Source organism: Eubalaena glacialis, chromosome 9, assembly GCF_028564815.1.
Source record: "Eubalaena glacialis isolate mEubGla1 chromosome 9, mEubGla1.1.hap2.+ XY, whole genome shotgun sequence".
In the NCBI taxonomy this organism is placed as follows: domain Eukaryota; kingdom Metazoa; phylum Chordata; class Mammalia; order Artiodactyla; family Balaenidae; genus Eubalaena; species Eubalaena glacialis.
In genome coordinates, this window is record NC_083724.1 from 65,797,195 (window position 1) to 66,085,552 (window position 288,358).

General features: G+C 39.8%; 1 protein-coding gene and 1 pseudogene across 3 annotated transcripts; both read right to left on the minus strand.

Moving 5' to 3' along the window:
- Nucleotides 1-77,720: 77,720 nt before the first annotated feature.
- Nucleotides 77,721-212,389, minus strand: TTC39B (tetratricopeptide repeat domain 39B). Of its 3 annotated transcripts, XM_061199067.1 has the most exons (20): nucleotides 212,154-212,389; nucleotides 176,489-176,523; nucleotides 145,573-145,668; nucleotides 132,724-132,834; nucleotides 129,371-129,502; nucleotides 128,311-128,387; nucleotides 122,763-122,830; nucleotides 119,746-119,810; nucleotides 107,146-107,251; nucleotides 105,705-105,770; nucleotides 104,058-104,166; nucleotides 103,423-103,490; nucleotides 103,278-103,337; nucleotides 101,662-101,823; nucleotides 100,399-100,490; nucleotides 95,809-95,935; nucleotides 92,379-92,487; nucleotides 83,754-83,871; nucleotides 80,935-81,051; nucleotides 77,721-77,923 (listed from the first exon to the last, which is right to left on the minus strand). In XM_061199067.1, exons 1-20 carry the CDS (start codon nucleotides 212,193-212,195, stop codon nucleotides 77,833-77,835), a joined length of 1,851 nt encoding a protein of 616 aa, XP_061055050.1. In that variant the 5' UTR covers nucleotides 212,196-212,389; the 3' UTR covers nucleotides 77,721-77,832. The 3 variants fall into 3 exon arrangements, with proteins under 3 accessions (XP_061055050.1, XP_061055052.1, XP_061055051.1); XM_061199069.1 differs by lacking the exon at nucleotides 132,724-132,834; XM_061199068.1 differs by lacking the exon at nucleotides 176,489-176,523 and having other exon boundaries at nucleotides 212,154-212,202.
- A 37,177-nt stretch (nucleotides 212,390-249,566) lies between these two features.
- LOC133097334 (ras-related C3 botulinum toxin substrate 1-like) lies at nucleotides 249,567-250,242 on the minus strand (annotated as a pseudogene).
- Nucleotides 250,243-288,358: the final 38,116 nt, after the last annotated feature.

Sequence of the window (288,358 nt, forward strand, 5' to 3'; positions counted from 1 at the left end):
AAGCCACCCTCCTCCTCAGCAGGAAAGCCTTGCTTTCCATCACAAAGCTGATTTGGGGACAGTCATTTGATTTGGCCAAAACAAACGAAAACCAAATCATCTGCTTTCAGACCTGAAAGATTTTCAAATCCAGCAACCAGGCACTCTTCCCATTCTTTTATATCAATGCCTCTGCCTGCGCCCTCATCCCCTCCCCACCACCTTGTAACCCGGAAACCCTGTGAGAAATCACTTTTATATAAATATGGGGATTTTGAAGAAATGGTATGAATTTCTTTTGTTTCTCTGAACCTGAAGGAATCACTAAAATCAGTTGGACCCAAATGTCAGAACTTGGGGCCACATCTCACAGTCAAGCAACAAGGCTTCCAAACCAAATCAGCCCAGCTGTTTGCCCCTGTGGAAGAATGTAGGCCAAGGATGGTTTCCAGCCTGCCTGCGGGCAGAAGCAGAAATCCAACACCCCAGAGAAAGACACAATTCCCTGTAAACAAAGAAGGGAAGAACTGTTTATTGCAGCCACTGAAGTCTTTTAATATCAGGCTCCAAGTATGTCAAGCACACCAAACAAATTTAGCTTCACCACCTGTTCCGGAAAAGAAACGCCCATGCCAAAATCCCCCCAAAAGCGCATAGATATTCTCAGTGTGGATTAGCTGGGAGTCTTTTCAAATATGTTCTATATTAGAGTTTGTAAACTGGGCACTTGACGTGCACCACATGGCTGCCGTGTAAGGCACGTGAAGTTTTTGCTTTGAGCCTAAAAAATCAAATTCCTTTACCCCACAGTTTTCAGACAACCTTTGACAAAATGGTAAGAAGTCCTAAAAAAGCACCAACAAACCTACCCTGGGTGTGACTGAGTTGGGGTCATGGGGAACAAAAAAAGGGGCCTATGTTCTTACTGGAGGGAAAAGACACAAACCTGAAAAATTCCACTGTTGAAGAGATGTTCCAGGAGAGTGTAGTTAATTGCCCAAAGAGTGGGCTAGATGGCAACTGATAAAACAGAGATGTGTAAGTATGTCAGTGCCAAGAGGTATAAAATGCCACGCTATGGGCAGGGAACAGGAAAAGTAATACCTCTGTTAAACCATTAATAAAATTGTCCAACTGGAAGAAAATATTTGCAGGCGACGTAACCAATAAGGGCTTAATTTCCAAAATATGCAAACAGCTCATACAACTCAGTAACAAAAAACGAAACAACCCAATCAAAAAATGGGCAGAAAAATCGAAACCAAAATAAAGTGCTACTTCTCACCCACTAGGGTGGCTATAATCAAAAGGACCAATAATAACAAGTGTTCATGAGGATGTGGAAAAATTGGAATTCTCATATATTGCTGGTGAGAATGTAAAATGGTATGGCCACTTTAGGAAACACTTTGGAAGTTTCTCAAAAATTAAACTTGGAGCTACCATATGACCCACGAGTTCCACTCCTATGTACAATCATCCCTCTGTATTCACGGGGGATTGGTTCCAGGACCCCTGCTGATACCAAAATCCTCAGATGTTCAAGTTGCTTTTATAAAAAGGTGTAGTATTTCCATATAACCTATGCATACGCCCTTGTATACTTTAAATCATCTCTAGATTACTTATAATACCTAATACAATGTGCTATATAAATAGTTCCTGGTGCGCTGCAAATTCAAGTTTTGCTTTCTGGAACTTTCTGGAATTAAAAAAATAGTTTTGATCTGTGGTTGGTTGAATCCACAGGTATGGATCCCATGGATATGGAGAGCCAACTGCATATACTCAAAAGAAATAAAAACATGTCCACACAAAACCTTGTACATGAATGTTTGTAGCAGCATTATTCATAATATCCCCAAAGCAGAAACAGCCCAATGTCCATCAATTAATGAATGGGGAAACAAAATGTAGTATATCCATTAAAATGGAATATTATTCAGCAATAAAGAAGAATGAAGTATGGATTCTACAACAACATACAACAGTACACCATACTGTTGAAGTATGCTACAACATAGATGAACCTTGAAAACATTATTCTAAGCAACAGTATACTTTCACAAAAGACCATATATTATGATTCCATTTGCATGAAGTATTCAAAATAGACAAATCCACTGAAAGAGAACATAGGTTAGTGTTTACTAGAGGTTGAGGGGGAGTGACTGTTAATGGGTATGGGGTTTCTTTGTTGGGGTGATGAGAATATTCTAACACAGATATTGTTGATAAGGGGCTGCACAACTGTGAATATACTAAACTCCACTGAACAGTACTCTTTAAAGGGATGAATTTTATGCAATGTGAATTATATCTCAATTAAGCCGATATATATCATAATATCATATGTATGTGTACACACACACACAGTTGAAGATATGAGGTGGAGGTAGCCTGTGTTTGAGTATGTCAACAATAATTGAAACTAATTTATTAGTTACTAATAAATTTCTTCTATTTAAAAAAACAAAAAATGGGCAGAAGACCTAAACAGACATTTCCCCAAAGAAGACATGCAGATGGCCAACAGGTACATGAAAAGATGCTCAACATCACAAATTATCAGAAAAATGCAAATCAAAACTACGAGGTATCACTTCACTCTGGTCAGAATGGCTATCATCAAAAATTCTACAAATAATAAATGCTGCAGAGGCTGTGGAGAAAAGAGAGCCCTCCTACACTGTTGGTGGGACTATAAATTGGTGCAGCCACTATGGAGAAGAGAATGGAGGTTCCTTAAAAAACTTAAAATAGAGCTACCATAATATCCAGCATCCCGCTCCTGGGAATAACTGGAGAAAACTCTAATTCAAAAAGATACACACACCCCAATGTTCATAGCAGCACTAGTTACAATAGCCAAGACATGGAAGCAACCTAAATGTCCATCGACAGATGAATGGATAAAGAACATGTGGTACATGCATACAATGGAATATTACTCAGCCATAAAAAAGGAAATAATAGCATTTGCAGCAACATGGATGGACATAGAGATTATCAATACTAAGTAACTCAGAGAAAGCAAATATATCACCTACATGTGGAATCAAAAATATGATATTTTGAATTTATTTAAAAACAGAAACAGATGCACAGACATAGGAAACAAACTTATGGTTACCAAAGGGAAAATGGGGTGGGGGGGAGGGATAAATTAGGAGTTTGGGATTAACAGATACATACTAATATGTATAAAATAGAAAAACAACAAGGTCCTACTGTAGAGCACAGGGAACTATATTCAATATCTTAAACTATAATGGAAAAGAATATGAAAAAGAATATATATATGTTTAACTGAGTCACTTTGCTATACACCACAACATTGTAAATCAACTATACTTCAATTTTAAAAGTAAACAAATAAATAAAATTAAAAATAAAGGGTCCAAAAAAAAAGGGCAAACACCAAAATATAGTTCCACTCAACATTTACTTCAGAGCAGCTTCTCATCTATGGGTTCTGATTGATTGAGATAATGTCTGTAAGTGTTTAGGAAAATACCAGGCACCTGCTGAACTTTCAACACACTTGTTTTAAATTGATGTATAATTGATTTACAATATTGTATTAGTTTCAGGTTGTTAATGTGTTTGTTGTTGAGAGGAAACTGTGCTCCCATGTACTTGTTCCAACCACAGACCTGCTGAACTCCTACCTTTCCTTTAAAACCCAACTCAAAACTCTTGGAAGCCTTCCTTGGCCACCACTCCCCTCCCCAGGCAGTGTTAGGAGCTACCCTGCTGGTGTCCCCACTGCAGAGTCTTACACACACAGAGCTCCTCCTATGATTCAGGAGTAATTTAAAGGTAAGGCACATAGACTCTTCATCTGTGCATCTAATGTCCAATTTGAAGCATGCCTGATGAAAAAGTGAGCCCTAAGAGCTAGAAGGAAAGAAGGCAGGAAAGCAGACCTGTGGAAGCACCTGAGTCCCAATCTCATCAGCCTATGGACACACCTGAGGTCTCACCAACACCAACATAGTTGTCCCTTGGTATCACTGGGGGAAATTGTCCCAGGACCCCCTCAGATACCAAACTCTGCTCTATGCTCAAGTCCCTTATATAAAATAGCATAATATTTGCATATCAACTACACACATCCTCCTGTATACCCCAAATCATCTCTAGATTACTTAGAATACCTCCTACAATGTAAATGCCATGTAAATAGTTGCCAGCACCTGGCAAACTCAAGTTTTGCTTTTTGGAACTTTCTAGAGTTTTTTTTCCTCTAATATTTTCCATCCCCAGTTGCTTGAATCCTCGGATGCTGAGCCCGCAGATATGAGGGGGAGAGAGGGAGGGCCTACCGTACCTCAGCCTGGAGGGCAATACGCCTACTAGCATCGCCGCTGGGGCACAATCTAATTCCTTGCAGAGTTCCTTGGAATTCTTTCTGCATTTCTCCAGACAGCAACTCCCGTGGGCTCGCAAGTCAGTTCTGACTACCACTTCTCTTTCTCCTCAGTCAGTCTAAGGCCACGCCTTCCCCCGTGACAGCTCAGCTGTACCGCTGTATTGGGAACAGCTCCTCCGCTCAGGTTCTCCAATCTGGCTGCATGGAAACAGTTAATCTCTGGAGCACTGTGAAGGCAAAGGCGGGCTCCCTCTCCACCACATGGTCATGAATTGGGGCTGAGGATGGGGGCAAGCTAAAGGGTCAGGTGAAATGGGTTTTTCAGGTAACACACAGCATCCATTTCTCAGCTTTCTCTCTGGGGTGCCCGTGGGAAGTCAGAGTAGCAGGGCTGGGATGGGTACAAGGGCCAGCTCCGAAGCCCCAAGCTGCTTGCCAAGTCTGAATTGGGGGGTCAGTCCCCTTCATCCTCCACAGAAAACTGTCTCTGAGTGGCCCTCCCTCCAGGGTTTTTTATTGATTAGGCCCTGGAGACACATTGCCCACAGCCTATCAGCTGTTCAATCAATAGCCTGTGAAAATGTTGAGACCTAACACAGACCCAAAGAAAGTATTTGTTTGTCCCAAACTATTTTTTAAACCGTGCAAAAATTTAACATGAATATTCAACTAAAATGTTTACCAAATATAACATTACGTCAACTCAAATACTATTTCCACATGAAGACATTTATCATAGAATATAGGTGAGTTTTCACTTATTAGAATGATATGGGGTAGGTTCTCCAAATGTAAGAGCTCTGACACACTACTATATATAAAGTAGATAACTAATAAGAACCTACTGTATAGCACAGGGAACTCTATTCAATACTCTATAATGGCCTATACCGGAAAAGAATCTAAAAAAAGAGTGGATATATGTATATGTATAACTGGTTCACTTTGCTGTACACCCGAAACTAACACAACATTGTAAATCAACTATACTCCAGAAAAAAAAATTTTTTTTTAAAGTAAGAGCTCTGAGAGCCTCTGAAGGTCAAAACTGTCTATCTGAAGGTCAAAATAGGCATCCCTCCCTGCCATCTGATTCCTCTGACCATCTCCAGCGTCCTCAGCCTGCCAGACTTGTCTAAAAAGACTGAAACTCAATTGTAGGTACACGTCAACCCTTTTTCATAGGAAAAAAATTTGTGATAGAAATATCTGAGTATATGCAAAAGAATACACAAGCAGAAGAGGCTTCCTCACTTGGATAAATAATTGAAGGTGATCTTTGATGGCACCGGCGCCTTTACTGAGACTTCAGCAACTACATGGAATAAGCTTCACAAGCCTGTTCCTCTTGAAGAAAAAAATAAGTTTTTTAAGTGGATTTCCTTTCAAGGTGGGCTGGCAATTCAGCAGACACAGGCAAGTAAAAATCTTACAGAGAGAAGAGCATTTTTATTTTAATCCACGTATACGAAACAAAGTAAAGTTCTTCAAAAGTTTTTTTTTCCTTCGCATCATTCTCATTGAAAAAGTAAAACAATTGTTCTCCCTCTTTCTGCTGAGAAAGAACTGTAAGCAGCGGAAGCAAACGAAGAACTCTGCAACTTGTGAAATGGATTGATAGTTAGACAATTTCATCCTTCTTTGTTCTTCATGTACTGTCATACCTGGGCGGCTCCTTCCTCTCTGTGAGGCAAAATCCATCCTCTTTCACTTAGAACCCAATCAAAGCAACCTTTCCTAGCTGAACTCAACTGTGAGTATTCCACAAGAAATTCTCCTCTACCATGGATCTCATCTCCTTATTTTCTTCACCCTCATTCAACCCATTCCCACAAACCCTTTTCCTCACCTGATAAGCCCAACCTCTCCTGCTGGGGCACAGGTGAAGGTCCAGTCCCCTCACACAGGCTTTCATTCTCACTAAACCCTAACAACCTTCCCTTCTCCAAAATCCCATAACAGAGCTTTACCTCACAATTTCATCCCTAAATTTATGCTCTTTCATATTATCTAAAAATTATTTCTATTTATGTCTTATTTCACTAATAAGATTCCCAGCTTCCCCGAAGGAAAGAATTGTGACTCATGCAACTTTTCTCTCCAGCACAGTGTGAAGCACCTAGTAAACATTAAGTGCCTATTACCTTAGTTTGCTTTGAAATGTTAGATCTAATGTGAGAACTGTCATTTCGGCTCTTTGTATGCTCACCAAATGGAATTTCATAACCTCATATGGAGAAATGTAGGTGAGTGAGGTTGTGACAGTACAGCATAGCAGTATCTTTTCATCATAGTCAATTTGACACATTTGCTTTAAAAAAAACTACCATTGCCATTTTGACCAGTTCACCTCCTGGAACCACAGAGAACTATACCAATTTATGGGCTGATATACAAGTAGATCTTTGTGTTTTCCAGTGAGCAAACACTTTCGTTTTTGTTCTCCACGTCAATATTGACGAACATACTCATAGCATTCAATTCAGTGTACTCCAAAAACAGAGAGAAAGGAAGCATTTTAAAATTTATTGTTCGTGAAACTAAAGGTAACAAGGTAGGAAAAAATGTATCATTTTAGCAGTTTTACCATACCTTTGTAGGAATCGAATAGTCTCTGAGAAACTTTGGTGAGCACTTGCAATGTTGAGACAGTACGGATCTAGCTGTCAGAGAAGACCTCTAAACTGCTCTGAGGAAACAGAAAAGGAATTTCTTTGTTGTTTTAGAATGAGTGGGGGGAGGAGAAGAGAGAAAGAAAGCAAAACAGAGCAGAGCCAGGAGAATACCTTGTGATAAAGCCCTTTCCCCCTTTTCCATATGGAGCGAGCCAAAAGATGACCCAAGAGGAGGAAGCCAGAAGGATTTTGGAGAATTTATTACAGACTTTTAATGTGAAATATGACCCCAAATCCATATGTCATCCATATCTTCTACCAAACTATTCAATTAATTCTCTGCAGAACTCGATCTTTATAAAACTCAATCTCTCCACAATTCAATCTTTTCTCAACTCAATCTCTACCCAGATCAAATTCTTTTCAACTCAGTCTCCACTCAGTTAAAACAATACCTGAATCAGCTCAAACTCAATCTAATTCAAACTCTACTCAAGTAAATCTCTTCAACTGAGTTCCCTAAACTAAATTGAATTCTGCTTACAGGTGCTTTGTATGAGGTTAGCTTTTGGAATCTGAAGCGACCTGCATTTCACATCTAGGCTGTAGCAGCGTAGGTCACAAAAAACACGAATGCACTTGTCAGAGGAGATGATCAGAATGTGAGTTCCTTGTGAATTTGCAGAAATCTTGCTGAGGATGGATTTCCACAGATTCTGGTTTTGAGGCATTCAAGTAAGCTTATTAGACATAAAAGGAGAAAGGGCTCCCAGCTGATGTGAGAGTTACACATATTTCTTAAGTCTTTGAATATGCATATGTAGACCACATGAAAGTAGGAAAAATCCTTTACAACTGCTCAAGTCCAAGGTGATGTTTAATGTTTTCTATATTTCTGGGAAAATCATTTCTAGCTAAGAAGTAACTCTTTACACCAAAAGAAATAGAAATCACCTGTGCAAAATCTGTTATCACCATGCAATACCATGGTGCAACATAGGAAGAACAAAGAACTCAGTACCCAGAGGCAGAGCCCTGAAGGTACCCAGAATGCACAGGTTGGAGAGCAAGACTCTGACACTGAGCAAATAGAAAAATAAGTCATTATCAGGCAGTCAGTGAAAGCATTGTACAAAGCACACTGTGGATAGCAGACCTCCTTAGGAAGCCCATTCATGAAGTATTTATTATTTAAAAGGCTTTTAAAGGGTACATCTGGCATAAAAGGGTAGAATGAAGAATGGCAATTATCTACCACCTTTTGAAATGCCACTAAAATAAATTAAAGGAATTAAAAATGCATAGTGCATAAGGACAAAGAAAAAACAGGGAGGAGACAACTGCCAATGAATGACATCAACAAATTTTCGAAGATGGAAAGCAGATAAGGGAGTACTAACAACTCTAGCAAAGGGAAGTAGTCCAGTATAAAAGACAGAGAAAAATTATTTTTTAAAGAACAAACAAAGCCAAATCAACTGTAATACCATGGAAAGGCTCATGAGTAGATGCACCAGGAATCAGAAAGTAAGAGGAGACCTAGGAATGAAAACCTGTATCCAACAGTAGGAAGTGATCAAATGCTAAGGGCTCTTTCCCTTCCCTCAGTTCCTTGTAGCCAGGCCACTGGCTTTCTCCCCATTGTTAGGAGACTGGAAATTTACCCTTTGGAAAAAATGGGCCAGAAACACTCAAAAATATTAGGTAGTGGGGAGTTGACCTGAAGCATGGAGCTCAAAATAGGGGATTAAGGAAAGCCTTCACAGTAAATATTGGGTCTACATCTCCTTACCCTTGTGCTGGGAACCCTATAGGAAAAATATCAACATGTTCCTGTTTAATGAAATTGATAGGAAAGATATCAACATGTTCCTGTTTAAAGAAATTGAACAGCATGAAAGGGGGGAAACTCTACAGGTATTAATATTGAATGTCTTAATGAAAAAGTCAGATCACAGCCCAAAGACCACATACTCCACCACCAACTTCCAATTTGCTTTCAAGTGATTATTGTTTTAATGAGAAGATAGATAAGGATCCCCAAACATTTGAGCAAAATTGGTCACCTTATACTACCTTACTATAAGCTGCAGTAATGTTTGCATAGGATAGACATACAAAACAAAACAGAAACAGATTTCTGACAAACCTCATTTAATGACAAGGTTATCCTCTAAGGAAAGAAGAGTCTTATCAACAAACAGTACTGGAACAATAGGATACTCATATGGGAAAAACATTAACTTCATGCTACACACAAAATTAACTCATAAAGGCTAAAACCATAAAACTTCTAGAAGAAATTATAGAAAAAAATTCCCACCACCTTGGAGTATGCAAAATTTTTTCTTACATGAAACATAAAAAATACCCACTTTAAAAGAAAAGAAATTGATAATTTACATTTAAAATTAAAATTTTTAAATTTTTTCTTTTTAAAAGACAGATTTAAAAACGAAAAGGTCAGCCACAGTTTGGGAGAAAATATACAAAGGACTTGTATCCAGAAAAGAACTCTTACTCCTCAATCGTAGGACAAACAACCCAATTTTTTAAAAATAGCAAAATACTTTAATAGATAATTTACCAAAAAAAGATAAACAAATGACAAATAAGCATATGAAAATAGCTTGAATATCATTAGTCATTAAAGAATTGCAAATTAAAATCTCTGAGATACCACTACATACCCACTAGAGTGGCTAAATTTTTTAAAAATAACAATACCAAGGGCTGACAAGGATATACAGCAACTGGAACTCTTCTGCATTGCTGCTGGGGTTATAAAATGGGACAATGGCTTGGCAGTTAACCATACACTTCTTAAAGTTAACCATACATTTACCATAGAACCCAGCAATTGCCTCCTAAGTACTCCCTCAAGATAAATAAAAACATATATTTATACAAAAACGTGAATGTGAATTGTATTATAGCTCTGTTCATTATAGTTCCAAGCTGGAATACCTCTATTACCCGAATGCCCATGGATAAATGGATAAATAATTGTGGCATGTCTATAGACTATTCAGCAATAAAAAGGAATAGATACAACATGGATAAATTTTCAAAACTTTATGCAGAAGAAAAGAAGCTAGACATAGAAGACTATGTAACGTATGAGTGCATTTATATGAAATTCAACTACAGGCAAAATTAATCCGGGGCTTCCCTCGTGGTGCAGTGGTTAAGAATCCGCCTGCCAATGCAGAGGACACGGGTTCGAGCTCTGGTCCGGGAAGATCCCACATGCCGCAGAGCAACTAAGCCCATGAGCCACAACTACTGAGCCTGCACTCTAGAGCCCGTGAGACACAACTACTGAGCCTGCGCTCTAGAGCCCGCGAGCCACAACTACTGAAGCCCGCGCGCCTAGAGCCTGTGCTCCACAACAGGATAAACCACTGCGAGGAGAAGTCCGCGCACCGCGACAAAGAGTAGCCCCCGCTCACCGCAACTAGAGAAAGCCCGTGCACAGCAACAAAGACCCAACGCAGCCAAAAATAAATAAATTTTTTAAAAAATTAATCCATAGTGACAAAGAAAATCAGTGAAAAGAGGGGGGCAGATTGACTCAAAGAAGTATGAAGGAATCTGGGAGGTGATGAAAATGTTATAAATCTGGATTATAGTAATGGTTACCCAGGTGTGTACATTTGTCAAAACTCATCAAACTATACAATTTACAATAAATACATTTTATTGTATGGAAGTGATACCTTAGTAAAGTTGATTTTTTTAAGAAATCTCTTGACATCACCTCCTCCTGCAACAAACCTATTTCCTTTCTCCCATTCTTAGCAGCCCATTTCAAGTCAGCCTTAAGATCACACCACACCACCAAAACTCTTCTTATTAGATCACTGATGACTTCAAGTTTCCTAATTTGATTGTCAGTTTTATACAGTTTCTCGTGTCCTTCTTTTTGGTATGCTTAGAGTCCCCCTTCTTTCTTTCTTGGTTCTCTTCCTAACTCACTACCCATTTCTCATTAGTCTATTTTACTGGTTTCTTCTTGTCTTTCCAACATCTACTTGGAATTTCCCCATGCTTAGTAATCCTCTATTCTTTCTTTACATTCATTTGCTAGGTGATCCCAATTCAGACCCTGGCTTTAAATATTACATGTAAATATTACATGTAAATATTTTGGGATGATTCTCAAAGCTGTATCATTATTCCAGACTGCTGGAGAGCTCTTCCTGAACTCCAGATTCACATACCAGCTGCCACTTGCCATTCTACATGAATGTCTAAGAGGTCTCTCAAACTCGAAATGCCTGTGGTAGGTTGAATAAGGACCTGTAAAGATATCCAGGTCCTAATTCCTGGCACTAGTAAATGTTACCGTGTATGGAAAAAGGAACTTTGCAGATGTTAAGGATCTTGAGATGGGGAGATTATCCTGGATTATCCAAATTGGCCCTAAATGTGATCACAAATATCATTATAAGAGGGAAGTAGAGGAAGACTTCACTACAAAAGAAGAAGGAATGAGATAGTCACTCATGATGACTAAAGATGCCAGGCTGCTGGATTTGAAGATGGAAGAAAAAGCTACAAGCCAAGGAATGCAAGGACTGCCATTCTAGATGCTGGACAAGTCAAGGAAACAGAATCTCCCTTAGAACCTCTGGAGAAAGTGTGTGCAGCCCTGCCCACACCTTGATTTCAGCCCAGGAAAACTGATCTCGGACTTCCGACCTCCACAACCCTATGAAAGTTGTGTTGTTTTAAGCCACTAAATTTGTGGTAACGTGTTACAGCAACAATAGGAAACTAACACAACCCCCTAAAGTGAACTGCCAATCCCTCTCCTCCAAAGCCCCAAACATACATATTCTCATTCTCAGTAAGTAGCTCAGACCAAAAAAATCTGGGATATACATGCCATGAGAGCAGGGACTCTCTTTTATGCACTACTACATCTCTAAGCAAAAATAACGCCAAACACATAGTAGGTACTCATGCAGAAACAGATTATAAGATCAATATAAAACTATCCTTGGGACTTCCCTGGTGGCACAGTGGTTAAGAATCCGCCTGCCAATGCAGGGGACACAGGTTCGAGCCCTGGTCCAGGAAGATCCCACATGCCGCAGAGCAACTAAGCCCATGCGCCACAACTACTGAGCCTGTGCTCTAGAGCCCACGAGCCACAACTACTGAGCCCGCGAGCCACAACTACTGAGTCCGCACGCCTAGAGTCCATGCTCCGCAACAAGAGAAGCCACCGCAATGAGAAGCCTGCACACCACAACGAAGAGTTGCTCGCCGCAACTAGAGAAAGCCCGTGCGCAGCAACGAAGACCCAATGCAGCCAAAAATAAATTAATCAATTAATTAATTTTTAAAAAACTATCCTAATATCCTAAGGTTAAAGGTAGATAGTACATCCATGAAACAGGAATGAAAAATACAGTATAAAAATTAAAAATCAAAGCAAAGAGCTCTTTGAAATTGAAAATATCTAGGCTGAAATTTTTTAAAATTCGATAAATAAGAGTTGGAAAAGTAGAATGAAAAAGCCGAGGATAATAGTATAGAAGAAAATTAGTAATGACTCTTACTTCTAGCCAAAATTAGATTGAGATCCCTGATCCAATTAACAGAAGTTCCAGACAGAGAGAACAGAGAAAGAAATGCTAAAGAAATAAAATTAAAGAATTTTCCAAAACTGAAGGACATGGGTCTTCGTGCTGAAAAAACCCACAAGTGCACATAAAATGAATTATAAAAAACCAACATAAAAGCACATTACCATGAAATTTTAGAATACCAAAGATAAAAAGAAAATTCTAAGGAATTACACAGATTTAACAACAACAACAATAATAATCCATTTACAAAGAAAATGGGAATTGGAATGGCATCTGATTTCATAACAGATTAATAAAATTAGATTATCTTCCTAAGGGAATAGAGCTTTTTTCACCAAAGGAAAATAGCATGTAAATACGTGAGGTGATGGATGTGTTAATTAACTCAGTGGGGGGAAATCCAATCACAACATATACATATCAAATCATCACTTTGTACACTTTAAATATCTTACAATTTTATTTGTCAATTATACCTCCATAAAGCTAGAGGGAAAAAAAAAACTAGATTATCAAAGACAGTAAACAAGGCCTTCAAGATTCTGGCAGATGGGGACAGAATTTTAAACCAAGCCAAATTATTAATTAATCAAGGTGTGGGATAGAATAAAGACATTTTCGGACTCCTCAAGAACTCAAAAAAATCAAGGGATGGGAAAGGCAAGGGATCTGGAAAACAGGGTCCTAAAACCAGAGAAGTCTCACAATGATTCTTGTGTTGCTGGCCCACAACAAAAACACAGAGCAAATTCTCCAGGGCTGGGGAGGAATCAGAGGTCTGGGGAAAATGGGGTGGTGGGTGGGAAGAGGGAATGGGACCCATAGATTTTTCTTTTTGCAAAACTGGTTTGAGTGTTTTAAAAAATGTTGACAGGTGTTTCACAAATCTGTTGAAGCATTTGGAAAACAAAGTATCAATGCATACATGGAAAACTAAGGCAATGAAAAAATAAGGCAATTATTAACATCAGGATTAAAAAGTCATACATGAAAGGAAATGCAATCATCAAACATTACTTGCTTCTGCACTGAACAACCGATATGGTCATAATAATGCAAACACTGAGCATTAATTTAACCCAAAATCTAGACATAACTAGATTATGAGGAAGGGGACAGGAGCAGAGCAAGCAATGGGGACGGAGGAGAAAGAAAGAGCTAAAACTTCATCCACAAGAAGAGAATAATGTCTAAAATTGATTTAAAAATATACATCAGTATGAGCATATTAATTGGAAATATTATAATAAATACTAAAAGCAACAGCTAAAAGAGTTTAATGTGACCACTTTCAGAGAGGCTGGGACAGAGGGTGAGAGGAAGGGAAGAGGGGAGAGCTTTTTCTTTGTAAGTTTTTAGTCCTATTTCGTTATGTTTATATATGCACATGGATCATTTTGATACAATGATTAATGCTGAAGTCAAAACTAATCAAACTAAATAAAGGGCTCTGAGTGAGTATAGATATAAAGAATTTCCCACAAATGGTCATAAGAGCTGTGACACAAAAGAGTGACACCCTCTCAGTCACCTAAAGCAGGCTGGGACCACCAGAATAAGGACAGCCAGAGAAAAAGGAACACAGACATGGCAGAAGAGAGAACACTTTCTCAACACATCTGGTTCAGAGTTTTTATCAATCCCTTTGTGAGAAGGAAATTGGAAAGAAATAAAACCATATATTGTTTTTCGTTTTTTTGCACATCAGGTTTTTATGGCCTCTTCCACAGTGTAGGTACAATCATTCTCAACAAATGTGCTCCTCACCCTCAGCAAGTCCTGAGGTCAAGGGCTCATCACAAATGTTGCAGATAGAAATCTACGCTGGCTGGAACCAAGGGGCAAGTTGAAGGAAAGAGTTCCTCTGAGAGAATGCTAATATGAACTGGCTCTGTTTTAACTATTCAAACACCACATGCACGCACGCACGCACGCACGCCCCACAGTGTGTTCTTGGGAGGAAATTTTTTAAACTATTCTCTTCTGGCTTCATTTACTCAGCATTTGCTGTTCCTCTCTCCCTCCCTTCTCTTTTTGGTTGATGCACAACTTTTTAATTGGACATTCACTTCCATCTTAACTAGAACAATGAAGTGTAAATTGCCTTGTTTGAGCTGAGCAAAAGGCACAGAACGCTCTAGTCCGTAGCATGACTTGGAGCAACAAATTATGATGATGCCAAAACTGACTGCAAAAGCAATTAACCACACCAGAAAACTGCTCTAATTTAAAAGGATCTTGCTGCACTGGAACTTCTGAATGGGAAGGCCGCATATGTTACTGCTATCTAGCTACATCTTCATAAACATATTTTCCTTTTGCTTTTTAATTTTCACAAACATATTTTCATTGCTGAAACAGCCCCACCGCCTTGAGGGTCTGTCATCTAATAGTCCCTAAAATAAACTTTGACTTTGAAAACAACAATGTGTTGCAAAACAATGCACAGTTACTCTTTAAAAAAAATCAAATTATGCTCAAAGAGTTGCTTGTGTAATGCAGAAGCAGTGGGGATTCAGGAATTAAATGACAAACCCAGTGTGGGAGCCCAGAAAACCCTAGCTAGAAAAAAAATAGGGCGATACAAAGCTCATGAGGTAAATGCCATCTGAACAACACAAGATTGCAAAAGACAATGCACAGAACTAACAACTCAGGACCCATGGCATGACCCCAAAACAGACCTTACCCTGTTACCACAGGCTCTGAAATAAGACCAAAAGAGGAGTTTTTAAATGCTTTAAGTCACTGAATCATCATTAAAATAAATACATGGCCTTCCACAGTTTCTCTGAAGAGCACAGTGCATATTTAGAAGTACACATTTCAGTTCACTTACTAAAATTCAGTTTCATTTCCTTATAATGCACTTGTTTTGTACATGTACATGAAGATAGTTTGAGGGAAAGGTGACACTAGGGATTGGATGATCCAAGGAAAACTTCCCACCGGAAGTAAAATTCACACTGGTGAACCAAAGTTCTGGAGGAACACAACAAGAAAAAGGGAGTGCACTGATTTTCCAAGTAAGATGCCTCAGTAACTAGCAACAAATAAGATATGAACGCAGAGGAAGAGTGGTCTTAAGTAAGTGCAATGCCTGTGTCATTATTCCAGAAATGTCTAGGTACCAAATGTACCAGTGTTATGTACCAACTTCTCCACTGTTTAAAGCAACCAACTCTCAAATTTTCTTGTTAAGGAGAAAATGAATTCTGAACAATATGTCCAGTTTTTTAATGTCTTTGTTTTCAATTAGCAGTCTACCCTTGTGTTTTTTAAAACATTCTCTCCTTCTCATTGTTTTTAATGATAAAGATCCCTATACAAAATCTCAGCAGCAGCCCCATCTTGGGAAAATAAAAATTCCATACCAAAATTGAAAAACAGAATCATGATTTTCTCCTAAATCCTTGAAAAAACGTGATACAAGAGAGCTTTGTTTTGATATCTTCTGATCTTCTAAGCTCGCGAGGGCTGGAAAATGGAATCACTTAAATAACAACTCAGATTGTTTCCCCTGACAAAACAGAATAATAGTGGGAACATTTCTGTGACTCCAAGGAAACAAATGTTTCTAATTAGTGAACAAGATCAGCAGAGGTAGCAGCTCGGGGCATCTGTGCCTCTCATGAGGGATACTGTCCTGTCAAGCTAAGCAACAAAATTGCCTGAATTCTGTTTGTGAAGGTTGCCACCTACCGAAGAACATACAGTATTACAGCTGGCTTCAAGGGGGAAATGATGGGGGAACAAGGAAAAAGCAGTTGGTGATCCGGTGACCGGGTGAGACTCCTATGCAAAAGAAGGCAAGAGTGGGGCATGGCAGTGACTTGGCAGGATACAGCTGTGGGTACAGGATGGGTCAATCTGGAAGGCTTGTGTGGGGCAGGTGCTTACTGACCCGCAAAGGGTCATGCATGGGAGTGAGGGGAATATGTAAAGTGGAAGGAATAGTTTGGGGACAGAGAGATGACAAAAGCTTTGATAGGACAGGGTCCAGGGAGGAGATAAGCCTAGCTGTGGCAGAGTGTTTGCACTGGGAACTTGCAGGAAATGAGATTCAATACCAAAGGCCTTGGGTTGATGCCTTACGACTTTTCCCCAAAGGCAGAAAGAAACCCCTGAAGTTTTATCAAGGCCTCAGCAAATGACATTCAATTAAGAACTTTACGGATGCAACTGTCGCGCATGCCTCTGCCGCCAAAGGCTCGCCCCGCATTCCGTACCCCTCCCTCCCCCCGGCCTGAGTGAGCCAGAGCCCCCGAATCAGCTGCTCCTTTAACCCCGTCCTGTCTGAGCGAAGAACAGACGCCCTCAGGCGACCTACACGCAGAGGCGGGTCCAAATCCAAAGCTGAACCCTGGGAGCTGTGCAAACAAAGAAGAGAAAGGGAAATTTCTCCCAGCAGCCTCAGGAGCAGCGGATTAAATCTCCACAGTCAACTTGATGTACCTGCATCCCTGGAATACCTGAATAGACAACGAATCATCCCAAATTGAGGAGGTGGATTTGGGGAGCAACGATATATTTTTTTTTCCCCTTTTTCTCTTTTTGTGAGTATGTATGTGTATGCTTCTGTGTGTGATTTTGTCTGTATAGCTCTGCTTTTGCCATTTGTCCTAGGGTTCTGTCTGTCGGGTTTTTTTGTTTTTGTTTTTCTGTTTTATAGTATAATTTTTAGCACATGTTATCATTGGTGGATTTTTTTTTTTTTTTTTGGTTTGGTTTGGTTGCTCTCTTCTTTCTTTCTTTTTTTTTTTATTACTTTAAAAAATTTTTAATAACTATTTTTTATTTTTTATTTTAATAACTTTATTGTATTTTATTTTATTTTATCTTCTTCTTTCTTTCTTTCTTTCTTTCTTTCTTTTCTCCCTTTTATTCTGAGCTGTGTGGATGACAGGCTCTTGGTGCTCCAGCCAGGCATCATGGCTGTGCCTCTGAGGTAGGAGAGCCAAATTCAGGACACTGGGCCACAAGAGACATCCCAGCTCCACGTAATATCAAACAGTGAAAATCTCCCAGAGATCTCCATCTCAATGCCAAGACCCAGCTCCACTCAACGACCAGCAACCTACAGTGCTGGACACCCTATGCCAAACAACTAGCAAGACAGGAACACAACCACACCCATTAGCAGAGAGGCTGCCTAAAATCATAAAAAGGCCACAGACATCCCAAAACACACCAGCAGACGTGGACCTGCCCACCAGAAAGACAAGGTCCAGCCTCATCCACCAGAACACAGGCACTAGTCCCCTCCACCAGGAAGCCTACACAACCCACTGAACCAACCTTAGCCACTGGGGACAGACACCAAAAACAACGGGAACTACAAACCTGCAGCCTGCAAAAAGGAGACCCAAAACATAGTAAGTTAAGCAAAATGAGAAGACAAAGAAACTCACAGCAGATGAAGGAGCAAGGCAAAAACCCACCAGACCAAACAAATGAGGAGGAAATAGGCAGTCTACCTGAAAAAGAATTCAGCATAATGATAGTAAAGGTGATCCAAAATCTTGGAAATAGAATGGAGAAAATACAAGAAACGTCTAACAAGGACCTAGAAGAACTAAAGAGCAAACAAACAGTGATGAACAACACAATAAATGAAATTAAAAATTCTCTAGAAGGGATCAATACCAGAATAACTGAGGCAGAAGAACGGATAAGTGACCTGGAAGATAAAATAGTGGAAATAATTACTGCAGAGCAGAATAAAGAAAAAAGAATGAAAAGAATTGAGGACAGTCTCAGAGACCTCTGGGACAACATTAAATGCACCAACTTTCAAACTATAGGGGTCCCAGAAGAAGAAGAGAAAAAGAAAGGGACTGAGAAAATATTTGAAGTGATTATAGTTGAAAACTTCCCTAATATGGGAAAGGAAATAGTTAATCAAGTCCAGGAAGCACAGAGAGTCCCATACAGGATAAACCCAAGGAGAAACACGCCAAGACATACACTAATCAAACAATCAAAAATTAAATACAAAGAAAAAATATTAAAAGCAGCAAGGGAAAAACAACAAATAACACACAAGGGAATCCCCATAAGGTTAACAGCTGATCTTTCAGCAGAAACTCTGCAAGCCAGAAGGGAGTGGCAGGGCATATTTAAAGTGATGAAGGAGAAAAACCTACAACCAAGATTACTCTACCCAGCAAGAATCTCATTCAGATTCGACGGAGAAATTAAAAACTTTACAGACAAGCAAAAGCTAAGAGAATTCAGCACCACCAAACCAGCTTTACAACAAATGCTAAAGGAACTTCTCTAGGCAGGAAACACAAAAGAAGGAAAAGACCTACAACACCAAACCCAAAACAATTAAGAAAATGGTAATAGGAACATACATATTGATAATTACCTTAAATGTAAATGGATTAAATGCTCCAACTAAAGACATTGACTGGCTGAATGGATACACAAACAAGACCCATATATATGTTGTCTACAAAAGATCCACTTCAGACCTAGGGACACATACAGACTGAAAGTGAGGGGATGGAAAAAGATATTCCATGCAAATGGAAATCAAAAGCTGGAGTAGCAATTCTCATATCAGACAAAATAGACTTTAAAACAATGACTATTACAAGAAGTAAACAAGGAAACTACATAATGATCAAGGGATCAATCCAAGAAGAAGGTATAACAATTGTAAATATTTATGCACCCAACATAGGAGCACCTCAATACATAAGGCAAATACTAACAGCCATAAAAGGGGAAATCGACAGTAACACAGTCATAGCAGGGGACTTTAACACCGCACTTTCACCAATGGACAGATCATCCAAAATGAAAATAAGTAAGGAAACACAAGTTTTAAATGATACATCAAACAAGATGGACTTAATTGATATTTATAGGACATTCCATCCTAAAACAACAGAATACACTTTCTTCTCAAGTGCTCACGGAACATTCTCCAGGATAGATCATATCTTGGGTCATAAATCAAGCCTTGGTAAATTTAAGGAAATTGAAATGAGACTAGATATCAATTACAGGAAAAAATCTGTAAAAAATACAAACACATGGAGGCTAAACAATACACTACTTAATAACCAAGAGATCACTGAAGAAATCAAAGAGGAAATCAAAAAATACCTAGAAACAAATGACAATGAAAACATGACGACCCAAAACCTATGGGATGCAACAAAAGCAGTTCTAACAGGGAAGTATATAGCAGTACAATCCTACCTTAAGAAACAAGAAACATCTCAAATAAACAACCTAACCTTACACCTAAAGCAATTAGAGGAAGAAGAACAAAAAAACCCCAAAGTTAGCAGAAGGAAAGAAATCATAAAGATCAGATCAGAAATAAATGAAAAAGAAATGAAGGAAACGATAGCAAAGATCAATAAAACTAAAAGCTGGGTCTTTGAGAAGATAAACAAAATTGATAAACCATTAGCCAGACTCATCACCAAAAAAGGGGAGAAAGCTCAAATCAATAGAATTAGAAATGAAAAAGGAGAAGTAACAACTGACCCTGCAGATATACAAAGGATCATGAGAGATTACTACAAGCAACTATATTCCAATAAAATGGACAACCTGGAAGAAATGGACAAATTCTTAGAAAAGCACAACCTTCCAAGACAGAACCAGGAAGAAATAGAAAATATAAACAGACCAATCACAAGCACTGAAATTGAAACTGTGATTAAAAATCTTCCAACACACAAAAGCCCAGGACCAGATGGCTTCACAGGGGAATTCTATCAAACATTTAGAGAAGAGCTAACACCTATCCTTCGCAAACTCTTCCAAAAAATTGCAGAGGGAGAAACACTACCAAACTCATTCTACGAGGCCACAATCACCCTGATACCAAAACCAGACAAAAATGTCACAAAGAAAGAAAACTACAGGCCAATATCACTGATGAACATAGATGCAAAAATCCTCAACAAAATACTAGCAAACAGAATCCAACAGCACATTAAAAGGATCATACACCATGATCAAGTGGGGTTTATCCCAGGAATGCAAGGATTCTTCAATATATGCAAATCAAACAATGTGATACACCATATTAACAAACTGAAGGAGAAAAACCATATGATCATCTCAATAGATGCAGAGAGAGCTTTCGACAAAATTCAACGCCCATTTATAATAAAAACCCTCCAGAAAGTAGGCATAGAGGGAACTTTCCTCAACATAATAAAGGCCATATATGACAAACCCACAGCCAACATCGTCCTCAATGGTGAAAAACTGAAACCATTTCCACTAAGATCAAGAACAAGACAAGGTTGCTCACACTCACCACTATTATTTAACATAGTTTTGGAAGTTTTAGCCACAGCAATCAGAGAAGAAAAAGAAATAAAAGGAATCCAAATCGGAAACGAAGAAGTAAAGATGTCACTGTTTGCAGATGACATGATACTATACATAGAGAATCCTAAAGATGCTACCAGAAAACTACTAGAGCTAATCAATGAATTTGGTAAAGTAGCAGGATACACAATTAATGCATAGAAATCTCTTGCATTCCTATACACTAATGATGAAAAATCTGAAAGTGAAATTAAGAAAACACTCCCATTTACCACTGCAACAAAAAGAATAAAATATCTAGGAATAAACCTACCTAAGGAGACAAAAGACCTGTATGCAGAAAACTATAAAACACTGATGAAAGAAATTAAAGATGATACAAACAGATGGAGAGATATACCATGTTCTTGGATTGGAAGAATCAACATTGTGAAAATGACTATACTATCTGAAGCAATCTACAGATTCAATGCAATCCCCATCAAACTACCACTGGCATTTTTCACAGAACTAGAACAAAAATTTTCACAATGTGTATGGAAACACAAAAGACCCCGAATAGCCAAAGCAATCTTGAGAAAGAAAAACGGAGCTGGAGGAATCAGGCTCCCTGACTTCACACTATACTACAAAGCTACAGTAATCAAGACAGTATCGTACTGGCACAAAAACAGAAATATAGATCAATGGAACAGGATAGAAAGCCCAGAGATAAACCCATGCACATATGGTCACCTTATCTTTGATAAAGGAGGCAAGCATATACAGTGGAGAAAAGACAGCCTCTTCAATAAGTGGTGCTGGGAAAATTGGACAGGTACATGTAAAAGTATGAAATTAGAACACTCCCTGACACCATACACAAAAATAAACTCAAAATGGATTAAAGACCTAAGTGTAAGGCCAGACACTATCAAACTCTTAGAGGAAAACATAGGCAGAACACTCTATGACATAAATCACAGCAAGATCCTTTTTGACCCACCTCCTAGAGAAATGGAAATAAAAACACAAACAAATGGGACCTAATGAAACTTAAAAGCTTTTGCACAGCAAAGGAAACCATAAACAAGACCAAAAGACAACCCTCAGAATGGGAGAAAATATTTGCAAATGAAGCAACTGACAAAGGATTAATCTCCAAGATTTACAAGCAGCTCACGCAGCTCAATATCAAAAAAACAAGCAACCCAATCCAAAAATGGGCAGAAGACCTAAATAGACATTTCTCCAAAGAAGATATACAGATTGCCAACAGACACATGAAAGAATGCTCAACATCATTAATCATTAGAGAAATGCAAATCAAAACTACAATGAGATATCATCTCACACTGGTCAGAATGGCCATCATCAAAAAATCTACAAACAATAAATGGTGGAGAGGGTGTGGAGAACAGGGAACCCTCTTGCACTGTTGGTGGGAATGTAAATTGATACAGCCACTATGGAGAACAGTATGGAGGTTCCTTTAAAAACTAAAAATAGAACTACCATACGACACAGCAATCTCACTACTGGGCATATACCCTGAGAAAACCATAATTCAAAAAGAGTCAGGTACCACAATGTTCATTGCAGCTCTATTTACAATAGGCAGGACATGGAATCAACCTATGTGTCCATCAACAGATGAATGGATAAAGAATATGTGGCACATATATACAATGGAATATTACTCAGCCATAAAAAGAAATGAAATTGGGTCATTTGTAATGAGGTGGATGGACCTAGAGTCTGTCATACAGAGTGAAGTAAGTCAGAAAGAGAAAAATAAATACAGTATGCTAACACATATATATGGAATCTAAAAAAAAAAAAAATGGTCATGAAGAACCTAGGAGCAAGACAGGAATAAAGACGCAGAACTACTAGAGAATGGACTTGAGGATATGGGGAGGGGGAGGGGTAAAATGTGACAGGGTGAGAGAGTGGCATAGACATATATACACTACCAAATGTAAAATAGATAGCTAGTGGGAAGCAGCCGCATAGCACAGGGAGATCAGCTCCGTGCTTTGTGACCACCTAGAGGGGTGGGATAGGGAGGGTGGGAGGGAGGGAGATGCAAGAGGGAAGAGATATGGGGACATATGTATATGTATAACTGATTCACTTTGTTATAAAGCAGACACTAACACACCATTGTAAAGCAATTATACTCCAATAAAGATGTTTAAAAAAAAAAAAAAAAAAGTGGTGCTGGGAAAACTGGACAGCTACACGTAAGAGAATGAAATTAGAACACTCCCTAACACCATACACAAAAATAAACTCAAAATGGATTGAAGACCTAAATTTAAGGCCAGACACTATCAAACTCTTAGAGGAAAACATAGGCAGAACACTCTATGACATAAATCACAGCAAGATCCTTTTTGACCCACCTCCTAGAGGAATGGAAATTAAAAACAAAAGTAAACAAATGGGACCTAATGAAACTTAAAAGCTTTTGCACAGCAAAGGAAACCATAAACAAGACGAAAAGATAACCCTCAGAATGGGAGAAAATATTTGCAAATGAAGCAACTGACAAAGGATTAATCTCCGAAATTTACAAGCAGCTCACGCAGCTCAATATCAAAAAAACAAGCAACCCAATCCAAAAATGGGCAGAAGACCTAAATAGACATTTCTCCAAAGAAGATATACAGATTGCCAACAAACACATGAAAGAATGCTCAACATCATTAATCATTAGAGAAATGCAAATCAAAACTACAATGAGATATCATCTCACACTGGTCAGAATGGCCATCATCAAAAAATCTACACACAATAAATGCTGGAGAGGGTGTGGAGAAAAGGGAACCCTCTTGCACTGTTGGTGGGAATGTAAATTGATACAGCCACTATGGAGAACAGTATGGAGGTTCCTTAAAATACTAAAAATAGAACTACCATACGACCCAGCAATCCCACTACTGGGCATATACCCTGAGAAAACCATAATTCAAAAAGAGTCATGTACCAAAATGTTCATTGCAGCTCTATTTACAATAGCCAGGACATGGAAGCAACCTAAGTGTCCATCAACAGATGAATGGATAAAGAAGATGTGGTACATATATGCAATGGAATATTACTCAGCCAGAAAAAGAAACAAAATTGAGTTATTTGTAGTGAGGTGGATGGACCTAGAGTCTGTCATACAGAGTGAAGTAAGTCAGAAAGGGAAAAACAAATACCGTATGCTAACACATATATATGGAATCTAAAAAAAAAAAAAAATGGTCATGAAGAACCTAGGGGCAAGACAGGAATAAAGACACAGACCTACTAGAGAATGGACTTGAGGATACGGGGAGGGGGAAGGGTAAGCTGGGACAAAGTGAGAGAGTGGCATGGACATATATACACTACCAGACGTAAAATAGATAGCTAGTGGGAAGCAGCCGCATAGCACAGGGAGACCAGCTTGGTGCTTTTTGACCACCTAGAGGGGTGAGATAGGGAGGGTGGGAGGGAGGGAGACGCAAGAGGGAAGAGATATGGGGACATATGTATATGTATAACTGATTCACTTTGTTATAAAACAGAAACTAATACACCATTGTAAACCAATTATACTCCAATAAAGATGTTAAAAAAAATTTTTTTAATTAAAAAAACTTTATGGAAATCATTTCACAATATGTACTTATATGAAATCATCATGCGGTACAACTTAAATTTACACAACGTTCTTTGTTAATTATACCTCAATAAAGCTGGTGAAAATTAAAAATAAGCAAAATAAACAACAAATTAAAAATTTAAAAGAACCAATGGATTAGGGGAATAGTTCAATTAGAAATCACTGCACAAATGGTAAACCTCTTGACTCTTTGAAAATTGTCTCAGAGGAAACTATTCAAATTAATGATTGACAGGGGCTTCCCTGGTGGCGCAGTGGTTGAGGGTCTGCCTGCCAATGCAGGGGACACGGGTTCGAGCCCTGGTCTGGGAGGATCCCACATGCCGCGGAGCAACTGGGCCCGTGAGCCACAACTACTGAGCCTGCGCGTCTGGAGCCTGTGCTCCGCAACAAGAGAGGCCATGATAGTGAGAGGCCTGCGCACCGCGATGAAGAGTGGCCCCCACTTGCCGCAACTAGAGAAAGCCCTCGCAAAGAAACGAAGACCCAACACAGCCAAAAATAACAATAAATAAATAAATAAATAAATAAACTCCAATCTCTAAAAAAAAAAAAAGATTGACATAGTGATCTGAAAGGTAAAATAGTGATCCTAACACCATCCTGGGCCACCATTCTCCACCAGTATACAAAAAGCTATAGCACCTGAAAGATCCATCAGTACTGGGGCCCCAACCCTGCCTTCCAAGACATTGAAGCCCCGATTCTGCCCACACATGCACCTCTCTCTCTGCCCCCATAAAAACAATCCTCCCACATTTCTACTTCATTCATTTATTCTAAATATATTAACTGAGCACCAACCGTGTTGTTGGCATTAGCATTAATGAAAGGCAAAAAGACATAAATGGTCTCTTCCCTCATTGTACTTACCATCTAGGCAAGCAGGGAGATGTTAATTAAACAACTACACAAATACTAGTATAAAAGTGATGAGTACTATAAATTCAAGGCTGTGAGAGCCTAGGTAGGGATAAGTGAGCTAGTCTAAGGGTGGAGGGAGGTATGTAAGGAGATTCTTACCAAGGAAACAAAATTTGACCATTACAGTAGTCCCCTCTTATCCACGGGGGTTATGTCCCAAGACCCCCAGTGAATGCCTGAAACCCAGGATAGTACCAAACCCATATATACCTTGTTTTTTTCCGATACACACATACCTATCATAAAGTTTAATTGATAAATTAGACATAGTAAGAGATTAACAACAATCACTAATAAAAAAATAGAACAATTATAACAATATACTGCAATAAAAGTTATGTGAATGTGGTCTCTCTTTCAGAATATCTTATTGTATGAATTCAATGCCTTTTCCATCTTAACTAAGCACTTATCATGCACTGTGGCCACAACTTTTGCAGTTTGACGCGTGACAGCAAAACTAGCATGGATTTCTTTCTCCGTCACAATTTCACAAATAAAAGACTCATTATTACCGTAGATCTTAGCAACCTCAGCATGCAATTTTTTTTTTTTCTCTTTAAATCGAGAACTTTCAACTTTTCACTTAATGAAAGCACTCTACTGTTTCTCTTTGGCAGATCCAAATTGCCAGCATCACTACTCTTGCACTTTGGGGCCATCAGTAAATAAAATAAGGACTACTTGAACATAAGCACTGTGATACCACGACAGTGCTTCTGATAATAGAGGCAGCTACTAAGTGATTAAAGGGCAGGATGGGCTGGGCAAAGGGATGATTCAAATCTTGGGCGGGAAGGAGCAGGATAGGGTGAGACTTCATCACGCTACTCAGAATGGCATGCAATTTAAAACTCATGAATTGTTTATTTCAGGAGTTTTCCATTTAATATTTTTGGACCACGGTGGACTGCAGGTAACTGAAACTGCGGACAAGGGGAAACTTCTGTATGCGTTATGGCTGCAGTAGAGTGTCCTTTAGTGGCACTGCCGCCACAAGGGGGCAGGCAGGAGCACAGGGTTTGGCGACCTCAGGTCTGGGTCCACATTTTAACAGCTCTGTTTCTCTGAACAAGTCACTTTAATTCTTAGTCTCAGTTTGCTCACATGTAGAATGGGGAAAGTAGTGGGAATTGAATGACAAAGTACACATAAAGGGCTTAGCGCAATAACTAGAACATAGTAGACCTGCAAGAAAATGTTAGCTGGTATGATTTTTGATGTTATTAATCCTCTCTGCTTTTATGTGGGACAGGGACAATGAAGAAGGAGAGGAAAACAGATATGCATTTAAAGACTGGCATTGCTGTATGCTATTTATATGTGATATATTATTGAACATTATGATTCCAGATAGATCGTAGGATCCAATATGACACAGAAGCAAATAAAACTAATAATGCTATTAGAACTCTCTCTTAGCTACCTTGCTGGAAATTGAACCATTAATTTAACATCATTTCTGTGGGAAAAAGTGTTCCCATCCAAACTGAGTTAACAGAAAAATCCTTTTGAACACAAAGCATTTATAAACTGGTGACAGTCGATTATTTCACACAGAAGAATTTTAGAAGTCCAACCAATGTTTTACATATGATGAAAAGCAGCTGAAACATGGAGTAATGCCTTTTGATGGCTGTTAGCTATTCGACCTAGAAAGGACCATAGTGATATCATGATGCACTCCCTCATCACACCTGGGAAATAGTCATGGAAATGACATGACTTACCCTGTGATGGGTAAATGCACTCAGGACTAAAGCCTCTTAATCAGTATCCTTCCTACATCCCATTAAAGTGCTGCCCCTAGATAAATGGGACATTTTTTTTCTCCTCTATGCCTTTTATTATGTTCACAGGACCAGCCTATGCTGTGAAGAAACAAAAACAAGCAATCTGGAGAGTTTCTGATGACTCAGCCCTTTTGAATAATTGGGAAATTTAGGCAGATATCTGGAACGATTTTTTTAAATAAACTTAAGTGACTATTCTACGTAAAATGAATTCTGGGATATTAAAATGTTTTAACTCTGTTCAGAATGATTTACAATCATGTGAGAAAAACTTGGGCATATAAAGAGATGATTGGAGGAAATTCTATTAAAAATGTATAAAAACTGGTTGGTGTCCTGTTTTAAATATTTTCACTTTTTTCAAATGTTCTTTGATCGGTGTATAAGTTTAAAATAAAGAGGAAAAAAATTTTTCCACATGGGGCCACAAAAAGGCATAAAGCAGACCAAAAACATGAAACTTCTCGTATTTGGGGGGAAAAGGTATTCACTTCCCACAACTCTTAATAATTCCTCTTTATACTCAGGCACCATGGAAATGCCAGAGGAACTGGGGTAAATATTTTTATTTTTTAATTGTATTGCCTGGAAACAGTCCAATTCACTAAAAATCAATTCCCAGAAAACTATTTCAGTAAATTGCCAAATTGACTTAGGGCAAATTGGTTTTCAGGAAAAAAAAAAAAAGATCTACAGCTGCATTGCCCAATTGTTTGATGAAATACACATAATTTATGTTATAAATAGTGGTGCTGGCAGTGAGCAGACACAACCTCCATCTCCCTGCTTCTCCTGAGTTTAACTGCTTATTATTTACCTGAAAAGTGTTGTGATTTCTAATGCCATTTCAATAAAATGTTTACACTCACAAGGGTGCCAAAGAAAGTGGCTCTTTTTCTTGTTTTAATACCGAAACAGTACAAAGGATTGGATTCTCAAATCAGACTCAACAGAACCAGAGATCTTACTCCCTAGTAGGCTTTACAGAACAGAGAGGGAGAGCTCCAGGTCCTCCAACTCAGCTTCCCAGGTCCTTTCCTACCTCATTTGGAAATATTGAACTTGTGCAATACTCCCTTTCACAAAAGAAAGCTATTTCTGTCCTAAAACATCTCCTTTTCATAGTCCTGTAGCCATATAGCTGTTGGTTCACAAACCGGCCCCCGTACATGGGGAGCAAGAAGAGGCCAAAGAAAGAGGCAGATCACTCCAGATTGGTAGCTGGCAGGTTTAAAAGCAAGGGATCTTACTTACGGGGCTTGTCTTGAGTGGCCGAAAGACAAGTAGAATCCACCAGAATCTTAGAAGTTATATAGAGGTCTTACCTGGGTTCAGTCACGTATTCAGTCCAGATGGACTGAACACCACCTTACTCTCTCAAGGCTGCCTCTTTGAACAGGCTCCGGCTGTGGAAATGGTGGGTAGAATGTATATTTCAAGGACAGGGGAGGGGATGAGGGGCCTCTGTTTGCCTGGGTGCAACTCTCCGGTCAAACAGCGGTCACGTCCGGTCACGTCCTCTCAGTGACCTCCCCCAACAATAGCTTATGTGACATTTTCAAGAGAGCCACGCCCCAGAAATCCACAGATTCCTGGCCTGTTTACCATGATCAGTTCTAGACAGACCAGGCACCTCCTGCTATGCCGAAAACACACCTCAATTGAGGACTCTCCCACCAGTGAACACCATTAGCGTGTTTGCTAAAAGGTCTGTCATTAATATGTTCATAAGGAGATTTACCTTTTTTTCCAGCAAGTCTGTCAGTGAAAGGGAGAGAATGAATTGCAGGCCTGGTGCTGTCTCTTTCCTTCCCAGCCACCAAGAGAAAAATTATTCGTTTTTACTTGCTTCTTTCATTAAAAACTTTTTTCTCATTTCAAAAAAAAAAAAAAAAAGTTTGAGGCGAAAATTATAGATAAGCAAAATCAGAATATTTAAATCAACATAATTCCTCATCCAGAGGTTAACATTAACAGGTGCCTGTATATTTTTCCATCTTTTTAATAAATGCATAGTATTAATGAAATGACTACAGGCTAATGGTCCTCGAGACACATAAATTATAAACAAGAAGGGGAAATAAATTTCTAGAATGGCAGTATGAGGACGTCCACAAACCTCCCAGCAAAACAACCATAACTAGTAAAAATTATATTTTTAAATTGCTTAAGTCTCTAGAAATTTTCCTAAGGGCTTGCCCTGAGAGAGCCCTTAGAAAAATATCTGTTCAAGAAAATCTACTAAATCTCAGTAAGAACAACAAGAATTGGTGGCATTTCCCCCACCCCCAGCTCATGATGGAAGCACCAATCCAGGCTGGCACAGCCAAGAACATGGGCCCCACTTTCCCCAGCTCTCAGTCTGGAGCTACAGTATCTCCCCAGGAGGACCAGGTTGCAGAAGCTCTATTCCAGGCAAGAAGAGCTGTGAGGTTCAGGACTACCTTCCATCACCCTCAACTCATAGGGCAGAAGCTCTATTCCAGGCATGATAGGATAAGAATAATGGGGCCAAACCCCCTTGATCCCAGCTTACTTGTGGGCAGAGATTCCATGCCAGGAGAACAAGCTGAAAAGCCCACAGGCTCGGCTACTCCCCCACTCAGCATACTGCTTGTCAAGCAAGAGTATCATTCTGAGAGAAGAGGACCAATGTCCCTGCCCCAAGCTCTGGAGAAGTGGCACAAATGTTCTGACCAAGGGGAGAGGAAAGCCATAACAACAGAGAGCTTTGAATCTCTCAAAGGAATGATTTTTATCTGGAACAGTATGTGAGGAAGTTTAAGCCTAAGGGCACTGTTGAAAACAGCGGAGATTTTGGTGGTAAGCAATTAAGAGGAGGCTGGTAGCTTTATAAGACTGAGAAGCTAAATTGTAGACCAATGGAGGCTTAACAGGGAGAACTAGCGGGGAAGACAGCTAAGAACAGCCCTCCTGGGGTCAAAGCAAAACTGAAAGACTGGTCTCAAAGACTTTTACTCCTGCAAAAGGCCCGAATTTAATTAGATAGGACTGTAGAGCAATTTATGTCCTAGCATATTGTTAAAAGCAATAGAGCAAACAGCTGGAAATTAGTAGAGCCTAAAAGCTGGGTGTGATACCACCAGAGGTGAACAGCCTGATAGAGCAATCAGGGGAAAGACAATAAAAGCCAGCTCTGCTAAAGACACTGTCATCCCAGGGGGGACTGTGGGCATGCCCAAGGCTGCACCTTGTGAGGTCTAACATAAGAGGCTTTACCTTGAGGCAGGGCGGGTGGTACTTCCAGCCAAGTCACTGAACAAATATAAAGGAGATCACACATGAAAGTAATTTGAATCCTCAGGGGAAAAAAGGGGGGGGCAAAAAGAGTAAATAAAGAAGGTTAATAATAACAAACACTATGAGTACAGGTAAAGGGTTAAATGTCCTTCTCTATGAAAACTGGCCCTTCAGTTAACATTTTAGCTCTGCCTTCTGGAGAACTGATAAAGGTGGTAAGGAGTCTGACTCCATGGGGAAAATAGAACACTGGGACGCAGGCACCTCTTATTTCTCTTATTTATTATTATCAGAGTAAGTAAACAAAGACTGGATTATTATTCTCAGTTTGGCTTGTTGTCTTAAATTGACCACCTAAATACTTGATTTCTCAACAAGTGGATGTTAACTATGACACTGTCAGTCCATTCAAGCTGCTAATAACAAAGATACCATGGACTGAGCAGTTTATAAACAATAGAAATTTGTTTCTCACAGTCCTAAAGGCTGTGAAGTCCAAGATCAAGGCTTTAGCAGATTCAATGTTGTGCGAAACTACCATCCTAAACTACCATCTTTTCACTGTAACCTCATATGGAAGAAGGGGTAAGAAGCTTTCTCAGTCTTCTTTTATAGGAGCACAGATTCCATGCTTGAGGGCTCTGTCTTCATGACCCAATCACTTTCCAAAGGCTCCATCTCCTAATGCTATCAACTTGGGGGCTAGGATTTCAACATATGAATTGGGGTCGGGGGGGAGACATGAATATGAAGTCTATAGCACTAAGCAAACATTGCTTAATGATTAAGATGATCTTTGGTAAATTGCATTTGAATTGGGAGAGACTATAAATGAGGTCTAAATACCTGATCAGACAGGTGGCTGTGGATCTCCCTGAGTGTGGTGACTCTTATAACTGGATTGTCCTTTGGAGACCCAGGAAGCTCACTGAGTTGTTATAAGAAATATTTAGCTACTGCGAGGTCTGAGGCTCTTGACCTGCCTGGTGTGTTTCTCCCATCCTTGCAGAAGAGCGGTACCGCTGCAAAGACTCCCACTGAAAAAGAATGCCTGATGCTGCTGCCCTGCAGATGAGCTGTGTCCTGCTGTGACACCCTCCACAGCAGCCCGGTCCAGATGTATGCTCTGATAGTCTTGAGTTTTAATGTCCGATTGACTCTAACAAGACACCCAGGTGGACACTGCAGACACACAAACACACGTCTTTCTATTACTTTACAAAAAGCAAATCATACCATCAAGACTGCTTGGAAACCCATTTTTATCACTTAAAAAAATATGATGGCCATCTTTCTGATATTAAATACTCTATATTATTTGCAATAACTGCATAATATCCATTGAATGAACATACCATAACTAAACCTGGTGTTGGACATATAGGTTTTTTCCAGTTTGTTGCTATTTCAAACCTCATTTTAAGAAACATGTGTGATATTAAATAGTTTAATCTATTCATGATTATTCCAAGGATATATTCCTAAAAATAAGAAAGTCCTCTTTATTTTGCCTGGATTCAGGCTAGTTTTGAAATTTCTACGAAAACCTTCTATGACTATTGCATTGAGATGAGTGCTTTCTCAGCTCCTCAATTCACTAGGTAAAAGCCTTATCCATACCCATTTTCTATTATCTAGTACTATATTTGTAATATTAAGTAGGTAGTAAATATTATTTTCCAGAAATTTTCCACAGAATAAAACCACTTAAGGCAAATATACTACTTAATAGCTTTATAAATCTAACAGTCATGGTTTTTTGGTCAGAGTTAAGGAATAAAATGAGTTTATGGTCTATACATTTCTTTTTTCTTGCCAGTGAAATTGGAACAGGGAGAGGTTTCTTTGGTTCCTGAAGCATGTTTATAAACCTCTTCTAAAATTGGAAGTAATTTATGACTGAATGTTCTGTACAAAGCAGCTGTGTATCCATCTGGCCCTGGTGCTTTATTACCTGATATGTCTTATAGGGCACTTTTTAAACATTTCTTTTCATCCACAGAGCTTATTTAATTTCCCTTTGCGTCTGGCCTGAATAATTCCAAAACTCTATTTCATCCTTGTGGCAAACACACAAAATAAATCCCATAATCCCACATGCTATCTTCCAGGGGTCATATTTATAAGGTCCATAAATCAAGGAGAAGCTTTGAAAAGGATTTTTCTTAAATTCTATTTAGAATTTGTTCATCCTGTGCATGAGCTAAGCTTTAACTGATATTGAAGTTGGCTTTTGTCCCAAGTGGGATTATGCCTTTTTAGGCATAGAATCACAGATCTATCTAGAAGGAAGTTGCCAACATCCCACAAAAATTTATCCTCAAAGAAGAGACCATTTCTAAGGAGTTACAGTATTTCAAGGGGCAACATGTATAGGCCAATTCATTAAGAATTTATCAGGCTTTCTCTGACATTCAACCTAACAGTAGTAAGAAAATAATGATTGCCTTTGGTTCCAACAGGGCTAACATGGAGAGCCATCTCCTGGAAAGACCAGGAATCCTGAACCCTAGCTGCCAGGTGTGTGCTGCAGTTAATTATCAGAGTGGATCAGTGTGGGAGGCTTTGTACAGGCCTCTGGCGATGGTCTCTGAAGGCCTCACTCTGACGTCCACTGTGTCTGAGGCTTGAGGGCACAACCACGAGAGAGGCAAGGGGGTGAAATTATTTTGAATGGCTTGTCTAAGTCCAAATGAGGAGAACCCCACATCTGCTGTGAAGGCAAAAAGGCAGGATACTTGTGAAATGGCATAACCTGGACATTGAACTCAGTCAAAACCTAAGCAAATAGCACTGAATGCCTTGGAGAGGTGATGGACCCAAGTGAGAGAGTGACGGAAAGCCTGTGATCTGCTTGGGTCACCCTACTGTCCATACCCAAAAAATACAACCAAACTTCCACTTAGCCTTGATACGTGGCAAATGAAGTGGTCACAGTGATCCCCCCGCCAAAGCAGGCACATTGCCTGGGTTTAGGGAAGATGGGGTGGGGAGTTAAGGAGTGCTTCCTATAGCGCTGGTGCTCAATGTTGCACATTCAAAACAGAGCCTTGACCACAAGATTAAAAGCCACTTATTTGAGATTTGTTTTTAGTTTTCTTAAGCAACAAGGTAAAGAAGTTTGAAGGGTCTAGATGACCTATAGTGTTCTCTTTGACTCAAAGCATTTAACCAAATACCTAATAATGCCTACCATTATCTACCTCAGGTTTACTCTATCCTAGGCACAGGCATCGCAGCTGGCAGAGTATAAGAATTAAAAGGTAAAAGACTATAAGATTTGCTCCCAGATCTCCTGTGGAACGAGAACTATGTCTTATTTGTCTTTGCATTCTCTGGACATCACTGGGCATACAGTGGGCACTCAAATAAATATTAAACTAAATGATCTAAAGCTGTAACTAATCCAAGAAGTGAAAATGCCTCCAAAGAAAGTTTTAGAATTTTATCAGTCAGTAATGCAGTATTTATTTTTAGTCATGTAAATGACATCATAGAAAAGTGATATCCCCTATATTATTCTACTTGCTTTAAATAAAATATCTCAGAATACAAACATCAAAGCTTGATCCTGACACCTGAAACTAACACAACATTGTAAATCAACTATACTCCAATAAAAATTTAAAAAAACAAAAGCTTGATCTTGTTTTAGAAGAGGGATTCAATTTTGCTTCTTTGTTAAGACTGGATTTGTAAAATTTCCTGCAGTGGGAATAGTCCCCGAAGTATATTCCGCAGAACACACGTTCTACAGGTCGCTAGTAGGTGGTTATTCTTTAGGTTCCACTTTCCTAATGGGCCACCATTAGGCTGGGACTAATGGTTTGTGGTCAGCTGGGAGTTGATCAAGAGTCCCACAGCTGGGACTCTTCTGTTTGTGGTCAAAAATATTAGGAGAGGGCTTCCCTGGTGGTGCAGTGGTTGAGAGTTTGCCTGCCAATGCAGGGGACACAGGTTCAAGCCCTGGTCTGGGAAGATCCCACATGCCACGGAGCAACTGAGCCCATGCGCCACAACTACTGGGCCTGCGCTCTAGATTCCGCAAGCCACAACTACTGAAGCCCGCGCGCCTAGAGCCCGTGCTCCACAACAAGAGAAGCCACCGCAATGAGAAGCCCGTGCACCGCAACAAAGAGTAGCCCCCGCTCGCCACGACTAGAGAAAGTCCGTGCGCAGCAAGGAAGACCCAACACAGCCAAAAATAAAAATTAAAAAAATAAATTTATAAAATATATATATATATATATATTAGGAGAAGAGGACAAGGGACAAGAAACCAGGTTCCAAAATCATAACTTCTTGAGCATCCATTGCTACTGAGGGAGCTAAGAAATGCCTTCGAGGCCACTGGGAACTAAGGGCAAAGGGGAAACGATAATTTAGGCAAGGGAAGATGACGTGAGTACAGGAGAAGATGAAGGAAAGACAAAAATGAAAAGACAACAAATACAAGGTGAGAAGGGATGTAAAACCACAATTAACACCCCCTTCCACATTCCACAATAATCTCAGAGTTGAGTAAAATTTAAGCCAGCAGAGAGCAGCTGACCAGTGGCCTGAAGACTGCCCTTTCCCCTAGGCCCTCAGCCTCTGAGCCTTGGCCTCCTAAGCCAAGGGAAGTCATCTAAATACACAGCCAACCTTTGTCATCACTGTGATATTTCCTTCATGTTTCTCACTATTAGAGATTCTGCCATTTTGAATGTACAATATACCGTTCACTAAAATGATTTCATCTTGAGAAAACCAAGAGCACACAAAGGATGGGCAGCAGGTGGAGACCATGGTTATTTGGCTTTAGAATCTCAGACTCATAGATACTCGGAGTGTAAGGACCTCGGAGCCAACTTGTTTTGGTGTCTGTCCTGCAAGTGGCCCTCAGAGATGGGTGCTTTCATAAACACTGCTCTTTATCTGAGGATCATTAAAGGTAAACCACCACTGTTCACTGCGGCTTCCCATCAGGAGGGACAGTCTAGATGACTTCTTGGGGCCTGTAGACTGTTACTAAAATATTTGCACCAACCATATCAGATGCAAGCTGGAGGGTTTGGAATGCTATCTGCAATAGTGACATCTGGTGGCTTCTAAGTCCTACTACACCTCCTTATGGCAGGAAATAAAGCCTGGATTTTAAGCAGTATTTGGTGACAACATAAAGATATTACATGAGTTCTGGAAAAGGGCCCCAGAAATGTTAAGATTTAACAACTTCTGCTCGAAGCTTACGTTGCTCGTTACATTAAAAATAATGACAGGGCTTCCCTGGTGGCGCAGTGGTTGAGAATCTGCCTGCCAATGCAGGGCACACGGGTTCGAGCCCTGGTCTAGGAAGATCCCACATGCGGCGGAGCGGCTGGGCCCATGAGCCACGGCTACTGAGCCTGCGCGTCTGGAGCCTGTGCTCCGCAACAAGAGAGGCCACGATAGTGAGAGGCCCGCGCACCGCGATGAAGAGTGGCCCCCACTTGCCACAACTAGAGAAAACCCTCGCACAGAAACGAAGACACAACACAGCCAAAAATAAATAAATAAATAAATAAAATTTTTTAAAAAAATAATAATAATGACAAAAGAACTATTGTGATGTAAGTCCTTGTTTCTACAGGGGAAGTAGCTAGGGAAATAACCAATTATCTCGATTGCAAGGGGTGCAGCATGTCTTCAAGTGATGTTTTCAGTGAATTTTTTGTCCATGATCTGCTCTGAAGTACTCCTCACCCACACATCTGATAAATGGTGGCAGCCAGGTAACCCTGCCCGTACTCCCTGTACCTTTAAAATGAAATGGACAATAAACATTCCCTCCTGAGAATCCTGATTTGGGAGAATAAAACATAATGTCATTTATCTGGAGAGCTGAAGGAGGAAATATCCCATGACATATAGGCACAGCCAAAATGGGCCCTGTACACTGTAAAGTTTTGAGGAATCAGGGTCTATGAAGATATAGACAAAGCTGGCCAGGAGACAGAAGGATGAAATCAATGTCAGAAAGGCCAAGGAGTATAAAAGAAAGATAGGGAAATCCAGGAGAAGGAAGAGGACAGAGGTGACTACTCTTGATTTCTGCCCTTCTGTGGGCCCAATTGTTCTTTAATTTTTAAAAAATTTCACAGAGATAATTTGAGTGATGTCTTGAGCACAAAAGGAATCTTGATATCAAGTCTTTCTTACAACTCTGAATGGCTTTTCATATTGCACCAGTTCCTAGTACTCTTGTTGCCTATTTTCCTTATTTCTCTCCAGTGCTCAACAGGCCTAATTGAGAGGGCTTCTTGCTTAGAACAACATGATATTGGACACTTTGCTTCCATATGGTTGCATTAAAGACTCAGCCATCAGAGAAAAATATAACCGAAGGATTTCTTTGTCTTTTACTCAGAAAGGCCCAATTCATTCTGCACTGGTTCTTGAAAGTTCAGAGTCAATCTGAACACATTCCAGCACACTCATCCATCTTCCCCATTCCACCTTCCAAACCTGGTCTCCCCTGTATTGTCAGCTTCCCTCCAGGAACCTAACCCAGAGAGCTAGGAGTCATTCTAGGTCCTTTCTCATACCCCATATCCAACCGGGTGTCACCAAATCTGCTAAACTTAGAATTGCAGAAGCATAAATCTTAGCCACTACAATAGACAGAAAGTTTGTGACCCCCCCAAAATTCACATGTTGAAACCTAACCCCCAATATGATGGTATTTGGAGGTGGGACCATTGGGTTGTACTTAGGTCATAAGAGTGGAGCCCTCATGAAAGGGATTAGTTCCCTTATAAAAGAAACCCCAGAGAGTTCCCTTGCCCCTTCTGCCATGTGAGGACACAGCAAAAAGACACCATCTATGAAACAGGAAGCAGGCCCTCACTGTACCCTGAATTCGCCAGCACATTGATCTTTGACTTCCCAGCCTCCAGAACTATAAGGAATGAATTTCTGTTGTTTATAAGCCACCCGGTCTATGATATTCTGTTATAGCAACCCAAACGGGCTAAGACAGCCACCAACTGGCTTTGTGTAGTTTTCTTACACATTGCCTCATTCCTTTGGCCTAAAATAGAAATGCTTCTTAGAGAGTTAACACATGAAACTCTGATCAGTTCTACCACCATTGTCAACAATCAAAACCAATGGACATTTTTTCCTATTGTAAATTGATGTAGTTATAAATCAAAATTGTTTTGGTCTTAAGTAAACATTTATTTATCCAACAGATAATCTGACTAAATAATATGTGTCAGGCACTCTGCTGGGCATAAAGATAAGACATGTGATTCAAATAACTCATGTTTTGAAGAGACATGCTTTTAAACTAACAATTACATGGTATTCATGCTATAATAAATGTCTGGATAAAAAATATCAGGAAATAGAGAAAGAAACCCTGAATTCTGCCTAAGGAATAGAGATGAGAAAACGATACGAACCTTCAGAATCAAACAGATATCACAAAAATGTGTTAGGAATATCATTTGTGTCTGTTGTTATGAAATAAGAAAAAAATCATCTTTTATGTGATTTATGTATAAATGATGTGACTGCATGTAAAATGTAAATAAACATTCTTTCTCAGCTTTTCAGCACCACCCCATAAAAACAGCAGCAAAATAGGGAAAAGATAAGATTTGGTTTTCCCAAGAGGAAGGTGATGAGGCAACAATTCTCAAAATTCTTCCATCGAGAGGACCAGGAAGTAGAGTAAATGGACCATGTGTCAAATTATCCTGAAGTGCTGCACCCCACTGACCTGTGCCTCACGCACAGCCAAAATGTCCTTGATGCTCCTATGCCCATCATAATAAAGGGCAGAGAACTGGAAAACTTGTATAGAGACGGAGCTGTGCAGGAAAAATCTTGCCCACTGATCAAAGTAGAACAGAACAAATCACTTGAGACTCTTTCCATGGGTCAAAGCTGCAGGGGGCAAATAGGCACTGTCTCACTGTATTTTGGGCCAGGTTTGTGTCAAAATGGACACCATGGCAAAAGAACACAAATGACACAGCATCTTGCACCAAGAGCATTATCTGAGAGAAACAGAAAATAGACTGGGCTCCACATTCTCTCACCAAGTTCAAGGCCATATCAGTAGAAGAGTGGCCATAGTGTTAGCTGAATTATCCACCCTCTTCCCTAACCCAATAGTACAGGTTCTTTACTCTTTCAAAGATCGTGGTTCCCAGAACATCATAAACAGTGATTTAGAATCCTAAGAAGAAAACCCAAGAGGTGAAAAGGAAAGAGTTATCTAGGAATCTGAATTACAAATGAGGTGTAGTAAATTAAGTGACTTTCAGCCTCACCTTTGGAGGTGTTATGTCCCCCACATAGGGGAGCCATCTTCCTCCTTCGGGGTGGGAATATGACAATTAACATAGTGATATGAAATTTGAATAGAAAATAAATTGTGCTGAATCTCACATATGGTGTCCTAAAAATGTACAAAATGATGTCATCCAAAGGAAGGGGGTGGGGAGGGAGACTGCAATTAGATGGATGAGGAAGAGGCAGTTGAGAAAACAGATTAATGATGCCTTTGACACAATCAGCCTGAGAGGAATACTGGTTTCCATGACAACCAAACCACTTAACCTAAATTAACAAAGCTGTTAAAAAAGAAAAACTTAAAACATGGGGAGGGGAAAACCCAGTGCATCCTCTTTGGGGAAATTAAGTAGCCTGTCCCATCAGCACCCGTGAGAGGTGTGTGTGTTAACTACATATCGGCAGGGTGTGTATTCTCTTTCACCCTCTGGTTCCCAGTAATTAGTTTTCAGAAACAGCCCAAGGACGTTGAGAAATTGCAACTAATTAGTGCAGTTTTCTGATAGAACTGCCTTATTATCCTGATGCAGCCTTAGCTAGACAGCAAGGACAAGGAATAGACAAAAGGCTGCTTCTTGCTTTTCCCTAACTTTGTGTCGATATTCATACCCAAAGATGTTCACAACATCCTCCCAGAAACACTTTCTCAAGAGTATGCAGGTCAGACTGAATCCCGGAATTTTGTTTGTAGCAGAGAATAGCTGCTTGTATAGTGAAGCACAGAGGCCATTCACGATGAGACAATGTTCAAATCAAATAATAAAATGTTTATGCATAATTTAATTTCCCCTATATAATGAAAGGGATCATTGGAAAATAAAAGTAATTGTATATCCCTGAGTTACTTTTTTTTTTTTTTTTTAATTTTCACTTTTTTTGGCCAAATATCTTGATAGGTTTATAAATTTATTTATATATTATTTATTTTTGGCTGTGTTGTGTCTTCGTTTCTGTGCGAGGGCTTTCTCCAGTTGCGGCGAGCAGGGGCCACTCTTCATCGCGGTGCGCGGGCCTCTCACTATCGCGGCCTCTCCCGTTGCGGAGCACAGGCTCCAGACGCGCAGGCTCAGTAGTTGTGGCTCACGGGCCTAGCCGCTCCGTGGCATGTGGGATCTTCCCGGACCGGGGCACGAACCCGTGTCCCCTGCATTGGCAGGCGGATTCTTAACCACTGCGCCACCAGGGAAGCCCCGTGAGTTACTTTTAATACAGTGTAGAACTAACCCTCAATTTTTCTGGTTCTGAGGTGAGCTTGTCTGAATCACAGTAGACATAACCGAAGGTGAATCTGACAGAGACAGGAGAGCAGGGAGGGAGCAGTGTAGTTCATCTTTATAAGCTTGTAAGTCTCCGTTACTCATTCCAACATTACTGTCCCACTTCTACTGAGCCTGAAGATGGCTGGGAAAAGGGGACTTCCCTTGAGCTGCCTCTTTGTTTTCTCCATTAAAAATATATCCAGTATAGATAGTCTACTGCCAACATAAGCGAGAAAGGAAAAAAAAAATAGGAACTCTAATAATATTGAGAGCACTGTCAAGTTTTAACATTTCTTATAGGTGATATTTTCTGATTTTATGAGAAAAAAATATATAAGTATTATAATCAATGAAATTCTGTTAAATCCTGGTTAACATATATTAAATTTTATGAAAAACTAATACTACATTAGGGTTTTGAAAAACAAAATTCAAGCTTCCAACAAGTTCAGTTTTAATAATTAAATCTAAAAGGGAAGAAACTTGCACATTGGAAATTTTCTTAAAAATAAAGAGCATGATGCGTACCTACACAGCATCCACACCAGGATATCTCCTATTTCACAATTCGGTTGTAAATTTTGACTCACATTTTGCTTCCAATGCCAGGGATTCAAGAAATATCACTTTACCTGTGAGATGGAAGTGCTGTTAATTTGGTAGAAGAAAAGAACACCTCATTGTTTACATTTTACCTTTCACTTTTCACGTTATTGGTGTTTTATAGTTCTTCCTTTATGAATTGCCTATGTCCTTTTTTTTCTGCTAGGGTCTTAGAATTTTTCTTATAACTATTATCGAAATTATAAAACGTTAGAGTATTAATCTTATTCCTGCCATATTTATGAAAAATATCATTCCAGATTATTACTTTTGATTTTGATGTGTCTTGGCATACAAAAGTTTTTCATTTTTATTTGGTAAAATCTAGTGATATTTTCCTTTGAGGTTTCACCTTTTATTTTTATGTGTGGAAATTTTATAATTCTTAGAGCAGTTCAGTATTCATGTATATTTAATGTAATGATTTAGGTGATCTAGGATTTATTTTGATATATGGATCTAACTCAATATTATCTGTATAATCAATTTCCCCAATACTTTTTTTTTTTTTTTTTTTTTTTTTTTTTAATATTTATTTATTTATGGCTGTGTTGGGTCTTTGTTTCTGTGCGAGGGCTTTCTCTAGTTGTGGCAAGCGGGGGCCACTCCTCATCGCGGTGCGCAGGCCTCTCACTATCGCGGCCTCTCCTGTTGCGGAGCACAGGCTCCAGACGCGCAGGCTCAGCAACTGTGGCTCACGGGCCCAGCCGCTCCGCGGCATGTGGGATCTTCCCAGACCAGGGCTCGAACCCGTGTCCCCTGCACTGGCAGGCAGACTCTCCACCACTGCGCCACCAGGGAAGCCCCTCCCCAATACTTTTTAAATTGAGATATAATTCACATAAAATCCACCATTTTCAAGTGTACAATTTGGTGTTTTTTTGGTTTTTTTTAAAATATATTTATTTAATTAGTTTTGGCTGCATTGGGTCTTCGCTGCTGCACACGGGTTTTCTCTAGTTTTTGCGAGCAGGGGCTACTCTTCGTTGTGGTGTGCGGGCTTCTCATTGCGGTGGCTTCTCTTGTTGCAGAGCACGGGCTCTAGGCGCACGGGCTTCAGTAGTTGTGGCACACGGGCTTCGTTGCGCCGCTGCATGTGGGATCTTCCCGGACCAGGGCTCGAACCCGTGTCCCCTGCATTGGCAGGCGGATTCTTAACCACTGCCCCACCAGAGAAGTCCCGATGGTTTTTAATATATTCACAAAGTTGTGCAACCATCACCACTATCTAATTCCAAAATATTTTCATCACCCCCAACTAAACCCTATACCTATTAGGAATCACTCTTCCTCCAGCCCCTGGCAACCACTAAGCTACTGTCTGTGTATTCTGAAGATTTCATATTAATGGAATCACACAATATGTGACTTTTATGTCTGGCTCCTTTCACGAAGCACAATGTTTTCAAGATTTGCCCATGTTGTAGCATGTATCAGTACTACATTACTTTTTTAGCTGAGTAATATTCCATTGTATCCATATATACATTTTATCCATTCATCAGTTGATGGATATTTGGGTTGTTTCTACTTTTTGACTATTATGAATAATGCTGCTATAAATATTCATGTGCAAGTTTCTATGTGGACATACTTTTAATTCTCTTGGGCATATACCTAGGAGTGAGACCTTGTGATTCTTTCTTTATGATACATTAAATTCCTATTTTTATAAGAATTAGTTTCAGGGTTCTCTGATCTTTTCCACGGTCCTGTCACTTCTTTTTGCAAATACCAAACTTTTCCAATTTTAGTAGCCTTATGCTTTATTAGCTCATAGGGCAAATCACCCTTAATTTTTTCTTTCTTAATTTCTCAACTATTATTGCCTGCTGACTCTTCACTGTCAATTTTAGAATCATTTTGTCATGCTGCTGGTATTTTGATTGGGAGTGGAAAATTAATTAGGGAAAATTAATTTGGAAAAATACTGATATCTTTTGCAATATTTCATCTTACTATCCACAAACATGGTGTATCTCTTCTTTTATTTAAATCTTCTACTATATCTCCCACTAAAATGTTGGGACTTTCCTCACATAGGACTCACCCATTCCCTGTTAAGGGAACTAGATACTCTAATCTTTGAGGTGATGACAGCGGGACGCAGCTGATGAGCTGAAGTTAACCAAGCCAAGACCTAAGGGAAGACTACCCTGGAGAGAGCAGATAATGAGGCAAAGGCTCTGGGGTCAATACAAGTTGACCTACAAAAGGAACAGGGAGAAAGTGAGGGCAGCTGCGACACAGTGGGCAAGGAAGAACAGGAGGAGTTAAAGTTAGACTTAGCAGGACTCAGATCACATAGAGCCTTAGTGGTCAAACAGGAACCCTTGGACTTTTGTCGCATACAAATAGGAAGCCACAGGAGATTTTAAAGCAGGCATCTGCACGATCTTGCATGAAGAAGGCAGCTCCCTCTGGTCCAGCTAGGAAGTGACTCTCTCAGTGTGGTCACATAGCCTCCTGCCCCATGGCCAGGGCCAAGACTTATATTATAGCCTGAAGGGAACGTGAGGGTGCTGGGAGAAGCCAGCTGGTAAACACTCACCTTCTCTTAACAGGCTGATCAGGACCACTAACCCCCCAAAACCTCCCACAGGTGACCCACCACCATTCACACACTTATTGTGCTGACACCACCGGCACCACCAGAGGAAACTGCAGGTCCCAGAGGTACCCATTCCGCATCTGCCCGCTCAAACACCTATGAAAAAGCCCACAGGTTGACTATAGCCACTTCTGGAGAGAAGCCAGTCAGCAAGTATCCTCCTCCCACCTGCTGGCCCATGCTTCTCCCTCAAAGCTTCTGCCAGAAGGAGGATGGGGACTTCCAATACCAAGAAAGGTGCCAGAAGTCACTGAAACCACCCACCACCCTTAAAGGCTTTGTCGTTGCTTCTTACTCACCCAACTGGGATCTGCTATCTTCACAGCCGATACTCCCTCAACTTTCATCGTCACTGTTGTCCCAGCCATTCAGGTCGCATGAAGGGATTTGCCCTGGTAACATCCGGTGAGCTCACACCCTCTCACCCTGCCAGGGAAGCTGAAGCTGCTGCCAGGCTGAGGGGGCCAGCCCTCATGGGATACATACTGAATTCTAGACAACTGCTACTCAGCATCCATTCCAACATCCTTCTAGTGGGCCTTCCTAAACCGAAGAAGCTTGAAAGCTAAAAACCACATTTCCCAGATAACCTTGCTGCTATAGATCTGGGCATGAATTCGGTTAGATGTCGTAACAGGAGATCTGAAGGCAGAGGTAAGGCCCATCTTCCTGCAACTCTGCGCTGTTTACACTGGCAAGAAAGCTGTGGGAGACGCAGGTTTTTTCTGCAACAGGGTCTGCGTGCAGCACCTAGAGAGCAGGTGGCTTCCTGATACCAGGATTACAGCTACACGGCATGTTTTCTAATTCAAGGTTAAATGTGGCAGCTTCGTAATGCTTCACCTTCCTGAGTATGTCCCCAGGTGAGTCACTTCTTCCATGTCTGGAGTCATTCCTGGAGGCCCAGCCTAGAATCTACTTGTCCAATCCATCTGATGATTTTGTAAGCACCTAGTTTCCTGTTTTAAATCCTTTTCTTCTTAAAGCACCTAGAATGATTTCTACTCAATCTCAACTAATATTGAAATAACAACAACAAAAAAAACAATGATCTACCATGAGAGAACCAACGTGGGTTTATCTCCTCAGCAATCCCCATACAGCTGATTCACCTTACCTAGCAAAACCATTTTTGCCTGTTCACAGTCCTAAAGAACTGCCTTCACTTGCCACTTCCCCTCTACATGCAGGTTTAGTCATCTGTCAAGCCTGAATGAAACTTCTAGGCTTCTCTTTTCCAGCTATTCTATGTAGTCCTTCCAGAAGACAACTCAACTGAGGTCTACCAAGAAGAGGCAAGTCTAGGAAAGGACTCCTGACACCAGTAATCATTCAATACATATTGAAGGCCCATGCTTTGCCAGGGCTGCTTGAAAGGGACTGCTCAAAATCCCGACACCATCACATTTTTGGTATGAAGGTCATCATGCAGGGACCAAGAGGTAGCCATTTAATTGTCCCTGCACATCAATTCTCTGTGGCGTTGAAAGAAAAAGAAAGCACTGTGGTGTTATGGTCCAGCTGCAGTACAGTCAAAGGCTGGACAAAGTGGATTTAGGGGCCTGCCTGAGCCTGCTGTCCCTGCAGCACTAAAACCAAAGGAAGACTTTTCAGTAGGACAGGTTTCTCCTGGAGATGAACTTCCTGCACTCCCACTTAAGGCTGGTGGGAAAGCCATAGGGCAGCCCATTCAACCTTGGAACATCAGAATGTTTCTGCACAAGGCAGAGACTTTCCTCCGTGTGTGTATGTGTGTGTGTGTGTGTACTCATGTGCAGAGAAGAACACACGCATGTATACGCACTTTGTATTGGTAGTGATCTTAGGAAGGAAAAAAAAATCTCTTGTGGCGCCTTGGAACTCCAAGCAAATGCTACCTGGAAATGTGGATTTTTCTCTTTAGCCAACAGACCATCCTCTGAATTTAAGTCTATAGACTTTAGCATACAAAAACAGAGACATCACAGGTACCACAGGTTTGTTAAAGTACAGTGAGTTAAACTTTGTTGAATTATTAGTGAAACTTGGTTTTTGAGAGGATTGGTTGGGTATTTGTGCCCCTGTGGTCTGGTCTGCGAAAACCTAGCCCCTCTAGATAAGTGCCATGAGGACCATTAGTCAGTCCAGTTCAGAGGCATCCTGCCCTCCTCTGAGGCATCCTGAAACAACAGACTCACACGCTGACCCATGCCCTTCTGTAACCTGCTAAAGTCCCACTGGCAGAATTGTCGCCCTGGGCAGAGGGGGCGGACAATACACACCTCTGAGTTCTGTGGTGTGAGAGCCACGCTCCCTACCACGGCTCTCTACAGGGCTTGGCCTTGAAGAGTGAGGGCTGTAACCTTTATTCCTTACTTTCCCCTTTTCCCATTGGGTCAAGGGGTAGGGGTAAATGGTGATAAAATGTGTTTACTTAACTTACCTCTATCTTATGAACTGAGTTCTCTGAGTAAGACCTGCTCAGAAAGGAAGCTTTGGAACTAAGAAGCAAACACCTATGTCCATTGGCAACTGACAGGAAGTGTTACATGAGTGCCTTTCCCCAAAACAAAGGATGCAATGAATGTCCTAGTTAAGACTTTCTATTCTTTTCTCAATCTTTCATTTTTGGTATCTGTGTTTTCTTCTGTAAATAGTGATTTTCATTCTTTTGATTTTGCAGAATTGCCTACAATTTAAAATGCTTCTTGTCTCAGTAGGTGTCTGGTCATTCATACTCAGCATTATTTGAATGATTTGGTGCATAAAACAAAATACGTCATAGAGAAGAAAAGCATACATTTGCTTAACAATAACAACAAAAATTGCAGCCACTGCAATCATCAACCATCTACATTAGACTCGAACTGAAGCCAAAACCCAGGGACTTGACGATGGGATGAAAGGCCCTAGAAAGTTCCCAGCTTTTCTTCAATTCACAGCTTGTAAAGACCAGAAGCATGGCTTACCTTTGTAAATGTGAGTGCCAGGTCAAGGTCTACCAAGCTCTTCTAATTCTATGAAATCATGTTTTCAGGGCTCTTCCTAAATAAATGCCTGAACTACATACAGGGAAGTACAACCTCAATGACTGTTCCAGGAGACAGCTCAGAAGCCCAGCCTCAGTGCAATCGCCAGCTCTAACTGTGAACTACCTATGTCATTCTATAGCTACCTGTCCAACAAAGATAGGAAAGGAAGCAGCCTTAGCTTAATTGTCAGGTCCTCTCCAAGGAAGGGGCTACTGTCAGAAGAGCTAAACATGGCTGGGGAGTCAGGAATTGCTCACAACATTCATGGAGGAATCACCAAAAGGCAGTAATGCGAGGACAGTTGGTAGCTGGAGGGCTGCGAGAGCTTTCTCTCATCTGGGAGAGAAATTGCTGGTCTTGGAACAGGAGACTTTTTCCTTTGGACTAAGCTTTACAAACCCTTCCTTCAGAGGGCAGAAGATTGCTCAAGTCAATCAGAAACCAATTTTGTGGTGAAGTAGGTGAGAAAGGAAAATGTGAAATCAAATCAATCATGCTTCTGAAGATTTGGGAAGACTTCCAGGGATCGCTTTTAGGGAAATGAAAATTGAGCATCAAACGTTGATGGAAAAATTACTATGGGGGATATGGAAGAAGAGAGTTCATATGGAAGGAAAGATGGAACAGTTGCTGAGTTCGTGCTTCCCTTTGGCTTGGACATCTAATAAGTAAGAGTCATGAAAATGGATTCTAAGTCTATTGAATTAGACCTGGAGTTGACTTGTTTCTTGATAACCAATGGCAGACACTGGGTTTTATTTATTTATTTTTTGATGTGGACCATTTTTAAAGTCTTCATTGAATTTGTTACAATATTGCTTCTGTTTTATGCTTTGGTTTTTTGGCCCAAAGGCATGTGGGATCTTAGCTCCCCGACCAGCGATCGAACCTTCACCCCCTGCTTTGGAAGGCGAAGTCTTAACCACTGGACCACCAGGGAAAGTCCCAACACTGGGTTTTAATATCAATTATTGAGAATTTGTGCTGCCTTGGTCCCTACTTTCTATACAATATATCCCAACCATGACAATCCAGCCATGGATTTTGTTAATCAAAATCTTGGACATTGGAACTTCCCTCGTGGTCCAGTGGTTAAGACTCTGCGCTTCCACTGCCGGGGGCACGGGTTCTATCCCTGGTTGGGGAACTAAGATCCCCACGCAACTAAGATCTGCACGCATGGCGATGCAGAAAAAAAAAAAAATCTTGGACATTTACTATTTTTTGATGTGTCTAGTAAACTAAGTGTAGGGACATAAAACTCATCTAGAAAGATGAGGAGGGCACCCTGGAGGCACAGACAGGTGCACCAATCTGAAATACCATCCTTCCCCATGGCCCTCGCCATCTCACTTTCTGCTTAGACAGTTGAGGATATTTAGAGATAGCCTTGGGGCCCTCTCCTGTCCCCAAAAGAAGATGTGTAGAACTCAAGATGTAGAAATGTGAGAGCCACTACAACGAACCACACTGTGGCTAGTACTCCATACACAGATCACTGAATGTCTCAGGGACAGCTTCCAGTCCTGAAAACAAGTGAAACGAGATGTATAAAAGAGCATGACACCAGTAACTATCTTTATTTTACAGATGAGCTGAACCTTCTCAGAAGTTTCCAAACATAAGGCTCCTTTTCAAGAGCCATGGTTTCATTGACAGTGGACATCTTACAGCTATTTTTTGGGGGAAGGGGGGGTGGGGTTTGATAATGGCCCTTTTATTTTTTTAACATCTTTGTTGGAGTATAATTGCTTCACGATGCTGTGCTAGTTTCTTCTGTATAACAAAGTGAATCAGCTATACATATACATATATCCCCATAGCTCCTCCCTCTTGCGTCTCCCTCCCACCCTCCCTATCCCACCCCTCTAGATGGTCACAAAGCACCAAGCTGATCTCCCTGTGCTATGCAGCTGCTTCCCACTAGCTATCTGTTTTACATTTGGTAGTGTATATATATAAACGCTACTCTTTTACTTCATCCCAGTTTATCCTTCTCCCCATGTCCTCAAGTCCATTCTCTACCTCTGCATCTTTACTCCTGTCCTGCCCCTAGGTTCATCAGAACCTTTTTTTTTAGATTCCCTATATATGTGTTAGCATACAGTATTTGTTTTTCTCTTTCTGACTTGCTTCACTCTGTATGACAGACTCTAGGTCCATCCACCTCACTACAAATAACTCAATTTCGTTTTTTTATTTTATGGCTGAGTAATATTCCATTGTACATATGTGCCACATCTTCTTTATCCATTCATCTGTCGATGGACACTTAGGTTGCTTCCATGTCCTGGCTATTGTAAATAGAGCTGCAATGAACATTGTGGTACATGACTCTTTTTGAATTATGGTTTTCTCAGGGTACATGCCCAGTAGTGGGATTGCTGCATCGTATGGTAGTTCTATTTTTAGTTTTTTAAGGAACCTCCATACTGTTCTCCATAGTGGCTATATCCATTTACATTCCCACCAACAGTGCAAGAGGGTTCCCTTTTCTCCCCACCCTCTCCAGCATTTATTGTTTGTAGATTTTTTTGATGATGGCCATTCTGACTGGTGTGATGTGATACCTCATTGTAGTTTTGATTTGCATTTCTCTAATGATTAGTGATGTTGAGCATCCTTTCCTGTGTTTTTTGGCAATCTGTGTATCTTCTTTGGAGAAATGTCTGTTTAGGTCTTCTGCCCATTTTTGGATTGGGTTGTTTGTTTTTTTGATATTGAGCTGCATGAGTTGCTTGTATATTTTGGAGATTAATCCTTTGTCAATTGCTTCATTTGCAAATATTTTCTCCCATTCTGAGGGTTGTCTTTTCATCTTGTTTATGGTTTCCTTTGTTGTGCAAAAGCTTTGAAGTTTCATTAGGTCCCATTTGTTCACTTTTGTTTTTAATTTCCATTTCTCTAGGAGGTGGGTCAAAAAGGATTTTACTGTGATTTATGTCATAGAGTGTTCTGCCTATGTTTTCCTCTGTTTTATACTTTCTGGCCTTACATTTAGGTCTTTAATCCACTTTGAGTTTATTTTTGTGTATGGTGTTAGGAAGTGTTCTAATTTCATTCTTTTACATGTAGCTGTCCAGTTTTCCCAGCACCACTTATTGAAGAGGCTGTCTTTTCTCCATTGTATATTCTTGCCTCCTTTGTCAAAGATAAGGTGACCATATGTGCATGGGTTTATCTCTGGGCTTTCTATCCTGTTCCATTGATCTATATTTCTGTTTTTGTGCCAGTACCATACTGTCTTGATTACTGTAGCTTTGTAGTATAGTCTTTCCAGCTATTTTTAAAAGATTCATTTATCTTTCTGATAGCTAGTCAGTAAGTTTCCTTTCAGGGTCAAATTTAGCCTTATTTGGCCTTAGGAAGATCACCTGGTTGAGGAAGGGTGGAGGAATGTGTCCTGTTCTTACTGGATAAGAGTTATGCATAAATCTCTGACAAGGATTAGAAAAATCGAATTCCCCAAGGCAAGGAAATGTCAGAATATATGTAATTCCTACTAGATTAATGGGGACCATTAATGGTCTACTGGTGGATCTATCTTGTACAGGGCATATGCGAACCATGGGAGAAGAAGACGGACGAAGTCTAAGTAAAGGGAGTTTTCCTAAATAATCATTCTGTCATCATTAAAAAAACAAACAAACAAACAAAAAAAACTACTTTTCTTGGAATAAAGGATTCCATCTCTTTTCAGAGATGCCATTTTATGGACAAAAGAAAGACTCTTTAGTTCCATCCCTACATTGGTTCCATTATCACCATTCTTACCGCCGTGTTCACCTAGCATTTGCCAAATAGATATTTTGCCAAATTAATTTATCTGATAATGGAGGGGAAATCAGAAGAAAAGGTGATATCTCAGGACTTTAAAAGATTATAATTTTCATTGGGGTTTTAGGAAGCTTTAGTATTCTAAACAACTTCAAACAGAAAAAAAATAAAAATAAAAAGAGAAAACATTTCCTTTGGTAATAAAGAAAAATATAGTCTCCAAAATATTATTAAAATGACTTTGCTTTTAATCTCAACATAGAAGTGCTCTGTTTAAAACTATTAATGGTTTACTAACATAAACCATTAAGTGAAGGAGAAAAATAAAGTGGAATCTTTCAGGGCTAGAATGAACTCTTCTTTTTTTCCATTTAATATTTGGGTAGGAACAATTCTTGGAAATGATCACAAACGCAATAATTACTGGCTTAATTCTAACTAGATTTGCAGTCATTTCTTTTCATGTTATTTTTGGCATGCTGGCTGTAGAAGTGGCATGCTGTAATGTTGATATAACCAATTTCTCAGAAAACAAGATTTGTGACAATTTGCTGCATTCTGCTCCAGAGACAATCTGAGGCTTTCAAAGTGGGGCTAAAAATGCACACAAATCTTCCCCCACACAGCTGCTTCTTGTTTAACATTGTCAAATTTTTTTAATTAAAATTTTAGATTTTATGCTTGGCTTTTTTTTTCCCTTTAAAGCTCAAATGACACTCTGCCTCTTTTAGATATTTGAGAGTCTACAAAAAGCTAGATAAAGGCCCTAATTGTTTTATCGGAAGAGTTTGTTTTTAAGCTCTTAATATTATTCATCTATATTATATTTTATTCAATCTAAACCTCAACAGGCTCAATGTAGCTTTGAGAGTGAACAGAGCGTATAATTCACCCCAATTCATAACTATGGATGAAATGCCATGGGCACTCCCTGAGCTCTCCTTATAAAAGTCTCCAGCCACATGGTTTTCAATGCCATCTGTAGGCCAAGGACTCCCAATTTTTTATCTCAACCCAAATTCCTCTCTCCCAAATTCCAGAGTCATTTATCCAACTACCCTCTCAATATCAAGACATCTATTTAATAGATATCTCAAACTCATTATGTCCAAAACTGATTTCTGAGCAGCCCCCAAAATCTGCTCCGTCTGTCACTCTATCTCAGTTAATGGAATGCCATTCTTCCAGGTGTCCAGGACCAAACCCCAAACATCACATTCTGGTCTGAGCCACCATTTTGTCTGTATTCCTGCAATAGCCTCCTGTCTCTCTGCTCTGCCCTTGTCCACCGCACTCTATTCTCAGTATGACAGCCGGGGTAAACTTTTCAAAACATGTCACCTTGTGTCACTTCTTAGAGGAAAATTCTGCAATGGCTCCTCATTTCAGTCAGGGTAAAGTTCTTAAAAGGGTCCCATTACCATACAAAAGTACCTTATAAACCTCTCATAGGGAGACAATTCTCCTGTTGCTTTCTGCACATCTTGCAAGAAGAGGCACTAACTTTGTTCTAGATCATGTTTTCAAAAATCTTTGGATAGTGAGCAGCTTTGCAAAATACAGTGTCTCCTTCCAGAGCAGAGGGCAGGTGTGCTACCTGTCCAGTGTGACAAAGATAATGTCTCCCTCCAAAGCAAAGGGCAGGCAGGTTGGCTTGTAATCCATTATAAGAGATTTGGGTTCCCTGAGCTCAGGGTTCCCAGCTGTGATGGAAACCCACTGGGGAAGCAGCAGCCACCTGGGTGCCTCAAATCACCCCCATGGGTCTTGGAAAGAGAAGGGGACTGATGTAAACATACTGATGCTCGTGCTACTTGAGGTGCCACGAGTAATGAGGGGTTTTTTCCTCTGACTCAGGAATCTCATGTCTTCTACCAGAATCCACAAAACCATGTAGGTTAAACTTGTTAGCTTGCAAAGAGAGCAAAATCTCAGAGCTTCCAGTTTTGACACCTCTCTAACCCATCTCCTACAACAGTTCCCCTTGCTCACTTCAGGTCAGCCATGTGGTCCTCTCTCTGTTCTTTGAATGCATTTGGCACACTCCTTTCTTAATGCCTTTGCATTGAGTTTGTTTTCTGCCTGAAATATTCTTCCCCCATATATCTAGTTAGCTCCTCCCCCTCTGTAAAGTCTTGGCTCTAGTTTCATCTTCTCAATGAGGCAGACTCTAATCATCTCACTTAAAATAGCAACAGATACTCTTCCCTGCCTCAACATTTCCAGCTCTCTTTACTTGGCTCTATTTTTTCTTTTTTCCGTTGCACACATTCACATTCTTCATATTATAGAGGGGTCAACGAATGTTTTCCCAAAGGCCAGATAGTAGATAGATAATAAATATTTTAAGTCTGTGGGCCTTAAGGTCTCTGTTGCAACTACTCAAATCTGCCATTGTGGTGGGAAAGCAGCCATAGATAGTATGTAAATGAATGGGCGTGGCTATTTTCTAATAACACTTTATTTACAAAAACAGGCAGCTGGCTTGTAGGCCTTAAATTGCCAACCCTTATATTATAATTTTACTTATCACACTTACTGTTTGTCTTATCCCACTGGAATATAAGCTCCATGAAGGCAGAAATCTGTTTAATTCACAAATATTTTTCAAGTGCCTAGAACAGTGTCTGAAAGAAATAGTAGGAACTCAGTAAATTATTTGCTCAATAAAAGTACAATCAGGGAACATATAGACCAATTTTCAAGTAACCTAAACCAGAATTATATTAGACCCACGGACAATATTTGATTTAAAATTAGATAAATTTAACTTTATAATGATCACTTCCCCTAACTGTCTCACTCACCAGTGCATAGGGGTAAACTGCCAGCAGCCATGGTTGTTCCAAATGACTATGCTCCCTTAGTCACAATCGTGTGAGGGGAGGGTCAGCACCTCTCCCAAGCTAGACCAATAAAAACTCTCCCTGCAAAGACTTGGAAGCTGAACTGAAAAAAAGTCATCTGTGTGGCTGGAACCATGACATGTGAACTTAGAACTATGGAGGCATGTGGTAGAATTGTACTTACCTGTCCCCTTGAAGCTGGGTGTAACAACATGACTTGCTTAGAGAAATGAAACATGAAGAGAAATGATGTATATGAAAGTTCTGGGTAAAAGCTTTAAAAGCCAGTGTGCTTTTCAACAAATGGTACAGGGACAACTGGATATCCACATGCAAAAGAAAGAAGTTGGACCTCTACCTCATACAATATACAAAAATTAACTCCAAATGGATCAAAGACCAAAATGTAAGAGCTAAAAACTACAAAACTCTTAGATGAAAACATAGGAGTAAATCTCTGTGACCTTGGATTAGGCAATGGTTTCTTAGCTATGACACCAAAATCATAAAGAACCAAAGGGAAAAACCCAAATAAATGGGACCTCATAAAATGTAAATTTTCGTGTGTCAAAAGACACTATCAAAAAAATGAAAAGACAACTTACAAAATGGGAGAAAATATTTGCTAATCATATATCTGGTAAAAGTCTAGTATCCAGAATATATAAAGAACTCTTACAACTAAACAATAAAAAGGCAAATAATCAAAAATTTTAAAGAGTAAAAATTTGAATAGACATTTCCATCAAAAAGATACATAAAGAGCCAACAAACATAAGAAAAGATGCCCAACATCATTAGTCATTTGAGAAATTCAAATCAAAGAAGTCACAATGAAATACCACTTCACCCCCACTAAGACGGCTATAACCAAAGGCTGGAAAATAAAAGATGGTGAAGATCATATGTTGATGGTGGGAATGTAATGTAATACAGCTGCTTTGGAAAATAGTTTGGCAGATCTCCAAAAAAGTCAAATGTAGAGTTATCATATGACCCAAAATTCCACTTCTAGATATATACCTAAGAAAATTTAAACCATTTGTTCACACAAAAATGTGTACATGCATGTTCACAGCACCATTATTCATAAAAGCCAAAAAGTGAAAACATCCCAAATGTCCCTCAACTAGTGAACAGAGGGAAAAAAATGTGGTATATCCATATAATGGAATACTATTCAGCCACAAAGACGAATGAAGTACTATTACATGCTACAACATGGATGAAACTTGAAAACATTATGCTAAGTGAAAGAGCCAGACTCAGGAGGTCACATATTATATGATTTCATTTACATGAAATGACCAGAATTTACAAATCCTTGCAGATAGAAATTAGATCAGTGGTTGCCAGAAGATGGGAGGAAGAGGGAATCAGGACTGACTAATGGATTCAAGGTTTCTTTCTAGAGTGATGAAAACGTTCTAGAATTGACAGTGATGATGGGTATATAACAATGAATATACTAAAAAACACACTGAATTGTATACACAGAATTGTGCACTTTGAAATAATGAATTTTATATTATGTGAATTATTGCTCAATTAAAAAAACAGTACACATCAAAACCTCAGTGAGATACCACTTCACACATATCAAAATGGTTAAAATAAAGAATGACATCATCGAGGATTGTTGAGGATGTAAAGAAATGGGAACCCGCACACATTGCTGATGGGAATGAAAATGGTACAGTCCATGCAGGCAGTTTCCTAAAAAGTTAAGCATACACTTACATATAACCCAGGAATTCCATCCCTGGGCATCTGCCTAAGAAAATGAAAACTTATGTCCACACAAAGACTTGTAGGTGAAAGTTCATAGTGTTGTTATTCCTGAAAGCCAAAACCTAGAAACAATCCAATGTCCACCAGCTGGAGAATGGATAATTGACATGTAGTAATTTCATACAATGGAAAACAATTCAGCAATAGAAAGGAATGAACTACAAATATATCCAACATGGATGAATCTCAAAAACATTAAGCTAAGCGAAAGAAGCCAGAAACAAAAGCCTATATCTTGTTTGATTCCATTTATATAGTTTATACTAAAGAACAAAACTATAGAGACACACAGGTCAGTGTTTCCCTGGGGCCAGCGGGTTAGGAGAGAGGACTGACAGAAAATAGGCAAGGGGGAAATTTTGAGGTGATGGAAATGTTCTAAAACTGGACTGTGGTGATGGTTGCACAAGAGTGTACATTTACTAAATGTAAACTTGCATATTTCAAAGGAGTAAACTGTATGGTATTTAACTTATACCTCAATAAAGGTGTTAAAAAAAAAAGCCAGTGTGTAATTTGCCAAACTCCTTTTCCTTTGCCATAGTGATGAGTATCATTCCAGATGATGGGGGTTCCAATGGCCTCTACAATGCAGAACAAACAGCATTCCCTATTGACCTAAAATGCACATACAGCATGAGCAAGAAACAAACTATTGTCATTTTAAGCTGCTGAGAATTGGGAGTTGGTTGTTACTATAGCATATCCTAGTCCATTCTGATTAATACAGAAATCAATTCCAGAAATGGTATTGACTCAAGTCAATATTAAGTTTAGTCAATTAAGTCAAGGGAGGTTGGATATGGGAGAGAATAATGTCTTAGAAATACTTTGGTGCTGAAACAAATAGATTAAAAGCGCACTAAATTTTCAGAGACTGGTACTGCTAAAGAAACATCTGCACTGAAAGAGATGTGACTTTTTGATACTTAAAATGACTCTTTGGCCCCAATATGGGAGAGGAAAGTGTTGAGAAAGTTGCTCATTTCCTAAGGAGGGCAATTTCCCTGATGGCCACTTCAAATGTGGCCAAAAAATTACGGAAAATAAAGAATCACTCAGAAGGTGGAGCCAGATGCCAGAGAGAACAATAGACAAGGGTGCTCCTCCCAGAAAATGGGATCAAGGCCTAATCAAGAAGCATCTCCATTCCCAAGGTGGGAGCCTGAAAATACAGGATTTTAGAATTGTAACAGACCAATGTTTGCTGTGTGTTTCCCATGCTTCACTTATCACTTTCAGAATGAGAGTGTTTATGGTGATTATCCTGCCTCTATCCAACCAGTACATAAATTGTGCATAGAGGGCAAATAACTTTTTAGTTCATGGTATCCAGATCAATCAGATCTACATTTGGATTTGAAATAGACTACAGGGCACATCACAAAGATGCCACAACTGGATGATATCTAGGGGTGATCTACCTTGGGGCAGAAATGAGTTTATTTTGTGTGCAGGAAGGAGAGTGAACTAAATATCTAGACCATGGTGGTCATTAACAACTATTTCTGATACTTCTCCTTCCAAGCACATGATAGTGTCGCACTTTCCCACCCAGTTAAAGTTAGGTAAAGCTCTGTGATTTGCTTTGAACATGAAATATGTGTCACTTCCAAGTGGAGGCTTTAAGAGCCAATTCTTTTTTTTTTTGAAAAATGGTATATAACATTATATTAATGTCAAGTATACAACATAACAATTCAATCTTTGTATTCCCTACAAAATGATCCCCACCTTAAGTCCAGATACCATCTGTCACCATACAGTTGATGCCCTAGAGCCAGTTCTTATATACCATGCTTCCTTCCCCTCTCATGCCAGATGGCAAAGACTCCAACAGCCCAGGGTCCTGGGCGAGGACAATGTGGAGTGGATCCTTCACTGGCCTGCAACAGAGATGGAACACGAAAGAAAAATAATCCTTTTTGTCATGGACATCTCCCTCCCATCATGTAGCCTGTGAACCACTAGCAGAGGTTCATCTTCTGAGAAGGAAGTGGATGCCCAGGAGAGACAGAGGAAAAACAATCTGCAAAGCTTTTCTACTCTGAATTCAAATACTTCCTGAGGATCTCCCACTTTCCTTCCCCTGGGTTCCACAGACACCCTCTATCTGTTTAACATATTCCTCAAGTTCTGTTTTTCACTAACTAGCTCAAGTTGATTTTTTCAATTTCAGTTCATTGAGTTATAACTAATACATCCCCAAATCCATCTAACTGCTCATTCCAAAAACCAAAAGGCAAACATAAAAGCATGGACACATTGGGAAAACCATGGTAGATCCAGCCCAAATGGGGATGTGGCAGACACAAGCTAACTGCTGCCCACATCCATTTCCTCTTCTCTGTGAGCCCGCAGAGAGACTACATTACTCTGCCTCTTTTGTCATTAGGTGAAGCAAGGTGACTGAGCTCTAGCCAATAGAATGAGAACATGCAGAAGATGATATGTATCATGCCCCTCACACTACCCTCCATGCTTCTTCTCCTTTGGCAGCTTGATGCTAAGGAACAAAGTGACCTTAGCAGCCATGCCTAGAAGAGGGCAGAGCCACAAGAATGAAAGAACCTGGGTTACTGAATCACAACACAAAAAGCCATCCACTGGCAGGAACACCTGATCTGTGACAGACTTTAGCTTGCTCTAACTCATAGAAGGAAGGAGTGGAAGAAAGCATTTTATGCTGAATTAGCCCTTTGTGGTTCTTGCCTACCTCCTCCTTTGATCCTCCCTAGAGCTGAATGAAGCAATGGAATCATCCCCTTTTTACAGAGGTGTTAGGCAAAGTTCAGAGAAGTTAAGTTGTTGGGGAGGTGGATCACATGTCACTTCCTAGATAAGTTCAGCCTCAAATATAGACCTCCTGATTTCCAGAGACCAATTTCTTTTCTACTATGAAACATGAATGCTAAAGATTCTTCCTTAAATTGAACATACTAGCAGCTAATCTAAATCTCTGAACTACTAAATAGATTATAAAAAGATGAACATGAAGGCAAGACGACTGTATCATCCATTTATCACTTCATGCTCAGTGCTCAGCCAAGAACATGGCCCAAAGAAGGGCCTTCACATGTGCCTGTAAAGGTTTCTTAAAAAGTCTTACCAAGATGCTCAACATCACTAATCATCAGGGAAATGCAAATCAAAACCACAATGAGATATCACCTCATACCTGTCTGAATGGCTATCATCAAGAAGACCACAAATAACAAATGTTGGAGAGGATGTAGAGAAAAGGGAGCCCTTATACACTGTTGGTGGGAATGTAAATTGATGCAGCCACTGTGGAAAACATTATAGAGCTTCCTCAAAAAATTAAAAATAGAACTACCATATGACCCAGAAATATATACTCCTGGTATATATCTGAAGAAAATTAAAACACTAATTCAAAAAGATATATGCACCCCAATGTTCATAGCAGCATTATTTACAATAGCCAAGATATGGAAGCAATCTAAGTGTCTATCAACAGATGAATGGGTAAAGAAGACGTGGAATATATACACAATGGAATACTACTCAGCCATAAAAAAGAATAAAATTTTGCCATTTGAAACAACATGGATCAACTTGGAAAGTATTATGCTTAGTGAAATAAGTCAGAAAGAGAAAGACAAATACTGTATGATATTACTTATATATGGAATCTAAAAAATAATACAAACTAGTGAATATAACAAAAAAGAAACAGATTCACAGATATAGAGAACAAACTAGTGGTTACCAGTGGAGAAAGGGAAGGGCAGAGGGGCAAGATAGGGGTAGGGAGTAAAAGATACAAACTACTAGATATAAAATAAAATATAAGGATATATTATACAGCACAAGGAATATAGCCAATATTTTATAATAACTATAAATGGAGTATAACCTTTAAATTTGTGAATCATTATGCTGTACACCTGAAACTAACATAATATTGTAAATCAACTATACCTCAATAAAAAAATCTTACCGAGAGGCGGAGTCAAGATGGCGTATGGGAAGACACGGAGTTAACATCTCCCCACAACTAGGGCTCCTGCCAGCCACTGGTAGGGGACTCTGACAACCAAAGAGATGGGTAGAACCCCAGAGTGAACTGGTAGGACGTAGGGGGACTGAGGAGGGAGGTGAAGTGGAGGTCAGACAGGATCAGCACTCCTGGAGCCAGGGAATCAGGAGAAGCAGACGGGAGGGACTTTCTGGGAAGAGCAGGAGAGGAGTGGAGGGTGATCACCTGGCCCACTCAGGCAGGAGAGCCTGCTGAGCTCCCAAGCCAGTACACCCCTCCAAAGCCCCATCCAGGCTGCATGGGTCCTGGGGGCATAGGAGGGAGGCCGGGGAGATCAGGAGAGGCAGGCGGGAGGAGCCATCTGGGAGGAGCAGGAGAGGAGCAGAGGGCGACTACCCCGCCCACTCGAGCCAGGGAGCCTGCTGAGCTCCCAGCCCGGTCCCCTGACTTCCAAGGTCTCCCCCACTCCTCCCCTGGCCGAATTGGTCCTGGGGGTATAGGAGGGAGGCTGGGGAGATCAGGAGAGGCAGGCTGAGGGGCTTTCCCAGGCCAGAGGAGCAGGAGAGGAGAGGAGGGCTTTTGCCCTACCCACTGGAGCCCAGGAAGCCTGCTGGGCTCCCAGGTGAAGTCCCCTGCCCTCTGAGGCAGGGGTGGGGTCACACCTGGGCCCCTTCAGTTCACTGAGCCTAAGCCCCACCCCCACAGCCCCCAGGGCCTTTGCCAGCCCTCTGGGTCCTGAGCATAGGCCGTGCCCACCACCCAAACCTCAACCTTGCTTAGGCCCTGCTCTCCACAGCCAAGGCCTTCCCCCCCCCCCCATTTTTTTTTTCTTTTCCCTCCTCTTTTTTGCTGTTGTGGTACTGTTGTACCTTCCAGATGTTGATTCATCTATATTTTTATTTTTATATTCTTTCTAACATATCCATTAGTTTCCTAGTCTAATTTTATTTTTTACTTTGTTATTGTTTTTTTTGTTTTTTTTTTTGCCACCCATGCTGCTTGTGGGATCTTGGTTCACGAGCCGGGGGTTAGGCTGAAGCTCTTGTGGTGGGAGCTTCGGGTCTGAACCACTGGACTAACAGAGAACCTCAGACCCCAGGGAATATTCATCAGAGTGAGGTCTCACAGAGTTCCTCAACTCAGCACCAAGACCCAGCTCTACCCAATAGCTTACAAATTCTGGTGTTGGAAGCTTCAGGCCAAACAAGCAGTAAGACAGGAACACAATCCCACTCATTAAAAAAAAAAAAAAATGAGATGGCAAAAAAATATGTCACAGATGAAGGAGCAAGGTAAAAACCCACAAGACCAAATAAATGAAGAGGAAATAGGCAATCTACCTCAAAAAGAATTCAGAGTAATGATAGTAAAGATGATCCAGAATCTCAGAAATAGAATGGAGGTACGATTGAGAAATTACAAGAAATGTATAACAAAGATCTAGAAGAACTAAAGAACAAACGAACAGAGATGAACAACACAATAACTGAAATGAAAAATACACTAGAAGGAATCAACAACAGAATAACTGAGGCAGAAGAACGAATAAGTGAGCTGCAAGACAAAATGGTGGAAATAACTGCTGAGGAGCAGAATAAAGAAAAAAGAATGAAAAGAATTTAAAACAATCTCAGAGACCTCTGGGACAACACTAAACACAGCAACATTAGAATTATAAGGGTCCCAGAAGAAGAAGAAGAAGAGAAAAAGAAGGGTCTGAGAAAATGTTTGAAGAGGTTATAGTCGAAAACTTCCCTAACATGGGAAAGGAAATAGTCACCCAAGTCAGGGAGCATAGAGAGTCCCATACAGGATAAACCCTAGGAAAAACACACCAAGACAAATATTAATCAAACCAACAAAATTTAAATTCAAAGAAAAAATATTAAAAGCAGCAAGGGAAAAACAAAAAATAACATACAAAGGAATCCCCGTAAGGTTATCAGCTGATTTTTCAGTAGAAACTCTGCAGGCCAGAAGGGAGTGGCAGGATATACTTCAAGTGATGAAAGAGAAAAACCTACAACCAAGATTACTCTGCCCAGCAAGGACCTCATTCAGATTCGATGGAGAAATCAAAAGCTTTACAGACAAGCAAAAGCTAAGAGAATTCAGCACCACCAAACCAGTTTTACAACAAATGCTAAAGAAACTTCTCTAGGCGGGAAACACAAGAGAAGAAAAAGACCCACAAAAACAAACCCAAAACAATTACAAATATGGTAATAGGAACATACATATCGATAATAACCTTGAATGTAAATGGATTAAATGCCCCAACCAAAAGACATAGACTGGCTGAATGGATACAAAAACAAGGCCAATATATATGCTGTCTACAAGAGACCCACTTCAGACCTAGGGACACATACAGACTGAAAGTGAGGGGATGGAAAAAGATACTCCATGCAAATGGAAATCAAAAGAAAGCTGGAGTAGCAATACTCGTATCAGGTAAAGTAGACTTTAAAATAAAGACTGTTACAAGAGATAAGGAGGGACACTGCATTATGATCAAAAGGTCAATCCAAGAAGAAGATATAACAATTATAAATGTTTATGCACCCAACATAGGAGCACCTCAATACATAAGGCACATGCTAACAACCATGAAAGGAGAAATCGACAGTAACACAATAATAATAGGGGACTTTAACACCCCACTTACACCAATGGACAGATCATCCAAAGAGAAAATAAACAAGGAAACACAAGCTTTAAATGACACAATAGACCAGATAGATTTAATTGATATTTATACAACATTCCACCCAAAAGTGGCAGAATACACTTTCTTCTCAAGTGCACATGGAACATTCTCCAGGATAGATCATATCTTGGGTCACAAATCAAGCCTTGGAAAATTTAAGAAAACTGAAATCATATCAAACATCTTTTCTGACCACAACGCTATGAGACTGGAAATCAATTACAGGAAAGAAACTGTAAAAAACACAAATACATGGAAGCTAAACAGTGTGCTACTAAATAACCAAGAGATCACTGAAGAAATCAAAGAAGAAATTTAAAAATACATAGAAACAAATGACAATGAAAACAAGATGACACAAAACCTATGGGACGCAGCAAAAGCAGTTCTAAGAGGGAAGTTTATAGTGATTCAATCTCATCTCAATAAATAAGAAAAATCTCAAATAAACAATATAACCCTACACTTAAAACAACTAAAGAAAGAAGAACAAAGAAAACCCAAAGTCAGTAGAAAGAAAGAAATCATAAAGATCAGAGCAGAAATAAATGAAATAGAAACAAAGAAAACAATAGCAAAGATAAATAAAACTAAAAGCTGGTTCTTTGAGAAGATTGATAAACAACAAAATTGATAAACCCTTAGCCAGACTCATCTAGAAAAAAAGGGAGAGGATGCAAATCAATAAAATTAGAAATGAAAAAGGAGAAATCACAACTCACACTGCAAAAATACAAAGGATTATAAGAGACTACTACAAACAACTATATGACAGTAAAATGGACAACCATGAAAAAATGGAGAAATTCTTGGAAAGGTACAATTTTCCAACACTGATCCAGGGAGATTTAGAAAATATAAACAGACCTATCACAAGCAATGAAATTGAAACTGTAATTAAAAATCTTCCAACAAACAAAAGCCCAGGACCAGATGGCTTCACAGGCGAATTCTATCAAACATTTAGAGAAGAGCTAACACCTATCCTTCTCAAACTCTTCCAAAAAATTGCAGAGGGAGAAACACTCTCAAATTCATTCTACGAAGCCACCATCACCTTGATACCAAAACCAGAAAAAGATATCACAAAAAAAGAAAATTATAGGCCAGTATCACTGATGAACATAGACACAAAAATTCTGAACTACTAGCAAACAGAATCCAACAGCACATTAAAAGGATCGTACACTAGGATCAAGTGGGGTTTATCCCAGGATAAATCAATCAATGTGATACACCACATTAACAAATTAAGGGATAAAAACCATATGATCAACTCAATAGATGCAGAAAAAGCTTTTGACAAAATTCAACTCATTTATGATAAAAACTCTCCAGAAAATGGGCATAGAGGGAACCTCCCTCAACATAATAAAGGCCATATATGACAAACCCACAGCAAGCACCATATTCAATGGTAAAAAACTGAAAGCATTTCCACTAAGATCAGGAAAAAGACAAGGATGTCCACTCTCGCCACTCTTATTCAACATAGTTTTGGAAGTCCTAGCCACAGCAAACAGAGAAGAAAAAGAAATAAAAGGAATACAAATTGGAAAAGAAGTAAAACTGTCACTGTTTGCCAATGACATGATACTATACATAGAAAATCCTAAGGATGCCACCAGAAAACTACTAGAGCTAATCAATGAATTTGGTAAGGTCGCAGGATACAAAATTAATGCACAGAAATCTCTGGCATTCCTATACACCAACAATGAAAAATCAGAAAGAGAAATTAAGGAAACACTCCCATTTACCACTGCAACAAAAAGAATAAAATACTTAGGAATAAACCTACCTAAGGAGGCGAAAGACTTGTACTCAGGAAACTATAAAACGCTAATGAAAGAAATCAAAGATGACATAAGCAGATGGAGAAGTATACCATGTTCTTGGATTAGAAGAATCAATATTGTGAAAATGACTATACTACCCAAAGCAATCTACAGATTCAATGCAATCCCTATCAAACTACCAATGGCATTCTTCACAGAACTAGAACAAAAAACTTTACAATTCCTATGGAAACACAAAAGACCCCGAATAGCCACAGCAATCCTGAGAAAGAAAAACGGAGTTGCAGGAATCAGGCTCCCCAACTTCAAACTATACCACAAAGCTACAGTAATCAAGGCAGTACAGTACTTGCACAAAAACAGAAATATAGATCAATGGTACAGGATAGAATGCCCAGAGATAAACCCACACATATATGGGCACCTAATTTACGATAAAGGAGGCAAGAATATACAATGGAGAAAAGACAGCCTCTTAATAAGTGGTGCTGGGAAAACTGGACAGCTACATGTAAAAGAATGAAATTAGAACACTACCTAACACCATACACAAAAATAAACTCCAAATGGATTTAAGACTTAAATGTAAGACCAGACACTATAAAACTCTTAGAGGTAAACATAGGAAAAACACTCTTTGACATAAACCACAGCAAGATCTTTTTTGACCCATCTCCTAGAGTAACGGAAATAAAAACAAAAATAAACAAATGGGACTTAATTAAACTTAAAAGCTTTTGCACAGCAAAAGAAACTATAAACAAGACAAAAAGACAGCCCTCAGAATGGGAGAAAATATTTGCAAATGAAACAACAGACAAAGGATTAATCTCCAATATTTACAAGCAGCTCATGGAGCTCAATATAAAAAAACCAAACAATCCAGTTAAAAAAATGGGTGAAAGACCTAAATAGACATTCCACCAAGGAAGACATCCAGATGGCCAAGAGGCACATGAAAAGATGCTCAACATCACTAATTATTGGAGAAATGCAAATCAAAACTACAATGAGGTATCACCGCACGCTGGTGAGAATGGCCATTATCAAAGTCTACAAACAATAAATGCTGGAAAGGGTGTGGTGAAAAGGGAACCCTCCTGCACTGTTGGTGGGAATGTAAATTGATACAACCACTATGGAAAACAGTATGGAGGTTCCTCAAAAAACTAAAAATAGAACTACCATATGACCCAGCAATCCCACTACTGGGCATATACGCTGAGAAAACCATAAATCAAAAAGAGACATGCACCACAATGTTCCCTGCAGCACTATTTACAATAGCCAGGACATGGAACCAACCTAAATGTCCATTGACCGATGAATGGATAAAGAAGATGTGACACATATATACAATGGAATATTACTCAGCCATAAAAAGAAACGAAATTGAGTTCTTTGTAGTGAGGTGGATGGATTTAGAGTCTGTCATACAGAGTGAAGTAAGTCAGAAAAACAAGTACCATATGCTAACGCATATATATGGAATCTAAAAGAAAAAAAAAAAGGTACTGATGAACCTAGTTGCAGGGCAGGAATAAAGAGGTAGACACAGAGAATGGACTTGAGGACTTGGGGTGGCAAGGGGAAGCTGGGGCAAAGTGAGAGTAGCATCGACCTATATACACTACTGAATGTAAAATAGTTGTCTAGTGGGAAGCAGCAGCATAGCACAGGGAGATCAGCTCGGTGCTTTGCAATGACCTAGAGGGGTGGGATAGGGAGGATGGGAGGGAGACTCAAGAGGGAGGGGATATGGGGACATCTGTATGCATATGGCTGATTCGCTTTGTTGTGCAACAGAAACTAACAGAGTACTGTGAAGCAATTATACTCCAATAAAAATCTATTTAAAAAAAAGAAAGTCTTACCAAGAAACAAACATTCAAGTGTACATCACATTACAATTAAATATCAGCAAAACAGGTGTTATGTACATCTTTCATATGTAGAACAACCAGAAGACTGTAATTCCATCAAGTGTGATTTATTCAAATAACAATTCAAATGCACGCTGTAGGTAAACCAGTGTAGCAATATGAAAATATAGAATTCCAAGAATATCCAGCAACCTAAACATGCATCTAATAACACAGAGTATTCTGTAATACTAAGGAATGAAGAAAAAAACATTGACTTTTAAGTTGGGATGATTTATTTGCACTTAAAAATACAATTTCTAAGATGACATCTGTTTTCAAAAATGTCTTAATGTTAAAAATAGGCTACAGGAACTGATGTCTTCATGTTGAAAATTTAGATCTCATATCAGCATGAGCTTACACATCATAGATGATAACATTTTAACACAAAATCAGCAAACGAATACTCATTTGGGAACACAGTTTTGATATTAAAAATATCAGAAGTTCACAGTTTTCTTCTTCCTTCTAGACTTATATTGATAAAATGCTTTTATAGCTACAATCTATTTCACTTTCTAGTACCAGATCCAATGCCTACTTGATCAGCAGATGGATGCTACTCAACACGTTTATCTTACTTAGAACTCACATATCTTCAATTTCTAAAAATATTTTGCTCTGTAAAACTGTGACCGCTGGGAATGGGGAAGATAGGATTTAAGTTCAAATGTAATGAGAAGAGAAAAAGTGAGATAAAATGCTGAAAATGTTTACTAATAAAACATTAAATTATAAACTATATACAGGTAGCTTTGATGATTCAACAGGAAACTATACATTGATTTGCAAAACGCTATGGCCTGTAACTAAAATCCCTTTACATGTTAAGGTAACATGAAGGGTTTTTAGGTGACCAGATCACTAGACAGGTTTGTGTGTTTTAAGGCAAAGCAAAATTTCCCAAGTGAAGTACCTACAAAATAAATTTGCTTTGGAAATAAATCTCAGTAATAAAATAATACTTCTCACTTATTAAATATATATTTTGCCTTTACATATGATTTAGCAACTTACATAAAAAATTCGAGAGTTCTATGAACATATGCAAATAAATATTTTAAAACACAAGTATATAAATCAATCAGCTGGTATTCATTCAGGTGTTTGGATGGCAGCAGTTAGCAAAGGAAAAAAATAATAAACTACTTAGTTATAAAATTTTCCCCTAACATAGCATGAGAATGCAACATATTGTTGAGAATTAAGCAATTTTTCTGGACAGCACACATCAGTGAAATACATGTGTTCTCCTTCTGCAAATCCTCGTTACACGAACCCAATGGTACTGTTTTCTTAAGCCATTAAATTAATAGCCTAAGATTTATAATGTTTGCCATAATCTCTCTTTTCATGTAAATTATTTTCTTAAAGCACTATATAGAAAGCAGTTGTCTACTATGAAGAATAAAATCACTTCCGGAAAAAAATGGAGTAACTAATGAAAATTGTTTAAACTCATTTACTATACCCAAACTTGCCACCTGGACACTTGGCTCCAATAAAGATAAGACTGAATTAAAACATCTGTATGACTCCAAAGCAGGGAGTGTCATCCCTTCAAAATGCGGAAGACCTTCCAGCATTTCAAAATAATATAATTCCTTTAAAACTGAAATAAGCAATATTCTTTAACACGTTCATTTTATCCAAATTTCTCTGGCTTTCAGTTCTGTTACACTGAGACCAACTTTTTTTTCCCCTAAATGATACTACACAGACTACCAATAATTAAAACTAATTTACTAAAAAATATTAAGTAGCAATAAAACAAAAGCTCCCACTGAGATATACCAGCATCCCTTATATTAGTCATTTAAATTATGTGTGTCTAAGAACTATTGGATTAACATACAAGGTATATTGTATATTCATATGCAACAAAGTTTTACTTAATGAAGGTATTAAAGTACCTTGAGTTTTCCTATTAAATATCCAATCTGTAGGCACTGGTATGCATTCTTTATTAGCAAAATACAGTGAGGTGGCTGCTTTGATTTTTCCATGCAAAGTCGTGTTATGGTATTACTACACTGTAATTTACACATCTGTAAAATGGACAGAATGAGGGTTGAACTTCCTTTGAAGCTAGATCCACATAGTCCTTCAGAGATGGACCAGGCCAAGAACCCGCTCAGCCTTCTCAATCTACTAAATAGTCCTTGCATCACTTCTTTTTGTGGTTACGAAGTTATAAACAGACTGGAATGGACTTTAACATCATCACGGTCAGACAGCAATTGCTCAACACAGAAGATATTTCCCCTCATGCTAAATTCTGGTGTGTACTTTTCATTACATTTCAAGTTTTACATTCTGAGGTAACTAAATCTAAGGGATGTAAGGACAAAACTACCGGCAATGAGAAGCAGAAACAGGGTTTCACAACAAGCAGTCTAATAACATAAAGAAAAAATATGTAAATAATTGGTCTGGGGGATGGGAAATGCGAGAAAACCCTGCGCTCCTTCTGAAAGCACAACATAAAGGATTGTCTATTTAATATTTGTAAGCTGCTTTCTATCTACCTACCTATTGACCTACTATGTGTCAGATCAAGAAATGTCTAGATATTTAAAATTTGTCAATTATATGTATGCATATCACTTAGGTATCACATACATTAAAAATATCAATAAGAGGCAGCAAAAGATAAATACATAACTTCAAATAAACTATCTGCCAAATTATTCTCTAAGTGGGTAACTAGTGCTTAAAAATCTTTAAAGACAAATACTGGCCTAGCTGAGTCAATGGTGAAATACTGATACTATAAAGGGATTGAAAAGGTCACCCACATTTTCAGAATAATGTTAATCTTAAAAAATATTTTAATCATAAAATCTACTCACATCTCAAAGGTGAGAGTCACTTCCTCTACAACTCTAAGAGTTTGTGCTGTTACATCTCAAAAAGTGAGGAATGTCTGTAAAATCAGATTTAAATAATAATCTTAAAAATAAGATCTCTCAAGTCTAGTATATAAGGAGCTGGGGATGGGGGAGAATAATAATGTTCAAACATGCCAATGATCAATGATATCTGCAGAATAAACATGATCAAACAAAAGTTTATGGGAAATTAAACAGAAAAAGCAAACCTCACAGATACATATTTGAACCATGATTGACAATGCAACTATGGTGATTAGGTGATCACAGTAGGCAGCAAGTAAAAGCCAGAACTCCAGGAAGCATGACATTGGGAGGTATGTAGAAATGAATGTTCCCTGACTCTCAGCATCATTCCAACATGTGCCACTAGCCATGTTCCAAGTTCTCTATAGCCACATGTGGCCAATGGCTACCATACTGGACAGAGCAGGACTGAAGGAGAAACAACACTGTTTAGCGGTTGGGGAGGATGAGATAATTTTCCAAGGACTTACCCGGCTGTCCAGTGGTTAAGACTCCGCCTTCCAATGCAGGGGCGTGGGTTCAATCCCTGGTCTGGGAACTAAGATCCCACAGGCCGTGTGGTGCAGCCAAAAAAAAAAAAAAATTTCCAAGATCCATTCCACGCCCCATGAATCACAAAATCTTCGGGCATCAGAACAACCACTGGAGTCTTCACTGACTCATTTTAATTAAATGTATTAGAATTTATGACTTATAAATGTGGATTAAATAACTAGGAAAAAAAGAGGAATATGAAAAAAATTAATGAAGAATTAATCAGAATAACGCCAGAAATTTTTCCCGTTGATCACAAAGACCTTTTTAAAATGAATAGTTTTAACGTCCAAAGGAAGAAAAATCTCTATTCGAAAACATCAATAGACTCACTTTAAAGGAATGGATGAGAAGTGAAACCATAATGAGTATTAATAGCAGGGGCTATTAGTGGCTAACACAATGTAACTACCTCCAAAAGTAGTTTCAGTAGAAGAAACGCTCACTTTTCTTTGAAAGGTGGTAACTTTCTTCTTTACACACATCCCACTGATTTGGAAACCTGATCAAAGACTCACAGTGACCTCAAAGTTCCAACTATAAGGCTTCCAGGCCAGGTAGGAATGATAGTCACATAGCTCTGATAAACTCACTCCTTTGCAAAGGAAATGGTTATACTCTTATACTGTTTCAATGATTAAAAATCTTTGATGCTGATTAATCTGGAATTTACCTCCCTATAGCTTCTACTCACTTGTAGTAGAGACATAGCATCAATGAACTTCCTTTTCATATATAACTTGGGACCTTCTTATATCCAGGAGAAGCACAGAAATATTAAGATATAAGTTCATATAAGAGCTGATATAGCTAATCTTCCATTAACTGTCAAGTGGAAATCATGCCTTCCTTGTCACCAATACTACAAAGCTTAACCTCTACTTGAATCTTAAGTTTACACAGAACCAATCAGAACTCTGGCTCTTCATTAAAAAAAAAAAAAAAAAAAGGTAATTATACCAAGAACTACACAAATTGCACAAACTGTCAGATACATTGGCAGACCAACCCCCTCACATATGCCCCTCAAAACAGCAGATAAAACATTGTCACTTCAGTACTCATTCTTCACAGAACACCCTGAATCACAAAATAACTCTAAAAATGCAACATTAGCTGATATCACAATAAACTAGTGCTGCCATGGTATCTTGAACATGGCAGGAAACAGATGAATATTTGTAGCATTAATGATATTACAACATTTAGGAGGAGACCTTCAAGATGGCGGAGGAGGGAGACGTGGAGATCACCTTTCTCCCCACAAATACATCAGAAATACATCTACATGTGGAACAACTCCTACAGAACACCTACTGAACGCTGGCAGAAGACCTCAGACCTCCCAAAAGGCAAGAAACTCTCCACGTACCTGGGTAGGGCAAAAGAAAAAAGAAAAAACAGAGACAAAAGAATAGGGACGGAACCTGCACCAGTGGGAGGGAGCTGTGAAGAAGGAAAGGTTTCCACACACTAGGAAGCCCCTTCGCGGGCGGAGACTGCGGGTGGCGGAGGGGGGAAGCTTCGGAGCCACGGAGGAGAGCGCAGCAACAGGGGTGCAGAGGGCAAAGGGGAGAGATTCCCGCACAGAGGATCGGTGCCGACCAGCACTCACCAGCCCGAGAGGCTTGTCTGCTCAGCCGCCGGGGCGGTTGGGGGCTGGGAGCTGAGGCTCCGGCTTCGGTCGGATGCAGGGAGAGGACTGGGGTTGGCGGCGTGAACACAGCCTGAAGGGGTTAGTGCGCCACAGCTGGCCGGGAGGGAGTCCGGAAAAAAGTCTGGAGCTGCCGAAGAGGCAAGAGACGACTGTATTGGGTGTGTTAGGAGAGGGGATTCAGAGCACCGCCTAAACGAGCTCCAGAGACGGGCGGAGCCGCGGCTATCAGCGCGGACCCCAGAGATGGGCATGAAACGCTAAGGCTGCTGCTGCAGCCACCAAGAAGCCTGTGAGCAAGCACAGGTCACCATCCACACCTCCCCTCCCAGAAGCCTGTGCAGCCCGCCACGGCCAGGGTCCCGTGATCCAGGGACAACTTCCCCGGGAGAACGCATGGCGCACCTCAGGCTGGTGCAACGTCACGCCGGCCTCTGCCGCCGCAGGCTCGCCCCGCACTCCGTAACCGTCCCTCCCCACGGGCCCGAGTGAGCCAGAGTCCCCGAAGCAGCTGCTCCTTTAACCCCGTCCTGTCTGAGCAGATACAGATGTCCTCAGGCGACCTACATGCAGAGGCAGGGCCAAATCCAAAGCTGAACCCCAGGAGCTGTGCGAACAAAGAAGAGAAAGGGAAATCTCTCCCAGCAGCCTCAGGAGCAGCAGATTAAATCTCCACAATCAACTTGATGTGCCTGCATCTGTGGAATACCTGAATAGACAACAAATCATCCCAAAATTGAGGCAGTGGGCTTTTGGAGCAACGATATATATATTTTTTTCCTTTTTCTCTTTTTGTGAGTGTGTATGTGTATGCTTCTTTGTGTGATTTTCTCTGTATAGCTTTACTTTTACCATTTGTCCTAGGGTTCTGCCTATCCGTGTTTTTTTTTTTTTTTTTTTTGGTTACTCTCTTCATTCTTTTTTTATTACTTTTTAATAATTATTTTTTTATTTTAATAACCTTATTTTATTTTATTTTTTCCTTTCTTTCTTTCTTTTTTTCTCCCTTTCCTTCTAAGCCATGTGGCTGACAGGGTCTTGGTGCTCCGGCCGGGTATCAGGCCTCTGCCTCTGAGGTAGGAGAGCCGAATTCTGGACATTGGTACACCAGAGACATACCGGCTCCACGTAATATTAAACAGCGAAAGCCCTCCCAGAGATCTCCATCTCAATGCTAAGACCCAGCTCCACTCAACGACCAGCAAGCTACAGTGCTGGACACCCTATGCCAAACAACTAGCAAGACAGGAACACAACCCCACCCATTGGCAGAGAGGCTGCCTAAAATCATAATAAGGTCACAGACACCCCAAAACACACCACCGGACGCGGTCCTGCCCACCAGAAAGACAAGATCCAGCCTCATCCTCTAGAACACAGGCACCAGTCCCGTCCACCAGGAAGCATACACAACCCACTGAACCAACCTTAGCCACTGGGGGCAGACACCAAACACAACGGGAAGTACGAACATGCAGCCTGTGAAAAGGAGACCCCAAACATAGTAAGTTAAGCAAAATGAGAAGACAGAGAAACACACAGCAGATGAAGGAACAAGGTAAAAACCCACCAGACCAAACAAATGAAGAGGAAATAGGCAGTCTACCTGAAAAAGAATTCAGAGTAATGATAGTAAAGATGATCCAAAATCTTGGAAATAGAATGGAGAAAATACAAGAAATGTTTAACAAGGACCTAGAAGAACTAAAGAGCAAACAAACAATGATGAACAACACAATAAATGAAATTAAAAATTCTCTAGAAGGAATCAATAGCAGAATAACTGAGGCAGAAGTATGGATAAGTGACCTGGAAGATAAAATAGTGGAAATAACTACTGCAGAGAAGAATAAAGAAAAAAGAATGAAAAGAATTGAGGACAGTCTCAGAGACCTCTGGGACAACATTAAATGCACCAACATTCGAATTACAGGGGTCCCAGAAGAAGAGAAAAAGAAAGGGACTGAGAAAATATATGAAGAGATTATAGTTGAAAACTTCCCTACTATGGGAAAGGAAATAGTTAATAGAGTTCAGGAAGCACAGAGAGTCCCATACAGGATAAATCCAAGGAGAAACACACCAAGACACATATTAATCAAACTATCAACATTTAAATACAAAGAAAAAATATTAAAAGCAGCAAGGGAAAAACAACAAATAACAAACAAGGGAATCCCCATACGGTTAACAGCTGATCTTTCAGCAGAAACTCTTCAAGCCAGAAGGGAGTGGCAGGACATATTTAAAGTGATGAAAGGCAAAAACCTACAACCAAGATTACTCTACCCAGCAAGGATCTCATTCAGATTCAACGGAGAAATTAAAACCTTTACAGACAAGCAAAAGCTATTTTCCAAGACTGAACCAGGAAGAATTAGAAAATATAAACAGACTTATCACAAGCAATGAAATTGAAACCGTAATTAAAAATCTTCCAACAAACAAAAGTCCAGAACCAGGTGGCTTCACAGGTGAATTCTATCAAACATTTAGAGAAGAGCTAACACCTATCCTTCTCAAACTCTTCCAAAAAATTGCAGAGGGAGAAACACTACCAAATTCATTCTATGAGGCCACCATCACCTTGATACCAAAACCAGACAAAGATGTCACAAAGAAAGAAAACTACAGGCCAATATCACTGATGAACATAGATGCAAAAATCCTCAACAAAATACTAGCAAACAGAATCCAACAGCACATTAAAAGGATCATACAGCATGATCAAGTGGGGTTTATCCCAGGAATGCAAGGATTCTTCAATATATGCAAATCAATCAATGTGATACACCATATTAACAAATTGAAGGATAAAAAGCATATGATCAACTCAATAGATGCAGAAAAAGCTTTTGACAAAATTCAACACCCATTTATGATAAAAACCCTCCAGAAAGTAGGCATAGAGGGAACTTTCCTCAACATAATAAAGGCCATATATGACAAACCCACAGCCAACATTGTTCTCAATGGTGAAAAACTGAAAGCATTTCCACTAAGATCAGGAACAAGACAAGGTTGCCCACTCTCACCACTATTATTCAACATAGTATGGAAGTTTTAGCCACAGCAATTAGAGAAGAAAAGGAAATAAAAGGAATCCAAATCGGAAAAGAAGAAGTAAAGCTGTCACTGTTTGCAGATGACATGACACTGTACATAGAGAATCCTAAAGATGCTACCAGAAAGCTACTTGAGCTAATCAATGAATTTGGTAAAGTAGCAGGATACAAAATTAATGCACAGAAATCTCTTGCATTCCTACACACTAGTGATGAAAAATCTGAAAGAGAAATTAAGGAAACACTCCCATTTACCACTGCAACAAAAAGAATAAAATACCTGGGAATAAACGTACTTAAGGAGACAAAAGACCTGCATGCAGAAAACTATAAGACACTGATGAAAGAAATTAAAGATGATACAAACAGATGGAGAGGTATACGATGTTCTTGGATTGGAAGAATCAACATTGTGAAAATGACTAAATGACTCAAAGCAATCCACAGATTCAATGCAATCCTTATCAAATTACCAATGGCATTTTTCACAGAACTAGAACAAAATATTTCACAATTTGTATGGAGACACAAAAGACCCCGAATAGCCAAAGCAATCTTGAGAAAGAAAACTGAGCTGGAGGAATCAGGCTCCCTGGCTTCAGACTAAACTACAAAGCTACAGTAATCAAGATAGTATGGTACTGGCACAAAAACAGAAATATAGATGATGGAACAGGATAGAAAGCCCAGAGATAAACCCACGCACATATGGTCACCTTATTTTTGATAAAGGAGGCAAGAATATACAATGGAGAAAAGACAGCCTCTTCAATAAGTGGTGCTGGGAAAACTAGACAGCTACATGTAAAAGAATGAAATTAGAACACTCCCTAAGACCATACACAAAAATAAACTCTAAATGGATTAAAGACCTAAATGTAAGGCCAGACACTATCAAACTCTGAGAGGAAAACATAGGCAGAACACTCTATGACATAAATCACAGCAAGACCCACCTCCTAGAGAAATGGAAATAAAAACAAAAATAAACAAATGGGACCTAATGAAACTTTAAAGCTTTTGCACAGCAAAGGAAACCATAAACAAGACGAAAAGACAACCCTCAGAATGGGACAAAATATTTGCAAATGAAGCAACTGACAAAGGATTAATCTCCAAAATTTACAAGCAGCTCACGCAGCTCAGTATCGAAAAACAAAAAACCCAATCCAAAAATGGGCAGAAGACCTAAACAGACATTTCTCCAAAGAAGATATACAGATTGCCAACAGACACATGAAAGAATGCTCAACATCACTAATCATTAGAGAAATGCAAATCAAAACTACAATGAGGTATCACCTCACACCAGTCAGAATGGCTATCATCAAAAAAACTACAAACAATAAACGCTGGAGAGGGTGTTGAGAAAAGGGAACCCTCTTGCACTGTTGGTGGGAATGTAAATTGATATAGCCACTATGGAGAACAGTATGGAGGTTCCTTTAAAAAACTAAAAACAGAACTAGCATACGACCCAGCAATCCCACTACTGGGCATATACCCTGAGAAAACCGTAATTCAAAAAGAGACATGTACCACAGTGTTCATTGCAGCTCTATTTACAATAGCCAGGACATAGAAGCAACCTAAGTGTCCATCGACAGATGAATGGATAAAGAAGATGTGGCACGTATAATACAATGGAATATTACTCAGCCATAAAAAGAAACAATATTGAGTTATTTGTAGTGAGGTGGTTGGACGCAGAGTCTGTCATACAGAGTGAAGTAAGTCAGAAAGAGAAAAACAGATACCGTATACTAACACATATATATGGAATCTAAAAAAAAATGGTTCTGAAGAACCTAGGGGTAGGACAGGAATAAAGATGCAGACATAGAGAATGGACTTGAGGACACGGGGAGGGGGAAAGGTTAGCTGGGACAAAGTGAGAGGGTGGCATGGACATATATACACTACCAAATGTAAAATAGACAGCTAGTGGGAAGCAGCCACATAGCACAGGGAGATGCTTTGTGACCACCTAGAGGGGTAGGATAGGGATGGTGGGAGGGAGACGCAAGAGGGAGGACATATGATGATATATGTATATGTATAGCTGATTCACTTTCTTATAAAGCAGAAACTAACATACCATTGTAAAGCAATTATACTCCAATAAAGATGTTTAAAAATAAATAAATAAATGATATTACGACATTTAAAAATCCATTGGATAGATTATCAGGTAACTATAAAAGAAAAGGAAATAAAAATACAAACGAAATAAGAACAAATAAAGGAAAAATCTTAATGGGAGATATGAATTTTTATATTTGTTTTGGTAATGCAGTGTTAAAATAAAACAAAAATAACTACCATTACCTTAAGTCGTTTCCATTTCATACCAGAAAGTGCATTTTTTACTCACTTTTTCTCTGACTTGTAGCTTCTCACAAAAGCAATATGACTTCTTAATTATTAAAAAAAAAAAATAATAATGCTACCAAAGCTCTTCTAAGAACTTTGGAGACTTTCTTTTCCAAGTAATATTCAAAGAAATTTTTGAACAGATTTTCCATTACTAATTGTAATGACAGTTATTTTCTCTTTTGTCTGGTCCTAATGTAAAGTTATATAATTCATATTAATAGCACATGATGAATCTACCACCAATATTATCTGAAGGGGTGGTACTCCGACTTGAGTTGTATTCATCATTTTCCACTGGAAAAACATCCTCAGTATTGGCCAAGAATTAGTACCTTAAAGAAAGCAAGACCAAATACCTGCTGGATACAGGCTCATATAGCAGGGAATAAACAGCAAGGAGCAAATTCACAATGTGAGCTAATGTCAGTGCCAAACACTTCAAATAAATTTAAACTTGTTTGGATCGCCACACTTTCATTTTACATCAGAGACCACAGACTCAAGCCAATACTTTTGTTTTGATACAGTAAGACATACATAAAAACCATAACTATTACAACAACTCACATTCATGCAGCCTTTCAGTTTACAAAAAGCTATCATATGCATTATCTAATAGAGCCCTCACAAGCACCATGCTCTGTGTTGCTATCCCCACCAGGGAAACTGAGTGCCAGAAAGGGTCAATGACTTGCTCCATGTAGAGGAACTATTATTAACTAATAGAACTGGGCTCCTGACTGCCAATCTGGGGCTGTTTTTGTTAAACTGCAGAGGCTTCCACGACAAGTTATTCTTCAAAATAGAAATAAGACAAAACCCTGATTCATCGATTCGTGAACTGTTTTTTGTTGCTCTGGATGCAGTCTTGTCCTCAGCCACTGCACATACATATTGGAGAGCTGGGGGGCTGGGGAGGGCAGTGATGATTGTAAAATAAAACACACACTAAGTGGGAATGATCTGGATTAAACATTTTAACATTGTTTGCTGAAAATAAATATCTCAGCCTCAGACCCACAGTTATAAAACTAAAAGAGACGTTGAAATTCATCTGTTCTTTTTCCATTTCACAGATGAGGAAAATATGGTGATGGAGAGAGCACAGAACTCCCTAAAGGTCACCCCGGTAACTGCCGACAGCAGAGCCAGGACCACACAGAGTTGGCTCTCTCCCACTCCATGCCCTGATTGTGTTTGCAAATTAAAGGACTAAGCACAGTCCAGATATTTACAAGGAACCATCAAAGTGCTAGAGAAATTAGCAAATTAGGCCTTACACACCAACATTAGGAGTGTAAAAATTATTATTTTATATATCATTGAAAGCAGCAGGAACTTTATAAGAAAAATAGTCAATGTATATATTTTAGGCGCTCATTGTTAAGGTTAAGGAAAATTTCTAAAATATAACTTTTTTTCCCTTTAGATACACGGAATTTTTTTGAATTTTGTTATAATAATAACAGACTTAAGTACATTCAAAAACAGGATAGTCTCTCAAAACTGTCACCACCTGTAACTTACATGAAGAATAAAAAACAATAACAACATTTCATCACCTTTTCTAGATACAGGTCTTTCAACCTATTACCTGCATTACCTGTCCTGTTCACACCCATTGCCTGTCTTTTTCAGGAGTTTTCGGAAAGTTATTGAGCTATTTTGAATGTAGGTGATTCTTATTTCCCCTCTGAAACTTAAATGCTAGGCAACAAAATATCTCTGAAGTTTAACTGACCAACAAAGCTAAAAATGGCTAGGTTGTAAGCCATTTGCTACTTACACAATATTCATTTCCACATTAAAAAAATAAATAATCTAATTATACTTTATTGTACCTGTGAGTCCTTTAAAAGACTTTTCACTCTCCAATTCAAATAGGATATGAAATTCTTTTTGGAGATGCAAAATATAAGAGTTTTCTAGATATTATTGAACATCATTCCATAGGAAAAAAAAAAAACCCACTTAGGTAGACCAATAGTAAACCACACAGATGATAGAAAATATTGACAGTAAAATTAGTTTTTTGTCTCACATTCACAAGATCATTTTTCCACTTTAATACAAGGTCTAATCTACAGCAGATGCTGGTACTAATTGAGAGAAAATTCCATTCTTCATGTTCTGATCAATCTGAGGAAGATTTTTTCCAGAGGTGAAGAGCTGCCTGAATTCTGAAGTGTAGTCTGGACTCCAGTGAGTAATCCTTGTAGTTATTTCTAAAGATAAATAACAGTAACATTGTAATGTCAAAATTCCTTTATATACCAGGGCACCACTACCCTCCTCCCCCTCCTCTCATCTTCATTCCTTATTTGCTTTCAAACGTTAATATGCATAACAGTGGATTTTGTTAAAATGCAGATTCTGGTCCTGGGAGGAGATGAGGATGGCAATATTCTGTATTACTAGAAGCTTGCTGGTGGTGGTCTAAAAAGCATGCTTTGACTAGCAAGGTTTATGTAATTACCAAACCATTCACAAACAGCAAGAAGGTTACAAGGAGGGCTTAATAAATTTTGTGAACTATTTTTAAAGAGTTGACCTCCTTTTGTAAACTGGAAATTTCAGGCAGCCTGTATAAATAAGTTGAACATAATTATTCACCCCCTCCACAAAAAAAAAAAATTTATATAGATATAGATATAGATATAGAAACTCTCACAAAATGACAATCACAACAAAGATAGCAGGATTACTTGGTAACACCAAAATTACTTACTGCAATTCTGATGGGCAAATATCAATGGTTTGGTCAATAATTATTATGTGACAATGTCAGGAGGGGCATTAGAAATCCACAGATTATTTAAAAACTTCACTTAGATCATCCATGTTGACGTCTCTTTGCTAGAATTGTTCAGAATCAGCAAAATGGAATGCTTTGGACCTTGGGCTCTGCTTTCACACACCACCTTGGCCCGTGGGAGAGCTGTACTTTCTTTGCAGTGGCATTTATTTCTTTCTATAGCCCTTTACTTTATACAGGTCTAAGGGTTACTTACTGGTAAACTTGATAAGGGTTATTATTCATAATGAGGATTATTATTCCTAAGCTAAGCCAACATCTTACTAGAGTTTACCAAAGGACGTAATTGAGTATTTCCCTAATTAACTTCGGAAGCTTTGCAAAGCTCCTACTGCACGAGGAAAACTACAGATAATCAACAGTCTTGAAATTACTGGGATGTCTGTTTATGTTGACATCACTGGGACTGTCTTGAGTTAGTGGTGACTTTTGATCACTGCTGGTCTTTCTTTTTCATAGTGAATTACTAGTCTTTTATTTTCATTGTTATAAATTTGCCTTATTGTGCATTGCTTAGATAACATCAAATATGTCCAAATGATACGAATACTTAGAAACCGTATTTTTAGTCCCAAATTTTCCAATGGGGGTAAAAATGTTCAATAAATTTGAAGATACACGAATGTCAGTTGAAATAGGAGTCATGCTCACTCTCAACAAATTAACTTTAAAAGTGACTTTCTCTCATGTCCTTGGCTTTAAAAAAAAAAAAAGATAATGAAGCCTCTCTTGCCTCCACTGTGCCTCCAAAGCTTCTGCCCCATTACTATGCTTTATTCACAGCCAAATATCCTGAAGGAGTTGCCTGCAGTAGCTAACTCCACTTTGTCACCTCGCTTGTCAAAGTCACCAATGATCATGCTGCCAAGTTCAGCAGCCACTTCTCTGGTCTCACCTTGATTGACCTCTTGGCGGCCATGTTCACAACTGACCACTCTCTGCTTTTGAAACATTTTGTTCACTTGGCTTTCCTGGATGCCCTCCTAACTCACTGGCCACTTCTTAATCTTATTGTTTAATCTCTAAAATGATGGCATATCCCAAGGTTCTATGCTGGATCTCCTTCTCTAGCTGTATAACTTTCACCAAATGACCTCATCAAGCACCACAGCTTTAAATATCACTGTCTCTGTTCTGCTGACTTTGAAATATCTACATACCTTTACACTGAACTCCATGCTGGTATATATGACTGCCAACTCACCATCTCCACATGAATACCTATAGGCACCTCAAAATATCACAGTCCAAACAGGAGTAAGTTTTTTTTTTTTTTCTCTCTCCTCAGTCCTGATCCTCTAAGTGTTCCCCATTTCATTCAAGAAGCATTATCAATCTAGTGGCTCAACACCCTCCCCGCTCCACCCCCCAGCCAAGAATGCTCCCCATGAAGTCCTCTGGTGACTGGTCTTCTCAGGACTGGCTTTAATTATGCTAATTTCAACTACATACCACCTCAAGGACACCTTCCAGAATCAACTCAATCTAAAGTAGCACTCAAGTACCCTGTATCATATCGTAAATCTCAGCAAAGCACATACCATTGCTACTCTTCTTATTTGTTTATTTACCAATACCCCTCAACTTAGAAGGTAGAAACATTGCCTGTTTATGCACAGTTCTCTGTCTAGAACCTTTTCTAGTGTCTAGCACATAATAGGTACTCAGTGAATGCTCTGCTGAATTTGAGTAAATGAACAAACTAGTGAATCAGCAAGCTATTTATGGCCTACAGCTATCATGGCATTCTTTCTCCATGGCAAGCAGTGTTCAAAGCAAGCAGACCACAAGGTTTGTGCCCCCAGTAAGTGAGCCATGATCACAGGAGGTCTGAGAGCCACTGGACAGCAGAATTGATAAAGTGCTTTGAAACTGCCACAGTAGTCAGAAAGAAGAAAGAGGAGAAGATGCAAAGGGCTTCTTCAAATCAATGGCTCTTTAAGGAAATGAGAGAGATGGTGGAACACACCAAGGATCAGCAAACTATGACCAAAATTATGGCCAAATCTGGGCACACCCATTTATTTACATATTGTCTTCTATGGCTGCTTTTAATACAATTGAGTAGTTGCAATGGAGACCTTATACTGTAAAGCCAAAAATACTTACTAATTGGCCCTTTACAGAAAAAGTTTGCTGACCCCTGATATAGAAGAGAATTGGCTAGAAATCTGTCATGTAGGTCCCCAAAATCACAACATTTGTAAACAGCCACAGGGTCAGGCATTAAGAGGGTTGGAAACAGCACAATTCCAGCAAAAGCCACAAGCAGAAACTAAGCATAAATTAGCAAATGTAACACTGTGACTAATTTTTCATTAATGTGTTCATTTTAAGTGTATCAAGTTACTGCTGTTGTTAAAATTGTATTGACATTGCTGACTCCATAGCAATCAAGGAAAAGCTGCCATTATCACTTACCTTGCAGTTTCTAGGACCTTTATGGCCTTGTCAATTTCCCCTTGGTTTTTATACAAAAATGCCAACTCAAACAGAGTAAATGGCACTAGGTAGTGGTCATACTTCAGTAGCTTTTCACTAAAAGAGCAAATGAAAAGCAATTAAGTCTTAACAGAACAAGGAACATATCATTCTTTTTCAACATATATGTATTTTTCCCCATTCTTAAGAAAACAGCTACAGCACTAAAACTATTACCAGAGAAAAGCTGTCACTATACAGTCAAAGAACCTAATAAACCATGGCAATAAATAGTATACTTTTAATATATTACTCTTTTTTTTTCTTTTTTACTTTGTTTTTTAACTTTTTTTTTTTGGCCAAGCTCTGGCATGCAGGATCTTAGTTCCCTGACCAGGGATTGAACCCGTGCCCCCTGCAGTGGAAGCACGGAGTCCTAACCACTGGACCACCAGGGAATTCCCTATATTACACTTTTATTTTATTCCTTAATATAAATCCAGCACTGAGGATTGTTTACTGCCCTTCAGGTATACAAACACATGCAGATCTTCAAAGATTAACCCTAGAAAGGACAAGATCATCCCTCCTGAACATGAATGTGTTCAGGAAATGACTCCACTCAGAAAATGATGCCACTTATTTCTCACTGAGGTTCAACTCTCTTTGCACTGCTGTCTTATAATGCTTCAAAATGTCAAGAAAGAAGTGGTCAACACTTCTGTTTTCAGCAGTATTATGAAAATTCTCTGACTACAAAACATCTAGAAGCGCTCAAAAAAATAAGAGCAACACCCTTTAAAATGCAGAGCTCAGCTCACAAGGACATAAGGAAAACTCTCAAACTGATAACAAAACAAAACCAGAACTCTACGTGTGTGCATGATGCCAAAGCACTCCTAGGTCTGTTTCAGTCTGAATCAGCCAGGGCTTTGTGTCTCAATGTCCACACAGGAGGTGAGGCCTTGGGTCCACATAGTATGTAGAGCCTGGGCTGAGACTCTACATAAAGCTGGGGCTCTGCTCCACCAGAGAAAGGGCAGATGAGAAAAACCCACTCGTGGCATAGGAGGAAGACAGGGGCATTTGGCTCCTTGGCCTGAGGTCTGGGGGGGGGGGGGGCGTTGGGAAAGACACATCCCTTAGGAAATCAATAACCAATAGGCCTGCCCTCACATGAATTTGCAATTCAAATTTATGTGGCCCAAATGATCCAAGAACTTCTAAGCAATGAAATTAACATGAAGGTGGTCCTGGCCTGGAAAAGCCTTTTGGGCATCTGGCAGAAATAAAAGCACAATCACTTTAGAGAGAGACTCTTCCTCAATCCTAGCCTCATAGGAGTCTCAGGATAAAACCCCACTGAAGGTGAACTCACAATCCAAAACTATAAAACACACCAGCAAGCAATTCACTATGAGATTCAAAAAATACAACAAATAGACCAAATGGGTCATCCTTTTGATCCTAATAAAAACACCAATAAAAGAGAACTCAACGGATACTTCTTTAACATGTTTACTAAAGACTGTATATTACTTATTTGGGAAATAGATATTGTCTCTTTCAGCTTCTTATAAGGACACCAGTCCTCCTACATTCTCATAATATATAGTCAGAAAGAGGCAGATCAGTAGCTATGGATGGAAAGGCACATGATATGGAACAGAAAATGTCAACCGGCAGTCTATGGCTGTGATCTATTTGGCTTACACAATGGTTTCCAAAAAATTGAGCCAAGATTTAAAAATCCGGACACGTTATACAAAATTCAGATTCCAGGCTTTCAATGAAAAATTGTAGGGACTTCCCTGGTGGCACAGTCGTTAAGAATCCGCCTGCCAATGCAGGGGACACAGGTTCGATCCCTGGTCCGGGAAGATCCCACATGCCGCGGAGCAACTAAGCCTGTGTGTCACAACTACTGAGCCTGCACGCTACAACTACTGAAGCCTGTGCACCTAGAGCCCGTGCTCCACAACGAGAGAAGCCACCACAGTGAGAAGCTCACGGACCGCCACGAAGAGTAGCCCCTGCTTGCTGCAACTAGAGAAAGCCCGCGAGCATCAACAAAGACCCAACACAGCCAAAAAAAAAAAAAAAAAAAAAAAATTGTAGTGATTATTGCTACTGGGCCCACACTGTCCAGAGCAATAATCAATTAGAGCTCATTCAGTAAGGTTACTTGTCTGGCCCCTGTAATTGCATTTGTGACTCCAGATGTAGAGAAGAGGGCCAGGCATCAGAACCTTGACTCAACTCTCTAATTAGCAAAGGAGCAGGACATCATCATCAATGCTATTGGGGGGTTAAAACTCATTCATCTACAGAAAAATGCCCCTTGCCAAAAGAGAAGCAGTTTTAGTATTCATCACAGTTGTTCTTTCCTGCCACATTATCATTACAATGATGGCGAGTCTTTTTACTCAACTTTGAATCCCTAGGATTCAGGATCACAGTCTCTGGCACATAGTGGGTACTCAAATATCTGTGGAATAAATGAATGACAGACAAATGCATGAATCAAAAAAGTATCAGATGTTCTGTACCTTACTGCCAGAATTTAAACAGACACATGTCAGCCTGGCTGTAAATTTAGCTTTTGTAAGTCACCTCTGAACACCAGGTAGAAAGGCATAAAGCCACATTCCACTTAGGTTATAACTGTTTTCTCAAAGAATAAAGAAAACGTTACTGGATTCTCTTTCTGGTAACACCAAGGAAAAGGTTAGCAGCGGGAGATAAAAGCATCACTTTCTCACAGCGATTCCCCAGAAACCACAATTTGCACTCAAGTTGGTTTCACTGTCCGCTTTTACCTTTGGACAACGTGATTGAAACACAATTCTGCTTGCAAAGGCCGCTGTAAGTTCTTCAGGCAGCATCCTTTCAGCAACTTCACTAAGCATTCGTCATCTACAGAGTAGTCGCTGGAGTCTTAAAGCAAAACAAACATACAATTCACACACGGAAAGAAAAATACTTGTAAAAATCCTATTTAAGAGGCAGCACTAACAGCTCTTAGGTTTCAGAGGGATCATTTAAAAATAAGGAGAATATGTGTAGCATTTGTTATGCCTCACTAAATAAAATACAATGAAAATATTTCAAATGAAAAGAATACTAACTACATTAATATACCATTTTATTAAGGGGTTCACTCTAGCCACTTGAAATTTTTTTTCTGGTGCTCATACTCTGAGTTATGTGACCTTAGGTATAATTATGGGAAGTTTGAACTGTAAATAAAGCAAGAGCTTTATTCGTTCTGTGAAAGGTAAAGCGGTGAGCAAGCACGCTGCCTCTCCCTGTGGTTCTGGTCCCTAGCTGTGCTGGCTTCGTGCAGAAGAGGGTAACGCTTCCATATGGAGAAGCAGATGGCCTTCTCCCCATTAAAAATTCAGGAAGGAGCACACCCTCTCCAGATCATTATGTTTACAACTTATCAGTTCTCCCAGGTTATGTGCTTTTGGGGAAGAAATTATGTCATAAAATTAGACACAATGGTTCTGAAGTATGCAAGGCGCCTAAAATCCCCACAAACCTTTAACTGCGTGAGGCTAATGTGGAGGATTTTCTTTCAGGACTTTTTCCCTTTTGAAAATGACTCGTTACCTTCTACAGCCCAAGGCTAACATATATTAACAGAAGGAACCGTATCATGTGTGACATCTATCTGACAAAGGTTGCCATTTCACATCTATCACTTTTGAATTTGGGGTGTTTTTTTTTTTTTTGCAAGTTAAGTGCAACTAACAAATCACTCCAAGACAGACTGATAATTTATACATTTCACGCTGTGACAACACAGGTGGGAAGGGGCAGTAAACCAAACTAATGAGGCTCTAAGAGTCCCTCATACTGAAATACTCTTGCTTTCAGTATAAACGTCAGAAATCACCATTAACACATGCTGGTGTTTTAATCAGTAAACTGCTTGTCTATGGGAGGTTAAGGATGCTACTTAACCAACTCAAAGGAGGTCACTTTACTTCTAGGTGCTGAAAATAGCTGATATTCACCTCTCACTTCCAAGATCTGACAGGTTATTCACTAAGAAAATCACAAATGTCAATGCCACCACATTACCTTCCCTATTAAAGACCATTCCCCCTCTGCCTCAAAAAAATCTATTTATGCTTCTAATCATGGATGCTCATTGAAATATCCATTCAAGAAGTAATATCTTTCCAGGCCTAGAACAAAACCCTTACGGTCCATACTGGATGCTAAGTTTTAGTATCACTTGTGCATTCTATTGAGTTCTATGTCACATTTTATGACAGTTTGTCTTATCTCACCGTTTTGGTGCTCAGTGAAGGACAATTTTGCTGAGGAACACCATGGAAAGTTGAAGTACCATTAAAACACACAACTTTTATTTAGATCATGACTTAGGGATATGGAAAATGGATTCAAAAATACCATGTTCCTCCAAAAACCTTAGAAAGCAAAACCATTATTTCCTCAGACCACTACCTGTCAGATGATTATTTTCCCTTAAAACGTGAAAGCTTTATCATGACTATCAACCTCATGGGAGAGTTCACAGATGAACATTTCAACACATGGTTTCCATTTTACACCCCAAGAAAATTACACAATAATGCTGCCAAAGCACACTTGCATCACAGAAGATCTGCTGAACTTAAAACAGAGGGTAGGCTTAGGGAAAAGGAAATTTGAGGCCCAAACTACAAAGTATGTACATTGAACTTTTTAGAAGCTAGTTGATATGCACCAAAGGAAAACTGTGAAAATAGATTTAGAGGTGAAGAGCCATAAAGTAACACTTTCCCTTTTATGTAACTCTTATTATGCTTGCTACATAATTTCACCAAGCAAATTAGTTATAACAAATAGTTAAAGTAGAACTACTGAATCAACCACTGGCTACATGTTGAATTTAGTCAGATTTCGAGTGAAGCACTATTGGAATTAATAGCAAATACTGAGTCCAGGCATACTACCAAGTGCTTTTCTGTCTTTAAACAGTATTCCTCCTTTTGTATCGCTGACCAGCCTTTCATAACTGTGGCATTGTCAGAGGAGAACACCAATTATATCCTCTACCATCTTTTACTTTAGAGACACTCACCAAAGGTAGGAGAAGCCAAAATACATTCATTTCCTAATAATGTGTATGTGGCGAGGGTGTGTAGGGGGGAAGGAGGTGTTTAGTGGAGGCTGCAGTCACCTCAGCTTTACCACTTCACTCCATTTTCCAATTGTGGATTTTTTCCCTCACTCTGAAGGATAAGAGCTTAATTACTAAAAGATCCTACGGGGGTAGGGGTATAGAATCAGGTAATCCTCTTGCGTAAAACCGTGGACCTAGAAGAGATCATCATAAATTTCATGTGCAACATCTAGCAAAAGCGATGTTCAGAAAAGAAACCAGTTTTTTGTTTGTTTGTTTGGTTTTTTTTTTTTTACCCAGCAGGAAGACATACAAAGACAAGTTTGTACAAAGTACAATGTGTCTGTCTGTCTGAGCTCTTCTCCCCCACCAGTCCTGCTTAAATATCTCTCAAAGTCTATCATCTCAATATGTCATCAAAAGAGAAAGGAATGGCTGGGGAGAACAGCCTGATTTTCTAAACCTCTATTGCATTTTACATGCGTAGCCTGATATAAATATTATTCCTTTAATTTTTTTCCCCCACCAATGTAGGGGCAAAATAAATTTAGAGGGAAGGGGTGAAGAGCCTGCTCAAATAGAGGAAATCTCAATAGTCCCTCAGGACTTCTTAACAGTGTGGGTGCTCTGTATCCGAGGGCTTCACATCTGCAGATTCAACCAACCACATTGGAGCTACATTTAGGATCCACAGTTGATTGAATCCACAGGTGCGGAAAATGCAGATACAGAGGGTGGACTATGGAACCTGAGCATCCAAGGATTTTGGTATCCACAGTGGGTCCTGGAACCGATTCCACGCAGAAACTGAGGTATGACTGTATACAAAGCCCTTACTCCCTGGTGGTACGTAATAGTCTATACTACAAAGCATAGACATTCAAACATTAGAATTTATTCTACTGCATCAAAACTCTTATCTTTGTAGTAAAACAGAAGAAGCAAGCTAGCCTGCTTTTCTGGGGGAAAAATACCCTACAAATGTTTTAACGTAATAAAAAGAGGTATTTCTTTACCTCCCAGTTTTCACATACCCACTTATTTTAAAACATATGCATTTTTCCATCTGATTTGTGAATATGTGGGGTTTAATCACAGATAATTCCCTTAATGACAGGAACAATGCTTTCTCTGCCTGTCACAATGCTGTACCTAGTATGGAAAATCTAAGAGTGTTCAAAGGAACAAATTAATGAAGAGTGGCCAAATTGATTCAACAAAAATAAACACTAGTAAATTTGTTCAAAAGCCCAAATACATTTTACTGAAGTACATTTTGTGAAATCTCATTTTTTGAAGTAAACATTTATGGAGTTTCATCTAAGTTACATTTCAAAATGATGGGGCTCTAGGTTGAGTTTCCACTCAAATCAAAGTAAGTATTTTTCCTTTTTGAAATTATTCCATATTAAAAAGAGTAAAAAAAAAATCACCTCACACCCATTAGGATGGTTATTACCAACCAACAAACAAACAAACAAAACAAATATTAAAAAAAATAGAAAATTACAAGCATTGGCAAGGATGTAGAGAAATTGAAACCCTGTGCATTGCTGGTAGGAATGTACAATGGTGCAGCCACTAGAGACAACAGGATGACAATTCCTCAAAAAATTAAAAATAGAAATGCCGTATGATCCAGCAATTGCACTTTAGGGCATATATCTAAAGGAACTGAAAGCAGGGTCTCAAAAAAATATTTGCATACCCATATTCATAGAAGTATTTATTATTCACAATTGTCAAAAGTGGAAGCAACCAAATATGCATTGATGGATGAATAGATAAACAAACTGTGGTATAAACATCCAAGGGAATTATTATGCAGCCTTAAAAAGGAAGGAAATTCGGACATGTGCTACAACATGGATGTACCTGGAGGACATTAGGGTAAGGGAAATAAGGCAGCCACAAAAGGAAAAATACTGTGTGATTCCACTTACACGAAGTCTCTAGAATAGTCAAATTCATAGTAACAAAAAGTAGAATGGTGATTGCCCACAGCTGTGGGGAGGGGGAAATGGGGAGTTATTGTTTAATGGGTATGAAAAAAGTTCTCGAAACTGGTTGCACAACCAAGTGAATATACTTAGCACTACTGTACCATACAGTTTAAAAAATGGTTACTATGGTAAATTTTATATTATGTGCATTTTCCTACAATTAAAAATTTAAAAGAATTGTAAAAAATGTAAGGAGGCTTATCATAACTCTATATTAGTAGAAACTATGCAGAAAATATGTTAGTGATGGAACATCTAGGACACACAGACGAAGAAAGTCTGAAATGTCCATATAGTCTGTACTTATACATACGTTGTTTTGGTTCTTTGTTAAATAGTACAAACTTTGAGTTCCTCCTTTTGGTCCCAGTTTCTTGAGCCTTCTCATCCACTCGTTTCCCTGGTGCCCAGAAATCAAAGGGAATTATCAGTCCATGAAGATGAATACCTCAATATTTTGGCTACTCTACCTAACCTCCAGATCAAAATGAGCTGAAGTATTATAACTTTTCTGTAAAAGGGGAAGGAAAAAGAAGGGAAAGGAAACCATCATTCTTTTATTTAAAATGATGCCTTTAATATGGGAAGGTGACATACTCGCCCTTCATCAACAGATGAGCTTTTCGTACGACTGTTTTTCAATAGTGGAGTAGAATATTCCACTCACCTGGTATCCCTGTGATCACCTGCTTGTATTTTCAAGAAGGCTAATGGGGAGGTGGGGAGGGCGGTGGTCTGTGGCCTCAGAACAGCATTGCTCTTAGTTCCATTGCCTTCTTTATCTATCCAGCCTGAAACCTTGAGCTTGTTAGCAGATAAGCCCAGGGATTCAGCTTTCATTCTTTTCTATTTCTTCTCCTTATTGGTGGGAATCTAAAGCTACAATTATTTTAAATATGGAAGGCAGCCTAAATGCCCAACAATTCTGAAAGAGTTGATTAAATTATGATATATTATCTCCATGGAATGCCATGAAGCTTTTGAAATTATTATAAGGGCTACTTAGCAACAATTAAAACATTTATGATAAACTACCATAGGATCCAGCAATCCTACTTCTGCATATTTATCTGAAAAACAAATACTAACTTGAAAAGATATATACACCCTCATGTTCATTGCAGCATTATTACAACAGCCAAGCATGGAAACAACCTAAGTGTCCATCAGTGGATGAATGGATAAAGAAAATGTGTTATATATATATGACATTCAGCCATAAGAAAGAATCAAATTTTGCCATTTGCAACAACAGGAAGGACCTTGAGGATATTATGCTAAGTGAACAAAAGTCAGACAGAGAAAGACAAACACCATATGATCTCACTTCTATGTGAAATCTAAGAAAAAAGCCTCATAGATACAGGTAACAGATTGGTTGCCAGGGGCGAGGAGTTGAGGGGTGGGTGAAATATATGAAGAGGTCAAAAGGTACAAACTCCCAGTTATAAAATAAGTTAAGTCATGGAGATGTAGTATACAGCATGGTGACTATAGATAATACTGTATTGCATATTTGAAAGTTGCTGAGAGAGTAGATCTTAAAAGTGCTCAAGACAAGAAAAAAAATTTTGTAACACTGTACGGTGACAGATATTAACTAGACTTACTGTGGTGATCATTTTACAATGTATATAAATATCAAATCATTATGCTGTACACCTGAAATTAATATAGTGTTATATGTCAATTATATCTCAGTGGAAAAAAAAGTTTACGATATAATAAATGAAAAAAACTAGGCTAGAGTATGTCCAGGTACACTATGATTGTAACTATAAAAATAAAGCTAAGATGGGGCTTCCCTGGTGGCATAGTGGGTAAGAATCCGCCACCGTAACTAGAGAAAGCCTGCGCGCAGCAACGAAGACCCAACGCAGCCAAAAATAAAATAAATAAAATAAATAAATTTTTTTAAAAATAATAAAAAAATAAAGCTAGGATGGTATACACAGAAATTCTAAATTAATTGTGCATAGCAGGAAAAATATGGGTGACTTTTTTCACCTACATCTGTAACAGGGAAGAGCTAAAACGGACTCCCTGTTGGATCTGTTTCTTTGACTTTAACCTTTGCTTTTCGTTGCTTTTGTTATTATAATCATACATAATGGCCTGCCTCAGGGAACCCTGCCCACCTGTGACTGGCTGCAAGAAAAAAGAAACTAACACATCCCCTCCCCAGGCTGGTCATTCCAGGAGTTTTGCAAGACTGGTGGCCCTTTTACTTTACTTCCTCACCACCTCTCCCTCGCTGATTCTATAAAAGAAACTGGCATCCAGACCCCGATAAGATGGTTTTTCAGAGACACTAGTCTGCCATCTTCTCGGTCTGCCGGCTTTCCGAATAAAGTCATATTCCTTTGCCTCGGCACCTCGTCTCCGATTCATTGGCCTGTCGTGTGTCGAGCAGAGTGAGCTTGGACTCGGTAACACATCTATCAAATGTCATTACGTGTTTAATTTTTGAAAAGTAATTGTAAAGAGAAATGTCATTAAACATTTCAGCCCCATACTGTGGTTGAAGTAAAAAATGATCCACTGTATAGCACTGGGAACTCTACTCAGTGCTCTGTGGTAACCTCAATGGGAAGGAAAACCCAAAAAGAGGGGATATATGTATAGGTATAGCTAATTCACTTTGCTGTACAGCAGCAGAAACTAACACAACGTTGTAAAGCAACTATACTACCAAAAAAAATTAAATAAATAAATAACCCAAATGAGGTGCTCATCCCCGGAGTCGCAGTCAATCATTTCATCCCCTCCGTGGGGAGTATACTGCATATGGAGCCGGTACTCCTTCGGTGCCCATTTTCTTCCAGCTAAGGAAAATTAGTTACCTGTTAGAATTTTTCCTGGCTATTCTTGAATTTTTATGCCCTTTACAATGTTTATCATCCCAGCAATTTTTGCTTTACTTCTGTGATTAGAACATTCCAGAGGATAAGACCATTATCTTGGAATAATACCTAAATGATCTGGGGGTTGATAAGGAATACAACAAAAGCTATCACTTACGGTATTGTTTAGCAAAAGTTAAAGCCTCTATTTATGACAGAGAACTAGAAAATGTCAGAGCAAGAAAACCCTGGGTATCATCTGGTCCAACACCACACCCATTTTAAAAGAAATCGGAGGCCCTCCTGGGTATGGGATGAGGTACGCTTCCCAGAGCCTCACAGCTGCAGGATTGGAACTATAAACCCAGACCAGCTGATTTTCCTCCTACTATACCAGCTGCTTCCAGTAAATAGAGCTTCCAGTACACTGGAAAGGGACCTCCAGTACAACCAAAGTAATGAGTAAAAACATCAAATTGTGACAAGATTTCAACTTGAAAACAAACAATTCTCTGTGTCTGTAAAAACACAGTAGTCGGGGCTTCCCTGGTGGCGCAGTGGTTGAGAATCTGCCTGCTAGTGCAGGGGACACGGGTTCGAGCCCTGGTCTGGGAGGATGCCACATGCCGCGGAGCGACTGGGCCCGTGAGCCACAACTGCTGAGCGTGCGCGTCTGGAGCCTGTGCCCCGCAACGGGAGGGGCCGCGATAGTGAGAGGCCCGCGCACCGCGATGAAGAGTGGCCCCCGCTTGCCGCAACTAGAGAAAGCCCTCGCACGAAATGAAGACCCAACACAGCTAAAAATAAATAAATAAATAAAAATAAATTAAAAAAAAAAAAAAAAAACAAAAAACACAGTAGTCATTAGACAGCAAAAATGAGGCATGGAAAGACTCACAACCAACTAAAACCAGTATACATTTCCCTTGAGCTGCTCTAAAACTCAACTCTCTTCTTCATCTTTTTTTTTTTTAACAGCCTTAAGATAAAATTCCCATAACATACAATTCACCCATTTAAAGTATGCAATTCACTGGTTGTGAGTATATTACAGAGGTGTGAACCATCACCAGAATCAATTTTAGAATATTTTCATCACCCCCAAAACCAAATGCCATAACCTTTAGCTTTCACACACCCCCAGTTCTCCATCCCTAGGCAACCATTAATCTGCTTTCTGTCTTTACAGACTTATCTATCCTCCATATTTTATGTAAATTATATCTCACTCTGTTTTCTTTTGCAGCTGGCTTCTTTCACTGAGCCTAATGTCCGCAAGGTTCATCCATGTTGTATCAGGTATCTTTTCTCCATCTTGATTGCAATCACCCAGACACCTGCGGCTCAAGCTCTTTTGTCCTCATCATGCACACAAATTAACACGGGCTTATGTGCACAGGGAAAGGACGGGAGAGGGGCAACGGTAAAGATTTCCAGGCTCTTACTTTTCATACTTACTTTCACTTTGTAGATCTGCCTCAGCCTTTTCAACAGTTACCAACAGATTTTCAGAAAGATCTTTTCTTTTGCTCACTAGTGGAAAACCATTCCAAACATACATCATTTCCTAATGAGGAAAAATGAGAAACCATTCGCAATTATGTGAGGTTATTCAATGTTCTTTACAACAACAAAACTACATATGTGTGTTTTGCCTCAGGTGCTAGTGATCTCAAGACAACATTTAGAGATCATTTTCCTTAGCTTTCCTCATTTGGAATTTAGTGATTTAACTTCCCCTTTTCTCACTTTATTTAATGCTTTTTGCCTTTTATACTGCAAAGTATTCTATATATATATATATATATATACATAGTATATTGTGTTTTTACTGAAAAATTAATTGTTCATTTAACAAGTATTTATTAAGCACCTACTGGTATCCAATCCTTTTGGAAGATAATGGATTACAGATACAGAAATAAATATAATATTTTAAAATGATACTATGAACAATTCTATTTAATATAGATTTTTGCTGTTACTCTTAAGTAAAGGGAAACATTTTTCAATATCTGCCAACTGTTTATATAAAATGTCTCCAAGGACATCACTGAAAATGAACATAGGAAATATTTTACCTGGCTCAGGTTGTTTTATACCATTAAAAACATGTGACAGTCCGGTAATGCAATCCAATATGCAGAAAATGCATTCATTTAAAGGCCATACGGCAGAATGACAGCCCCTAAAAATGTAAACTAATGATTTCTCATTGCAAATTACATTTAATAGGCAAACAGATGAGAATTTTTTTTTTTTGGACCAAAAGCAAATGTGCTCTTGCTTGAAAATATTTTTCTAATCTTCCTGGTAGTGCAGTTCATATTTTGAAAGGTATGAAATAACCAGGGTAATTAGAATCTTCTTGGAAATAAACGAATGTTAAAATATTATAGAGATATTGTTTGAACAGCCTCTTACAGGGAAGCAGTAGAAATGAGGAAAATACATTGGAGTGGAAGCAAAGTCATCTTTACGTTATGGTACTGAAAACTAAGATAACAACACTACCTTTTGTTTTACATCTAGCTTCTAATTGCTAATAGAGTAAGAGCTCAATTCAATAACTAACCGAACATTTATTTTAACTGATGATGATGTTTTTAAATGTTGCTTTTATCGAAGGAATATTCTGTCAGAAGAAGGAACGCTCATACCTGACCTTGCCATTTTATGACATATAGGATTTTGGTAAAATTCCTAGTCACCACAAATTCACGCCAATTCTTACACCCTTAGCCCTGGAGAAATAAGTGCTCTGAGTTAACCTTCCTTAAGACCCTTAGTAATCAGAGCAAGCTATACATCGTCATGTACACACAAGCATCTAAGTTCTAGGGCAGAGAAAGGACTATGGTGCTCTAGAAAAATTTCAGGGAAGTTCTGTGACACAGAAAGAAAAAAATTTCCCAGCACAAATCACTAGATAGAAATGAAGCAGAAATGGAGCTGAAAGCTGTCATTGGTAAAACAGCAGCAGGCTCCCACGTTAGCTGGGAAAGGGGGATGTTTGGTTATTTTTTGTGATTTGCATGGTGTTCTTATTTTTATCTGTGTTCAGATATGATTACAGAGTGATCGTATATTTTTTTATTAAATTTATCTATTTATTTATCTATCTATCTATTTATTTATTTATGGCTGTGTTGGGTCTTTGTTGCTGCGGGCGGGCTTTCTCTAGTTGTGGCGAGCGGGGGCTACTCTTCATTGCGGTGCGCAGGCTTCTCATTGCGGTGGCTTCTCTTGTTGTGGAGCACGGGCTCTAGGCGCACGGGCTTCAGTAGTTGTGGCTCACGGGCTCTAGGCCTGCGGGCTTCAGTAGTTGTGGCGCACGGGCTTAGTTGCTCCACGGCATGTAGGATCTTCCCGGACCAGGGCTCGAACCCGTGTCCCCTGCATTGGCAGGCAGATTCTTAACCACTGCGCCACCAGAGAAGTCCCCAGAGTGGTCACATTTTTATCTCATTCCATCACAGGCACAGAACAACCCAGTCTGAGGGTGGTGTTCTCCGAGACTAAGTTGGGAAAACCTGGGTCAAGGTACTAGGTGCAGGCTAGCTCCCAACTGATGCCTGTGAGGGGCTGCAGTTTTCTTTCTCACAGAATATTTAAAGAGCTTCTATATCAATGATAAAATAATAAAAAGCCTGATGAAATGAGGGAAGTAAGTATACTAACAACAATTCACAAAACAAGAAATAAAAATGAACAAGCATGTGAAAAGATGCTCAACTGCACATTTAAACAGTAAAACACTGTTGGTAGGAATTTAAATTGGTACAGCCTTTCTGGAGGGCAAACTGGCAATGTCAAAGTATTAAATGCATATGCCCTTCAACTCAGAATTCCATTACTAGACATCTCTCCCAGACAATTTTATGCCCATGTACAAAAAGAGAGATATGAAAGAATATTAATTGTAGCTTGTTTGTAGTAGTAAAAACTGGAAACTAAATAACTGTTAAAGGGGGATAATTGAAAAAACTCTGGAATCAAAAAAAAAAAATCATGAACCCCCAAAGGAGGACAGCAGGTGTGAGCTTGCACTAAACAACTTTCCTGTGCTATGTGACTACCTACGCAAAACTAAAGCCCCAAAAGAGTCATCATAATTTGATATATTCAGTACTTTAAAAAAAAGTCTTCATTAAGACAACTTAAGTTGAAATTATGCTTTTCACAAAGTCTAGCCTAAATGGCATACCGATCAAGAATGTGAGCTCTAGCGCTGGGCTACGGCACAGCAGCCACCAGCCACTTATGGCTCTGGAGCAATGCGACTGGTTCAAACTGAGACGCACTCTAAGCATAGAACACACACCAGATTTCAATGGATGAGTACAATATACAAGAATGAGAAATCTCATTAATAAGTTTTTAGAGATTACATGCTCAAATGACAAAATGTTGCATAAACTGGGTTAAACCAATACTCTTAAAATGATTATCATGTGTCCTTTTATTTTTCAATTTTTTACCTTTTGATTTTTAATGTGGCTACTAGAAAAAGGTACAGTTACCTATGTGGCTTGCATTATAATTCAACTCAATTTCAATTAAGTCAACTCACCTCTCTCTGCCTGAATTTCCTTACTTGTCAAATGAGGCTACAAAGAGAAACTCCCCTCATAGAGTTACTGTAAGAATTAAATGATATATTTTATAAATAGCCTTTATCAAAATTCCTAGAACATACCAATCAGTCAAAAAACATCTGCTATACTTTTTATTATTCATTAATAATTTATTTATAAATGTTCACCTTACAAACACAATGGTTTTTAATTGAGCAAACTTCACAACAAAAGTTAGATGTTCTCCCTGCCACTGCGAATAGACAATTTATTTCTAGGAGGCAAACAGTAAATAAAATAAAGGCAGATACCAGGGCAGGCAAGATGAGCTTCACGGGTGCGGGCAATGAGGGAGAGTAACGTCGAGCCTTCCTCACAGCAAACTTCTCAGTAGGGATCGATTTCCCAGCAATTCTCTGCTTCAAGCCATCCACCTGTCTGTGAAAAGCCCCAGCCCCAGTGAAAGGTTGTTAAGAACACATACGTTATTTACACCTGTCCTTGTCACGCTGTGCTCCCCAGACCAGTAGCATCAGCATCACCTGGAAACCTGTTGGAAATGCAAATTTGCAGGCTCCACCCCAGACCTATTAAATCAGCAGCTCTAGAGCTGGGGCCCAGCAATCTGGATTTCAATGAGTCCTCCAGACGATTCTGATGCACGCACAAGTTTGAGAACCACTGATTGACACGTATTTCTTTCTAGTTAACTTAGCAAGTGTCTTAGTCTATCAAACAGAGTCAAGGAAATCTAGATATAAAATTGGCAATTTCCATAAGTAAGCAGGAAAAAGTCCAAAGTATTTACATTGTGGATACTGCTGAGAGAGGGAATAAGGTATACTGGTACATCTCCTATTCCTTTCTGCAAGTATGACACAGATCTGTAAAGTAATGTGGCTCAAAAGATAGCCGTCAATTCATGTATAATTTCAGAAAATGTTTCCAAAGCATAGGTGATTTTGAAGATAATCAACTAAGAACATATACCATGTTTACAAACTTTCTCTCAAAATTCTAAGAAATTCCAATTATAAAATTCACAAGCACATAAAAATGAGAATAGGATGGTGAGACTACATGTTCCTAGGGCACTTTCTTACACATAACTTTGCAATGCACCAAACACGTTGCCAAGAAGAAATTTAGGGAAATATCCAACTATACTGAAAGAAAAAGATGCAATAAGAGGAAAAAACATTCCAGTATGAAGACAAGCTTGTGTTACATTATTTCTGGGCACAATTTGGGAATATGGATTTTTTTAATTGAGGTATAATTGACATATGACATTATATTATTTTCAGGTGTACAAAGGGCTATGGCTTTTAAACCAGAATGCCCATCATTACTGTGAATTAATGTCAGTGGAAGAGGCAGTGGAAATGTGAGGCGGGAGTTGAGGGAAGGGGTCAGAAGCATGCAGTGGACATGAAACCTTGGCGTTTAAGGATCACAGAGTCTGTATGAAGAGAACATTCATTTTTGGGACTCTCCTCTCATCATCCCAACAAATTAGATGCTATCACACATGCAGCAGATCTCAAGCTTTCTCCTGAAAATAAGATTGGTTACATATTTCAAAGAAATTATTTTGATATGGAGAAAATTTACTTTGAAGTACAGGAAGCGTGGATGTAAAAGATCCCAATGTATCTTAATATTCCATTCCATTTGTTGTTTGTGTGAAATGAGGCAATACATTCTACCAGTAAGAGGTGGCATTAATCTACATGGCTTCCACTAATGTTGATTCTATTAGTATACATGGTCTTATTGCTAAAAAGAGCTTCTCTAAAAGCATGAAAAAGTAGTCCTGGTCATACCTTCAAATTTGTTCTGACAAATTTGTCAGAGGGTTCAGCCAGGCCATTATTTCTCATAATGTGGTCACAGACTATAGTATTCCACCTAAAAGTGTTTGTCACTGGGCTTCCCTGGTGGCGCAGTGGTTAAGCATCTGCCTGCCAATGCAGGGGACACGGGTTTGAGCCCTGGTACTGGAAGATCCCACATGCCGCAGAGCAACTAAGCCCGTGCGCCACAACTGCTGAGCCTGTGCTCTAGAGCCCGTGAGCCACAACTACTGAGCCCACGTGCCACAACTACTGAAGCCCATATGCCTAGGGACGGTGCTCCGCAACAAGAGGAGCCACCGCAATGAGAAGCCCGCGCACTGCAATGAAGAGTAGCCCCCGCTCACCGCAGCTAGAGAAAGCCCGTGCACGGCAACGAAGACCCAACGCAGCCAAAAATAAATAAATAAATAAATTTTTTTAAAAAAGTGTTTGTCATCAATTATGTTCGAAGAACGCAGTTGGGCTTCTCCGTTCCTTAACTTCCTCATCTCCAGCGGTCACCTCCTCCATTCCACCACAGCCACCCATCCCTACAGTCACACCTTAGACCACTTCATCACCTGTAACTTTTCGACCTCAAAGCACAAATTCAAGCACACCACCCTTTGAACACCACTCTCCTCATTCTATCTTGGCTGTTCTACTAAGACTTTCAGTCCTCTTGCCTTTCAACTTTCTCCCAGCTCAGCAGTCTCCTTCTTTCCCCGTCCCTCCACACTCCTGCCTAGACTGCCAGGCAGGCAATCTTTACTGCAGCATGCTCTGGCTTATTTCCTAGACTCCCTTGCTCATGCCTAGTCGTTGCACTCATCTGGATGAAGCTCAGTATCCATCCTCCCTGCACCTGCACTGAGAACAAGTTGGCATCACTGTAAGTTCATCAACACCAACCTCGAATGAGCCCTGGCACCGCCTGCCATTCCCCCTCCTGTGTTTCTCTCACCACCTCACTGTCCCACTCTCTACAGCAATGATTTCCAATATTCTTCATCCTCCTCAGACCTCCAGCCCACTCCTTTCTCTTTCACTCTCAACAGACAGCCCTGCCTCCTACTTCATAAAGAAAAACAGAAGCTGTGAGGGAGGAAGCCCTCCATCTCACGCTACCACACACGAGCTTGCATGCCTCCGCACCTGTTCTGGACTTCTTCCCTCCCATACAATAGAGGACCTGGTCCTCCCTCTAGACAAAGCCAGTCCTGCCATCAGTGCTTTGGATTCTTTCTCCTCTTGCATTCTCAAGAGCCTTGCAAATATCAGTTATCCCATTTCTCGCTTATACCATTTCTTGCTTATATGTCTAACTTCTCTTTCTCCAAAGGATCCTTCCCAGTGGTTTTTGAGAATGCTCAGATCTCTCCCATTAAGATATTCTTTGATATTACATCTCCCTCCAACTCACTCTCTCTCTATCTCTTCCCTTTCATAGTCAAAGTTATCCAGGGATGTTATTTATGCTCAACTCTCTTCATTTCTTTGTATCTCATTCACTCTTTAGCCAATCCCAGTCTGGTTTCTACCTCTGTTCTATTACCTTACCAACTCCCGCTCGGGATACCAATGAGCTCTGTGTCCCTAAAACACATTTTGCCTTATTTTTTTTTAAGCCTACAGCACTCGGTATTCCCAGGCACTCTCCCATCCAGGTACGAACCAGCCCCGACCCTGCTTAGCTTCTGAGATCAGACAAGATCGAGCGCATTCAGGGTGGTACGGCTGGAGACTCTGTCTTATTTTTAAAAGGAATTCTGTGTTCTACGAGACATATTTTGAGCAATCCTGGACGTTCATTTTCCTTTGACCTATATATAAAATGTAGCATCACGTCCTGTCCCATATCAGCTTTGTCTTAGTTCTTTTAATGTGCAGTGCTCCTTCCTGCAACAGCATCCTCTCAAATGCTGTTCCCTTGGTCTGAAACTGTTACCACCACAACTCCCCACTGCCCCAGCAGCTCCCACGCCACCTTCAGACCTCATCTCAACTATCATTCCCTCTGTGCTCTTATCCATACCTCTCCTCCCACTGGGGAACGGAGGGACAGTGGGTAGTGCTGGTGATGCAAGTATTGTAGGTTTCTGCCTTGCTAACTGGTAGTCCCAGTCACTGAGAGAGGAAAGAACACCAGGTTTGCTAGGGAAGACTGGATGTGGTGAGTTTTCAATGCTTTGACATATCTAAGTGAAGGTGGTAAACGGGAGCTAGATGTATGGGTCTGGAGCTCAGTCACAAGGTCTGTACTAGGGATTTAAATTTGGCTTGAATCAGATTTCCTAAGGTTGAGGTTCTAAGACTGACCTTTGAAATCAAAAGCATCAACTTTTAATAGATGGAAGTAGGATGAGCTTACAAAGATACCAAGAAGGAATGGTGAGACAAGTAGGAGGAGAAAAATCAGTCATGTGTTATAATTTTGCATTTACTGGGTGATTATTTCACCGATGTCTAGTTCCACTACAAGATTATGAACTGCACAAGGACAGGATCCATGCCTGTTTATTCAGCACTTAACACAGTAGTCTTCATACAGTAGGTGCTCAACATAAAGGTTACAGATGAATGGATGGATGGATGGATGGATGGACGGACACTGGTCTAAACAAAGTTAAACAGATTACTTCATAGCAGAGCTTCTCAGAGTCTTTGGCACACTAATGAAAACTAAGGGTATGTTATATTGTGTTATATTCTTAAGTTTTTCTGATCACAAAATACCTTTGATTTATAACAGTAAACATCTTTAACTAACAATACCATTTTAGGAAACTGTGTTCAAAATGCAGTAGCAAAGCCCCAATAACAAAACAAAAAACCATGTGTTCTCAAGATTCCCAATTACACTGGCATATCTGCAAAGTCTTGCTAAAAGGATGACATTTTGACCCTTAGTTAAATATATTTTTTTAAGAGTTTCTGTACCAAATCAGATAAATTAAAGAAATATGAAGGTGAAGCATGGAAGACCACTAAGGGAAAAAGAAAGTATTTGTGTGTTCCTCTATTCATTCAGGACATTTGTTATAGAGATAGTGTCTTGCTTACCTAAATAAAGTTACCACATCCTCTTTAGTTGCTACTACATCTTCCTCTGGAAGCATACTCAAAATTGCAGCTTTTAAGAACACATATGTTGCCTTGAGGAAAAGAAAAGCAGCCAGTCAGAGAGCATCCTAGGTACATGACATTGCTATCTTGCAAATCAGGAAAGACCTACAAATCTTCCAGATGTAATATTTAAGAGATATCAAATATTAAAAAAAAGTAAATGAAGTCTTATATCACCTGTTCCAAATGAGATCAAAACTTTTCACCTAATTTTGGCCATTTTCCTATTATACAACTGTAACATTCATGGATGAGAAAATGGACAAAATGAAAGTGAGATCATTATCTCATTCCTCCCAACTTTTCACAAATGGATCAGAATTTTTTTAGAACTCTTTTTTTTAATTGAAGTATAGTTGATTTACAATATTACATTAGTTTCAAGTGTACAACATAGTGATTCAATATTTTTATAGATGATACACCATTTAAAGTTGTTATAAAATATTGGCTATATTCTCTGTATATTACAACCTTGTATTTTATTTATTTTATAGCTAGCAGTTTGTACCTCTTAATCTCCTTCCCCTAACTTGCCACACCTGTTAGAATGGCTATCATCAAAAAGACAACAAATAATAAACGTTGATGAGATTGTGGAGAAAAGGAAACCCTAGTATACTGTTGGTGGGAATGTAAATTGGTACAGCCACTATGGAAAACAGTATGAAGGTTTTTCAAAAAATTAAAATAGAACTACCATATGATCCAGCAATTCCATTCCTGGGTATATATCCAAAGAAAAATGGAAACACTAATTTGAAAAGATATGTACATCATAACGTTCATAGCAGCATTATTTACAAAAGCCAAGACATGGAAGCAACCTAAGTGTGCATCAACAGATGAATGGATAAAGAATTAACTTTGATTATTATGAAAAGCCTTGTTATCAGGGCATCAAAAAGTCTACAAACAATTATCAAGACTTGATATTTAATAATTTTTATATATAAGTACAGTTCATCTTCACAGATAAAGCCTCTTTGTTGAAAAAGACTATTTGGATGGCTTTTAAAGCACGTAGTGCTGAGGACAGTGGTTATAAACAGCAGGTACTTAATGCATACTTCCTCCTCTGATGGATCTCTAAGTTGAGAAAACAGTGTCAATATCATACTATGGAACAAACAGTCCTAAATGAAAATCATCCTGTACACTTACTAGCAAACAGATGACATTAATGAAACTGTACTTTACCTTGGACCATTTACTCTCTTTGCAAAGCAGATCTGAATAGTAATACGCCTCCCTCCAGTTTTGTTGGAATACAAAAATCCACATCAGCTCCCAATAACAGAGATGGTGAAACTGTTTCCATTCTTCTTGAACTGAAATGCATTTTCGAAATATCTCTTGTGCCTATAAGTCAATTGCATAAAGCTGATCATCCAGATATTAGACAAGGAGATAATAACCTAATGGAAAAATACATAAAACACTTTGTACAAAAAGAGCAAAATCATCACTCATTAAACCACTCAATACGACAACACGTTCCTTTCCTTATATGCAACAATACAGTTAAATTTTGCCTCTTTATTTAACTTTGTGAGAGGGCCATGGAACTTTATAATGTGGGAGTAGCAAAGTTCCTTTCTTAAGTAAGACGTAAAATGCAGAAATCCTTTAAGAAAAGATTTGACAATAAATTTAGAACTTCCAGAGGGTAAAATATACCTTAAACAAAGTTAAAGGCAATGGACAGACTGGGAGAAGATATCGCTATATGCATAACGGGCAAAGGATTAACCCTTATCATACAGAAATTTTATAAAATCCTTAAAAAAAGACAAACAACTCAGTGGGAAAATTGTTTAAAGATATAAATAGGAAATTAGAGAAAAAGATATATGAGTGACAAATATACATATGAAGAAATTTTTACACTGGAAAATATAAATTAAAAAATTAGATTATCATTTTTCAACCATCACATTGGCAAAAATAAAACAGATAAATAATGACCAGAGTTGGCAAAGAGCACTGAAAACAAGTATTCTCATACCTTTACAGGAGTTTAAATGGACTAGCCTTAAGTTAGGAGGGCAATTTGTCTGAATTTATCAAAATGCAAACATCTTTGACCTAGAAATCTTCATTATCAGAATCGATCTTACATAAATACACCTTTGCACAGAAATATACACATAATAATGTTTATAACAGCATTATGTATAGTAGCCAAATGTCTATCAATAGTGGACTGCTTTAATAAGTACAGTATATCCATCTCATTGAATGAAACCCAGCCATCAAAAAGAATGAGGAAGATTTAGAAATACTGACCTGGAAAGAAATCCAAGATGTATTGTAAGTAGAAAAAAATCAAATCAAGGAAAAATACATGTTTGACCCCATTTGTGTAGAAGAAAATTGTTCATGAGTATATTTATATAAAAGGCTATTCACTCTTCTTCTTCAAGGGAATTAGTGAATAATTTCCTTTGATGGGGAGCACACATGTAGTACAGTGGAGTGACCGTTATGCAGGGGCAAGGTTCCAAAGTCAATATGTAATACCGAGATGGATAGTAGTCAAAGATTTTTGAAAGTCCCTTAAACTGCCCAACTGTATTTCTATATCCTACCCTGAACTGCTTCAGGTACTTTACGTGCAAATGTAGAGTATATTCAGTAATCTACTACATATCATAGAGTGCATCCACACAATTAACTTTTGGCTTTTTAATTACATATTTTCCCTTTATTTCTGTCTAGCGCGTATAGCTGGACTTGCTCATATGGTGGAATGCGTGCACTACGCAACTCCACCATATAGACAGCCCCCTAAATGACCCCCTCAAATAAGTTACCTCTTCCACATTTCCTTTCAGCAGCTCTATCCGGCCATGATAAAACAACATGAGGGAGCCCTGCGGAGGGAGAAACAGACTGTTCAATGGTCAACCCTAGTTGATTGATTATGGTTGAAAAAGACACTTGAAATTCTAAGCATACATTTGGAAACTGCTGGAGGTAGGGTTCAAGGAGAGTCTCTGCTTCCACAACATTCACTTCTCCTGTACCTAGAAATTTAACAGGAAAAGCCTCAGTCTTCACGAAATGTGGTCGACATTTATAAGTCTTTCTCCAAATTTCATTAAAATATAGCAAAGACCTATTCATGGAAAACATGAAAACTGTTAATTTGCCATTTTGATATTTGGGAAATAAAAGAAGACAAGTCTCATCTATGACTTTAGTTTAAGAAAGCTCTAGGGCAAATTCTTAGGAGCAGAGGTGGTTGCCTTCAATTCCTAATTGAAATTTCTGGTTTTAATAGCAATATTAAACTTATTTTAACCAAAAATTTAATTTTCTGCTAAAAAAAGAAATGTAATATGCTAAAAATAGATCACCTTAAACAAGCTTTATAGAATTTTTTAGCTGAGAACAGATTAAAAAGAATTTGATGAAAGAAACCCTCCACCCCCTCTGCCAAATGTTACTATGAGAAATGTCACAATTTTCCACTTTTACTCAAAAGAAAGGTAAATATAGATTACAATCTCTTACTGATTTTTCTAAATTTTTACTTACTCAGATGAAAGATAATCAATTTTCAATGATGTGAAATATAATCCAGTCCTTACCAAGTATCAGGGAGATATAAGTATGAAAAGCTAGTATAGTTAAGCAGCATAGTGGAGACCTCATGCTTCTTCCTAAGGCGCCTTCCCGTAACTGCAGGATGCCCAACTCCTATGGGAATTAGAGGCATTTTAGAATGAGAAGAGCATGATTGAAACATCATATTCAGAGACTTTAAAATGCTAGCTCATGGATCCCCACCCTCCATGAAGGTGGGGTTTATTTTTCAAGAGCTTAGAATAGCAGTAATATCTAACTAGAAACAAATTTTACATTTTAAACTGGCATAAGACAATCTCCCAAATTCTTATATCATGTGACCTTAAGGAGAGAAAAAGGTAAAGCTCATTTCATAGAAAATGCTGTATTTCTCTTATATAAATATTAATTTATTAAAACATATTGAGGATCTAAGTACTATGTGGGGTATGAATATATACAGTTCTATGTCTTCAAAGATCTTTCCATCAAATAGGGAAGGTAGTACATGAACACATAATTTTATTGGAATATGGTGAGGGCCATAAGAAAGATAAGTAAATGATTCTGAAAGTTAGGAATACTTGAGCCTTGTTGGGAGAAGATAAGGGAAAGCTTTGTGGAATAGGTGACATTTATCTCAATCCTAATGGATGGAGAGGCTCTCAAGAGACATTATTTGGGAGGATGTCAGTTGGGGAGGACATCCAAAACAGACACCAGCAGAAGCATGGACACAGAAAAGCACAGGATCTATTTGGAGAACAACCATTTGCCCAGTTTAGCAGGAACACTGGGGAAGCAAAAAGGATGGGTAGTAGGCTAGAAGCATTGGCTAGAATCAGATCCTAGGGCCCTTGAATCCATGCTATAGTTTGGACTTTATTCAAGGGGCAAGTTGGAGCTACTAAAGAAATAAGGTGGAAGATGAATAGTAGAGGGGAAGGGTAACGATGAAATACAGAGTCTGAATAGACAGACCATATCAGGAAGGGATCACCATAAATATATAATACTTATGGAGAACCTGGACAGTGGAATAAATGGGGGAAAAAATTACAGCTTCTTGTACTTGTTCTCATACATTTCTCAAAACCTGCTCTCTGGACTAACAGGGACGACTTTTGCAATAAGGCAACTCTGGTAATAGCATATTGAGTGTTATGATTAATAAATGTTATACACTACAAAAACAACCACACAGAACTATAACAAACAAAACTCATGGAAAACAAATTTCCTTGCTTAGTTGTATAGTGAAACTTGTAAAAACAAGGAAAACCAAAACACTGCAACTATACTTGATCCATACGAATCATAAAAGGTTAGACAGGGAAATCTAGCCTAATTTCTTGGTTTTGCAGGAAACTCTGGGGTTGCAAAAATGTTAGGGAAGCATATTTTAACCTCACATGAGTACTAAAGATCCAGCAAGCAGCAATATTAGTAAAACATAAATTTTAATCCCAGAATTTAAATAACAAAGATGAAAATTTTTAACTTTCAATAGAAAAACCATCTCTAACTCCTGAAAAATATGATCAAGACCCAATGCCTCTTTATTGTTCTGAAAACAAATTGCTAGTTACGAGGACATGTTATATTTCCCTCATATTCAATAAATAACTTTTATTTTCCTTGTCAAAATTAAGAAAAAATTAATTTTGTACCCTATTTCCAGAAAATCCTATAAATTCTAGTAGTCTGATGATCCGTGCTGGTAAAAGGGACAGCATCTGTAAGAAAAAAAATACAAGTGTACTTATGTGTTAGTATATCTAACTGTAAATAAATGTTAAACTCTAAACAACTTAAAGTTTTAATGATTCAGTAATATGAAAAATTAGAACCAAGTTTAAACCACTAGACACGTCTCAATCACCACATACTGCACCTAGTATAATCATTACTTGTGACTTAATTTCATTTAGTTAAGACAATACACCTAAAAAATTAAAAACAAAACAAAAAAAAAACCTGGCGTTTTCAGAATGCTCTAAAGAACACTTGCTCCTTTCATGTGGGTTGATAAAGTCAGGAGAAGATAACCCCCAGTGTCCACCTCCAAACAGTGTTTCTTTTAGCATCCTTTTCCAGAAAGCAAAAGCCTGTTGTATTCTTCATATGTGCAGGCATGACCCAGAAGTAGACACCTACAGCACTACAGCCCCTCTCTGGGACATCCCTGAACAGTAGGATAAAGGGAAGTCCTGCCAGGGCAGAACTTTGAGCAGTGCCCTGGTTGTTCACTTTGCTTGGAAGGAGAAATGGCCATATATGCAATTATTTACTGATTCATGGGCGGTAGCGAATGGTTTGGTTGGATGGTCAGGGCTTTAGAAAGAACATGATGGGAAAATTGATGACAAGGAGCTCTGGGAAAGAGGTATATGGACAGACCTCTCAGAATGGGCAAAAAATGTGAAGATATTTGTGTCCCATGTGAATGTTCACCAAAGGCTGACCTCAGCAGAGGAAGATTTTAATAATCAAGTGGATAGGGTAATTCATTTTGTGGACACTAGCCAGCCTCTCTCCTCAGCCACCTCCGTCATCAACCAATGGGCTCATGAACAAAGCGGCCACGGTAGTGTATACACTTATGCGTGGGATTCCCTTTACCACTTAATTTTCTCACCAATTCCAGTCAAACCTTAATAAAATATCAAAATATCTAAATAATATAGCAATTGGACAGATATCTACTCAAACCCTTCATCTACCCCAGAGCTTCATCATCCCTCAAACTATATTGTTCCCTCCCCTATTTTCAATTTCAGAGCCACCATTTCTATAGCAACAATATTTCTGATGTGGAAATAGAACTGATTTTCAAGCTCCTTATTACCAAAAAATGTTACTAGTCCATTCAGAGAGCTGCATGCTTCCCTTCTTATACAATCGAAAACTATTCTGAGCATGTGCAGAACTTTACAGCACATTCTGGCCAAAGCCCCCACTGGTTCACAGCACAAGAAAACTGATCCCACTGTAGCCACTTGCCAACCAAACCCAGGTAGTGGTTCAGGGTGAGGTTCAAATGCAGTAGCAGAGGCACTGAAAACCTAAGGTTCTTTTACAAAAGATTCTGGTTGCTTTCTGATCACTTACCAAATTAAAGGCCCCGATGCCAAGCTTGACGCCACCTTCAAACTCATAGAAGAGTTGCTGCTCACCTTTGTTCTTCTGAATTACATGCAGGATAGAAAGACATTCTCTGGATTGAAGAAAAGAGTTATACTGTAAGTTTACTATGACACTGAAAACTAATTTTAAGTCAAACTTTGCATTTACATACCGTAAGATAAATGTCATTAGCCAAAATACTAGAGAATTTTTAAGTGGATGATGCTGTGCTGAGTTTACTCTTTTTTCTTTTTTTAGTTTGCCGATATTTTATTTTATTTTTTAATACATCTTTATTGGAGTATAATTGCTTCACAATGCAGTGCTACTTTCTGTTGTACGACAAAGTGAGTCAGCCATATACATACATATATCCCCATATCCCCTCCCTCTTGAGCTTCCCTCCCACCCTCCCTATCCCACCCCTCTACTGGGTAATCATCTTTAAGGAAAAATGACACACTCATTTCTACACTGTTTATCAGGACCAATCTTTCTGGGCTTAAAGCAAAAGAGGGTTCAAATATCAGCAAGCATGACTCAGGAGCCATAGGACCGCAGGACTGTGATCTCAGTTTCCCAGCAATGTGTTAGAGGAGACTTCCTAGGAATGCTCAGTCTCTCAGCTGCTGTGCACACTTCAGCAACCTACCTTCCACTGAGTAACTGAGGTGCTACTGACAAAAAGACTTGAATTTCAGCATGATCATCATGGTCTCAAATAGACCAAAATAAAACTCACAACTAGGAAAGATTGAAAGAGGAAAGCAAACTCGATCACAATTGCCTGCAACTGTCCTCTTATTTTTCCCTCTTCCATCCAAGCCAATCTTTCTGATTTCTCACTTTAATTACTTTTCTATGCATTTTTCCCTTTCCCTTCACATCTTCGAAAGGCAAATACTTAATCAGAGAAATGCAGATGAAAACAATGACAAAGATGTAAAAATTGGCAATAACCAGAAATTGTTTATCAAACTGACAGACATATTTTTTAAAGGTAATAAGAAATAGCCAGATATTATGTATCACCTGGTGTGATGCAATTATAAATCATGCAACTTCTCTTATGATGTATTCTAGCCAAATGCATCTAAGCTGAATCTAATGTCCAGTTTACAGGAAATATAAGGGGCTACAGGAATGCTATGGACTGAACTATATTTCCCCCAAATTCATATGTTGAAGCTCTAATCCCCCCCCCCCAGTGTGACTGTATTTGAAGACAGAGATTTTAGGAAGTAATTAAGGATAAATGAGGTCATAAGGGTGGGGTCCTCCTCTGATAAGATTGATGGCCTTATAAGAGGAAGGTCTCTCATTGCCATGTGAGGACACAGTGAGAAGGTGGCTGTCTGCAAGCCAAGAAGAGAGTCCTCACCAGAACCTGATCATGCTGGTACCCAGATCTTGGACTTTCATCCTCCAGAACTGTGAAGAAATAAATTTCTGTTGCTTATGCCATCCAGTGTATCATATTTTGTTATGGCAGCCTGAGCTGACTATGACAAGGAACAAGCTAAATGAAAACTCAAGGAAGCCACCTAACAAATCTGTGCATATCCTGCAGGACAAATGGGTTGGGCTTTTCAACAACTCTCATGAATATAGAGACTCTTCTAGAATAAGATGTATTTAATGAACATAAAAACAGGATGCTCAAGACAGTCTTGGGTTGGATCCTGGTGCTGACATTCCAGCAGTAAAAGAGATTTGGGGCCAACAGGCAAAATTTGAAGATGGATTGAGTATTACATGAAATGAAGACTTGTTGACACGAAAAAGTAAAGATCATTAACTGAAAAAAGCAGGTTAAAAAATAGTACATACAGTGTGATCTCATTTTGGTTTAAAAAAATATATATCTTTAGATATATGTAGAAAATATTCTGAAAGAATATATACTAAGGTGTTAACAGCCATAATTACTGGGTCATAAGTATATGGGGTGTGTGTATTTTAATATTTGCTCATCCACGTTTTCCTATTTTCCAAAATATATATGCCACTTTTGTGATAAAAACCATTATTTTAATTTTTTAAATGGAAAACCAGTGCTGGCAAAGGTAAGAACAAATAGACACATTCATTTATTTCTGGTAAAACGGTAGTTATAGTAAAGAAGTTGGCAACCTATTGGAACATAGCCACACCCATTTACTCATAGTCTATGGCTGCTTACACCCTGCGGTCATACAGTTGAGTAGTCGGGACAGAGATCTTACGGCCCACAAGCCTAAATATTACTGTCTGGTATTTTAAGAAAAAGTTTGCCAATCCAATTATTCTTCAGAATAATTTTGCAATATATATCAGAAATCTTACACACATGCATACCTTTGAACCAACAAATATAATTTTATTCTAAGGAAATAGCATGGATACACACAAAACTTGACCTATAAGGAAAGATACTGTATTACTACCTATAATAAAAATTTGTAAACACACTAAATAGGCAACAACCGGATATTGGTTACGAAGACAGTTGCATGCGTGCATACATTTATACGTACACATGTAGTATATCCACATAGTGGAACACTATGGAGCCTTTAAAAGCCATGATGAATTAAAAATACTTAATGACCTAAAATTTTCTGACATGAAGTGAAAAAGGAAATTTCAAAATGACACAAAGCATATAATTTCACTGTATAAAAAGATAATCATATATGCTTATATACATGCATAAAAATTCAAATGTCAAAATATCAACAGGATGGCAGGATACGCATATTAGGTTCAGAGTTATTTTCTGTGTAAATGTTCTATTTGCTGATAATAGATGATTATTACAAAATGCTCAAATAATATGGAGAAAGCCTAAGTATCCCTACACAATCATCCCACAGAGAGACAGTCACTGTTAACAGCCTGGTACATAATTTTCTAGTTGTTTTTATGCTTTACTAAGAATGCAATCTTTAGAAAACACAAATGGGATCACATAGTATATACTCTTCAATAGATTATATTGACAATTTTCCATGAAAATGCATGAAAGCTACCTTATTCTTTAACAAGTGCATATTATTCCATTCTATGGAATAATTTATTTAACCAAATACCTATTCTTAAATTTTCAAGTTGTTTCAAAATATTCCATATTACAAACAATGCTGCTAAGAGTGTTCTTATACCTCCATCAAGTACTTTCCTATATCAAGTACTATAACTATATTTATACCATCCTAACTGTTCATAGGATAAATTCTTAGAAAAAGAACTTCTGAGATCGAAGGTGATGCATACTCTTAATTTTGGTATATACTGCCAGAACATCCTTCATAAAAACTCTATCAGTTTAGACCCCCACCAACCTATGAGTTTCTCACACTGTCATTTGTCCTGAGTCATTTATATCACATTTCTATTTGTATTTTTTATTACGGGATATTTTTGCCATGATGAAAATTTAAATGTTTATTTGGTCAAGTCAGTCTTCTATGGTTTCTGATTTTATGTCACACTTTAAAAGGCTTCTGAAATTGACATCATATATCTACAGATATGACACACTGAGAAGGACACCACATCACTTCTATAGTATTCTTGCCATAGATGCAAAATATGAATTTAATCATTAAGCAACATTAGATAAGTCCACCTTGAGCGATGGTCTAAAAAATACCTGCCCACTATTCTTCAAAAATGTCGAGGTCCTGAAAGACAAAGAAAGACTGAGGGACTCTTCCAGATTAAAACTGACTAAGGAGACGTAACAACTAAATGTGACATCCAGGATCCTGAAATGAATCCTGGACCAGAATAAGGACACTGGTGGGACAATTAGAAAAATTTGAGTAAAGTCAATGAAGTAGTTAATAATATTATATCAATGTTCATTTCCTGGTGTTAATAATTATACTGTGGTTCTAAAAGACGTTAACATTTGTATATTGGAAGAATATAGGAAAATTCTTTGTAAAAATTCTGGAATCATTTCAAAGTGAAAAATTTTTTAATAAATCAAAAGTTTAAAAGCCTTTGTACTTTAGGACTATAAAAAGACTTTCCTATGTTTTTGCTTATACTCTTCTAAAAATATTTTAATATTAAATCTATATGTAATGTATCTTTTTTTAAAAGTTTTGAATTTTATTTTATTTATTTTTTTATACAGCAGGTTCTTATTAGTCATCAATTTTATACACATCAGTGTATACATGTCAATCCCAATCGCCCAATTCATCACACCACCACCCCCAACCCCACCGCCGCTTTACCCCCTTGGTGTCCATACGTGTGTTCTCTACATCTGTGTCTCAATTTCTGCCCTGCAAACTGGTTCAACTGTACCATTTTTCTAGGTTCCATGTATATGCGTTAATATATGATATTTGTTTTTCTCTTTCGGACTTACTTCACTCTGTATGACAGTCTCTAGATCCATCCACGTCTCAACAAATACCCAATTTCGTTCCCTTTTATGGCTGAGTAATATTCCATTGTATATATGTACCACATCTTCTTTACCCAGTGATCTGTCGATAGGCATTTAGGTTGCTTCCATGACCTGGCTATTGTAAATAGTGCTGCAATGAACATTGGGGTGCATGTGTCTTTTTGAATTATGGTTTTCTCTGGGTATACGCCCAGTAGTGGGATTGCTGGATCATACACTAATTCTATTTTTAGTTTTTTAAGGAACCTCCATACTGTTGTCCATAGTGGTTGTATTAATTTACATTCCCTCCAACAGTGCAAGAGGGTACCCTTTTCTCCACACCCTCTCCAGCATTTGTTGTTTGTAGATTTTCTGATGATGCCCATTCTAACTGGTGTGAGGTGATACCTCATTGTAGTTTTGATTTGCATTTCTCTAATAATTAGTGATGTTGAGCAACTTTTCATGTGCTTCTTGGCCATCTGTCTGTCTTCTTTGGAGAACTGTCTATTTAGGTCTTCTGCCCATTTTTGGATTGGATTGTTTTTTTAATATTGAGCTGCATGAGCTGTTTATATATTTTGGAGATTAATCCTTTGTCCATTGATTCATTTGCAAATATTTTCTCCCGTTCTGAGGGTTGTCTTTTCGTCTTGTTTATGGTTTCCTTTGCTGTGCAAAAGCTTTTAAGTTTCATTAAGTCCCATTTGTTTATTTTTGTTTTTATTTCCATTACTCTAGGAGGTGGATCAAAAAAGATCTTGCTGTGATTTATGTCAAAGAGTGTTCTTCATATGTTTTCCGCTAAGAGTTTTATAGTGTCCAGTCTTACATTTAGGTCTCTAATCCATTTTGAGTTTATTTTTGTGTATGGTGTTAGGGAGTGTTCTAATTTCATTCTTTTACATGTAGCTGTCCAGTTTTCCCAGCACCACTTATTGAAGAGACTGTCTTTTCTCCATTGTATATCCTTGCCTCCTTGGTCATAGATTAGTTGACCATAGGTGCGTGGATTTATCTCTGGGCTTTCTATCTTGTTCCATTGATCTATGTTTCTGGTTTTGTGCCAGTACCATATTGTCTTGATTACTATAGCTTTGTAGTATAGTCTGAAGTGAGGGAGCCTGATTCCTCCAGCTCCGTTTTTCTTTCTCAAGATTGCTTTGGCTATTCGGGGTCCTTTGTGTTTCCATACAAATTGTGAAGTTTTTTGTTCTAGTTCTGTGAAAAATGCCAATGGTAGTTTGATAGGGATTGCATTGAATCTGTAGATTGCTTTGGGTAGTATAGTCATTTTCACAATGTTGATTCTTCCAATCCAAGAACATGGTATATCTCTCCATCTGTTGGTATCATCTTTAATTTCTTTCACCAGTGTCTTATAGTTTTCTGCATACAAGTCTTTTGTCTCCCTAGGTAGGTTTATTCCTACGTATTTTATTCTTTTTGTTGCAATCGTAAATGGGAGTGTTTCCTTAATTAGTCTTTCAGATTTTTCATCATTAGTGTATAGGAATGAAAGAGATTTCTGTGCATTAATTTTGTATCCTGCAACTTTACCAAATTCATTGACTAGCTCTAGTAGTTTTCCGGTGGCATCTTTAGGATTCTCTATGTATAGTATCATGTCATCTGCAGTGACAGTTGTACTTCTTCTTTTCCAATTTGTATTCCTTTTATTTCTTTTTCTTCTCTGATTGCCATGGCTAGGACTTCAAAACTATGTGGAATAATAGTGGTGAGAGTGGACATCCTTGTCTTGTTCCTGATCTTAGAGGAAATGCTTTCAGTTTTTCACCATCGAGAATGTTTGATGTGGGTTTGTCATATATGGCCTTTATTATGTTGAGGTAGGTTCCCTCTATGCCCACTTTGTGGAGAGTTTTTATCATAAATGGGTGTTGAATTTGTCAAAAGCTTTTTCTGCATCTATTGAGATGATCATATGGTTTTTATTCTTCAATTTGTTAATATGGTGTATCACATTGATTGATTTGCGTATATTGAAGAATCCTTGCATCCCTGGGATAAATCCCACTTGATCATGGTGTATGATCCTTTTAATGTGTTGTTAGATTCTGTTTGCTAGTATTCTGTTGAGGATTTGTGCATCTATATTCATCAGTGATATTGGTCTGTAATTTTCTTTTTTTGTAGTATCTTTGTCTGGTTTTGGTATCAGGGTGATGGTGGCCTCATAGAATGAGTTTGGGAGTGTTCCTTCCTCTGCCATTTTTTGGAAGAGTTTGAGAAGGATGGGTGTTAGCTCTTCTCTAAATGTTTGATAGAATTCACCTGTGAAGCCATCTGTTCCTGGACTTTGTTGGAAGATTTTTAATCACAGTTTCAATTTCATTACTTGTGATTGGTCTGTTCATATTTTCTATTTCTTCCTGGTTCAGTCTTGGAAGGTTATACCTTTCTAAAAGTTTGTCCATTTCTTCCGGGTTGTCCATTTTATTGGCATAGAGTTGCTTGTAGTAGTCTCTTAGGATGCTTTGTATTTCTGTGGTGTCTGTTGTAACTTCTCCTTTTTCATTGCTAATTTTATTGATTTGAGTCCTCTCCCTCTTTTTCTTGATGAGTCTGGCTAATGGTTTCTCAATTTTGTTTATCTTCTCAAAGAACCAGCTTTCAGTTTTATTGATCTTTGCTATTGCTTTCTTTGTTTCTATTTCATTTATTTCTGCTCTGCTCTTTATGATTTCTTTCCTTCTGCTAACTTTGGGGTTTTTTTGTTCTTCTTTCTCTACTTCCTTTAGGTGTAAGTTAGATTGTTAATTTGAGATTTTTCTTGTTTCTTGAGGTAGGCCTGTATAGCTATAAACTTCCCTCTTAGAACTGCTTTTGCTGCATCCCATAGGTTTTGGATTGTTGTGTTTTCATTGTCATTTGTCTCTAGGTATTTTTTGATTTCTTCTTTGATTTCTTCAGTGATCTCTTGGTTGTTTAGTAACGTACTGTTTAGCCTCCAGGTGTTTGTGTTTTTTACGTATTTTTCCCTGTAATTCTTTTTTTTTTTTAATTAATAGCTACTTTATTTATTTATTTATTTTTGGCTGTGTTTGGTCTTCGTTTCGTGCGAGGGCTTTCTCTAGTTGCAGCAAGCGGGGGCCACTCTTCATCGCGGTGCGGGGGCCACTCTTCATCGCGGTGCGCGGGCCTTTCACTATCGCGGCCCCTCCCGTTGCGAGGCACAGGCTCCAGACGCGCAGGCTCATTAGTTGTGGCTCACGGGCCCAGTTGCTCCATGGCATGTGGGATCTTCCCAGACCAGGGCTCGAACCCGTGTCCCCTGCATTAGCAGGCAGATTCTCAACCACTGCGTCACCAGGGAAGCCCTGTAATTCATTTCTAATCTCATAGTGTTGTGGTCAGAAAAGATGCTTGATATGATTTCAATTTTCTTAAATTTACTGAGGCTTGATTTGTGACCCAAGATGTGATCTATCCTAGAGAATGTTCCTTGTGCACTTGAGAAGAAAGTGTAATCTGCTGTTTTTGGATGGAATGTCCTATAAATATCAATTAGATCTATCTGGTCTATTGTGTCACTTAAAGCTTGTGTTTCCTTATTAATTTTCTGTTTGGATGATTTGTCCATTGGTGTAAGTGCAGTGTTAAAGTCCCCCACCATTATTGTGTTACTGTCAATTTCCTCTTTTATACCTGTTAGCAATTGCCTTATGTATTGAGGTGCTCCTATGTTGGGTGCATATGTATTTATAATTGTTATATCTTCTTCTTGGATTGATCCCTTGATCATTATGTAGTGTCCTACCTTGTCTCTTCTAATATTCTTTATTTTAAAGTCTATTTTATCTGATATGAGTATTGCTACTCCAGCTTTCTTTTGATTTCCATTTGCATGGAATATCTTTTTCCATCCCCTCACTTTCAGTCTGTATGTGTCCCTAGGTCTAAAGTGGGTCTCTTGTAGACAGCGTATATATGGGTCTTGTTTTTGCATCCATTCAGCAAGCCTGTGTCTTTTGGTTGGAGCATTTAATCCATTCACGTTTAAGGTAATTATCGATATGTATGTTCCTATGACCATTTTCTTAATTGTTTTGGGTTTGTTTTTGTAGGTCCTTTTCTTCTCTTGTGTTTCCCACTTAGAGGAGTTCCTTTAGCATTTGTTGTAGAGCTGGTTTGGTGGTGCTGAATTCTCTTAGCTTTTGCTTGTCTGTAAAGCTTTTGATTTCTCCATCAAATCTGAATGAGATCCTTGCCAGGTAGAGTAATCTTGGTTGTAGGTTCTTCCCTTTCATCACTTTAAGTATACCATGCCACTCCCTTCTGGCTTGTAGAGTTTCTGCTGAGAAATCAGCTGTTAACCTTATGGGAGTTCCCTTGTATGTTATTTGTCATTTTTCCCTTGCTGCTTTCAATAATTTTTCTTTGTCTTTAATTTTTGCCAATTTGATTACTATGTGTCTCAGCGTGTTTCTCCTTGGGTTTATCCTGTATTGGACTCTCTGTGCTTCCTGGACTTGGGTGGCTATTTCCTTTCCCATGTTAGGGAAGTTTTCGACTATAATCTCTTCAAATATTTTCTCTGGTCCTTTCTCTCTCTCTTCTTCTGGGACTCCTATAATGCGAATGTTGTTGCATTTAATGTTGTCCCAGAGGTCTCTTAGGCTGTCTTCATTTCTTTTCATTCTTTTTTCTTTATTCTGTTCCGCAGCAGTGAATTCCACCATTCTCTCTTCCAGGTCACTTATCCGTTCTTCTGCCTCAGTTATTCTGCTATTGATTCCTTCTAGTGTAGTTTTCATTTCAGTTATTGTATTGGTCATCTCTGTTTGTTTGTTCTTTAATTCTTCTAGTTCTTTGTTAAACATTTCTTGCATCTTCTCGATCTTTGCCTCTGTTCTTTTTCCGAGGTCCTGGATCATCTTCACTATCATTATTCTGAATTCTTTTTCTGGAAGGTTGCCTATCTCCACTTCATTTAGTTGTTTTTCTGGGGTTTTATCTTGTTCCTTCATCTGGTACATAGCCCTCTGCCTTTTCATCTTGTCTATCTTTCTGTGAATGTAGTTTTTGTTCCACAAGCTGCAGGATTGTAGTTCTTCATGCTTCTGCTATCTGCCCTCTGGTGGATGAGGCTATCTAAGAGGCTTGTGCAAGTTTCCTGATGGGAGGGACTGGTGGTGGGTAGAGCTGACAGTTTCTCTCTGGAATGTATCTTTTATACAGTCTTTCTTCCAAAACGAAGAGCCAATTTTCCCAAAACCGTTTTTTAAAGTACCCATATTTTCCCACTGATTTTAAAGAGATTTATGTATATATAGGTTTTTAGTATGCTTTGAATTCCCTGGTAAATGTGTGTGTGTGTACACAGAAGTGCATGCACAATGTGCACACACGCATGCATGCACACACACACACACACACACAGAGTTTCCAAGCCCTATGTTCCATTCCACTGATATATATTTCTGTGCCATTACAAGACTATTTTAATTCCTTTGGTTTTTAAATTTTGATGACTGAAAAAGCAATCAACTCTTTAACATTCTTTTATATCTTGTAAAAAATATTTCAAGAGGAAAAGTAAAAACAATATATCAGGTTCCCAAAATCCACTCCCTTCAAGGATTTTGAATGGAATATAATTTTATGAAATCATTTTGGGTAAAAGCATCTCTTAAAATACTAAATCTTCGTTCTGCGTCTAGTAATGGCAGGGTGGCTTATATTAGATTAACCCTCCCACGGATAACAATTATAAACTCTGGACAAAATGCAAAGTACATATTTAAAATATATTGGCAGGCACTGGAAACTGAAAAAAAAAGTAATGGGAAACTAGAGAAGAGTTGAAATTTGAAAAAAGAGAACAACTCTTGAAGGGACCTTAGGTTTATATGGCTAGTCACCTGGAAGTACTCCCCAGTACACTTGGTGCAGGGTGCCTAGAACTTACACAGAAAGCCACAGTCTTATTGGCTTCAAAAGGAGCACAGAGTTCAAATCTGCCAGAGTACCTATAAGTTAATGGGGGAATTTTCAGATAAGAGAGAACCACATAGGAGGGAAACACCAAAATCAGTGTTAGAACTCCACTCAAATTCTTGGCTGATTCATGAACTATGTGAGCACTGGGGAAACTCCAAAGAAAAGCAGAGACAAGACAGAAGAAGTAATGGAACCAAGATTTCAGATGCTGCCCACTACCAAAGATTAAGAGTATGGGCTCTAAGTCTAGTCAAGTCAAATGCTTCCCAGAGCAAGAATCAGCAATATTCTGAGAAAGATAACAGAACCTAGAGTCTCTACAATGTATCACTATCTAGTGTACAATCAAAAAATTATTGACTTGAGAACAGAAAAACATGACATACAGTCAAGAGAAAAAGCAGGCAATAGAAACTGACCCCAGGACAGCCCAGATGTTGAGATAATGTCTAATCTGAAGAAAACAATTTTTTTAAATGAACAGCAGCTCAGTGACCTATTGAACAAAATCAGGTGACTAACATGTAATTGGGGTCTCAGAAGGAGAAAAGTGAGAATGGAGCAGAAAAAAATACTTGAAGAAATAATAGCTACACATTTCCCAAAGCCATACTTAAGCACATCAGTCAATCTGCTAAGAATCAAAAATACAAGTCTTCAAAGCAGCCAGAAGAAATGACAAATTACAGACAAGGGAACAATAATTAAAATAACAGCTGACTTATGATCAGAAACAACAGAGGTTATAATACAATGGATTGACAGTTTTAAAGGGGTAAAAGAAGAAAAGAAAAAGAAAACCTTGTAACTCGAGAATACTATACTGAGCAAAAACAGCCTTCAAAAATAAAGATGTTTTCAGGTAAATGAAACAGTGAGAATTGTTGAAAGTAGACACACACTGTAAGAAATCTTAAAAGAAATGTTTCAGTCTGAAATTAGACAGGAATGAATGAAGAACACCAAAAATGGTAAATATATGGGTTAATAGTGAAGACCATGACATAAAATTGTTTAAAGCAAAAGGTGGGTACCACTCTGTGGGGTGTATAATACACATACGTGTACTATTGTAAGAATAGTATAAAAGACAACAGGTGGTAAATGAAACTATACTTTTGCAAAGTTCTTATATTTGTGCAATGGTACAATATTAACTCTAAGTTGACATGATAAGTTAAGAAGGCTATTATAATCACTAGAGCAAACATTTAAAAAAATTAAAGAGGGCTATAGCTAAGAAAACAATGGAGGGATTCCACTGGAATACATATACAAATTTTTTTTTAATTAAAGCAAAAGAAGGCAGAAAAATAAGGAGGGGGGAACAAATAAGGCAAAGGAAGAAAGCAAAATAGTACTCACAAGTGCAGACATATTAACTGTCACACTGAATAAAAAAGCAAGACCCAATTAAGCATGTTTACAAAAAATGCAAATTAAATATAAAAACAAAGATAGGTTTAAAGTAAAAGAATATATGCCATGCAAATACTAATTATCAAAAAGCATGAGTAGCTTTATTAATATCAGACAAAACAGATTTCAAGACAAGGAATATTATAAGGAGTTACGAAGGAACATTTTATAATGATGAAAGATTAATTCATTAGGAAGATAAAACAATTAAAATATATATAAGCCCAATAACAGAGGTTCTAAATATACAAAGCAAATACTGACAGAACTAAAGGGAGAAATGGATGACTCCAGAATCAAAGCTGAAGAGTTTTAACTCTGTGAGTAAAGGATAGGACAACTAGATAAAAATCAGTAAGGATATAGAAGATGCAAATGACACTATGGTCCACTTTAATTGAACATCTGAATCACTGCAGAACTTCATTGGAGCAGTGATGTTCTAGAGTCTGGACCAAAGACATACCTGTACATACCTGTCACTTTAAATTTATAAATTGTTTTTAGGAGAGAGAAACTAAGATTATCTAATCAGAAATTATGTAAGTGCTTTTCTTTACAGCTATTTTTCTTTTAAAACTGCATTTAAGCTTAAATTGTGTTGTCCTATGGCATTGAATACACCTCAGTAAGCCAAAAATCAAGTGCATTTTTACCAACACCAAATTTTAAAAAACATAGTCATACTGACTGAGAACTTTGAAGTACAAAATGGTACATAGTACAAGAATCACTTAGAAACCACAAGAACGTGGTCAAAAAGGTACAAACCTTGTTAAAAGATTTTTTATAAATCTTAATTTTTAACTTACTTATATATTTGGTAACTTGTTCTAATTTTGAGTCCACCTTTGATGAAGTTGATCATATTTTCATCCTGAAAACAATTAAATAATTAGATCATTTAGCAAAAGATTCTTAAACTGTCCCCATAGCTGTGTAGCTGCGTGATTAGAACAAAACACTATCTTTTGAGGACATGATTTTTAAATTAAGACATTCTTCTTGCTTTACATCTGAAATGCTTTTTTGTCATTTTTCTTCCAAGTTAGAGGACAACAAAAAGGAAACATTTCTTAAATCCTTGCATTACTTTAAGGAAGTAAGGAAGTAATCCTCATCAATTTGGGGCCATAAAGGTTAGTCCAAACGTACTTCAATAAACATCATCTACTACTGGGCAACTTTCTTCTGGGTTCAATGGAATTCAAAATGGCTGACTTTAAGGATATGCTCCAAGGACTTTCCTGTCTGTCTTACTCCAAGTAATGGGATTATGGTTCTTCTTTAGGGGGTACTTTAGCAGGCAGTCTATTTAACATTGTGAATTTCATTCATATACATTTCCAGACCACAAATAACTGATTTGGATTCTAAATTTGTTGTCACTAATATGAAATTCTGTTTAGGGGAAAAAAGATCACTTCTCTTTGCCTGATGGTCATCAACCATAAAACTGGGGCAGCTGGCCTAAATGAATGACCTTTTTAGGGTGAGCATTCTAGGATTCCAAGAGCCTCTTATTAAAGCATATCAAATAACTGCTTGAAAGATGTTACTCTAATAGAAGGTGCTAATGGAGATAGTTCCATGCTTTTCTAGTCCGTTAATATCAGAAAGATGCTCTGGTATTGATTTCCTGTGCACTTGAGCATCCTTCCGAAACAAAAGAAGAACTAATTTTAGTTTGTTAATGTCATCAATTACTTAAATACTTAATATTTAAATTATTAAAAGAATCAATAAATGTAAAATTCACTATGCAATTTAAATGTTTATTTTCTGATTTTAAGGAATCTTATGGTTACACAAGTTCCAATACTGGCCAGGAAAGAATTTCTTAAATTGGATTAAAATCCGCCTCAAATAAGAATATTTCATTTCAGGATTCACCAAACATTTGCTGAATGCCTATTTTACAGCAGGCACCTAAACACAAAATCAGACAAAAGCAACACAACTCGCTAAGGGATGGAGGCATGCATGGATGGAGACATGTGGGGGATGTCATGACAGCACAAAGGTGGGCGGGGATGTGAAGAGCTCCACAAAAGCTTCCTGGAAGCATCAATGCTTAAAGCACACACATACACACACACACAAAAAAGATTGGGAAGTAACCAGCTGAAGGAAGGAAGGCAAGGTAAGTATGAACTTTGCAAGCAAAAAAAAAGAAAAACCCTCAGGGAAGCATTAAAGATCCTGGTGTGCTTGGCTTGGCCATCTGTGCTTATGTAACTCAGCACTGCTGCAGAAACCTACTGCAAAAAAGGGAATGACTAAGGAATAAGAAAGCTACCTGTGTTGTACCTGTGCCACTCAAGTATGCAACATACCTGCCAGTAGCAGTTGAGGACATTGGTAAGAAGGGAGTAGGGAACTGGGGGGGGGGGGGGGGGGAGATACCAGTTTGGTTAGAAAAAGCCTTCCCCATTTGTGATATTCTGATGCAGAACCACTGCCATAGTCAATGAGGGCTACTAAATGCTGAAGCAGAGACATGACCAGGTGAAATTCTCATCTTTGAGAGGGTGCACAATTGCACAATGGAGAGTGAGCTGGAGGGAAGAGAAACTATAGATCGAAGGTCCCTGGGTTGCCATGCAGTCTAGGGAAGAGCTGACAAGCCCCCCACTAGAACAATTATAGTCAGAATAAAGAGGAAGAGATGGAGCTGATAAACCTTCAAAAGGTAAAAGCAGCACGACCACGAGCCTGGCTGGATACAGAGGCATGAGGAAGAGGGGGCCATGGATATCTCCCAGATGTTGAACTACAAGCCCCCCAGACATAAAAAACAAAAAACAAAAAACTTTCAAATCAATGATTTTATTGTCAAATTATCATTTGAAAAACAAACACATCAGAAAAAACTGGGGGCCTCCGTGACTAGCCTTATGTTTACTGAGGCAGTAAGACTGTTGTTTTCAACCAGCCTTCGTAATATGTGGGGTTTTAGGAAACAGCGCCCTACACCAGATTGACTTAATTTTACTTAACCAGAATCCAACCTAAGAGGTCACCCTCCAGAAAAAGAGAAAAGCAACTCTCAATTCAATGTAAATCATTGAGATTGAGGAAGATTTTCCATCTTACAGTTGAATTTCTGCCCCCTTACAATCTCCACCCCGCTTCTACCCCACTGTATCCATCACCGCCACCTATGTGGCCACAATGTTAAAATCCATATTTTTTAGAAGAACTGGAAGCTACAATGACAGGCAAGGCACTGGTGGTAAAATTTAAATGCCCCATGAGAAAAGGAGTCATTGTTTTGTTTAGTGACTTTTTTTAAACTGCTCTTCCAAAAGAAGAAATAAAAGAAAGGGGAATGAGAATACAAAGAGTGGGGAAATAAAATCTGAGGTATACATGGGAAGTTTGGCTCTCGATGCATGCATAACTAAGCTTTGCTGAAGCATCTGATGCAAGAAGGGAACAGCCAAGGATGCTGAAGCCTCCTCCAGCTGGTCACTCCTGTGTGCAGCCCTCCACCATTAGCAAGCACAAAGAGGGATAACCTCATAGTTCTCATACAGAGCAGCATCCTGAAATTAGGTGAGGTAGTTGCAAGACAGCTTCTTCAAAAGGCAGTGGTTCCCAATAAAGCGAAGTTCGAAACAGAATTTTAAGTGCATTTGAGTAGGAAAAAAAAAAAAACAACCCAGGGTCTTCTTTCAGCCAAAGTTTATCAGTAATAACAAATATCTTTCACTACAACTCTAAGTCAAAAGAACTGAAGCACTGACATAGAATGAGCCACATTTCTTCTATGTCGTACTTGGCAGGCTTCCCGGGCGATGCTGATTCTAAGCCAAATGTTCATTACCTGCACAAACGTGAGGGCTGCTTTCTGTAGGAGGCACTCGGCATAACAGATTTCGGCATGCATTTCCTCTATTAAAAACAAATAAAAATATATTAAGGAAAATCCCATATCCACAGTAATTGCTCTGAGATGTTCAGAAAAGACGGGTAGATAAATGAGCCCAAGGGAGACAATAAAAACCTAGGTTGCTTTGGTGCTTCCATAAAAGTGGAATGATGACCTCAGTTCTCAGGCCCTCAGCAAGAATTTTCCAGAATGCGTGAAACGCTTCGGGGAAGTTATCTTTGGCTCCATTCACATATAACTGCCAAGAGTCAGGCCCTTGGTGTCAAAGACCCAAACTCAGCTCACCAAAATGTAAAAACCAAAATGTAAAAGCACTTCTTGGAAAAAAGGAAACCACTTATCTTTTAACTTAACGGGAATAGGCAAGTTTAACACAGTTATAGATTGGAAATCTAACTTAAATATACTAATTCTAGCTTCTAAAACGTGAAGGCATGATCATCATGACAATGGTTAGGCACGCTATTAACTTGAAGAGAAAGCAGTAATTCCCTAGGGTTCTAGGAAAAAGAACTGGCCTGCATGCCCAACTCATGACTCCTCATTCAGGGATGTCTTGATGTAAAAAAGTTCACACCAGTACAGTTTGGGGCTATTTGGATCACTGAGATATCTAGTGCAGGAACAAGGCATTCACAAAAGGGCTACATAAAACTACGTATGTATCCCTGGGACACGTGGAGTGCCCCAAAACACGTGGCCTATCTTCCTAAACAGTCCATGATACCTGCAGAGACTGGGGAGGGAGAAATCTTTGCATTTCCTTTTTTTTCTTTTTTTTTTTTGCATAAACAAAATCAGCAGATTCCCGTTTTATCCATGGGATACAAACTGGTGTGTTATTTAAGTAAATGAGCTTTGGGGTATTTCACGGCCTAGGTGGCAGGAAAGGCCCTGCCATGTACTAGCTGTAGAACCTCGAGCAAGCTACCCTCCCTCTCTCTGCTGGTTTCCTTGTTCCTAAAGTCCAGCTAATGACATCTCTACTTCAGAGCTGAAGAATTCAACCAGGTGCTGCCTGTGAAGCTTACTGGGCAGAGTAAGCCCTCGATATGCATCAGCTACTTTCACTAAGATTACTGCCCTTGGTCCATGTCATGCTTTTTGGCAAAAGTTCAGAAAGTAGAACATCTTTATGTGATGTAAGTAACTGAAAAATGGGGTATCTCTGTGTTAATGGGAACATTGTTGAATCTAACTGGATAAGAACTAGTGCTTTATTTCTTTCACTTACACACACAGGACCCCTCCCGACCACACACCCACACACACACACTCTCACACACACACACACACACTACTAGTTCTCACAAACAGGTTCAGCTTCCTGCCATGCTCATATTGCAAAGGCTGATTTACAAAGAAGCAACAATGCAACTAAGATCTTCCAACAGCATGCGTAAGATGGGGCCAGACGCACAACAGGCCAGACTTGAGGAGCTGTGGCCTCTGCGCAGTCTGGCAGCATCAGCAGCCAGAGTCTCAGTCCTTCGGAGCACCTCACCTCCAAGTGTGCCCCTGAATTTTCTCCGTGTGTTCAGTGGGAGAACAACTGGTAACTTTTATTTTTACAGACTCACTTGAATATCCTCTTTCCAGGGAAACTTGTAACAAAGTGGGAACTGTTAGTAATTATTCACTTTGAAAGCCTGCTCAGTAACCCAGATGGCTGGCTTGGGGCGTGTGCCGAGAAGGCGGTGAAGTGGCTGCTGGGAGAGAGCCAACACGAGCAAAGGCAAGGAGCACGGAGCCCTGCGTGGCAAGCCCAGTGGTGCACCTTTGGCTGAAGCACGAGGTGTGTACAGGGAGGAGTGGGCAATGGGCCTGGAAACGTAAGTCGGGGCTGAATTATGGATGACCTTGACTATCAGAGTCTGGGCTTCATTTGGTAGACAATGGTGAGTCCTTGCAGAGATCTGAGCAGAAGGGCAGACAGATCAGAGTTAAGCTCAAGACGGACAAGTCAAAGAGCAGCACGAACGACGTTAACAAGAAGGGAAGAAAGTTTGAACTCTGTATTCTGCGTGTAAGGAATCTTCATATTAAATTCCTTTCACATCCTAAGCACCGTATATAAACGTCTGTTTTTAAAGGCAATTTGAAAGCCATTTAGGGCAATATGCCAGCCATGAGAAAGGAAGAATGGGTGTGTCCCATGTTAAACCCACAAAAAGTTTAATTAAATATCCTCACTCCTGCAGTAAACCAGCCATTCAGGGATGGAAATGGAAATTACCAAGAGGAAAAACAAAGTGCACCCTAAATCCACAATGTTTTGACATGCTCCCTTGAACACAAAGTCTGTTTGGGTTGCAGCAACAGCCAAACTCATTAGGAATAAATGCAATTTAATTTATAAAAGTCTTATTTCTTCACTCTGATTGATTTATATTGGGCAGCCCTTAGCTCTCAAAATTAGACATTCGGCATTTGCAAATAGGTACCTACCAGAACATCTTTTAATTATAAATTCCTCAGTTCACTGAAGGAAATATCTTCATTATGCACTGAAGTGTCAGCTAAGCATGCCTTCAGACATAAAAGTCTAAATAAACCTTATTTCAGGATAGGTTAAAGTCACAGCCTGATTTATTTTCATAATTTTTTAATTAAGACCTTATTTTTTAAGAGCAGTTTTAGGTTCACAGAAAAATTGAGGGGAAGGTACAGAGATTTCCCATATATCCCTTTCCCCCCAAACACGCATAACCTCTCCCGTTACCAACATGCCCTCCAAAGTGGTACATTTGTTACAAGTGACAAACCTCCACTGACACATCATAAGTACCCAAAGTCCACAGTTTACATTAGCGTTCACTCTTGGTGTTGCACATTCTATGGGTTTGGACAAATGTATAATGACATGTATCTATCATTATGGTATCAGTATTTTTCACTGCCCTAAAAATTCTCTGTGCTCCACCTATTCATCCCCTGGCAACCATTGATCTTTTTACCGTCTCCATAGTTTTGCCTTTTCCAGAATCTTATATGCTTGGAATCATACAGTAGGTTGCCTTTTCAGACTGGTATCTTTCACTTAGGAATATGCATTTAAGGCTCCTCCATGTCTTTTCATGGCTTGATAGATCATTTCTTTTTAGCACTGAATAATATTCCACTGTCTGGATGTACCACACTTTATTATTTATCCATTCACCTATTGAAGGGCAAGTTCTGAATAAAGCTGCCATAAACATTCATTTGCAGATTTTGGGGTTAACACAAGTTTTCAACTCCTAGTTTTGTAAGAAACTGCCATACTATCTTCCAAAGTGGCTGTACCATTTGCATTCCCACCAGCCATGAATGAGAGTTCCTGTTCCTCCACATCCTCACCAACATTTGGTGTTGTCAGTGTTCCAGATTTTGGACACTCTCATAGGTGTGTAGTGGTATCTCATTGCTGTTTATTTTTCAATACTTCTAAATATGCCATGCCCAAAGACAGAATAAAAAGATAAGAACAGTACCATCTATTTTCAAGTTGTCTAACATAGAAATAATTCAACATTTTCTTCATCCATATGTGACACATTTTGTGCCCTTTTCTACCCAACTACAGGACAAGGTGTGGGGTATGTGGCTTAGGGAAAGGCAGATCAGGTTTGAACTCTGTTCTGCTAAGCAGGTAATCTTGGACCATTTGTCTAATCTCTCTGAACATCACTTTCTAGTCTATAAAAAGGAGGTTACACACAGGTTAGATTGGATAATGCTAAGGAAAGCATCAAGGACAGTGTCTCACACATAGAGAGTGCCTTTAAAAAATGGGGCATTATCATTATTATGTTTCAAGTCATTATTATTATTCATATTTATACCAATAATACCATGCCATTCTTTTGTAAACTAAGGATAAAAAAAAATCTCAAATGCCAGCCTTTATACTGCAAAGAAAAAGGGAGGAAGGGGGAAATGGGCCACTGGAGAGAAGCCATAGAGAGGGAAACGGAAGAATATAAATGAGTCAAATTTCTTTGGGGCCCATTTAATTTCCCACTGACCTACTTTAGTGGACTTTAGGTCTCCTGGGGCCAATTTACATAAATGGCCCTAAGATGAAAAATATGAAAACATAGCCTATCTGAAATCAAGGGAATAAATAAACTCTTAAGGGTCCTTGGAGGTCAGTTTCTGGAGAAAAAGATGATGGGCTTCAGCTGCCTGGAGGGACCAGTGAAATCCACTCTGCTGTATGATGGCTGCAGGGCCAGCATCATACCTTTTGGAACAAGTCTCGTAATCCTCTCCTGTTATCAACACTCTAGTGAGCCCAAGTTCTCCAATGTCCATAACAAGTTGATAATACTCTTCTAACAAAGCAAACAAAACTTCACAATGAAACACACTCAAAAATGTGTCTGGCACACACTTGACCACTAGGAATGACAGACAGCAATATCCAGAATTGCTCCTGCCTTAATCGGCTACAGCTACTTTAACGATTTTGTGTTACCTCTTCCAGAGAACAAATTTGACAATGACAACACAGGCACAAATGCTCCTTGGATGGCAGAAGCTTTACTCTACAATGGCCTCATTTGAAAGATGTTATTTTCTCTTCTACAGGTGTACTGGGATGCTCCTTTCTTATAAACCATCCTGACTAGAGAATAACACTAAAAAAACAGGGCTGATCATAGAACTTCTGCCCTAATCTCTGTGGAATATCAAGCAATTGACAGCAAAAGGAGTCATTTCCTCCCAGCCAACTGATCAAATGCTGCAGACATTCCTGGATTCTTGAATATTCCTAAATGTCCACAAACCAAACATCTTCCATACTGTGAAACATCATCATTATTTTAAAGGTATCAAAATTACTTTGCCCTTGAGGAAAAAATTAATAGCTTGCAGAAAAATAGAAACTTTTGTACATGGGTGGTAAGAATATAAACTGACCTAATTTTTTGGAGAAAAAATTGTCAATATCTATAAATGTTTTCTATTTTCAAATAGTCCCAGTAATTCCACTTCTAGCAATCTATCCTATGAAATACTTGCAAAAATGCATGAAGGCATTGTTTGTAATAGCGAAAAAAACAATGTAACTGCCCTTCAATAGAGACAAGGTAAGTAACTGATGGCACCTGTCCTAAGGAATACTACATAGCTATTAAATAGAATGAAGTACAATTTATATGTCTTGACGTGGAAAAAGTCAATTGCCAAAAATTACACTGTAGCATAACATGTATCACATGATTCTACATTAGCAAAAAATGAAAAATACATGAAAAACTACAAAAATCCTATGTGTACCTTCTGTATATATTTGTACATGTACACAGAAAAGTCTGCAAGGCTTGAAAACCAACTATTAACAGTGGTTACTTCTAGAGGGTGAGTATGATGGGGAAGAGAAAAAGACATTCCATTTACTTTATATTATACACTTAAGTGCTGAATTTTATGAGCATGACCACATTTTAGTTTTTCAAAGAAAGGAAAAAAACCTAATCTTTTAAATGCCTCTTACCTTCAGTCAGCTGTTCCAATGATCCTCTAGAAAGAAGACTTGAGAAAGATTCTACGACTGTGCATTTTTTCCTGTATCTGCAGAGAATAAGTAGAAGGGGAGATGGGAAGTAGAAAGAAAAAAATAACGATAATCAAGCTCATTTTCATTTGACATTCATTTCAGTCACAATCACACCAAAGAGTCTCACAATCACACCGAAACAGAACTCTAAACCCTAAAATCTCTGGGGCAGAGACCACCCTTTTGAACCCTGCACACCCAGCTCCCAACACTGGCATCCTGTGGGCATTTAATCCAAGCTTACTGAACAAGTGCATGGACAAACATACACATAACAGTCAATACTAACCCTGTCATGCACCTTCCCTGATCTCTATGGCTAAAATCAGTATTTCTGTTGTTAAGGGTCACCTCGCCACGGGTTAAGAATGGAGATAAAGTGCAGTGTTTGGAAACTCTCTTCCCTTGAGGGGCTGGAAACATAATTACAAGAGGACATAATTTCAGCAATGTTAAAATTCACCAATGCTAGTTAACAGCTTTTGCTAGGAGCTTCCTATACACAAAAAGATTAAAATAAAACTGACATTCCATGTCATTTACACCAAGCAAAAGTGTTTAAATATGTCCATTTAGACAAATAAAAGACTCCCTTCTGAATTTGCAGCATTTCCCACATAAAAGAAGAATGCTCCTTGCTTGGCCTGGCTTGGCATGTGGTACCTAAACGCTCCACCAGGGGGACCCCGAGAGATGCTTGCTGCTAATCCCACTGAAATCCTCAGCCCTTCTCGGTAGTTCAAGTACCAACGAGAAAAGTGGAAGATATAGATGCCACGTGTTCCGCCATCCCAGCATCATACTATAATTCTTTAGTGGAAATATTTTTATCTCCCATACATAAAACTACATGAGGCCAGGAACCTGTGATGCTCAAGTCCTTTTCTATAACCGTGGCCAACTTCCAACAGAGCTCTCAGTCAGGCTAAGTGCATCCATTTTGTCACACAGAAAGGTTTGTAGGCGTGTCTCAAGTATTTAATTACTCAGCTCATACTTTTGGCAGGTTTGTAAGGCGTCCTTCATGGCAGAAATGCCATTTTGGATGTCCTGTTGCTCGAAGGTCATGACGGCCTGAAGCACCATAATGGTACTGTAGCCCAAGGCGTGGTACATGCTCTCCTTAGCCCTGGGGAGAACACGGAAATTACTACATTTCAATTCAACTGAAAAGCATTCAGGTCTCATCTGAAACTAATCACAAGAAATTCTAGTAAATCCACGACGTGACTTTCACAGTAACGACTTTTACTCCTTCACCATGGTCACTGAAATAATATGGCCTATGAAAGACATGCGCTAAAGAACTCAAACTCTGAGGACTTTCCAATTCAAGCCCACGCAGGCAGCACGAAACTTTCCAGGTTGAAGCAGAGTGCGGCATATACTGTTCCCTGTTTGAGCACAAGGGGGCAGCCTGCTGACTCATTTCCTAGAAAATGTTTCAAAGCAAACCCAATTTTTCCCAGTTGTACAAGAAGCAGTGTACCGTCTTTTGCTCTGAAATAAGTGCTAAAATAAAGGCCACTGGAAATATAGTTTGTGACAGAGAAATTCTGATATGTTTTTTGAAAGGTAAGTCTTGTTTAAAATCATTCCCTCCCTTCTCCCAGCCAGAGGCCACGAGGAAGCAAGATTTTTGCAATAAGTTAGGTCAGCCACAAAGGGCCCAGACAAAAATTCATGGTAGATCTCTTAGCAAATCTAATCCCATTATCTGGGAATCCTGATTAAAGTTCTGGATAATTCAAATTATCAAGTTATCCGTTCGATTCTTAAGGACATTCAGTCCGAATGGATGGCACATCCCAGACTCTCAGGCTATGAAAACCTCACCATCTCTTTCCTGAAAACTTCTCAAACTATGTTAATTAGTTATTTATAAGATCTACAATATTAATGCATGGTTTTGTTTTTAATTCAAATACTTTTTTTACAATACTTTTTTTTTTTTTTTTTTTTGCTGCTCTGCAAAACAAATACAAGCCACAGTATACTTCCCCCCCAGAAAGAGTCTAAACATCCTTTGGTAATTTGCAGTTAGTCCCAAACAGTGAGGGCACTGGCTATTCAAAAAAAGAAAAAAGAAATAAAGAAAAAAAAAAAGGAATAACAGGAGCCCAAAGTGAATCAGCAATTGTGGTTTCAAACCTCACATTTAAAAAAAAATTTTTTTTTATTGAAGTGTAGTTGATTTACAATGTTGTATAAACCCCACATTTTAAACCAAAAGCTTCTCCAAGGGGAAAAAAAAGTATTCAAGTGGGAAAAACGTTATGTTTAACAGTGAAACCTGCATAAAGATCAGAGAATATAAAACTTGACTAAGTGTAAGACTGTCATTTATTTTCATTCCATATTATGACCAGCTGGGTGTCAGTGGAGGAGAAAAAACGGAGACTTTTTGAATAAAAAACAAAGGAGACAGGCAAGCAGATTGAGACAGGAGAGACAAGGAGAGAACAAGAGGCAGAGAGAGAAAGAGAGGAAGGGAGAGAGGAAGACAGAGGGATATAGAGACAGAAGATGAAGAGACAGACAGAGAGAGAGGTCTGAAGGACTAAGAAGGACAGAAGGAAAAAGGCAGGTACAGGCAAGGCAGAGCAGCGGTCCCCAACCTTTTTGGCACCAAGGACCAGTTTCGTGGAAGACAATTTTTCCACGAACAAGAGGGGTTGGGGTGGGGGGATTTCTGGATGATTCAAGTGCATTGATTTATTATGGTCTCTGTGCAAACCTCTCTGCTAATGACAATCTGTATTTGCAGCCACTCCCCAGTGCTAGCATCACCGCCTCAGCTCCACCTCAGATCATCAGGCATTAGATTCTCATAAGGAGCGTGCAACCTAGATCTCTTGCATGCTCAGTTCACAGTAGGGTTCGCCTCCTATGAGAATCTAATGCCCCCACTGACCTGACAGGAAGCGGAGCTCAGGCGGTAATGCGAGCAATGGGGAGCGGCTGTAAATACAGATGAAGCTTCACTCACTCGCCCGCCACTCACCTCCTGCTGTGTGGCCCAGTTCCTAACACGCCACGGACCAGTACCCATCTGTGGCCCGGGAGTTGGGAACCCCTGAGGTAGAGGATGCGAGACAAGCATTGGGTGGAGACAGCCCTGGGCAATTTCCGTAGGCCAGGGACTTCACTATCTATTTTATCATCTGTTCTTAACCTCTGAAATGCTAATTGGTCACAGCTCTTCTAAGTCTTAGAATTACCAAAGCCTCAGTAGGCACATGAATTTCTAAGATTCAAAGTCAATGACCAGAGTCACATCACCCTGCTCACCCTACGGACTCCTCAAAGGAATGAGAGTCCCACTCTGTGCCCACGTAACTGTCTTGAAATTATTATCTGAGGTCTAAGCTTCATCCAAGTAAGACACTGTGTTTGGAGGCACAAGGTAAGATTATTCCTGCCGAGCTCTAGTCACACTGTACAGGTGGACACTAGGGTCAAAGTGAGGCCTAGTAAGAAGGCTAAGCAGAGGTTTTGCTGCCACATCATCAGAATTAACAGGTACTATTAATTGAAATGAAACTGCCTAAGTGATTTATCACATAAATAGGGAGTCCCAGTAAGATTTTTATCATCTTAAATTTCTTTTGAGCATCTGAGATTACCATATTTTAGTTCTTCCCACACCCATTTCTTTTATTTATTTATTTATTTTATTTATTTATTCTTGGCTGCATTGGGTCTCCGTTGCTGTGCACGGGCTTATCTCTAGTTGTGGTAAGCAGGGGCTACTCTTTGTTGCGGTGTGCATGCCTCTCATTGTAGTGGCTTCTCTTGTTGCAGAGCACAGGCTCTAGGCGCACAGACTCAGTAGTTGTGGCTCCCAGGCCCTAGAGCGCAGGCTCAGTAGTTGTGGCTCACAGGTTTATTTGCTCCGCGGCATGTGAGATCTTCCCAGACAAGGGATCAAACCCGTGTCCCCTGCATTGGCAGGTGGATTCTTAACCACTGCACCACCAGGGACGTCCACCCATGCCCATTTCAAAAGAAACTTTTCTCAATGATATTTAAGTTTCAGAGGAATATCCATAAAAATATTTCACTGAAGAAAGCCAAATGAAGCTCTATGAAACTAATAAGATGACACTATTTGAACAAGTATAGAAATTAAGATAGGAGAAAGAATCAGAAATGCTCTACTAATTAAAGTTGAAAAGACAGATTTCTTAACTGGATATTAAAACTAATCAACATTTAGGGGTCTCAACCAAATTAGTTTATAAATACTCAGGAGGAAGTGCAGAAAAATTAACTGACAAGAATGACATCAGAGACAGAATCATCAAAAGCATCCAAAAAAATATATTTTATCTAAAAGAAATAAATTACCATGGTCGAAGCAATTCTAAGGCATCTGTAAATTTGTTACTTAGAAATAAGTTCAGTGCCATTGCACATTCTTCCAGGCCACTTCTGAGATCCACCTTGGTTGACAGTGACCTATAGATCAAGAAAAAAATACAAAGAATTTCTACAGCTTTTACTTTTAGCAAGTTGTCACAGGGAGTGTGTGTGTGTGTGTGTGTGTGTGTGTGTGTGCGCGCGCACATGTGTGTACACTTTGGAGACAGAAGGACAGGCTGGAATTCTAACTCTGTCACTTACTAGCTGTGTCTCTAACCTCTGGGAACTTGACTTTCTCATCTGTAAAATGGGAACACCACCAACTACTTCATGGGGCTGCTTTGAAGATGGAACAAACTGACAAATAATGCTCATAGTAGGCACTTAGTAAATGATAGTCCTCCCATCACTCCAAAGACCACAAGTGTAGGAACTACATCTATTCATGAGTGGGAGCAGAGGTTATTTTGTTTTAGTTTGATTATGTAGGGGTAAGAATGTATGTCAGTGGAAAACTGCATTGTCTAAAATCTAAAGAAGATCCTGCCAGGTTATTTGTTTTTGATTCCACAGGAACTATCTTACAGCTCTGTAAATTATACGTCACTGATATCAATACAAAATAACTGTTGTCTATAGACACGTGTTAAAAAAGAGACAACAGGCCCAATCATCAAAAAAATCTACAAACAATAAATGCTGGAGAGGGTGTGGAGAAAAGGGAACCCTCTTGCACTGTTGGTGGGAATGTAAACTGATACAGCCACTATGGAGAACAGTATAGAGGTTCCTTGAAAAACTAAAAATAGAACTACCATACTACCAGCGATCCCACTACTGGGCATAAACCCTGAGAAAACCATAATTCAAAGAGTCATGTACCACAATGTTCGTTGCAGCTCTGTTTACAATAGCCAGGACATGGAAGCAACCTAAGTGTCCATCAACAGATGAATGGATAAAGAAGATGTGGCACATATATACAATGGAATATTACCCAGCCATAAAAAGAAACGAAATTGAGTTATTTGTAGTGAGTTGGATGGACCTAGAGTCTGTCATACAGAGTGAAGTAAGTCAGAAAGAGAAAAACAAATACCATATGCTAACACATATATATGGAATCTAAAAAAAAAAAAAAAAAAAGGTCATGAAGAACCTAGGGGCAAGACAGGAATAAAGACACAGACCTACTAGAGAATGGACTTGAGGATATGGGGCGGGGGAAGGGTAAGCTGGGACGAAGTGAGAGAGTGGCATGGACATATATACACTACCAAACATAAAACAGATAGCTAGTGGGAAGCAGCCGCATAGCACAGGGAGATCAGCTCAGTGCTCTGTGTCCACCTAGAGGAGTGGGATAGGGAGCGTGGGAGGGAGACGCAAGAGGGAGGAGATATGGGGATATATGTATACATATAGCTGATTCACTTTGTTATACAGCAGAAAGTAACACACCATTGTAAAGCAATTATACTCCAATAAAGATGTTAAAAGAGACAACAGGCACAAAATGGAGTCATTTATGCTAAGCCCCACCAGGACTTAAAGCTAACCTAATTACAGTTCCAACCTTCTCCAAGAATGTGACCTGTAACCAGCCAACCTGGAATTTCCTGAACAGCACTTGGAAATCCACTGATAGACCCCTTCCACTCCCCTTAGGAGGGCAACCTAGCCTAAAACAATGCATTCTTTGCTATTAATTTCCTCTTTCCCCTGCTTCTTCTCTGCCTTGAAAAACCTTTCCTTTCCTGCAGCCTGAAGGAGCTCCTTTCTATTGCTAGATGGGATGCTGCCCAATTCACAAAGAGTTTAATAAAGACAATTAGATCTTCAAATTTAGTCAGTTGAACTTGTTATTTAACACATGTGAATTCTGTCCTGGCCTTCAATCGACTTCCCTCCTCCACTGTGGAAGAAGCTAGTTTTGCCTGAATTTGCACATTCATTTCAACATTCCTTTACTCCATATAAATTTGTGCTGTTTTGATATCTCCTTCAAATCTGTTTTAACATCTGCCTAGTTCTCTCCCTGATTAATGAGTTACGTAAAATTTTTAACATCTGTTCATTTTTACTCTGTATGAGTCATGATTTTACCCTTTTTTGAAACTCATGTTAATTATTTATGATTGATAGAAATTCTGCCCTTTAAAATGAGAGCCATCTCTAAAATGTTTTATGTAACAACTTTTAACAAGAAAATATGTCAGTAAGGAAATAAGCAGTACAATGATTCATTTCAAAGTGCTGAAAGTTGAATTTCTGTGCCACCATCCTCTCCATATTCATTTTTTAAGCAGGAAAACAAAAATCCCACTTCAGTTACTCATCTTCCAGAAGTGGGTTCTGAAGGTGCTGCAGGGAACCACCCACCCTCTGCCCCCAGGTCTTCTCATGGCTGATTCCTTCTTGTTATTCAGATATCAGCTCAAAAAGCAGCAACTCAAGACCTGCATCGCTGACCTCAGCCCAACCTCTCTCATTGTTTTGTTTGCTCTATACCACTTATTACCATCCAAAATATCTTGTGCCTATATTTGTGGACCTGTTTGTCTTTGGCTATCTTCCTTCTCTAGGATATAAATGCAAGGAGGTTGTTTTAGTCACTGCTATGCCCCCAGGGCCTTTGGTTGTATCTAGAACATACTACAACGAGCATTGCTGAGTGGCTGGATGGGTTGGGGGGATAGAGTGCTGCTCTGGGTAGAAACAGAATTCCTTATGCCTGGGACCTGAAAGCATCTCTTCTCCAGGGTGGTGCAGAAAGGAGACAAGATCTTGGAAAAGGGGTTAGCTGGAGAGCTCATTTTGTGATGGTTAATTTTATAAGGCAACTTGAAAGGGCTAAGCAATGTCTAGATAGCTGATACAACATTATTTTTGTGTCTGTGAGGGTGTTTCTGGAAGAGATTAGCCTTTGAATTGGTGAAATGAGTAAAGAAGATGGCCTTCCCCAATGTAGGTGGGCATCAGCCAATCCGTTGGGGGCCAGGATAGAACAAAAAGGCAGAGGAAGGGGGAACGTGTGATCTCTTCTCTATTTGAGCTGGGACATCTATCTTCTCCTCTCTTGTGCTTCTGGTTACCGGGCTGTCGGGCTTCAACTGAACTGCACCACTGGCTTTCCTGGTTCTGCAGCTTGCAGACAGCAGACCATGGGACTTCTCGGCTTTGATAATCACGTGAGCCAATTCCCATGACAAATCAATCTCTCTCTCTCTCTCTCTCTCTCTCTCTCTCTCTCGATATATCTCCTATTGGTCTTCTTTCTCTGAAGAACCCTAATACTAACACAGAATTGCTTTGCCCTTAAGTTTCTAGTGAATGAAGAGGTCAAATACGAATGCTAGGAGTTCACAAACCTCTCTCATGAAGATTTTTCACAAGTAAATTGCTTAATACCTTCCATATCAGTCCAGCTCCAAATTTTGTCAGTGTTAGTTCCTGAACATCTCTTGGATTTATCCTATTTCACCTCCACTGCCTGCCAAGTTAGGTGTCATTTGCTGCCTGGTGTCTACAGACACATTTCTCCCCCTACTTCCTCCCCATACCTGCCCCCCCCAATCAAATCTCTACCTAGAATTCATTCAGCTAATATTTATGGAGCTCTGACTACACACCAGGCACTCTTCTAGGTGTTGGGAATACACACTGAGCAGACCCATAGGGTTCCCGGCTGTGGAAGAGCTGGGGAGGGAGGGCAGACTTAAAACAAGGAGACCAGTAACTAAGATCATCTCAGACTGGGATAAGTGGTCTGGGGAAGAAACTGGTTGGGGAAGGGGGTGGGGTGAGGCCCAACATTAATGAGGATGCTCATAGAAAGTTCTTGAAAAGGGTGACATCCAAGTGCTGCAGAATGGAGGCCACCACGAGAATATCTAGGTTGGGGGAGAAGGGAGGTTCTAAGCTGGGAATGCGGTGAGCAAGGCAGAGAGTGGGAGGAAATGAGGACAGAAAGCAGGCAGAAAAGGGAAACCACCATGGACTTTCTTTTGTTTTGTTTTTGTTTTAAATAGCAATGTTATTTTATTTTTTTTAATTAATTAATTTTTTTAACATCTTTATTGGAGTATAATTGCTTTACAATGGTGTGTTAGTTTCTGCTTTATAACAAAGTGAATCAGCTATACATACACATATATCCCCACATCTCCTCCCTCTTGCGTCTCCCTCCCTCCCACCCGAGAGGATGGACTTTATTCTAAGAACAAAAGGAAGTTTTTAGCTCAGCAATCCCCACTCGCTTCCTCATCACCCCTTCCCTTCAGCCATTAGGTTTTCCAGTGTTACCTCTCACCTGTGCTCTTAATTTCCACTCCCACCAGTTCTCTCGGAGTAAAGCTCATCTTTTGTTACCCAGAAATGGGCTGAGAACAAATACCGGTCCCCTTGCCACAGAAACAGCCACCTCTGCATCTCAGCTGGCCACACTGGCACCTGGGTGGATGCACTTGCAAGCCCAGCTCAGAGGGAGAAACAGAAGTGGGCACTCGGCACCTCCGAACACAATGAACTCAACCCTTCTAAGCGTCTTACTAACCTGTTCACGTGAAATTAAGACCCCCTCCCCTCCAGAATACCGGTGCTACCATGTGTTCCACAAAGAATGACCAAGACAGCAAGTGGAATCTCAGCTAGGGTTTCTCACACATGTCTTGGGGTCAGCTGTTCACTCCATTCCCGCTGCCGCCACAGTAACTGAGACTATCACCACTTCAAGCCTGAATTCTGAAACAGTCTCCAAGAATGCCTTCACATTACCAGCTGTCTTAGGCGGCTCTCAAACTTCAGCGTGCATTCAACTCACCAGAGGGCTTGTTAAAAAAATACCACTAGGCCTCACCACCAGAGTTTCTGACTCAGTAGGCCTGGGGTGGGCTCAGCAAGCTCCCAGATAGTACTAATTTTTCTGGACACCACCCTGAGACTATTCTGCCTAAAACAGATGTTCAATCACTGCCCCCTTAGATTAAGGACCTAAAATGGCTGCCACACTTACCACATAAACCCTTCTGCCCAGCCTCATAACACCTGTCCCACCAGCCTAGCGTGATGAGTACGACTATTTAAAAACAGCCAAGGATCTCCAAGAGGCTCATCATCGCGGCCTCCTCCTCCTCAAGCCTGATGTGACAGAATGAAAATTCCTGGGCCGGCAATCAGAAGTCAACATTGCCATTCTCTAGCCTGTGACCTTCAGAAAGTCACTCCACCTCCCTGAGTCCACTGCCTCATCTCTGAGATGCCCTCCCATTTCACAATGTGTGCAGGAGAAACCAAGGCCATGGTCGCTACGAGGGTACTTGGTGAACTGTCAAGGCCTATGCAAATTAACAACCACGTATATATAATTCTCCAGAAGCTGTGCGTGCTCAGCCCTTCCCAGAGGGACTACACACTCATGGTCTCCATCTGTGGGAGCCCCACCCAGGTGCCTCTATTAATATATATCTTCAGTAAATATATATCTTTCTTCCTGTTTCTGAACTAGAAGATATGCTCGTCTAAAGGCAAAATAAGTTTTTTAGTCTTCTACTTTAAAAAGGATGGGCTTCCCTGGTGGTGCAGTGGTTAAGAATCCGCCTGCCAATGCAGGGGACACGGGTTCGAGCCCTGGTCCGGGAAGATCCCACATGTTGCGGAGCAACTAAGCCCATGTGCCACAACTACTGAGCCTGGACTCTAGAGCCCGCGAGCCACAACTACTGACCCCGCGTGCCACAACTACTGAAGCCCATGCGCCTAGAGCCCGTGCTCTGCAACAAGAGAAGCCACCGCAATGAGAAGCCCGTACACCGCAATGAAGAGTAGCCCCCGCTCGCCACAACTAGAGAAAGCCCGCGCGCAGCAATGAAGACCCAACGCAGCCAAAAATAAATAAATAAATTTTAAAAATAAAATAAAATTAAGTAAATAAAAAGGAAAAATATCTAAAATAATAACCTGTTTATGCACTGAAGCAATTGTGGAACACAAGCCAAGTTAGCAATGATGACAGTGGGGAAAGAATAAAATGTCAATATGGAAGATAAAGGAGGAATAAATTATGTTCAGAACATATGAAGCATTATTTGTTACAAAGTTTTTCTTATTAAAACCTTACTGGCTATAAGGGCAAACAGAAGTGAAAACTTAGCCCTTTGGAACATAAAGGTTATATTCCCTATAAGATAATCAACATGTCAGAATTTTATTATTTATGAAGATTTGAGGATGGGGGCAGGAGGGCAGGGAGAAGAGGGCCATTATGGATCAAGCCGGCAGCAGGCAGGCAGGAATTCTGGATTCTTTGCTAAGTGCATCCAGAAAAAGTTTCTACTCCATTCTAGAGCCCAGGAGCCCCTTTGCTTCAAGACCCTCCATCAAAAATTTCTTATTATGTACTAATTCCACTAAAACTGTGGTCCTAGATAACCAGAGCTCAGACTCGCAATGCCATTTTCAGTTATTTACCTGGAGATGTTGTTTCCATCCTCTAAGAACTCACAATTTATACTGATGCTATGTTGGGTAGACAGGTAACTGGTGACTTTTTTTCTCCTCTTTCTATATTATTTAAACTCTGTTCATGTCACTTTTATGACGAAGTTTTGATTTACAAAGATTTTAAAACATAAAAGTAGTGTTATAAAGAAAAAAGTCTTATCTCCACCAATTCCCAGCTCTGAAACCTTGAACAGCCCACCTTACCTCCCTAAGTTTCTGTTTCCTTATCTGTAAGATGGGGATAGTCAAGCCTGCTGTTACTACTTTATAAGGTAGTTATAAAAATCAGGTATGCTCATGGAAATAAAAATATAAGCACTTATATATAATGAGGCATTAGTATAATTATCTAAGAGTGTCAAACTGCCCAGCCTCGCCTGATAAGAACCACATACACACTCATACTTTATGACCTGGCAAAGTTTCTCCACACTTTGCACATAATCTAATGACCCACTATTAACCCTATCTGCTTCATGAGAACTGTTGCTTAAAGGCAGAGAGGGGATTTTTATGATTTGTGTTAAAATGAATAGAAGTCTAAAAAACCAACATATAATAATGCTGTACTTCTAAGTTCCTTGCCTCTTTTACTTGATAAATCAATTATTTAAAATAAGTGCACACCCAATCAAATAGTTAACACTTTTAAATTGTCCAAATGCATCTCTAATACAAACTTATTTTAAATCCACTTCTATGTAATAAAGGCTCAATAGTAATAGGTAAGCATCATGAATGTTGATGGAGCTACCTAGGAAATTCACAGATGAGTTAGAAAGGAAACAACTGTGAGGGAGGAATAGTTCCTCCCACGCCTCAGATTTCCCTGAGGCGGGCCTTGGCTGGATAACACTGCTGGACTCACACCTCTGCATTCCTCTTCTAGGAGAGGAGTTACCTGATTGGGCATACGTGACCTGGCCCTCTTCCTATAGGGAAAGTGGGTACATTATAATCTATACTCTCCGCAGTGCGGTGAGCTAAGAAGGGCAGGCTCTACCCCATCACCCTCACCATCCTCACCATCCTCACCAGGGAAGCTTGCAGTATAGAGCCTAAAGTTCATTCAGAGGTGTGTCAAAAGCCCATTTCTCCAGGCATCTAATCTACATCCTCCAATATAGTCTTTAAGAATAATAAAGCTGAGAGTCTTATCTCTATTGATCTGACCCCTTTACCGATATCTCAACTGGCTCTAGACTTAGGCCAAAAAGAGACAGTTCTTTCAAAGAAAGAACTAAACACTTAAGATTTATAGGCACAGAATGGTAGCAGGGTCAGGGTTTACTCTTCAGAGACCTCTACCAACGTGTGTGGGAGTATTCAGGGTTCTTTCCCAAGCAAATCCAAGATCGCATCTGTACTCAAGAACTCCAGGCCAACATGAGTCAGGCCTATTGATTCAGCTGTGTGGAGCCCAGAGGTTCAGGAGCACGCACGGCTGGACAACCAGACTACAGAGACCCCCAGTACAACTCCTCATTAACTACCCAAGGGAGAGAAGGGACCCAATAAGTTCACAATCTATGGTAGGCTGTGTAGACTTTTAGGCAAGTCACTTAATCTCTCCAACTCTGTTCCCTCATCTATAAAAGGGATATGAGGATATGACAATATCTACTCAACAGGTATTAACATTGCTGTTAGGAAGAGCAACAAAGAAGATATAAGATCAACATGCTCTTAAATAATGCATTTAAAGGAATAGGGAAATATTATTATTTTTTAAAAGAATAAAAGTGCCTGGTCTTTCCTCCTGAATCACATGCTCATGCTTCAGAACCAAACAGGATAGCAGAGTTCTGATCGGGAGCCACCCCTATGTGCCACAGTGCTTCACGTCATGTCTATTTTAGTAGATCTGTTAACTAACAGCAAGGGTGGAGTTTTTTGTTTTAGTTTTTTTTTTTTTTAATGAATTTATTTATTTATTTATCTTTGGCTGAGTTGGGTCTTCGTTGCTGTGCACAGGCTTTCTCTAGTTGTGGCGAGCGGGGGCTACTCTTCGTTGCGGTGCACGGGCTTCTCATTGCGGTGGCTCCTCTTGTTGCGGAGCACAGGCTCTAGGCATGCGGGCTTCAGTAGTTGAGGCTCAAGGGCTCTAGAGCACAGGTTCAGTAGTTGTGGCACATGGGCTTAGTTGCTCCGCGGCATGTGGGATCTTCCCGGACCAGGGCTCGAACCCGTGTCCCCTGCATTGGCAGGCGGATTCTTAACCACTGCGCCACCAGGGAAGCCCAAGAGTGGAGTTTTTAATCAATTGTTCCTAAAAAGCACTTAGTCTACAAAACCAGAACATGATACATCAAATTCCTTTAAATTACCTGTGCTTACTGCCTTTTCCTCCTATCCTGATTTATTAATAAATACAATTATAATAAGCTGCTCTTTAATAGCCCATTGGTATGGTAATAATTTAGCCTTGCCCAATCATCTCTAATAAAACTTATTTTGAAGTGGCTTCTTTTTAGCAAAGATTGCTAAGTCCCCCTGGTTTTTCTTACTAGTGAATGTGCTGGTCAACCATAAACAACGAAGCAGAAGCTCCTTAGGGTAATGCCTAGTGAGTCAGAAAGAAGCAAGAAGAAAGTACAGCAAGAAGGTGAGATGCACACAAAAACCCTGTCTCACCTTGCCTGAACTCAGTCCAGAGGTTTCCTTCTTAAGCTAGGAAGGATTTTTCCAAGAGGAGATGATACACATGTCCTAATAGCATGGGAAATGTACCTAGTACCTAAGACAAAAAGGAGGTCAAAGAAAACTAGGTTGAACTCTATATAATAATGTCTGGGTTAACTATCCTGCATTCCTTTTTTCTTTCATTGTGGTAGCACACACATAATTAAAAATTTACCATCTTAACCATATTTAAGTGTACAGTTTAGTAGTGTTAAGTATATGTACATTGTTGTGCAACTAACCCCCGGATCGTTTTCATCCTGCAAAACTGAAACCCTATACCCTTTAAACAGCAACTCCCTCTATGCTGCATTCTTGACTAAACAATCCAAGAGAGGGTCCCTCCTCTCTCTCACAAGCCTCTAGTCAAAATTTGCCCATAACCTTAATGATTTAGCCATTTGAAAATCTCATCCTACTAAACAGTCTTTAAAACTCAGGCTTCCGGGTGACCAGAACTCCCTGCATAACTCTGGGATTCGCATATGCCAGCTTTCGTCAGGTAATAATTAAAGCTACCAATGGTCTGTGCCCATGCTGAGCTATGATCTAGGTTTGATAAGTGAAGTATTAAAATGTCTGTAACTGGTTTGCTCTCCATTCCTTTAATCCTGAGATGCGATACCTCTGTTCTTCTTCCTGCTTTCGACAAGTTTCTCAAGTAGATCAAGAAGACAAAATATACTTTGTCTTAGAGATTTAAAAGTGGGCAACCTTGTCGTCATTCCATTTCCCACGGAAGGCCAAACAACATGTCTCTCAACTCAAAAAGATATGGTAAGAGCAGGAAATGATGGGAAGGCTTGGGGCCAGGGTGGAAAGTCTTTCCTCCTTTTTCCAAAAGTGACTTTAACACAACTGCTTCTGGGTGCCAACAGATATGAAGTGACGAACACAGAACTTAGCAAATGTCTGCAACTTTGTCACTGGTGCCCTGTAAGGACACGGGCGATAACTCGAACTCAAAATATTTCAGAGTTTTGCAAGGCATTTCAGTTATCCATGCACTCCTCTCGACATCAGGATCCTTACATGGAAAGATTCTTTCCTGGCTCTTTCAAGGTGAAGTATAATCAAAAGAAACCATGGTTGTCAAAACACTTTGTAAGACTAAACAGATGAGAGGGATTACAACTGGGGAAGCACATGGGTTCATCACTAAAGATGCTCTGGCCAGGAAATGAGAGATGGAGCATCAAGATGCAAATCAATCACTGCCTGGCTGAGGCACCTTGGGTATGTCACCTGCCATCCAGGATTGCTCGTTTATGAAACAGTGACTAAACTCCCTCCTTGATTGCCTCACAGCTTTGTGTGGAGGAGCAATACACCGGGTGTCAGTGGAGCAGTCACACGGGGAGTATACATTAGCTAGGGTGCTATTATGCTCTATGCGCTCTAACTACCCACATACTTGCTCAAGTCTGAAGCATTGCTCAACTTTGCAGATGTCCTTCTGGGCTGCTTCACAATAAATTTACAAGTGCTTGTTTTTACAAATGCATTAGAAGACCTGTTGATTGAAAGGCAGAGTAGGAATTTTTATTGTTTCATTTTTTTAAAGAAAAATCTGAATTTTAATAATTTAATTTTAAAACGAAACCTACAAATGCTAATACTATACTTCCTACGTTTCCCTTCTGTTTCTTCCTTTATATGTCTTTAACCTTTTCCTCTCTGCCCTCTTTCCAACTCAGAAAACGCACAAATCTCACTCATTTCTACTTAAAGTAAAACCAGCCAAAAAGATAACTTTCGATTTTGTTTTCTCTCCTTAACTTCTCCCACTCCTTCTCTTCATAGGCAAAAGCTTCAAATGAGAGTTGACTCTCACTTTCCCTACTTACCCTCCTCCCATTCATCTTCCACTGCAGCCTGGCTCCTGCCCCTTTAGCTTAGAGGGTTCCTTGAAACCCTCTAAGCTAAAGGTCTATGATGACCTAGCTACAAAATACAAAGGATGCTTTCCAGCCTTTATCCACGTAGACCTCTTTGCAACACCTGGCTCTGTTGACCTCATTCCAGAACTCACCCCTCCCCAACCCCTTGCCCATCTTGCAGCTACCATCTCATTTAATCGTCCTGTCCCTCAAACCTCCAAAGCGCTGCATGAAATCATTCCATTAGCTGCTCCTTCAATGTCTGTGTTCATGGGGCTTCCTTCCTCCACTCTCTTCTCATTTGTTTTGCTCTCTCTTGGAAAGAGCACGTACAGTTCATGCCTTCAAAACTACACATATGCTGAAAATTCCCAGTCTACCCATCCAGCCCAGAGCTCTCTCTGAATGCTATACCCTTAATTTATCACTGCTTTCAGTAATATTTTTTAAATTTATTTTATCCCAGCTTTCAAACGCAGCATTATATAAATGTTGATGCAGTGGTTACCTAGGAAACTATCAGATCAGTTAGAGGACAACTATGAGGGAGGAATACATATTTCTGAAGATAGCTCCGATTTCCATGAGCAGAGACATATGAAATTAAAAAGTAATGTGGAAAATAAACGCCTTCAGATCCTGAGAAGTTATTTTCAACTTCATCTCCATTCCTCAATCCTTATAAATATTTCACCCCTTCCTTATATTGTGAGGGTTGAGTCCTAAGACAAACTGCCAAGCCCATGAGTATTGTGAACATACTCAAAAGTAGCTGAAATTTCAAATGCAAAATCTAAAATGCCGAAGACGTGCTGTATAATTTAAAGTTTAATAAACCCGTAAGGATAAATGGAAAGCACTTTTTCATGGTATAAAATAAAGCTTTAACAGAGTTGCCTTAATAACCAAGAAAGGAACAACTTACATATTCAAAAAGTGACAACTGGCTAAAATAATTCTAAAATGGGCGGAAAGGAATATCATACTTAGCAATCAAGTATGATATTATAAAACATATTCAGTGGAAAGGAAAAATGTCACGATATATTATGCTTTGAAAAGTGGGTTACCAAAGAGTAAAATTAATATGATCCCAATTTAGAAAAAAAATTAATATCTCTATATATGAAGAGAAAAAGAAAGAATACACACCCAAAAAACAGTTATGGTGATGGTAATACATATTTTATCTCTCCTTTGTGCTTTTGTATATTTCCTGAATTTTCTACGACAAATGCTTCTTAAATGCACTTTTAAGCCAAGGTTACAAGAAGAATACAATTAGAAAAACAATCACAATACAATGTTCAATGAAAAAGGTATGGCTACATCTATATCAAGGAGCACATGCCTAGAGAAAAGACTGGAATGAAATATACCAAAATTCTAACAGTCCGTGTTAAAGTGCTCATAATTCTTCTTTCCTCCATCTTCCCATGCTTGGCAATATGGTTACATTATTTCATAATAAAATAAATGGTTAAAATTTTATAAGATAAAAAAAAGGCTCAAGAGGGAGTTGTACCCCAAGAGTTGAATTTGGTTTTGTTTCTGTTTTTATGTAACAGGGTCACCTACTCACTAAATCCCTTAGGAGCTCCGAGACTCCATCCCTAATTTGTAAAATGGGCACTACACCTGCCCAGGCTTCTCCCCACCCTACCCATTAGTAAAACACAAAGCCCTATCGTAACATCAACACTGCAATTTACCCAAGGGTTGGACTGCTCTCCCAGTCCCCCAGGAATACCCGCACCACCCCCTTCCTGACCTTTTCATATTAGATGTTCGGTGCTGTCCGGATGCCTGTTTTGTATCAAATGATGAGAAGTGTTGGCTGCTTGTTGCCATATCTACACGAGAAGGCCTGTTAATAAAAAGGCAGTGAGGTTGTTACATCTTTGTCTTACAGGAAAAGTCTACATAGATTAAAGTATACAACACAAGTCCTTCAATTATTTATATTATCTCACTTCCATTTCTTATCAGTTTTGAAAATCAAATAGCAGAATCCACTCAGTTACATGGTGAATATTCCTGAAATACAGCCCCAATAAAATAAACTTATTTTTCTTTATATTCCAGTACACAAAAAAGAAATTAATGAAATCACCCCCCAAAACTCTCCACCCAAAGGTAACATTGTAGCTTGTATATATCCTTCCAAATCTTTTCCCAAGTAAATCTATCTGTCTATATTTTTCTTAATTGAAATGGTATATTACTGTAGGGGAGGAAAAATTTTTCCTCAACCCTCTTAGGGCCCCCAGCTGGGTCTGGAAATTAAACTGACAAAGACAGAGCAACAAGAGAAAAGCACACAAATTTAATTGAATGGTTACATGTACGTCAGAACCTTCATAGGAGAATGAAGACCCAAAGAAGTGAGCAGAGCAGAAATCTTTTATACCTTTCTGACAAAGAAACAATACATTTGTCAAGAATTGGCAAAACAAATGGTGAAGGCCTAGGGGTAAATGGTGAAGGAATAACCTGGAATAAATAAGGGTTAATTTAACAAGATTTGTCTGCAGACTCTCTGAGCTGTACGAGTCTGTCTCCAGTAAAAACAGAATTTATGTCCTACCTTTAGGCAGAAAGAGGGAACTTTTTCAGTGTTTACTGCTTCTTGATTGCCTTCAGCTCAAAATGATTTTTATGTCAAAGAGGCATACGTATTTTGGGATAACATATTCTGGCTTCCTTCATTATATGCTTAATTTATCCTGAATCTTTTCTTCTCAACAAATACAGAGTTGCTCTATCATAGTGTCCACATAGCAGTCTACTGAATAGAGGTAACATAATTTGTTACCTATCCCTCATTTTGAGGCATGCTAGCTGCTCCCAATGTTTGGCAATTATCAATACAAACAATACTGCAATAAGCCCCTTTACTCCCTTGCCTGATTATTTCCTAAGGATAAATTCTGGAGTGAAAGGGCAAGTATTTTGTAAAATATCTTATGTTTTAAAAACTGCCTTGTTTCCCATTATATATTTATACCACAGAATGCCGAGGTAACATAGAGGAGCTGGAGACCAATCTGGTTTGCAGAATCTTAGGCCACATTTTGACCTAGATCTACCTCACAGACACACGCAGAGGCAAGCCTACTGCAGAGAAGGAAACTTCCATAGAGCTTAAGAATAAGCCCTGCCCTGTATATAACAGAATCGTCAACCTCCCATTGACGATTCACCTTAACTGTCCACAAGCCATAGAGAAGAGAGGAAAGGGTTACTGACCATCCCTTTAGAAAAGCTTCTTTTTTTTTTAATTCTAAGATGTCAATACCCTTATTGTACATTAAGTGGAGTTTGATTATATTCTACCTTCAGACTTCCCAATACCCGGTAATATTTTATATTCAACATTCATCTTTTCTTGAACATGTCAAGTTTCCTAAATTTCATACATCAGGTTAGGGGAAAATCAAGGTTCTTTTCACAAGGGTGGTTGGGTGTGGGTGATGGGAGAAAAGAAAACGCCACGGTTAAGTGGAAATGTAGCTTGAAGGCATGTTATTTTCCATCACAAGAACTTCTTACCAGGAGAATGGAGGAAGCCCTAAGCACTTAGGTAAACCAGACTCCAGGGTACTGACTGACATCTCAGTTTACAAGCAGAGAAAGAGGAATAGATAGATTCAAAGGGCTGTCTAGCCTTTTGGACCGTTCTTGCCTATCTGTTCCCTTACAGATTCATTTATAAGGGCTAGAAAAATATGTTCTCTGAAATGTATATAAAAATGTCCCCATTTCTCATTTGCCTTATCTTTAATTTTAAAATTCTCCCCAATATTGAAATTTTTATATAATCAATATTAATCATTTCCCTTTAATATTTCTGATTTTGAGGGCACACTTAGGAAAACCTCCCCTCCACAAAGATTATATAACATAATTTTACCATGCTGCTTATTTTTTTAATATTTAATGTGTTGATCCATTTATAATTTGAGTATATGGTACAAGATAGTGCTGTGCATTTTTCTTAATCTTTTGCCATTTTTCCCAAGATAATTTTTAAAAGCCTGTATCTTTACCCCAATGATTTGACATACCATATATATAAAACACTAAATTAATTAAGTTCTGCTAAAATCAAGTCTGTTTTGTCAGGTAAATGTTGCATGTTTCAAAGCTACAATTATAGCATCTTTACCAGGCAGAAAACACTTAAATTTAGCAGAACTTAATAATTATTAATAAAACAATACTAGATTTTTTTCATTTTTCTGGGGTACAAAAGTTTAGTTTTTTATGCTTTTATATACATGTACATGAAGTCCCAGAAATTCTACAGTATTTTAAAATTCATATTAATATCACAATAAGTACATCATGCTACAAACTGATTTTTTTTTAATTTTTTTAAAAAATTTTTATTTATTTATTTTTGGCTGTGTTGGGTCTTCTGTGCGAGTTGGGTTTCTGTGCAAGGGCTTTCTCTAGTTGCAGCGAGTGGGGTCCACTCTTCATCACGGTGCGCGGGCCTCTCACTGTCGCAGCCTCTCTTGTTGCGGAGCACAAGCTCCAGACACGCAGGCTCAGTAGCTGTGGCTCACGGGCCTAGTTGCTCCGCGGCATGTGGGATCTTCCCAGACCAGGGCTCGAACCCATGTCCCCCGCATTGGCAGGCACATTCTCAACCACTGCGCCACCGGGGAAGCCCCAAACTGATTTTTTTATTCAGTTTTTTTTTTATAGACCTAATTCACTCACTTACTAGATAGTAAACTACTATCTAGTATTTTATCAAGAACTATTTTCCCCTTTTTTATGAGAAATGCTTAAATACATGGAGAAAATAATTTAACACACAAGTATATCTAGAATCCACTTTTGTGTACAGTGTGACCTAAATTTAATTGTTTCCCCTATGGATAGGCAATTATCCCAACAGCAATGAATAACTCATCCTTCAGCTACTCAGTAGTTTTGAAATAAGATAAAAAAAAAGATCGCATGCCCACTCAATGCCATCTTGGAGCATTGTCTAACAGGCCCACCCAAGGAATATTTCATTCTATAAGGGATATATCCTTGTTTGACTTGCTATTTTCTATTGATTAAGGTCTATATTCTATAAAATAATATGTTAACTTGCAGATTTTTTTTGTCTGGTACATATGCAAATAATTTGGTACGGTTATGGTTTTATTGCCTTGTAGGAGATTAACCAGTTTTGTATATAACAAATCTTATTCGAACATTCTTTCTTCAGTTCCCCAAATGCTCTTGGAACAGTTTCACCATCTTGATGATTTCCTCATTGATAAGTAAATGTTTGACATGCGTTCACGCTAAAATTATCACACTACAACGTAATGAATGACGCTGCTATCTCTAACCCAGGGCAGGTTTCCATACATGTACAGGGCAGTTTCAGGCACTCTTTTGATCCATTCACTTATTTGCCTCTGTCTGCACCATTGACACAACTTTCATTAGCTTGGCTTTATTAGATCCTATATGACAATGGGCAAGCCCTCTACTTTATTAAATGCTCTTTGGGGGAGGGGGGGTGTCTGGGACTGCTATTGCAACTTCATTCTTATTTACAAATTTTAGAATCAATTATTGTAAAGTTCTAAGAAAAGTCCTGCTGAGGTTTTGAGTGGGACTTCATTACATTTTCAGAGATTTTGCAGAGAATTGTAAACTTTACAATATTATATTTTTCACATCTATACACATTTATTCAGGTCTTCTCTTACTTCCTTCAATAAAGGAAGGAAATATACATAAAACCCTGCACTGAGGTAAGTGCACCCTTGCAAAGATGCCATGCTAGATGTTTCTTATATTGCTTTAGTTTTAGAATGTGTACCACCAAAGCAAGCACAGTTAGTAAAATTTTAACTGAAAAAAATGACTTGTCTGTTCCACTTCTGAGTATAACCTAGACGTTAAACTCAAATGTCAGGAAAAAAATGTATTTTTAGCTAGAGAAAAATATTGTTATTGGGCTTATAGAGGCTAAGAAAAACAGTACATCATATTTCATTTACAGGTATAGGTATGCTAGAAAATGTGTCCTTATTTTGCCCTGATTTTACTGCTTTAATTTCTGTAAGTTTTTAAACAGCTTTATTGATACATTATTCACAGACCATACAATTCATTCATTTAAATTATATAGCCAATGGTTTTTAATATTCATAGATAGTATGTCACTTTCACCACAATCTAATTTTACAGTTTGTCACCCAAAAGATACTCTATATCCATCCACCAGCAATCGCTTCGCATGTCCCTCCACCTCTAGCCCTAAGAAACCACTAACTTACTTCCTGTATGTACAGATTTGCCTATTCTGGATGTTTTATATTAATGAAATTATATAATATGTGGTCTTTCATGATTGGTTTTTTTCACTTAGCATAATGTTTTCGAGAGTTATTTGAGCTGTTGCATGTATCAGTACTTCATTCCTTTTTACTGCCAAATAATAATCCATTTCATAGATATAACACACTTCATTTGTCATTTCATTAGTTGATGGGTATATGGGTTATTTCCACTTTTTGGCTATTATGAATAATGCTGCTATTAATATTCATGTACAAGTTCTTGTGTGGACATATACTTCATTTCTCTTGGTGTATAACTAGGAGTGGAATTGCTGAATCCTATGGTAACTCTATGTTTGACATTCTGAAGAGCTGCCAGACCATTTTCCAAAGTGACTGTGTAATTTTACATTCCCACCAGTAATGTATGAAAATTTCAGTTTCTCCACATCTCGGACAACACGTGTTACTGTCCATATTCGCGGGTGTGATGGTATCTTATTGTGGTTTTGATTTCCATTTGTCTAATGACGGATATTGAGTATCTGCTTAGCTACATATTAACCATTTGTATGTCTTCTTTGGAAAAATGCCTGTTCAGGTTCTTTGGCCATTTTTTAATTGGGTTACTTGCCTTTTATTATCGAGTTTCATACCGCTCTAATTTTTAATCACTATGTAGAACTATTCTCAGATGAAAAGCTTACAGATTCATTTTTTATACTTTTTCTCTCATTCAAATCATAGTTAGCAGAATCAATTCAAATTTAATTTCCCCCAATAAATCCGATACAATGAGCTATGTTCCTGCAGGATGAAATACAAGCTAGCCCATTTAAAAAAGAAAAAAATGAAATAAAATTTCAAAAATTAATAAAAAGACACTTAATATCTTTGAGGCTTTTTCATCAAAGTTAAAATCTCTCTTTAGGGGACAAGAGAAATGCATGAAGAAAGACCAGTGGATGTGCTCCAGGAGGCACCATTATGAAACCTACAGTAGGAATGGCGCCCACTGGAGCTATGACACAGGACTCCAGGGGCGCCACCGACAGACTTCCGGAAAACCTACTGTTTCATATTATTGCCCATATGATCAACCTGTCTTTCTTACCAAAGAAAACTGCTCATCAGACCAAATTCTGTCCCATGGATGATGTTTTCAAATAGCCATTCTCATGGCCAGCGATCAGAGGAAAAAGGGAGGTGCTACTCCTGCTGCTGGGAGAGCAGAACAGCCCAGAAATTACCAGGCACTCCCCAAATACATGTTACTGTCAACTTCACCCCCTCGCCTGCCACCTATGCTATCAGAATCAAAGGAAAGGGGCTTCCCCAGTGGCGCAGTGGTTAAGAATCTGCCTGCCAACGCAGGGGACACGGGTTCGAGCCCTGGTCCGGGAAGATCCCACATGCCGTGGAGCAACTAAGCCCATGTGCCGCAACTACTGAGCCTGCGCTCTAGAGCCCGCGAGCCACAACTACTGAGCCCGTGCACCACAACTACTAAGCCTGCAAGCCACAACTACTGAGCCTGCAGGCCACAACTACTGAAGCCCGTGTGCCTAGAGCCCGTGCTCCGCAACAGGAGATGCCACTGCAATGAGAAGCCCGCGCACCGCAACGAAGGGTAGCCCCCGCTCACCGCAACTAGAGAAAGCCCACGTGCAGCAACGAAGACCCAATGCAGCCAAAAATAAATAAATTAAAAATAAATAAATTTAAGAAAAGAATCAAAGGAAAGAAATTTCAACATTTTTTTTTTTTGCCATACTAATCCTACCCTTTAGAGGGAAGATCTAAAAAGCTGAAAAAGGCCAGAGGGCAAGCACCAACACAGGATATAATTATTCTATTAGGTGAGATACTAGTGAATTTATAAACTAGATAAACTACCCCTAAAAAATTCATGCTTAGACTTATTAAAAAAAGGCTTCCTCGATCAAAATTATAAACCTTCATATTATCCGAAGGACTTGGGTGGTTTTTATATTCTTTGTGCTTGTCCATAAAAGGAAGAGCTCAAGGAAGTGGAGAAACTTAACTTGGAAGAAAGAAGAGTTAGAGGAAAGCAGAGAAAAAGAAATAATACGAGAGCTATTTCCAGACACTTCCCTCCCTTGTTCACTTGGAAGGTTCCAATTCATCCTTCTAGATCAGCTTCTCTGGAGCTGTATCCTACTCCCAAATGATGCAGAAAAATACAAATAGTGAGTATACAGACAGAGAATAATACACAAATGTGGCAAAATGTTAAAAAGGGATTCAAGGTATAGAGAAGTTCTCTGTATTATTCTCATACCTTTACTCTAAGTATGGAGTTACTGCAAAATAAGATGTTTTTAAAAGACAGCTCCTATAGCAAAGGGCAGAGAACAGGGATTAAATAGGAGTCGCCACTAGGCCTCCGGCACCTGTGGACCAGCCAACACCAGTGGAGAATGCCAAGCCCTTGGGGTCATGGGCACACCAACAGGTCCAGCCATCACAGGTGTGCTTCAGGAGCAGAGGCAGCAAGGACAGAGGTCACTGCAAAAATAGCCGATGAGAGGTCAACCAGAGAGCAACACCCAGACCAGGGCTCCATCCCTGTGTCACTTCCTCCTGCCCCCAGAGGCCATCTGGGAAGGAGGAGAGGAAGGGGGAACCTTTGAGAAGGGAGATGTCAGCCCGATGCAGAGTTTAAATTTTTACTTGCCTGGGCATTTACCTCTCCTACTCCCCCAAGAAAATCTGAGTCCCTCCGAAAGAGGCTGTCTGAATTTTGAACAGATGATGTCATGTTTAATTGACAACTTAATGGTTTTTTTCCCATCCTCAAGGGAGACGAGAGTTCCAGGGCAAAGTGAGGACAGGTGAAAAGAATAAAAGTTCATTTTTGGATAAAAGATAAATCATGCCCAGACCCTACTCACTAAGAAAATGGAGGGTGGGACTTACTGTCTCTTTAGAAAAAAGAAAGTACCCCAATAGATGCTGTTTTTCTTGCCCAGAGCCACAGCAAATCACTGACAGAGTTGGAAACTAAAATCAGAGCCTGTATCTTTTCAGCTTCTTTCCTTAGGCAAAGCAAACTGTACTCCACGTTATTTAAAACAAGTAACAATAGAATGTTAGTTGGCAAGAGATATACACAGCACCTGTTTCATTTTGCTGGGGTTTTTTTTTTACTGATTTTTTTTAATTTAAAAGAAAATCCTTTCCCTATTGGAAGGTTCTCTTATATCTAGTGGAAAACTTCTACCTCATCTTTTAATTATCCTTCTTCAGTTCCGTACTATAGTGCGAATTAGGAGAAAGCATGCTGCAACACAGGCAGAATGCTGGATTCTACCCTAGCTGTGCAAGCAGTGTGACTATGGACCAATCCCTCACCTCTGCCAGGGGCTGGGGGTGGGGTGAGTAGAAAGCAGGGAGGCTACTGTTTAACGTGTGTAGAGTTTACGTTTTACAACATGAAAAGAGTTACGGAGGTGAATGGTGGTGATTGTTGCACCACATTATGACTGTATTTATTAATACTACTGCAGTGGTGGTGATGACGGTTAAAGTGTATGTTACATGTATTTTACAACGATAAAAACAAAAAGAAAAATGGGGGACTTCCCTGGTGGCACAGTGGTTACGAATCCGCCTGCCAATGCAGGGGACACGGGTTCAAGCCCTGGTCCGGGAAGATCCCACATGCCGCGGAGCAACTAAGCCCGTGTGCCACAACTACTGAGCCTGTGTGCCACAACCACTGTAGCCCGTGTGCCTAGAGCCTGTGCTCCACAGCAAGAGAAGCCACCGCAATGAGAAGCCCACGCACTGCCGTGAAGAGTAGCCCCCATTCACCACAACTAGAGAAAGTCTGTGCACAGCAACGAAGACCCAACGCAGCCATAAATAAATAAATAAATTTATTTTTTAAAAAAAGGGGGGGGGGGAGAAAGCAGCACACACACAAAAGCCAGAAGAGGGCTAACAATACATTTGTCCTGTCTACCTCACAGGGATGCTCTGCGGAAGCAATGCATTCCATTTTGTAAAATCACTTTTTAAACTGGAACATGACATAAATGTGGGGCTGATGTTGTTAGAAGAGTTAAGTGATTGGGGCCAAGAACTTCCCATTAGACAGACCACTGCACTCCTGCTACTCAGCAGTTCAAGTTTCCCGCAGTCACAGCCAGAGGCCACTTAGTGGCACTTTGCCACTTTCCTTAGTCCCTCAAAGGAGGGATGCAGACCCTTTTCAGGATGCAGAGCAAATGGAGGTTTTCAGCATAACACTGAATGGGGGTAACTGTTTATCATTTCTTTTAAAACACCACCTAAAACAAAGATTAGCAAAAAAAGAAATTTCTAAAAAGCAATGTTGAAAACAAGCTTTCCTTTCATTTGTCTCATGATCCATGAGGGAAAGAAAAATCAAGGCTACCCAAAAGTTTTCCAGGCTAGATAATGTGTCTCTCCTCTGGGTTCCATGGTCAGAATTTAAAACCCATCATAGTATTATGAATGGTCTACTTTTCAGTTGCTGTGAGTAGCTTACAAGCTTTTTAAGGACAAGGACTCTCTTAGCCCAGAGAAGCTCAATAAGTTTTGGTTGAATGAATGACATTTGTGTTTATTCTATATATATTAGCACCCTTGTGCCAAACACAATATCAATACTTGGCATTTTATGTCACCTATGTAGATCACGGAAAGTACCCATGAATATCATGGAGTCCTCATTCACAAGCAAGCAGCTAACAGTAAATATTATGGCTTCCCCCACAAACATCTACTAGATGAGACAAGCAAAACACAAGGGGAAACATACAAATACTCAGGTAATTAAGCACCAAAGTTTAATTTTCTTTAGCTCTTCTATGTGTGGCTGTTTTCATAGTGGTGTACTGTATATATTCAGCCTGTGGTACCAAGTGGGCACATAAAATGGTTTTGTTATACAGGGATGATATTGCCTTTAAAAAAAGCTAATATTAAAGAGGGGTGATGGCACATAATGCTGTATATTAAGGCCCAGTTTGCTAGCTCATGGCAAGGCTCAAATTCTGCCCCACCCACTAAGCTAAGAAGATAATGACTACGGCCCCAAACCACAAAAGAAAGTCAAGTCTGGGTCCCACACTTCCCTGGTTTCTAAAATATAGTCACCTGTAATGACCTGAAATAAGATATTCTATAACCCACTAATCTAAAACGATCACCAAAGAAATCCATTCATACCACTTGAATGGTCACTAAAGACTTTCCACACCGGGTCTTCCCTGGTGGCGTAGTGGTTAAGAATCCGCCTGCCAATGCAAGGGACACAGGTTCGAGCCCTGGTCCGGGAAGATCCCACATGCCATGGAGCAACAAAGCCCGTGCACCACAACTACTGAGCCCGCGTGCCTAGAGCCCATGCTCCGCAACAAGAGAAGCCACTGCCATGAGAAGCCCACGCACCTCACCAAAGAGTAGCCCCTGCTTGCGGCAACTAGAGAAAGCCTCACGCAGCAACAAAGACCCAACGCAGCCAAAAATAAATTAAATAAATAAATTTTTAAAAAAAGACTTTCCACACCTGTGAACCGATGAACTATCAGAAGAAAAACAAGCTATGCATGAAATTCATGTCAAACTCATGTTCGTATAATCTGCCCATAGATGCAGTCCTGCCCTTTCTAAAATGAGCCAAAGACGTAAGTGTAAATTTTGTGTTGAAAAGTAGAAAGCAAGTCAAAACGATAGGAAGATCTCCGAGCATGAGGTCAAAAAACCTATAAGCATTTTTCATATGCAGAGGGCACTGCGACTTTATTAAAAAAAGGGAGGGGGCTGCCTACATTCCCCCAGTCAGCCCATGGCTAAGAGACACAATACAACAGCCTGTAGGAGCACAGATCGGCCAACTTTTAGCACCATGGAGTCACAGTCAGCACTCTGAATGACTTTGGGCAACTGATTTAACATTTTCCCACCTCGTTTTCCTTCTCTGTAAAAGGGGAGATCAATTAACACAGTTGTTATTTAAGATACAAAGACAGACTTTCCATGGGTACCGAACCTGACACAGAAGACATTTTAAAAAGAATCTAATCCATTTCTTCTCCACTAAGATATGAAAATGATGACACAGCAAAAAGCTGCTAAACCTCCCTCACTGCTTTGTTCAGGAAACCACACAGAGCCTCAAAATGCCTTATCTCATGACAGGCCTCAGAGACTTCTGCTAACCAAATGAGAGATTTGATGCAAAAAATGGGAGATTAAAAACTATACAAAGTCACAAGTGGGTTATAATCTTATAAATTTGTTTATGATGTACTGGGTTGGAAATCAAAACATATTTTCCATAAAAACAATGATTGATATATATCTATACCAATAAATATCTCTATGCATGTGTTGTGTGTGTGTGTATATATATATATATATATATATATATATATATATATATACACATGCATATATCTCTATGTACATTCATATGTATATGCACACAAATATGTTAAATTCTCTACCTAAGCCATCAAAGCCTATTTAAGCCCTAAATTATAAATAACTGGCCAGAGTCTTAGAGCCAGGAGTGAGATGACTTCACCACGCATACTTCAGTGACACTTCAGTGGCTCATCATGGCCCTTGCCACAGTTTCTTGGCAAGGTACCCTTGGTACCTGTCTTTCTCTACCCAGATTATCCTCACCAGAACTGCAGGCCTCTCAAGCTTCTTGGCAAACCCTGAAGAGACCATGGTGAAGGGGATCAGAGTATGTCACCCCAAAATATATCCTTTTCACGTAAAGATTATTTTAAGGTGAAGGCAATTCGCTCTCTGCTCTCCTCCTTTTTATCTAAAATCAGGGTATCAATTTCCTTTTGTAAAGGTGTCTCCCTCTCCCACACCAGGAAGAAAACTAGTCCAAAGATCTGAGAGGACTCTTAGCTGCATAAAAAACTTACTAAACAATTCTTCTTTAACATACATTTTCTAATCATCTTCCCATAACTTACCCTCATCCAGAAGCCCCCAAACTCTTTTATTTAGCCTCTTCTCCACACTTCATCATTCTTTGTTTAGATGGTAAATAAGCCCCAAATTCTAACCACCTCCTTGAGGCACATTTCTTTGTGAACTTTCATACGTACGTATGCAATTAAACTTGTTTTTCTCTTCCCTTGCTAATCTGTCTTTTATCCATTTAATTTGCAGTGCCCCAAGCATGAACCTAAGAGGACAGAGGAGAACGTTTTCCTCTCTTACAATGGTCTCTCATATCTCAGGGTCTTTGCCCTAATAAACCCTGCTGCTACACCTGATTGCCACTAGTGTCTAGCAATATCAGCCTCAGTTCAGACATCTCCTCCTCCAGAAAGCCCTACAAGGTCAGCATCTCTCTGAACTCCTGCCATCACCCAGGTGTAAGTTGGTCATCCCTCATCTTTGCTCCCACAGAACCCTGACCTTCTCCATACTACAGAGTTTATCCCATTACATCCCAATAACAGTTTCTTGTCTGTACCCCTCAATAAACTGAAGTGCCTGAATGAATATTAATAAGCCAAGATATCTGCTTTGTTTTCTTTAAAAAAAAAAAGTCCTAACTAGTTCACTCTCAAGTAGTAACCATCTGGCAGCACAGGGAGACCTCTGAATCGGGGTTGTCTGGGCTACCAGGGGTTCTTCTTCAGAGCCAAGACCAGACAAACACTTTACAGGTTCAGGTTCTTGTTGCTACTATCTTGTTTTTGTTTTATTTTGTTTTGTTAATTTGGTTGGTTGGTTTGGGTCTGTTGTTTGCTCTTGACTCTGGTTTTGATTTCTTAGTATATATCTTTCCAGATACTGCAATGGAATGAATGGCGACTAGGAAATCTAGCTACTGGCCCCATTTTAACTACTGTATGATCTCTATCTTCGCTCTCCCCCATCTGTAAATTGAGGGGGTAGTCTAAGAATGGTCCCTAAACCTCACTGCCCATAGTCCTCAGGGACGCCTGTAATAAACACAGTTCTCCCTCCAGAGCTCAGATAACTCTAATAAGCAGCCAGGTTTGGGGACCACTGGAAGGGGCAGAGATGTGAAGTCAAGTCACATCTGGGATCAAGTTCTAATTCCTCCACTCACTTCCTGTGTGACCTTCAGCAAATTACTTAACCTCTCTGCATCTCCATTTACTTGCTTGTTACGGCAGAGATAGTAACTAGTTTACAGGATTGAAGGGAAGATTAATGCACACAGAGAGTACCAATTAATGGCTGGCCCACTGGAGATGATCAGTAAATGGTACTGAGGCCCCTTCCCCCTCATGTGTATTCTCATGGCATCCTATCATTTCTCTGTCACGGCCCCTAAGAGCTTCCAGAGGGCAGGGCATCCCTGTCTTACTCTCCACCCCACCCCCAGTGCCCTGCACAGTGCCTATGACAGTGCCCAACATTACAGCACACACTCAGTAAATATGTATTGAATTAATGAATCAGTAACATACTAGAATATACTAACATAACCAATTTCCCTCCCTCTCTCAATAGACTAGACTGTGACCTCCTCCAAAGCAGGGCTTATTCCTTATTTACTGATCTAAAAACCAGCACTTAATATAGTGCCTATCACATGCTTGCTGAACTAATTCAATTATTTTCAAAATCTCTTTCCAGGTCAAGCATACCAAGGATCTGTGGCTCCAGAAGATCTGGGGCAGAATTACTTGCAAGTATTTGTATGTCTTTAATATAAATATTTGGCTACAAAGTACCAATACTTTTACAGTTGAAAAATTACAACACATATAATGAAATAATTAGGTAGTTTCTGAATGTTCCCCTCACCTGCTAATAGTATCTGCTCCACGAGGGCAGATATAATATCTTGTTCAGCATCATGTCCCCAAAGCCTGGCAAGAGCTTTGTGACAAATGTAAACGTTTGTTAATGAATGAATGAAAGGAATGAATGAATATAAGTTCTTTATCAGTCTAGGTAAGGAAGAATTTCCTATTTTTAGGACTCTTTCCTCATTGAATTCAAAGTTGCTGCATTTAGGAATGACGAAATGTTTAAAAATAAAAACAGCAGATGTTTGATCTCTGGGTGGTAGAGAGTTTCTTTTTTAAAATCCTTGATTTATTTTTTATGCTGCAGGAAATCAATCAAAATACTAGCACCCAAAAAACTCATATAATATATTCTGCATCTACAAAGACGACTGTTAACAGTTGGTATTTAAAAGTATTTTGATTACTGATCTCTGAACTTAACTTTTAGAAATCTCTTTAGCTAATGTGATTTTAAGATAAAGGAATGAGATCAGTAACCAAATGATCTGAATCAGATCACTAAAATAATAAGACTTTCATGTAACAAAGACCAGTCAAGAACATATGGGGGTTATCAAGGGAACCAAAATTTAACCTCTCTCTTTACAAAAGGTTCAAAATTGATTCAATAAAAATTCAGCAAGGATACAGTTCTAGCCTCCAGTGTATTCCAAAGGGGACACAATGACTAAGGACAGATGTTTAGACTAAAGGGTCTGCGTCACCAGATAAAAAAATGGCACCGACTCAAACGCACAATTAGAAAAGGGTGGTCATGCAAAGGTCACTCTTGGGTAACTCCCATTTACTGTGATCTGCTACAAAGAGACTGGCTGAACCCGACACAGCACAGACAGCGTTGAAGTCTATGACTACTGACGCTATTCTGCCAGCATGCCACGGTACTTCATTTTTAAGGTTTTAATCACCTTAACAAAACAAAACGCCATAACGACGCCAACAAAGGACATAAGACAAACACAGCAAATACAAAGTGAGCCGTCATCATCCTTCCATTGTTCTGCAGCCCCATGCACACCTTGCAGCAGCAGTAAACCAGCCATAGCATCCCAGGAAGACTGAATCCTTCTCAGCAAGATTCACTGTTTTCTCCAATTTCAGCACTCACTCTCAGGAACTTAAGAAAAAAAGACATGGGGGGGTGGGGGTAGCCCTGGCAGGCTTGACATGAAGGCTTTAATGAAGACAATGTCAATTAACAAAAACTGCAGGTCTCCAGTGAAATTTCACTCCAATTTTTTTAATCAGCATAGCTTTCCTTAAATTAAATCCTCACAGATCCAAAGAGAACACTGCAATCATACCCCTAGGAACAGCTAAATAAATGCAACATACTCACAGGTTTAGAGCAGCTGTAACTTTGAAGGAATTAATATAGCCCCACTGTGAAGATGCCCTCTCTTCTACCAGATTTTGTAACAGCCAATGAAAAGAAGAGACAATCCTCAATTTAAAAGGCAAAAAAATCCTCAATTTCTGTTTTATTTCTTGGTCTCCGGTGAGACTCTCAATTACTGAGCTTAAGAAAAGAAGTTGCCCGGCAGCTGACAGCATCCCAGAGTTTCCCAGGGCAGAATTTAAGACATGTCAGTTAAAGTGGCAGCTACACTCACTGCTGAAGCCGATGCTCCTGCAGGAAGGGATGCCGGGAGATTTTTTTTTTTTCCCAATCTCTGCTGCAGCCTAATTCTAATCCATCACTGTTTGATTATCCTAGGGAAGCAAGCAAGAAAAATACAAATAGCCTGGCTTTATAAAATCCACAGGGCCTTTTAATGATTTTTCACCTAATCCAGGGATTCACCACTATCAAAGAGGGTTGAATGAGGAATAAAATGAATTACCTCTTTTCTTTTAAGGAAAATGTAAGAGCAGTCTGATGCTCCCAAGTTAGAATTGGATTTTATATCTTACTGACTTTTTAAAAACACTAAATAAGGGAAAGTCAAGTTCTGTGACGTTTTCGGTCAAATGGGTTAAATGCACAAAAGTAAAATTAGTGAAGTGAATGAAATATACATATAACGTCATTCCAATGTAGATGGAAACTGCAATTTAAAATTAATATTAGATAAAGAATATTTGAATTGATTTTGATGAAACTCAAAAAAATAAAGTAGGCTTAGAGATGGTCAGTGACTTGACAACTTTCTTGTCTTGCCTTAAGGGCTCGCACAGATATTAGAACTGGACTGTTTCTATGATGTGGCTCACAATTTAATCTGATTATAAAAGTATCAGGTAATGTACTCTGATATTTCCTGATTTTAAAATAATAAAGTCCTTACAGAGAACTGGAAACAAAGAAGGAAATTAAAACTGTATATATATCCACCATGCATGTTATTTTTACCTGTGGTTAGGCTGACTAATGGCCCCAAAGATATCCAAGTCTCAACCCCTGGAACCTATGAATGTTACCTTATATGAGAAAAGAGGCTTGCAAGTGTAATTAAGTTAATAATCTTAAAATGGGAAGATTATCCTAGATTATTTGGTTTGGGCCCTAAATGCAATCACAAGTATCCTTATAAGAGGGAAGCAGCAGGATATTTGACACAAAAGGCACAAGGTGATGTGACCATGGAACCAGAGTGATTTGAAAAGACTACGCTGCTGGCTTTGAAGTTTGCATAAAAGCAAAGTCAAGGTGCCCTCACAGAAAACTTTCTTTGCTGATAAAATAAATAGAAATTAAAAGCTTATAATTGCATTGCCACAGGGGAGACCAAAACTATGCCTATACCTTTAAACATGCTACTTTATCAGAGCTACATGGAGCTTTAACACATTTTGAGATCATTCTGCTCACAGGTAATAAAAAAAATACTCCTTGCTGGCTTGAATACTTTCACTCTGGACAATAAACATAAAATAAATAACACAGAAATTACACAAAAATAAAAATCACGTATAAATCCCCAAACATCTCTTCAGTGTTCAGCAATTTCAGAGTCCTTTAAATTTGTTAGTGGCTAAGTCTTCAGACTATTAAATGTGTATGATACATGATAATGAACTATACATTATTTATAAATATGTACCTAATGCAAACATCACTTCGTCTCTGAGGAGTTCTAGCTACAATGTTCTACAAGCATGATGACACAAAGGGGAAAGGTAGGAAGAAGGGGAGAGAGGGAGAACCAGAGATACTGATTAATTTTCAAAACATAGGCAGTGGAGAAGTTTGACACATTTCAAAAGGCAAAGCTCCCAAGTATCTGCTTTTTGTGGTGTTTTATTACTCATTTCAGGTTGCTATTTTTATCCAGATGGATAAACATATCAGAAAACAAGGCAGATAAAAAATGGTAAAAAGTTAGCAAAAGGTAGTGAAGCTCACTACATCCCCTAAGAGTATGACAGCTCATTTACATAAACTTCAGATGGAAAGTGAGTCAGCCCAGAGTTGAGTAACGGCAAAGGAGTCACTGACAATCTGCATAGTGCTTAGTACGCCCAAACAATTGGACATTACCTAATTATGTATGTACGGGTTGATTAACACAACCAGCTGTCATCATTAAAAAGAAGAAAAAAAAAACACATCCCAAAAGATCCTTTAACTCACTCTCCCTTTGAACAATCACAGCAATATCATTGTTGCCCTATACTTGCTAAGTTCTCAGTAAATGATGGCTGGATTTTTTTTAATGCACTGCAAATCCTTGCAGTTTACTTTGAATATTCATCTATAGTTTCCGATTAGTACATTAATTCAACAAATTTATTAATTTGACAAATTCATATTGAGCATCTACTATATGCCAAGCATCGTGCTTGGGTACAGGGTGCACCACGATGAGCAGAAGAGAACTGTCCCTTCCTCCTGGAACTTCAAGAGTCCAAAGGAACAGGCGGTCAAAAAACAAGTAAAAAATAACTACAAAATGAGAAATGGTGTGAGAGGAACAAACAGGATGCCAAGATAGAGGAATGAGGAAGGAGTTACCTATTCGGGTGGAGTCATTAAGCAAAGTGGGAGGACATAGCACCTGAGAGCTGAGGATGACCAGGAAGAAGCTCTGGGAGGAATGGAAGGAAGTTGCTCTGGTCAGAGAGGCCAGATGCACAAAGCTAGGGCAGCAAAGATCTAGCTCAGTCAAAACCCTGGAAGAGGCTTCTGGCTGAGGGCAGAGAATGAGGGTGAGTGGAAGCAGTATGTGGGGACCTGACCTTGACCTCAAGCCTTGCGGGCTGAGGTAGATTGGAGTCTTCATCCCCAGAGACATGCAAACTCATGCACAGATTCTAAGCAAGACAGTGACATCATCCAACTGAATTTCTAAAAGGATCACTCTGTCCTGAATCAAACAAACCTGCTGTTAATAAATTATGAGGCAACTGGGAAATTTGAACACTGACAGGATATTTGATGAATGTTGTTAATTTTTTTAGGTGTGACAACAGCCTTGTGATGTTTTTAAAAAGAGACCTATCTTTTATATGCATACTAAAATACAGATACAGTGATGCCATAAAAGGCTTATAGATTAGATAATAGTTCTGTTTCAATGCAATTTCCTGACCTTGTTATCTGAACGGTAATTACGTATAAGAGCACGTCTTTGTTTTCAGGAAGCACATACTGAAATATTTAGAGGTAGACATAAAGTATATTGTCTAGGATATGATTCCAAATAACCTTGGGGTGGATTATAGATGAAAAAAGATCGGCCTTGAGTTAACAGCTGTTGAAGGTAAGTGGTGAGTATACAAGAGCTCAGTTTACTATCCTCTTTACTTTTTATATATGTTTGAAATTTTTCATATTAAAATTTTAAAATAAGGTAACTTTGGCTGTTGTGTGGAGAACGAGTAGGATGCAGTTGGGAGGGTAGAAGAACAGAGAACAAAGGAAGCACGAAAACACATTGGGGGCTCTTAAAGTAATCCAGGCAAAACCTGACAGTACCTCGAGCTAATGTAATAGAGAGGAGAGAGAGAGAAGTAAACAGATGGGAAATAAATGTTGGACGTAGAAATCATCAGACTTGGTAGTAGGGAAGTTAAAGAAAAGGGAAGGAATCAAAGATGTCCACCAGGCATCTGACTTGAGCAAGTGGGTGGAGACATTTACAAAGATGGAGAAGACTGGGAGAGGAAAAGGTTTCGGAGGGATGAGGGAGGCGGCTACCAAGAGTTCACTTTGAAACACAGAAATTAAGGCATTTGGGGGCGGGGACTTCCCCGGTGGTCCAGTGGGTAAGACTCCACGCTCCCAATGCAGGGGCCTGGATTCCATCCCTGGTCGGGGAACTAGATCCCGCATGCCGCAACAAAGATCCCGCATGCCACAACTAAAACCCAGTGCAGCCAAAATAAATAATTAATTAAATTTTTTTTTTTTTAATTAAGGCATTTGTGAAATATCCAAGTGAGTGATCAAATAGGCAAGGATTGGACCTATTTCCCATTACAACTGTTAAGGTAGTCCCGGACAGAGTAGTAGTCATGCCCGGAAGGCCATTCTTGGAGGAGGTAAGGAAGTCAGTACTGGGAGCAGGGCTTCTCTGACTTGCAGGCACAACTTGGGTGTTGCTACCTGGGGTTGAGTGATGGTCAGAGAGGCTCCTGAGCCTGCAGAAAAGGGAACCACAATGACAAAGGCCCTGTCCACAAGGGTTTACGGGTCATTTTCCATTCATTTTGCCACCAACACCACCAAGTCTTCCACCTCCCCTGGGCCTCCTTGGTCAAATGAGACAATTGGACCAAAGGGTCACTGAGAAGCTTTCCTTTGAGCTAGGAAATCCTGTCACTCCTCCTTAGAGTGAAAGGAAGCATTCATAGAATATACATACCTTAACTTAAAATGTGCATACACGCTCCCTCCCCCGCCCCATAAGCTTATATAAAGAACTACTTATTGTGGAAGGTTCCAATACAATAGCGGACCATTAAAGAAGACCTAACAGTACAAAAGAAAATACACAGAAAAGCAATACAATACAGGGAAAAGACGCTTGGGATGCTGCTCACTCTGGGCTTTTTAGCGAAATTTATTTCCGTTCACTGTATTCCATTGACTCTATAACACAGATTTTTCATCACGTAATATCCCCAAAACCCGGATGTATCTTAAAATCAAGAGCAACTTTGACTGCCCTAGATCAAAGTTAAATTCTTAGGGAAAGGATCCACATTTGCTTCTGCCAGTTACCTGAAGGCAAAACCAAGCTGATCCACTTAAAATTAAATTACCTGCTTGAAGTTGTTTGGGCCACACTGGTACCTAATATTCAGACCACAAACTAGCTTGTGATTGAGATTCTGAGAGTGCCGAAAAGTTAAACACAGGATTCCCATACAGCCCATCAGTTCCACTCCTAGGTATATATGCCAGAGAATTACAAACATGTGTCCACACAAAGAATTGTGCACAGTTGTTTATAGCAGCATTATTCACAACAGTCAAAAACTGGAAAAAACCTGATTGTCTATCAACTTATGAATGGATAAACAAAATGTGGTATATCCACACAGTTGAGTATTATTCAGCCCTAAAAAAGAATGAAATACTGACACATACCACAACATGGATAAACCTCAAAAGCCAGACACAAAAGAACACATATTGAATAATCGTATTTTTATGAAATGTCTATACAGACAAATCTAGAAGCAGAAATTAGATTAGTGGTTGCCTAGGAGTAGGAGTGGGAAAGGAAAATGACTGTAAAGGGGCAGAGGGTTTCTTTTTTGGGTGATCAATTTTTTAAAATTAGATTGTAATGACGGTTGTACAATTCTGTAAATATAATAAACTCCAATGAATTGTAAATTTAAAACAGGGATTTTATGGGATATAAATTCATAATGTGATAGAGCTATTTTTAAAAGTTCCCAGGGCAGAGAATCTCAAGAGAAGTTTTTTTCCCCTCCCTACCTAGTACCAAGATTGAAATACACACATTTCCTTACTGTGTCTTCCTGCATGACAGTTTTATTTTTCCCTTCCCTTAGGCAAAGTCACCTGTAAAATTCTCCATTGCGTTTTTCTCCTTCCTCAGTGGTATATACAATGTCAGTGGCATCTTAGATCCAATGAAATAATTAAATGCCAACCTGGTGAAGAAAAATCAGGTTGAGGTCGGGGCAGAGAGGTGCCCCTCCAGACCTGAGCAACATTTGGATTACCTAGACAGAGAAGTTGGGTCAAGGAAAAGATCACAGAAATATGAAAATTAATCTAACTCTGCCTGTAGTTACTAGTTATAATTTAACCGCTATGAAGAAAAATATTAACTAGATGTTTTTCAACTGTCATTCACCAAATATCACCCTAAATAACCTTAAAACAGACCAAACTATTGCACCATAATTAACTGATCTAAACTGATGGGGGGCGGGGGGGAGGTTACCTTAAAAGCTTTACCTCATTCTAATCTACAGTTTGTAGTTCAAAAGAGAAGGTGTGAAGAAGGACGAAGTCCATGAGAAATGCTACGCTACAAAATATTTTTAATTCTACTGTAAGCTTCTTATCACCTGACTAAAAACGTCTGCCTCTTTCAACTTCTAGATGTAAGAACAAATTCACCGCAGTTCCTGCACGTGAACACACATCCCATTGCCTCAGGACTTGATTAAACACCTATGAATTTCTCTATAAGGATAAATTCAAAATTTTAATAAGGTACTATGGAATATTAAGAGATCACTGCTGAAAACATATTAAACCTGCATTTGTTCTAACAGTCTTTGCACATAACTTTGATGTCTCCTCTGACTTCTCTAAACTATCATAAAAAGAAAATCTTGATTAAGTAGTACCCGACCAGGCCCCCCAGTTAATTAGATTTCTGTGCCATGGCCCACTGTGGTTTTTATGAGAAAGAGGTTAATTGAAAACACTACCAATTCACTTGATTCCAAGCAGTTAGTCTACTCTCCTCACTAAACGGAAGCCAGGAATCCATGGTGACCCAAAATCTCTTGTGTCCACAGGTGTCCCAGGTAACCCTGGTATCTCTCAAAACCCAAAACCAATGCCAGCCACTCCGATCGCCCAACCAGAAACAGCTCTTTGGAAACCCTGGAACATTTTATTTATTCTTCACATGTCATATCACTTAATTCGTGAACAGACTTTATACCCACCACTACATTTTCAGATATGGTAGTTGTGTACAAACAGTGGGCAAGAAGGATACCCAGTCATCAGAGTACCAAGAAGCACATACCAGTATGGAATTGTTAAATCAGGGAGCCAGAGACTAAGGCAGAGCTAATCTTCTAGCAAATTTCTATAGGCCATGAGATGGGTCTAATGTACAGTTCCTCCCTGAGAGATTACCTCCTATGCTAAACAAGTCAGAAACTTCGTAAACAATTTTTTAATTTTTAGAAAGGATATGTTCAATGTCCCACTGTTTTATAAAAAAAAAAAAAATCTCTAATTTTCCCTCCATTTCTAAATGTTAGAGATGTTTGTACGATCTACCAGCTTGTAAATCTAGCAACTTCCCAAAATAGTTAATCACTTAAAATAACACAATTGTTACCACAAAGATCCAGAACTAGGAAAACCTACATCTGTGGTGGTGAATTCATTAAGCAGAAAAGGAGAATAGGAGATAATTTTCTTTTGTGGAAATACTTTAAGGCCTCCCTCATCTGTTCGCTTGCATCTTTTCATTAGAAATTCAGGAGAAAATATTCACAGGAAGAAATTAATCACCAGGTTGGCAAGAGGACCACATCCTGCTACAGAGAGGTGGAAGCGTTGCTATCTGCACATAAAACCAAAATATAAAACCAAAATATGCAGTTCAATCAGCATACGGAAAAAGAACTCTACTGATTTCAGCAGCTAATGGATCACAAGAGGAATGTCATGGCATCGTAAATTTAAGAGGGAACGAGAGAAATTTTGGCAAACCCTGAAATTAGGACAAAATAAAAGTTCACATAAAAAACAACTGAAGAATTTTTTTTACAATTAATATATACTTGTAATCAGAGAGAAAACATACATAATATTTTAAAAGAAAAATATTGAATAACAGTTTACTTCAGTAATATTTTTAATTTCAGAAAGGGTCAGTAATACAGGAGACATAGTACAGTAACATCACACTCTATGTTATGGAATAAAGAGAAACATCCAAGAGAGTTTCCCTGTGAATGAAGCACATCCTACTAACTTTCAAATGCTATTTGAAAACATTTTTAGTCATTTTAGAATTTTCTTAACATATGTGACACAAGTCTCTACCCTCTTAAATAGAATATACTAGATATAATTTAAACTTTTTCCAATGTCTCAGAGACAGCAATGTGAACATGCCTTTCTCAGTGGAAATTAACAGCATCCCAAGTGGGGGAGTAGTATACTACCGATATTTACTGAGCACCTACTATGTGTTTATACCCATTATCACATTTAAATTAAATTTCATTTTATCTTCCCAATAAATCTGTGAGAGGATGAAGAAACTGAGACTTAGAAACTGCCCCAGAGGGACTTCCCTGGTGGCACAGTGGTTAACAATCCTCCTGCCGGACAGGAACAAAGATGCAGACGTAGAGAATGGACTTGAGGACACGGGGAGGGGGAAGGGTAAGCTGGGACGAAGTGAGAGAGTGGCATGGACATATATGCACTACCAAATGTAAAATAGATAGCTAGTGGGAAGCAGCTGCATGGCACAGGGAGATCAGCTCGGTGCTTTTTGACCACCTAGAGGGGTGGGATGAGGAGGGTGGGAGGGAGACGCAAGAGGGAGGGGATATGGGGATATACGTATGCATATAGCTGATTCACTTTGTTATACAGCAGAAACTAACACAACACTGTACAGCAATTATACTCCAATAAAGATGTTAAAAAAAATAAAAAATAAAAAATAAAAATTTAAAAAATTAAAAAAAAAAAATCCTCCTGCCAATGCAGGGGACACGGGTTCGATCCCTGGTCTGGGAAGATCCAACATGACATGGAGCGACTAAGCCCGTGTGCCACAACTACTGAGCCTGTGCTCTAGAGCCCGCGAACCACAACTACTGATCCTGCGTGCCACAACTACTGAAGCCCATGCACCCTAGAGCCTGCACACCACAACTACTGAGCCCACGCGCTGCAACTACTGAAGCCCACGCACTCTAGGGCCTGCGTGCCACAACTACTGAGCCTGCATGCTGCAACTACTGAAGCCCGCATGCCTAGAGCCCGTGCTCTGCAACAAGAGAAGCCATTGCAACAAGAAGCCCGCGCACCGCAACGAAGAGTAGCCCCCGCTCGCCGCAACTAGAGAAAGCCCGCGCACAGCAATGAAGACCCAAAAGCAGCCAAAAAAAAATTTTTAAAAAAAGAAAAAGAAAGAAACTGTCCTAGATCTCCCAGGCAGTAAATGGCAACTGAGACTGGTGCTCAAGTTCACCTGTCAAGTCCAAGGGCTTGACTCACCAGAAAGGTACATCTTGTTGTGTGCACCTAAGCTAGGTAAAACCACACTGCTGTGCTTTGGAGTTCTATGACTGTATGTCATATTTACTTTCTTCTTTCCCTGTTATTTTTTGCTACTATCAACAAACTGGCTTCTAAAACCACCTCCTCGGGAAGGGGAAGCTGGGACGAAGTGAGAGAGTAGCGTTGACATATATACTCTACCAAATGTAAAATGGATTGCTAGTGGGAAGCTGCTGCATAGCACAAGGAGATCAGCTCAGTGCTTCGTGACTACCTAGAGGGATGGGATAGGGAGGGTGGGAGGGAGACGCAAGAGGGAGGGGATATGGGGATATATGTATACATATAGCTGATTCACTTTGTTATACAGCAGAAACTAACACAACATTGTAAAGCAATTATACTCCAATAAAGATATAAAAAATTTAAAAATAAAAATAAATAAATAAAACCACCCTCTTACCATACCTCCTAGAACTCTGGCAAAATTATGCCAAAAAGCATAAGTCTACTTACATTCATTGTAAATAGACTCTGGATGGAATCCTCTACTACAAGTAAAGGGCAAGATTTTTAGAGCACGGGCTCTAATACCTACTTTGGCTACCCTTTCTGGCTTTGGGCTCTATTTCAAAGAGGTAAGGTTCTCAATTAGGTAAAGTTTTACTATTATGTGTTGCTACAACTAAGGTGAGAGAAGCAAGTACCAGGGACATTTTGGCAACATTGAAAAGGAAACACAAAACTGTTTAAGAAACAGTCTTAGGTGTCACAAGAAATCATGCACATCAGAAAACTAAAAGAACAAGGCAAGTTCTAGAATGGGTAAACCTTTGGGTTTGGTAAACTGAGCAGGACAGGGAAGTTAAATTTGGAAGTAAAAAAATGCTGGCAACAGCAGATAAATGCAGCTGAAGACAGGCTGAAAGAGGCAATGAATGGAAAAGAAAATGTTAGATAACAAGAAAGTGAGATAGCATTAAAAAACTATTGTTTTCAAGATGAGAAGAAAACTGTAATATGGTTGACAGTAGGATAAAAGAAGCTAAGACATACAAGAATTCCACATTTTAAGAGTTCACAACAGGTTTCTGATAGTCATGAATCAAAAACATCTCGATCACATGGGTCATTTTTGGATGCTATTCTTCTGAGAACCAGTCATACTAATATCGAAACATCTAAAGCAGATAAATAGAGCAGTTTTTGTGCAAACACAGACATATAGATCAAAGGAACAAAACAGAAAGCCCAGAAACACAGCATTATTATTTTAATGAGTGTATTATTTGATAAAGTAGGCATCATACATAAATTTTCTTTTACTCACAGACTTAGCAAATGGCGTTGGAATACTGGCGTTGGAATTTTAGGGTTGGCATGAGATAGGGATCTAAATTAACTTCAGTTGGGTTAAGTCCAGGATTTTCTTTTTTTTAGTTCAGCTATGACCTTACTGATTTTCTCCCGGCTGGATCTATTTCTGAGAGAAGGCAGTTGAAGTCACCAACTATGGTAACAAAATCATCTATTTCTCCTTGTATGTAGTTTGTGCCTCTAGTAGTTTGATGCTCTGTTGTTAGGTACCTACACATTAAGAACTGTTATGTTTTCTTGGAGAACTGGCCCCTCTGTCATTATGTATTGCCTTTCTTTATCCCTGATAACTTTCCTTACTTTGAAGTCTGCTCTGTCCAAAATTAGTATAGCTACTCCTGCTTTCTTCTGATTAGTGTTAGCATGGTATATTTTTCTCCGTCCATTTACTTTTACTCTATATGTGTCTTTTATTTAAAGTGGGTTTCTTGTAGACAACATATAGTTGGACCATGTTTTTTGATCTACTCTGACAATGTCTTTTAATTGGTAAATTTACACCACTGACATTCAAAGTGATTATAGATATAGTTGGATTAATATCTACCATATTCATTACTGTTTTTTATTTGTTGCCCTTGTTCTTTGTTCCTATTCTTGTCTTCTACTCTTTTTCTGGCTTATATTGTTTTAATTGAGCATTTTATATGCTCCATTTTCTCTCCTTTCTTAGCACATCAGCTTTACTTCTTTTTTTACTTTTTTTTGGTGGTTGCCCTAGAGTTTGCAGTACACATTTACAACTAATCCAAGTCTACATTAAAGTACACTATACCATTTCACAAGTAGTGTGAGTACCTTATAATAACAAAATAATCCTAAATCCTCCCTCCCATCCCTGTATCATTGTTGTCATTCATCTCACTTATATGTAAGCATACATAAGCATGTATATATACATAAGATATAAACATAAGCATATATAACCAAACAAACTGTTGGTATCATTTTCAACAAACTGTTATCTGTTAGATCAATTAAGAATATGAAAAAATGTTTTATTTTACTTTGACCTATTCCTTCTTTGATGTTCTTCTTTTCTTTAAGTAGATCTCAGGTTCTGACCCATATTTATTTTTCCCCTCTCTATAGAATTTCTTTTAATATTTCTTACAAGGCAGATCTATGGGCAACAAATTGCTTCAATTTTCGTTCACCTGAGAAAGTCTTTATTTCTCCTTTACTTTTTTTTTTTATTTATTTATTTTTTAATTTATTTATTTATTTATTTTTGGCTGTGTTGGGTCTTCGTTTCTGTGTGAGGGCCCTCTCCAGCTGCAGCAAGCGGGGGCCACTCTTCATCACGGTGCACGGGCCCCTCACCATTGCGGCCCCTCCCGCTGCGGAGCACAGGCTCCAGACGCGCAGGCTCAGCAGCTGTGGCTCATGGGCCCAGCCGCTCCGCGGCATGTGGGATCTTCCCAGACCAGGGCCCGAACCCGTGTCCCCTGCATTAGCAGGCAGACTCTCAACCACTGCGCCACCAGGGAAGCCCTCTCCTTTACTTTTGAAGATAATTTCAGAGAGTACAGAATTCTAAGTTGATGGTTTTATTCTCTCAATACAAACATTTCACTCTACTTTCTTCTGCTTGCCTGGTTTCTGAGGAGAAGCTGGATGTAATACTTATCTTTGCTCCTCTATATGTAAGGTGTATTTTTTCTTTCAAGATTTTTTCTTTATCTTTGATTCTCTGTAGTTTACAAATAATGTACCTAGAGGTCATTTTTTGACAATCATCCTATTTGGTGTTCTCTGAGCTTCCTGGATCTGTGGTTTGGTGTCTAACATTAATTGTGGAAAGTCTCAGACATTATTGTTTCAAATATTTCTTCTGTTCTTTTCTTTCTTCTCCTTCTGATGTTCCGATTATGCATATGCTACACCTGCTGTAGTTGCCCCACAGTCCTTGGATATTCTGTTCTGTTTTATTCACTCTTTGTTCTCTTTGCTTTTCAGTTTTTGAGGATTCTATTCCATTCTATTCAGGATTCTATTTCTACAGCCTCTAGCTCAGAGAGCCTTTCCTCAGCCATGTCCAGTCTAATAAGTCCATCAAAAGCATTTTTCATTTCTGTTAGAGTGTTTTGATCTCTAGCATTTCTTTTTGGTTCTTTCTTATGGTTTCCATCTTTCTGCTTACATTACCCATCTACTCCTATAGTCTCTCTACTTCCATAGAGCCCATTGCATATTAACCATAGTTGTTTTAAATTCCCACATCCCTGCCACGTCTGGTTCTGATGCTTACTCTGTCTCTTCAAACTGTGTTTTTGGTCTACGGGTCTGCCTTGTAATCTTTCTTGATAGTTAAACATGATGTACATGATAAAAGGAACTGTTATAAATAGGTTTGTGGTCATGTGGTGGTGAGAGGTGGAGGAGGGGAAGCATTCTATCATCCTGTGATGAGGTCTCAGTCTTTTAGGGACCCTGTGCCTCTGGACTGGGAACTTCTCAAGTGTTTCTCAGTTTTTCTTTTCTCTTAGATGGGACAGGATGGCCAGAGTGGGCTGGAGCTCCCCAGGTCAGTTAGGTTCTGGTTAACTACTCTCCCCTGAAGGCAGGCCTTGTTAAGAACAGTAAATTCTGATGTATTCCAGAATGGTTCTTTTTCTTCTCACCCTGCTGGAAGCCCAAAGGGATTTTTCTCCTCTATTTACTGTATAAATCTGGTACAGCTTCTGGAGGCAAATTTCACATTGGGGGTGGAGGGGGCTCCATATGAGTGGGTCTCCCTATGGTTCTTAACTCCCAGAGTTATTCACACTGAGCCCCCAGCAATTCATCGATCACAGGTGACTTTTTCCCACCCTTGACCTGGCAAGGGTGTACACCATGACTCTGTACACCATGACTCCCTGTATTTGCCTTTCTGTCCCTCCAGGCTTGGGGGCAGTGACTTTCCCTGTATCCTCTCCTTTCTTATGGATGCAAAATGAGTTGTAGAATTTTCAAGTCTGTTTAGCTCTTTACTTGTTGTTAGGAAAAACTGGCAACTTCAAGCTCCTTACTTGGAAAACCAGAAACCGCAAGTCAAGTTCAGAAGGTTTTTGTTTCTCTATAATTTGATTTTTTTTTAAAACTAATAGGTGTCGATTGGGATTGACATATATACACTAATATGTATAAAATAGAAAACTAATAAGAACCTGCTGTATAAAAAATAAATAAATAAAATAAAAACTAATAGGTGTTAGAAATTGCTGACAATGCCTTTCAGACCCAAAGGTAAAGCCATTGCCAGTCTAATGCAGCCAGTGAAAGCTCAAAGAAACACAAGTTTTAATGTGTGCCACCCATCGGTCATGTCAATTACATCAGTCTGACCTGTTTTCATCTCCAAGACCTGAACCCCTCTCTGGTGTGTGTCGAGTGTTCTAGCTTCTCATTGGGAACAGCAGCACTTCCACTGGTGAATTCCAGTCACCCACCCCACAGTCAGATCCTTTTCTACCTCCTAGACTTCAGTCTACCAGGCCACCCAAGCTCAATTCCTGCCAATGCTCAGAGCGGAGAAGCCACAGCAGAGCTGAGTAAGATTTCTGGATGGCAAATAATGCACTCACCTTAAAAGTCACTTTTTAAATTACACAAGTAGATTACCTTTCAAAGAGTACAGTATGAAAAGGGAAGGGAGGAAAAAGAGTAAAACTTTACAGGGGCAAGATCTGACAAACACTATCTCAAGCCAAGTGATGAAGTTTAGCATCAACAGGAGTAAACCAGGTTGATAACATGTATCTTTGATATAATGTGATGAGAATGATACTTTTAGGTCTGTGATCTTCCTCCCAAAAACACATGACCTCAGTCTAATCATGAGGAAAAAAAACCAGACAAATCCCAGCTGAGGGACATTCCACAAAACAAATGACCAGTACTCAAAACCAAGGAAACTCTGAGAAACTGTCACAATCAAGCATAGCCTACGGAGATAGGACGAATGATTGTAATGTGGTGTCCTGAATGGGATCCTGGGACAGAAAAAGAATACTCCATAAAAACTAAAGAAATCTGAATCAAGTATGGACTTTAGTTATAACAATGTATCTGTATTAGATTATTAATTGTGACAAATGTACCATTCTAATGTAAGAAATTAATCATAGGGAAAACAAGTGTGGGATATACAGGACTCTCCGTACTATCCTCATAATAATTCTGTAAATCTGAAACTATTGCACAGTAGAAAGGTTATTTTTTAAAATCCTAATCACAATTAAGTTTTTTATTCACATACACATTCAATGACATAAACACTAAAACTTTTGGACAATATAAAAATTTGCAACTCTAACATAAAAATAGCAATTAAGGGAAAGTATCTGTAGCAAATAGGACAAAACATGAAGGTGTATATATATTTTAAAGTTCATAAGTATGTAAAAGAAACATTGAGAAAAATGTTAAATAGGCAAAAGAAGACTAGAATTCATACAAAAGGAAATGCAATGGATTAAACAATGATTATGAGAAAAAAAATTTAGGGGGTGGTGTGCACGACATGGCTTGTAGGATCTCAGTTCCCTGACCAGGGACTGAACCCAGGCCATGGCAATGAAAGCCTAGAATCCTAACCACTAGGCCATTAGGGAACTCCCAGAAAAAAATTTTCAAACAAAACAATTAGGTATCATTTAAGCAGCAAAATGGTTTCAAATAATACCTAGGGATGATAATGCTACATTTTAAACCACTTCACTTATACACAGTTCACAGCCGTGCAAACTGGTGAAACTCTTCTGAAAGTGCTGTGGACTGAATAGTATTCCCCCAAATTTCACATGTTGAAGCCCTGATCCCCAGTGTGATGGTATTTGGAGATGAGGACTTTGGGAGATAATCAGGTTTAGATCAGGTCCTGAGAGGGGGGCCCTCATGACTAATGCCCTTATAGGAGGAGACCCCAGAAAGCTTGCTCTCTCGCTCTCTCTCCCTCTGCCATGTGAAGACACAACGAGAAGGTGACCATCTGTAAATCAGGAAGAGAGCTCTCACCAGAACCTGACCACATTGGCACCCTGATCTCCGACTTCCAGGCTCCAGAACTGTGAGAAAATAAATCTCTGTTGTTTAAGCCACCCAGTCTATGGTATTTTATTATGGCAGCCTGAGCTAACTAACACAGAAAGGCAACTTGAGAAATATCACATTAAGGATAAAAATATTCATCCCTTTTAATCCAATAATTCTACATGGGTGAAGTTAACCTTTTGGAGATATTCAAAAATATGATAAAGCTATACACATTAAAATGTTCACTACTTAGTTTTAAGTTTTTAAACCAGTGAAAAACTAAATGCCTAACAAAGGAGAAGTGAATAAGTAAATTGTGATGTTCCATTTGATCTAATATGATGTCATTTAAAATCATTACAAAAATTATGTAGGCTTATAGGAAATGCTTATAATAAAACTAAGCGCAAACCAAAAGCAAAAATCTACAATATGAGGCTAACCATGTAAATAAATATGGGCAAGATGTAAAAGGGTTAGCTATAAACAAAATTTAATTTGTTGGAAAACATTTTTTCTTTCATTTTAGTTTAATTAAGGTTACAAGAAATAAGACTCAAAAATATATTCGATAGTAATTTTAGACAGATCCTTTCTTAAGCTTAATCACATCCTAACCGTTAAATTATGGAGAGGTGAATTTTTCCAACAATAGCCACTACACTCAAAAAAATGAGAATGAAATATTTACATTTCTTATAAGAAAACCATCAATTTTTCTCTACTACATACTTTTTTTATTATGTTACTACTTACATAGAGAGGGTTTCCAAGGCATCTTCAAAGATGTCCTGGGGGGGAACAAAAAACACAATGAGTTTCTCAAGAATCAAGAAATTTAAATATAAAAGAGAGAGAGAGAGAGAGTGTGTGTGTGTGTGTGTACTCCCCGTGTGTGTGTGTGTGTGTGTGTGTGTGTGTGTGTGTGTGTACTCCCCGCGTGTGTGTGTGTGTGTGTGTGTGTGTGTGCGCGGGTGCGCGCACCTCTCAGGGCAGAGTAGGGACAGTTTGGGTGGGCTGCAGTAGAACCATTCCACTTAACTCTTACTAATGGAATTCCTTTCAGAGAAACCAAAACATGAATTTAAGTGAGGTTTAATTTAGGGTTGGTTTTGTCACTAATAAGACGAGTAAGCTACTCAGCCAGCAATCAGACTGGGCTCATCTGAAGAGAATGTGACTCCTTCAGTGGGGTCTTCAGTCCTCAGTCTCATCCAACCCAGAAGCAGAATAAAACAAAGAACAGGACCTGCCCGATTCAGTCGTCTCTTTCTCCATGGCTGGCCACGTTAGCACGTCTGGGCCTTTGGGTCACGTCTAACTCCACTACCCGCCCAGCAAGTCTCCCCGTCACCAGCCTTTATCTGTAGCATACAGGGCAGCCCTTTCCTTCATGCCACTGGCCTGTTCAAAATCTGCAACAGGAGAAAAACCCAAACACACACACAGACACATAATACACACACTCGCTCACATCTGCTCACAAATCCACACATGCGCCCCACGCTCATACACACTGGCTCATACACTCACAATCTCACCCCTAAACTCACAGTCATACACACACACAAACACACATACACTCACTCACTCACAAACTCACACTCACACACGAAGCTCCCTCACAGCTGCAAAAATCAAATCCAAGCTCCTCATCCAGGTATTTGGGACCCACCATAACCTAGTCAAACCTTCAAGGCCTCCTTCTCTCACATCCCTACCACCTTCTCCCAGCCAAGCACAAGGACCTCACTGGTCTCCCTACTCCCAAGCTTGACATCTGCCATTCAGTCCTTCACGCAACAGCCGCAGTTATTCTTTCCTTTCCCTTCTTTTAATAAGCTCATACCATTCCACTGCTTTAGACCTCTTTAAAAGCTTTCCATTGCACTTAGAATAAACCTAAATTCCTTCCCGTGATCTACAAAGCCCTAAGTGACCCTGCCAGCCTCTGTCCACTCTCCACCCACCAGACTCACTCCACTTCAGCCAAAGGTCTGTCTTTCTGGTCCGTGCACAAGCCAAATTCATCCCACACCTCTCTGCATTGTCTCTCTTTCCTAGAACGTTCTTCACTCAACTCTTCCTATGACTGACTCATTCTCATCCTTCCGTTTGCAGTTCAGAAAGCCACCTCCTCAAAGAGATCACCTCTGATAACCCTAATTAGAATTACTAAGAATAGCAGCTTACTTATAGTTTCCCATCATCTGATTTCTTTCATTCATAATACTCAATCTCTAATCATCTTATTTGTTTCCTTGGTTACAATCTATCTCCATTAGGGCAGGTTCTCATTTATCATGTTTACGGAGGAACCGCCAGGGCTACATGTTGCCTAATGAATGAATGAACTGAGCTTGGGCCATCAAGGCACTGATCACATCACCTCATTTACAGATAGGACACAGAAATGAGGAAAGAGGGTTACAGAGCTTTTCCCTCGTGTGACCATGAATATTGAACAATGTATACAACATACTGATTCTGCATTTAGGCAGGAAAGGAAAAAAAAAATGTGTAAATACGAAAAAGAAGAAACAACATTATAAGTAGTGGCAGAAGTGAGTTTAGAATTTGGGATCCCTGACCTATTGATCTATATTAATACCACACTCTGTAAGGGAGGCACAGTCAAGGGCAATTCTTTCTTACTCCTCACTCTCCAGAAATTAGTGATTGGAACAATATCAGAAGACTTTGTCATTTTGAATCACAGCTCAGTGTCCCACATGCCAGCACACAGGTTTATCATGTGAGGGGTTGTGGAGAAGGGGAGAGACGAATACTCTCCAGGAATACAGATCTGGTAGTGATGACCAGTTACCTGTGCCAGACACCAGCTCATGGTCCCTCTGCCATCCATTAACCCCACCTGGGCCGACCTGTACCAGGAAGGGGGAATGCAGACAGCATGCTCCTGGGAGCTTCTGTGCATCCAATCCCTTCCTCACAAACCTCAACCCAGAGCAGGGCTCACAGCAGACACTGAGATACTGAGTGGGCTTCAGAAAGGATAACTCGGGAAGCCAGTTCTCCTTTTAAAAGGAGACAAGGATAATATTTACACTTAAACAAGTAATACCCCCATCCCCACCTCAAAACAAGAAACACTAAGTTATATCCAGTAAGAAATCATCTTCACTTGAGGAACATCTCTCCATTTTGTCATATGCAGAGGGTTCTCTAAATAAAGCATTCTGTACAACGTGGTAACCAGAGTTAACAATACTACATTACATATTTGAAAGTTGTTAAGAGAGTAGATCTTCGAAGTTCTCATCACACACAAAAAAAATAACTATGTGAGGTGATGGATGTGTTAACTAACCTTATTATGGTAATCATTTCACAATATATGCATGTATCAAATTGTGAAGTTGTACACCTGAAACTCACACAATGTTATAGGTTAACTACATCTCAATAAAGCTGGTGGAAATTTTTAATTAAAAAAGAATGTTAAAATATATTTTTTTCCATTTAGATGAATAATAAAAATTTAAGAGAATGCCTCTATTAGTAATGGAAAAAATCCACCAGAGTTCTAGGATATTATTCTAATAAACTAGAGATGAGAAAGAGAGAAAGTGAGAGAGAAAGAGTGAGAGAGAGAGGAAGGAAGGAAGGGAGAGAGGGAGGGAGGGAGGGAGAGAAAGAGAGAAGGAGGGAGGAGGGGAGGGAGGGAGGGAGGGAGAGAGGGGGAGAGAGAAAGGAAGGAAGGAAGGAAGGGAGGAAGGGAGGAAGGGAGGAAGGGTGTTAACTTAAAAAAATGCACAACGTAAGAGTGGCGAGTCAAGTTTGATTTGGGGCAAAATGAGGACTGCAGCCCAGGAGACAGCATTTCAGATAACTGAGAAACTGCTCCAAGGAGGTGAGGGGAGGAGCCATGATATATAGGAGTTTTGCAACAAAGGGCAGGTAGTCTGGAATGGCAAAAGATTACCAGATACTCAAGTTAAGGAATTTAGTGCTTTTGTATGTATGGGAAGATGCAAGAGTCTGGGCTCGCTGAAATCATTCCTTTGATATGCACCTCAGATATCTGGGGCCAGTATCCTATATTTTCACATCCTGAGTTTCCTCAGGGCTCACCGCAGGGAGTGGCTTCAGTCTGTTGGCTGCTAGATGGCAGGTATTCTTTTCAGCCCTGAGTTTCCTCAGGGCTCACCAGCTCACGTTGGAGGGCTGCAATCTTTGATGACTGCGACATCCTTTGTTTACTGATAAGGCAGGAAATACTCCATTTATAAATATTCCACTTATCAAGGGGAAGAAAACTTTGTCTCTGAAGGCCAGACAAAGGGTGAATTTTTTTCACTTAAAAAAACGGAAAGGTAAAGAGAAGAACTAAGATTTTACAAGTGCCTATCATGTGCCAGGCACTTTACAAAAGCTCCTCCCAATTTGCAGCAAGTAAATCCAGTCGCAGGTAACTACCTGCCCAATATTACACAGCTGGCAAGTGAAGGAATTGAGATTCACCCTCAGATTTCTTTAACTCCAAAGTATTTTTTTCAATGTTAATAAAAAATATCCAAAACTTGGAGCTACGGCAGTTGGGCAGGAGTTGAGAGTGGGTGGGTGAGGAGGGGGCGGCATATCTCTGCAGGTCATACTGCATGTTGTTGCACAAATCCTCCCAAGGATTCCTGAATTCTCTAGGAGAACTTCCTTGTGTTTGAGACTTTGCTATTTACTATCAGATTAGAACCCAGATACTGTGAGATGACATGTTAGCTTGCAGATTTCGGAATGGTGAGAAAACCTCAATGATTAATTTTACAGCCCTGTAGGACACTATCCAGTTTTATCTGTAGCCTAGCAATCTTAATCTAACATTGTTTTTGTCTTAAGCCTATAAATACCCAGTTCCACAAATACCCGGAGAATCAGTTTACCACCTCACTGTATTCCTCGTTGATAGGTTAAATAAAATTTCTACACGTTCACTTTATATCTTTATGAAAGTCATATTTCTAATTTTTGGAAATTATACTTTTTAAAACATCTTTATTGGAGTATAATTGCTTTACAATGTTGTGTTGGTTTCTTCTGTATAACAAAGTGAATCAGCTATACATATACATATATCCCGATATCCCCTCCCTCTTGTGTCTCCCTCCCACCCTCCCTATCCCACCCCTCTAGCTGGTCACAAAGCACCAAGCTGATCTCCCTGTGCTATGCAGCAGCTTCCCACTAGCTATCTATTTTACATTTGGTAGTGTATAAATGTCCATGCCACTCTCTCACTTTATCCAGCTTACCCTTCCCCCTCCCCGTGTCCTCAACTCCATTCTCTACGCCTGAGTCTTTATTCCTGTCCTGCCCTAGGTTCATCATAACCATTTTTTTTTTAGATTCCACATATATGTGTTAGCATACAGTATTTGTTTTTCTCCTTCTTACTTAACTCAGTATGACAGATTCTAGGTCCATCCACCTCACTACAAATAACTCAGTTTTGTTTCTTTTTTATGGCTGAATAATATTCCATTGTATATATGTGCCACATCTTTATCCATTCATCTGTTGATGGACACTTAGGTTGCTTCCATGTCCTGGCTATTGTAAATAGTGCTGCAATGAACATTGTGGTACATAACTCTTTTTGAATTATGGTTTTCTCAGGGCACATGCCCAGTAGTGGGATTGCTGGGTCATATGGTACTTCTAGTTTTAGTTTTTTAAAGAACCTCCATACTGTTCTCCATAGTGGCCGTATCAATTTACATTCCCACCAACAGTGCAAGAGGGTTCCCTTTTCTCCACACCCTCTCCAGCATTTATTGTGTGTAGATTTTTTGACGATGGCCATTCTGACCGATGTGAGGTGATACCTCATTGCAGTTTTGATTTGCATTTCTCTAATGATTAGTGATTTTGAGCATCCTTTCATGTGTTTGTTGTCAATCTGTATATCTTCTTTGGAGAAATGTCTATTTAGGTCTTCTGCCCATTTTTGAATTGGATTATTTGTTTTTTTGATATTAAGCTGCATGAGCTGCTTGTATATTTCAGAGATTAATCCTTTGTCAGTTGCATCATTTGCAAATATTTTCTCCCATTCTGAGGGTTGTCTTTTTCTCTTCTTTATGGTTTCCTTTGTTGTGCAAAAGCTTTTAAGTTTCATTAAGTCCCATTTGTTTATTTTTGGTTTTATTTCCATTTCTCTAGGAGGTGGGTCAAAAAAGATCTTGCTGTGATTTATAACAAAGAGTGTTCTTCCTATGCTTGCCTGTAAGAGTTTTTATACTGTCTGGCTTTACATTTAGGCTTTAATCCATTTTGAGTTTATTTTTGTGTATGGTGTTAGGAAGTGTTCTAATTTCACTCTTTTACATGTAGCTGTTCAGTTTTCCCAGCACCACTTATTGAAGAGGCTCTCTATTCTTCATTGTATATTCTTGCCTCCTTTATCAAAGATAAGGTGACCATATGTACATGGGTTTATCTCTGGGCTTTCTATCCTGTTCCATTAATCTATATTTCTGTTTTTGTGCCAGCACCATATTGTCTTGATTACTGTAGCTTTGTAGTATAGTCTGAAGTCCGGGAGCCTGAATCCTCCAGCTCCGTTTTTCTTTCTTAAGACTGCTTTGGCTATTCGGGGTCTTTTGTGTTTTCATACAAATTGTGAAATTTTTTGTTCCAGTTCTGTGAAAAATGCCATTGGTAGTTTGATAGGGATTGCATTGAATCTGTACATTGCTTTGGGTAGTATAGTCTATTCACAATGTTGCTTCTTCCAATCCAAGAAAATGGTATATCTCTCCATCTGTTTGTATCACCTTTAATTTCTTTCATCAGTGTCTTACAGTTTTCTGCATACAGGTCTTTTGTCTCCCTAGGTAGGTTTATTCCTAGGTATTTTATTCTTTTGTTGCAATGGTAAATGGGAGTGTTTCCTTAATTTGTCTTTCAGATTTTTCATCGTTAGTGTATAGGAATGCAAGAGATTCCTGTGCATTAATTTTGTATCCTGCTACTTTACCAGATTCATTGATTAGCTCTAGCAGTTTTCTGGTAGCATCTTTAGGAGTCTCTATGTATAGTATCATGTCATCTACAAACAGTGACAGTTTTACTTCTTTTCCGATTTGGATTCCTTTTACTTCTTTTTCTTCTCTGATTGCTATGGCTAAAACTTCCAAAACTATGTTGAATAATAGTGGTGAAGAGTGGGCAACCTTGTCTTCTTCCTGATCTTAGAGGAAACGGTTTCAGTTTTTCACCACTGAGAATGATGTTGGCTGTGGGTTTGTCATATATGGCCTTCATTATGTTGAGGTAAGTTCCCTCTATGCCTACTTTCTGGAGGGTTTTTATCATAAATGGGTGTTGAATCTTATCAAAAGCTTTTTCTGCATCTATTGAGATTATCATATGGTTTTTCTCCTTCAATTTGTTAATATGGTTTATCACATTGATTGATTTGCATATATTGAAGAATCCTTGCATTCCTGGGATAAACCCCACTTGATCATGGTGTATGATCCTTTTAATGTGCTGTTGGATCCTGTTTGCTAGTATTTTGTTGAGGATTTTTGCATCCATGTTCATCAGTCATACTGGACTGTAGTTTTCTTTTATTGTAACATCTTTGTCTGATTTTGGTATCAGGGTGATGGTGGCCTCGTAGAATGAGTTTGGGACTGTTCCTCTGCTATATTCTGGAAGAGTTTGAGAAGGATGGGTGTTAGCTCTTCTCTAAATGTTTGATAGAATTCACCTGTGAAGCCATCTGGTCCTGGGCTTTTGTTTCTTGGAAGATTTTTAATCACAGTTTCAATTTCAGTGCTTGTGATTGGTCTGTTTATATTTTCTATTTCTTCCTGGTTCAGTCTCAGAAGGTTGTGCTTTTCTAAGAATTTGTCCATATCTTCCAGGTTGTCCATTTTATTGGCGTAGAGTTGCTTGTAGTAATCTCTCATGATCCTTTGTATTTCTACAGTGTCAGTTGTTACTTCTCCTTTTGTCATTTATAATTTTATTGATTTGAGTCTTCTCCCTTTTTTTCTTGATGAGTCTGGCTAATGGTTTATCATTTTTGTTTATCTTCTCAAAGAACCAGCTTTTAGTTTTATTTGCTATTGTTTCCTTCATTTCTTTTTCATTTATTTCTGATCTGGTCTTTATGATTTCTTTCCTTCTGCTAACTTTGGGGTTGTTTTGTTCTTCTTTCTCTAATTGCTTTAGATGTAAGGTTAGGTTGTTTATTTGAGATTTTTCTTGTTTCTTGAGGTAGGATTGTATTGCTATAAACTTCCCTCTTAGAACTGCTTTTGCTGCATCCCATAGGTTTTGGGTCATCGTGTTTTCATTGTCATTTGTTTATAGGTATTTTTTGATTTCCTCTTTGATTTCTTTAGTGATCTCTTGGTTATTTAGTAGCATATTGTTTAGCCTCCATGTGTTTGTATTTTTTACAGTTTGTTTCCTGTGATTGATATCTAGTCTCATAGTGTTGTGGTCAAAAAAGATACTTGATACGATTTCAATTTTCTTAAATTTACCAAGGCTTCATTTGTGACCCAAGATATGATCTACCTTGGAGAATGTTCCAAGAGCACTTGAGAAGAAAGTGTATTCTGTTGTTTTTGGATGGAATGTCCTATAAATATCAATTAAGTCCATCTTGTGTAATGTGTCATTTAAAGCTTGTGTTTCCTTATTTATTTTCATTTTGGATGATCTGTCCACTGCTGAAAGTGGGGTGTTAAAGTTCCCTACTATGATTGTGTTACTGCCGATTTCCCCTTTTATGGCTGTTAGCATTTGCCTTATGTATTGAGGTGCTCCTATGTTGGGTGCATAAATATTTACAATTGTTATATCTTCTTTTTGGATTGATTCCTTGATCATTATGTAGTGTCCTTCTTTGTCTCTTGTAAGTCTTTATTTTAAAGTCTATTTTGTCTGACATAAGAATTGCTACTCCAGCTTTCTTTTGATTTCCATTTGCATGGAATATCTTTTTCCATCCCCTCACTTTCAGTCTGTATGTGTCCCTAGGTCTGAGGTGGGTCTCTTGTAGACAGCATATGTACAGGTCTTGTTTTTGTATCCATTCAGCCAGTCTATGTCTTTTGGTTGGAGCATTTAATCCCTTTACATTTAAGGGAATTATCGATATGTATGTTCCTATTACCATTTTCTTAATTGTTTTCGGTTTGTTATTGTAGGTCTTTTCCTTCTCTTGTGTTTCCTGCCTAGAGAAGTCCCTTTAGCATTTGTTGTAAAGCTGTTTGGTGGTGCTGAATTCTCTTAACTTTTGCTTGTCTGTAAAGGTTTTAATTTCTCCATCGAATCTGAATGATTTGATGCTGGGTAGAGTAATCTTGGTTGTAGGTTTTTCCCTTTCATCACTTTAAATATGTCCTGCCACTCCCTTCTGACTTGCAGAGTTTCTGCTGAAAGATCAGCTGTTAACCATATGGGGATTCCCTTGTATGCTATTAGTTGCTTTTCCCTTGCTGCTTTTAACATTTTTTCTTTGTATTTAATTTTTGATAGTTTGATTAATATGTGTCTTGGAGTGTTTCTCCTCAGATTTATCCTGCATGGGACTCTCCACGCTTCCTGGAGTTGACTGAGTATTTCCTTTCCCATGTTAGGGAAGTTTTCAATTATAATCTCTTCAAACATTTTCTCAGACCCTTTCTTTTTCTCTTCTTCTTCTGGGACCCCTATAATTCGAATGTTGGTGCGTTTAATGTTGTCCCAGAGGTCTCTGACACTGTCCTCAATTCTTTTCATTCTTTTTTCTTTATTCTGCTCTGCCGTAGTTATTTCCACTATTTTATCTTCCAGGTCACTTGTCCATTCTTCTGCCTCAGTTATTCTGCTACTGAGTCCTAGAGAATTTTTAATTTCATATATTGTGTTGTTCATCATTGTTTGTTTGCTCTTTAATTCTTCTAATTCCTTGTTAAACGTTTCTTGTATTTTCTCCATTCTATTTCCAAGATTTTGGACCATCTTTACTACCATTACACTGAATTCTTTTTCAGGTAGACTGCCTATTTCCTCTTCATTTGTTTGGTCTGGTGGCTTTTTACCTTGCTACTTCATCTGCTGCATATTTCTCTGTCTTCTCATTTTGCTTAACTTACTCTGTTTGGGGTCTCCTTTTTGCAGGCTGCAGGTTCGTATTTCCCGTTGTTTTGGTGTCTGCCCCCAGTGGGTAAGGTTTGTTCAGTGGCTTCTGTAGGCTTCCTGATGGAGGGGACTGGTGCCTGTGTTCTGGTGGATAGGGCTGGATCTTGTCTTTCTGGTGGTCAGGGCGACATCCAGTGGTGTGTTTTGGGGTGTCTGTGAACTTAGTATGATTTTAGGCAGCCTCTCTGCTTATGGGTGGGGTTGTGTTTCTGTCTTGCTAGTTGTTTGCCATGGAGCATCCAGCACTGGAGCTTGCTGGCCATTGAGTGGACCTGGGTCTTAGCGTTGAGACGGAGATTTCTGAGAGAGCTCTTGCCGATTGATATTACGTGAGGTTGGGAGGTCTCTGGTGGTCCAATGTCCTGAACTCGGCTCTCCCACCTCAGAGGCTCAGGCCTGACACCTGGCCGGAGCACCAAGACCCTGTCAGCCACACAGCTTTAGGCCGGAGGGCTCTGAGGTCAAGACTGCCTAGATTCAAAACTCCATTTGGCCTTCTCTGTCTATGTGGTATCAGGTGAATTTCATCATCTGCAGTGAGAATCCGTGGCTCGACCTCTTCCCACCTTTCAGGTGCATTTTGATCCCGGAGGAGCTATGCATGGCATTTAAATGCTGTAGTAGTTAGAGCTTAACCTAGTCCCCACATCTCCACGAGGTACAGAAAACAAAACAAAATAAAACAAAAACTCTTTAAAAATTCATAGCCAATGAAGTCAATCCTCCTCACATAGGTTTTCTTAAAATTAGGTCACCTTTTTCTTTCTCCTTTTTGCTTTGTCTTGTGTCACTTGCTCAGAGGGTACCGTGTGCAGAGGCCTCACAGCAGCCCTTCAGACCAGAGTTTGGAAATTATACTTTGACATTAATAGAGTGTGACAACACACTCTCTCCCTGGGTACCTGCAAATACAGTTTCCCAGCTCCTTGGGAAAACTGCTATGGGTTCCACCCGAGGGATGAATTGCCAGAAGTCAAAGGGACTGTTCATACCTCCCACACCATATACCTTCTCTCTAAGTCCCAACACCCAGCTCAAATTCTATCCCTTTCCTGCTGCTGCTTTGGGGAGAACATTTCCTCTGTGGATTCCTATCAGGACCACTAGGTTTGGTACCTGATCTACAGGGGACTGCTAGTCAACAGTCTCCCACCCAGCATTAAATATCCCCACATACATTCCTCAAAGAGCATAACAAGATTTTTCTACCTCTGGTCTCTTTGCTTCTCCAAACTCACCATCAACTTCCCAAAGCTTCACCACTGCTGGTTTTCACTTCCCCAGTGATTACCACAGCTGGTTTCCCTTAAACGTCCCGGTACTGGGTAGGCATACCACATGGACGCCAGTTGAAACACATATAGTCAGAGAAGCAACCAGAGTCCTTCCGGTTTAAGGAAAGTAACACAGGAAAGCTCATGCCGCTGACAAAGAAGATGTGTTCATAGGAAAGCCTCAGTGTTTAGTTCTGTCCTTGAAGGCTGCTGCATTGGCCTCCCCAACTCCCATGCCGAGGCCAACCTTGACGAGCCACCACCCTTGGGCATAAGTGTAATAAATATTTACTTGCGTCACACTTGGCTCCTAAGCATACATTGCCTCAAATGGTACCTGACTTTCTCAAGAGCCTATCTTGACTCCTGGCTGCAGTCAAGGGCCATGTGACTCCTTTTGAATCCACTTTATAACCTAACACAGTACTCTGCACTTCAAAGACTCTTAGCAGATGATTGTTGGCTGACTGGCTGACTGAGAACCCTTGTCTTGAGATGGGAGGTCCTTACCTTGACAGTTTCATTTTGCAATTCAGCAAATGGGCTAACCCTGTTAGGTGAGAGATTCCTGGGGTGGGGGGAACCTTCCAGATGCCAGCTAGCACTCCAGGGCTTGCTCCCTGCTGGGTGGGGAGCCTGAAACCTATCCCCTGCCCCCAGAGGGATGGAGGATCCTGGACACACAGAAACAGACACAGAAGTGAGGAAAGGGAATAGGGGTCCTGCATCAACTGCTAAGGCTTTTCTAAACAATTTTCATCTTAATTTGTTAACTTTGTAACATTCTGAGCAGCAAAAATGCATGCAAGTGCCTTTAAGTGACAGCAGGTTCTTAATAAATGTTTATTTCTTTAAGAATCTTAAATAATGGAGATACTAATGATGAAGATGTTTACATTATTTTTATCCCTAAGGGGGAGAGGCAAAGGATAAAGACAACAAATATGCTATTAACAGCAATAATTTAAATACTCTGTATTAATTTCCAAAGAGACCAAATAGATTTACAAACTTTTCAGGCCTCCCCATCTGAATTTTAATTCACTTTGTGGTGTGAAAAGAAATATTTATGTGGCAAATATTACTCCAAGAAGGAAGGGGGAGTAGGAAGGAACGTGATAAAAATTAAAACGAGATACTGCAAATCCAAAAAGTCGAATCACTTCTCTACGGTCTCTTCCTTTCTCCCCTTACCTCCTTATTCTCCTCCTCCTCATCTTCCTCCTCTGCCTCTTCCTCCATTTTTCCCTCTCTCATATGGATGACTTCAATGGGTCTGAGAGCTGAAGCCACCATGTTCTCATTTAACTGTTGTTCTTTAGGGAGGGATGACAAGGTCTGATGGGGCTCTGTCGACACCTTCCTCCTCAGTGAGGACCACTCCCCGCCCCATAGCATCAGACCCTCCCCGCTGGAGCTTTTACCCAACATTCCACTCTATGACTAAGGAAGCTGTGTGTTTGGTACCATGGACTCAAAGAACCCCAGAGCTGTTGAGAACTCTGACAAGTCACAGATTCTACGCCTGGCTCTGGGGCACATCTGGACTATTCCCAGGGAGATGAGATATGAAGAGGGTGCCCCAGCCTCCTGCAGGACTAGGGCAGGGATTAAGAGCCATGGGTATTGTGGCCCTAAGAACTGCAAACACTTCTCTGCATGGTATTCTCCCCTGGTCAACCAAGATGTCCAAAATGGAAAACAAGACTGACACCAGTTGTTACACTTTACCATTATCTTAGTGACACACCAGGAGTATTCCTCAAATATTGGATGTAAATCTTTTCACATGTAAAAGGAAAAAGCACATTGCTAGTTAAAGGAATCATATGGGAAATGCATAAACTTAAGTGACATTGTTCCCTACTATAACTTCAATAAAGTGCTGATTTTTCTAAATCAGGATTAATTAATTTAAAATACACCTTTATTATATATCCATGAAGTGACCCTTAGAACAAAATTGGGGCAAAGAACTTTTTAATATATGCACCCTGAGCTCATGTGCCAGGGAGAATTTTTCATCTGCTCACATCTGCCATCCATGGTCTTTAAACTCCCTAGTTGCATTTTACAGGCTGCATTTTTAAAAGTTCATATTGTAGGAGGGAACAGCAATGCCCTGAGGCTCTCTGGAGCCAAATGTAAACCTCGGCTTCAGTATCCCCATTACTGCATCTAAAGGGTGCAGACACCACTTATACCTCCCCTTGAAGGATTAACATCAAAACTTAACTGACCCACAGAGCTCTCAATCGAAGAGAAGGAAAGTGACGAGGGCCCACACACTAGAGACCCCTCACACCCCTCGTCCCCACCTGGCCCTTGCAGTGAACAAAATGTGACCTTTCCAAAGTTATGAACAGAATTCTCAAAAGTAGCAGACAAAAAAAAAAGAACATGACACAGAGTTCATCTTCCAAATCTGCCCAGAAGGTTTATAAAATCTAATTTTTTGGATACGCTTACAAAAAAACTGGAAGTTTTCCAACATTATTCAAAAATAGTTTTTAAATTTCAGATAATACAAATAGTGAAAATCAGCTGCCAGAATAAAAAAATGTGTGCCTGAGAAATTTTTATTTTAAACATTCATCACTTGAGATTGAAAATGATTTCACACATTCTCCAAGTACAGTATTAACATAGTTCTCTAGTTTCTCTCATGCCAGGGAAGTACTCCAATATTACCCCATAAGTCCTGTGTTTTTTTTCAAAGCTTCATATTTACCAAAAATCGCAGGTCTGATAGTGAAAATAGGAGATATACAGTAGTAGTCACTTCATTAGGAAGGATTACATTGAACACAGAAATAAACTGAGCGTATTTTTACTAAGCCACTATTATGTGTTGGTGAGTTAGGTTTTATTCAAAAATTCGCTTAAGTGCATTTCCAACATAGGACAGTGGAAAACATAAATTTAGGCCAGGAAGTTGAACCTGTCTGGGTCTGAATCTCAGCTCTACCCCAACCCTGGGAAGGTCTAGCCTTCTGAATCCTCCTCCACTGACTTTCAAGAGCCTATCTCAAGGCCCTGGCTGAAATCAAGGGCCATGACACTCCTTTTGAATTCACTTTGTAACCCAAGGCAGTACTTTTGCACTTTGCAGACTCTTAACAATGGGGATTCCAACCGCCTCCTCAAATTGTTGGAAGGATGCTAGTGAGTTAATGGCATATAAAGATCCAACTCAAAACAGGCTCAATAAATACAAAATACAGTTCCTGAGGATACTAACTTCTCAGATATGGGATGAATCAGTAGACTCACGGAGACAGAGCTGGGATCCCTCACTGTACTTCCTCACTAACTCCTTCCCACTAAAGATTCTGCACCCTCTTTTGGAAGAGAGAAAAAAGGCTGAATGTGGGAATATTTATTGCAAACAAGTACTCAAAAATGTTAACTGCCTTTACTTCTCCCATCTTAAAATGCCTTTGTCTCCTATCCTTTAATGCCCGGACTCTTCCAACTCAGTGGGTTACTCAGCACAATAAACATAACTTATGGGCACAGAGCCCAGGACCTCAGCTCACTGGGGAACAGTGACCTTGGCCAACACAGTGTGACCTTGGTTAATATATTCAACCTCTTGGGGCTCTAGCCGCCTCATGAGTAAAGCAAAGAGGTTGGTATAGTTGCCATCCCTTACTCAAAACCCTAAATTCTCTGAATTAAACACAAATCCTCCCCAATAAGGTGGCTGTTTGTCCATCACACGTGCTAAAATAAAGTCCCTCAGGGAAGGCTGACATCCAGAGGGACTGCATCTAAATGGAGTGCTGGGCTTTCAAAGCCCTATCAGTTGTACTAACTCAATCCTCAATAGCCAGCTAGTATGTTAAGTACCAGGCAAAGCAGTTCACACAATGATTCTTTGGAATTTCTAACAACTTCTAGCCAAGCACAGAGAAAACGTGAGAATTAAAAAGAACCACCAGATGTCACCCTCACAAATAACAGATGAACTGGACAGCATGACTTTAGTTTCTGCTAACATATAGAGAAGCATGTTTTTAAAAAATGAAACAGTTAACTTTATGAAGGAGGAAATATTTTCCTTTCTGCACCTCATTATAAATATGGAGTTGAGTTGCAGCTTAAAGTAGGGGTTAAGTTCTAAGGCCAGTACTTAAAAGGAAAATCACGTATAGTCAAAATTGACATTGAACAAATACTTTCAATTGCCGTTATTATAGAGTTCACATGGTTTTGTATATAACCTCAGAGAGGAATGGGCATGTACAAACACAAAATGTGTACAGCAACGTATGGTGTGTAATAAAGAGTATATATGCAAAACATAAGCCTTTTTACAATGGTGTATTGTTGAATTTGTTTAACATAAATGAGCAAATTATTTTACTCCCCTGTACATAGTCCTCAGTTACTATTTTTATGATTGTAAAATGAACCTTGGCAATCACTTAATATGTCACGCACTCCTGTCCTCTAGTACCAGCCCCACCTAATCTATAGTAAACAGAGGAATATCTAGGGCATACTATTTTTGCAGGAGAATAATTTTACACAAAACAAACAGCAACAAACAGAACCAAGAGACTGAGTTTTAACATTTTAAACTGCTTAATTTTGAAACAATCATGAGTAGAGGTATTTTTAAATTAAAATGAACAGAGCTTATGCGTCTTCCTATGAATAAATAACCATAAATTCCATTTATTAACACCCAGGCACTATGTTAGACACTTAGATGCTTATCTCCAATTCACAAACAATCATAAAAAAAAAAAAAATTTCACCTCTACTATTACTACTACTACTACTATATTCTGATAATAATAATAAAAACAATAATAAAAGGTAATACCATTCAGTGCCAAACACTGCTCTAAATTCTTAAAGTGCCTTAACTCATTTAATCTTCATAATGACCCTATGAGATAGGGCTATTATTATATCCAAATAAGGAAACTAAGACTCATGGAGATTTAATTAACCTATCCAACATCTCATAGATGAGCCTCAGTTTTTTCATCTGTGAAATGGGAATAATGCCACTTAATTTACAGCACTGTTTTGAGGTTTAACTGACATAACGTATTTAATGCACCCGGCTCCGTGTTGACACAACACTAACAAATAATTTCTCTTGTTATCATTAAAGTGGTTCTACAGCTGGTAGTCTTCAGTGCAGCCTAAGGACAAGCAAAAAGAAACCTCTTGCATCATCTTATTTGACCCTCAAACTTTCCAACTATAACAGAAAAATGGCAGAGTTAGCACTCCCTTACTTGTAGCTCGGTTCCAAAGTAAATGTCTTAAAAAGAGAATCTTATCTCTTAATATGAGTGCTGGGAAGAGGCAGTTCCTGAAGAATAAGGCTTCAAAGGCAACCTCAAACTGAGAAAGCCCATAATGTGGGAGAGATAAGGTAAGACTTGAGCTCACATGCTCAGAATCAACCTCCCTGGGTTCAAATCCATTTCACCATCTACTAGCTCTATGACCTTAGGCAAGCCTTCTCCTTTCTTGTACCTCAGTTTCCCATCTCACTGGGTTATTCACTGATTAAATGACACATGTGAAAAGCACACAGTACAAAGCACCCAGGACAAAACACTCACTACCACGATTATTGTTGGGACTTGACTCTCCTAAAGGCACTAGTGAGTGGTACTAAGTGATGCAGCCTGGAGAAGGTTGGGGAGTGGGCAGGGCACAACACTTCGCACTAGGAATTCTGATTCTGCCCCACCCCCGGCTGACATGTCCAGGTGTCCCCAAAGAGATCCGATCAGTCCCCCACCACAGAGGTCAGCCAACTACAACTCATGAGCCAAATCCAAGCTGCTGCCTGTTTTTGTAAATAAAGTTTTATTGGAACATTGCCACTCTCAATCATTTACATATTGTCTATTTATATATTTCCTGTTACACCCGCAGAGCTGAGTAGCTGCAAGTGAGACGATATGGTCTACAAAGCTCAAAATATTTACTATCTGGTCTTTTACAGAAAAAGTTTGCCCACCTTTGCATAAATGGATAAACCATCGAATTTCCTTCCCTACCCCATCAGATATTTTGAGGATAGAGTAAGAAACAGATGTGAAAAATCTAGAAAATAGTAGGAATTATTTACCCAAAAAACTCACTGCCTTCAAGCTTCAAATTCAAGGTGGAAATAAATAATGCTAGTAACATGGGTTTAGAGTCCCACCAACAGCTCCATCATTTCTTAACTATGTGTGGCTTTGGGCAAGTTACTTGGCTTCTCTAAGATTCATGTGTGGCTTTGGGCAAGTTCCTTGGCTTCTCTAAGATTCATATTCAACACTGTAAAATGGGAATAACAATAATACCAAACTTGTGGGATTGAAAGAATTAAGTGAGCTGTATATAGGTGTCTGGTCCATAGTAAGTATCTGATAATGTCAGCTCTCATTAAGTGATTACTTTCATTGTTATTACTGCAGGAGAAAGTTTTATGTCCAAATACTGGACCACTCAGACAGTACTTTCCCTCCCAGGGTACATACTCTCATGAGAACTACAGGTGCTAGCAAAGCAGAGATGCTGAGAATGCTAATCTGTTCTTTTGGGGGAATCTAAGAGAGAAAAGGCTAAAACTTCAATATATTCATTTCTGTCAAGACTAAATTCTCCTCCTCTCCCACCAGCACTCCCCCCTCAACATCAAGAAAATTTCAGCAAGAAGCTAAATGCATACCTACACATTTGTATTATGTAGAGAAATAAACTTTATACTATAAGACAAATTGACTAAATCAATCCCATCATATGTGAAATGCTGACAGTTTGCTTCTAACAAGAAGAAATTAAATATAGAAACTTATTCCAAAATAGCAGAAGGGGGCTTCCCTGGTTGCGCAGTGGTTAAGAATCCGCCTGCCAATGCAGGGGACATGGGTTCAATCCCTGGTCCGGGAAGATCCCACATGCCACAGAGCAACTAAGCCCCTGCACCACAACTACTGAGCCTGCGCTCTAGAGCCTGCAAGCCACAACTACTGAAGCCCATGCGCGCTAGAGCCCACACGCTGCAACTACTGAGCCCACCTGCCACAACTACTGAGCCCACGTGCTGCAACTACTGAAGCCCGCGCTCCATAACAAGAGAAGCCACCACAATGAGAAGCCCACGCACCGCAATGAAGAGTAGCCCCTGCTCGCTACAACAAGAGAAATGCCACGGGCAGCAATGAAGACCCAGTGCAGCCAAATAAATAAATAAATAAAATTAAAAAAAAAAAAAAGAATGCAGACATGGACTCCTGTACACGTAGGAATTTATTTTATGATTCCGTTAAAATTTAAATTGGAGAAAGAATAATGAATTATTTAATAAATGATGCTGAAGAAACTGGTTATCTATTGGGACCAAAGTGAAATTAAACCCATATGCAAATTTCTAGGTGCATTAAAGAGATAAATACAAAAACAAAAGATGAATGTACGCAGAATATTTTTCAAAATCTTGAAAACAGGGACAATCTTTCTAAATAAGACACAAAACCGAGAAGCCATAAAGAAAAGAGTAAAAGGTTTGGCTACATAAAAATTTAAAACTTCCAAGACAAGCAAATGGCTAGGAGAAAATATTTAAGGCACCATAAACAAGCAAAAAAATTATTATCCATAATATATAAAGAACTCTTACAGATCAATAAGAAAGAGACAAACAACCAAAAGAATCATAGATAAAGGGTATGAAGAAACTGTGCACTGGAAAAGAAAACCAATAGCCAATAAACTTGGAAATGTGCACCTAAAAAGTAGCATTATTTTGTCCATAAGATTGGCAAACATTTTTTAAATTGATAATATCCACAGTTGGCAGAGATGTTGGAAAATAGAACGTATACTGTTGCTACGGTCTATTTAGAAGTCAGTCTAGCTGTATTTATTTAAAAATTTTAATGCATACATTATAAAAAAATTTAATGCATGCACAGCAATATTACTTCTAGGATTCTATATTATTAAAATATACACATGCACAAGGGTCCATCTATTATGGTACACACTGTATTGAAACAACCTAAATGCTCTTCAACAGGGAAGTAGTTAAATAAATTATGGTACAATTATATTATCTAACTCTCTTCCGTCATTAGATAAAAAGTAAAGCAAACAGTAGAAATACCTCACAGATATATTAAATGGAAAGCCTGTTCCTGGGAAAGGTGTATGGTATAAGATCCCATTTACATTAGTCAAAACTCAATGCTGATTTCTGCTAAGCATGGACAGGGAAGGAATGGTAAAGTGAAAGATCATGTTGTGGCTTCTGAATGACTTAAATCTTTTAAAACAGGAATGCTTTGATGTATTGCTTGAGTAATGTAAAAAAGAATGAACAATTTGAACAATATAAAAAAAGTTAAAGTATTTATTTTGCAATAAGTAGATCCAACATACCTAAAGAAAAATTCAAGCACAGTAAGGTAAGATGACATTTCAACTAAACTGCTTCATAACCCAGATCCTTTTGTGCCCAGTATAAGTGAAAAGCACTTTCTGTTTCTAGAAAACCGTTTTTTTGTTTTTTGGTTTTGGTCACGCCACGTGGCTTGCAGGATCTCAGTTCCCCGACCAGGGATTGAACTTGGGCCATGGGTGTCAAATCCTAACCACTAAACCACCAAGGAACTCCCCTAGAAAAAAATTTTTTTAACTTTTAGAAAAAATATTTATTTATTTGGCTGCACCACGTCTTAGTTGCGGTACACAGGACCTTCGTTGCAGCGTGCAGGATCTTTAGTTGCGGCATGTGGGATCTAGTTCCCTGACCAGGGATCGAACCTGGGCCCCCTGCATTGGGAGCACAGAGTCTTAACCGCTGGACCACCAGGGAAGTCCCTAAAACTTTTTATTTAGAAATAACTTCAAATTTACAGAATGGTACAAAGAAAGCTTCTATGCCATTTATTCAGATTCATCTAGTGTTAACATTTTGCCCCATTTGCCTTATAATCTGCTCTTCCCTCTCCCTCTTCAACTCCATTTCCCTTCTTCTCTATCCAGATACAGATTTTTTTCTAAACCATTTGAGAGTAAATTACATATATTGTGGCCCTGTACCTCTAAATACTCCAGTTTGTATTTTTTAAAAATACAGATACTCTCTTACATAACCACAGTACAGTTATCCACATCAGTAAATTTAACTACTTTAAACTCCTGTCCATTTTCCAATTTTGTCAATTGACCCAACAATGTTCCCTTGTAGCATTTTTCCCTGCAATACAGGAGCTAGTCTCAGGTCAACTATTGCATTTAGCTGTTCCATCTCCTTTGCCTCCTTTAATCTGGGACATTTTCACAGCCTTTGTCTTTTATGACATTGACATTTTTGGAGAGTACAGCGCTCTTCTTTTTTTTTTTTTTTTTTAATAGAACCTTCCTTATTTAAAGTTTCTCTGATGTTTCCCTGTGATCAGATTCAGGTTAGACTAGTACAGAAGGGATCCTGTGTCCTTGTCAGGTCACTTCTACGTGGAGGCACAGATGCTGTCTGCCCCCACTGGTGATATTAATTTTGGTCACCTGGTCAAAGTAGTGTCTGATTTCTCCACTGCATAGTTACCATTTTTGTCTTGCAAGTCATAAGGAATCTGTGGTGAGATAGGGTAAGAGCAGATCAGTATCACGCTCCTCCCCCAAACTTGTCTATATCACCTGTGATGATGGCTACCTGACTCCATCTTGACTAGGAGAGCTGAACACTGCTTTCCCACCTCTAGCACTCCCTCCACTTCTACCAGTTGGTCTTTGGCATTCTGCTGAAAGTAAATCCCTCCCGTCTCCTCCATGTGTCTATCTAGTTGGTCATCATCCATATCCGTCTCCTCCATGTGTCTAACTAGTTGGTCATCATCCATATGGACTCAAGGAGACCTATTTTCAGTGGCCTATAATACATTACTGTCTTTACTTATTTTGGTGCTCAGATTGTCCCAAATTTGGTCTAGGAAACTTTTACATTTCTCACTCTTTACCCCCTCGGAGCAAATTCTAATACCTAGAACTTGCTTATTATGAGAATTCTGTTTTGCCAAGGAATCTTATAAGGTTAGGCACATCTAAACTTTTGCAATAAGACTCAATTATTTTTCCGAGTCCCCTAATGAAAACTGAGGTATGTAGCCACTGACCTACACACTTGACACGCCAATATACATTACAAAATGGACTTTGTTAAAAAAGAGAACATTAAGGGTCTGCTTGATTTGCTGCCATCTGAAGCTGAGTTTCCCTAACAATTCTTAGCTGATCGAAATACTGGGAGAACCTAAAGGATCGTCAGCGCTTGTATAAGAATAATGGTGCAGACCTCTAAAACTCAGTCTCTTTAATTGTTTCTTTTTAATTAAGAGAAAGAGCTATCTATAGTGAAAACTGGCAAGAGTGTGCAGCCAACCTGAAAATAAAGAACTGCCAAAATTAAGAAGCTGAGAAACATCTGGAGACAACAGAACAAGTCAGAACAATCAACGGAGTTTTGAGCAATCACAAGAGAAATTTGAGGAACTGCAGTACAATTTACAGAGACAGGAGCTCCTGAGAGCCTGATAGATTTGTGGCTGTAGAGGAAGTAAGCTGATTCTGGGTGAGAATTAGGTTACACCCATTAAGATATACCCGTACAAGATCCAAAAGGCTAAGGTCATTTTCCTGCCCCTTTCTGACTTTTTCTGCTGTCAAGCAAGAGTGAGGGAACTGACGTGGTCTCAACAGCAGGGCTCAGCATCCTTTCTCCACCTTCCAGCACATATAAGACAGGGGCAGCAGAGGTGTCTCCATTCTGGCTTCCTGATCCCTGAACCACAGCTACTGCAAAGCGCTGGGAACTCTTAGCTCTAGAACCATCAGCCACAGAATACCAGCACCTGCCCTAGTGAGTCAGTTCTGGACAGCACTGCAGGTCTTTCACAGAGGCCCAGCCTAGAACCACACCTATAGCCCCTCCGTGCACTTTGTAAACATCTGGGGATTCCTTTCTTAAACTCTTTCTTATGTAAACTACCTACACCAGTTTCTGCTTCCTGTGCTGAAACCTGATGGAGAGAGATGACAGAGAAGAAAATAAGCAAACAAGATAATACAGATGGTGATTATATCTATGAGGAAATAAACAGGATGCGTAATAGAGGAAAGAGAAAGGCTGCTTTGAAGATGAAACCCAAGGAAAACTGCACTTGGAACCTGATCTTTAAAGTGAGGATGGAAAGTTGAGAAGGAGCTGGTCGTGTGAAGTGGTGCAGCCCGCCAGGCTGGGGAAACACTCACGCAGGAGCACCATGGTGGAAAAGAACTGGGCATGTTCAAGAAACCTAACGGAAGCCAGGGTGGCTACAGCAGAGGAACGAAGGGGAGAGGGGCAGGAGATGAGCTGCAGGAGGAAAGCAAAAGAAAAGAAGGGTGGATTTCATCCTAAATAAACAGTTTGAAGCATGGGCGTAATGTGATTACAATTTGTAAAAGCATACTTGGGCTGCAGAGTGAGAGTGGATTGCAGAGCCAGAGAGGAAGCAGGGAGACCAGTGAGGATGCTCTTCCAGAGATGCTGGGGGGAGAAGACAGTGGTGTGGCCTGGAGACATAGCGGTGATGGAGAGAAGGGGCCAGTATGCAGTAAGGAGCCATGTTTTGGAGGTAGATCCGACAGGACTAGCTGATGACAGAGACGTGGGAGGCAAAAGAAGCGTAAATTGAGGGGAACAGACAGGGAAGATCAAGGATGAGGCACGGGGAGGGCTTTTTTGGTCGAGTAATGCTGCTTTAAATTGTTCCCCCAAAGTCTTGTGTTTCCTCCTAAAATAATTATGGAAGGGGTGATTGTCACCAAATTGCCACAATTGAAATGGAATGCTTTTCGGTCTTTAACAAAGAGACAGGAGTTCATTTTAGCATGGCACATGTCCGTGTCCCGTCCCTCCACCCCAGGCATGCAGACTTAAAGTTCTGACTGTGTACATCAAAAAGGGGGACTCTTATCTAAGTTAAAATGTAACTTCCTCCACCATAAACTATAAAGGGAGGTAAAAGCAGGTAAGCCTGTAGAAGATAAAAAAAAAAAAAAGATTCTTTCTAAGCTAGTAGTTTTACTTTTTAAATTTCCAATATAATTAGCAATACAGTTGGACTTGTGGAACCTAACACCTTATAAAGTCAACTCTACTATTTATGAAATCGGAGTAAATTTGCTTGACGTCTGAACAAAAGGTCCACGAATCTCAATGTTTTCTATTTTGAAAAGTTGGGAGAAATACCACCTATGCACGTATGCTAGTATTACTAAATAGAAAACTGTTAGAAATGTGAACACCTCAGGCTTCTAAAAGCATTAAGTGTATGAATAAATTATACTCATCCTCATTTTCTGAATGCTCCCTATTTAGCCCAGCTAGATTACATGTGTTATTTCACTTCATCCCACCGTAGGAGTGAGGAAGCTATGGCTCCAAGCGTCTTGCCCTTGGTTACCTAGCTTGGGCCGGCATCCGCAAGGGCATTTACCATCGTTTGTATTTTAATATGAAAACAAAAACAAAACCTTCTCTCTCAGAACTAGATCTTAAAATGAATATCAGCAAATGCATACTGAATATCAAGATGTTCAATATGGCTAGTTGCAATATTTGATACAATCTCACTAAGATTCTTTCCTGCTCTGTAAAATTCTAGCCATTCTTATGTACTGATAAAAAGCAAAATCTATACATCATTGCTATTCAAATGAATGGCTCTGGATGAGTTGCCAAGGCTGCTAGTAGCAACTCTCTGAGGTGGCCATTAGAATCCCCCACTGACTGATGAGGAGATGGAAGCTCATAGAGAGATTAAGTAACTTGCCCAAGGTCACAGTGCCTCTGCAAGTGACAGAACCCAATCCATGGCCACTAACCTGTAAGCCCATCCATGTTCTATCCTCTCTCCCACATGCCTTCCTAGGAACAGATATGACAAATCTCAAATTCAGATGGGGTGCCTGAAAGAGGCAGAAATTTTTTGACTCTTTGTCCTATTCGAGACCTGTGCTAGGGTGACAGTCCCTTTCACTCAACTGTTAACAGCTTAGAAATGCAATTGCTTGTTTGTGCTTCTAGCAGCAAGCTAAACATGTTGGATAAGTAGCATCTGCCTTGGGGAATGAACTAGAAAATCAGGAAAAACCATCATCTGTGTATACTACACATCTTCTGCTTTATTGCAAATGGGACAAATTATTCATCTGGACAAGGGTAATTCACTCAGCCCTCGAGCTTGTCTTCTGATGATGTCACAGTGTTAAGAGCCAAGTCAGCGCTGACCCAAATGCACTCTGCTCTGCAGTCTTGCTTTTTGATGCCTAACATGTCTGCTTTGTCCCCATCATATATAATGGCTGCTCATTTTTACTTCTGCCTGGGAAATTCTATTTTATCCTGATGATTTTTAATTTTTCAATCAATTTAAAGGTGAAAAGTATATTGAGGTGAGAGCAGACAGGCACAAGGAATCTTTATGGGGTCATGGAAATGTTCTTAAATTGGATTGTGGCGATAGCTGCACAATGTAAATTTACTAAAGATCACTGAATTGTACACTTAAAAGGAGTGAATGAATGGCATGTAAATTACACCTCAATAAAGCTTTTTTTTTTTAAGAATACTGAGATAAAGCTAATAGATTATGGAGGTAAATTCTCCTTTCTGGTTGAAAGGCTAAAAATATCACCTTGTTAGAAAGCACTGAAGGGAGTTCCTTTGCTGCTTTCTGGGGGGGAAAGTCCCACCCTTTCCTTCTGGAACACCAAGGCACCTACATCCTATCCCTGCTAGGTGTCATAGCCTGTATGGTGAAAGAGGAATATTTCTCCTTGAAAGCAGCCAGGAATGCTAAATGGTCATTGAGTACCTGGAGGGGAGAAAATAAGGGAATATCTGGAAAGGCTGGAGGAGAAATTGTACCTGAGGGAGGTCTTCAACGATGAAGAGGAATCAGCCAAGTGAGGGAACAGTGTATGAAAAAGCTGAGAAGTGAGAAAGGCTGCCCCTTTGGGAGATGGCGCCTGGAAGGGGAGCTACAAGCACTTCACCACAGCTGATATTAAAGGTCCTGTTAGGAGGGCAAACTCCTGGGAACCAGCCCAGACCTACTGAAGAAGAATGGCTTGTGGTAGGACCTAGGAACGTGCATCTTAACAAGCCACCCACTCCCCTAACCAGGTTACCTATGCACCCTAAAGTGTGAGAACCACCGAGATAGGTCCTAAGTAAGGCCTCATACACCATGCTAAAGTGTTTGCATAATACCTCAAAAGCAACGAAACGCTGTGGACAGATTTTAAGCAGCAAGGTGAGGATGGACTTGAACTTTAAACACAGCAGTCTGGCATGGCACATGATTTTGGGGCAGAGAAAGAACCCTAGAGCTCCCTCCAGGGCCCAGGAGTGCACACACACTGTCACCTCCTTTACCTTCTAACCTCTTAGACTAAGTAGCCGAACACAAACATACCTCCTACAGTCTCCTATTAACACCTACGTGCTTTATGATCTTATGAAAATGTCATAAGAATGTTATGACATTCACCAATGTTAAAGAGGGGACCATCCTGCACAGCCACACATTTGGAGAAACTAGAGGTTACCACACATACCATTTATGTGTCAGGGGGCAAATGTCAGTTTCAAAATATTACGGACATGGCCAAGTCCCTTGCTGACTATTATAAACACTGTTCTGCTGAAACTGATGGCCCTTTGAGCCCATGTTTATACTCTCTTTTGCGGTAAGTGGTTTCCCCTCTCCACTCAGGGAGGGAGACGTGTGAGGATTATAAACTTGCAGAATTGACCTAGCTGGAGTCCTGAGATTAGCCTTAGAGGTATCTGCATCATCCTAAAGGAATCCAAGTGGAAGCGGAGTCTTGCAGGACTCTGCATGGGCCGACCTTTATACAAGGTCAGTTCCTTATCGGATTGGGAAATCAATGTCAAGTATCCTCATCATGCAGCCTTAATAATAATAGTACTAAGGGCCAACATTTGCACCCCATATGCTAAGCACTTTATAGGGTGTTAATCCTCTCAATAACCCTCTGAAGACTTTCCTGGTGGTGCAGTGGTTAAGAATCCGCCTGCCAATGCAGGGGACACGGGTTCGAGCCCTGGTCCGGGAAGATCCCGCATGCCGCGGAGCAACTAAGCCCGTGCGCCACAACTACTGAGCCTGCGCTCTAGAGCCCGTGAGCCACAACTACTGAGCCCACGTGCCACAACTACTGAAGCCCGCACGCCTACAGCCCATGCTCCGCAACAAGAGAAGCCGCAGCTCTCCACGACTAGAGAAAGCCCGCGTGCAGCAACGAAGACCCAACACAGCCAAAAGTAAATAAATAAATAAATAACTCTCTGAAGCAGGTTCTACAGCATTATCCCCATTTGACTGATGAAGAAACTGAAGCTTAGAGAGATTAACTTATCCAAGGCTGTACATGGAGGAGCAGGGATTCAAACCTGTCTGACTCCAGAACTTCTGCCATAGCACTTCATGGGGTGTGTCAAATAGATTTCGATGTTTTCTGAGTTTTTGATGCCTATAATAGGAGTATTAAGGAAACAAGCAAATTTAATTCATAAAGCTTACGACGCTTTATAAACAAACTCACGTATAGCCCTAGAAATCACCTAGTACAGGGGTCAGCAAACTGTTTCCACAAAGACCCTATAAATATTTAGGCCATGTGGGCCATACGGTGTGTCCTAACTACTACCTCTGACACTGTGTGTAAACAGCCACAGGCAACACCTAAACAAACAGGCATGTCTGTGTTCCAATAAAACGTTATTTACAAGAACAGGCAGGAGGGAGGCTACAATGTCCTTGCAGCACAGTCCGCCACTCCCTGACCTAGTGGAAAGGGCCATGAATGTAGAGTTAGAGCACTTGGCTTCTAACCTTCATTCCATGCCTAAGCGAGCTGGGTGGCCTTTGGCCGGTCACTGCCTGTGTCTAGGCTGTGTACTTCTGCATTAGTTTCTCCCCTATAGGCTGCAAAAATAAGGTGAAACTATATTCGGACACACTAAAACAGATTCTCCATCAAACCCATAAATAATAAACTGTGGCAGCAATACCTTAAGGTAAAGCAGAAGGGAAGAGAGAACTAGCACGTTAAGGGTACTTCTATGTGCCAGGTGCTTTGTAAAACAGACTCTTAACTTCATCCTGTTCGCCAACCTTATGGGGTAGTTATCATTATTCCTGTTTTATAAATGAAAAGCATCAGACAAGTTAAATAACGAGCCCCAGGTCACACAGCAAATGAGACGAGAAGCCTAGATCAGAATCCAAGCCAGGGGTAGCTATTCTCGAACAACAAGCACTCGGGCGATGATTTTGCACAGATGATGACATCTGAGTGCTTCCAGCAGAGGGTCCTGGAGCCAGGCCTCATTCCCCTCTCTTCCGGACTCTCCCACTCTGTCATCTGTGTTGCCCGCCTCCTCTCAAAAAAGATCCTACCCCATTTGGTCTGAAAAAACGATGTGAGACTCTGAGGTTTGTTGCCTTTAGCTCTGGGTGGAAGGACTGTGATTCATGCATGGAAAATAGACCAGGAAGCCCAGAACTCTGGCGCAAAGCAGCCTAAAGAAGCAGGGCGAGAGAAAAGGAGGACAGAGGACACCCTCAGAGAACCCCTGACTGGTCCTGCTGACCGCACCAGAGTCGTGGCTCCAGGGGTTCTGCGTCTGAGAACTTAGCTTAGGGTAAGAGTCTGTGTGACAAAACACAGCCTATGGAAGTACTCAATCGTGCCTGACTTGTCTGCCTCCTTAACTAGTGCATTGCAGGTTACAGTCATCAGTTTAAAACTTAAGTACTTTGGAAATGGGGCTGGGAAAGGAGAAAGTGAAACCAAGAAATGGGAAACACATTTCCCAAATGTGGGAGGATACATATGTCAAGGAAGAAAATTGAAAAAAACAAATGAAAACAAAGAACCCAAACTGCTTAGCTGTGCGTTCAAGACCTATCCAAATCTGCTGGAACACACACAGCACTGCCTTCCAGCCTCAACCACAGAGCCCTTGCACAGCCTGCACTTCAGCCTCCACCAAGCTTCACCCATGCCCGGGCATGTTCCCCCGCTGCTCCCTCTGCCTGAAGGAATGAAGCCGTGATCTGCTCTCCATGGCTGCCTGCTAAAACTCTACCCCTCAAAGTCCAGATCACATGTCACCTTCTAGATCACAAACGTCAAAGCTGAGAACTTCAGAAACAGATCATCACGGTCAATTCCTTCAGGTTACGTAAGAGGAAACCAAGGCCCGAAGGGGTTAAGTCACACAGCTGGGCAGTAAAGACTTGGTCTGGAAACCAAGTTAGCCGATCTGACTTGGGGGCGGAGGGGCAGGGAGGCACGCCTCACCAGCACCTTCAGGGTGAGTGACGACCCCAGGAAAGCCCTCTCCTCCTCCTCCTCCTAGAAGCCCCAGGCCTGCTTACAAGCTCTCCGAACTCGCCCCTCCATTCCAGGTGAGAGTGGTTTTGTGTGTCCATATTCCTGATCGCCTGCTCCAGAGGGATCAAAACCATGTCTTTCCCATCGTGTTATCCCAGTACCTAGCTAGCACTGCACAGAGTGGGCCTTCAGGGGACTGTAACAGTCATTCGACAAAACAAAAACACCAGAAAACAACCTCCCTCCCCACCTCCGGTCCTGTCTTCCTCCAGTCAATCGGCCTCCATGCACTGCCAGAGGGACCCACCTACAGCACGGATCTCACCACACCTCTGCTCAGCTGAAACCCTTAAATGCACACCATGCACATCATGATATCCACGATTCCGCATGAAAAACTTAGAAGAGCCCTTCCTGCCCTTGAGCCTCATTTCCTGCCACCCAGAGCACCACAAGCACCTCTTCACCTCCGAACCCTATGCCTGCTGTTCCCTCTCCCCGGGATGCACTTCAAGGGTTCCCTTTGTCCCCAGCTCTCTTCTACATGGCTAACCCCTACTCATCCCGCAAGATCCAGAATGTCTAAGAAATGGCCTCCTTGAGGAAACCATCCCTGATTACCCATTCCCTCCCCCCACTCCAGGTGAGATGCCCTCCTCCGTGCTGCCAAAGCACCTTGGCATCCCTCCTCTGTAGTTCTCAGCACAGAGAATTGCACCTATTTGTTTACACACCTGCCCCCACCTCCCACTAGACCATCACTTAGGGCAGGAGCACCTGGCATGAAACCCGATACATTAACTTAGACTGAATAACCTTCTCCTTCACTAGTTACAGTCAGACCCAACAAATATACATAGTGCATCATTTCACTAAAATATTTTAAAATACAGGTCCACAGATCTCAGCAAAAAAAGCCCTTACTACACACCCAGTCTTTCAATAAAGAGCTCAAGATGCATAATGGCATTATGAACTGCCAGGAAGTCAACACGTCAAGAGTCCCTTTAGAGAGGTGTGGTGACCTAGCCAGTGTGGCCGACTGGCCAGAGTGGCTCTGGGTATGTGACTGACTCCCACTAAGCACAGGGATGGAAGAGGAAAGTTCTGACACGGTGACCGAGGGGAGGTTTGACAAAGGGAAGCTCTCCCCAGGAAGCCTCTCAGCACCCAGGCAAGTCCCCGGGCACTCCTCTCCTGGGAAGTGAGCACACAGTAACTTCAGGAGACCTGCCTGAGCTGTCAACAGACAGCCAGACGGAAACCACTAGCCTCACAGAATTCACGGTATCCAGTTCACACGGTACATAATTAGTAACAGCACCCGTGCGCAGGGAGCTAAGATAGGAAGGAAAGCAAACAGCTAACCCAAGGAAGAACTGATTCCTGTCTAAGAAGCACGCCTGCACCACTGGACTTGACGGGGAGGTAGGAGGTGTGGGGCAAAGGGGACGTGAGCAGATAATGAGGGCAAGTTTCACTGAGAAAGTAGCATTCCCAGAACAGATGGGCTTTCAAATGATTCAAAATTGAACATTTCAGAAAAATTGCCTGTTTGTTAACCTGAGCTGGCATCCAGGCTGACGACGGTAAGCTGATGCTATTTTTTTCCTCTCGCTCACCTGCAGGACCAATTTACAAACATCCTTTCCTAACCTTGCCCAGATTCATCCACTCATAAGCAAATGGCCGTGCTCCCTCAGTAAGGAAAGTCACAGTGAGCCAAGCAGGTGAGTCGATTCTGCATGAGGTCCTTCCCCACCCTCCACACCCACCGGAAGGCTGAATCCTACCCAGTTGTCTTCTTAGGTAACAGCACCACCAGCCAGCCAAGAATCATCTCTTACCGGCTCCTCCCTTCCCCCCATTCCACTGCCCCTCCAACTGGGGAACAGGCCACCAGGCCAATTCCTCCTCCAAGTTCTCCCTGAGAAGTCCCTCCTCTCTCCAACCCCATGACCTCTGCTCCACTCCAGTCCTCATCACCTCCCATTCTGAACTGTCGCAGCAGCCTCTTGCCCTTCCTGTCACCACCTCCAGTCTGGCTGCACCAACTTCACCAGACTTAGCTTCCTAAAATAAATAATTGTATCACTCTTGCCTAGTTAAAAAGCCCTCTGGGTCCCCATTTTTTAGGAGATCGCAGCCCTCAAAGGCACTCCTCCCCATATGCTGAGCACCCTGCTGACCCCAGGGTGTGCTCTCATCCCCCCCATCTCAACTTCCACCCACGCCTTTGCCTTATCGCACTTGCTCCACCTAGCACACCCTTCAAGATCCAGTTCAGGGAGCCGGATCCTTCCAGCTCCATTCTTCTTCCTCAAAATTGCTTTGCCTATTCGGGCTCTTTTGTGTTTCCATACGAATTTTAAAAGTTTTTGTTCTAGTTCTGTGAAACATGCCATTGGTAATTTGATAGGGATTGCATTGAATCTGTAGATGGCCTTGGGTAGTATGGTCATTTTAATAATATTGATTCTTCCAATCCAAGAACACAGTATGCATTTCCATCTGTTTGTGTAATCTTGGATTTCTTTCATCAGCGTCTTATAGTTTTCAGAGCACAGGTCTTTTGCCTTCTCAGGTAGGTTTATTCCTATGTATTTTATTCTTTTTGATGCGATGGTAAATGGGATTGTTTCCTTTATATACATACTACTATATATAAAATAGATGACCAACAAGGGCCTCCTGTATAGCACAGGGAGCTATACTCAATATCTTGCAATAAGCTAAAATGGAAAAGAATCTAAAAAAATATATATATACATATATATACACATACATCTGAATCACTTTGCTATACACCTGAAACTAACACAACATTGTAAATCAACTATATTTCAATTAAGAAAAATTTTCTAAAGACCCAGTTCAAATACCACCTCTTCTTTAAAGTCTTTGCCAGCCGCTAAACGAGGGCAACCAACCATTCCTGTTTGCACCTGTTGTCCTGGAGTAATTACTGAAAGCAGCACACTGACTTCCCCAGGGCCCTGCTGTGGATGATAAATTATATGGCCCTCCTACCTAAAATCTACCCTGACCCAAAGACAGCGCTCGTTACTTGTGTAACTGTGTCTTTTGCTAGAGCGTGTGTTCCTCAAGAGTAATCAGGCCATCTTATCTCAGTATGGACTTCCAGCACCTGAAGACTGCCCGCACCTGGGGAGGTGCTCAATCAACACTGATGGAATGAAAGAATGAATCTGATCCGAAGAAAACTGTAGCAATCAGTTTTATCTAAACTTCATCTAAAATGCCAGTGGGGAAATTTTCTAAATCAGAATTAGATCGAAAAAATCCTGGGCCAAAAATTCAGGCCATGAAAGCATCTGTCACAGAAACATTTCTTTCCCTAATCCAGTGTTTCTCAACTTTTTTTCAATATTGTCCCCCTGCCCCAAGAGCCTTTTTAGACATTTTTTTCTTAACCACATCCCCCATGAAATGTTAATAGCACAGAGATATATCTGTACTTTATACATAAAAGAGCAAGTATAAAGTTTATTCTTCTTATATAATAATGGGTTCAGAATGGCAATAAAAATGTTAAGTCACGTTTTAAAATTTAAAGCTATTAACATTAAACTTTGTATTTGCTGAGTAACTTTTAATGTAATTTTAATGTAAAAATGTGATGTATCAAATTATATATAAAAATTGCCAATTTCTACATAATAATAACAATGTAACCAAATTTTTCAAAGACTTTCAAAACTGCTATTTTTCCAGAAAAGGTAAAACAATTGAAAAAAAAATCTTCTTAAAAGTTATTTTTCATGAACTTAATTCTTGTTTTATATGAGAAAATAATTTTTAACGTATCCAGCTGCTACATATTCATTCAGATATCATCAATAGTTTATCTTTTCAATACTTGGCATAGTTATTAGTGGGTTGAATAATTCTAATAGGATTAAAGAATAAAATATAAAGTACTTTTATTTAATTTTCAAATCCCAAGTCACACACAAAGCAGTGTGGGTCAAACATAAGCACTTAACATCCAAAGGCAGCCCTAATGGATGAGGAAGTCACCAACAGAGATATGACTTCAGGATCAAGCTATTGATGGACAGAAAGTTCTCCAGTCATAGACATCTATTTGCCATAGGTTTGTAGTAGTGACCCTGCATACATTCTGTATATCTTCCATGAACTCAATGTCAATGTTGCTTGTGTAATACCCAAGAAAAACCAATGAGAGAAATTTAAATGTTAAGAAGTAAGATTTTGCCCACCAAGCTTTGAAGGGCCACAAACCACTGGAACATCTGAGAAGTTTCTGCCTCCCTCCAGAACCAATTTTTGCTGCCCCTGAGGTTGCAAGCCCTAACCTCTGTGTTCCCACGTTTATCCTCCTAGCACCTAGAGAAAAAAACAAAAAAAACAAAAAATACCAGTTTACCTAAGAAAACACCCCATCCCACAGCTATCATAAGGGCCCCTCGACTACCATCATCTCCTTGGGTACTTTGAAAGAAAAGGGATTCCCATACTATTAGCCTTTCTCCCAAACAAAGGAGCCCCCCACCTCTAAAAGTGTAGACTTTTAGAGCCGGAAGAACACTCAGGGCTCATGGAGCCCCTCCATCTTCAGATGAGGAAACTTAAAAGAGCCCTAAGAGGTTGAGAGACTGGCTCAATCAAGGTCACTATACTGTTATAGACAGAGACCTTGTCAGCCTGGGTCACTGTTGTATCTCCAAGCTAGGACCAGGCTTGGCACATAACACAGTCAGATGTTTGCACACTTAATGAATGAATGGCTATTGGGCAAATTAGTGACAGAGCTGAGAGCCCAGTTCACCTAATTCCTAACCTACTACTTTTCCAACTACACCAATTTGTCCCTTTTTACTTCCCTAGAATATCAAATAGTGGCCTCAAAGACTATCAAATTTATATTAAGTGTCTGAAAAGCTTCCCAGCTCTTTTAGTTTCACACATCCAGGAAGTTGAAGAGCAGGGTCTTGTGCACTTGTGGTAGAGTGCTTCAGCCCACTGAAAGTGAGGGACTTTCCACAAATAAGTCAAGGGTACCCGGCTGACAATGCATCACTTCTTACTTGCTTACCCTGCCTTGATCTCTTTTCTAGAGTTCTTGTTCACGTGCCATATCTCCTTACCCAGACTGAGAACGGTAGAGAGCCAAAACTGCCTTCCGTTTCTAAGTTTAAGCACAAAGCAAATGTTCAATAAATGTTTGCAAAATTTTTTCCAATGGAAATGGTGCACCATGAGGGACAAAAGTGGATTTGGCATGAACAAAGAAATTCTGTTTGTACTTCGCTCATTTCCTAGGACCAGTAGAGTACCTAACATGTAACGGGAGCCTAACAGTTACTGAATTTTAAAAAACAAATGAAAGATATGGCAAAAACTGAGAAGTTATTAAGCATAGTCTTCATTCATTCAATAAATTCACATTGAATTTATTCATTCAATAAATATGTATTACCAAGTATCTGTGTGCCAGACTCTCTGCTGCTCTGAAACCTAATTTCCCCCACAGAGCTAGAGCCCTCCTCTCTAGCAAACGCATGGCATTAGGTTCACCTTGCAGGCTGTGGGCACAGCTACGGTAGCCATGTCTCAATATGCCCAAGACAGTCCCAGTTTACACCTATTGTCCAAGCGTTCTCTCCCAACAATGCCCTGGTCTAGACAATTATATCACCCTAAGTGTAGCAAATCTTTTTCAACAAGAAGCCCAGAGATTCAAAAATTTCACTCCAAATTTACTAGCTACTCCCAGTCCCTTTTTTTTTTTGGCTGTGCCATGCAGCATGTGGGATCTTAGTTCCCCAACCAGGGATTGAACCCATGCCCCCTGCAGTGGAAGGGCAGAGTTCTAACCACTGGACTCCCAGGGAATTCCCTACTCCCAGTCTTGTTTCCTTATTTCTAATACAGGCATAACACATTAAACTAAATGGTTATAAATAGAAAAGTGGCTGGGGACAAGGCTGGGACATCAGATTGAGACTACACTGTAGAGAGCCTTGCATGCCAAGAACACGGATACATATTTTAATATACAGCAGGGAGCGATAAAAACCTTTAAGGGAGTAAAAGTGAATGTATAGTCAAAGCACCATTAAAGTGTTATGACATTGATTACAGAAAAGATCTAAGACAGGAGGAATGAAAAAAGCTGGCTCCAGGTCATACCAAAAAGACAGCCTAAAGCTGTTAATAAAGAAAGGTTGTCACAGATGAAAACAGCAACAAATATGCTATTTCATCATTTGCCTTTAAGTGTAATTTAAAAGTTTCAACAACAGATGCAGCTATGCAAGCTCTAGTTCATTGATCTGTGGTCCTGATACCCTCCTTGGAAGGCACAGGCTGTAAGGAAGCTTCTGGACAGTCCGGCTTGCCCTCCTGTCGGCCAGTCGTGTAAAGGAGCTGGAGTTCGGTGTTTGTTTTATTTGAAGGGCTACATTTCAAACATAGTATTCGTTGTCAAAAGAGTTTCCCGACACTGAAAGAGATGGGCAGGAAGCTTAACCCGCCAACTCCAGATCTTCCACTATTGCATCATTTGAAACTAAGCCTCCTCAGGCAGCGACTTGTAAAATTCAAGTCAGGTAAAATGGCAGCAGCAGCCGCTGTGGGTGCTGCTGCTGCGGCAGCCGCCGCTGGCCTCAACTTCAAGCGCCGGAGAGCGCGTCTCTCCGGAGCTGCCAACCGCTCAAAGGAGCAGTCGATAAATCAACAGGTCCTGCTCGCCCGCCCGAGGGTGCTCAGACCCGGGCGCGCCAGCCACAGGAGGAAGTGGCTAATTATTTAAAGACAGTCGAGACCACTGGAGGCCGGAGTCGGTTCTCCAAGCGCCTTCCCTCCGTCCACCACCCACACTGGGAACCTGCTGGGAAAAGGCCCGGGCCCCGTACACGGAGGGGAAAGCACCAATTCCTGGGCTGCTGCCCCAGGTCCCTAGCCCTCCAGCCCCTGGGCAGCCCTGCACTGCCCGCGGGTGCAGACACCCCGAGGGCTCCGTTTTCCTCCGGCTGTCCCCCTCCTCTCATCGATTGCAAGCCTTTCTGTTCTGCCACCGGAAACTTCCATAGAAGGTGAGATTCCCAGGTCAAGAGATGATTCTACAAACTCTAAAGGGCCAATGTCGGGACTTCAGAGTCACACCTCATAATGCCTAGGCGTCCCTGGTGAGGCTCAGTACTGCTCTGTACTGCGGGTCCTGCGCTCCCGCGCGTTCGCACCCATCCACCCGCTGGCCGGACGTCGTGTCCTCCGATCCGCAAGAGCCCACGGTGCCGGCGCCCGCAACTTCAGCAGCGCCTCCGCTCCGAGAGCCGCAGACACCCTCCTCGCTCCAGCGAGGACAGACCTCCCAAAGCCTGGTGTCCCCAGCCGCAACCCCTGACCCTTCCTCCGGGCGGGAGGCTGCAGGTCTCAGACAGGGAACCAAGGGGGCGGGACCTTGGCCGTCCCTGCCGGACTCGCTCAACCCTGCCGAGCTCGCTCATTCCTCCCGGGCTCCAGGGGCAGTGCCCACACTCCCCACCGGCCAGTACCTCGTCCGCTTCCAACTCTGCTCCGTTGCCTACGAGCGCCATGTTCCTCCTCCGGCTGCCGCCGCCCAGAAACCAAACAGGGAGCTCAGAGCCAACTCAGTTTCTCGGCTCCGGGCTCAGCCCAGCGCCAGCAAGGGAGGAAGAGGATGGCCCCGCGCTCCCGCCGGGTCCCGGGCGGGGCCAGCGCGCAGCTGAGCGTGTGCTTTCCCCGCCCCCGGCGCCCGCACACCAGACGAGCATCCATTTCCCGAGCTGGCGCTGGGTGGCGAGCCTCTACACAAGCTCCGCCCCCTGCAGGCCTCGCCCCGCCCTGTACGCGGCTCTGACTAGAGCAGCCAATCAGATTCCCCAACGCTTTTCCGCCTCCAGACGGCATCCACTTAGGATCCACATGGGCGGGGTCATTCCGTGGGCGGGGTCACCTCGTGGGCGGAGTCACTGGCGAACTTCGCTGGTCTGGCCCACTCTCTGGGAAGGCACCTGAGAGTACCAGCTTCAGTACTCTGTGAGGAGGTTAGTCCTCGCCTGGAGCCAAGAGAGCGCTGGGTTAACGAGGCCAACCAAGGTCAAAGCCACCTATCACTGATGCCCCTTTGAACCGTCCACCTTGTCCCTGGGCCAGTACCAGTCCCCTTCCCTCGCCAGGTGCGCACTGCATCTCGCAGATGGTGAAGCCAGAGAGCAGCCTTGAGTCAAGGTCACACGTCACCCAAAGGTCTCTGTCATTCCACCTGCCCAGACACTAAGTCAGGGACATCATCTTAAGATACAGGAATGCTGTGTTTGCTTCTGTGTATGTTTGAAAAATAACAGAAAAACCACAGGACATATATTTATACAACTTAGAGCTCCTCTACCCCTCCTCCCAATATCCTGTCACGATGACCCATTTTGTAACCCCAAACATATGTGCATAATTCGTGCTTGAACTATAAGATCCATGAGGGTGGGGATGCTGTTTGTCTTCTTCAAAACTGTATCCCCAGTACCTAGAACAGTGCCTTACACGTAGTAGATGCTCAACAAATATTTGTTGGCTTCGTTTAGAAATTGATTCCTGCGTCTAACATGTAAGGTAATTGAACTATCCAACTGGAAAATTATAAGCTACATTTTTTAGGGTATTTGGGGGGGGGTTGGTCAGCTTTATTTTACATACGATAAAATTCACCAAGTTTAAGTTTGTAATTTGATAACAGATGTTTACAAAATACCATTCCAATCATGAAGACACATCCAAAAAGTTCCCTGTGCCTCTTTGCTGTCAATTTCCTTCCCCCATTCCCTGGCCTCTGGCAACCACTGATCTGCTTTCTGTCACTCTCATTTTGCCTTTTCTAGAATTTCATATAAATTCAATCACAGAGCACATGGTCTTTTGTGTCTGGCTCATGAAGGGCTATTTAATGGTCATCCAGTGACAATTATAAAAATTGCTAACATTTATTGAGTACTTATTATGTGCCAGGACTATGCTGAGCCCCTTGCATAAATTATCTCCTTTACCCTTCATAACCCCATGAAGTAGGTGCTGTTAACTTACAGAGGAGTAAAATGAGGGTCAGAGAGTTTAAGTAACTTGTTTGAGATCAGACAGCTATTAAGGAAGTAGGGATGCCAGAATCTGAACTTCAGCAATCTGACCTTAAGGCGTGGTGGTAACCATTGTTCTGCACTGCCTCCAGCCACCACCTTCCCTTTCTTTCTCCCTATTTGTTTCAGTAGATCAGCTGCCTGCACATGTCTATTACACATACTTTCAGTGAGTCACCTTAGCATCCTTGAAACTTGCTCTACAATTTTAATGAGTCACTATGTACCTTTATACTAGAAAAATAAAATGGCTTCTACCCCACAAAGAACATGGAAAAAAATGGATTAGATTATGGTGATGATTGCACAACTCTATGATTTACTACAAATCCTTGAATTGTATAATTATAATGGATGAGTTTTATGGTCATGTACATTATATTTCAATAATGCCACTTTTAAAAACAGGTTAACACATTCTTTCAGCACTCTTAGAATCAGATATGTGGAGCTAGAAAGGACCTAGGGGTCATTTAATTCCAATACACCTGAAACTTTCCATTCCTCCCCCAACCTCCTGTTTATGCTTAGCTTTCTGAGGCTGGATTTCCTGTCTGGGTCCAGATTCCACTCTGTATTGCTCATGCATGATTCCGTTTTTTAAAGTTCTAAAATTTAGTTGGCTCCTAAATTAATATCACATTACTTGACATTAAACCATCCTGTGGTGGCTTCTTCCTCTCTTGTATGCTTTATTATTGTCTTTCAAATTTCAACTCCTCAAATTTTGAAGAGGTACAAAAGAACTTGGCTCTAATTAGTGGCATGATTATGTTATAGTGAGAATCAAGTTTAATTTTTCAGAAATCATTCTTATAGATAAAAGTGGGTAATTTTTTTAAATCAGAGATCAAATCTGAAGCCCCGTATACTTTATTCTTTTTTTAATAACAATTAACTTTATTTATTTATTTATTTTGGGCTGCATTGGGTCTTCGTTGCTGCACGTGGTCTTTCTCTAGTTGCGGTGAGCAGGGGCTACTCTCCGTTGCGGTGCACAGGCTTCTCACTGCGGTGGCTTCTCTTGCTGCGGAGCACAGCCTCTAGGCACGCGGGCTTCAGTAGTTGTGGTGCGCGGGCTCAGTAGTTGTGGCGTACAGGCTTGGTTGCTCCACGGCATGTGGGATCTTCCCAGACCAGGGCTCGAACCCTAGTCCCCTGCACTGGCAGGCGGGTTCTTAACCACTGCGCCACCAGGGAAGTCCTGCCCTGTATACTTTTTTTTTTTAACATATTTATTGGAGTATAATTGCTTTACAATAGTGCATTAGTTTCTGCTTTAAAACAAAGTGAATCAGCTATACATATACATATATCCCCATATCTCCTCCCTCTTGCGTCTCCTTCCCACACTCCCTATCCCACCCCTCTAGGTGGTCACAAAGCACCCAGCTGAACTCGCTGTGCTATGCGGCTGCTTCCCACTAGCTATCTATTTTACATTTGGTAGTGTATATATGTCCATGCCATTCTCTCACTTCGTCCCAGCTTACCCTTCCCCCTCCCCGGGTCCTCAAGTCCATCTTCTACGTCTGCGTCTTTATTCCTGTCCTGCCCCTAGGTTCTTCAGACATTGTTTTTTTTTTTAGATTCCATGTATATGTGTTAGCATATGGTATTTGTTTTTCTCTTTCTGACCTACTTCACTCTGTATGACAGTCTCCAGGTCCATCCACCTCACTACAAATAACTCAATTTCGTTTCTTTTTATGGCTAATATTCCATTGTATATATGTACCACATCTTCTTTATCCATTCGTCTGTCAATGGGCATTTAGGTTGCTTCCATGACCTGGCTATTGTAAATAGAGCTGCAATGAACATTGTGGTAAATGATGCTTTTTGAATTATGGTTTTCTCAGGGTTTATGCCCAGTAGTGGGATTGCTGGGTCCTATGGTAGTTCTAGTTTTAGTTTTTTAAGGAACCTCCATACTGTTCTCCATAGTGGCTGTATCAACTTACATTCCCACCAACAGTGCAAGAGGGTTCCCTTTTCTCCACACCCTCTCCAGCATTTATTGTTTGTAGATTTTTTGATGATGGCCATTCTGACTGGTGTGAGGTGATACCCCACTGCAGTTTTGATTTGCATTTCTCTAATGATTAGTGATGTTGAGCATCCTTTCACGTGTTTGTTAGCAATCCGTATATCTTCTTTGGAGAAATGTCTGTTTAGGTCTTCTGCCCATTTTTGGATTGGGTTTTTTGGTTTTTTTGATATTGAGCTGCATGAGCTGCTTGTAAATTTTGGAGATTAATCCTTTGTCAGTTGCTTCATTTGCAAATATTTTCTCCCATTCTGAGGGTTGTCTTTTCATCTTGTTTATGGTTTCCTTTGCTGTGCAAAAGCTTTTAAGTTTCATTAGGTCCCATTTGTTTATTTTTTGTTTTTATTTCCATTTCTCTAGGAGGTGCCGCCCTGTATACTTTAAATTCACCTCAATAGATAAGTACCATTCCTGTTTCTGAGGGAGCCAATTATGAACACTGAATAAATAAGTGTGTTCTAGCCACTGGAACATCTAATCAAATTTGCTGTGCTAATGGCAGATGCCAACTTCCCCTTCCCGCACGTGTGTGATTTTACAAGATTATGAATCACAAATATAAAACAGTTTTTTTCAAAGAATAATTAGAATGAATTCATTTTTGTAACAGAATTCCCCTTGCCAGTTTGCTGATAATGATGTACTCTATCAGTCAAGTGAGATTAGTCAAGTATTCCATTTCCCAAAAAAACCTAGCATAGGGGTTCAGCAAAAGCAGTGTCTGAATTTTTTTCATTTTGAAGATACATCTACTGGGAGCTGTTTAGGTTTCAAATTAAATCTAATATTGCAGACAATCTAATCTTTAGTATTCCTAAACCTGTTACCCTTAGCAGATGTGAGGTTTTTTTTGTTGATACTTGATTCAAATAAAAATTGCCTCTTCATCATTTGTGTCGTAGGAGAGAGAATGATTTTGCACTTAGAAATTAAAATTTTCAGGTGCTTGTATCATTGTAAGTCATGTATTTGTCAATGGCTTTGTCTCACATTCATATCTTAGCTCAACATGGGAACTTCCCCTTCTAAATTATCCCTCCCTCTCCATCACCTACTACCGTGTCTTCCTGCTACCTCTTAGCATTTATCACTATCTGAAAATATCTTGTTCATTTATCTGTTTGCTTGCTTATGGTCTATCTCCCTCAACAACACCCTCACATACACTGTACTGTAAGCTCCATGAGGGAAGGAATTTTGTGTTTTGTGTATACAGCAAAACCCCAGTGCCCAACACTAAATGGATATGTCATAAATGGTTATTGAGTGAATGAATGAAAGTATATAAAGTTCATAGTACACAGAGCATTTTGTTTAGACCTTGAAATGCCAGTGCTTTAGCATAATGATTTTTTTAAAAACAGAGAAAACCAGTAATAATGAGGGAGATTAAAGAATGCAAATTACATGAAATCTGAAAAGTAAATAATGTTTTTCATAGGGTGATGTGGCAGGCATGATGACTATCTTTAATGCCTACTCATTTTTTTTCAAAATTATGCAAGAGCTAAGTACTTAGAGGTCCCTCAGTGACCTAAAGGAGATTAATTCAGGTCCCTGAGAGAGGCTTAAATGCTAGGGGAAAAAAACTCATCATTTAGTGGAGGCTGAAATTCTCCCTTAAGAATATCCCTGCTCTAGGCATTTGGAGCTGGGTAAACACTCATTTTGCCCTGTTTATCAGTTGTTCACTTTTTCACACACACATATACCTATAATCTTTCCAATCACCTTCCTATTTATTTTCACTATATCTCTTTAAGTTAGATTAATCTCATATTTTTCAGATGAGGAGAGACCCACAGAAGAGAAAAGCAGAACAGAGACTAACCGCGGCAATATGAAACCTCAGAGTGCAGCGTTGAGGATTTAAAAACAAGAATAAATAAGGAATCTGTGGCAGAGGTGCTCTTTGCCACCTGCTGTTTGTTCTCCCCTTGTTCTATTGGTAAGAGAACCTGATTTTATATAAGGCAGCATGGTGTCCAGCTAAAAGACAGCATTTTCAAGAACTCCTTTACAACTAGGAATAGCCAATGTAACTAAATTCCAGTCAATGAAATATATTATATTTGACTTCCAGGAAGGCTATTTAAAGGGAAATGACTGAACAAAGGCATGTGGCACTTTTGCCCTTCTACCTCTCCTCCTTCCAACATCCTGGAACAGATGTGATGGTTGGAGCTCCTGCTGCCCTTTTGGACCATGAAGTAATACCTTGAGAATGGAAGCCATAAACTAGAATAGTGGGACAAAAAGACAGAAAGAGTCTGGATTCCTGATGACTGTGGAGCTACCACACAAGTACTTGACCAGCAACCTCCAAATTTCTATTATTCTCAATTACTATTAATTATATTAATTTCCATTACTATCTTGTTTAAGTCACCATTATACTGAGTTTTCTGTTAGATGCAAACAATCTTAAATGTATATGTATAAGTATCTAATTCAAGGTGTTATTAGATGTTCTGGGTTCCCATATGCCTTCCCACTGATTCCAGCTGAAGCATTTGGAACTTCTAACCCAGCGTTGGATTGGAGTAGCCTACTTAGAGCAGTTTTGCAGCCCATGCACAGCTTCTTTCCTGAAGACACCTCCTTCAAGTCCTCTTTCTCGGGGTTCTGTTGTGACTTCTTTTCTGGCATGTTTCCTCTTACATTGCTAGAATCCATTATTGTCCTACAATCCAAATATTCTTCACATTCTGAATAATACTAGCATCTTTTTTATGATAAAAAAATTGTATTTCATGCACAGTTTTAGTAAACCAATAATTATCTTTGGCCATCTTTGGCAATTCTATTCTCATAGCCACTTATAGGCCTAGTACTTACAACACTTCTGACTGAGCACTTTGGATTTATATTAGGCAATTCCTACACTCACCGAGAAGAGTCAGATACAGACCTCCTCCCTAAGACCTACACATAGTAACATCTATATTCTAAAATCAGTTTTGACTCAGCACTACAATGTAGCTCTACGTGTCTCTAAAACAATGGCTCTCAAACTTGAGCATGCATCAGAATCACTCGGAGGGCTTGCTGAAACACAGATTGCTGGCTCCAATCCCCAGAGTTTCTGATTAGACAGGTCTGGGGTGGGGTCCACTTGTTGCTGCAGCTGCTACTGCTAATTCAAGAACCAGGCCTTAAGAATTGCTGCTCTAAACCGTGGCGAGCAACTTGAGCTCCCCGGGCACAAGCAGCCTACCTGGCAGATGTAGCCCACCCTCTAAGGGATCAAGATGAAAAACTAGAACAGTGCTTTTGTCCTGCTACCTAGCACACAAAGACTAACATTAACATTCCATCTAAAGGAAACGCTGTGACCACTTTCTCCTTGATATTCTTTCAGCAATGAGGAAAACAATCTAAGTGGTGAAAATATAGCTTTATTTTCATGTGATTCAATAAAACCACATTCATTTCATTTTCATCATTTTTTCCTTTTGTTCAATTGACCAACGTGAAAAAGAGGTAGGTCCTCACTGCTCCAAGTGAGCCTGATTCCCACACAGATACTGGACCGTCAGTAATTAAGCCTCATCTCTTAGCTCCTTGAGACCCTGATTTGTGATCTTTGAACAGTCCACTTCAATTCTTTCAGCTTCTTTTGTGGGTGTCAAATATAGAATGAGGGATAAAAGTACATGACTTTCCATATCCACAAGACTACAACCCTGGTATTTAGTTGGAGTGAAGGAAGCTCTCCTTGACTCACAGTTACGACAGAGAGTGGAATGTGGTGACTGGAAGCAGCCACGGAGGTGATTTTACATGTTCCCAAGTTACCAGGTATCTCAAGTAATTTCCCCCAAAATGCCATACTAGCTAATATGCTAGGGGGGGAAATAAGATTTTTAAGGGGAAATAATTTACACTATTCTCTATACTTTATACTATCTATATACTTTCATGGCTTTTTGATGTTTCTAGCTGACTTGGAATTTCCCATTGATTTCTAGAAACATATATAAACATTGAAAAGTAGGCTCCAGGGTGATGGGCCTCAGGTGCAGTTTGAGAGCCTCTGACACTGCTCAGCAGTTATGTCTGGGCTCAGAGGCAGCATAGTATTATTTCTGCACGTCTGAACTGTTTTATTGCCTCCTAAGCACCTTCACCGTGAGGTGGGCAGGGCTTACATCTTAACAGATGAGAAAACTGAGGCTCTGAGATATTAGACGACCTGCCCAAAGTCATTACTGAGTGGGGATCAGCCACATGTTAAGGCCCTTTTCTGTTTATATCCTTTATAAAGGATATAACTGTGGCCTGTTTTTTGGAGAGGCTAGGAAAGGCTTAAATACCCCCAAATCTGCCTCAGTACAACAAACATACCCCAGAAACTGGTGAGCCCACCTACCACTCACCCACACCCCACACCCCACCCCCGACACTGCCAGCTGTTTATTTTGTCATTATCAGACAGTTCCAAAGCCTTTGGAGACATAGACACTTGGTGAACTCAAAATCTGCACTTCATGCAGAAGGGATCTATAAAAATCATAAATGTCAAACTGTGAAGAATGCCGACACAAGTCCAGAGAAGTACCTCCTGCAGGTAACAACCTTCAACCACAAAAAACCTACCTGAAGGCACTGAAGAGAGACCCCAAAAAAGGTAGATTCTGAAGGCTGCTGGGCTCTCATACTCGAGAAAGAACTTACTCTGTGGCTTACTTGTTTTTTATGGCATTAGCCTGAGGAGGGCCTGTGTGATTTAATTGGTTCAAAGAACCTGAGGACAGAGTTCAGGGCAAACACAGCAGCTGGAAATTGAGAGGAGATATCCAGGAAAGGGAAGGGGGGATGGGGTCTATCTCCTGGGACTATAAACTCCTGTCCAAATCTCTGGCTGACCCCTGACCCATACACCTGTGAGGCCAACTCCAAGCAGCCCCAGATAAGGTTAAAAGAACTGAACTGAAATCTCAGCAGCCACTCACACTAGGGGAAAGAGTGTTTATTGTTTGTGTTTATCCAAATTGACTGATTTAAAAAATAATCAGTCAATACTGTTCAGAGGATCTAAAAGAATCCAGTTCAAACTCCAGTGTATTTGATTCCAAAGCGATCTTTCTAGCTGCTTCCTAACTATTTAAGTAATCTCCTTTCAAGCATTGTAGGTGGGAATGGGAAAATTAGCACATCTTCCTTGAAAAGTTTGGCAATGACGAGCCAGAGTTTAAAACCCCACAGCTGGAAATTTATCCTATAGATATACTCACATATATGTAAAACTGCTAACGCACAAGGTTATTCACTGTGGCAATATCTGTAATAATATAAGCTTGACATCTATCTAACTATCCATCAACAGAGAACTGGCTAAATGCCTTGTGATACTTCCAAATAATGGAGTATTCTTCAGCCTTAAAAAATAAAATACATAGGGCTTCCCGGGTGGCACAGTGGATAAGAATCTGCCTGCCAATGCAGGGGACACAGGTTCGGTCCCTGGTCCGGGAAGATCCCACATGCCACAGAGCAACTAAGCCCGTGTGCCACAACTACTGAAGCCCGAGCGCCTAGAGCCTGTGCTCCACAAGAAGAGAAGCCACTGCAATGAGAAGCCCGCGTACCGCAATGAAGAGTAGTCCCCGCTCGCTGCAACTAGAGAAAGCCTGCGTGCATCAACGAAGACCCAACACAGCCAAAAATAAATAAATAAAATAAATAAATAAAATAAAATAAAATACATAAAAATGAGGAACCCCTTTAAGGGCTGATATTGAATCATCTCCAACATATATTATTAAGCGAAATAAGCAAGGCACAAAGCAGTATTCATTGTTCCCCAATATCCTTTCACACTTCTTCCAAAATTTTTAGCCAGATACTTCCTCATCTGGAATCGACTGCCTTTTCCAGTGTCCCTTGCAGCTGGGTGTGGCCATGGGATTGAGGTCTCCTCAATGAGGTTTGAGCAAAACTCTTATGTGGCAGCTTCCAGGACCCTTCCTTAGACACAGGTATTCTGTGACCTTTGCCCTTTGTCTTCATTGGACACATCCTTCATTGGATACACTCCCCTGCTGTCTAGAACATGGATTCTCTCATCTTGGTTCATGATTGAGCTGGAAGAAACCTGAATTCTTCTTGGAGATCCGGCAAGTACCAGCTCTGGATCACATACACTTGGAATTTTACATGAGAGAGAAATAAACTTCCATCTTGTTAAAAATCACAGTTATTTTGGGTCCTGAGTTATTTGAAGTTGAATCGAATCCTAACTCTTACACAGGTATAAACACTGTGAGGATTTTGCCAGATCTGGCTAATTTGCCCTCCAGAAAGACTGTGCCAACTTGCACTGCAACGAGTACTATATGAATGGGTAGAGAGCTCTTTTTGCTGCACTGTGCTGCCTCCCAGATGCCAGATGCCGGATGCCAGCTGCCGGCTGCCTGATGGATCCAGAGACAGGTAGAAAGGACCCACAAATGTGACCTGGACACCAGGACAGGCAGAAGTACCAATGCCAACAAGAAGGAACTTCAGAAATTGAAGCTTCCCTTACTGACACTGGTTTCAACTAACCAGCCTCTCTTGTTCTTCTCACTTTCTTCAGGTTCTAGAGCTTTGGTCTCTTCTATTCTGAGTCCCCTCCGATACCAGCCCCAGACCTGTTTCCTGGTGGGAAACCAAGAATTTGCATGCCTGCCCCTCAAATAGAGAAAGAAAGAGCAGCAGGCTTCACCCAGTGTCCGCGTCTCCTGCCTGCTGAATGTGACGCCGGCCAGCAGAGCGGGGTGCGCTGATCCATAGCCCTGACTGATATATCCAACAAGCAGGAGATAAGAAGATATGATGAGGAAGCAATTTAATTCTCTTTCCCACTGTCCCTTCTGGTCATGTTATTTTCTGCTCCTGGGTAGAATCTTAGGTAGGTGCCATAGCTTTTGACATCACTCGGGGATATTCTAGAGTCTAGCCCAGCCTAACAATCATAAAAACCCAAATATCATTCAATTTAAAATTCCCCCCACCCCATTTCAAGCTTCTGTAGAGGGAAAAGAGAAGACAGACTGTTTCTTTCCTCTTTCTCACTCTTCCTCCTCACCTCCATCACTAGCTACAATTTTGGGATCCTCATAGGACAGAGATGTTGGAGGGTACATACTTGTAATGAGTAGTAGGTCCCAGAGATCTAATGCACAGTATAATGAATATTGACAACCATACTATATTATAATCATTAGACTTGCTAAGAGACTAGAACTAATTAATTATTCCAACCACTAAAAAGGAGTGACAGTTATGTAACATGATAAAGGTGCTAATTATCAATTGCTACAATGGCAATCATATTGCAATATATAAACGTATCAAATTAACCTGTTGTACACCTTAAATTTACACAATGTTTTATGTCAAATACGTTTCAAGTCAAAATAAAAATAAATAAAAATTTTAAATGTGGTGACCCTCCAAGGTTGGAATGACAGAGATAAAGGGCACAAGAGCTCTCACTTGACTGCTACTGGTGCCCTCTTTGTGGGACAGATGACAAACGTTGATTCTTCCTGTCACAAAGGACTTTTGAGGGTTGTTTGGAGATTTCTGCAGGTATGGATTTTAACATCCCTCATCCCCAGTGCTTCCCAGAGAAAAATGCTTCTTTGGCAAGGGGGGGACCCTTCACTCCCACCATGTGTTCCCGGAGAATGTCTGAAGATCCTGTTAAAGACAACGTACAGTCAGCTCTATCTGTGAGCGTCTCATCTAATGGTGTACAAGAAACACACACTTGTCCCCGACATCAGAGGACGTGCAACTTGCCTCTAAGGAAGCCCTTCCTTCCGGCTAAGTCCACAACCAGGCTTTACATACACCTCCCCCAGCATAGGCAGACACCAATCCCTCTGCCCTAAAGCTCTGGTGGATGCCTATCAAGTTTTCTGAGTGGTTTTATTGAAAGCTCCTTTGCTTGAACAGAAGGGAAGGAACAGCCCCCATCCCACTCTCCTCTTCCCCCAGAGTGCGGTAGGAGGAGAACTTGCAGAGGACACCACAGTTCTCTCTCCTAGAATCAGCTTTACTCTTATTATTCCAATGACCTCTCAGGAATTCTTAGCATTCTCTTGCATCACCTCGAAGTGGATAATAATCCAAGGTCACAAAGCAGGTTTGGGAACTCACTCTCTTTGCGTGTGCTACAACAGATGGCCTAGTCCCTGCCTTGCCTGTAAGGGTGAAGGTGAGGGTCCTTGGCACACTTTGTTTTATTTTTAAGCCTTTGGGTCTTCAAACAGATAACACTGTTTGCCTCCAGGGAGAGAAACTGTCTGTTGGCGAACACAGGAGTGGGCAGAAGAATTTTCAGAATACACTAAAGAGATACGCTGCAAAAAACGTCTCTGCCGTTTTTCTGGTAGACTGCCTCTTCATTTTAAATACCCAAACGTCCTAGAATATATACTTCTCAAGACGTTTTTCAGCCAACATTTACATAAGAAAAAATTATATTAACATTCCCCAAATACTTTTCAGGAAAAGTCTTATAGTCCAAAACCAATTGGTAGAATATTAGAATCTCACTTAAATGGTTTTGAAAAGTGTACTGAGTGTCAGCACCAGGTTTCTGCCTCAAAGATGGTGCTGACGCAGAGACACGACCGCCTGCAAAACAAATATTGTTTATAACCATATTAGTTGTTTGGTGACACGAAGCATTTTTTATCCTAGCAAAACTGTTTAACAGTGTTTTGATTATATTTTAGGAAATTTAGGGGGCTTAGGGTCGATATTTAATGCGTTATAATTTTTCTTATTTAATATTTTACTTACTAGAGCAATGTTTCATAATCCTGCCTAAAGAGCATAAGGCTCTCTGTAATTTTTCTTTGACCGACAATTTACTAATGGCTGGTCCCAGTTAGATATCTGCTTGTAAATGACTGATAATTGCAAACAATTTCTGTCCAGTAGAAAAGTTTTCCCCAAAGTTTTATTGCCCTGAATTACATTAACCAGTTTTGCATCCGCTTATCAACCTCATTTTATATTCTTTCTTTCAATGACTATAGATACATATGTTTCTCCTATGCTCCTTTGAACCAGTGTTACGATCCTACTGGTTTCATTATTAATGAGTTAAATATGTTTTTAAACATGTGCTCACAGTATGTTTGTATTAGAGTCATGTTTTTAGCTTTCTGAAAATTCTAAAATGATAATTCAAATGTTGAATGAAGAAATTTTAGAACCACGATCATATCATTCCATTTACATGAAATGATGTGTGTACATGTATATGAAAAAGAAAGAAATGTTTGAAATAATTTTTACCAAGATAGTTAACGTTAGTGGTTTTGAAACCAAGGGTAATCATCAGTTAGACCCATTAAATCTGGAACCTGCCTTCCTTCACTGATCACGCTTGCTTTAACTGTTGCTACAAAAACTTTCATGTCCTCCAAGCAGCATGTAGCCTAGACTATAAGGTGTTTGCCTGAGTTGTTTTTTTGTTTTGTTTTGTTTTGTTTTGTTTTTAGGAACTTGGAGTCAGCTGTGTCCAGTTCAAGCTCAAGCCAGTTAAGAATGGTTAGGACCACCGACCCTCCAAATAGGTGTATGCCAGTGGTCTTTTGACATCAGAGGACCAAAAACTTTACCCTTAGAAAGTGCGAACCCACCTTCTTCTGATCACGGGTCCAGTGAGGAAGCCTGTAGCTGTTACGCCTGCGCAGAACGACAATTACCGGAACTTATTTCCAATCACTCTTCCGCAGGCTCCCGACGCCTCAGGCAACCCTGCTTCTCTATCCCAAAAATACCCCAAGCCTCTTGCCTTAGGAGAGGTGGATCTGAGAATTGTGCTCCTATCTCGTCGCCTGGTTGCCTGGAGAATAAACCCTTTCTCTGAGGCAAACGTTGGCATCTCAGCGTTTGGCTTGCTGCGCATCAGGAAAAACAGACCTGGGTTCAACAACGTTTTTCTCTGAGAGGTGGGTAGAGTGGTTTTCACTTTCTTCTAAATACATTCCTTTACTGTTTACATTACTTTACAATGGACTTGCATCACTTTTAAAATTAGGGGGAAAATAATACAGTTTATTCTCATTGTTCATGGTAATAATGTTCTATAAAGTTGCCGCAAATACTGAATTAGCAAATACTGAGCTCTTGCTAATAGGGGAAATACAGGGTTAGTTTCCGGCAAGCTTCTGGTCACAACATTTTTGTCAGCTGATCAGTGTACGTACCCTTGTTTTATGTGTGTTTCTGTTTAAAGACATTTATATAATATATATTATTGACTCACTAACATTGAATTCACAGACAACGGCACTATAACTTATGCCTGAACAAAGCTTATCTATACACTTAGACACATCAGCACTGTGCTTGAGGGCCAGTTTAAGCAACAGATTCACCAACAAACAACAAAAAGCACAAAAATGCAAAAAAAAAAAAAAAAGGCACTAAATAGACTACAAAAAGGACACTGGTTTTCAGCATGACAGTGAAATGAGAAAGCAGAGTATTGCCTCATTTAACCTCAGTTGGGAATGTGAGCATTGGATGACTCAAATTTTCCACTGCTTTGTACATTATAATTTAGAACATATAATGTTAAAGTTCTAAAAATTATAATTTTAGAATGTCAGAAAGCTAAAACATGACTCTAATACATACCATGAGCACAAACTAAAAATCTATGTAATTCATTAGTAAGGGAACCAGTACAATAGTAATGCTGGTTCAAGGGAGCATAGGAAAGACCTTGAAAGTGCCACCAGTATTGACCTGGGGGTTACAAATAAATTTTAGCAAGTTGGTGAATTCAAAATACTGAATCCACAAATAATGAGGATAGACTATATAGCTATTTTTTACCATTTGAAACTATAATACAAAAGAATTTTTTAAATCGGCTATGTAAGTTTTGCCTCAGCTGCTAGACTCTGAGCTCTAGAAGACAGGGATGATTTCTCATTCATAACGAAATACTCAACAGCTAGCTAAGTGCCTATAGTATGTGCTTAATAAATGTCCTTTTCTCACCACCACCCACTTCTCTGAATGACAAACTACAGAGCACACACAAAAATTTATTCTCAGTTCTGTAAAGAAGTTCTGCTGTTTAGAAATCATCTCTCATTGTTTTTAGCCACCCAGCATCTAAAACTCTGTGGTGAGAGAACTCCCACCTAAGGCAAAGTTTACCTCCCTCTTGAAAAGCTGAAAATGCCAGACTTTCTTCCACAGCCTCCTTTGTAGCTAGAATGCAAGTTATGACCTAGGGTCCACCAATCACAGGAGCCCAACTCAGGTGCTGAATTCAAAGCTTGTACGTGAACCAGCAGGTATCCTGCAGAATCCATATCAATGTGGGTAGTGACAGTGGAAACTACTACAAGCCATTTCCAAAAGCACCTAGAGAAACAGTCCTAGTGAAGGTGGTCAGTGTCCAGTAGTGTCACTAGCACTGGCAACATGAACTGCAGAGTCTGTACAGTGGGACCCACATTGTGGCATGATAATGGACATTATTTCTAGTTGTGAAGTCTCTAAGTTGGTTCTGTGAGCCCTCTGGAAACCAAGCAAGATATCCTTCTAATAGCCTTTTAATTAATTCCTTTTCTGCCTCAGTTAGCAAAAAAATGGTTTCTGTTGGGATACTTCCCTGGTGGTCCAGTGGTTAAGGCTCCGTGCTTCCACTCTAAGGGGCGTGGGTTCAATCCCTGGTCGGGGAACTAAGATCCTGCATGCCACACGGCGTGGCTAAAAAATGAAAAAGAAAAAAAGAAGGAAATGGTTTCTGTTGCCTGCAGCTAAGAATCCTGACTGATACATATATACATACACACATACACACATATATGGAATTATCCTCCTAGATAACAATTCGGTCTCAATTTGACAGCTTTAACAAAGAGCAAAATTACAACAGATTAAATAATAACATGTGTTGAGCATGCACAATGTACCAGGCACTTTACTTATATTATCTGATTTATCTTATCTGGTAGATACTGTTTTCAGTATTTTTTTATGGAAGTATAGTTGATTCACAATGTTGTGTTAATTTCTGCTGTACAGCAAAGTGATTCAGTTATACATATATATATATACATTCTTTAATTTTTTTTCCATATGGTTTATCATATGATATCGAATGTAGTTCTCTGTGCTATACAGTAGGACCTTGTTGTTTATCCATTCTATATATAAAAGTTTACATGGTAGATACTATTTTGATTCTCACTTTACAGAAAAGGAAACTGAAGCTTAAAAGTGTATGGTAGAGGATGAGGTTACCACCCCTATATCCATTCTTCTCTTCTTCCTCAGCAGTAGAAAATCCAATTTTTAGCTGGACACAAGTAACCAAAACAGAGATTTACATTTCTCAGACTCCTTTTTTTCCAACTGTGACAACCTTAAAAAAGAGCCAATGATATGTAAACATAAGCATTGTATGGCTACTCCTTGAAACTTACTTAAATGATTAGTTGGCCTTTACCTTTGCCTTTTTATTCTTTCAATTTGCTGAGATGTAGATGTAATGGCTGGAATTCAAGCGATTCTCTTGTACTATGAGGATACACACTGAGAATGTTGATCTAGCAAAATAGAGAGAAACTAGGTCCTTGATGACCATGTAGCCATCATATCAGCTCTCTACTGCCTATGTCTGAATTTCCTTTACGTTAAAAATAAATAAATAAATTTCTATCTTGTTTAAACCACTGTTAGTTTAGGATTTTCTGTTGTTTAGTGGTGAATGCTAACAAATTTAAGAGGTAATATGCCCCAAATCGCTCAGCTAGTGATGAGACAGGAAATGAAGCATAGTGCCAGAGTCCTTGGCCACTGCACTCTCTCTACTGAGCCGTGGTGCCTCAGTGCCACCATATATTAAATCCAAAAAGATCTGGGAGAAGACCACACAACTCTCAGAATTTGGTAATAACAGTGTTTTCTCTATTTAGGCTCTAGAAATCTTATTTTTCTCAGGGCAGAGAAGAGAAGAGGATTAATCTTTTCTCTTCCTACTTTCCCAAACTTCCACGCTCTATGATTTTCTTCATTCCCTTTTTTTTCACCTAAAATAAAATAAAAATAACATTATCATGCACTTTTTGAGTAACCAGACTCTAAATCGACAGGCTACTTTTCACTCCAGAGCCAATAAGTATTCACTTAGAGACATTTATTTATTAGTTAGTTAACTATGAACAGTGAAAAGTTGATGAAGCAATGAAGAATATATATTTAGGCTAATTTTTTTCTACTCTTCTTTTATTCTGTTGTCTTCGATAAAGTTTTGTTTCTAACTCAGGTAATACCTAGACCTGAAATGAGTTTAACCTACAGTCAAGTCAAACTTAATGTTTCTCAGTGGTTCTCACTTTATCTTCCTGGTCATTTAAAAAATCTACATAAAAACAAAACAAAATTAGAAGACAAGAATCGTGATGCTCAATTATAGAAACTAAAACTGGAGGATTTTATAAAAGCAGAAAACAGGTTTTAGTGAAATTTTATCTGCTTTTTGTACCCCATAAAATGGATAGACCCCAGCTTTCAGATTCCTGTAGTATAAAATAGAACTAAAAACGCCTGACCTTTGTCCTGCTTCCTTAAACAGAAAACTTGAGCAAGGCTCTTATCACGTAAAATTATTACAGCAAGTATCTCTCACCTGATCTTAAATGGAAGAATATAAAATTTTGTACCAGAGAGCCTAGCTCTACTGTAGTCTCCTTTCTATGAATTTTTAGTGCATTTTGCAGCCAGCAGAGGGAGGGTCATATGAATTATTTTTGAAGCTTCTGCTATATTCAGACATTTTTAAAAAATGAAAACTGCCATATCTACCAAGTCTATCTTCCCCAGACAAAATTGAAAACCCCAGAAATTTTTGCTCTTCTGATCACTCTTCCCCATCACAGAGCTGTTCATGTGATCATGAACATTCTGTCATGCATCTTAGGACCCATGACCATACTGCCTCTCCCAAACTCTGGGTTTTTCTTAATTCATAATTTGCTCCTCCACATTTATTCATTCAGCAAGCGTTTATTGTAGTTTAGTATGAGTAAGGCACCATGCTGGATCTGTAGATGTAAAGATGGCTAAGATAAGGGTCTTGGATTGGGACAATTTACTCACTAGTGACTGGTTATAAAAACGGCACATACACAGCAGATCCATGTCTGGTGGGCCTGAAACTTGTAAAGACTGGGGAGCCCTCTTTAAGCAAAAGAGCATTTGGGGGTACAAAATTAGGTATGAAAATGAGTATTTAGAATGAGAAAGTAAAAATCATTTTACTGATTTAAATCATTTAAATCATTTTAAACACCTGAGGCTTAGAGATTCAGATCTATTTCTTCTAACATCTCTTTAGGCAATTTATCAGAAATGCTCCCTGATTGCAACCTGGCTTCCCCTCCCCACTTAGAAACACCCTATAACTCCCAGCAACTCCCAGCACCCACAGCAGCCTGAGCAAGTGAGAGACCCAAAAGTTTAAATCTTATTAGCTTCTTGGTATTAATGTTAATATGCCTCTGGACGCACACACTTGGTATATTCTCTAGAAGTAGGTTCAAAGTACCAAGGGAGCTTAAGGAGGACATGGCTTTGCTCTAGTTGGGGAATATTTCCTGGAGCAATTAAAACTTAAGAAAAGCCAACAAAGAGATGGGTAAAAAATGGAAGAGGAACTGGAATTTCTGCCCAGTTGAGAATTTCGGGGTTTACAAAGCAACCTCATTCCCATTCTGGTGGTTTTTTTGTTTTTTGTTTTTTAAATTTTTATTGGAGTATAGTTGATTTACAATGTTGTGTTAGTTTCAGGTGTACAGCAAAGTGAATCAGTTATACATATACATATAACCACTCTTTTTTAGATTCTTTTCCCATGTAAGTCATTAACAGAGTATTGGATAGAGTTCCCTGTGCTCTACAATAGGTCCTTATTAGTTATCTATTTTATATATAGTAGTATGTAGATGTCAATTCCAATCTCCCAATTTATCCCTCCCTCCCCTTCCCCCTTATAACCATAGGTTTGTTTTCTATGTCTGTGACTCTATTTCTGTTTTGTAAATAAGTTCATTTGTACCTTTTTTTAGCTTCCACATATAAGTGATATCATATATTTGTCTTTCTCTGTCTAACTTAGTTCACTCAGTATGACAATCTCTAGGTCCATCCATGTTACTGCAAATGGCATTATTTCATTCTTTTTTATGGCTGAGTAATATTCCATTGTATATATGTACCACATCTTCTTTATCCACTCCTCTGTCAATGGACATTTAGGTTGTTTCCATGTCTTGGCTATTGTAAGCAGCACTGCAATGAACATTGGGGGTGCATGTATCTTTCCGAATTATGGTTTTCTCCAGATATATGCCCAGGAGTGGGATTGCTGGATCATATGGCAACTCTATTTTTAGCTTTTTAAGGAACCTCCATACTGTTCTCCATAATGGTTGTACCAATTTACATTCCCACCAACAGTATAGGAGGATTCCCTTTTCTCCATGCCCTCTCCAGCATTTATTATTTGTAGATTTTTGGCTGATAGCCATCTGGCCAGTGTGAGGTGGTATCTCATTGTAGTTTTGATTTGCATTTCTCTAATAATTAGTGATGTTGAGCATTCATGTGCTTTTTGGCCATCTGTATGTATTCTTTGGAGAAATGTTTATTTAGATCTTCTGCACATTTTTTGATTGGGTTATTTTTTTTTATTTTGAGCTGCATGAGATGTTTGTATATTTTGGAGATTAATCCCTTGTCAGTTGCCTTGTTTGCAAATATTTTCTCCCATCCTGTGGGTTGTCTTTTTGTTAATGGTCTCCTTTGCTGTGCAAAAGCTTTTAAGTTTAATTAGGTCCCATTTGTTTATTTTTGTTTTTATATTCATTACTCTAGGAGGTGGATCAAAAAAGATCTTGCTGTGATTTATGTCAAAGAGTGTTCTGCCTACGTTTTCCTCTAGGAGTTTGATAGTATCCAGCCTTACATTTAGGTCTTTAATCCATTTTGAGTTTATTTTTGTGTATGGTGTTATGGAGTGTTCTAATTTCATTCTTTTACATGTAGCTGTCCAGTTTTCCCAGCACCACTTATTGAAGAGGCTGTCTTTTCTCCATTGTATATTCTTTCCTCCTTTGTCATAGATTAGTTGACTATAGATGTGTGAATTTATCTCTGGACTTTCTATCCTGTTCCATTGATTTATATTCTGTTTTTGTGCCAGTACCATACTGTCTTGATTACTGTGGCTTTGTAGTATAGACCTCCCACCTTTGTCTTACCTGTGATGTTAAAGATGTCACATTCTTTTTCTCTTATGTTTTAGATTCACTGGTTTCAAATCCTTTCAGTTGAATACCCATTCTTAAAATCCAAGAGATTAAAACTGAACACCAGAGCTTATTAATACCCAGGTTAGGGGAAAAAATTATGTCTAATGGAAAAATCCTAGTTAGGACATGCTCTAACCAACAGAGATGAACACTGTCTCATAAAAGGGTATTTGTTATTGGTGAAGTCCTTGTTGCCGTGGAGACAGAGGTCTGAGACTCAATGATAGATGCACTTTGCTCCTTATTATTCCTTACTCTTCATTCTCTTTCCTCCTTGGAAACTCTAGGACCCTTTACCTCCCCTGACCCCACCCCACAAGTTGTCTTCACCCTTTTCTCATTCCATGCTGTTTTCACCCTGGATGATCTTATTCACCACCCAGGTAAACCATCGTCTAAGTGTGGGATTCCCAAATCAGCATCTCCACCTCAGCTCCAAATCTGTGTTTTGCCTGCCAGCCTGACATCCCCACTCACATTTCTCATAGCATGTCAAACCCCTCCCAGTCAAACTGCTTGAAAACTCAGTCACTGTTGACTCATTGCTGCCCCACATTCCCACATTTAATCTATCATCAAGTCTTGTCATTTCACCTTGGTAATGCCTCTTCTCTCCATCCACCCAGGTTCTGAGTAGCAGCATCTCATCATTTCTTAATTGAATTTTCAGCTGATCTCACTGAGTCCAATCCCTTGGCTCATCCATGGATCCTTCACATCAGGGAGGCACTAGGGCACAGAGTAAGCGGCCAGGTTCTAACATGGGTTCCAGCAGAACCTCAGCTCCCTTGATTTGTGACTGCCAGCAAGTGACTTAATTAAACTAAACCTCAATTTCTTCATATAGGAAATGGAGGCAATTATAAGTCATAAAGATGCTGTAAGGAGTACATACAATAATGTATATAAAATGTCTAGTATATAGAAATGCTTAATATATTTCACCTGTTATTATCATAATTCTTATCAGAGTTATGATCTAAAAATATAAACTTGGTCATGTGTTAGACATTATTAGAACACACTATATCCTGGCTTTTTCTCCTTTGAGGTACGTGGAAGACTGCTTCCTAGCCACTTTCCAAATAATGGGGCCATGTGACTAGTTCTAACAGATGGACTCTAAATATAGAAGATTAGGTATGAGATTTTTTAAATTATTATTTATTTATTTATTTACTTTTGGCCATGTTGGGTCTTCATTGCTGTGCACGGGCTTTCTCTAGTTGCATCCAGTGGGGGCTACTCTTCGTTGCGGTGCACGGACTTCTCATTGCAGTGGCTTCTCTTGTTGAGGAGCACAGGCTCTAGGCGCGTGGGCTTCAGTAGTTGTGGCGCACAGGCTCAGTAATTGTGGCTCGCGGGCTCTAGAGCGCAGGCTCAGTAGTTGTGGCACATGGGCTTAGTTGCTCCACGGCATGTGGGATCTTCCCAGACCAGCAATCAAACCCGTGTCCCCTGCATTGGCAGGCGGATTCTTAACCACTGCGCCACCAGGGAAGCCCCCAGGTATGAGATTTTGATGTGCTTTCTTCTCCCATTTGATGACCAAGGAAGCCATATGTTCCAGATGGTGCTTCTACAAGGTGGTGGAGGCTCCATCAGCCCATGTTCATCTAAGTGACCATAGAGCAGAGCCCCACAGAACGTTGCAGTGGACACATAGTGTGAGCAATTCAGACTTAAGGGATTTTTGAAGTTATTATCACAGCAGAGCCTAGCTGCTCTATCCTGACTAATACAGGACATCTCATTTCTCACTGCTCAAACCTGGTGATTTGCCCTAACACATGTAAGATCTCCTAAAATAGATGGACCAGCAAACACCAAAAGTTCTAGTTAAGTAGAGACAAAAAAATGTCTGTAGTTTTCATTTATTTTTCAAAGTTATTATCTCTGTATACATTTACTTGAAAGTGACTTAAAAAAAAAAATACAAATGAGGCTGGCTTAGGTAAAATTGGAAATTTATTAAGCAAAATAGGAAATTTATTAACCTACATAAATTAAAAGTCCAAGACTAGAGTGAGCACTGGGCATGCTGGATACAGAGGCTTAGGCTAGATATCAAGGACTTAGTATTGCTCGTTCCATGATTCAACTCTGTTTTTTGTTTGTGTGTGTATGTGTATATGTGTGTGTGTGTGTGTGTGTGTGTGTGTATGTGTGACAACAATGTTTTCTGGCAAAGTCTCCTCTTTTATTGAAAAAAATGGCTGCCAGTACTTCCAGGATCACCCTGTTTTCTCTTACAGCAGCTTCAGCTCGAAGAGTAATTTTCTCCCAATGGTTCTGGCAAAAGTCCTGGCATTCACACTAATTGGACCAAATTGAATCACATACCCACCCACAGAACCAGTTACAGTGACCAGAGGAATACAATATTCTGATTAGCTGCTCCAAGTTGTGTGCTGGCTCTGGGGAGACACATGGACTGCAACAGGGGAATAGAGGTTCCCCGGGAAAAATCAAGGTACTGCTGCCAAAAGCAGGGTGAATGAACACAGGATAGGTAAAAATAACATGTTCACAGAATATGTGACCAGATAAGGAACTTTATGAAGAAGTCCCAATGATAAGATAAAAACCTACCATATTTGCCTTACCATGGAAGTACCATCTTTCCTCTGAGTGCATTGTAAGGTTCAAAATAGTAAGCTTTCAGCTACATACCACTCCCATTACCCACCAAGCCCATGTGTAGTAGGCTTATAAAATTAGTCAAAGCTTTGTGACTTTAGATTACATTTACATTATTCATGTTATCAAATGTGAAATCTAAAAGGAAAAAAGTGTAACAATATAAATGGTTTCCTTTCCTGTTGTTGGGTTGTGTGTGTGTGTGTGTGTGCACGTGTGTGTATACACACACATGAATAAGCATGTTTATATGTTGTTTTGTTTCTTTGCCTCATGTATCAAAGCATTGGAGACTTGCTATCTTCCAAGATGGGGTGAAACTCCCCCATCAGCCATTTTACCCTCCACATCTCTTTTCCCAAGTGAGCCATTCCTGTTTCCCAAGAGTTTCTGGCTTCAGCAGCTTGAGTGAAGCAGTAACAGCACAAAGTAATGTGTAGAGAGAATCAACTGTTGCCGATTTAATCTGCCTCTTACTGTGACGGGGCTTCAGAAAACATTGAAATGGGGCACTGATCTTTGGCTCCTCTGCACCTTGTGAAAGATAGAGGGATTTATTGATAAAACCATCTCCCCCACTGGGTTGTAAGAGCCTCAAGGACTTAGAACTTGTTTTACTGATGTCTGTCTCCACAGCACCCAGTATGAGGGACTACAGGATGAATGGACTCTGCCCCCAAGTCATTCATAGTCTAGTCGAAACATTAAACTGGTGTATGAATAACCAAAAGTATAGCACAGAGTGTAAACTACTGATGAAAGGGCTTTGGAATTTCAAAGAAGGAAGCACTTTTCTCTGGCCGAACGGACAAGAATTTTTTTTTTACTAAGGAAGTAGCTTTAAGAGAGATATGGGAACATATGTATATGTATAACTGATTCACTTTGTTACAAAGCAGAAAGTAACACACCATTGTAAAGCAATTATACTTCAATAAAGATGTTTAAAAAAAAAAAAAAAGAGTGGTAGCAGAGGGGGCGGGGCAGAGCTGGGGCAGGAAATGCCAGGCAGAGGAACTGCTAGAAAAGAAGACAAAAAGGTGACATTTTTGTCTTAATCACTAGCACCAGAATAGGAGAGAACATTCTTTGTTTGGAAAATTCTCTGGTAAGCTACTAAACTAAGGGTGAGAACTTCAAGCTCATGGGTGACTACTTGCTTCAAGCAAATATCCCAATCCCTACCCTGTACTGGGTGAGGCAAAGGAAAGACTCTGACACACAGCTAGATTGGGAGACTGATGCCCTGAGCCATACACTCTCCCATATGGAATGCGCTAAGCATTTGGCGAAATGGCAAGGAGCTCAGAGGGGCTGCAATGCTTGGGTTGCTTAAGTGTGTCATGGATGACAGCCTGAAAATATAAGTTGGGGCCATAGCATAAAGTGCAAAATGCTGATTATGGAATTTGGAGTTTATCCTGATACCAATCATCTTAGGCTACGGCTCTTTTCAGTAATGTCCCCACTGTCCCTCTTTTTTTTTCTTAAGAGAGATCCTGTATACACTTTACCCAGTTTCCTTCAATGGTAACATTTTGTAAAACTCATACGGGGAGTTCCCTGGTGGCCTAATGGTTAGGATTCCGGGCTTTCACTACCGTGGCCCAGATTCAATCCCTTGTTGGGGAACTGAAATCCTGCAAGCCGTGCAGTGCGGCCAGAAAAAAAAAAGAAAGAAAAAAAAAACTCGTATAAAATGGCATCCAGGATATTAACATTGATACAATTTACCAACCTATTCAGATTTTCCTAGTTTTAGTTGTACTCATTTGTATGGGTGTGTGTATTTTGTCCTATATGATTTTATCACATGTGTAGGTTTGTGGATCCACCACCAACCACAGTCAAGAAATTGAAGAGTATTAGCATTTCAAAGATACCTCGTATTATCCTTTTGTAACTACACCCGCCTCCCTGCCATCTCACATCACCCTCAGCCCTCATCCCTAACCCCTGACAACCATTAATCTGTCCTCCACTTTTAAAATTTTGTCATTTCAAAATGTTCCATAGGTGGGATTATACAGCATGTAATTTTGGAGGATTAACTTTTTCCGCTACACGTGATTTCCTCATGATTCATCCAAGTTCTTACATGTGTCAATCGATTGTTTTTTTGTTGCTAAATAGTATTCCAGGAAAGACCTGCACCACAGTGTGTTTAACCGGTCGTCTGTTGAAGGACTTCTAGGTTGTTTCCAGCTTTGGCTATTACAGATAAAGCTGTTATGACCATTCATGTACAGGGTTTTTTGTGAACATAAGTTATCATTTCTCTGGGTTAAATGCCCAAGACTGCAATCTCTGGGTTGTATGGGAATTGGATGTTTAATTTTATAAGAAATGGCAATTTTACATTTCCATTAGAAATGAGTATGAGTTATTCAGTCTCTCCACACCTTCTCCAGTGTATGAGGTTATCGTCATTTTTTATTTTAGCCATTCTGAAAGGTGTGTAGTCATAACTCATTGTAGTTTTTATTTGCGTTCCCATGATGGCTAATAATGTTGAGCATCTTTTCATGGGTCTATTTGCCCCCTATGTATCCTATTTGGTGAAATGTCTGTTCATGCCTTTGCCCATTTTCTAACTGGGTTGTTTGTGTCTTTACTCTTGGGTTCTGAGGGTATTCTAGATATTTGTCCTTTGTTGGATATGTGGTTTGCAAACAATTTTTCCCATTCTGTAGCTTGTCTTTTCACTCTCTTCTCATGGGCTTTCACAGAACAAAATTTTTAATTTTGATAAGTTCAAATGGATTAATTTTTCCTTTCATGGATCATCTAAGAAAACTCTGCCTAGATCCTGAAGAATTTGTTTTCTATCTTTTTTTCAAAGAGTTTCACAGTTTTACATTTTACATTTAAGTTCATGACTCATTTTGAGTTAATTTTGGTGTTAGATTGAATTTTGTTCAGGTGGAGTTTCATTTTTTGACTATAGATGTCCCATAACTGCAAACCCATTTTTGAAAAGTCTATCCTTCCTCCGTTGAATTGCTTTTGCACCTTTGTCAAAAGTCAGTTGGGCATCTTTGTGTGGGTCTGCTTCTGGGTTCTCTGTTTTGTTCCATTGATCTGTGTGTCTAACCCTCTACCAATACCACATTGTCTTTTTTTTTTGCCACACTGCATGGCTTATGGGATTTTAGTTCCCCGAGCAGGGATGGAACCTGTGGCCCTGGCAGTGAGAATGCCGAGTCCTAACCACTGGACCACCAGGGAATTCCCCACATTGTCTTAATTACTGCAGATATACAGTCAGCCTTAATATCAGGTAGAGTGATTCCTCCTATTTTATTCTTCTTTGTCAAGAATGTTTTAGCTATTTTGGGACCCATGCCTAAATTTTGGAATAACTTCATCTCTATCTCAAAAAAGCTTGCTAGGATTTTGATAGGAATTGCAATAAACCTACAGATCAATTTGGGGAGAATTGACATCTTTACCATGTTGACTCTTCCAATCCATAGCACAGTATGTGTCTCCATTTATTTATGTCTTTGATTTTTTAAATCAGTATTTTGTAAATTTCAGCATAGATCTTGTACATGTTTTGTTAAGTGTATACCTCAGTATTTCATTTTCTTTGGGGCAACTGTAAATGATTTTGCATTTTTAAATTTCAGTTGCTGTATGTTCATTGTTAGTATATAGAAATGTTACTGATTTGTGTATTGATCCTGTGACTTTGCTGAACTCACTTATTAGTTCTAAGAGGTTTTCTTGTAGAATCCTTGGAATTTTCTGCATAGACTATCATGTCATGTGCAATTAAAGACAGATTTCTGTTTTTCTAAACTGTATCTCTTTTATTTACTTTTCTTCTTATCGCAGTGGTTAGAACTTCCAGTACTATGTTGAACAAGAGAGGTGAGAGCTGACATCTTGCTTTGTTCCTGATCTTAGAGGGAAAGCATTCAGTCTTTCATCATGAAATGTGATCTTAGCTGTGGGCTGTTTATAGATGCCCTTTATCAAGTTGAGGTAATTTCCCTTCATTCCTAACTTGCTGAGACTTTTCATCATGAATTGATTTTCAATTTTATTAAATGCTTTTCCTGCATCAATTCATATGATCATATGATTTTTCCTCTTTAGCTTGTTGATATGATAGATTATATTGATTGATTTTGAACATTGAACCAGCTTTGCAAGCCTGGAATCAATTCCACTTGGCCATGGTGTACAATTTCTCTTATACATTTTTGGTCCACACACTTTTGAAATCCGGAAACTTAGGTGTCATCCTTAACACTTCCCTCACCTACACATCGTCTTGTTACCATGATTTTTACCTCCATTTCTACCACTGCCCTTCTAGTCAAAGCCCTCACTTATTCTCTCACTTGTTATACTTCAACAGCCTCCTAATGGGTCTCCCTACATTAATTCTTTTTTAAGATTTTATTTTTATTTATTTATTTATTCATTTTGACTGCGCCGGGTCTTAGTTGCGGCATGCGAACTCTCAGTTGCGGCATGCATGCAGGATCTAGTTCACTGACCAGGGATCGAACCCAGGCCCCCTGCATTGGGAGCACAGAGTCTTACCCACTGGACCACCAGGGCAGTCCCACCCTACATTAATTTTTGCTTCCTTCCAACAATTTTCTACACAGCAGTCAAGGATATTTTCATACCAAAAATCTAATATTGACGCTTCTCTTTTTAAAATCCTTCATTGGCTTCCCGTCACCCTTAGGCTAAAGCCTCACATCCTTAACGTAGCCTACAAGACCTAGTGTGATGTGGTCTTTCTCTAACTCTTTTTTTTTTTTTTTAATTTATTTTTGGCTGCATTGGGTCTTTGTTGCGGTGCATGGGCTTTCCTTTAGTTGCAGCGTGCGGGCTTGTCATTGCGGTGGCTTCTCTTGTTGCGGAGCACGGGCTCTAGGCACATGGGCTGCAGTAGTTGCAGCATGCAGGCTCAGTAGTTGTGGCTCACAGGCTCTAGAGTGCAGGCTCAGTAGTTGTGGCACATGGGCTTAGTTGCTCTGCGGCATGTGGGATCTTCCTGGACCAGGGCTCGGACCCATGTCTCCTGCATTGGCAGGCAGATTCTTAACCACTGCGCCACCGGGGAAGCCCCTCTCTAACTCAGACATACTACGTCTCTCACTCTGTGCCTCGGCATATGAACCTTCTCTATTTCCCCCAGATTCAACTGCCACCCACCTTGGGGCCTTTGCATATGTTTTGCCCATATACTCCTTCGTTCATCCTCTGTCAGGATGACTTTTTGTCAGGGTGACTTTTTCAACTGACAAATCACTTTTCAAGGAAAACCTTCCTGGCTCCTCTTGCTTGGTCAGGTCCCTGTTACACTCTTTTATAGCCTTCTTTTCCTTTATAGCATTTATCTCAGTTTGTGAGTATATATTTATTTGTATAATTATTTGATTAATATTAGTCTCTCCTGAGACTGTAAAAGCTTCATGAAAGCGGGGACTATAACTATTTTACTCAACAAATGTATTTTGAATTAATAAATGAAATCAACTGCCCTACTTAATTACTTTATCAACATACGTTTACTGAACATCACATGTACTTATCAGGAGAATATTCATTTAAGAGAATGAGTGAAAGAGAGAGAGAGAGAGAGAGAGAAATGCTTGTTAGGTACATATCACATACAGCCAAAATAATCCTTATGTGCTATGTCATGTAATTAATCAGGGATGAGGATGTCTTCTGCTAATTTAATTGATAAAAAATTATCAAACAGCTACAGTGGCCAAGTCATCTCTGAGTGGTAGGATTCAAAATAGTTTTTCTTTTTTATATTTCTCTGACCTTTTTCAAATGAGCTCAAGAACATGTATTACTATTTTAATACATTACTGTAAAGACTTTAACTCATTAACATATTAATGAATAGAGCAGTGGAAATTTAATGGAAAATGCTGTAGCTTTATTCAGCTTTCCTCAAAATATGTAATCCAAACAGATTTCAAAAGATAAAAGTAAAAATTTTATTTTAAATATATCAGTTCTTAAAGAATTGATAGAATATAAAGAATTTAAATTATACCTCTAATGATTATTTGTGTCAAAAATACTATACTATGCTTGATTATATTTTATGAAAACATAGCACTACATTCCCACTCAGAAACACTTTTGTAAGAATACACCAAAAAACTGTTAGCTGCAGTCTAGTCTGAGGACTAAGGTGGGATTGAATGATAGAGTTGTGAGTCAGTCAAGAGACTTAACTTCCACATTATTATCTGTGTTGTATTTATATTATTTACTTAAGTTTGTATTATTTTCATATCTTTTTTTTACTACTTTTTAAAAATGCATTTGAAAATTATTTTTTAAAAGAAACGAATGACCTTGATTTCTATGACCTTTCCCATCCCTCCTCCTTATCACACACTTTCATCAACAAACATAAAAACATATACACATTGCAGCTCAAATGGAGCAGTTCCATTATATATGCCAACCTCAAAAAATAGTAAGAAAGTGATTTCTGCTTCTCAGCAAGATAGAGTAAGAAGGCTTAGATTTATCCATTTGTCTGAAATGACTAAAAAATAGTGTGTGTAACAATTACGTGTGAAAGCAATGGTTTTCAGACATTGTACATCAGGCAGTGCAAGACAGTGGTCCCTGAAAGATAGGAAACAAACCAAATAAGCCCTATAATTGGCCAACCTTACTATCTGGAGAGAGTTTCCAGGCTGCAGCTTAGTGTGAGGGAAACTGGAGGAAGCCCAATAGCCTCCCTGAATTGAGGAGACAGATGAAAGCACAGGGAGGCCAAAGTAGCTTAAGTTCACAGAGCAGAGGATTGGAGAGAAGAGAGTTGCAGAGAGAGAGAATTCTGGAAATCTGCAGAAGAACCCGCTTGAGTCTGCAGCTAATTAGTCATCACTATATTAGTGATTAGAAGGAGCAATCCTGGGAGATCATACAGTGCCAGTAATAGTTCATGTTCCACTAGACAGAGTAGAATATCTCATAATTCATAGGACATCGGGTAGAGTACTTAGAAGGGAATTGGCTCAGTTGTGGGACAGAATTAGCCCTTGATCAAATGCTGCTCTGGTCCTGCTTAACAAAGCTTAAAAGCAAGACCCAGAAGTATACCAATGTTTCCAAGTAGCTTAACTGTGTCCCAGAACAAAACTCAACAATATTTATAAGAATACTAATATATACAGCACTCAACAGATTAAATACAAAATGCCTGTGGTGTAAGTCAAATCATGATGCTGAACACCTTAAACTTACACAGTACCGTATGTCAATTATATCTCAATAAAACTAGAAGGGAAAATTGTCTGTCATGTTACCATGGAAAATTACCAGGCGTGTAAAGAAGTAGGAAAAAAATAACCCATTATGCAGAGAAAAAAAAAATCAATCAAGAGAAACAGATCCAGAAATGATAGATATGACAGAATTCATAGACAAGAACATTAAAACAGTTATTATGGTATTCCATATATCTAAGAAGGTAAAGATCAAGCATGTTAAATAGACACATACAAGACATAACAAAAGACCCGAATGAGATTCTAAAGATGAAAAATGTAATGTTTGAGATGAAAACTACTCTAGATGATAGTAACAGCAGATTAGATACTGCAGAAGGCAATATTAGTGAACTTGAAGACACAGCATTAAAGATGATACACAACAAACACACACACAAAAAATAGTAAATAGAGCAACAGTGAGCAGTAAGACAATGTCAAGCACCCTAATATATGTGTAATTGGAGTCACAGGAGGAGAGGAAGGAGAGGGGAGAATAGAGAAAATACTTGAAGAAATGGCCAAAATTTTTACAAATTTGGAGAAAACTATAAACCCACATATCTAAGAAGGTTAAACTTCTTAGGTTAAACAAATCACAAAAATAATAAGAAACTTCTCATGGTTTCACTAAATAATACAGATATCCCCTACTTTCAGAAACTTAGTATGTTCATTATTTATTGCTAATTAACAAATCATCCCCAAACTTCATGGCTTAAAACAACAATAATTATTTATTTTCTCTCACAATTTCTATGAGTCAGAAATTCAGAAGTATCTCCCTCAGCAGTTCTGGTTCAGTCTCCCAGGTGGTTGTAGTCAGATGAGAGCTGGAGCAATTCCCTGAAGACCTGACTGGGACTCACTCATGTGACTGGCAAGTCGGTACTGACTCTTGTTCAGGAGCATCGGTTCCTCTCCACACTGACCTCTCCACAGGGCTGCTTGAGTGTCCTCGTGGCATGATGGCTGGCTTTCTGCTGAGCAAGTGGTCTAGGAGAGTAAGGCAAAAGCTACAATGCCTTTTATTACCCAGCGTCAGAAGTCACACAGGGCCAGCCCTAATTCAGTGTGAGGGGAGACAATATAAGATGTGAATACCAGAAGGCAAAGGTCACTAGGAGCCATCTTAGAGTTGGCTATTGGACTCAATATTTTAAAAAATTAAAATTACCAGAAAGGTAAAGCATAAAAATTATTATAATACGAGCACTCACTAAAAGTTTCCTTAAAATAACAAGGAAACTTTTTTTTAAACATGATTCAATTTGTTAAATTCAGTATCTGACTAACTTGGAAAGCATCAAGCAGAGCACACCTATAACTGACCATGGGTTACATATAGCAAGACTGATGGTCAGTTATGTGAAGGAACTCCACTATAAGCAGCTGTTATGGTCTGAATGTGTCATCTCAGAATCCTGATGCCCAATGTGAAGGTATTAGGAGGTAGGGTCTTTGGGAGGTGCTTGGTCACGAGGGTGGAGCCCTCATGACTGGGACTAGCGCTCTTATAAAAGAGATCCAAAAGAGCTCCCATGTTCCTTCTACCATGTGAGAAATCTGCAACCCAGGAAAGCATCCCTGATGGCATCCTGATCTCAGACTTCCAGCCTCCAGATATGTGAGAAACAAATTTCTGTTGTTTATAAACCACCTGTCTGAGGTATTTTGTTATAGCAGCCTGAAGGAACCAAGACAGCAGCCTTGGAGTGTTTTTGACTTAGTACATTCATCCTGGAAAAGCATCTCTCTGGATTTAGTCTTCCTACTTCAGCTGGCCAATGATAACTGACCATCATCTATAAGCTACTTTCACTGTGGAGCGTCAGTCTTAGGCAAGATATCAGGGAAAGTTGCCTTCACTTGTGATCATTCAGGTCAGCATAGACACCCCTTCTTCGGGTCTTATCATGATCACGTTCCTGTAACCGAACAGGACCCTGTGGCGCCTTCCCCCATATCCTCTGCTTTAGCTCCTCTCTGAGGTACCTGGATAACAGTATTTGATGCACATTTCCTGAGCTGTTTTACTGATGTGAAAAACCCCCACCAAGTGGAAGATGTTAACTACTTGATGACCATGGGCACATCACCCCAGGCCTCCTGGAGCTTAAGGACTAATAATGTTAACCCCTGTGACACCACCTTGCTACCTCACCATCAGCCAATCAGAGAACTGGGCATGAGCTGATCACTTACCTGGTGACCCCCCTCCCTCACCTGGCTTTTAAAAATGCTTTGCTGAAACCCTTCAGGGAGCTCGGGGCTTTTTAGGGCATGAGCCACCCGCGCCCTTGCATGGCCCTGCAATAAACCTTTCTCTGCGCCAAACTCTTGACTTTACGGTTTGTTTGGCCTCACTGTGTGTCAGGCACACAAACTTGCTCTAACATTCCTGTCCCTCCCTTACCTGAAGGGACCTGCACACCCTGACATCTGGAACCCTGGCACTTACTCTCCCCACCCCTACCCCGCCGTGCTCTGGGGAGTCCATCTAGAATCACCTGACAGAGCCCAATGTCTCCCTTCCACCTTCTGCCGTCCCTCCCCTCACCCCAGGGCAAGGTGCCCCTGCATAAACTTGACATGTTTTGAGTCTCTGGGAATAGAACGCTCTTTATAACAAGTGAGTCTGACACTTTGCTTTCAGGTACTCAACTTAGAAACACATTTCCAAAAACATGTGATGTACAAAAGTAGAGACAGCCTGTACTAGAAATGACAAAAGCTGACCAAGAGTAACATAATGGACACATTGTGTGTGTTTGTCAGGAGGAACCATCCCTGAAAATATAAGAAGCAAATCGACCTGGCTTTAGAAGAAAAAAAATCCCTGAACATTATTTATAATGTTTAGTGCCAGTCCGATTTATACCTCTGAGGTTTGGAATGAAGAAGGTATGACTGGAAGAGTAGTTACACCTACTCTTTTGATCATCCCTCTGACCAACACACTCACAAAATACCAACACATTTGTAAACTTTTAGCCAGGAAACATAGAATGTCATACACATGCACATACCACCCACAAGCATTTATACACTCACCATTCATTTTGCTGTTCTAAAATTTCCACACAGCTCTGTGAGTGGAGTTAGGAATGGTAGTGGAAAAAAGCACTGATCTGAGAAAAAGAAAAATAACAACCATCACTGTGCAGGAGTAGGAGTTTGGCTGCTAACTGAAATTTAGTCATCCTCTCTAAAAGTGCTTCTTGCTCATTATAAATGACAAGGCAATATGTATTTTCTGTGCTGAGTAAGCTGGAGAACCCTGTGAAAATCCCAGTGGAAGCAGCTATCGGTCTCATGCACACGGTCTGGGCCAGCATGGTGGCAGATGCGGTGGCAGGTGAAAAGAGAGTGAAGCTCAGTCCCTGACTTTGTTACCGAACCAAACTTGGGTCCTCTCACCCAATGCATAGTAAAACCAATCTGCTGACAATGGGTTGTGGTAAAGGAGGGTACAGCATTTATTGCAAGGCGCCCAACAAGGGGCCAAGCAAGGAGAATGGGCAGTTTGTGCTCAAAAGACATGAACTCCCTGATGGCTTTCACGGGAGGGTTTTTATTTTTATTTATTTATTTATATTTTTATTTTATTTATTTATTTTTTATACAGCAGGTTCTTATTAGTTATCTATTTTATACATATTAGTGTATATATGTCAATCCCAGTCTCCCAATTCATCCCACTACCACCCTGCCTCCCCCTTCCCCCCCTTGGTGTCCATACGTTTGTTCTCTACATCTGTGTCTCTATTTCTGCCTTGCAAACTGGTCCATCTGTACCATTTTTCCAGATTCCACATATATGTGTTAATATACAATATTTGTTTTTCTCTTTCTGACTTACTTCACTCTGTATGACAGTCTCGAGGTCCACCCACATCTCTATAAATGACCCAATTTCGTTCCTTTTTATGGCTGAGTAATACTCCACTGTATATATATACCACATCTTCTTTATCCATTTGTCTGTCGATGGGCATTTAGGTTGCCTCCATGACCTGGCTATTGTAAATAGTGCTGCAGTGAACATAGGGGTGTGTGTGTCTTTTTGAATTATGGTTTTCTCTGGGTATATGCCCAGTAGTGGGATTGCTGGGTCATATGGTAATTCTATTTTTAGTTTTTTAAGGAACCTCCATACTATTCTCCATAGTGGCTGTATCAATTTACATTCCCACCAACAGTGCAAAAGGGTTCCCTTTTCTCCACACCCTCTGCAGCACTTACTGTTTGTAGATTTTCTGATGATGCCCATTCTAACTGGTGTGAGGTGATACCTCACTGTAGTTTTGATTTGCATTTCTCTAATAATTAGTGATGTTGAGCAGCTTTTCATGTGCCTCTTGGCCATCTGTGTGTCTTCTTTGGAGAGATGTCTATTTAGGTCTTCTGCCCATTTTTGGATTGGGTTGTTTGTTTCTTTAATATTGAGCTGCATGAACTGTTTATATATTTTGGAGATTAATCCTTTGTCCGTTGGTTCGTTTGCAAATATTTTCTCCCATTCTGAGGGTTGTCTTTTCATTTTGTTTATAGTTCACAGAAAGGTTTTTAAAGGCAACATTAGGGGTGAGGGTTGTACGGTGCCTGATCAGCTTGTGGACATTCTTGTGATTGGTTGATGATGAGGTAATAGGGTGGTATTTTGAGAATTAACATCATCAACCGGTCTGGGGTCTACATGCTTGTGGTCAGCATGCAGTTAACTTCTTCCACCTGGTGAGGGTTTCAGTTTCTGCAAAACAACTCAAGGATATCGCTCAGGATATTATCTATAGCCCTTGAGGAGGAACTAAAGGTCCTTGACTTTGTTTTATGGCTAACCTATTATTATTTTGTCTTGTTTTGATAATAATAATAACCTATTATTATTTTGACTGTTTTCCTTTGTTTCTGCATTTTCTCACTTCTCTGATTAAAATTGCTCTTTGGAACTTGGGGAAGGCCTCGAAGGCTAAAGCTTTTCTACAAACAAGAGGTGGGGGATGGGGGGTGTGGTGGGGGTGGTGGTCTGTCCCTGGGAAGGCCCTACAGGGTCCTGCTCAGTTTCAGCCTCCAGGCTCTTGAACACTAATGAGAATCCAAGAGGCAAAAGGGGGAAGGAGGAAAGCCCAGTGGCCCCTCCCCTAAAAATGTGCTTGGGATGTGGACACAGACTATAAACCACTTGAAAATACCTGGAGTTGGATCAGTACAAATTGTGACATAAATGATTTTATTTTAAAGATAAGGACAACCAGGCCATAGTGGAAGTTTGTCACAAGTCATACTGGGTGCCCAGGTGGAGCAGTGAAATTCTTCCCAATAGCTACCTTTAAATGAGCTACAATTACTCAGATGTTTTTTGCCCCATGGCAGGCACCTGGATCAGGCATCCATTAGAGGACCATGGGCTTCTGTCATTCTGGGGTGACTTGGTGGTAGAGCACAGGGCTTGCCACCATCGACTGAAAACTGAAAAAAAAATACACAACCTAAAAGTTTAGAGTTATGTTTTATTCGGCAAACATTCTTAGGACTTCAAGCCCAGGAGACAGCATCTCAAATAACTATGAGAGACCGCTCCAAAGAGGCAAAGGGCTCAGGGAGCCAGGATATATAGGAGTTGTAGCAACAAAAGACCAGGTATTGGGAACATCAAAAGATTACTGTTACTAAAAGAAAACCAGACATCTCAAGTTAATGAAATTAGCACTTTTCTATGTATGGGAAGATGCAAAGTCTGGGCTTATTGAAATTATTCCTTTGATATGCACCTCAGGTATTGGCAGGGGGTTGGGGGGCAGTATCCTGTGTTTTCTCATCCTTAGTCTCCTCAGTGTGCACCATTGGGGGTGGCTGCAGTCGTTTACTGCTAGATGGTAGGCATTCTTTGTTTCCATCCTGAGTTCCCTCAGGACTCACCGTCAGGGTAGCTATAATGTGGTGGCTTGATGGCTGCAACGTTCTTTGTTTATGATACAGCAGGCGGCATTCTTAGTTCACATCACCAATATGAATTCACAGAAGGAAAGTATGACTGACAATCTGCATCATGCCCTTTAGAGGTACAAACTGTGTCCGAGGGGAACAGTGTCCTGAACATTTTCTTTTTACTTTCTTTCCCCCAGAAGAAAACAGAGACGGGCTTGCCTCCTAGTGCCTTCTCTTTCCCAGCTCCTGGGCATATGTCCTTAAAATTGCTTTGGAAATACAAGATGGTCTTATGAGTTTGTGAGAGGTGGCCATAGCCATAAACTCAGCAAACTAAGCTTCAATAGTTCCACCAGATTTACATTTCTCTACTCAGCCTTCAAGACCTCTGTAATCTGACCTTATTTCCCAGCACCCCACCCCCCCGCCTCTCAGGTTGTCTCATCAATCACCCAAACACACCAAGTCAGAACCTGGGAACTCTGCCCAAATGGTCCCCTTCTTCTGGAAAGTCCTATCCCCCCCACTATTCTACACTTCCTTTAATCGCCCTTAATCAATATTACAGAATATCTGTGTTCTAGAGAACACAACACCCATCAGTCATCCACTGTTTTCCAAACCCATCTTTCAAAGTGATGTTTAGGGAGAGTGATAATTGATCTATTCACCCATTTAACAATAGCTGCCATTACTGATTCTCAACCTTGACCAGCCATGTGTTAAGTGCCTGCCTGCACTATCACGTTTCATCCTCACAATAACCCTTCAAGGTTCCCTGATCCTCATATGTTGTCCCTTTTATTGTTATGTAATATTATACATGGACTCAAATAATTTGTAGAAAAAGAAGAATAAACAGTTTAAAATCAAACACAAATCATATTTTCCTCATGAGGTTAAAAATAACCAATCATCAGACCATGAATGAATCTCATAGATCATCTAGTCCATGGCTCTGAACATACACGTTCTGACTGATCAGTTTCTTTCTTCTTTTTTTTAAGCTCTGAAGATTATTCTGATAACTAGCCAGGTTGTAAAGCAGTAACCCATTCCAATTATCTCATGTTATAAGAGATTGGAAGGAGAAAGATGGCGCTAACATTTACTGAATGCCTACCACACTGCTACCTGCTTACCAAACTTAGTTAACAAGGGGTGAACTGAAAGTAAGGATGTCAGGGAATTTGCCCAAAGAAAATGAGCTAGGTCATGGCAGACCCACGTTTCTTCTGTCCTAGCTTCAAATTCTTTCCTCTACCTAACTGAAACCAAAGTACTTAATTAGCATAAGTCTTTTACATAGATGATCACATTTAATTTTTGTGAAAAAAGATATCACAAAATAAGTACTATTATTATTCCTATTTTATGCAAGTGAAGAAATTGAGGCCACTACAGATGTAATTAGCCTAAAGTCAGTTAGCTAGTACATGGTGAAGGTAGGGCTTGAATCCAGATTTTTTTTTTCCATTTTAGGGGTAAATTTTAATAGAACATGGAAGTTTGAACTCTTATACCTTAAACAAAACTGTAAAGTTCCTGCTTGTTTCAGAATGGTTTTATGGGGAACCTAATCTGTAACAAAATGTTGGCATTCAGTGCAAAGGTGCCAACGTTTTTCAGCAAAGTGTACAAAAGTTCTCAGGGGGATGGGGCAAGGAGTGAGGTGCTCAGACATTTTCAACAGCAGGCATTCTCTCATCCTCTTGACGGGAGATGGGAGAGAACCACTGGAAGAGCCTCATCAAACACCATGTAGCAACCCCACTGTGTCAGAACCCAGCATTCTTGGTGTTTCACAGCACAGATTTCCTCAACCATGGCTACACATTGAGGATACATGACGGCAGTCGGCCTTTCTTTCAGTTTCAGTCTTGTCTTTATCATCCCTAAGGTCAAGTTTAGCTCCCATTAGGACGAGGGGCGTGTTGAGACAACAGTGTCACACTTCAGGATACCACTTTGCACGGACATTTTCACAAGATGCAGGACTCACAAGAGAAAAGCAAATTAAGAATACGTCAGCTTGTGGAGAGGATAGGGATGTGATCTGTCATCATCTTCTTGTCCAGCTGCATCCATAAGCCCAGATTCACCAGTTTTCCATCTGCCATAACATGGGAAGAATAGTTGTCAAAGACAGTGGGGATCTATTCTCCAGGAAATGCATTGGTGGCATCCCACATCAGTAGGCAAGTTTTACCTACAACTCCGTCTCCCACCACCACCCACTTGACGACCTCCATCTGGGCATCAGCGGTGGGGCACAGGGTGCCAGGGTCTCTGCCACCTTGCCCTCTACAACTGGAAGCTGAAGCCCAGCAGTGGCCACCACCCAAACCTCCAGATTTTTTATTTCTCAATCTTGTGCTTCACACTCACTGGCTTCCTTCGCTGAGTACAAACGTGCAGATCTCATGCTCTTTCCTCTACCTGCCTTTGACACTTCATTGTGTTTTGCACCTGTTGCAACTTCATATTGCAGTATCATGGCGTTATTGTTAAATCCCCACCAGTGCTGCAAGGTAGAGAGGAAAGTTCATGGTTCTGGAATCAGATGGCCCTGGCTTTTAATCTCCTCTCTTGCCAGTTTTGAGATCTTGGGCAATGACAATAATTTCCAACATTCATTGAGAGCTTAGTATGTTCCAGTGATGCTGAGAGCTTAATATGCATTAATTCATACACTCTTCAAGAAAGGAGGTAAATGGGAGGGAGATGCAAGAGGGAGGAGATATGGGGATATATGTATATGTATAGCTGATTCACTTTATTATACAGCAGAAACTAACACACCATTGTAAAAGCAATTATACTCCAATAAAGATGTTTAAAAAAATAAAATAAAGCTTATGGACTTACAATATGAAAAAAAAAATGTTATCTGAACTGTCAAAAAAAAACACAAAGGAGGTAAAAACCATTAATATTCCCATTTTGTGGAAGAAGAAACTAAGAGAATCAGTTTTCTTATGTGTAAAGTGATGATAGTCACATCTAATGTGCCAGGTTGTCATGAGGCTTACATGCGATGAGCTATAAAAAGTGCCTAGAACACACACATAAATCTTTGTCACCATTCCTCCCCTCCTCTTCACCTTTCTCCCTTGAGCACAGAAACCTCATCTCTACTGCTTGTGCTTCCACCCAGAGTCAGTGGAAGTGGTGAGCATGTAGCAGAGACATGTAAGTATTATCAACAGTCAATTTGGTAGATTGGAAGTCTCCTCAAATTTGATCTTAACTCCTCTTTCACCAAAGATATCAAATAAACCCATGCTGACCTTTGTCATTTTCTCTGACTTTCACTAGTCATGCAATAAACACAGCTGGTGAAACAGCTACACTTCACTGGTAATAACAGCGACTTGACATGTTCCACCATCATGTTCTGGATGCAATTGACTAAGAAAAACCCACATCTGATTATGACAAGATGCAAACGATGTAACTCGGTGCTTTGCCACTCTGGCCATGAAAATCACCTGGGAAGCTCTTTAAAAATATTGATTACTGGCTCTGCTCCAGAGATTCTGATTTATTTGGTCTGAAGTGGGGCCCAGACTTTAAAAATGCTTAAGTTCTTTGGATGACTCTAACGGGTAGCCAGGGTGTCAAGTAACTGATTTACCTAGGCACATGAATGAGAAATTCATTTTAGCCAGTCAAATTACTATTTAGGGTGAGAAATCTGTCTCCCTGCATGTGATATCATTTAGACTAAAGCCACATATTTTAGCATTGTTCAGTAACCACAGAGGGAAACTGAAAAAAATCCAGTCTAGACCAGTATCAGTAAATACACAGCTGCCCCCTTGTGCCCACAATCACAATTCTCTTCCCCACTCAGTCATGGTCTCGCATCCCTTCCCAAGAGAGCATCTTGGTTGTCTAATGATATGGAGCTTAGTCTTGCACAAGATATACACACACTTAAAAAATAAGGACTTCCCTGGTGGCAGTGGTTAAGAATCCTCCTGCCAATTCAGGGGACACGGGTTCAAGCCCTGGTCCGGGAAGATCCCACGTGCCGTGGAGCAACTAAGCCCATGTGCCACAACTACTGAGCCTGCGCTCTAGAGCCCACAAGCCACAACTACTGAGCCCATGAGACACAACTACTGAAGCCCGCGCACCAAGAGCCCGTGCTCCACAACAAGAGAAGCCACCACAATGAGAGGCCCGCGCACGGCAATGAAGAGTAGCCCCCGCTCGCAGCAACTAGAGAAAGCCCTTGTGCAGCAACGAAGACCCAACGCAGCCAAAAATAAATAAATAAATAAATAAATAAATATTTTTTTAAAAAAGCTATCATAAGGCAGTATTTATCAGTAAACCTCGATCAAGAACTTATGCACCAGGAGGTGGGTTTGCTGCTAGCAATATGAAGATGGGTATGATGTGGTTCCTGCCCTCATGAATTCAGTCTACCAGAGAAGAGAGGATGTGGAAAGCACACTAATGTAAACAGAGCTTTTGGAAGAAACAGAACAAAGCAACTGTCTATGCCTGGGAGAATCAGGAAACACAAGGAGAGTTGTCAAGTGTGTTAGATCACAAAGGATTGAGTAGGAGGAATTTATCAGGCCCTGTTCAATGGAAAGGGCCCTGTTCAGTGGAAAGGAACTCACCAGGCCCTGTTCCACTGAGGGAACAGCATGTACAAATGCAGTGACATATGAACAGCTGTTGGGTTTAGATATATAAGTGGTACTATTAGTGTGACTTCAGCCTAGAGGGAGCATGAAGGACTGACAGAAGGTCAGGCTGGAAAGAAAAGCATTATGGCTTTTGCATGGCATTTTGGTATTTGGATGACAGCCAGCACTGTCCAATAGAACTTGGTGGAAATTAAGAGGGTGGTTCAGGTAAGAAGGTGATGGTAATTCCAAGAGCAGGCCTAAACTCAAAGGGAAAATCTTTATCAAGAGTTTGAGAAATCAAGATATGATTGTATGTTTTATTTTAAATAGAGCATTTCAATTATGCTTATGTCTTTTTTTTAAGTGATTCTCAGCTCTAACAAAATTTTACATTCATTGACCGATCACCAATCCAGAAAGCTTCTTTTATTTTCTTTTTTTAATTAATTAATTAATTTTTGGCTGCACTGGGTCTTCATTACTGCCCACAGGCTTTCTCTAGTTGTGGCGAGTGGGGGCTACTCTTCGTTGCGGTGCACAGTCTTCTCATTGCGGTGGCTTCTCTTGTTGTAGAACATGGGCTCTAGGCGCACAGGCTTCAGTAGTTGTGGCATGTGGGCTCAGTAGTTGTGGCACACGGGCTTAGTTGCTCCACGGCATGTGGGATCTTCCCGGACTAGGGCTCGGACCTGTGTTCCCTGCATTGGCAGGCAGATTCTTAACCACTGAGCCACCAGGGAAGTCCCCAGAAAGCTTCTTTTAAATACCACAACTAAGGATGTGGAGATACGGTTTATGCCACTGTACCTACCCAGTAATACAGTTTACCATTACTTAAAAGGAGAGCTGAGATTGTCCATCCACCATTAAAAATCTCAATTCTGATCCTCTCTTAGCCTGATGTTCACTCCTTAGACTATCTTGGTTTCAAACCTTCCACCTACCAACCTTGATCGTTGTTTCCAGTTTTTGTCATTGCCATGAGCTTCAGCCTCAGTGCTCAATCCTGTTTTTCTAGCTGTAAACCAACTTCACTTGACAGACTCTATTTCTCCACCCAGCTGTGTTGTCATGGGAAAACACCCCTCCTGCTTTGACCAGACTGGAGATCCACCTATCCCAGTGCCACCCTGACGTGTGGTGATCTCAACAGGCTGACTCCAGCTTCTGAAAAAGGTTAGGGAGAAGGGAGAAAGGGAATCTAGGCTGGTACATAGGTTTCTGTCTCAGATGATCAGGTAGAGGGAGTTGACAACAGATGATGGCTTCCCAGAGAGGAAACTTAGGAGGACAGATTAGGGGAAGAAGATAATGAGTTCAGTTTTAGGTGTGTTCATTTTGGAGTGTTTCGTATCTGCCTCCTAAAATCTGTACAAAAATCAAGTACAAAACCTGGTGTACAGCAGCTCAGTCTTTCCCAAGGAAGCCCTCCCTGGCATCCCTCTTCCATCTCAACTATCCCTCCTGTTTACTTCCAATTTCCCTTTTCCCTAGCACTTATCAAACTTTTGTGTGAGCTGCTTAAGGGTTTGTGCTTTTCTTTATCTTTGAGCCCCACTGCCAGCCATAGTATGTAATACATAGCATGTGTTAAAGTGTGGTGGATATAAATGAAAATTGATTGAACTGGTTACCAATGAGAGACCAGAAGCTCAGGGATTAGGTTTGAACAAGGAAAAACAAAAAAAGGACACCTTTCCCAAAGTAGGAAGAAAGGAAAGGTAAATTATAGAAAAGTTGTACCCAAGGAGGTACATTGTTTCACATCCTTGACCAAATCAAGTTAAGGGTTCATGATTCACTTTTACGGGGGAAAGTCCTAAACTGGCTAAGCATACATTTGTGAAGCTGAGTCGGAGTCAGATTCCTTCGGACCTGCTTTGAATGTATAAACACCATGAGTGCAGTGCTTGCACACAACAGACATTTGATCTTCCATTTAGGAGGCTCGCCATAAATAATTGCTGCATGAATGCAAAAAAAAAAACAAAACGTTGTAGCTTGCCCTGGGGATATGGCCACCAATGGCAGGAAGTCAAAAATAAACATTTTCACGTTAAATAGATTTACTTTAACCAATTCCACGTTTACTTCTTTCATTCTCACTCCTAAAAGCTGAGTGTGAACCGGTGTTTTATTAACTTACTGAAAGCATTGAGGAGCTATTTAAATTAACAGATAAGACTCAGATGTTAGTAGATCATCCCTTATTTACATAAGGAGTAAAGAACACGGTGCAATAGGACCATCTCTCCTGGGCACTTCAGAAATATTCATGATAACACTTTGCTACTCTACACTTGGACAAATTGGGGAGTATACTGTATAATTATTTGCAGAGGGATTGCTAAACAAACCTTTTCATATTTTTGCTTTGATTATGTTGTTCTTTGGGTACTCTCTAGCTTGGGTCAAATTCTCCCTGTTGTTGGTACTATATAGCCAATTAGGGCAAAAACTTAATTTACAAGATAATAAGACTGCATAGTCAACAGAAAAGTCAACCCACCTGCTCTATGGAAACAAACCCACAGATACAAACAAACCGTGTGCTCTGCTCAGTAATAAGAACTCCCTTCACAGCTCATTTCACTGAGGGCTTTGCTGATTTAATATCTTCAAATGTCACTGTCAAGTGGATTAAATATTGCTATTCTCTCATTAGCTTTTTAAAAATTAAAATAACCTTTTTTCTTATTACAAAAGCAATGCTCTGCATTATAAAAACAAATCTGAAAATGCAGATAAGGAAAGAGAAGATAAGAAAGTTACCCCTGAGATAACTGGACTTCCTGCTAATAGGTCAATTGGGACTTGAGGATTTAAATAAAAAATAGAGAAAAACATCTAGTGATGTTTTGTAACTACTACTTAATCGCACAGTATATATTAGTGATTAGCACATTTTTCAAATTTCCAAAACCTTTTCTTCAAATGAATCTTATGTAGGAGATCAATATGTAAAACAGATTAAAAAATAGAGGGTGGTGGCCTGAAAGCCCAAGGGGTTGGCCCTCAAACAACCCCCAAGTTGAGCCCTGAAGCACCTCTTGGCACCTTAGAGTTCTTAAGAGCAAAGTTTAAAGTCCATTGGAATTTATCATTCCAGACCTTTTTCCAACGAATGATATTCATATGTATTAATTTATAAAATGAGGTTCATAGGAAGTATGCATTTTTATCATCTAGTTTCATTTCACAATATTATAAATCATGAACAGCTTTCCCACATCAAGATATTTCCTTCTATAACATCATTTTAAACAGCTGCATTGTATTCCTTTGTTTTGGTTTACCATATTTATTTAACAATCCCCAGATATTAGACATGTCATTTGTGCCCAGTTTTTCCTATTTTTAAGCAACACTGTGACTGGCATCTTTGTAAGGAGTTAAATATGTGTGTGAATTCTTCTTTATTTCATAAAGAGTCACATTTTAATGTGTTTTTCAAAATGCCTTTTAAAACATGTACATTGACAAGCATTGCTCTGGTGAACCCATATATATGACCTGGAATAGTAGTCCATGGAGAGACAAACTGATGAGATGGGGATAGAGAAGTACTGCTGACTGGCATAGACAAGAAATGGTTGTCAAGAAACACTGGGGATAAAGATCCAGCAATGGCTATGTGCCTGAAACATGTGTTAGGAATCTATAGTCCTGACTTACACGTCAGGGTGGCTATGGGTCCCAAGACCAGTTTTGCTACATACTAGTGGTTAAGAGACATCCAAATGAGTGTTCATCTCTTCCAGAACTTTGTAATTTGCTCCATACAGGGGATACTCAAAAAATGTTCAGTGAATGTTAGGCCCTCTGTTTGTTTTAGGAAGCAATACACCACTTCTCATAACCTTATCACTACTCCACATATAATTTTAATAATTCCTCATCAAGATAACTCCCTTCAAATTTTGTCTTTTATTTTATTTGCTAAGGATTATTATTTAAGGATTATTCATTTTTGAAAAATCCAGAAGTCACTCACAGCTGATTTTAGAAAAGCTTGGGAGGGTCCAAAACAATTTCAGAAAAGCCAGGCTATGAGCCTGGATGCCACTGTGGGGTTTTTTTTTCCCTCACTACTGGCTTTTACTCATAAAACCATTGGGTCGAACCATTAAGATGTTCTGACTGATTACTTTTGCTTACAGGATGTATTCTTGATTGTCATAGAAGCTTTTCAACATGGATTCTGCCTATGATTTTTTTTAATTCTCTGCTTTTTATTGAAGTATAGTTGATTTACAATGTTGTGCTAATTTCTGCTGTACAGCAGGGTGACTCAGTTATACATGTATATACATTCTTTTTTTATTCTTTTCCATTATGGTTTATCCCAGGAGATTCGATACAGTTCCCTGTGCTATACAGTAGGACCTTGCTGTTTATCCATTCTGAACGTAATAGTTTACATCTACTAACCCCAGACTCCCAGTCCATCCCTCTCCCTCCCACCCTCCCCCTTGGCAACCACAAGTCTGTTCTGTGATTCGGTTTCTGTTTTGTAGATAGGTTCATTTGTGCCATATTTTATTTTTTTTTATTACTTTTTAAAAATTTATTTATTTTATTTATTTTTTTGGCTGTGTTGGGTCTTTGTTGCTGAGCACGGGTTTTCTCTAGTTGTGGAGAGTGGGGGCTACTCTTTGTTGTGGTGCGCGGGCTTCTCATTGCTGTGGCTTCTCTTGCTGTGGAGCACGGGCTCTAGGCGCGCAGGCTTCAGTAGTTGCAGCACACGGGCTCAGTAGTTGTGGTTCACTGGCTCTAGAGCACAGGCTCAGTAGTTGTGGTGCATGGACTTAGTTGCTCCGCAGCATGTGGGATCTTCCCAGACCAGGGCTCGAACCCATGTCCCCTGCATTGGCAGGCGGATTCTCAACCATTGCACCACCAGGGAAGCCCTGTGCCATATTTTAGATTCCACATATAAGTGATATCGTATGGTATTTGTCTTTCTCATTCTGACTTACTTCACTTAGTATGATAATCTCTAGTTGCATCCATGTTGCTGCAAATGATTCTGCCTATGATTTTGACAACTTGGTGGTTTGGGGCAGTGTTCTGCCACAGACTTCAATATGTTTTTTCCAGGTCATGGCAGAAAACTAAGCCTACTGCCTACTGTTTAAAAAAATAATAAAAACAACCTTTTCCCAGTTTTCTTTAATAGAAGAGAAGGATATTCTTGGCTATTCTGTTCATCACTTAGCTGAATGGTCAAATCTTCACAGAATATTTTCCCACTCAAGTTTTTTTTTTTTTTCCCCCAGAACAAAAATTCCTTTAGCTAAATTTAGCTCCTGTGGTTCATTTTAAAAGATAATTCTTTAGTCTTCATGTTTGTAGGGGAGGAAAATACTTTTTCCTATACCCTCTTATGTTCAGTGAATGGGGCCCTACAAATTAGGCTGACAAAAGACAGATTAACAAGAAAAAAAAAGGTTATTATGTATGCATATGGTGGGGGGCTTACAGAAATAAAATGAAGACCCCAAAGAGGCAATCAGACTCAGAGGCTTATGTATCATTTTAACAAAAGACAATAAATTTGTGGAGAAGTGATAAGACAAAGGAAAAGGGTTTTTAGCTTCTAGGAGTAGTAAAGAGTGGGAAGGTAAATATATGGGGAAACTAATGGAAGATAAGTATTATTTTTTTTTTTTTTGGCCACATGGTACGGTTTTCAGGATCTTAGTTCCCCAACCAGGCATGGAGCTCAGGACCCCGGCAGTGAAAGCACCAAGTCCTAACCACTGGACTGCCAGCGAATTCCCAAACTATGTGGGGATTTTTTTGGTATTATTTTAATAATGTTTGTTTGTGCAGGTCCATCTTGGTGCCCACTTTCCATCTTCTTCATGGCCAGAAAACTCCCCCAGGAGAGGGGATTTCTGGCAGTACTGATTTCTCAGAAGTTTCTGTTTTCAGTCAGACAGGGAAGCTCTGAGAAGACTTCTTTCTGCATCTGATGATTCTCAACTCTCTTCAGCTCAAAGTAAATATGCCAAAGTGGCATATTATGGGTGGCATACTCTGACCCCCTTCACTCTCATAATTAATCATCTATTTGAACACACTAAACCTCTAGAGAAGAGCTTGCTACAATATCATAGACATCTTTCCCACCATCCTTTTAAAAAGAAGTTCCCTGTTTTCTTTCAGTCACTTATGTTGGTTATAGATATTTACTTTTCATCTTAATTATCTTCTTTAAAGTGTCAAGTGTCTCACTTGCAGTTGATTTTGCACAGAGTTCCATATTATTTAATTCAAATATCAATAACTTGTGGAACTCAATTATTCATATCAATTATGCATGTCCATTCAGCATAGGAAGGAGAACAACCCTAAGCACCCAGGATGTGTCACATTCCCACTATGACTACACCTCCTTGGTTTCCATAAACCACATAGGAAGCTTATTTCTTTAGAGATATACCCTGAGTTGAGAAACTCCCAACTATGTCAGCAACTCTCAAGAGTCTTTACTTTCAAAATATCTTCATTCAATTTTATTCCTACTAAATAACAAAAGTAGCTATGAAGGATAAAATAACAAGTCTATCCTGGGATAAATTTGCATATAGCAAATCAGTTTGTAAGCAAATTTTAGTAGAAGCAACAGTTCCTGATTGCAATGATCATTTGTCAGTGGACATTGTTCGGAATAGGGTGTATGGTAACTATACAGCTACTCTTCAGTTGGGGACTTTAATAGGTGTGCTCAGAGGGTGACAAAGAGTAGAACAAGACTCGTAAGTCAGACTTGTAAGTCAAAAGGCGTATAAAAATATCCTAAGTTAAAAGAGAAAATCAGGATAGTGGTTACTTCTGTAGGGGTAGGAGGGCTACATAAAATCTTCAGATGCATTATTAACTTTTTTTTTTTTTTTCAAGCCTGGCTTTTAAGTATCGGTTTTTTTTTTTTGTTTTTTTTTTTAATGCTATTCTTGTCTGCTTACATTCTTTTTATGTATGTATGTATGTATGGCTGTGTTGGGTCTTCGTTTCTGTGCGAGGGCTTTCTCTAGTTGTGGCAAGAGGGGGCCACTCTTCATCGCGGTGCGGGGGCCACTCTTCATCACGGTGCGCGGGCCTCTCACTATCGCGGCCTCTTGTTGCGGAGCACAGGCTCCAGACGCGCAGGCTCAGTAATTGTGGCTCACGGGCCGAGTTGCTCCGCGGCATGTGGGATCTTCCCAGACCAGGGCTCGAACCCGTGTCCCCTGCATTGGCAGGCAGACTCTCAACCACTGCGCCACCAGGGAAGCCCCATTATTAACTTTTATTTATTGAACTTGATGAGAAGAAAGAGGAGGAAGAGGAAGAGGGAGGAGTTTGATATAGGGATTTTAAAGAAAGCCCAAATTGACCCTATCTCAGAGATTCTGATTTAATTTTTCTGGATTGAAGCTGGACTTGGCTTTTCTTTTTTAACTATCCAAGGGCAGCCAGAGTTGATACAGCTCATTCACAGAACAGAAGAGTTGTTAACTTAGGATGGAAAAAAAATTGGTCAACGGTGCCACCATTTAAAAGTCATTTTAACCATCTGTCATTTTTGCAAAACCAAGGCAGTCAATGTAATGTTTGTTTCTCTCAGTACTGTTTTAAACAGAGTGGCCCTAGAGGCCTGCATCAGGCAAAAAAAAGATCTAAATTGAATGCTTTATAGATTCAAGAATGTGATTTAGTACAATCAAAGCTAAGGCGTACCCTTTTGATAAAAAGACTTCAACTGATGACACATTAATCAGTGGGAATAGCTGTTGTTCAAGCAGTATTTTATGCTTGGGAGGCTCCCAAACTGGGAAAGGAGGAGGAATGATCATTTTGGTGGACAGTAGATTCAAAGGAATACATTTTACAAAGTTTTTAAAAATGTAGTTACCTATAATGAGGTTACCAAACATACAGAAAAAATTATAGGGAACAATGTAAGAGATATCTGTGGATCCAACTCAAAGATTTATCAGATCTTTCCCTTATGCCATATTTGCTTCAGATATTAAAAATGAAACATTACAGATACTGTTAAGGCCCCCTGTGTACTCCCACTAAAAACATAACTGTTATCATCAATTTGATGTTTATACTTCTCATGCAGCTTCTTATTCTTTTACTATATCTGTGTATCCATAAACAATATATAGAATTATTTTGTGAGTTTTAAACTTTATGTAAAGGGTAACATGTGCCACATGTACATGATTTTTCATAATATTGTTTTGAGATTTACCCATGTAGATACATGTAGCTATAGGCCATTCATTTTACCACTGCTCAGTATTCGTTTATATGAATGTATAAAAGAGGGCCAGCACCAGCATCAGGTCCCCCGGGCCCTGAAACCAGCCACCTGGGACCCAAACTTGCCCCCACCCACCAGCAGGCCAGCAGTTACCACATGAGGCAGGGCCTGGCAGCTAACTGAGTTGGGAGCCAGCTCCACCTACCAGCACGCCAACAGTAGTCAGTCCTGCCACAACAGAAGGGTTCACACAGCCCTCATTGGGGATACCCCTGGAGCACATAGCTCTGGTGACCAGAGGGGAGTGCATCCCATAGGATGCCTCCTACATAAGGCTGCTTCTCCAAGACTGAGAAATGTAACTGACTTACCTATTACATAGGAATAAACACAGAGAATTAGGCAAAATGAGAAAACAGGGGAATATGTTCCAAATGAAGGAATAAGACAAAACCTTGGAAAAAGAACAACACAAAGTGGAGATAAGCAATCTACCTGATAAAGAGTTCAAGGTAATGATTATAAAGATGCTCAATGAACTCAGGAGAAGAAAGAAAAAACAGTGAGAATTTTATACAAGAGTTGGAAAACATAAAAAAGAACCAAACATAGCTGAAGAATATAATAACTGAAATTTAAAAATACACTAGAAGGAATCAACAGTAGATTAGAGGATACAGAGGGATGGATCAGTGAACTGGAAGACAGAATAGTGGAAATCACCCAAGCTGAACAGAAAAAATAATTTTTTAAAAATGAGAATAGTTTAAGATACCTCTGGGTCAACATCAAGTATACTAACATTTGCATTATAGGGGTCCCAGAATTAGAATAGAGAGAGAAAGCATCAGAGAACTTATTTGAAGAAATAGTAGCTGAAAAACTCCCTAACCTGGGAAAGGAATCAGACATTGAGGTCCAGGAATCACAGAATCTCAACCAAGATGAGCCCAAAGATGTCCACACCAAGACACATTATAATTAAAATGGCAAAAGTTAAATATAAAGAGAGAATCTTAAAAGCAGCAAGGGAAAAGTAAGTAGGGAACTGCCATAAGGCTGTCAGCTGACTTTTCAGCAGAAACTCTGCAGGCCAAACAGGAGTGGCATGATATATTCAAAGTGATGAAAAGAAAAACCTACAACCAAGAATATTCTAGCCAGCAAGGCTAGCATTCAGATTTGAAGGAAAGGTAAAGAGTTTTATAGGCATGCAAAAGCTAAAAGAGTTCAGCAGCACCACTAAATCAGCTTTACAAGAAAGGTTGGGACTTCCCCGGTGGTCCAGTGGTTGAGAATCTCTCTTGCAATGCAGGGGACGCCAATTCAATCCCTGGTCGGGGAACCGGGATCCCACATGCCACAGGACAACTAAGCCAACATGCCGCAACTACTGAGCCTGCTTGCCACAACTAGAGAGCCCGCACACCCCAACTAATGAAGCCGTGCACTCTGGAGCCTGCACGCCACAACTAGAGAGAAGCCCGCACATTGCAATGAAGATCCCACACGCCAAAATGAAAGATCCTGTGTGCTGCAACTAAGACCCAACACAGCCCAATAAATAAATATTGAAAAAAAAGAAATGTTAAAGGTACTTCTCTAAGTGGAAAAGAAAAGACCATTTCTTCTAAGATCAGAACAAGACAATGATGCCCACTCTTGCCACTTTTATTCAATATACTATTGGTAGTCCTAGTCACAGCAATCAGTCAAAAAAAAAAAAAGAAATAAAAGGAATCCAAATTGGAAAGGAAGAAGTAAAACTGTCAGTATTTGCAGATGACATGATACTATATATAGAAAACCATAAAAATGCAACAAAAACTATTAGACCTAATAAATGAAATAAGTAAATTTGCAAGATACAAAATTAATATACAGAAATCTGTTGTGTTTCTATACATTAATAACAAGCTATCAGAAAGAGAAATTAAGAAAATAATCCCATTTACAATTGCATCAAAAAGAATAAAATACCTATTTTATTCTTTTTTTATTCTTTTTAACCAGAGATAAAAGACCTGTACTCTGAAAACTATAAGACATTGATGAAAGAAATTGAAGATGACCCAAAGAAAAAGGGTATTCTGTGCTCATGGATTAGAAGAATTAATGTTGTTTAAATATCCATATTACTTAAAGCAATCTACAGACTCAATGCAGTCCCTACCAAAATCCCAATGATATTTTTAATGGAAATAGAACATATAATTCTAAAATTTGTTTGGAAGCAGAAAAGACCCCTAATAGCAAGAAAGAAGAAGAGCACTGGAGGTATCATGGACCCTGATTTCAAACTGTACTAAAAAGCTACAGTAATCAAAACAGTATGGTACTGGCACAAAAACAGACACATTAAATCAATGGAACAGAATAGAGAGCCTAGAGATAAACCCACACTTATAAGGTCAATTAATCTATGACAGAGGAAGCAAGAATATACAATGGAGAAAAGATGGCCTCTTCAATAACTGGTGGTAGGAAAACTGGACTACTTTCTCACACCATATAAAAAATAAACTAAAAATGAACTAAAGATTTGAATGTAAGACTGAAAATTATAAAACTCCTAGAAGAAAACATAGGCAGTATGCTGTTTGACATCAGTCTTAGCACTATTTTTTTGGATATGTCTCCTTAGACAAGGGAGAAAAAGCAAAATAAACAAATGGGACTACATCAAACCAAAAAGCTTTTGCACAAAAAAAAAAAAAGCTTTTGCACAGTGAAGTAAAATATCAACAAAATGAAAAGGCAGCCTATTGAATAGGAAAAGATATCTGCAAAAGATATATCAGATAAAAGGTTAACATCCAAGATATACAAAGAACTCATACGACTCAACATCCAAAAAAAACCCCATTGACAAAATGGTCCAAGTACCCGATTAGACATTTTTCCGAAGAGGACATATGAATGGTCAGCAGACACATGAAACTATGCTCAACCTCACTAACCATCGGGGAAATGCAAATCAAAACCATGATTAAATGCTACTTCACACTTGTCAGAATGGCTAGCATCAAAAAGACAACAACAGAAAAAGTTTTGGCAAGGATATGAAGATTTTACTTCTGGATATTTACGCAAATAAAACAAAAACACTAATTCAAAAAGATACTGACTCCAGTGTTCACTGCTGCATTATTTACAATAGCCAAGATATGGAAGCAACCTTCCATAAGTGTTCATTGATAGATGAATGAATAAAGAATATGTGGTATATACATATATATACACATATATAAATACATATATACATATATATACACACACACACACATATACATTGGAATATTATTCAGCGATAAAGAAAATAAAATCTTGCCATTTGAGACAACATGAATGTCACTAGAGGGTATTATGTATGCTAAGTGAAATAAGTCAGAAAGACAAATGCTGTATGATCTCACTTATATGTGGAATCTAACAACCAAAACACACAAACAAAACAAAGCAAAACAAAGACAGACTCATAGATACAGAGAACAATCGGGTAGTTGACAGAAGGGTAGGGGTCGGGGGATAGAGAGGGAATAGGTGAAGGGGATTAAGACGTATAAACCTCCAGTTATATAATAAGGCACAGGGATGTAACATACAGTATAAGGAATATGATCAATAGTACTGTAATAACCTTGTGTAGGGACAGATGGTTGCTAGACCTATAGTGATGATCATTTCATAGTATTGTATATGCAGATGTCAAATCATTATGTGGTTGCTATTGTAAATGGGGTTTTCCTCATTTTGTCTGATTGTGATTTGTACATATATGTTAAGCTATTAAGCTTGTACCTAACATATACTATATCGGGTAGTTTCTTGTTCAATTATTTTGAGTTTCCTAAGTTTTACAATAATAACATCTGCCAATAGTGATAGTTTCACTTTCTCCTCTCCAATTTTTACACCTCTAATTTCTTCTCTTATCTAATTGCATTAGCTAAAGTCTCTAGCACCCTGTTAAATAATAGTAGTGACGATGGACATCATTATCTTGTTCCTGACTTTATTGGAAATATTTCGAACTTCTGTCATTAAGCATGACATTGGTTTTAAGCTGAAATTAATTTATTTCACCATGTTATCTATATTTTATTCAGTATTTTTATCAAGCATAGTTGTTGAATTTGGTCAGATGTATTTTCAGCACCTATGGAGATAATTATATGATTTTCCTCCTCCAATCTATTAATATGATAAAAATTATTAATATATTTCCAATATTCAAATTTCTAGAATAAACTCCAGCCCATATTTCACTTCCTCCTGCTTTCTGGCCACGTCCTCCTTTTTCTCACCATCTCTTTCATAAGTTCTTATATTCCTGCTTTTGTGTCTTCCTTTAGAGAAGCAATGTTTTATGATTTTTGAAAACTCATAGCACAATGTTTGGTGACTTTCTTCACCACTATTTTCAACTGAATCTTCTCTGGTTAGTTTTGCTGCTCTTTCCCACTTTTTATATTTTAGGATCTTGGTATTGGTGTCATGACAGCTCTCTTGTTATTACTCATTACGGAATGAGTTGAGTTTTCCTGGCCTTGCTATTTGCAGTATTTACTTCCAGAGAGTATATTTTTGCTAGCATTTTTCTGAGGTCACTGGGCCACTGGGACACTGTGCTATTTTTACATATCTTTGTTGCATGCCCTGAAAACTTGTACCCCTCTCTAATTTTTTCCTTCAGTCTTATATATTTCATATTTATAAAGGCTAAACTGCCTGGATTAGCTGTGTTTACATAAATAAAACTGTTTTTTCTTATGCATTAACATGATGCCCATGTAATTATTTTCATGTTTTTAATGATTTGGTGATGTGTGGGGAACAGTAGACAAGTTTTGTTTCTTTTACAAAGTAGAAATAGATTTGTTTTTCTAATTATAAAGTATTTTAATTGTTTAAATGCAAACAATATGGAAAGTGTTGGCTCTGTAATCCCACCATGAGTAACTAATTTATTACTGTTCATAGTCTGTTGTTCTAAGCTTCCAAACTTTTTCCTAAATACACTCACAAAATAAAAAGATAGAAATACATTCACATGCATTTTTTAAAAAATGAAATCATAGCATATATTCTGCTTTGTGGCCTGTTTTTTCACTTACTATATCATACCTCTTTCTGTGTTAATAAATATAGACCTATAGCTTTTTAATGGGTACATTACTTATGTCACCAATCTTTTATTGATGATCATTTAGGTTATTCCTCATTTTTCACTGCTATAAACGAAACTCCATGAATGTCCTATACTCTTGTCTAATTGTCTTCTCAGAATACACTACTAAGTAGGAAATCACTAGGTCAAAGGATACAGCTATTTAAAAAGCAAATCTCTGTTTACTAAACATAACTTCAGTTAGCTTAAATGTAACCTACCAATCATGCATTGGTTTTTTTCCACTACATTAGTTACAAAATGTTCCTATTCTAAAATAATCTATAAATAAATCTCAAATAAATGAGAATTTCTAGTTCACATAAAATTTTTGTTATCCCAGAAAAAATGTTTTATGTTATAGTCCCTCAAGTATCAATACTTCTGTCTCCCTGAAAAATGCAATGATTTATTAGAATTAATTTTTTAACCATGTCTTCCCACAGAATAAGAGATTACAGGAAGGACCATAAAAGGACTGAGGTTTTTTTTTATGTCAGATTCAATAAGGTATAATTTGTGTACAGTAAAATTACCTTTCTTAGTGTATAGATTTATAAGTTTTGACAAGTACCTATGGTCATGTAACCACAATCAAGATGTAGAACGACAACAACAGAAAAGATGTAGAACAGTTCCATCACCCCAGCAAATTCCCTCATTCTTCTTTGTTGGCTATCCCACCCCCAACTCCAGGCCCTGGCGACCACTGATCTGTTTTCTATTCATATAGTTTTGCCTTTTCCAGAATTTCATTTAAATACACTCATGCCAAAAAGAAAAAAAAAATAGAGTCATGCAGACTTTTGAAATTTACTTCTGTTGTTCAGCATGATGCCTTTGAGATTTATCCAAGTTGTTGTGTGTAGCAATAGTCTTTTCCTTCCTGTTGCCAAGTAATATTGCATTGCATGGATGAAACACAGTTTGTTTCTTCATTCACCAGTTGGAGGATATTTGGGTTGTGTTTCCATTCTTGGCGATTATGAAAGAAGCAGATAGAAACATTCACATACAGGTCTTTATTTTACCATATTTTTTCATTTCTCATAGGTAAATACCTAGGCCTAGGATTGATGAATTGTATGGTGTATTAGGTTCTCCAGAGAAACAGAACAAATAGGAAATTCTATCTACATCTATACCTACTGATACTTTTTGAGAGAGAGAGAGAGAAGAGTTGATGTTGCAATCCAGAGTCCAAAATCTGCAGGGCAGGCACTGGCAAACAGGAGACTCAGGGAGGGTTTCTGTGTTGCAATCTTTTTTTTTTTTAATAAATTTATTTATTTATTTATGTATTTATTTTTGGCTGTGTTGGGTCTTCATTGCTGTGCATGGGCTTTCTCTAGTTGCGGTGAGCGGGGGCTACTCTTTGTTGCAGTGCACAGGCTTCTCATTGTCATGGCTTCTCTTGTTGCAGAGCACGGGCTCTAGGTGTGCAGGCTTCAGTAGTTGTGGCACATGGGCTTAGTAGTTGTGGCTTGCGGGCTCTAGAGCTCAGGCTCAGTAGTTGTGGTGCACGGGCTTCGTTGCTCCATGGCATGTGGGATCTTCCCGGGCCAGGGCTCGAACCCGTGTCCCCTGCATTGGCAGGCGGATTCTTAACCACTGCACCACCAGGGAACACCTTCTGTGTTGCAATCTTGAGGCAGAATTACTTTTTCTTCAGGAAACCCCATCGTTTGCTTCTAAGGCTTTCAACTGATCAGATGAGGCCCACCCACTTTATGGAGGGTAACTGGCTTTACTCAAAGTCTACTAATTATACATATTAATCACATCTAAAAAATGTCTTCATGGCAACATCTAGACTGGTGTTTGACCAAATAATTGGGCCTTATTACCTAGCCAAATTACCAAACTGTTTTCCAAAGTGGCTGTACCCTTTTGTATTCCCACCAGCAAGGTATGACTGTTCATGTGAGTGATTTATTAGAAGCATTCATTTATTCAATGCTTATATGTATACTATTTGCCACAAGTACTGGGGATATAAAGAAAATGTCAGTACTATCCTCAGGACTTTGTGAACAAACGTCCAGAAGAGTGTTTTCTACTTCCAAGTATCAGCCTTAGGAGGAAATACATGTATTCTCACACAAGTTTAAAAGGTAGAGTATGCTGTTCAGTGTGACATAGCTAATAAACCTAGTTTACTAGCCAGTTTATCCCATCCTTTAAATTTTGGCTGACATTTTAAAATTTAACCACTTTATACATGCCCTCAGCAGAAACCAATATCTTTTTTTTTTTTTTTTTTGGGCTGTGCCACGTTGCTTGCGGGATTAGTTCCCCGACCAGAGATTGTACCTGGTTACCCCCTACCTACAGTGGAAGTGCGGAGTCCTAACCACTGGACTGCCAGGGAATTCCCACCAATATGTTAATTAGAAGCTTAAACCAGAAAACCAAGATAGTGCTGGTTGAAGAGGCAACCCTTTCCCACCTTGACCATTGTTCTGACTTTCTTTCCCAGTAGATGTCAGCTTTTAATGAAAAATGAAGGGGTTATTTAAATCAGCTATGACTCATGGGGAGAGAGTAAGGAATGACTTCTTCCTGCCCTTGTACAGGAGGGTGTTTAGCCTTGTGCTCAGCCAGTCATCTCATCACCACGGTAACACCATCCCTTCCCACTCTGGGGAGCTCAGCCCCCCTCAGCTGATGGAAAGGGCACTGCTGCATTTGCATTAGAAATCAAATAATACTTTCCAGTAAAAACCTCAATGACTAATGAATGCACAAGGACCAAGGCACAGGGATCACGGGCAGTAGCCTTGATGGAAATGAGCAGAATTAGCCCAATGTTTATAATACTCATCTTGGCATCATTTCACCCTTTAGTAGCATGGGAAATCAGTGACTCAGAACTCAGGAAGCTCGTAGATGAGCAGAGGTTAGTACCAAGTAGAATTCCCTCTTGTCCAAAGAAATAACAGAGAACTGGAGCTTTCCCCAGCAAGCCTGCCCGGTTTTTAGGACTGCTCCCAGCTGGCCTGGCCCCCAACACATTGCCTCAGTGCTTGTTCAGGACCTCTCTCTCTCTCTCTCCCTCTCTCTCTCTCTCCCTCTCTCTCCCTCTTCCCTCCCTCCCTCCCTCTCTCCTCTCTTTTCTCGCCTTCATTCTCTTCTGCTCGCTTCTGTTTCCTTTCAGGTTTGATTTTTTTTTTTTAATTTTATTTATTTATTTATTTTGGCTGCATTGGGTCTTCTTTGCTGTGCACGGACTTTCTGTAGTTGTGGCGAGCAGGGGCTACTCTTCGTTGCGGTGCGCGGGCTTCTCATTGCGGTGGCTTCTCTTGCTGCGGAGCACGGGATCTAGGCGTGCAGGCTTCAGTAGTTGTGCTGTGTGGGCTCAGTAGTTGTGGCTCATGGGCTTAATTGCTCCGTGACATGTGGGATCTTCCCGGACCAGGGCTCGAACCCATGTCCCCTGCATTGGCAGGCGGATTCTTAACCACTGCGCCACCAGGGAAGCCCTCAGGTTTGATTTTGAGTGACTGCTCGCCTGGATGATTCATACATCCTGCTGGGGAACTTGGTCCCAGGACATCCCCCCACCCCAGCTCACGGCCCCTCCCCTCCCACCTGGGGGTGGGAACGGCAGTGTCTGGAAAGGGGACCTGCTTATTCCTCATCCCGGCATTTGTTTTCACAGTTTATCCTTTCCTCTTGTCCTCGTCCTCATCCCCTACTCCCACACTTCCTTTCTCTTTTCTCTCTCCCGCTTTACCTTTGCTGCCCTACTTTGCACCCTAAGCCTTAGCGCCCTTACAAAGGCAGCCACAAGTTTTGCCCCACGGGGGATGCTGAGGTCTCTTGTGGATGGCCAGCCACCAACTCCATGCCATACCACACTGGCCCCAATATACAATCCTGGTGACTAGATATCCATAGTCCAAAGATGTACATTCTTCACAGACACAGCCATGTGTTACAGAGCCATACGAGTCACTGAATCAGAATAATTAGCTTCACTACCCTGGTCTGGCCAGATCATTCACATATCCATTTCCTCTTCTTTACCAACGCAAACCCAGGTTTAGTAAGTGAAGCAGCCATGTGTCAAGTCATAAAAAACTACATTTCCCACCTTTTCATGAAGAACGACCTGACGGGTGAGAGTGACAGGTTTTGGGTCACGGCTTCATGGAAAACCCATTAAAGGAGGGTTGCCAGCTGAGACCCACCCTTTTGCCTTTCCCCCCCCTTGTTACGGGCTGAATTGTGCTCCCTTCCAAAATCATATGTGAAAGTCCTAATCCCTAGAATGTGATTGTATTTGGACATAGGGCCCTTAAAGAGGGAATTAAGTTAAAATGGGAATTAAGTTATAAAGTGGGTCCTAATCCGATATGACTGGTGTCTTTGTAAGAAGAAAAGATCAGGACACAAAGAGGAACACAGAGGGAAGACCGTGTAAGGACAAGAGAAGGGGGCCATCTGCAAGCCAAGGAGACAGGCCTCAGAAGAAACTAACCTTGCCAACACCTTGATCTCTGGCTTCTAGCCTTCCAAACTGTGATACGATAAATTTCTGTTGTTTAAGCCACCCAGACTATGGTACTTTTTCATGGTAGCACTAGTAAACTAGTAATATCTGTTCCTCCATCTTTCTGCCTCAAAGTGGATGTGGTAGGAGGAGCTGCATTTCCCATCTTGAAACCATGAAAGACCTTGTGCCCCTTGTTAAGGGTGTGGAGCAGAAAGTTAGAATAAACCCAGGACACGGATGACACTCTGGAGCCACTCTAGCCCACCTTGTATAGGCCTCTGTTGTTTCGGTTCTCTGTGTTGGCAGCCAAATGCAATTCCTAAGGAAAGTACCTGGCTACTAATTTTGCACTTTTTACTCAGACAGGCTCTCTAACCTTCCTTGCAAAATCCTCCCTCCACCTCCTCTCTAATTTTCTGGGCAATATGCTGGCTTCCTCTCCTTGTCTTCCTCCTCGGACAGCCCCTGCCTGTTATGCCACTTGGAATATCTCCGCCAGGGCCACTGCTGATTGTATCTTGGGAGATCTCCAAAGCCAGCCCCAAATGTGCTATCTCCCACATCTAACCCCAGTGCCCAAGAAGGCTGGCATCTGCCCTGGCTCTGTGCCATCATGTGCCACCAGCTCTGAAGGACCAGGGTCCCAAGACCCTAAAGTTTCTCAACAAATCAGCTCCTCCAACTTCCAGCTTAACCCTTGCAGAGAGCTCAGCTAGAAGCACACACCACACCATCCTCCAATATTAAAGTCCCTCTCTTCAATTACTTCAAAATCAGGTTATCGTGTATTCACTTGTCCCTTTCCCAAAATGTTTGCACCAGTAGAAGCATTCATGGAAATCAGTTGCACTTAAATCAACATTATCTCCCCCAAAAGCCCTTAAATTCCAAATTCCGGAGCTCTACTATAATATTCAGGAGTATGCCTAACTGTGAAAAGATCTAATGAAGTTGACATCGGACTGGTATTGCTCATTAATGTAGCCGCTCTAGTGAAAAGATTCTATCTGTGAGAGCCTGAAAGCATTTTGCAGCAATCTCAAAGTTTACACTGTCCTCTGTTACTAAGAAATGATTATATCAGAGCAAAGGTAGAAGCATTAAATGATTACCCAACCAGTTCACCTTTCTCCCTTGAATTTTGAACAATCACCTCACTGATTATTTTGCAGCAGGATTCTTTTCATCTGAAAAAACCTCTTTGCCAGACTGAGGGGAAGCATACACTACAAGGTTCACAGTGGCTCTTTCACGGAGGAAAAATTTTCAATTGTTATTTCTTCTTTATATTTTCCCATAATTTTCGAAGTTTCCATAATGAGACAGCATGGATGCTATATGTAGGAGAAGATGCTGTTTACCTTTCAGACTTATATATACATATATATATTTTTTAATACGTTTATTTTATTTATTATTTTTTTTTGGCTGTGTTGGGTCCTCGTTGCTGCACAAGGGCTTTCTCTAGTTGCTGCGAGCAGGGGCTACTCTTCATTGTGGTGCGCAGTCTTCTCATTGCGGTGGCTTCTCTTGTTGCGGAGCATGGGCTCCAGGCCCGCGGGCTTCAGTAGTTGTGGCGCGTGGGCTCAGTAGTTGTGGCTCACGGGCTCTAGAGCGCAGGCTTAGTAGTTGTGGCGCATGGGCTTAGTTGCTCCGCGGCATGTGAGATCTGCCCAGACCAGGGCTCAAACCCGTGTTCCCTGCATTGGCAGGTGGCTTCTTAACCACTGCGCCACCAGGGAAGTCCCCAGACTTATCTTTAAAAAAAAAAAAAAAAAAATTCAAACTGTTAGGCATTTCTGTTGTTTCCTTCCTAGATGGAAAAATTGATGGGCCAGCAGCTTGCATTCATGAACCCTATTAACATGACTATTAGATTCTACCCTCTGTAGTGCAGAAGAGTTTTTGCATCCTTGTTCAATAGGATTTTTTAGCGAATGTGAACATAACCTAAATAATCGAAATCATACAATTAAAAATGAATATTCTAGGACCAGAAGAAACAATTGGCAATTGCGTAAGAAAGTCAATCTGAAAAGTAGTACTTACACAGTGTCCTGGGGAAGCTGAGTGTGTGACAACATGAAACAGAATGTGCTTTTGTGAGACTGCCCAGGCAATCATTTTTTTATGACAAGAGAATTTTTGAAATCGAGAGGAGACATGTACCGAGAGCCAGCTGTCTATGTACTGAATGGCATTCTTAACAACTGGTGGGAAATAGCACTTGACTTAATTGGAATCATTTTTTAAAAATTGTCTAATCTCTTCTCCCCTTGGTTTCCTTCTCTATAGAGCAGGGATGGTAACACCAACAGAGGCATCACAAGAGTTAAATATGTTCTCATGCCTTTATCTAATTAGTGATAATTTGATTTCAATGTGACGAGTTGAGGCGCTGATAATAGTTTCGGTATTTCTCCACCCTTTTGTTTCTGTTTTTTCTTCCTCTGTGTGACTTCTGAGAACTTCAGTCCCTTTCAGTTCTCCATCTACGTGTGCACATAGGGGTGTAACAGTAGGAAAATCAGTCACTGTTGCTTCTGCTTCCACAACTTCATACTGGGGAGGGCTACTGAACAAATAAGGACTTTTATCCACCAGTTCCCCATTCTTTTTTCCATGCTCTCTTAGTCTTTTCAACACTGAGATTCTTTTTACTCAGTGTACTGAACCAGGATATTTTGGAGGAAAAACCCCAAGGTCTTGTTAAAGACTCAGCTTCACCAACTGGAGCCCAGAGCTGGGCTTCCTCATGCTGCCTGCCCACCTCGGGGGCTGAGTTACCTTTGGCTCCTCTAGACCAGGGTCCCCCTCAGCCTCCAGCCCAAGCCTCGTGACAAAGATGAGAGTCAGTAGTTACTGATCACCTATAATGTACCTCTGCTCCTCACTTAATAGCTTATCTCTTTGGCTGAGTCACATGAAATTTCCATTTCTGGCATCCAGAAATGGTTGGACATTAGTAATTTCATATGGCTCAGCCTAATATTTGTCATTATTATTATGCCCATTTTATAGATGAGGAAACTTTTTTTTTCTGTAAAAGCCCTGAATCTTTCCACTCTTGCCTCCTGAGCTACTTAAAGGAAAGAGTCCAGCCTGGGAAACACCATTTTATGAAGGGAGGCTCTGTCCAGGCAGGACCCCTAACCACTGGCCCTCAGTTCCACTCCTTCCTGCATGCTGTTGGTTTCACAACTTAGTCAAAACCTGGAGATGCACGGGGAGGGGGAAGGGTAAGCTGGGATGAAGTGAGAGAGTGGCATGGACTTACATATACTACCAAATGTAAAATAGATAGCTAGTGGGAAGCAGCCGTATAGCACAGGGAGATCAGCTAGGTGCTTTGTGACCCCCTAGAAGGGTGAGATAGGGAGGGTGGGAGGGAGACGCTAGAGGGAGGGGATATGAGGATATATGCATATGTATAGTTGATTCACTTTGTTATAAAGCAGAAACTAAGACACCATCGTAAATCAATTATACTCCAATAAAGATGTTAAAAAAAAAACAACCCTGGAGATGACACTCTTGAATTCATCATTTTCAGTCTGTACAATGAACCACTTTAAAGCATTCTTGTTTGCCTCTGAGAGTGTTTTCTTTGGTGCCACAGCAATTAATGGTAAAATAAATAATTTTGATCAAAGTTTATTAAAGCCATATTGCCACCATGTAGAATTAAAGTAAGTGGATGGATGTATTGCCTGTGTCCACGTACATAGATTGGTCTGATTCACAGCAGATGTATGTATTCTCTTTCTCTCCCTCTCTCTCTGTCTTTTGGGGGGTTCTGGTGGCTACCTGCTCAATGAACAAATATGATTATTTTATCACTTGAGAACATTGTAAGTTTGGAAATCTGTGCCAAAGCCCATTGCTCTCTTCTCTGGACTTCCGGAAGACTTATTAGACATCTGTTTAATTTTTGCAATAAATGTTTATTGAGCACTGGGATGGTTAACTTTATGTGTCAACTTGGCGAGGTTATGGTGACAATTGGTCAAAGGCTAGTCTGGTTTTGCTGTGAAGGTATTTGTGGATGTGATTAACATTTATAATCAGTTGACTTTAAGTAGATTACCTGCATGAAGCCTCATCTAACCAGTTGCTGAGAAGAAGCAATTCGGCCTCAAGACTGCTACAGAGAAACTTGGCTTGAGTTTCTAGCCTGCAGGCCTGCCCTATGGATTTCAGACTCAAGACTGCAATACCAACTGTTAGCTGAATTTCCATTCTATAAATTTCAGACTTGCCAGCCCCCACAATCATGTAAGCCAATTCTTTAAAATAAATCTATGTATCTGTGTATCTGTGTATCTATGTATCTATGTATCTGTATATCTGTGTATCTATGTATCTGTGTATCTGTGTATCTGTGTATCTATGTATCTGTGTATCTGTGTATCTATGTATCTGTGTATCTGTGTATCTATGTATCTATCTACTATCTATCTATCCATCTCTATCTATCTATGTAATTGGTTCTATTTCTCTGGAAAACCCTGATGAAAACAAGCACCTACTGTGTGCTAGGCACTGTGCTAATCAGTGAGGACCCAGATAAACCCATCGATGAGATGGCCTTTTTTAACTGCAGAAGAAACATGTTCAGAGAGAAATTAGATATCACGGTAAGGTCTATTAGAGTGAGAATAAAGTGCTGTGTAAATCAAGAAGGAGGTGACTAATTGTGCCCGAGGGGATGAAGAAGTTGACCTCGTAGAGGTGACCTGGGTCTCAAAGGGTAAGTAGGCATCCCAGGGCTGATTAGGGCTAGAGGAGGTGTCGTCCAGCCAGAGGCACTGTAGGAACCATTCACCAAGCCCAGGGGCTTGTGACTCAAGGTCACATCCTGAAGCCTGGATACTGCAGGTGCACATTACGAAGTGCTGTGATCACTGAGACCAAGCTGTGGAGGCTGTATTGAAACTGAGATGCCCAGTGCTGAACATTTCTAAGCCAAGGCTGGCAGTGAAATGAAGTTTAGAATTAAGTGCTAGCTGGGACTTCGAGGTAAAAGGCAAAATAAATGTCATTTCAGTATAGGAAAAAACTCTCCATTTTGCAAATAGAAAAGAATGAGTCAAGAGACTGTAGCTCTTCATTCAACAAACATTTAATGAGTACTTACCCTAGGCCAAGAAATGTTCCAGGAGCTAGAAATAAAGCCACGTGTAAGATATAGTTTTTAGGCTACGTAGTCAAGGAGGGGAGGGGGCAGAAAGTAGTTACGTATTTCCCAGCCCATCTAACCCAGAGTTGATCAAACGGCGGTCACGTTCTCAGTGTCAACCATCTCCTTGCAAAGTCTCCCAGTTATTTTCAGGAACCCTGGTGGCATCTGTTACTACCTTCATGTTCTGCTCTGGCTCCTTTCAAAGATGTCTGCTGGGTGGTGGTGCACCTGGTGGTGCAGTGGTTGAGAATCTGCCTGCCAATGCAGGGGACACGGGTTCGAGCTCTGGTCTGGGAAGATCCCACATGCCGCGGAGCAACTAGGTCCGTGAGCCACAACTACTGAGCCTGCGCGTCTGGAGCCTGTGCTCCGCAACAAGAGAGGCCGCGATAGTGAGAGGCCCGCGCACCGCGATGAAGAGTGGCCCCCGCTTGCCATAACTAGAGAAAGCCTTCGCACAGAAACGAAGACCCAACACAGCCATAAATAAATAAATTAATTAATTAAAAAAAAAAAGAAATCAAGGCACAATTAAAAAAAAAAAAAAAAGATGTCTGCCGTTGGGGCCCCTGCTGTCAGGGAATCTGCCTCAGGCCACTTCCACAGCTCCCACTCTACCTCTTCAAGGCACACACCTCCAACCTGTATGTTGGAGAGGGTGGTTTCACAGATGTATACTTAATGTAAAAAACAAATCATCAAGCGGTTCGTATTAGTTTTCTATGGCAGCTATTTAAAAAATTATGACATACAACTGGTCATTAAGAATTAGAATGGGGCTTCCCTGGTGGCGCAGTGGTTGAGAGTCTGCCTGCCAATGCAGGGGACACGGGTTCGAGCCCTGGTCTGGGAAGATCCCACATGCCGCGGAGCAACTAGGCCCGTGAGCCACAACTACTGAGCCTACGTGTCTGGAGCCTGTGCTCCGCAACAAGAGAGGCCACGATAGTGAGAGGCCCGCGCACCGCGATGAGGAGTGGCCCCCGCTTGCCGCAACTAGAGAAAGCCCTCACACAGAAACGAAGACCCAACACAGCCAAAAATAAATGAATAAATAAATTAATTAATTTAAAAAAAAGAATTAGAATGATAGATACTAAGTTTTGGTAAGGATGTGAGGAATGGGAATACAGTTGGTAGTGAAGGGGTTCAGGACACACTACCCCAAAATATGGCACCTTGGCATATTGAATCTCTTCAGGTGAAGGAATCTGAGAAAACAGCAAAAGCAAAAACGTCACTCTGACCCCCATTCCCCCTTGCTCCTCTTTCCTGAAACAAGGCATAAAACTCCCATGTGAGAGATACCCTCCCTGCACCAGGAAGAAGACATTCTTATCACCAGTCGGGAAATCTGGGGCCAAGAAACCTGTACAAACAATTCTTGTTAAACTAACCCTTATCTTCCTAGTTACTGCTTCAACGTGTACTACTGCCAGCCCAAAACCCTTTGTCTTGTCAATTCTTCACAATTTTTTTGTTTCTTTGTCTAAAAGGTATAAAAGTATCCTGCTCTAGTCATTTCTTCGGGTGTTCATTTTCTTGTGACGTTTCCCATGTACATGTGAAAATTCAATCAGATGTGTATGCTCCTCTCCCGTTCATCTGTCTTTGTCCGTTTACTTCTCAGACCCAGCCAGGGACCCTAAGAGGGCCAAGGAAAATTGTTTCTTCCCCTGTAGTAGATGACTCCTGTGACCATTCTAGGAGGCGATATGACAATACTTACATTTAATCAGTGTATTCCGTATGTCCCAGCAATCCCACTCCTCATAAACCATACCAGAACCATTCACCCGCAGGTGAGCATGAGGCCACATAGACAAAGGGGTTCATTGCAACGTTTATGTGTTAGAAGGAAGTTTTAAGCCAGAGACCTAGTGTGGAAACAACTCCATGCATCAGTTAAATACAACACACTAGATATACAAAACAGATTTTTAAAACTTGGTGCTGAGTTTTTTTAAAGGTACAAAAGAAAAAAAGCTGCTAGCAAAATACCATTTATGTGAACTAAAAAACATGCACACAAAATATTGCACATTATATGAGAACACATTCAAGTTCAAAGATATAGTTAATACATTAGAATGGTCGCCGATTGGAGGGAGAAGGAAGTGGGAGTGGAGAATTCATCAATCAAAGGCGGTATTCAGTTCAAAAATGAAATTACGGTGGTCAGAGCTCTTAGCTGCAAAGAGCAGAAACCAACTCTGGTTGATTTAAACATAAGGGGGAAAAGATCTAAGGCTATTGGGTAGCACATTAAATCACCTGGAAGGCCCAGAGGCTACGCAGTCAGAATCACATCCACAAATCACACCACAGAATTGGTTGGGTGAGGCCACCACCAGTCTCTGCAGACTAGACTACTTGCAGTGCCTGAATGAAAAGACACTGAATACTGCAGGCATGTTCTCCGCCATCAGTGAGAAGTCTACTGTCTCTGTTCTTTGCATCACTAGCTGGAATAAGTGTCTGAAGCAGATGCATCAGAATAGCCAAGCCTACCTCACGAGCAGTGCCCTCTATCAAGGAAGCTGGCAATGACTCTTATTTTTAGCATCCATCGCGAGATGTAGTATCTGCCTCCCCCAAGGTTCATGGAGTGAAGAAATCATTCAGCAGAGGAGGGTTCTAAGTTGGGCAGCCGAAATAATTAGAAAAGCCCTGTAATGAAAGTGCGACCAACTTTGAACAACAACAGTGTGTATTGAGATCAAATAAGAGTTCATTGACTTTTCCAAAAAGGCCACTGATAACATTTTCAAGAACAGTTTCAATGGAATACTGCGGGTATGGTAGACAGATGGTAGTAAACTGGAGAATGAATGGGAGATGAAAACGTAGAGATAAGGAGTGTAGACCTGTAAGGAGCTTCACTGTGAATGGAAGGATAGAGGGGCTCATGTGTAGAGGAAAATGTAGAATTAATGAAGGACTTTGGTTTTATTTTTTTTAAGATAAAAGAGATTTGATCACATTTTTAGGCTGAAAAGAAGGAGCTAGCAGAGAAAGGTCAGAGCTAGCAGAGAAAGGTCAGAGCTAGCAGAGAAAGGTCAGAAAGAAAACAGATGATTTTTTAAAAGCTACAACCTAATCAGTGCCCAGGTGGAAGGATTAGCCTGAAAATGCTGTAGGGAGAAACAGCTGCTCCTGTGAGTGAGAGAAAAGAAGTAAGGATGCACATGCCTGTGTATAAACGCTGATGTGGGGAAGCGCAGGTAGTAAGTAAGTCTGTGGGACGGCCCCTATTTTATCTGTGAAATAAATAAGCAGGAACAACTGAGGGAGGCAGAGCTGGGGGTGAGTTAGAAGCCTGGAGGAGAAATGTGACATTTTCTAACTGCTAAATAAGAGAGGAGCTTGTTGTTATCAGGTAAAGAAATTATTGAAACATGAGTACAGGGAATTCCCTGGTGGTCCAGTGGTTAGGGCTTGGCGCTTTCACTGCCGGGGCCCAGGTTCAATCCCTGGTGGAAGAACTAAGATCCCACAAGCCTCCGGGCCAAGAAAGAAAAAAAAAAAAAGGTGAGTACAGTTAAAATTGAAGATTATGAATTTGAAGTGGTTCCAATCTGCTTAATGATTGTTCTTCCTTCAGCAAAACTGCTGCCTTTGTGTGGAAGCAAAGAAGGCCAAGGTCTGGTTCATGGAAGTGCAGGGCAAGTACGGAAAAGCACTAGGATGTGAGCCTTGAGTCTCCTAGTGAGAGAGCGGTTACGTGTTAATCCATCAGGCTATGGATTAGGTGAGGGAAATATGGCCAGGAGTGGGTAGATAAAGGGATTAAGGTATTTCAAAGTTCCTTTGAGATTGAGGGTTAGGGGTTAGAGCTGGAGTGAGAGCTGGAAGGATGGGAGCTTGTGGTCAGAGCATGGACTTTTAGATTTTAGAGATGATAGCTCATCAGGTCCAAGATGTGCCCATTAAAAAGCAATAACCTAGGGCTTCCCTGGTGGCGCAGTGGTTAAGAATCAGCCTGCCAACGCAGGGGACCCGGGTTCGAGCCCTGGTCTGGGAAGATCCCACATGCCGTGGAGCAACGAAGCCCGTGCACCACAACTACTAAGCCTGCGCTCTAGAGCCCACGAGCCACAACTACTGAGCCCGCGTGTGGAGCAACTAAGCCCGTGCACCACAACTACTAAGCCTGCGCTCTAGAGCCCACGAGCCACAACTACTGAGCCCGCGCAGCAAAGAAGACCCAACGTAGCCAAAAATTAATTAATTAAATAAATAAATTTTTTTAAAAAGCAATAACCTTTGATATGAGGTCCCGAGGGCAGAAACTATTTAGAGAAACATCTACAGACAGATAACCATCTGGCCCTCTGCTTGGAAGCCTGAAATTAAGAAGCATAGCACTCAACGAAAACTAGTCCTAGAGATCATGCATTCCCATCTGGTAGCCGTAGGTGGTAGACATGGCCCAAAATGAGGATTCGATAAGGAGTTGGAGATAAAGGGGGAAAAAAACGCCCTCTGTGAGCTGGATTATATCATAAGCAAAGAAAGAATTGTATCAGAGGTTGACAATCTTATGGTAAAGAGAAGGATGCCAAGATTTCTAGGGCAGCCAAGGTAACCATAACTTGAAGTATCTTTGTTAACACACCTAAAGAAAGAGTGTCTATCTGGTTGTGGTTGGGTTGGTAAATGAAGCATGAACGAGAGTCAGAGACATAGACATGGACTTGATGCATCTAGCACGGGGCCAGGGTGCACACTGCTGTCCCCACCCTTGGGCCAAGATAGCCTAACAGCCAGATTCCTGCCATTTATCATTCCTAGATGACATTAGCCATTAAAGTCATCCAGTTGTTTTCCTTTCCGCTAATTCTGTGCTCCCTGAGTAATCTTCTTATTGGAGTCTGGCTTCCCACATAGATTTTGCAAATAGGACAAGAACATGTTGATCAGCAACATAACTCTTTGGTCGTGATCAGTATAGATCTAGTGGTTAATTAACAAATAGACATTTTAGGTTTATATATGTGTGTTTGGTCAAAGGGAGTCAGGCCCCCAAGCCTAAACACTTTTGGATGCCCTAACAATTGCATTTCAGATGCTAAAATGCTAAGTATCATCCCTTGGAAAGTAGCACAAAATATGGCCATGATATGAAGTTGGATTCGGTGATGACAGTCCTTTCCTAGGTCGTACTTCTGTGATCCACCGCCCTCCTGCAAGTCCACCACGGATTTCTGCATGCAATCCAAACAGGAACAGCACTCATCTTCTCTTTACATCTAACCAGAGAGTATAGATTAATAGTTAAGCTAATCAAGCCATGGTGATTTGTTATATGGTGCCATATAAGTATATAAATATTGTACGTCTGCCTGTTAGTGTGGCATTTGTAAAAGATTATACCAGGGCAAAGAAATAGGAAGGAAATGTCCTCTGCTCATAAAATAAGGAAATGAACAGGTTGCCATGCCAGTATAAAGTTGATGATTTAGCAACAGGTCTAGAGCTAAGTAGATAGGCAAGCAAAATCCAGGTTGGGCCCCAACTCCATGACCTGTGCTGTGTAAATTAGTCTTTCTAGAGCTGTCATTATGTAAGCATTATATTGAATAGCATGCCCTTAGTGTATAAGAATAAACAAATTTATCTCCCACTCTCCTTTGAAATATACTCACTGGGGCTTGTTCTTCCTCTTCCCCTGCATAAAAATAGAAGCAGATCCTATGGCTTTTCTAATTATTGTCAGGTAATTCAAGATCCCCTGGTCAATTTTCAGTATTTCAAGTCTCGTGTAATAGTCAAACTTTGAACTTTGTGTTCAGCTGGGGCCTCTCCTCCCATTGCCCAGCTCTGGCTTATTGCCAGATGTTATCAGCTTCTTTCCTTCTCTCACTTTGGGCTTTTACTCCTTCGCCTCTCTTTTACTACCTGTGTTTCTTATATTTCCAGGAAAATTATTACTTGCACTGTTACAGTTAACTAGTTGGCACTCTTTGAAACTGCTTGATAATCAAAGCTTTATCTTTCTCTAGAGAGTGCATTTATGAGTTTTGGGGAGACCCCTGATCTAGCAGACAATAACATTTGCCCCAGATGGTTCAAACAAAGAGACTCTAATGAAGGGCCTGCTTATAGAGGTGAGCACAGGATTAATGGAACACAGAAGGGATGATGTCACATACAGATTTGTAACAGCGAAAGCCATTACCACTCCAGGTAGGAGAGGGCAAGGGAAGGGAACAGTAGCACCAGAGCCCAGTGACGGCTGAGATTGCAAAAGAGGAGCTGCCTCGCTGTAGTGTAGTCCTGGAAGGATGCAAACGTTGCCAAAGACACAATACCTATGCAAGGAGGCAGCGGGAAGAAATGCCTGGAACTCCCTCCTCTTGCTCAGTGATTTCCTGCCAGTGCTTCGCATTGGCCAAACCCACCTGGTAGCTAGCCAGCAAGGGAGCTCAAGTAATAGAGTTCTCAGGGGTTAGCCTCCTGGGGAGAATAATGGATCTAGAAGGATACACAGAATAACCAAGACACCCCTGCCACTGGGGATCTCTCCGCGTCCCCTGATAAAGGCAAGTGCATCTCTGTTGTGATGAGTTGCTTACTCTTTCCTAACCATCTGGGAATTTAATCCTGCAATGTTACCACTTCCCCATGTGGAGAGCCACAGAAAATGCATACATCCTTTACATAGCATATTTACGATTTAATCTGCAAGATGTGACCTTTAACATCCTGTTACATATAATATTTAGTACTCACTGAACTACTTGGAGCCAGACATTGTGCTAAGGTGCCCTGCATGCGTTCTCTTTAAACCTCACAATTGCTCATCAAGACAGATATTATTAACCTTAAAGAGAATGACTGGGGGAGAGAGGACAGGGAGAGAGAGGCCAGCCTAGAGTAGTAAAGTGACTTAAGCCACAAAACCATCTTTCTGTACCAAGTTGCCTCTAAGAACAGCAAAACACGTATTATCATCCTTTGTTTTGCTTTTTGCTAACGCTCCGCCTCATCCTTGAAGTTGGTATCAGTATATTTAGCTTAGACTTTGCAAACAACTGAGCTTAGCTCTGAGCTCTGAGATTTCTGCTGGGGATTGCTTTGTGTCAAGCTGGTTAAAGAAACCAAATCCTGTGTGTCCTTTTCCTCCATAATTGCTGACTCCTGCTTTTTAGCTCATTGGCTCTTTTATTCGGAGTCCTTTGTAGGAATGACTGCCTTTCTTGTTCTCCCTTGAGTAAAGGTTCTTTCATGCGTTAAGACATAATTTAAAGGGCATCTCCCAAGGGGTATGAACAACATATGGTATAGTTATTTCGTTCTAGAAAATTCTGAAATGGTAATTTGTAGCTTTTGCCAAGAGATTGGTTTTCATCACAAGCTGTCTTCTTTCCAGATCAGACATTTAGAGGAGCTGAATGTGGGCCTATGTTCAGCCCTGCGGGATCCCTCCAGAGCCAGCCCAGGACAGAACACAGCCTGTGTTTCCATTTACAAGTATGTTCCCTTCAGGCTATTCTGAGTGTGGAGTGAAGATACCTGGCAGCCCTCTTCTGATACCTTAATTTAAGCAAGGTGTGCTGAGCATGAGCAAGGCAGCCTTACCTTGACTGCCAGGTGTTAATAAGGAACCCTCTATTGAAAATTCAGGGAACACAGATCTATTGTGAGATGTGGTTAAACCTAGTGGATCAATTCCCAGGTAACTCTCTCTAAGCAGCCTCTTTGTCTCTTTTTTTCTAGTAAGTCTTGTAGAGTTTCACTCTCAGTATTATTAAACACAAATTGAAGCTTCTGAACTTGATATTCTATTCAATTGCTATACTTTAAGAAAAGCTATAAGGGCTTTATTTGATTTAATAAGTAAATAAAATTACTCCTTTCTGTAAAGGCAGTATTTTTTTCCTAAAAATGAGTTTTACTGAGATGTAATTTACGTGCAATAAAATTCACGCATTTTAAGTGCAGAGTTTGATAAGTTTTGACAAATGTAGACAGTCCTATAATCATGACCCCAAACAAGATACAGAACATTCCATAGCCCCCAAAAGTGACCCATGCCCGTTTGTAGTCATTCCCCTCCCCCAACTCTCAGGCCCAGGCAACAACCAGTCAATTTTCTATCACAGTGATTTTAGAAATAGAAATTCTTTCACTCAGCATAATCTTTTGAGATTTATCTCTGTGTTGGTGTATATCAGCAGTCTATTCCGTCTTATTGATGAGTAATATTTCATTGTATGGAATCGAATTGGTTTTCGTGATTATTTTTTAACATTATAATATGTTTATCCATTCAACAGTTGCTGGACATTCGGATTATTTCCAGTTTTTGCTATTGTGAATAAAGCTGCTATGAACATCTGAGTAGAAGTTTTGAGTGGACAAATGTTTTCATATCTCTTGGGAAAATATCTAGCAAGATTGCTGGGATGTATGGTAAGTGTATTTTAACTTTTTTAAAAAAAAGTCCAACTGTTTTTCAGAGTAGCAGTTGCTTCATATCCTTGCCAAAACTTGTCATTTATTGAATTTTATCATTCCAGTGGTTTGTAGTGTTGTCTTATTGTGGTTTTAATTTACATTTCTCTAGTGAATAATGATGTTCAGCATCTTTTCATGTGCTTATTTGCCAGTTTTTAAAATATTCTTCAGTGAAATGTCAGTTCTACTCTTTTGCCCATTTGTAATTGCATTGCTTATTATTGAATTGTAAAGTATATATTTTAGATACATGTTTTTAATAAGATGTGAATTTTGCAAATATTTTCCCTACATGGCTTGCCATTAATTTTCTTAATAGTGTCTTTGGAAGAGCAGAAGTTTTTCATTTTGATGAAGTCAAGTTTATTAATTTTTCTTTTATGGTTATGCTTTTGTTCCCTACCTAAGAAACCATTGCCTAACCCAACACCACAAAGATTTTCTCCTTTATTTTCATGTATAAACGTTACTGTTTGGGCTCTTATGTTTATATCTATGATGAATTTCAAGTTAATTCTTATAAAGGATGTGAGGTAAAGTTCTAGGTTCTTTTTTTTCATACATATATATTTTCATGTTGATCCAACACCCTTAAGACTATGCTTTCCTGCATTGAACCTTGGCACCTTTGTTAAAAATCAGTGGCCATATATGTGTGGGTCTATTTCTGAACTTGATATTCTATTCAATTGCTACCATTTTATAAATATTACACGGCAGGTGAATTGTAAGCCTTTAAATCAGGAAGTACAAGTCCTCCGATTTTTTCCTGCTTTTTAAGGATTACTTTGGCTCTTCTAGGTCCTTTGCATTTCCATATAAATTGGAGAATCAGCTGATTATTGTCTACAAAAAAAACTGGGGGGATTTTGATTAGGATTTCATTCAATCCACAGATAATTTGAGGGGGTGGGATTAACATTTTAATAATATTGAGTCTACCAATCCCTGAACATGTATACATCTCCTAAATAGGTGTTCTTTTTTTTTTTTTTTTTTAATTTATTTATTTATTTTTGGCTGTGTTGGGTCTTTGTTTCTGTGCAAGGGCTTTCTCTAGTTGTGGCAAGCGGGGGCCACTCTTCATCGCGGTGCGCTGGCCTCTTACTATCACGGCCTCTCTTGTTGCGGAGCACAGGCTCCAGACGCGCAGGCTCAGTAGTTGTGGCTCACGGGCCTAGTTGCTCCGCGGCATGTGGGATCTTCCCAGACCAGGGCTCGAACCCGTGTCCCCTGCACTGGCAGGCAGATTCTCAACCACTGCGCCACCAGGGAAGCCCTAAATAGGTGTTCTTAAATTTCTCTCAGTATTGTTTTGTAGTTTTCAGTGTACAGTTATTTCATTAAATTCATCCCTAAGTGTTTCAGTTTTTAATGACATTTTAAATCATATTGATTTTTGATTTTAACTTCCAATTGTTCTGTGCTGTAATACAGAAACACAGTTTATTTTTTATTATTCATCTTGTGTCCTACAATCTTGCTAACTCATTTATTATTTCTAGTAGCTTTTTCACAGTTTCTGTAGGAATTCCTATGTAGAAAATCATGTTGTTTGTGACATTTGTACTTTTTCTGTTCCACTCTTTATATATATATATATATATATATTTTTTTTTTTTTTTTTTACAACATTCTTTATATTTTTTATTCCTTTTTCTTGCTTTATTAAACTAGCTGGGACCTCCAATACAGTACCGAATAAAAGTGGTAGGAGTGGACATCTGTCTTAGTCAGTTTGAGCTGCTATACCAAAATACCATAAGCTGGATGGCTTATCAACAACAGAAGCTTATTTCTCACTGTTCTGGAGGCTAGAAGTCCAAGATCATGGTGCCAGCATGGTTGGGTTCTGGTGAAAGTCCACTTTTGTGTGGCAGTTGGCTGACTTTTTGTGTCCTCACATGGCAGAAAGAAAGAGGAAGCAAGCTCTCTCATGACTCTTATAAGGACACTAATCCCATTCATGGGGACTCGACCCTCATGACCTCATCAATCCTAATTACCTTCCAAAGGCCTCACCTCCTAATACCATCACATTGGAGGGTAAGGTTTCAACATATGATTTTGAGGGGAGACAAACATTCAGTCCATAACAGCATCCTTGCCTTGTTCACAGCCTTAGGGGGAAAGCATTGTCTTTCATCATTAAGTATAAAGTTAGCTATAATTTTTTGTAGATGATCTTTATCAGATTAAGGAAATTCCCTTCTTTTTGTAGTCTGCTGAAATTTTTCATACATGAATGTTGAGTTTTGTGAAATGCTTTTTCTATATCTATTGAAATGCTATAACATTTTTTACCTTTATTCTGTTAATGCAATGAATTATATTGATTGATTTTTGAATGTTAAACCAATCAAACTTTCATTCATAGATAAATTCTGCATGGTCATGATGTATTATCCTCATATATATATTTCTTGATTCAGTTTCCTAATATTTAGTTAAGGTTTTTGTGTCTCTGTTCATGAGAGATACTAGTCTGTAGTTTCTGTTTCTTGTGATAATCATGTCAGGTTTTGTTATCAGGGTTTTGTTGGCCTCATAAAACAATCTGGAAGTGTTGTATCTTCCTTTTTCCTGAGTTTGTGTAAGATTGGTATTATTTATTTTTAAAATTTTTGATAGAATCACAAGTAAAATCATCTGGGCCTGAGTTTTCTTCTTGAGAAGGTTTTTTAAATGGCAAATACAATTTATTTAGCAGTTATAGGGTTATACAGGTATTCTATTTCTTCTTGTATTGGTTTTGGTAAGTTAGGTTTTTCCAAGAATTTGTATGTTTTATCTAATTTGTCAAATTCATTGACATAAAGCTCATCATAATATTCCTTAATTATCCTTCTTTTTATAGGATTTATAGTGATAGCCCTCATTTTTTATTCTTTTTTTAAAAATTGAAATATAGTTGATTTATAATGTGTTAGTTTCTGGTGTACAGCAAAGTGATTCAGAGAATATATATATTCATATTCATATCTTTTTCATATTCTTTCCATTATGGTTTATTACAGGATATTGAATATATTTCCCTGTGCTATACAGTAGGACCTTATTGTTTCTCCATTCTATATACAATAGTTTGCATCTGCTAATCCCAAACTCCCAATCCATCCCTCCCCCACTCCTCCTCCCCCTTGGCAACCACAAATCTGTTCTCTATGTCTGTGAGTCTGTTTCTGTCTTGTAGATAAGTTCATTTGTGTCATATTTTAGATTCCACGTGTAAGTGATATCATATGGCATTTGTCTTTCTCTTTCTGACTTACTTCACTTAGTATGATAATCTCTATGTCCATTCATGTTGCTGCAAATGGCATTATTTCATTCTTTTTATGGCTGAGTAATATTCCACTGTATATATATACCATATTTTTATCCATTCATCTGTCGCTGGACATTTAGGTTGTTTCCATGTCTTGGCTATTGTAAATAGTGCTACTATGAACATAGGGGTGCATGTATCTTTTCTTTTTTAATACATCTTTATTGGAGTGTAATTGCTTCACAATACCGTGTTAGTTTCTGTTGCACAACAAAGCGAATCAGCCATATGCATACGCATGTCCCCATATCCCCTCCCTATTGAGCCTCCCTCCCATCCTCCCTATCCCACCCCTCTAGGTCATTGCAAAGCACCAAGCCGATCTCCCAGTGCTATGCTGCTGCTTCCCACCAGCCAACTATTTTACATTTGGTAGTGTATATATGTCGATGCTACTCTCACTTCACCCCAGCTTCGCCCTCCCACCCCATGTCATCAAGTCCATTCTCTATGTCTACCTCTTTATTCCTGCCCTAAACTAGGTTCATCAGTACCATTTTTTTTTTTTAGATTCCATATATATGCATTAGCATACAGTATTTGTTTTTCTCTTTCTAACTTACTTCACTCTGTATGACAGTCTCTAGATCCATCCACCTCACTACAAATAACTCAATTTCATTTCTTTTTCTGGCTGAGTAATATTCCATTGTATATATGTGCCACATTTTCTTTATCCATGCATCTGTCGATGGACATTTAGGTTGGTTCCATGTCCTGGCTATTGTAAATAGTGCTGCAGTGAACATTGTGGAACATGTCTCTTTTTGAATTATGGTTTTCTGAGGGTATATGCCCAGTAGTGGGATTGCTTGGTC

Excerpts from the sequence above, each read along its gene's own strand:
- TTC39B (XM_061199067.1), bottom strand. The coding sequence starts at position 212,195 with ATGGCGCTCGTAGGCAACGGAGCAGAGTTGGAAGCGGACGAG. Across the intron at positions 145,669-176,488 it reads GCCTTGGAAACCCTCTCTAT|GCCTTCTCGTGTAGATATGG; the intron begins GTAAGTAGTAAC and ends TTTTATTAACAG. Across the intron at positions 95,936-100,398 it reads GATGTGGTAACTTTATTTAG|ACAGGTGGATGGCTTGAAGC; the intron begins GTAAGCAAGACA and ends GGCTTTTCACAG.